Source organism: Ceratotherium simum, chromosome 26 (genome assembly GCF_057802395.1).
Source record: "Ceratotherium simum simum isolate JZ-2026a chromosome 26, ASM5780239v1, whole genome shotgun sequence".
NCBI lineage: Eukaryota > Metazoa > Chordata > Mammalia > Perissodactyla > Rhinocerotidae > Ceratotherium > Ceratotherium simum.
Window position 1 is genome coordinate 4,474,264 of NC_141925.1, and position 219,132 is coordinate 4,693,395.

The 219,132-nt window shown below is 52.5% G+C and overlaps 8 protein-coding genes and 1 long non-coding RNA gene across 19 annotated transcripts; 3 read left to right on the forward strand and 6 right to left on the reverse strand.

Moving 5' to 3' along the window:
- Nucleotides 1–2,421: 2,421 nt before the first annotated feature.
- Nucleotides 2,422–3,342, forward strand: SMIM22 (small integral membrane protein 22). 2 transcript variants are annotated; one of them, XM_014793478.2, is made up of 4 exons: nucleotides 2,422–2,483; nucleotides 2,733–2,882; nucleotides 2,967–3,052; nucleotides 3,229–3,342. In XM_014793478.2, exons 2-4 carry the CDS (start codon nucleotides 2,759–2,761, stop codon nucleotides 3,268–3,270), a joined length of 252 nt encoding a protein of 83 aa, XP_014648964.1. In that variant the 5' UTR covers nucleotides 2,422–2,483; nucleotides 2,733–2,758; the 3' UTR covers nucleotides 3,271–3,342. The 2 variants fall into 2 exon arrangements, with proteins under 2 accessions (XP_014648964.1, XP_014648963.1); XM_014793477.2 differs by having other exon boundaries at nucleotides 2,423–2,483; nucleotides 2,967–3,067.
- Nucleotides 3,343–3,707: 365 nt separating this feature from the next.
- ROGDI (rogdi atypical leucine zipper) lies at nucleotides 3,708–9,691 on the reverse strand. Of its 2 annotated transcripts, XM_004438097.3 has the most exons (11): nucleotides 9,572–9,689; nucleotides 9,422–9,493; nucleotides 8,685–8,767; nucleotides 8,412–8,466; nucleotides 7,618–7,698; nucleotides 6,681–6,776; nucleotides 5,362–5,460; nucleotides 4,902–5,015; nucleotides 4,769–4,818; nucleotides 4,546–4,672; nucleotides 3,708–4,221 (listed from the first exon to the last, which is right to left on the reverse strand). In XM_004438097.3, exons 1-11 carry the CDS (start codon nucleotides 9,614–9,616, stop codon nucleotides 4,180–4,182), a joined length of 864 nt encoding a protein of 287 aa, XP_004438154.1. In that variant the 5' UTR covers nucleotides 9,617–9,689; the 3' UTR covers nucleotides 3,708–4,179. The 2 variants fall into 2 exon arrangements, with proteins under 2 accessions (XP_004438154.1, XP_087305707.1); XM_087449581.1 differs by lacking the exon at nucleotides 4,769–4,818 and having other exon boundaries at nucleotides 9,572–9,691.
- Nucleotides 9,692–10,194: 503 nt separating this feature from the next.
- On the reverse strand, nucleotides 10,195–45,213 carry GLYR1 (glyoxylate reductase 1 homolog). Of its 3 annotated transcripts, XR_015556487.1 has the most exons (17): nucleotides 45,145–45,212; nucleotides 44,094–44,130; nucleotides 43,067–43,146; nucleotides 34,202–34,340; nucleotides 33,400–33,642; nucleotides 27,916–28,002; nucleotides 26,917–26,973; nucleotides 26,127–26,177; nucleotides 25,961–26,034; nucleotides 23,049–23,148; nucleotides 19,089–19,199; nucleotides 18,294–18,395; nucleotides 17,387–17,549; nucleotides 16,891–17,070; nucleotides 16,449–16,573; nucleotides 11,573–12,367; nucleotides 10,195–11,146 (listed from the first exon to the last, which is right to left on the reverse strand). XR_015556487.1 is itself a non-coding variant. In XM_014793473.2 (16 exons), exons 1-16 carry the CDS (start codon nucleotides 45,180–45,182, stop codon nucleotides 12,293–12,295), a joined length of 1,644 nt encoding a protein of 547 aa, XP_014648959.1. In that variant the 5' UTR covers nucleotides 45,183–45,213; the 3' UTR covers nucleotides 10,195–12,292. The 3 variants fall into 3 exon arrangements, 2 of the variants coding, with proteins under 2 accessions (XP_014648959.1, XP_004438153.2); XM_014793473.2 differs by having other exon boundaries at nucleotides 10,195–12,367; nucleotides 19,089–19,181; nucleotides 45,145–45,213; XM_004438096.3 differs by having other exon boundaries at nucleotides 10,195–12,367.
- Nucleotides 45,214–45,938: 725 nt separating this feature from the next.
- Nucleotides 45,939–83,887, forward strand: UBN1 (ubinuclein 1). 2 transcript variants are annotated; one of them, XM_004438094.3, is made up of 18 exons: nucleotides 45,939–46,094; nucleotides 50,403–50,689; nucleotides 54,316–54,402; nucleotides 54,978–55,073; nucleotides 55,433–55,567; nucleotides 56,261–56,364; nucleotides 57,077–57,515; nucleotides 64,304–64,374; nucleotides 65,679–65,808; nucleotides 65,984–66,102; nucleotides 66,257–66,385; nucleotides 66,568–66,714; nucleotides 75,182–75,232; nucleotides 75,331–75,373; nucleotides 76,536–77,756; nucleotides 78,775–79,018; nucleotides 79,306–79,395; nucleotides 81,667–83,887. In XM_004438094.3, exons 2-18 carry the CDS (start codon nucleotides 50,441–50,443, stop codon nucleotides 81,714–81,716), a joined length of 3,405 nt encoding a protein of 1,134 aa, XP_004438151.1. In that variant the 5' UTR covers nucleotides 45,939–46,094; nucleotides 50,403–50,440; the 3' UTR covers nucleotides 81,717–83,887. The 2 variants fall into 2 exon arrangements, with proteins under 2 accessions (XP_004438151.1, XP_087305710.1); XM_087449584.1 differs by lacking the exon at nucleotides 79,306–79,395.
- Nucleotides 83,888–84,038: 151 nt separating this feature from the next.
- Nucleotides 84,039–127,128, reverse strand: PPL (periplakin). Of its 2 annotated transcripts, none has more exons than XM_087449582.1 (22): nucleotides 126,990–127,128; nucleotides 107,620–107,719; nucleotides 103,365–103,519; nucleotides 102,488–102,608; nucleotides 101,800–101,925; nucleotides 101,671–101,712; nucleotides 100,354–100,515; nucleotides 100,165–100,272; nucleotides 99,115–99,210; nucleotides 97,744–97,866; nucleotides 97,509–97,655; nucleotides 96,753–96,904; nucleotides 95,682–95,779; nucleotides 95,382–95,539; nucleotides 93,734–93,912; nucleotides 93,510–93,648; nucleotides 92,497–92,690; nucleotides 90,853–91,003; nucleotides 89,990–90,073; nucleotides 89,170–89,286; nucleotides 88,597–88,689; nucleotides 84,039–87,592 (listed from the first exon to the last, which is right to left on the reverse strand). In XM_087449582.1, the coding sequence occupies exons 1-22, from the start codon at nucleotides 127,049–127,051 to the stop codon at nucleotides 84,935–84,937; spliced, it is 5,265 nt and encodes a 1,754-aa protein (XP_087305708.1). In that variant the 5' UTR covers nucleotides 127,052–127,128; the 3' UTR covers nucleotides 84,039–84,934. The 2 variants fall into 2 exon arrangements, with proteins under 2 accessions (XP_087305708.1, XP_014648957.1); XM_014793471.2 differs by having other exon boundaries at nucleotides 84,039–87,595.
- Nucleotides 127,129–135,821: 8,693 nt separating this feature from the next.
- Nucleotides 135,822–141,161, reverse strand: LOC147913553 (uncharacterized). Of its 2 annotated transcripts, XR_015556489.1 has the most exons (4): nucleotides 141,038–141,161; nucleotides 139,811–139,894; nucleotides 138,768–139,067; nucleotides 135,822–138,577 (listed from the first exon to the last, which is right to left on the reverse strand). It is a non-coding gene; the product is annotated as an uncharacterized LOC147913553 (long non-coding RNA). The 2 variants fall into 2 exon arrangements; XR_015556488.1 differs by having other exon boundaries at nucleotides 138,768–139,894.
- Nucleotides 141,162–143,424: 2,263 nt separating this feature from the next.
- Nucleotides 143,425–179,941, forward strand: SEC14L5 (SEC14 like lipid binding 5). Of its 3 annotated transcripts, none has more exons than XM_004438092.3 (15): nucleotides 143,425–143,530; nucleotides 158,686–158,835; nucleotides 159,193–159,324; nucleotides 161,276–161,404; nucleotides 162,023–162,215; nucleotides 165,007–165,119; nucleotides 167,500–167,689; nucleotides 169,362–169,450; nucleotides 169,545–169,615; nucleotides 171,413–171,584; nucleotides 174,238–174,372; nucleotides 175,430–175,564; nucleotides 176,082–176,309; nucleotides 177,291–177,469; nucleotides 179,695–179,941. In XM_004438092.3, exons 1-15 carry the CDS (start codon nucleotides 143,468–143,470, stop codon nucleotides 179,801–179,803), a joined length of 2,088 nt encoding a protein of 695 aa, XP_004438149.1. In that variant the 5' UTR covers nucleotides 143,425–143,467; the 3' UTR covers nucleotides 179,804–179,941. The 3 variants fall into 3 exon arrangements, with proteins under 3 accessions (XP_004438149.1, XP_087305711.1, XP_087305712.1); XM_087449585.1 differs by having other exon boundaries at nucleotides 162,068–162,215; XM_087449586.1 differs by lacking the exon at nucleotides 158,686–158,835.
- Nucleotides 179,942–186,939: 6,998 nt separating this feature from the next.
- NAGPA (N-acetylglucosamine-1-phosphodiester alpha-N-acetylglucosaminidase) lies at nucleotides 186,940–195,445 on the reverse strand. 2 transcript variants are annotated; one of them, XM_014793469.2, is made up of 11 exons: nucleotides 195,339–195,445; nucleotides 194,792–195,247; nucleotides 193,713–193,852; nucleotides 193,229–193,337; nucleotides 191,589–191,717; nucleotides 190,910–191,115; nucleotides 190,760–190,807; nucleotides 189,675–189,803; nucleotides 189,349–189,480; nucleotides 189,209–189,272; nucleotides 186,940–187,744 (listed from the first exon to the last, which is right to left on the reverse strand). In XM_014793469.2, the coding sequence occupies exons 1-11, from the start codon at nucleotides 195,422–195,424 to the stop codon at nucleotides 187,534–187,536; spliced, it is 1,710 nt and encodes a 569-aa protein (XP_014648955.1). In that variant the 5' UTR covers nucleotides 195,425–195,445; the 3' UTR covers nucleotides 186,940–187,533. The 2 variants fall into 2 exon arrangements, with proteins under 2 accessions (XP_014648955.1, XP_087305713.1); XM_087449587.1 differs by lacking the exon at nucleotides 190,760–190,807.
- Nucleotides 195,446–202,948: 7,503 nt separating this feature from the next.
- On the reverse strand, nucleotides 202,949–216,201 carry C26H16orf89 (chromosome 26 C16orf89 homolog). The gene is made up of 8 exons (XM_004438267.3): nucleotides 215,997–216,201; nucleotides 212,133–212,282; nucleotides 210,981–211,131; nucleotides 209,631–209,748; nucleotides 207,806–207,941; nucleotides 207,020–207,124; nucleotides 205,690–205,776; nucleotides 202,949–203,317 (listed from the first exon to the last, which is right to left on the reverse strand). Exons 1-8 carry the CDS (start codon nucleotides 216,199–216,201, stop codon nucleotides 203,187–203,189), a joined length of 1,083 nt encoding a protein of 360 aa, XP_004438324.1. The 3' UTR covers nucleotides 202,949–203,186.
- Nucleotides 216,202–219,132: the final 2,931 nt, after the last annotated feature.

Sequence of the window (219,132 nt, forward strand, 5' to 3'; positions counted from 1 at the left end):
AGAGAGGGGTCCGGGACCATGCCCCAGGTCACACACTGGTGGGTGTTAAGGGCTGGGACCAGGGTCCGAGTCCAAGGGCCTGACCCGCCTGAAACTCGTCCTGCCACTGCCTCTTCCCCATCGCTGCTCTGCTTGGGTCTGGGGGTTCCACGGGGGTTTTGCCTTTTAACAAGTCGGGGTTTCCCAGATTTTCTTTAATGAGGAGGTCTTACTTTCACGATGGGAACGACAAACAAGAAACAAGGCACCCGGGAGTCTGGACAGGAAGGCTGAGGGTCGGCAGGGAGAGGAGGGGAACGTGGGCCTCCTGTCCACGCAGCCAGGCAAGTTGTGGGGCAGGGGCCACAGTTGTTGACTTCCCTCTGGCTTGTGTTTTTCAACTGAGGTAAAATTCACATAACAAAACTAACCATTAGCCATGTTAAAGTGAACAGATCAGTGCATTTAGTATATTCACGATGTTGAAACACCACCACCTCTCTCTCTTTCCAAGACATGTTCATCACCCCAAAAGGGAACCCCACAACCGCTAAGCACTTGCCCTATCCCCCCATCCCCCAGCCCCTGGCAACCACTAAGTACTGTGTGTCTCTATGGATCTGCCTGTTCTGGACATTTCATCTAAATGGAATCACGCACTGTGTGGCCTTTGGCCTCTTTCACTGAGCATCATGTTTTCGAGGTTCATACCCTTTGAAGCACGTGTCAGTGCTTCGTTGCTTTTTATGGCTGAATAATATTCCATTGTCTGGATGGACCACAGTGTGTTTATCCATCTTCAGTTGATGGACACTTGGGTTGTTTCCACCTTTTGGGGACTGGGAATAGTGCTGCTATTGAACATGAGTCCAAGACTTTGAGTCCCTGTTTTCAGTTCTCTTGGGTACGTACCTGGGAGTGAAATTGCTAGGTCGTATGACAACTCTCTGTGTAACTTGCAGAGGAACTGCCAGACTGTTTTCCACAGTGGCTGCACCCCCGTCCCCCCCTTTTTGCAATAGAACACTCCAGTCATTTCAAAACTACCCTCCCTGTGCAATGGGAATCTGAGATCTCAGAATGGGACAGAGGAGATGTGGGGTATGAGATGGGGATGCCAGCACAGGTGACCCTATAACATGCTGGTCAAGGGATCTGGAATCTGAATGCCTGGGTCCCGATTCTGGCTTCTCTGCTCACTGGCTGTGGTTGGCAGAATCATGACCCCCAAAGATGTTTTGATCTTAATCCCTGGGACCTGTGAATATGTTACCTTACAGGGCAAAAGAGACTGCAGACGTGATGAAGGATTTTGATGGGGAGATTATCCTGTGAGCCAGTGTAATCACAGGGCTCCTTATAAGTGGGTGGCAGGAGGCTCAGAATCAGAGAGACGTGAGCATGGAAGCAAAAATTGAAGTGATGGGGGTGGGGCATGAACCAAGGAACGTGAGTGGCCTCTAGAAGCTGGAAAAGGAAGGAACGCCTTCTCCTCTAGAGCCTTCAGAAGGAACACAACTCTGCTGACGCATTTTAGACTCTGACCTCCAGAACTGTAAGACAATAAATCTGTGTTGTTTTAAGCCACTGTTTGTCGTAGTACGTTACAGCGACGACGGGAAATGAATACATTGGATGTATGACTTGAGCTAGTTGCCGAACTTCTCAAGGCCTCAGTTTTCATATCAGTAAAATGGGAATAGCAATAATACCCACTTTAGGATGGCCAGGAGGAATAAACTAGGTAATGGACGGATAGTGTTAGGTGCAGAGTCTAACCTGAGCCAACATGTTCTTCCCTGCTGGACCATAAGAACAAGAAACTGTGTGCACCTGGTTTGCAGCCAACCTCAAGCGCTGAGCACAGTCTCTGGCCCCTGACACGTCTGCGCTCTGAAAGAAGGGAGGAGGGAGAGCGGCCTCGCTGGGCGGGGTCAGGGGCCCCAGGCCCCAAGTTCTGGGGGAATAGCTCATTTGAGAGACGACAACCATTGTCTCGTAAGGGTTACTGTGAGGATGAGAATAGAGAGAATACGGACCCCAAAGACGGCTACCATGACGCCAGCACCTCCTAGCCGCCCGAAGACAGGAACAACTCCCTCCTCCCCGGCTCCCCCTCCTTTCTCCGTTTTTACCTTCCTCCCTCATCCTCTCCCTTCTTCCCTCCCTCCGTTCTCTCTTTTCTTTGTCTCTCCTTCATTCATGAAGTCGACAGTGGCTGAGTGCCCACTGCGTTCCAGGCTGCTTGTCTGCTCTACTGAGAAAAAGTGAAAAACCTCTGGAATAAGAGGCTGACGGCCGGGGCCCCCTCCCCGGGTCCCGCAGCACCTGCTGCTGTTGGGAGGCAGGCCCCGCCTCCCCTGAGCTCTGGCAGCCCGGGCTCGCCCTGGGGAGGGCTGGAGCTGGTTGCCAAGGCCTCAGGTGGTGTGGATGCGGAAGCAGGAAGTAGTCTGTGCTCCCAGGACCCAGGACCTGCCTGACTGGGGAGCTTGAGGCAGCTGGAGGTCTAGGAGTGGGGTTGTCGGGGGAGAGGGAGGGGAAGGTGCTGCCCAGGCCAGGGTCACGGTCAGGACCAGGAGAAGGGCTGGGCAAGGAGAGGAGCAGAAGAGGGGCTGGGGTAGGGGCTGGGGCCTAGAGGGGTGCTGTGGGAGGGGGCAGGGGCAGGGCTAGGGCTGGGCTGCGGAAGGCCTGGATGTAGCCCGGCCCCAGAGGAGCCCAGGGTTCTGAGGCGGCTTTCTGGGGGGCTGGGGCAGGTAGCACCCAGGACCCTCCAGCTGAGATGGATTTGTCGGTGAAGGACCTAGAGACTACAGCACGAGATGTGCTGGGGAAACTGAACAGCCGCCAGCCGTTCCAGTCCAAGTGGGACACCGCTGCCTTCATCATCTTCCTCGTCTTCGTCAGTGAGTGTGGCCTTTGCCTCTGGCCCCCCACCAGCCTCCCAGCCCAGGCCCAGGGTCTTATCTGGACACCTGTCCCGCCCCCAGGCGCCGTGTTCCTCCTGCTGCTGCTTGCTGGCATCCACTGCTGTTGCTGCACCTGCTGTAGCCGCCGCCCCCCCAGATCCCAGAAGGTGAGCCCCAAAAAGGTAAGCCCTGCGGGCCTCCTGGGCTGGGCAGGCACTGGGTAGCCGTACCCACAGGTGCAGAGGAGGGGGCAGCAGGGGGGGGTGCTGGGCCTGCTGTGGAGAGGGGCAGGCAGGGAACTGAGTTGTGAAGCCACTGGGCCCCCCCTGTGCCTCTCTTGCAGCAAAGCCCCAGGGGAGTGGACAACTTGGCCCTGGAACCTTAATGTGGCGAGTCCCCCAGCCCCTCTGCCCATGTGTCCTGCGGGGCGACAGTAACAACGGCCTGTCTGCCCAGAGCCTGAGTCTGCAGTATGTTCTGAGCTTCCTGTGGGGGTGGGGGGGGGGGGCAGAGCGCGGCACCGCTTTATCTAGGTGCCCACCGGGGCCCTCACAGCCTCAGCTGGCATGACTGTCACCAGGAGACCTCAAGTCACGTGCTGGAGACCACCCAGCAACTGCCCAAGGGAGGAGAAGCTGGGCTCAAACTCGGGGCCTGAACCTCAGACCCAGCCCTTGTGACCATCCCTGGGCCCTCAGCAGCTGAGAGGACCCTCTCATAGGTGGCGTAGGGAGCCCAGGCGCTCAGATACTGGTATTCTGCAGGGCTCCGACCATCAGGGACCCCCAGGCTGGTCCCCACTCAGACAGACAGACAGACAGGCAAAGTTGGATACTCTTTATTTCTGAGAGGCCCTGTCGGGGTGGCTGAGCCAACCCGTTTCCTCCTCTCTCCTTCCCAACTCGCAGCTTAGGGCCACCCCCGCCCCTCACCACCCCTGCCCCTCACCATCACGGGCAGCTCCATGGGGAGGAAGGAGAACCCTGGGCCTGGCCCCACCCTGAGTCTAAAGGTTCCTGCTGTAGGGCTCGGAATGTGGGCCACCTCATGTTCCACCTCTGGCCGCCTTCCTGACCCTCCCATCCCAAACAGAAAGCAAGCCAGCATCCTCCCTCCCAGCAGTCCCCCTGGTCATTACCATCTGTGCACATGTGACAGGCGGGACGGGCGAAGAGGGAAATAAATAGCCCGCAGGGCCCGGCTCTGGCCGGCACTCTGAGGGGTGTGTGTGGGGGGACAGGAGCCCCTGGGCAGGGGCCATTTCCCCGGGGGACAGGGTCCTGGGGTGCTCTGCTCAGAAAGGCCTGTAGCTCCAGTAGCTGGAGAACACGGAGATCTGGGGAGGGCGGGAGGTGGGGGACATGGTGAGTGTGGGGCTGGGGGCCCGGCCCCTGCTGCACCCTCCATGACCCAGGGGAGATTCAAGGTCATCCAAGGGCAGTGTGCCAGGGAGAGGATATTGCTGCCCAGCAACGCCGTGGTGCGTCTGCCTGGTGTGTGCGGCGGGGAGGGGCCTGAAGATTTAGGGGTGTTTTGGAGTCGTGACAGGAGCCCTTGGAATCCCCCCGAGAATGAAGGGGCTTAGCAGCCTGCTGCCTGGCTGGCCCAGTCTGTCTGGGAGGGGGTCCCCGGCCCAGACCCGCAGCCCCTAGGGCCCCACCTTATCCTTGAGCTGCTGGCAGAGCTGCAGGGAGACGGTGAAGAAAACCAGGGCATCGTTGAGCCAGGGGATCACACATTCCACCTTGTGCACGTGGCTCACCTCCAGACGCTGTGCGCCCCACTCGCTGGCGGGAGAGGGTGGCTCCCTGAGGGCTGCCGCCAGCCTGGCCCCCAGCCCGGAGGCGCCGAGGATCCGGGTGGGGAGGGGCCGGCATACTTACAACATGGCCCCGGGGCTGTGGAGCACGGCACCTCCAGTGGGGCGGAAGTTCTAGGCAGAAGAGCACCGGCCCCGTCAGGGCGCGGGGCTGCAGGGTGCGCGCAGGCGGGTGGAGGCCGCACGGGGGCGCTCACCTTGGTGGAGTTGGGCTGAAGGGCGTGCAGCTGGTAGACCGTGAGGCAGAGCTTGTTGAGGTTGATGTAGACGTTGACCAGCAGGTCAGAGGGCAGGGCGGGGGCGAACATCCTCTGGGGGCGGGGGCCGGGCAGGCAGGTGGGATGAGAACCGGGTAGGCACAGACCCCGGAGACACCTGGGGGGATCCCCGTCCCCATCCCATGGACTGGGGCTTCCAGACTCTTCCCAGGTACCGCCGGGCTTGGGAACCACTGACCCAGACCGGGGTGATGACATATTTGGGGGACACAGGATGGAAGCCAAGGACCCCATCCCAGAAAACTGCTTCAACAGAGCACTCGGATGGATGACGATGTGGGGCTTCCGGGATCCCTTGGGACCCCCGTGTCCCTCCCAGGGCAAGCTGGGCCCCGCCGTGGGGCCCCTCTTGGAGCAGGGGCTGGCCCGAGGCACTGACTGTGAGGCCGCTGGCGGCGATCTCAGGCAGAGTCAGCGTGGCCGGGGTGGTGAGCCGGTTGCGCGCTCTGGTCAGCTGCAGCATCACGGCGTCCATCAGCTGCGGGGAGGGGCTCGTCACCGCTGCTTCGAGGGCAGCAGGGCGGGGCCCAGTCCCACACCCAACCCCCGCCCCGCAGCATCAGGGAGCAACAAGGTTCCAGTAGCTCCCAGCTCCTGCCCTGGGTGGTCGGGGTCTCAGGGCCTGAGCCCCAAAGCAGGGGGGGCTTGATAAAGATGCAGGTGATTGGGCTCCAGCTGGGGGAGGGGAGCAGGACATCTGCACTGTAGACCACCCATCCAGGACGCTCTATTGCACGGGACCCTGGGTGCTGGTCCAGTGGAGGACAGATCTAGGGAGTTAGTCCCAGGGGCACGAGGGCTTTGTGGATGGGGCGCAGGCAATAAAGGAGCTTAGAAGGGGCCCTAATCTGGCTTGGGTCCAAGGGGCCAGGGAGGGCTTCCTGGAGGAGGTGATGGGACTGCTGAGTTGAGGCTTTAAGGTGGGCACCGGCCCCATTTTCACAGGTGAGGAAACTGAGGCTCAGAAGGGGTAAGGTCACATAGCCACTGAATAGCGGAACCATCTGGAACTCATCCCTTCACTTTGCCACATAGCAAAGCCCTGGCTTGGACCTCTCAGAGCCCCAGCTCCCAATGCTTCCAGCTGTTGCCATGGGCACCGGGATGACCTGGCTCCCAGGAAAGGCAGGACTGTTGGATGGAGGGATGGGGCTGCACCTCCTACTCCCAGGGCAATCACATGGCCGGGAGGGACCTTAGTCCATTTAGTTCCAAGTTTTCATATGAGGAACCAGAGTTCCAGAGAGGGTAAGTGAACCACCTGAGGACACACAACAAGTCAGGGGCAGAGCTAAAGCATGAGTCTGGGGCATCCAGGCTCAGCTCTTCCCACGAGGCTGTGTGAATTCACTTTGTTATTACAAAGGTTTGTGCCATTGCTCGGACTACCACTAGCAGCTACTATTTACTGAGCACTTACTAAGAGCCACTTTATCTAGATTATCACAGTTAGTAGTCACTACAGCTTGTCCCCCTTTTCCAGGTAGGAAAACTGAGGCACAGAGTGGCTAAGCAAGTGACTCGAGGTTGCACAGCTTACAGTGGAGGCCCTGGGATCAGACCCCAGGTCTGATACTGGAGCCTGGGCTGTGAGCCATTTGCCTGTGGCTGGACGGACATGTGTACATCGACAGGGGCCAGGTCAGGGGTCAGGGCCAGGGACAGGGACCTGGCTGCCCCGCCCTGTGGGCAGCTCACCTTGAGAACCTCTGCGCCCGTCCTGAACTGGTAACTCTCATCTCGGTTGGTGAGGAGGTAAAGGGCCTGGCTCACGTGGTTCCTGGCATCCTGGATCTGGAAACAGCGCCCACCGAGTGCTCAGGGGGCCGGGCCTCGGCAGGGAGAGGCATCAGCTTCAGAGCAGCCACAGCCGCCGGGCCCCCAGCTCACATGCCCCCACCCCGAGGGGCCGTCGTCCTCAGAGGGGAGGGCTGGGTGCTGCCTGCCTGACCCGAGTCACCCAACCCCTCCCCTCCAAGGGCCAGGCCCTGGCTGGGTGCTGCCCTCCAAGGACAGGCTTGGTCCCTGCCTCATGCAGCTCACCTTCTAAAGGAGAGACAGATGGTAATGGGGTAAAGGCACAAGGTGACCACTGACTGCTAGACTTGCCCAAGGAAGCACACAGGGTCCCACAGGAGGGGGTGGGGGGAGCCCCAGGGAGGCAACTCTTGAGCATCGCCCATGTGATAAGAAGAGCCAGGGGAGAGGACTCCAGGCAGAGGGACGAGCAAAGGCCCTGAGGTGGACACAGCTGGTGGCCAGTGAGAAGGGAGGGGATGGGGCAGAGGACGGGGCCCAATCACACAGAAGCTGGTAGGGAGCATGGACTTCGTCCTAAGAACCATGGGAAGCCCTTGGAGGCTCTGGGCAGGGGAATGCCTTGTTCAGGGGGACCCCTGTGGTTCCCACTGCGGCCTGGGGGCCTACAGACAGGACAAGTTCCCCACCTCTCACAGGGCTGGGCTCTGGAGCCCCAGGCACTGCCCGCCCCAGCTTAGCTGCTAGGAAACTCCCTCCCAGGCTTGCTGCGAATCCCCAGGGCCCAGGGCCGCCAGCCCCGGGAGGCCTCAGCGCCGCGAGGGCCTGCCCCTGCCTGCCCTGTGGCCTGAGGCCCGCAGGGGAAGGGCCCAGTTACCTGCTGCAGCTTCCACTGCTTGTCCTCCCGGAAGGCGAAGTGCAGCAGCTGGTTGTTCCGGGGCATCTTCAGGTTCACGTCCTGATGGGCAAGAGTGGGATAAGACGGGCAGAGGGACGCCCTCCTGCTTTTGGCCACGCTGAGCCCTGGAGCCGGGGGCAGACACCAGGGGTGTGTGGTGGCTCAGGCCCCAGCCACTCCATAGGGCAGAGGGTCTCTCAACACCTTGGCCATTTGGGGGAGGAACAGGGAGGTCAGGAAACAGCAAGGCAGGCCCAAGAGGAACCACAAAGAAATGAAAGCGAAAGAAGCCAGAAAGGGGAAGGTGGCCTGGGCTGGGAAGAGGCATGTGACTGTGGGCAAAGCGGGAATGTTTGTACAGGCCAACAGATGGGACACCCATCCGTGGACGAGAGGGACCTCCCCCATGCCTTGGCGCCTGGCACAGGGTCGGGTGCAGAAGGAGCTCAGATGTTGGCTGATTCCACTTTGATCTGGGGCCAGCCTAATCCTGCCAATGCCCACGCTTCACTGGGCCCAGACTCCGGCCGGGCCATGTGCAAAGCATCCCCCTTCCGGCACCTCTCACTGAATCCACATGCCAATCCCATGAGGAGGTTAGGGGGGTTGTTGTCATTTTACAAACGAGGAAACCGAAGCCCAGAGAGATCAAGGACCCTGCGGCGGGTCACACAGGTAGCCGGTGGCAGAGCTGGAATAGGCAGGCCTCCACGCCCTTCCCCACTGGCTCCTCCGGCAGCACACGGGAAGGGGAGAGGGGCTGGGGGACTCACCGCCTGGCTCAGCGCGTCCCCTTGCAGAGTCAGCACGCCCTTCACCTGGTCTGTGCTACAACACGAGGGGGTCAGAGCGGTGCCTCCAGCTGCCCCCTCCCATCACCTGGCTCTCCCAGCAGGCTGCCCCTGGCTGTCACAGGATGGTCCAGCCTGTCCCACCACTTGTCCCACTGCACACCCTCTGGAGGTGCCACCTCTCCTATAGGGTATCCTAGGCGTCCCCCCTCCGGAGGAGCCCATCCCCCTAGTTTCCGCCCAGCCCTGGCTCACCCACAGCTGCCTAGGATGTAGTTCTCCTGCTTGGCAGGCCCTTCGGTGCCTGAGCCTGGCAGAGTGAATCTGAGAGAGGCCTCCTGGGGGGGAGAGGGGAGTGGGGTAAAGGTCCCCTCATCCAGCCCAGCGCTCCTTCCAGAAGCCCCATTCCCAGGCCCCTCCCACCCCCCCCCCCCCCACCAGCCTGAGTTTCAGGTCCTGCCTGGGCCGACACCTGCTCCTTCCACATTCCCTGGGAGCCTCCGGTGTGCCCAACGCGGGGATACAGAACTGAGAGGCCGGCCTCGCTCCGTGAAGGTGCTAGGCTATGGGGAGCAGAGTCGGGGAAGGGCAATAGTCATGGTAACCCGGCAATTCCGGCCGTATCAGGCACTGTCTGGACATTTTTGTGAGTGGATTGGCTTGCCTATCTTCACAACACTCCTGTGAGGCCGCTACTGTTATCTCCTTTTGGCAAAAGGGAGGCCCAGGGAGGCTGAGTACTTGGCAGAGTTCGCAGTGCTACGGTCCTTCAGATCTGAGGTTAAATGTCACAACTCCAAAAGAAGCCCTCCCCGACCCCGGGCTGGCGCGGGCCCAACGCGCTCACACAGCTGCTTGTGGAACTGGGTCACTATCTGCGGGTCCCCGGCTGGACTGCACGTCCGCCGCGGGCAGGCCTGGTCTGCGTGCACAGCAGAGGCGCCCGGGGCGGCGCGGGGGCCGGGGCGGCGGGCCCGCGCGGGGCGCGTTACCTTGAGAATGTCCTGCAGCTGCCGCAGCACTGCGTGCACCTCGTCGTGCAGCAGCCAGCGGAACTCCTCCTCCTGCGGGGAGAGGCCTGCTGTCAGCCGCGCGGGCCCCCCGCCCCCCGCCCCCGCCCCCGCCCGGGCCGCGCGCCTCACCAGCACCGCTCGCTCTGCTGCCGTTGCTGCCATCGCCGTTGCCATCGCCGCCGCCCGCCGCCCAGCGACAGTCACCCGCCCTCCGTCCGCTGGTCGCTCGGTCCGCCAGCCGTCCGTCCGCAGCTGCGCCCTGGCCCACCCCTCACCGCCGATTGGCCGAGCGGGTTCCCGCCCCGCCCCCGGGCTACCGTCCCCGCCGCCGATTGGCTGAGCTGGCGCCCGCCCCGCCCCTGGTCGCGACGCTGCGGGCGCCCTGAGATGAGGGAGGCGGCTGCGCGAACCCGCCCGCGCCGGCTCGCCCGGGACGCCGCCGGCACCAGCCGCGGGCGCTGAGCGGTGGGGCGCCGTGTCCGCCGCTGCTCTCGCGCCGGAGCGCTGCGTCCGCTCGTCCCGCCCCTCCTCGGCTCGGATAGGGCGCCCTGCTCCGCCTGCACTCGTTGATTGGCCGGCGAGATGGCTTGCTCTCGCCGCGCCCGGCGATTGGCGGACGGGGCCGTCCGTTCCCACTCGGCCTCGCCAGCGGACCGAGAGTTCCGTTGGTCCGGGAGGATCCAGCCGGGGGACCCCACTGTCCCGGCGCCGTGGGACCGGCCGCACACCGCCACCAACGGAATCACTCACAGTTGTGTTACCAAGAAACGTTTTATTTCGCTTGCAGTAGCTTTTTGTTAATTGCACAAAATCATGTTTTGTTTTTGCCATTTAAACGTTATCACACAATCCTATTCTGAAAGACAAATGTTCATTAAAAACAAAGCAAAAATAAAAATTCACAACCTTAATTACCTAGAAGATTTGTCATTGAAAGGAGGTTTAAAGGAAAAAAAGGGTGGCGGAGGAGGGGCTTTCTTACAAGCTTTTTCACAAGTGTCACATTTTCTCCTTAAAAGGGAAGGATTTCAAAACAAAGGTGAAATAGCTTAAACAGAAATATTCATAAAAAGAAACTTTACAGAATTGTCAACAATATTAAGACACTGACTAACCAGTTTCATTACAGCATCTTCCCCCTCCCCCACCCCCCAGTGTCTGGCTAGGACTAGAACAGGCTTTGTGTTGAGACAGAAAAGAATTCAAAATCCCAGTGAAATTAACAATTGTGCCAAAAACCCCACAGGCATCTTCCCTCCCCTACCCCCACTTCTGAGATCCCCTAACCTGGGTTCCGATCAGTGAGGGAGAGGGGCCCACACCAGCGTGGCCACCTCACTACACATCTATCATTATATATTCACTATAAATGCTGACCTTCTGCAAAGTGTGACTTTGGAAAATCCAGCCCATGCAGAGGGAGAGCACCGACATCCTTTAGGTGACTTCTCCTTGTTCTCATGCCACATTCCAAGCCCCTCTGGTCCCCTACCCAAGGAGAAATGTTAGGGCCTCGAGGATGCCTTAGATCCACCTCTGAGGGTCAGTTAGTTCAGGCTCGGTCAGGCCCAGTTCTCCTCTTCCCTCCCGACAGACCCTGGGGCCCTGGAAGCACCGAAGACCATGCTGCTGGCTGACGTGAAGACACTCGTTCCTGTTTCAAGAGCTGAGCCTAAGAAATGGTCATCGTTGGTCAGGCTGGGTCTGGGCCAAAGAAGGGACAGACACACAGGAAGAAATACTGTCTCCATGGGAAGAAAAGGGGGGAGGGAGGAGAATGGAGAGAGGTGGGCATGCAGGGGACGTGTGCAGGGGCAGGCTGGAGAAGCTGGGACAGCTGCGAGGGGACTTGGGTCAGAGTGGCTCTTCAGAACCAAGTGAAGAGTCTGTGGCATAACGGAAACAGGAAGGAACCCCACTCCCCCTCCCTCTTCACTCCTCACTGGTGGCCCTCAGGACCCCCTTCCCAAGGGCTGGAATGCAAATCCAAATACTGAAACAGCCTATAAGGAGTGAGCTCCCCCTACACCGAGCACGGAAGTCGGATCACAGCCCAGGGTTCCGCAGTGAGTGACTTCTGGGACGGGTGCTGAAGAGCAGCGAGGAAAAGCGGGCTTCTGTGAGGCTCACCTACGGGCTGGCTGTGTGCTGCTCTCCCGGGAAAGCCAGAGCCCTGTCTTCCTTGACTCTGCCAATCTCTTTTCAGTTCACAAAGGCATTTATGGAGACTTGGTTGCATGTTGGTAGCTTAAACCTGACAATCCTCATCAGCTGGTCACCTGAGGTTGGGGGGCCCAAGGGACCCTCTGTTTAGAGTCTGTGCTGGCTCCTCGGGCCCAGAGGTGCTCTGCGAGGGATCCAGTGGGGGACATGGACTTGACCGCAGCCTCTTCGCCTGTGAGGGAAGCAGTGGGAAGGCTTCCAATTCTCACTGCTGACTAGTTCCTCGACTGGAAGGCGTCTGAGATAAAATAAGCTCAGAAGAAGGGGAAAAAAAAAGCCAGGCAGCAGTTTCTGGGCAGCTTCTATCCTGGGGCGAGAGCCAGTGTGGTGTGTGTGGGTGTGGGTGTAGGGGTGTGTGTGTTCGTGAACACACAGCCACCTAGTCCGGGGGCCAGTGCCCAGCTCAAGAGCTTTCCCACAGGCCAATCCTGCTGACACCCTCCTCTCCCCAGGACCTCCAGGGGAAGAGTGATGCTGTGTGCTGTGCTGATGGCAAGTCTCAAAGTCTGTATAAAAGGAGATGGAGACAGGAGGACTGGTCCAGAGTGAAGTCCCAGGACCCCAACCCCATGTGAGGAAGAGGGGGTCAGAGGGGAGATTGGGGGGCAAGGGTGGGGTGTCGAGGCCTTAGTGTATATAGGCTCGGTACACGGCAGACATGTCGTTGTCAGACTGGTCCAGAGCCTTGGCTCTTTTGTACACCTGGAAAAAAAACGAGATGGGCTCAGTGTCTGGCCACAGGACTGACGGAAAGACATGAATCTGCTTCCCGGAGGCGGTTCCAGATGTGGTTAGGCAGGCAGGTCTGGAGTCCAGGCTGTCTGGCTCCCTCACTGACCCGCCTGACCTTGGGCTAAGTGTCGCAGTTGCTCTGTGCTCTGCCACTGCTTCTGGACATTGTGGGGAAGGTAACAGGGTCGGGGGAGGATTAAGTGGAGGGAGGGTGTAAGTGCTCAGAGGCAGGGCCCAGCACTGTTAGTAATTATAATCATGTCCCTTCCTGCTGGCAACCCCCCAACCTTCCCATGTTGTTCTCTGGGCTGCTGGCTGTCCTTTACCCTTCCGTCTGCGTGGCTGGCTCCTTCCCAATCAGCTCACGGGCCATCACTGACCACCATCTAAAGCAGCGGCTGAACCACTTTACCCTGGCGGCCACCTTTATCTCTTTACTCTTCTATTTTATTCGTATTTCTAACCTTCCCAAATTCTGACTTGTTTAAATACTTATGTGCTGATTTTGTGCCTCCTTCCACTAAAATGTAAGCCCTAAAAGGAGGGGAAGGGGCTGCACCCCAACATGTTCCCAGAGCCTAGAACAGTGCTTGGCAATTAACAGCCACCCCAGAGATACCAGGTGAATATGAAAGAATGTGAAAAGAATTAGAAAGCCATTGTTCAACAGGGGCAGTGTGGCAGCCAGTCATGCTGAGGACGTGCAGCTGGACACGAGGCCCCTCCCGCACAGCCTGCTGTGGTTTTTTTCTTTTTTTAAACATAGTCCAGTCGGAGCCACTATAACTGAGTATCCATCACAGCTCAGGTGTAGCTGTCAACTCAGAACAAAGGCTAAATAAAGACTTTTTCAGATAAGAGAAAACTAATTGTGGCCAGCAGACCTGCAGTACATGGAATGCTAAAGCAAGTTCTTCTGGCTGAAAGGAAATAATACCAGAGAGAAATGCAATTCTTCAGACAGGAACGGAGAGCACTGGAAATGGTAAATTAGAGAAACAGAAAATAATTTTTTCTCTTCATTTCTTTAAAATACATATGACTACTTAAAGTAAAACATTCCAACACTGTCTGGTGGGTTTAAAACAAAGGCAGAGGTAAGACAAAGCACACCTGTGCCCTAGAGCAGGGCTTCTCAGCCTGAGGTGACTCTGCCCCCAGGGCACATATGGTACCATCTGGAGACATCTCCTATCAACCCAGCGGGCGCTGCTGGCATCTAGTAAGGAGAGGACAGGGATGCTGCCGAACATCCTGCAGTGCACGGGACAGCTCCCATGACATAATGTCAGCATACCCAGGTGGAGAAACCCTGCCTTAGAGGACGAGGGAGGGGGAGGTAAATGGATCTACGCTTCATGTGAACAGGTCCAATATTAACTCTAAGTACGCTGTGAAGTTAAGTATGCATATTGCAATCCCTAGAGCAAAGATAAAAGAAAAATAATGCATGTTAAACAGTCAATAGATAAAATGGAATTCTAAAAAATATTCAAAAAACCCAAAAGAAAGAAAGAAAGAAAGGAGAAAACACAAACAAAAACCAGAGGGGACAAACAGCAATCAAATGATCAAAGAGTAGCTCCAAAACCAACACACTCATAGACTTCAAGACATAGACCAAATATTAAAGGACTGGTTAACCTTAGGATCCTAAACTCTGAGCTCCAAATGCTGGAGGGCCTAAATTCACACCATCCAAATGGTCAGAAAGTGCCATGCTCCACTGAGAAATTAACCAAAAGGTCCATTTCTAAGCCAAGGAAGTCAGGGTGGAGGTAAGCCACAATCACTTCATAGAGAAGTGTTGCCAATAAGAGCCACACACAGAATGGGTTCAGTTAAAGTCAAAGACGACTACAATTAAAGATAAGCTCATCGACCAAAAAATGATAAAATACACGAGGAAGTCCACTGCCAAGAGAGAACCCACAGATAAAACAAACAGGAGGAAACTGAAATTGTACTGCAACCTGAAGGAGTGAAATAAGTGTGCTGAACTGTTCGGACAGACAAACAAGGGACAGAGGACATAGAATTTAGGAACGGAAAATTATAAACTATGAAGAGGCAGGTCTGAAAACAGCAGTACTGTGTTTACTTTTTCTTTGCTGGAACAAGCCACTTGAGACCTATGAGAATTTAACTTGAATGAAAATGTACATCAGCTTATAGCAACTGAAAGATACAGCTTCTAAAATAAATGAATCTATGTGTTTCACAAAATGTAGTTTTTATTTTAAGTCTATGATAAAGACAAATAATGCACAGCTGGTGGTGGTTTTTTTTTTGCTGCAGAAGATTCACCCTGAGCTAATAATACCTGTTGCCAATCTTCCTCTTTTTGCTTGAGGAAGTTTCTCCGTGAGCTAACATCTCTGCCAATATTCCTCTATTTTGTATGTGGGTCGTAGCCACAGCATGGCTGCCAATGAGTGGTGTAGATCTGCACCCCCAGGCTGCTCAAGTGGAGCGCTCTGAACTTAACCACTAGGCTACAGGGCTGGCCCCTGTCTTTTTTTTAAAGATTACCCTTCTATCAGGTTGAGATGAGAAAGTTGAACTTCTAAAAAACTGTTTTCAAAAAGTGCATATGCCCCTGTGTTCATTGCAGCCTTATTCACGATAGCCAAGACTTGGAAGCAACCTAAGTGCCCATCAAGGGACGAATGGATAAAAAAGCTGTGGTATATATATACAATGGAATACTACTCAGCCATAAGAAACGATGAAATCCAGCCATTTGTGACAACATGGATGGACATTGAGGGCATGATGCAAAGTGAAATAAGTCAGAGGGAGAAGGTCAAATACCGTATGATTTCCTTCATTAAGTAGTAGATAATAACAACAATAAACAAACACATAGGGACAGAGATTGGATTGGTGGTTACCAGAGGGGAAGGGGGGAGGGAGGAGGGTGAAAGGGATAATTGGGTACATGTGTGTGGTGATGGGTTGTAATTAGTATTTTGGTGGTGAACATGATGTAATCTATGCAGAAATAGAAGTACAATGATGTACACCTGAAATTTTTACAATGTTATAAACCAATGTTACTGCAATAAACAAAAAATTAAAAAAAAAAAAAAAAAAACAAAAAAACAAAAAAACAAAAAGTGCATATGTAGGTGCTTAATAAATACCTCATTCAAAAAAAGTTATTGACTAAACACTCCAATTAACAAGCAGATATTGTAAGCATGGGTAAAAATGCAAGCCCCAATTACAGACCCTCTACAAAAGATACAATTTAAAAATAAAGATACAGGTTGAAAGTAAAGAGATGGAAAAAGATATACCATGAAAACAGTAAGCTTGAGAAGGCAGCAGCTATATTAAATTCAGACAATAGACTTCAAGACAAAGATTAAGAGGGACATTTCATGATAATAAAGGGCAAATTCATCAGGAAAACATACAACCATAAATGGGTATGAGCCTACTAACAAGAATTTCAAAGACGTTAAGCAAAATGGACAGAATTAAAGGGAGAAACAGACAATCCCACAGTTGTAGCTGGAGACTTTAACATCCCTCTCTTAGCAACTGAAGGAACTAGAGAAAAAAGTCAGTAAAGACAATCTGAAAACACCACAAACCAACTCGACCTCACTGCTCTCTGCAGAACACACATACTTCTTACGTACATCGCACGCCCACCAAGACAGGCCACCTGCTGGGCCACAAAACAAGTCTGAACAAATTTAAAGAGTTAAAAATCATACAGGGCATGTTTTTTGACCACAACAGAGATATATTAGAAACCAATAACCATTAGACATCCAGGAAAACCCCAAATATTTGATAAACTTTTAAGTAATCCACAGGTCAAAGAAGAAATCACAAGGGAAGTAAGCATGGCTCAGAAGGAAATGTATAGCTTTAAATGCTCCTGTTAAAAAAGGTGAGTCTAAAATCAAGGACCTAAGATTCCACTTGAGAGGTTAGACAAAGAGCAAAGAGAAGCCAAAGTGAGAAGAGGGGAGGAATAATCACAGAAAAACAAAGAGAAGCTGCAGGGATCTGCACCACTGCCTCCTGCAGTTACCTCATTGGCTGCAGCTGCCATAGGAGTCGGATGGTTGACGGCATCACCCAGTGCAATGGCTAAGCGGAGATCCTTCTGAATGTATTTCAGGTAGAAATCGGGCTTAAAGTTTCCTTGCAGGATATCTGGGGAGGGAAAGCCACTTATCAGAAGAATTAAAAAGACCCTAAATAAGAAGCCACCTGCAGTACCGTCAGGGCTCAACACCTAGCATTTCTTCCCCCTCAGACACAAGCTGAGACAAGCTCCCAGCCTATACCCCCAAGTCCCATCGGCACGACTCTGGACCCCCTCTGCCCCAGGGGCATGGACTGACTGGAGGATGCATCTTTCATACCCAATGAGCCCCTGAAGAAGAGACTCTGCTGTGACTGCTGCCTGACCTGGGTCCCCAGCTCCAATCAAGAATAAAACGCAAGGAGAGATGCCAAAGGCAACTTACTTTGGCACTTCTGGTCCAGAAAGATGCTGGCCAACTGTCCCTGATTGAGAATGTCCAAGAGTGTCTGCTGGGACTGGCCTGTCACTTGGGCCAGGGTTAGCCCCTCAGCGATGGTGGCCATGAAGCTCCCCTGGACCATGTTCACGATCAGCATCATCTTGGCTGCGTTGCCAACCTCACCTGCCCAGGACAAAGAATCACGGTCACTTCCTCAGAATTCCACAGACAGGGACTTTCTGCCCACCCTCATCCCTGCTCGGACCTACCTCTACACCCAGGAGAGGCCCCATTCACCTGCCCTGAAAGAACTGGCTCTGACCCTCTGGCTCTTCCTCCTTCCAGGCACTGACTGTGCAAATCAAAGGAAACCTTCCCACGGGGGACCCAGGCAGAGAGGCCGTGCGGGACTGACGCTGTCACCAGTGTGGTCTAGAGGGGATGTGGCCCACCCAGCCTCCAGGCCTGCAGTGGCCCGACAGGTGGGCAGGCATGTTACCTAGAAAGAAGGAGGTCTTCCCCATTGCCTGGAAGCAGCTGCTGCAGTCCTCATATAAGCCCCTGTCTCCGGCTGCTAAGATCACCAACATCCCATCATTAGACAGCTGCTGATTCCCTGAGACGGGGGCTTCCAGAAAGCGGCCCCCCCTGGAGACAATCACCTGGAAAGGAAAGGCACAGCTTCTGGAGGCCTTGTCTCTCCCAGGGGTCTTGGGCAGGGAGCAAGGAGCGTCCTCAGATGGGAGCAGTTGGCCCTCCACACTGAGGCCCCAAAGCTGACATCTGTACCAAGGTTAGGACTAATGTCACGGGAGGGTCAGCAGACAGTCCTCCAACAGATGCCTGATCACATACAGTAAACAGAGAAGCTGGGTCTCCTCATAGGCTCCCATTTACTCTGAATTTCTTACAAAGACCAAAGACTATAGCCAAACTTGGCCATGCCAAAGGCTTGGCTGACCACGTCTCCCACAGAAATTGTCCTTCCCTGACTTCAGCCACCCTCAGAACATACATGGGGCAGACGTCACCGCCCGGTCTCCTCGCTTGGGCCCAGCAACTGAGGGAGGAGGCATATTCTGCTAGTACCAACTGTAGATAGCTACTGAAACCAAAAAGGCCGTGCTGGCAGCCTGGATTGCTTCTCATTGTGAGGCTGGCAGCTACGGGACCTGATGCCCATCCCACCTGGGCAGCACTGCTCCTCTCATGGCCACTCAGACTAGCTGCGGCTTTGGAGGTAGAGAGTGAAGACAGGCTAGTCCCAGGGCTACTGGCCTCTCCTCTCCTCTCCTCTTTGGCTTTGGCTCTAGGTAACCAAGGTGCCCACACTTGGGCACAGTCAGCCTGGGGCTTGGGCTCCAACTGAAACGGTGCTGGAGGGCCAGCCTGAATGAGGCTGCTACCTGGGCTAGCTCGGTGACTGTATCAGCGTCCACTGTTGACATGTCCACGTAGCACTTCCCGGGGCGGATCCCCTGCAGCACACCACTGGGGCCCAGCACCAGCTGTGGGGACACAAGGGAGAAGCAATAGCCCAGGCTCCCAGCCAGATGCCCAGGAGCCCCACAGCCCCACAGATGTTAAGGTCAGAATCCTGCTGCTTTTTTGGCTCATTTCCCAATTAGGAGCTAAGTATTAAGGCTGAAATGGGAAGAGCAAGTAAATAAGCAAGGGAAAGAGAAGTATTTCTAGTATGTTCCCATTTCTCTTCAAAAAGAATATATGTGTTTCTTTTTATTAAAAACCTTCCATTTAAAAGATGGAACCTGAGTATTTATTTTGGGGGGCTTCTTTGCATTTACTTGGATTAAGACTAGTCACCAGCTAACAAGATGACTACTGCACTTGAACTTTTAAAACATACAAATAACAGTGACAGCTAAACACAGAACTTGGCACATGGACCAAGGGCACACCCAGCCCCAAAGCTTCCAGCTCACCAAGGATACATGGCCAGTTAGGAACCATTTTAGCACGGACCTCAGGGACCCTAGTAGTTTTCATTCTTTGTTCCGAACTAAAGGAAGTCGGTATTCAATTTATGCCAACACCCTTCACAAGGGGAGATGGCCCCCAGATGGGAAATTCAACCCTCCCACACGCAGACACTCACTCGGTGTGCAGGGGAGAAGGGGAGGAGGCCAGCCAGCTTTCCTGGCCACAACCTGAGACGCTGAGGGGAGGGAGGGGATCCTTACGTCCTTGGCTGCCTTTGGATCCGACACACAGGCAAAGGTGATGTCACAAGTTGAAACAACTTCAGCGGGGGTTCTTCCTAGGCGGGCCCCCTCCTGGATGAACAAATCACACTGCAAAAGTCACAGATCCTAAGGTGAGCCGCAGGCAGTGCACAACAAACACACCCGCAGGCCAGAGACACGGTGCCTGGTCCTCTTGCTTGGCCTCCCAAGGCAGGAGGCTGAGGCTGGGAGCCGCAGACACCAGAGCTGGCGGTCTGATGTCTTGAGCGAAGTGGATGGGGCCCTAAAGACTTGTCTCATTTGTGTTTTTGCATACCTGGTGCCTAGAACAATGTTCTACTTCACAGTAAGCACAGAGCAAACGTCTGCTGAAGGTTTCCTGTTTGAAGAACAGGATGTGAACAGAACCTGTCTGCAGCCCTCTGCGGCTGTCCTGGCTGTGGCAAAACCTGCCCAGTGCCCTGAGCTATTGGCACTGTGCTGGGGAAGCTGGGCTGGGAGCCTGCCATTCCTTCCTGAGATGTCTCGGGGGTCTAAAAGCACTAACTTTTCTTTTCTGAGGATCAAAATCACCCAGAACATCTCATAATAAAACACTTCATTAATATTTTGGTATAGTTCCTTTTTCCAAAGGCATTAAAAAAGTAATTAGAATAATTTGAACCTACTACTTTGAATATTTTGTATGATTTACATTTATCCATACTGTAGTCTTTCACAATTATTGTTTATAATGGATGGCAGCAGAATATTCCATCAAGAGATATACCTGAGGGCCGGCCCCGTGGCTTGGCGGTTAAGTGCGCGTGCTCTGCTACTGGCGGCCCAGGTTCGGATCCCGGGCGCACACTGACGCACCGCTTCTCCGGCCATGCTGAGGCCCTGTCCCACATACAGCAACTAGAAGGATGTGCAACTATGACGTACAACTATCTACTGGGGGGGCTTTGGGGGAAAAAAAGGAGGAGGATTAGGCAATGGATGTTAGCTCAGAGCCGGTCTTCCTCAGCCAAAAGAGGAGGATTAGTACGGATGTTAGCTCAGGGCTGATTTTCCTCCCAAAAAAAAAAAAAAAAAAAAAAAAGAGATATACCTGAATTTACCTAACAGCTCCCTTGTAGTTTGATGTCTGGACTGCTTTTAATTATGACTCCAACAAATATCCTTACGTACAATACATCTCCTCTATGTTTTGAATTTAGGTTTCCATAGTAGAATAAAACAGGCTCCAAATAGTTTTAAACTTCTTAATAAATGTAGACAAATGGCTTTCCAACGGGGCTGTGTCAGTTTATAATGATCACCAGCAAGGTCTCAAATCACCAGCACTGAGTACATTATTTAAAAACAACAAACAGGCATCCATTAATACGTTAAAATTTTGTCCTACCTGATGATCTAACCAGCCAAAAACAGCAACTTTATGTTTGATATATTTTGATTACTCTTGATTACTGAACTTTTTAAATACCTTTATTGTTTCCTCTTTTGTGAACTATTTTTTATCTTTGAATTATCAAATTGTGTGTTTAATAAAATCAACATATTATCCTTTTCATATTATATTTGCTTTAAGCACTTTTAGTTGGCATACTTTTATTTACTTTTGTTGTGGGAGTATCATCAAAAACTCCTATTTTTTCTTTAGTGATTTAGATTGCTTCTAGGCTTAGAAAATCTATTAGTATTTAATTTTATTTTCTTCCGGTTTTTCCTTTTGAAAAACATAATTCAGTAATCTATTTGGAATACATTTTCGCACATGGTAGGAAGTGATTAGTATTTCCCCAGAGTTCTAACCAGTTGTCCTGAACATAACCTATGACGGACCCTTTCTGTCTCATTGCCCGCAGCGAGCCCTCTATCAGAGAAGGCCCACGCCGTCCAGTTCACCCGCCGGGGCTGCGTCTTGATTGCAGTGCACACCCACCTCGGCCTTCCAGTGTGTAGCTTTATATTATGTTTTAACCTTTGCTTGGGAGAGAGTTCCTCATTACTCTCCCTTCCCCGAAAGTTTAAAAATGTTTCCTCTTTACTATTCTAGAAGAACCAGAGAATCATATTATCAAGATTTTTTACAAAAATTCCATAGGGATTGTGGTAAGGATTAAAGGGCTCTTTAAAGATGACATTTACGAGGCCGGCGCCCTGGCTTAGCAGTGAAGTGCGTGCGCTCCGCTTCTGGCGGCCCGGGTTCGGATCCCGGGGGAGCACCTACACACCTCTCGTCTGGCCATGCTGAGGCGGTGTCCCACATACGGCAACTAGAAGGATGTGCAACTGTGACATACACCTATCTACTGGCGCTCTGGGGAGAAAAAGGAGGACCAGCAATAGATGTTAGCTCAGGGCCGGTCTTCCTCAGCAAAAAGAGGAGGGTTGGCATGGATGTTAGCTCAGGGCTGATCTTCCTCCCCACCCAAAAAAAAAAAAAAAAAGATGACATTTACTACATACTTTGTGCCAGGCACGTTGCTGAGTACCTTAACATCATCTCATTTCATCTTTACACCCCCCCTGGAAGCAGGGCCGTTTTTCTGCTGTCATTACTTGACAGACAAGGACTCTGAGGCTTAGGGAGATAAACCATCTTGCTGAAGAGGGTACGCAATAGAGCTGTGACTTGGATTTAGGTCTGCCTGATGCCAGACCCAAATTTGTAACTACTTTGCTCTACTGCCTTCTCATAAACTAATCTGAAAAGCATGGCCATGTTTATAACATTTAGGCTTTCCAATCAAGAAACCAGAATGATAAGAGGCACTTCTATCAAAGGACAATGTAATTACAATGCAAACCCTCTGATTCTCCCAGCGTTCTGCAACTGTGCATGTCTACATTTCCTGGTAACCCAAGCCTTAAATCACAAAATAGCCTGCTGATGGGGCTCTGAGCTCTTGTTCCTAGCTTAGGTCCCCACAGTGCCTACCAATGCCCAGTACCTGAAGCCCAAATCCCTCAGCACGGCCTCAGTGCCCTTCTCCCCAGACCCATTTCAACTCTCTCATCAGTTCCTTGTTATTCTTAAGAAGGACTTTGTTTTAGCAAAGTGAATTTTTCCTTTGCCTACAACATTTTTGTTAATTCAGATCCATCAGCTCCGCCACCCCCTTCAGCGATCACACCTCACCTCGCCTCTCCCCTTGCTGCACACACAGGGATGCTCACCCAGGCATTTCCCAAATACATGCTCAGCCAGACCCTGTTCCTCAAGAGGCTGGTCCTTTCTCAGTCTCGCCTCCTTTGTTCCTGGCAACAACAGTGCTTTTGTTTTCTGGTTCTCGGACCATGGTTCTTCACCTTTTCTTGGATGAGACCTCGATGGGAGCCGTGGCCTCTCTCCCTTACAAGAGGTGCACATTCACACACTTGGAATTCTATTTCAGGGCAGGCCATGGAAGCCGTGGACCACTTTAGGTTAAGAACTTCTAAACCTGTCCTATCCAATATGGTAGCCCCTAGCCATAGGAGACTATTTAAATTTAAGTGAAATAAAATTAAAAATTCAATTCTTTAGTCGTACTAGCTAGATTCAAGTGTTCAAGAGATACATGTGTAGACAGAGAACATCTCCATCGCTGCAGAATGCTCTAATGCACAGCACTGTTCATACAATCCAAACGACAGAATACAGTGCAGTCACTGAAAAGGACGAAGCAGATCTATCTATATGCACTTCATTATCAATGAATTCATGATACATATACACACATTGTGCATGGAAAAAAGGATACAAAGAGATATGGGTGTTTTTAAATGTTTAGTTTTTATAATAACATCCTGAGCTTACATATCTATAAGTCTACCTGCCTGAACTAAAAGCTTGGCTTCTCCTCTGCTGCATGCAGAACACTGAGCGCAGACAACAGGAAGAGAATCCTATCCTCAGTTACCCCAACTCCAAGGGTCAAGGCTCCGTCCCACCCCACCTGACAAGCACCATCTGCGAATGCTTACTTTCTCTGCAGTCCGGTTCCAGACAGTCACCGTGTGACCCATTTTTAGCAAGTTGGAGACGATGCCACTTCCCATGAGGCCAAGGCCCAAAAATCCTATCCTGAAAGAGAGAGAGACTGATTAGTCTGGGGCAGAGTGGGTGGGACAGGGGAGAAGGTGTCCTAAATGCAGCAGAGGCTTCGCTGCCTCATACACCTGCAAGTGGGACCTCAGACCAGGAACACCGCCTGGCTGCGTGACGGCACTACCATCACAGAGTGAATGGTAGTGCATGCAGATTGCGCCTTTCTCACTATGCCATTGTTTAAAAGTGTCCTCAATTTAAACGGGCGTTTCTAAACCCTCGACTGCTACAGAAAGAAGTATGACTTATATGGTTTAGGACAAGTCTTCCACACTGCTTCCTTGCTGCTTTGATAGAGGGTTGAGCTTACAATTCCATGACAGCGAGAACGTGGACATTTGTGTTCGGCTCTTGCAACAGTTTCCTGATCAGCCACCTCGAGTGCTAGGCCTTCAGATGCCACTTTAAAGCACGTCAGGATCTGTAACAAGCCACTGAAGCAACACGTGCAGAGCCAGCCCCTTCTGCAACCGCAGGAATCAGGACCACAGTTTTCAACTCGCCCCTCCCGCTCTACACCCAACACTACCTCTGCATTCTTCCTGCTGTCAGCAGACACGGGCCTTGTCCCTCTTCTTCGAGCTTCCCCGGAGCTCTGGAGCACATGAATTCTTCCCATGCCTGCCTTCTCCTGAACCTCTCCCATTACTGCTCTCCACTGGCCCGTCCTTCTCTGCTCTCCACCACACCCTTCCAACTGCAGACCCACGAGGATCCTTCTGTGGCTAAAGCACTCCAATGGATAGTACGTTCTGCCTACCTTCACTTCCTACAGCCTGCTCCTTCCCGCAACCCCCAGAGCTTGGAGGCTATTAGCTAGCACTGCTATTTCTACATGCTTTTACAGATGATTTTCTCTCACCCAAAGGCCTTTTCTTGGTTCCTGCACTTCTTTCTCTCTCCTTGCATGTGACATGGCTAAACGATGCCTCTTTCTTCATTTCTTATTATACCACGTTCTAGTTTTTTTTTTTTTTAAGTTTTTTTTTTTAATTTTATTTATTTATTTTTCCCCCAAAGCCCCAGTAGATAGTTGTATGTCATAGCCGCACAGCCTTCTAGTTGATGCATGTGGGACGCGGCCCCAGCATGGCCAGAGAAGCGGTGCGTTGGTGCGCGCCCGGGATCCGAACCCGGGCCGCCAGCAGCGGAGGACGCACACTTAACCGCTAAGCCACGGAGCCGGCCCACCACGTTCTAGTTTTCAACTCAGTTTCCTCCCAACCCTAGACACCCTCTGCAGCTTCTCCACTCTGACCCGCATTATCTTTGCGGTATTTTCCGTCTCCTGGGAGTCACATCGGCAGCCACCTTTGCAAAGTCGCTCTTGTAAGATGTTCCCCCAATCCCTGCTGGAACAGGCACTTCCTATACGCTCTGTCCCAGCCTGCTCGAGGTTATTTGAACCAAATGTTGAAAGTGGTTCACCTTCCTCACAAATGGCACCCTTGCCCACCAAGTTTCAAGCCGAAGCTTTACAAGGAGACCTTCTGTCATTCTCAGGTCTATGGGTAGCGCAAGCTTTCCCTATGATTCTAAATCAGGACAGACTAACTCTCTTTCCTTTTCTTGGTGTTCCAGCACACCCAAGCAGACCTGGTGATGAAGCTTCTGGATTTTTAACATGGCAACTGACAATCTTTCATGGTGTCTTGACATAGGATGGAGAATGTGGACTAAGTGGGCTGGGTACAATGCAGCTGGTTCACTTTGTAGTTGGCTTTACACTCATGTTAAAAAAGGGTTTAACTGAGGGGCAATAAAAGCCTTGGATGAAAGCACTGGGGCTCTGTCTTCAGCCCCATCCTAGTCTTTTTCTTTTTAGACCAACACAATCCTCATTAAATTAATCGGTGACGCCCATCTCCCTTTTATTAGCACATAACATGCCTCTACGTCCTCCACTCTACAAAGGGAAGTTCACCCAAAATAACTGGTAAAATCAGTGATTTCAACAGCACAAAAAATTACAAATAAAGTAGAAGACGGACTGTTTTTAGTCTGAGAAAGTATCATATGGAAGACACAATGGGAAATTGAGACTTGGCCATCTTGCTCAGGAGAATGCTCCTTCTTAGTAAAGAACCCTTTTCATCAACACAACTCTGCAAACAACTGGCCGACAGAGTTAAGGGCAAAGCCGAATGTGGGCGCAAGCTATGGTTTGGGGACCACAGTTGAGCCTTTCCACCTGCCTGGGCAGGACAGGGAGCAGCCGGCAGGCACACGAAGGACCAGGAGGCAACAGCAGGGAGTGCTGGCGAAGGCAGGACGACGGGCTTTACTCCAAATATCTTCACACGCCCTCCGCCAGCCAATTTCAGGGTTTTCACCACAGTTCTATGAAGCCAGTGGTTCTCAAAGTGCAGTCTCCTGACTAGCAGCTGCAGCATATCCAGGAACTTGTCCAAAATGCAAATTATCAGACTCTGCCACAAACCTACAGACTGAAACCTTGGGGGTAGGGCCCAGCAATCAGTGCTTTACAAGCGGCCCTCCAGGTGATTCTGGAGCACGGCAAAGTTTGAGAACCACCGAACCGAGTATTCTCTGCTCAGAGACTCACCAGAGAGCTAGGGAGCCAGCCCACTGTACATTTATAGCACAACTTCTGCTGCCTGCAAGTCAATTTACTCCTGAATTATTATCAGTAAGAATGACAACTCCCCCCCACCTTTCCATTCAGTCCCAACAACGGCTGGGACAGAGCCCTTTAAGAGTCCCCTTGGGGTCCCCCCACCTCCAGCAGAACCAGAGCCCCAGGAAGCCCTTCCACCAAAGGTCCTACTTTTTGTCTGTGGGTGTGATGCTGCCATTCACGGCCGTGCTGTCTGCGGCCTGGATGGAGGTGGAGCCGGTCTCCTGGGGAAAGGAAGCACAAGTCATCAGGTCAGTGTGCCCGCGGCGAGGCCCCCAGTGAAAGACAAAAATGGCAAGGTGTGCAGCCTACATACCTCCTCACATATTTTCAACTTCTTTGTGATTGCCTGGTAACAGACAGCTGGCTAATAAAGAAGGGGGGAAAAAAGACTGCTTATTAAACTGAACGTTTAACCACTCTTCATTATAATTTCTGTAAAAGGTTAGGCCTAAAGTGGGATGTTATCATCAAAAACTTATTTGCTGCCAATTTTATCGAACTCCAAATGTCACACTAGAAAGTTAACACAGATTACCTCATTCAGTTCCGCACGCAACCCTGCAAGGCTCTTTTGCGGACGATGACACTGAGACTCAGAGGCATTAAGTCATGTGCCCAGAATTAGAGCTGGTCAGTGTAACGGGGCTCGGAACCCAGATCTGTCCAACTCCAAAGCCACACCGTATCAGCAGACCCTATCAGGGCTCAGCCTAACTCACAGGCTTGTAGACACTTTGGGAAACTTTCCTTCCACACCCCGAGGGCTCACAGAGACTCGACCAGCAAGCCTGAGAATGCGTCTCCCCGGCAGCATGGGCCACCTCATGGGTGCTGACACTTCCCGAGGTTTGGTTTTTGCCATAGACTCTGAAGGCAACCACAAATGTCTCCACCACACAGCTGCTGAGTTTTAAAAGCGTTTTTCCGTTTATCTGTTATCTTAACAACGCCTGAGTCACAAGTGGGCCTCTGTGACTTTCTGACTAGCTGCTCTGGGTAGCGGTGCAGGCAGAGCCTAACTTTTCAGACTGGTAGGGCAAGGTTCCCATGGAGCAGCACTCCCCACGAGGCCAGCCCCCAAACAAGGACAAAGAGCAACTCACTTTCTCCGTTTGGCTGAGCAGGAAGTGATGGAAATGAGGGTCTGCATCTTTAACAGGCTGAAACCAGAAAATGAAACCAGAAAATGAGTCAATAAAACAAGTTATCTTCCACCAAAGGTCACTTCCTTCTGTCTGGTAACTGGACTCTCCTCGGGCTGAAACACCCCAGAATCTGGTCTCGATTCTACAACTGCCTGGAAACTCTTCTCCCATTGTTGGGCTAAGCCTTTTGTAAACGACCCCTGTTCCAGCTAGAGGAAAACTGGCTTCAAGTGGGAAAGAACAGATGTTTCTGCCGGGTTGGTACACAAATTATTCCAATAAAACTGTGGGAAAATACTTAAAAGGCATACTAGTATTTTTAAAATCCAGCATTCACCAGTCACTTCAGATAACCCAGCAGATGAAGCCAAAGCAATTCTCAGGACTCTTTTCCAATTTTAGTTTTGGCCTACTTGTGTCTGGTGCCAGACCCTAGAGTGTCTCGTCTCACTGAGGATCGATATTAACAGAAATAAAGTGTTAATGACTGCAGGACTTTCAAGGGCTTTTCACAATGAGGCAAGTAACAGGGGAACGGTGCATCTAGACCAAGGATAAAACAATGTGCGACTACTAAACATCAGAGTTGCGTATACAGACAGTGAAAGGGTGTTGACAGAGTATCGAGTGAAAAAAATCTGCAGAATGATCTCACTTTCGTGGAAAAAACCCTATTCCCGACAATAAAAACTACACATGGGTATACACTTATATAAATGATGGTCAAGTGAGTGTACCAATGGGTCTAGAATAAGTTACATCAAACGTTAACAGTCAGCACCCCTGAGAGCGGAGACTTGCACTTTTTACCTCATACACCTCTTACTGTTTTGCAATTAAAAAAAAAAAAAATAGCCTCATACACAGGAAAAGGGGGAAAAGGAAAAGCGCACCACAGTCAGGCCAGGAGAGCAGCTCTGAGGCTGGCTTGTCCTGGCCCAAGGGACAGCTCCTCACCTCGCTCACAGTTGGCTGCCATTTAAATGCGGCCATGGGTCCGGCCATCATCCCCTTCACAGTACTAGACTCGGGGATGGTGAGATCCTACAGAGGGAAAGGCAGATGGTCAAGATGCGGCGGCCACCTCAGCAGCGATGTCTTCCTGTCCCCAATCAGGGAGCACCTCTTCACTGCTCTGCTTCCTTTAGTCACATTCAACCTCGAACTAATCCCCCAGCCAGCTCCATGGTCCTAGCATCATTTCGAGCTCAAGTCCCCAGGCAGTTCTGAAGACTGTCCATCGGGAGAAACAAGGCAAGTTCTTGTCATCACAGAGTGAGAGTCTTTCTTCTCTGTTCTTGAAATAACAACATGTGTTCTTGTGCCTAAACTTCACAAGGGTGGAGGTAACTGGAAAGCCCAACTAGGGTCTGCAGTGTCATCAGCAGGTCACAGAGAATATTCCTTATGGCGAATAACGAACATGAAGAAAACAGTACTTATTTCAGAAGGAATTCACCATATCTCAAAAAAACTAAGAAAGCCACATGGTGCTGATGAGGAAATCTGCCCAACATTTTATAGCTACTAAGTGACAAAGCCAGAACTAGAACTCAGGTGATCAGGAGCCAAGAGCCCCACTCTCTCCCCAGACTGACACAAAGAAGAGGACCAGCAGAACAGGGGGTGCTTCTCTTCACCAACGGCCCAGCCCACACCTGTCCAGGGCAAAGGGGCTGTTCCAGCTTTATAACTGGGCTGCTGTCATCCCCTTCACTGATTTTACCTCATACTCCCTTTCCCCATTTGCCATCTTGCCCACGGTGGCCCTCCTGCCATTTCTATTTCAATATCTAATAGGATCTTGACATGCCCCACTGAACTCCTGATTTCCCCTACCCAAACAGTTCCTCCCACAGTCTTCTCAGTCTTAGAAAACAGCAACTCTATTCTACCAGGCCAAGATCTTTGGAGTCCTCCTTGATTCCACCCTCCCCTCTCCTCTAATCCACTGGCAAATGGTATAGCTTTACAATGGGAATCTGCAACCCCTTCTTCTCGCCACCCCCACTATTAACACCCAAGCTCAGGCCACCACGGCCTGTCACTTAGACTGTCGCAAAATGAATCTCCTGTTTCCGCTCTGGAACCCTACAGTCTAGTCTGTACACAGCTGCCAAAGTGAAGCATGTCATTTCTCTGCTAAAACTGGCTTTCTGTCTCACACAGTAAAGCTAAAGCCTTTATTACTGCGGCCTATGGGACTCCACATGTTCTGCAACCCCCACTCCAGGCTAATCTCCGACCCCTTGTCCTGTTACTTTCTCCTCCCTCACCACTCTCCAGCTCACTAGCACCCCCTTGGCCCTCCACCCTCGGATCCCCAAACACACCAAGCATGCACCTCGCCTGCCCCAGGCTTTGCACTGCTGGGAATGCTCTTCCAACAGTTTTGGCTCACACACTCACTTTAGGTCTCTGTTCAAATGTCTCCCTTTCAAGGTGCTTTCCTTGACCTCTCTGTATGTTCCCCTATTAGAATGTCATGCTGATGATGACTGTAATGAGAGCAAATGCTTTCACAGGGCTTACTATGTGCCAGACATTACTACAAGCACTATTTTATATGTATGTTCTGATGTAATCCTCACAACCTCATGAAATAGAACTATCATCATCTCCATCTTACAGAGGAGAAAACCAAGGCACAGAGAGCTGAAGTAGCGTTGCCTACGGTCAGTGAGCTACTAATTGGCATGGTAAATGAAATTTAAACCCAGGGGATTTCGCTTCAGGGTCTACGTTATTATAAGCAAGTTCTACAAAAGCAAGAAGTTGGCCAATTTTGTTTACTCTATATCCCATGCTGGAAACCGTGCCTGGCACACAGTAAGTGTTCAACAGTTACTGAAGAAATCAACAGGAAAGAGGCCTTGTCTATCTTTCATGCTGCTTTATCTCTAGACCCCTGGCCTGGAGCTGTCTGATAAGCATCTGTTGAATACGAGGTCTGGGGGAAAAAAGAGGCATAGTGCAGTACTGCTCAAAAGAATTTTCTGCCATGACGGACATGTTCTATGTCTGCGCTGATACTGTAGCCACTAGTCACATGTCACTATGGAGCACCTGATATGTGGCTAGTGTGACTGAGAAACTGAATTTTAAATTGTATTTAATTTAAATTAATTTAATGGGCCGGCCCCGTGGCTTAGCGGTTAAGTGTGTGTGCTCCGCTGCCAGTGTCCCGGGTTCAGATCCCGGGCACGCACCGACGCACTGCTTCTCCGGCCATGCTGAGGCCACGTCCCACATACAGCAACTAGAAGGACGTGCAACTATGACATACAACTATCTACTGGGGCTTTGGGGGAATAAATAAATAAATAATTAAAAAAAAATCTTTAAAAAAAAATTAATTAATTAATTTAAATGTAAATGGTCACTCATGCTAGGGGCAGCATAGCTCCATTGACTTGCCTAAGGCCACGACGACAGAATGAGAGTAAGGCAGAGAACACAGCTCTCCATCGTTGCTCTCTGCACTAGCTTGGGATTTTAGGGGAGCCATGGGACCGATAGCTCTCTGCTGTCAGGGGATTTGTGCCCAGAGTTGTGTTGCGCAGCCCAGGACTGGGAAACAAGAGCCCCAGGGAGAGGGTGAGATCGCGTCTCTCAGCATGGCTCTCGCACCAAAGACTAGACACAAACCCAGCCTTTGCCTGTATGTAATTAATACCTCCGCCATCAAGGTCAGCCTTTTCCACTAATCCTCATGGGACAGGGGATTACGGCCCAGAATGGCAATCATCCAGGGCTTTGCCCAGTTATCAGCCTAGGCTACTGCTCTGTTTCAGAGAGGAGCTCACCATTCCACTGACAATTACTATAGCAACACACACACTCTTCTTAGACCAGAGGCTATATCAGATGATAAAATGCACCAAAATTCGAAGCCAGGCACAGATTCCCTACATCCCTAAAGGTGCTTAATTAAGACCAACGTCTTAACTGAAACGGCCATGTCTGCCCTGCACCACTAGCCAAGCTCTTTCCTCTCCTGCTGACAAATCCTTCACTAGAGGCCAGGCCATGCATGAAGACCGTGCAGACAGGACCCCGCTCAGGGTCAACAGCAGGTAGAGCTCCTGGATGGACTCTTGCCTCTGAGAACAGCAGCAGAAATGTTACTACCCCCCAATTAATAATTCAGACCCAAGGGCAAACTTCTGACTGGAGCTTGTAAGAAGAGTCCCTAGCAGCAAGCTGGGGAGCGGCCTCTGGGATTGCACTAGAACAACCATTCTCTCACTGCACAACAGCTACTACAGAGAGATAACAAATGGACGGACAACAGTCATCAAATGGGCAGTGTGTCACAAGCACTGTCCTAAGTGCTTTGCTTGTGTTACTCATTTAATTCTCCCAACAAATCTAAGAGGCAGGTATCTCTATCATTCCCAATGATCAGACGAGGAAACTGAGGCAGAGGTAGCCGGCCAAGGTCACGCAGCTGTAGCGAGTCCTGGAGTTATGATTCCAACTCAAGGCCTCCTCCCAACCTTTCCTTTATACATACTTTTCTTTATCCAAAAAGAAGTTTCTTTCTAGGGCGAGCACAGGAGTTGGCAAGATCCATGGCTTAAGATACTAGACCGAATATAAATTTGGAGAATAGCATAAACTTGACAACTCACAGTACTCGAGATCCCCAGCAAATCAATTCACTTGGACCAAATTAAATCATACTGCCTGAAAAATTCTTTATGCACTGCAGCTGGCAGTTTTCTAAACCTCCACCTTTGGCTGGCAGTTCCCTGTGCTCATGGTCACCCAGGCCATCCTTACTGCTACAGTCGCTCTCATCTATTCTCTCTTAGGTCATTTAACAGTAAGAAGGACATTCTCTAACACAGAAGTTGCATAGTGGCAGCCCACAGGCTGAAGCCGGCACAGAAACATGTTCCTTTGGATCTAAAAGTGTTTTAAAAACTTGAATTAGCTTCTAACATTTAAAATTAGAATATTTCACATAAAAATCGGTATTTTCAGCTCCTCTTGAGAAAAACCAGACAATCTGGCAAAAGTTGGCTGGAACCCCGTGGACAGAGCATGACCTCCCCAGCCCGCCAGCCACGCCACCCCTGGTACTCTCAGCATGGAGGCAGGGCAGAGTGTGGAACCTCAGTCGGCTCCCCTTGCTTCTATTACCTGGTCTCGCTGGTGTCTGAATGTGCAAGCCCTGATTTTATGTCTGGCATTTCATCACAGCCTCATCACCCGACTGATTCTGCCAGCCACCCGGCTTCTATCCCCTTGATCCTTCTCTAACAATCTTGTGTTTTGACACGCTACCCGCTTTGTCTTGAATTTTCCTCCCTTGGCCTCTGAGACTTGACACAAATCTTTCGATAGGAAGAAGGTGAGAGGTATCTTATTTCTGCTTTATTTCATTTTGCTGGCTCTTCCAACTCCTTCCAACCCTGAACTACAGGCATGCTCCCTGCAAAGCCGACTTCTGCCTTCACTCTTCTCCTTTCTTACTTTCCCCAAAGACAAACCCCATCCAGTCTCACGGATCCAACATCCTTTCTATGTATTCGCCTCCTACGTCTACATTTCCATCCTGATGTTACTTCAAGCGTCCCTGGTGGTCTAGGCGTCACCACAAATGCATCACACTCAAAACAGAACTGGTCCTCTTGCCCCGTAAGCCAGCTCCTCTCCTGACTCCTCTGCTCTTAAGAAAGGTATCCCTATTTCCCTAGGCACAAGCATGAAGTCATCTCCCTTTCCCTTTTCTCATCTGTCCCCTCCACAGCCAGTTGCCACAACTCACGAACTCTTCCTCTGAGGTGCCTCTCACTTAGTTCCTTTCTATGTCTGCTATCACCCCTTAGTATAGCTCCTTATGAATGCACACCTGGGTTTAGCCTGCTAATTGGCTTTGTGCCTTTCTTCTCTGCCCTCGGTGATTACTAGCACACAGCTTGGACCACACTGCCACGTCCACACCCAGCTCAAACACCTTCACGGCCCCCTACTGACTCCATGACGGCATCACACTACTTAAGCAGATGTCAAGGCATTCCACAATCCAGTCACAACCTACATTTATTTCTCTACTCTCCTTCCTGCCCTCTACTGTACTAAGACTACCCACGCCAACATCAAGCTCCATGTGGGCTGTGCCCTCCACCTCTGGAATGCCTTCCCTTCTGTCTTGCTAAGCCCTTCCAGTGCCTGCTCTCACACACTGGCTCAGGTGGACCGTTCTCCTGCCTCCACCATCTGGTTGAACGAGCCATCCTTTGCTGTCTTGTGTTCCTATTTCACGCCTGTGCATCCAGGCCATGTCCTTTCCCTGGTCTGCAGGGTTCCTTAGGGCAGCACTTAGCACAGGACTCTACATCCACTCAGTGAGCTGAGGCATACTGTACAGCTCAACTCTGCCATACACAAACGGAAGTCACTAATCCCAGAAGCTGCAGAGATAAAACAAACCTTCTCATCCTTCGGGGGCCGACCCCGTTTCCGGGGACTCTGCTCTTGGGCTCTTTTTAGAGGGGACTTGGAGCCTCTCTCTGAAGAGCCTGAAGACACCCTCTTCTTTCCTTCTCCCATGTTCTTCTTCACCTTCCCTTCAGACAGGCTAAGCTTGCGCTTCTCATCACCTGAGTTTGGCCTACTTCTGTCCTCACTGGAATTACGCCGATTCTTGTCATCAGCAGAATTGTGGGATGATGTCTGAAAGTTTAATAATAATAATGATAACCACCACAACAACCACCGCCATCACCACCACCATTTACACGAGCCACGCCCTGTGACGAGTGCTTTACATGCATTATCCACACAACCACCCTATGAAACAGGCTCTGCTGTCATCCCCACTTACATTTGAGGAGGCAGATAAAAAGAGAAATCGAGTCACTTGTCCATAGTCCCAAAGCTAATAAGTAGGATTTATATCCAGGGACTGGATATATCCTAGAGGCTATGCTCCTAATCTCTGTGCTATAAAAGGGAAAAATGGCCTGTGCTGTACTCAAAAGCTGAGATACTTCTCCTGGGTCCAAACAACTTTCCTAAGAGCAACGATCTATTCCAGAAAGGTCAGCTGCATACATGGAGTTTCAAATGATTAGCAAAACACTGATGATGCCTTAGATTTGAAGTAGCTCTCTCTTCATCGGTATTTCATAAGAATAGAATTTTAGATTTGGGCGACATTTAATCTGTTAGTTACCATGCAAAAATAACCGGTCTGGTCTTGGCATAAAGCGAGAACCAAGGAGTCTCTCACCTGGTCTTTCCCTTTGGCTCTCCTGAGGAACTCTTCGACGGCATCCACAGCTTGCTGGAATCGTTTTCCCTTGTTAATCTTTATCATTTCCTCCTTATGCGCATGATATGGCTTTAACTGTTCCACTTTGATCCAGGCACTAGCAGAAAACACACATAGAAAGCATATGATCCACACTGCCTATGCCAACAAGTATCAAAGACTTCACTGTAGCAGATGCAAATATCCATTTGGTTTGACTGTACTTTGAAGCAGATCTGCCATTTTTTCACATGTTATCAACACCCCAAACTCTTAAGCCTAAAAGTAGCTTTTCTTGAAACAAGTCAAGCAGAACAACAACAAACAAAATCAGAACATCCTCCAAATGAAATCATTGTGTTGTAGGCTATTTATTTCCACTTGCATTGACTAGCCTTCTACACTAAACTACACGTACCCTGCCACTTGCTCAGGGCAGAGGAAACCTGGAGATATTCTCCCATTCTCACCGCAGAGTACAAAACGCCCCACATGGACACCAGGGAATCAGGGCACCTGGGAGCATTATCAACCATGGCAGCATCACCACCTGTCAACAACCTCAACCAGACTGATGACCTATCAATCAACTGAGAATCAGGGAGGCTACGAGGGGCTAAAGAAATGCAGCATCATCTAAAAATCTGCTGTTCTTACAGATATTTGCAGCCAGGGAGCCTATATTTGTTCATAAATGATTGTATCCATGGCTACTAAACCACACAAAACATGTGACACATGGTTTGGAATGAGGGCACCAGTCACAAAAGGAAGCCTTTAAAAACAAGAGTCTGCTTGTGATTAAAGGTAGAAGAAAATATTCTTCTGATATTTAATTTTTAATTCCTACCATTAATGCATAACACAGGAAAGTGAAAAAAGCCATCAGTTGTCAATTCTGGAATATCTGGCCTACCATTCTCACCTGAACCAACCTGCCTCAGCTGGCTTTCTATAAACTGAACATTTACAGAATCCCAGTAAAGGAGAGAATTTTATAGGCTTGGCAAGGTAACAGTTAATTTATATTTTACCCTGTAATACTCACAGGTTTCATAGTATAACCTTCAGAAAAAGTGGGTCAGGTTAAAGATGTAGAAACTGGGCTATCACACTAACTCAGGGTTCTCTCCTTTAGAAAAAGCCTGAGAATATTCACTAATGACAGTACACAAAAATAACGCTACCAACCCACCAACAGCCACCTGTGCTTTGAGGGTTGTGCTAATGGTTGTGATGATGGGTCTGTAGGAACACAACAGCCCTGGGACCATCAGCCTGCAAATGCAACAGCAAACCAGGACTAGTTATCTATGGCTAAACAAAACTAGAGTATGGAATGATGACCAGGTCTAAGATGCTAGTCTCACTGCACAAAGCTCCAACCAGGTGAGGCAAGCAGGTACCTCTCTAGCGACCAACTCATGTTAAAGTTTGAAATTTGACATGATAGAGGCAATAGGTCCAATCTACAGGGAGGAAAAACGAAATTAAATTTCGACCCCAGGGCCGGCCCAGTGGCTTGGTGGTTAAGTGTGCGCGCTGCAATGCTGGTGGCCGGGGTTCGGATCCCGGGTGCGCATTGAGGCACCACTTCTCCGTCCATCCTGAGGCCGAGTCCCACATACAGCAACTAGAAGGATGTGCAGCTATGACATACAACTATCTACTGGGGCTTTGGGGGGAAAAAATAAAAAAATAAAAAATAAAAAAAAATAAAAAAATAAAAAAAATTTCGACCCCACATTGTCTGGCAAATACACCACTGACTCTCTTGCCTCTCCTTGCATTTACAGTGTTCTTAAGGATAGAACACCAGAGCAATCAGATGCAAAGCCAGACACATCCTGAAAAGTTAAGGTGTCACACTAGCTGGTGGCTCTGAGATGACACAACTGTCAGTGAAGAAGCTTAAAGAGCCACGGTGCTCTGGACAGGCCTCTTCCTTCTCCGAGCTTCAGGTCAGAAGCTGAGACCCGTGCAACTTCCAGTATAAGACCAACGGGGTGGTTTTTATGGAGCCCCTTGAGATGGCACAACATACTCTAAGAATCCTAATCCCTGCCTCCCCGCCACCCCAACATTAACCTCTGATTCAGAGTAAGTAGAAAGGCAAGAACACCTGTGGAGGAAGCACCAATAAACCTATGTCTATTTTTTCATTTAAGCATTTTAAGTGGATTATTGATTTCTGCCAGAAGAACAGTATAGTCAAAATTCCATTCATCCTGAAGACTGGCATTTGAGATACTAAAACGAAATTTTCCTCTATGACCTTCTTTGGAAAGTGAAAATGGTTTGCTAAATAAACTGACCGTATAAATGTGACTTCAAGAGGATAAATCCAAGAAACGTTAATCTACTTAAGAAATCAACCTATTGTTGGAGAAGCATCCTGTCACATCAGAAAAACAGTAAATAAAAAGCCAGCCCCCAGAGCCCTAGGAGGATTACCTCTTGAAAGCAAGCCAAACTGAAATCACATCGACCATCCGAAAAGAATTTTTTCTCTAAAGGCTGTATTGCAAAACCCTCTTGTCTCCCTAAAGAGGGTGGTTTTTCAGCTGGAGCTTCAATACTGCACCACTCTCTGATCCACTGAGGATGCTTGGGGCGCCTGGCATGCAACTGGTGCTCAGTAAATAATCACTGAGTAGAAGGATGTCTTTCAGGCATGGTTGGGGGCTGGATTGCTGGCCTCTGGGTTAAATGCTGTAAGGCTTTAGTGGTTTTTTGTGGTTGTTGCTGTTGTTTGTATGTTTTTTAAGTGACTGTCCTGTTTCTTTCCTTGATATAAGCTATAACTTGTGATTTCCCTCACGTCATCCTCCCAATGCCTAGATGGAGCTGGACGTTTTCTGCCCAATTTGCTGTAGGCTGGGAAGTCAGAAAAATCAAGTTTAGTCAAGTTGTGTCTGAAGTACGCAGCTCTGCTTTTATGTACAAGGAAGTTAATTACACATCATTTACAGAAGTAAAGCCTGGAAACAAGCTAACTGGCAATCAGTGAGGTTGTTACAAAGAACAGAATGGAAGGCCCCTTAAGATATTTGGCTAAGTAGAAAAAAGTAACAGGCAGAGCAGAGTGTGTGGTATGCTACCACTTGTGTAAAAACGAGGAAAAAGGAACATGTAACTTCTTGAGTATGCACACAATATCTCCAGAGGAACATGCCATAAGAAACTAGTATAATAGGATGCCCGTGGGCCAGGAACAGGGTGGCTGATGGACGGAGATGAATGGATGGGGAACTGTTTCATGGTTTACAACTTGATTTTTTTTTTAGGGGAACCATAAACATGTAATATCTTTAAAAAACAACAGATCAACAATAAAGGCCTCTGCTGTAGAACATAGGCTATTCTGACTGCCCAGAGGCTTCCTCTATTACTTCCTTGTTGGTAGGTTTGCTCAGGTGGGTAGCTATTGCCCAAGTAAGTGCACCTGTAACACTGCCCAGAGGGCAAACTCACCCTAGTATTCTGATAACGCCTGTGACAAATTCTTTTCATTTGCGAATATCAACGTTCCACTAAGCCACCCTCAGATTATATACTCTACTCAAAAAGAATTTAAAAACCTCACATTTTCAAAAACTTTCATAATTCTGACCTGCTTTGCCCTTAAATTAAAATCATACCATGTAGATATCATATTAAAGATGCCAGTCTATGAACAACCTCCAACACCCTCACACGTGTCTCAGACGTCACGCAGACATGATGACCTAGGCAGGAAGAGAACACATGTGCAAGCACAGTCCAAAGGTGAGAATGAGGATGTGGTCAGAAGACATGGGTTCGCTTCTCCACCTAGATTTGGTGAGCAGTACCTAGTAAATAATTTCTATGCTTGCCCCCACCCCTTTTAAACCATTGAAAGAGGCTGAAGATTACTGAGGTGTCAAAGGTCCAAGTCTAAGCTATTCAGAAATCAAGACACCCAAAAAATCACAAATCAAAAAAAAAAACAACCAAAAAACCATAAAGTAACTCAGAATTTCTCAGTCAACTTCAAGCAACGATTATCATACAGACATCAACAAAGACTTGCAGATAAGATAGATTTAGAAGACTTTGTTTCCAAAACTTGAAAACATTCCCAAATGCTGGATGAGGCTTTCAAACTGTGCTGCCTGCGGCAACATGGCCAGCCGCTTCTTTCTGTGCCAGTTTCTATAATTCTGGTGTATGATGCTTGCTCCTGGAGTCCACTGCCTCAGCCACAAAGGGTGTTACCTGTAGGACAGGAGCTGCTGCTGGCAGTGGGAGAGGAGAATCTACTCTACTCTCTCTAGGACAGCTTTTGTCCAGCCCTGGCAGAGGGACACTGCTGGCTCAGTCCACATACCCAGAGCAGTGGCCCTCACTATTCACTTGGCTCAATTCTGCAACTATCACACGGTGTCGCATGTAGGGAAAGTGGGTCAATCAGGTACCAGGTGAAAAGAAAAAGAGATGCTCAGATGGTTCCAATCTGCTATGCTTCTAATTATGAACCACAGATTTTTCTAGGAGAGTTACTTCAATACTCAGACACCTCACACCCAGCCTGTCTCACCTTATATCTGGTTTGATGTAAAAAGTACCTCAGGCTGGGATCCTGGACATCTTATCACTTAAATCCGTAAATCTCCTGCCTCTCAGTTTGCATATCTGTTAAGAAATAAGAACCAGAACAACCACCCTATCCATTTCCTGGAGGGCTGTTGTGCGGCTCAGAGGTGACGACTGCTATAGAAACTCTCGGGTCGTAGTCTGGGATCTACCCATTGTTCGCCCACAGTATTCTCTAAACTGTTTTGTTTCTGGTGGTTTTTGAGCGCCTGCAAAGTAAATGAACTCCCTCCATTCTGCCTTCCTCAGCCACTGACGAAACTTTTAACCCCCGAGCTCAGCTTCTACTCCAATGGGTGACCACCTGTCCAACGTGGGCCCTCAGGGACCTGAGACTTCATCTTTGGTTGGGGTAACTTGGTGGAGTTGGCAAAGTTACGCTGAATTTATTCTTCCCTCTGTTATTTCCCTGAGATGGAAAATTACCGCGGGCAGTTGCTGTTGTGGCCTCCAGTCTCCGAGAGCCGAATCTGGCCATCTTACTAAGTCCTTCCCCACGCAAGGGAGGCTGGTGAGGAAGGCTGGTCCTCTCTTCCTAACAGTGGGATGTCAACATAATTTGTTACATGTTTCGGCAGAGGAAGGGAGAGAGAGAAAAATTAGGTTTCTAAAAGATTGAAATCATTGTTCATCTTGCCTTAAAGAGCTAGCCTTTTTACTCAATAAAGGTCCTTGCTAATATAAAAAAATCAAATCTCTATTTTTTCCTTAAGTAGTATGTCAGTCTTGAAACAGTACATCTCTGACTGAATCCTATACTCCTCAGGAATACAGGAACAGCCCCAACCGGCCAGACCCTGTCCACCGAGGTCAGGTCCTAGTAACCAACCGAGCCTCCGCCCCAGGATGTGCCAGGAACGTCTGCCCCTCTCCCTGATATCAAGCATTAAAGGTGAGGTAGAGTCCAGCTTCTTCTGTAGCCATTTATGGCTTTGCCTTTCACAAAGTAGTTCTCATCCCTAAAACGTCCATTTGCATTTCCTGTCTAAACAACCTCTCAGACGCCTATCTCATATAGTACTCCTTACACATGCCCTGCACACAGTCACTCAACATTTACTCTACTCACAGTGCCCCGTGTTGACACTCAGAGGGTTTATGAACAAGTCAGTGTCTATCTCCTTAAGGCCATTCATTATTTCATCAATTCTGATTGTGTTCTTTTTCCAGCCTTTGCTTTTTCACATTAGACAGTCCTACTCTTTCATCTAACTTGGTTCCCTTTTCTGATTTTGACTAGTTCCATCAGATCCCTTTGGGAGCATGGACTGGACTGCACGCAGTACTCCTGGTGAGGCATGGTACAGTTTTTACATAAAGGCGGAACAATATAAAAATAAGAAAAAAGAGCCCCCTAACCCCAAAAAGGTGGAAAAATGTATTGTTTTTGTTCAAAGCCTTTTTGGTCAAAAGAGCAGACCTGGCTGACACCCTTAGGAACCTCCAGCTCTCAGATGCCTTTCTTTTCAAACACAGATCCTCTCTCTCTCTCATGGGCAGAGTCTGTGTCTGTCTCTCTCACATTTTCCTTAAAGCCACCTGCTTCTTACCAGCTTTTTTCCTCTCTTGTAACAGATCTATCCCCTGACCTGATTGTTGAACACCTGCTGTATGCCAAACCATACTATGAATAAGTGACACAACTTCTTCATAACAACGAGGTAGGGAGTATTATTCCCACGTAGGGACAACGGTGCAGAGGCTTAGAAAGGTGAAACAGCTTTCCCAAATCACAGAGCAGGTGGAGCTGGTGTCTGAATGCACATCAGGCCAGTAACAGATCCAGAACTCTTTCCCCAAAGTAATTCGCTCCTAAAAAAGATCTGGAGATTTCACTTCAGATAATATAAAGATACTAAATAAAATTTACCTTAATGTTGATCACTAAGAACCATTCTCCCTTAAGAAAAGTGCTTGTAGAGCCTTACCCTTTGTTTCCCTCCGTTAAGCCAACTGCATAGCCATAAAAAGATAATATGCTGGTCCCAGGGCAACTTAACTTTTAAATAGCTTTTTATGTGGAACTCTATCAAATGAGTTTAAAAGGCTTGAAAATATTGTATCTAACAGTTGCCCTGTATCCACTTGCTTAAGAATCCCCTCCAAGAATTTTAGCTAGTTAGAAATCATATCACAACCACCGACGCTATGAGGTTATTTTTGTGTTCAGTAAGTGCATCCTTTTCGTTGGCTTCACCTGTTTGCCTGTCTGTGATGAAAGTCACTCAACTCCAATTTTCTGTGTCCTATCTGTAGTAGTTCTTATACACAGAAACCACAGTTTATTCATCTAGCCTTCCAGCATTTCTTTTTCAATTATAAGAACACAATGGCTTTCAGGCCTCCTGTAATCTGATTAAGTCTCCACTTTCTATGCATTCCCATTTTTGTTTCAGACTTGTGTACTTCTTTGTTTAACTGACCAAGTTGGGCCAACTATATTGCCTCTGTTATTCCCAACCCCAAGTTCTTTACCCCAGGGAGGGAGCCTCTCTCTGCCTATACAATCAACTTAATGCCTAGTTGTTCACAGTATCCCCACTGCCTAGAATGCCCTTCTTGTTCCTGCCTATCCAAATTCTATTTATCCTCCAGAGCTGGCTTCACATCCCATCTCTTCCATCAGCTTTCTCTGACCTAGCTGTTCTCCACTGATCTCTCCTTGTTCTAGAACCCTTTAGCAATTACCTGCATCACTCCTTCTGTCCTTACTCTCATCTGAAATGTTTATGTCTTGTCACCTGAGCTCCTGGAAGGTGGAGACCACACATTTGCTTTCCTGGAAGTTCACTTTGGTGTCAGCAACGCGGAGTGTGGCTGCACAATCAGCACCGCTTTATGCATCAGGACAGTTGTTTGTGAAATCCATAGCATTGGGCCGGCCCCGTGGCTTAGCGGTTAAGTGCGCACTCCGCTTCTGGCGGCCCGGGTTCGGATCCCGGGCGCGCACTGATGCACCACTTGTCCGGCCATGCTGAGGCCGCGTCCCACATACAGCAACTAGAAGGATGCGCAACTATGACATACAACTATCTACTGGGGCTTTGGGGGAAAAAGGGGAAAAAAAAAAGGAGGAAGATTAGCAATAGATGTTAGCTCAGGGCTGGTCTTCCTCAGCAAAAAAAGAAGAGGATTGGCATGGATGTTAGCTCAGGGCTGATCTTCCTCACAGGGGGAAAAAAAAAAAAAAGAAAAGAAATCCATGGCATTACCAGAACATTCTCTCTTCCAGAGTGTCTCTGGTTCTCACAGCGCTGGGCCAGTGACTACCTTGAAATATCAACATCAAAAGGCTGCTAAATCAGTTTGTGACAGAGAACTGGGCCTAGGTAATTAGTATATCTATATGGTTAACGTAAACATGCCATGCAAACTCTAAACTGGGATAAGCACTCAGACGTATAAACTTCTGAGTCAGTGAAGGGCAGTATTTATAACAGATTTTGCTATGGAATATTATATATCGCTTTCTGGGAATGCATATTTTAACTATTGGTATTAGATTTATCAGAAAAGCCACAGATGTTTTTCAGACCCAAAGCTACATTTTCCTGTAAGAGTCAAAAATAGAAATACAACTACTTAAAGAAATCAAACCATCTAGCTAGACCCAAGTAATCAAATTGATGTAGTGATGAGACAGCTAAACAAATCACCAGAAACTTAAGTAAATACACATTCTCTCCCTGACTGTACGTTATATGGCCTATCAAAGAATCTCAAATTGATGGTCCTGATTTCAACTCTAAGACAGATCTGGTTAAAAAGCTTTACTGTTACAATGTTAGAGCAAGTCATCTAATTTCACAAAAGAGAACAGAATCAAACAACTACTTTTATTAAGGTAAATAAAATTTTAGTTTTCACTGTATACCTTATGCATGAGCCACATGATAAACAGCCATTAAAAAGAGAAAGAAACATGGCCCTTATAATAGGAACTGCCTATGAAGTTGGGTTAAGAGATGTAAGAAACTATCTCAACATGATTACCATATGTAGAAGATGGTGAACCCTCATTCTCACTTGACATTGTTATTGGCCCCAAGACAATTTCTGCGAGATAAGAACAGCACTTTATATTTAGGTAAGAAGCCAGAATGATATGCCATTCTTATACACTACAGTAAGACGGAACTAGGGTCCCTAGAATATTCTCAAAGCAGCCCAGGCCCAGGGCAACGCTCAAATAAAGGGAGAGTGCAACTCTTGGGGAGCACTACTCACTGATCTTCTGTTCCAAAAAACTTCACAAAAAAGCATTTCTTTCCACGCGGTTTCTTCAAGTCCTTGGGTGGATTAACAATCTGGGGGATAAAAGGGAAAAAGTTTTTTTCCACAGCTCCAAATTAACAAGAAAAAACCCTAAATAAAACAAAAGGAATATGACTGAAAAAGAACCCAGAGCCTAGCACACGTCCAAATGTGGCACTTTACCATGATGTGAGGAAACATGCAAATATTCTAGAAGTTCCTACATCTAACATGTAGTACAGCATTCAATAGATACAATATCCCCTTTACTGCAATGGTCGTGTTTTAAAAGCATTTAAAACTAAGACCAACATTATTTGCCCCCAGTGTGACCTTGTCATCACTGAAAAAATGCACAGGACACTCTTAAAAATACTTGTGTGCAGGAAGAGTTGCGACAGGTAATAGTGACAAAGAAGGACAACCGAGGCACTGAAAATGCCATATTGCAAAGAGACAGTCTAAAGACATTTCCCAGGCTCCAAACAAGAATATAACAACAGAACATTTGGAAAGCTATGACGGATCGCCTCATGCAAAATCTGGAATGCCAACTTTTGCAAAGATGCACTGGAGAGAGCAGCACATATGGTAACATGGAAAGATTTAAACTTAGTTGGGACAAAAATACTTTGACTTTTCACTAACCTACATTTAGATTTCTCTCTTCCTGGAGAATTTATTTTCCTCTCCTTTTGTTAGATTTAACTGTAAAGCTATATTCAAGTTAGAATTGATTTCCAGAGTTAAAAGACTTCACCACAACTCTCTCTGATTCAAGAAATAAGCATTTACTGTAGATTAAATGACCTGGTTTATATTATATTGCTTTTTCTAAACAAACTGATAATAGAGAAAAAAAAATTCTGAGTGTCATTTAAGTAGGCCCAGTTTGACCCAATGCTAGAAATTGAGGCGGGTGCATCTTACATTCTCCACCTTCTCAAATGCAACTTCAGATGTCTTCCTATAGTAGCTTCTAGTAGTAGAACACACTCACCTTTCCTGGCCAAGGAGGATACCGGCCGAGTTTCCCCCTAGAGAAAACACAGAGAATCAGCATTTGCCTTGGAAAAGCCAGTCCATCTCCTTCAACCCACTCAACATGCAAGTTCTTTTCTAAATCTCCACTCGCACCCTCAAGTGCCAGAACAAGTTTGCAAACAGGAGTTCTTAATTTGGCTTCCACAGCTGGGCCCAAGAGGCCCAAATCCCTCAGAGCTGGGATGCAAAATTGTAAACGCATGTGCACAAGGTATGTGCATTCTCCTGGTGACAACAAATACACAATAATGAAACCACAAGAATCACTTGTCTAGAGCCTCCCCGGGACGGGGGCGGGGGGCAGTGTGCTCTGTAAACACAGACTTTCCCTCGCAAAGTCTGGTTTAATTCACCGCGGGACGGCCCGGCTCTGACAAATGCTAATGGGAGCCTTCCTCTGGGTCGGGAAACGAGCTACGCAGCTCCAGGGAGGCGGCGAGCGTCAGTCTCAGTTCGGGCGGTTGTCTGGGACACACGAGCGGACCACGAAGGCACCCAGGAAGGCACTGGTCCCCGCCAAGCCTCTGAGTGTAAAGGAGAAGTCCCCCCTCCATTTCTTCACGGGGCAGCGCCAACAGTCCGGTTTCGACACCCCGGGCCGAGCCGCCGCACAGGTCGGTTCCATCGCAACGCGGGTTTTGACCGGCTCGCCCGGCGAGATGGCCCCGCCAGCTCCCCGACTCTGCCGCTTTCCGAGACGCCTGGGCAAGACCTCGAGGACCCGGCGTCCGCAGGAGCCGCGCGGCACCGGGCACTCCCTCCACCGTGGCCGCCGGCGTCCGGGTCCGGGGCTCAGAGACCGGCCCGCCGCGGCCACCCTCGGCCTCAGTCCCCCGGGGCCGGGCTGCCCCTTCCGCCCGGCGTCGCTCCCAGCGCCGGCACCTCGTCTCGCCCTCTCTCGCGGCCTGGAGCGCATAGAAAGGCAGCTCCGAAGCTGGCGGCGACCCCCGTGCCCAGGGGTGCAGCTTCGCGGCGCACCTCGCTCGGCCCCGGCCGCCCGGACTCACCACACCAAATCGCCGAGCCGCAGACTCACAGCCGCCATCTTACCACCCAACCACGGCCGACGCACGGGCCGCCGGGAACATCAGGGCGCCCCGGCACCGCCCATTGGAGTGCGCCCGGCCACGTGACGGGGGCCGGCTGTCAGCGGCCACGCCGCGGCTCTGACGTCACCGCGCCCGCCGGGACTCATTGGCCGGCTGAGCGGCACGTGACCCGGGAGCCGCGGTCTCCGCGCGCCGGAGCCCCGAGACTCCCGGCTCTTCTCCCCCTCCCTCCGGCTCGTGACAACGAAGCGCCGGCGGTCTGAGGCGGCGGTGGAGGCGGCGGTAGCGACTGTGCGGCCGGCCGAGAGCGCGAGGGAGCCGGCCCTGCGGTCCGCCCCGCCCCCGGGTCCCGGCCTCCAGCCCCCTCCTCCTCGGCGCTTCCGTTACGGCCGTTAGTCTCGCGCGGGCCCCGGGGCCGGCCGCGTCGGCGCGCCGGCAGCTGCCCTGACAGACTTCGGCGCGGCCTGGAAGCCAGCCTCCGCCCGCGCCCGGGGCCCCGCGCCCGGCGAGCTCTGCGTGGCCGCGCCCGGAGGGCCGACGGGTCCTTCGGAGGCTGCTTTCTGACGGCCGGGGTCCGGGGAGCGGCTCCGAGCCCGCGTCCGCGCCGCAAGTTGTCCCGGGGCGCCGGTGCAGCCCGCCCCGAGGTCGCGAGCTGCTCGGCCGACGTGGAGCCGGCGTCTCTCCGCTTCCTCCTGGGCGGGCGCGGCGGCACGGCCCGCGAGGCTCCCCCGGGCGCGCGGGGACCCGGCCATGGGCCGCGGCGCGGGCCGGCCGCCCGCGGGGAGGCATGGCTCGGGGGCCGGCCGCTAGCGGCGCCGCAGCCCGGGCTCCCGGGCCGGCATGAGGACGGCCGCCGGGGGACGAGTGCGGCCCGCGGGGCCGTAGCCTGCGTCGCGCCGGGGACAAAGGTGCGTGTCTTTGTGGGGACCGGGCTCTCGTGTCCGCCTTGCTGTAGTTTGACACTTTGAGGGAAGTTGAGCGCAGGCTGTTGTGACAACAGGAAGGCAGGTGCCGGGCGCGGTCTCGATACGTTAAAACTAAGCCACTGAATGGGAACTGTAATCGGCGGTTCAGCACAGCGCCTGCCCAAGTGTCCGCACACCAGGGAGGGAACAAAATTTAGAAGGTCCCAATGCCAGTTGCAGACTCCAGGGAGTCCGAGGGAAGAGTTAACTTAGAACCGGACTGATCTTGGGTCGTCTCCTGCTTGAAAAGGTGGCGGGTCCGCACGCGTCTCCCATAGGCGTTTTGTTATGCGGAGACTTGGGTTGTAAGGGGCTTTTAGCGAACTAGGTCGTTGGAAGCCTGGTTTTTCTTGGGCGTTCAGTTTCCCTAAAGCACCGTCCGTTAGTTTCAGGAACTGTCATTGACTGTTTTGTGTTTTTTAAAGACAAACTGATCATTTAAAGCATGTTTAAGATTCCAAAAAATAATTTAGTGAAATTAAACACACATTCCTAATTTAAAAACTTTTATTTTTTGAGGACTTTGAAGGGTATTTTAATGACTTGGTAAAAATATGTAAATCCTAAATTGACATCGCACTGGGCTACAGGCATTCCCGTTAGTCAGGAACATGGCAAAGAATATATTGTCTAATATTATTCTGGAAGTTCTAGCCAATGTAATAAGACGTGAAACAAAAATAAGAAAAATAATTTTTCAGAAAGAAGGCAAAATTCTCATTTCTGTGGATGAAAGGTCAGCCTATTTTGAAAAAAAGTTAAGGGAAAACCGTTAAAATAAGAGTTCACTTGTAAAGAAACTAATTGTAAAATCAGTATACAAAATTCTCTTTTTCTTTGTTTCACCAATAATCCGTTTGAAAATATAGTAGTTAAGATGTTGTGTAACAAAAATATACAATTCCGGGGAATAACCTCTGAGATACAAAAGGAGGCTAGCATTTCTTGGATAACATCAGTTGAGTTTTTTAAGAGGGGTGTTTTTGTGTGTAGAATACTGTGCTTTTACTTCGAATAATGTTCAACTCATTAAAGTTGAGTATTTAAATACTTAGCTTTTCTTAAGCTTTTTAAATTTTACTCACAAATCTTGTTTTATTTACAAATCTAAGAATGTTTATATAAATAAAAATACTTGGTCTTTGACAAAGCTTCGATTAAGGCGTCAGTTTAACAGATTAAATTTCTCTAAACAGTGAACTCGCTTTACAAAGTTAAATTCCCTTAAGTGTTTTAAACTGCATTTAAAGTTTTATATGCTTTTTCTCTCAAATACTTCAAACTTATAGAACGGTGAACTTATAAAGCTAGTAGTAAAGTCTTTCCAAGGACTTAACTCTTGTAAGGCTAATGTGTGAATGTAAGGTTCTTTTAAACGCACACTTTCAAAGTTATATTTTCTTAAGGATTTCAAATTAAAATTGTAAGTCTAAGTCATTCATTCATATGTTTTTGTTTTTTCTTTTTTTTGTGAGGAGATCAGCCCTGAGCTAACATTTGATGCCAATCCTCCTCTTTTTTTGCTGAGGAAGACTGGCCCTGGGCTAACATCCGTGCCCATCTTCCTCCACTTTATATGGGACGCCGCCACAGCATGGCCCACCAAGCAGTGTGTCGGTGCGCGCCCGGGATCTGAGCCGGCGAACCCCGGACTGCTGCAGCAAAGCGTGCGCACTTAACCGCTTGCGCCACCGGGCTGGCCACCATTCATATGTTTGATTCTCTTAAATATTGCAAATGATTTAGTAACAAGTGACGGCAATTATCATGATGATTATAAAACTTAATCCAAGATCTAAGTGTTAATATGCTGTAGGTTTGATTCTGTAGTCTTATTTCTATAACTTCTCAGGCCGGCAAAGTCACCTCCACAACTAAGAGAAGCAGATTTACCATATAGGTTTGAAGTTAAAATGTCTAAAATTTGGGCCAAGATAAGGTTACATTTTTATTTTATTTATTTTTTTAAACAGTTATTTTAATTTTATTTATTTATTTTTTTTCCCCCAAAGCCCCAGTAGATAATTGTATGTCATACCTGCACATCCTTCTAGTTGCTGTATGTGGGACTTGGCCTCAGCATGGCCAGAGAAGCGGTGCGTCGGTGCGCGCCCGGGATCCGAACCCGGGCCGCCAGTAGCGGAGCGCACGCGCTTAACCGCTAAGCCACGGGGCCGGCCCTAAGGTTACATTTTTAAATTACTGCCCAGACAGGGGCAGGGACCTGGTTGCCGCTTCCAGGATGACCTTCCTGTATCCCATCGGTTAACTTGCAGATTCTCTTACAGTGAGACTGTGCCTGCTCTCATCAGTGGGGGACTTGCAGCTTGCAGCTGGGACTTATTTTCATAACCCAGTGCATCAGGAATGTCCTGGGGGCCTTGAAAGTTTCTTTTAGGGGAATTTCTTTTAACATTTTAATGCATGATGGTCTTTTGTGCCACCAACCTGTTTTGCTGCTAATCACTTTGCTGTCTAATTAGAATTATTTTAACTCTTCATTTTTAGATATTTTATTCCCTTATCTGATCTTAAAGATTAAAATTTTATGATCATAATAGAATGAATATTGCATATATACAGATATACATATATTTGGATGTATATGATATATGTAAAATCTTCCTGAATTAATTCATATTTATGATTCATTTACAATCAAAATGCAGTGAGGTTTTTTGGGGGAACTTGTCAAAGTGATTCTAAAATTGATCTGAAATGATAAACAGGTTGGAAGAGCCAAGTATTACTTTTAAAAGAAGAAGAAAGATGAATTTTTAATTCAAGATGTTAAAATATAAAATTTGTCAAAACAATATGGTACTGGTTGAGGAATCTCTAGATACTAGATTAATATAACAGGATAGATTTCAGAAATAGATCTTAAGATATCTAAGACATTACGTATGATATATGCCAAATCAGCAGGGAAAAGAAGGATTATTAGTGATTGATGCTGGGAAAAACCAAGTTAGAGCCTCATCTCTCACCTTATAGCAGAGCAAATTCAACTTGGGTTAAAGAGTTCAATGTGAAAAATATATCTATAAAAGGCTGGATAGGTAAATTCTTACACAAGAATTACCTGGCTGGAGAAGGACATTCTAGGCATAAAAGCAACGGGAGAAACCATAAGGGAGAAGAGGCTAATTTTAACTGCATAAAAAGTTAAAATTTCTTTCATCATACCTTGCTTTAAGCAAAATTAAGCAGTAGGTAATGAAGCAGGAAAAAGTACTTATAAAAGATATGGTAGGCGTTATACATTTCTAATATACGTTACACATCTATAACACGTCAAAAGCCCTTATAAATCAACAAAAAGTTGCAGTTTTTTCAACTATTCCCTTAATGCTGGATATTCAGGTTACTCCTATCATTTTCCTATACAAACAAGGCTGCAATGAATGTCCTTATTTATCGATGTGGTAGAAAGTTCACACTAGAATATGAGTTTAAAAAAGCAGGACACAAAATTATACATGAAGCAAATATATATATATAGCATATATTTGCATATTTGTAGTCTGTAAATACTTGGAATTCTGGAGTTCACAATGTACTTTGAGCATGCCCAAGCAACTCGGAAGGTCTTTGGCATGTGATAATTTGTCACTTTGCTGAGGCCGAAGTTTGGGGGGTGAGAGGCTGCTGTGTTAGGAAGTGAGCTAGCCACACCACTCCTGAGACGCTGGTTTTTTACTTATCCCAGGGTAGGCAGTACCTTCTGTGAGCTGATGAAAACTCTGTCATTGCCCTGAATGAAATTAAACTGCTGGTGATGAAAATAACGAGGTCTTAAGAAAGAGGTTATTCTCAGCCAGAAAAAAAAATATTGGATAAATTAAATGAAAAATAGTATTCTCTAGGATTCTTTGCAATTGTAAGGATTCTTTAAGAGTCTGTCTGTATGAGTTCTCTAATGTCAAGAATCTAGTGAATATGCATAGAAAAAGACTGGAAGAAAGTATGCTAAACTGTGGTTATCTCTGAATGATAGGATTTGGGGTGCTTTTCATATATATATGTGTGTATATATATATGTGTGTGTATATATATACATGGAAAATTTTCTGTTTAAGATGACTAGTATTTAAGCAGGAAAAAAGCAGTAAATGGTAATTAAGATAAATTTAACAATGGATTCTTCTTGACAATGAAATTCTTTTAAACTTAAATCTGTATAACTGAAGAGGAAAAATCATTTTTATTATTTTGGTTTGACCTGGCCCTTCTTTTCAATGTTAACAGAAGCCATGCAGTGACACCGCTAAGACTTGTTGGTAGCCATGTCGGAGCCCCACAGGGTCCAGTTCACCTCTCTCCCAGGTTCTCTGAATCCCACATTTTTGAAGAAATCCCGGAAAGAGGAGGTTGGGGGAGCAGAACAGCCTCAAGACTCTGAGCCGGCTGCAGCAGCTGTTCGGATTACACTCACCCTCTTTGAGCCAGATCACAAGCGCTGCCCAGAGTTCTTCTACCCAGAGCTGGTGAAGAACATACGAGGGAAGGTGAAAGGCCTTCAACCCGGAGACAAGGTACACCCCAGAGGCCCCAGACGCACTCTGCAGATCTTATTTGGGGACTGCGTGTGCAAATGGGCCTTCCAGAGGGTGGAAGCAAGACCAGAGGGGCTTTGGCTGCCCAAGATCAAGGCACTCATCCCAAAGCAAGCACAAGTTTGCTCGGTTTGTCTCTAGGCATGAAGGGATAGAATTCTTTCTTAGACCCATTCTCCTGATTTATGCTGGGGAAAACGTATATGGCACATCTAAGGCTAATTTCAATTATGACTAATTAATATAAATCAAAGATATAAAAATATATAAATAAAATAAATAAAAACAAATTTTTTCATGCCAAGGCTATAAATGTTATGTGTAAATGTGACTAGTCCCTGGCTGTTCCAGTGCTGAAATTTCATGCTGGACATTTTTCTTTTCCAGGGGAATCTCACTGCCTGTCTAGTGTAAGGGCAGACAAGAAAAGACAACTGCTCATTTCTTCTAAACACAGTAATGTTCTGGATAGTTTCTTTACCTGGATGGATAGAAACTTATTTTTGCCCTTTTTTTTAACTTGATTTTTTGCCAGAATTGGGTTGTAGCCTTCAGGGCTTTTGAGAATCACTTCGATTTCATAAATGCTTTTCAAATTATCTATTTATTTTCCTGGGAGATTTGTTTTACTTTTTAATTTTTTTTTAAATTTTATTTATTTATTTTTTCCCCCAAAGCCCCAGTAGATAGTTGTATGTCATAGTTGCACATCCTTCTAGTTGCTGTATGTGGGACGTGGCCTCAGCATGGCCGGAGAAGCGGTGCGTCGGTGCGCGCCAGGGATCCAAACCCGGGCCGCCAGCAGCGGAGCGCGCGCACTTAACTGCTAAGCCACGGGGCCAGCCCCATGTTTTACTTTTTAGTATACAACTTTTCAAACATGCACAGAGTAGAGAGAATAGTATAATAAACCCACATGTACCCATCACCCTGCTTCAACTATTACCGTTGTTTTGGCAATTCATTAACATTGTAAAAATTTTTATAAACTTTTTAATTGAATTATGTACATAAGAAAAGCACACATTTGATAGGGCAAGCCTGATGGATTTTCACAAGTTCAACATGCCTGTGTAATCTGGGTTACAAAATATAACATTTTCCAGGACACCAAAAACCCTCCTCCTGCGCTCCCAAAATACTACCCCGGCCTTCAAGGGTAACCACTGCCCAGGTTTCTAACAGCTTAGATCACTTTTGCATGTTTTTGTATTTTTTTTTTTTTTTTTAAGATTTTAGTTATTTATTTATTTTTCCCCCCAAAGCCCCAGTAGATAGTTGTATGTCTTAGCTGCACATCCTTCTAGTTGCTGTATGTGGGACTCGGCCTCAGCATGGCTGGAGAAGCGGTGCCTCGGTGCGCGCCCGGGATCCGAACCCGGGCCGCCAGCAGCGGAGTGCGCGCACTTACCCGCCAAGCCACGGGGCCGACCCTGTTTTTGTATTTTTATGTAGGTGGAATCATACAGTATGAGTAGGAGCTAATTGAAGAGCATTTATAAACGCCTACTGTATACCCACGCACTGTGTTAGGCTCTAAGGGCAAGGTTAGTAGGGTCCCGTACTTGGCAGCATTTTGGTCTCTAGAGTGGCTCTTAGTAAAATGGGGATAAGATTAGGACCTGGCTCACAGGGTGTCTGAGGGGAAATGAGATCATGCAGGTGCAGTTTGTGGCACAGAGCCTCAGTGGCCAGTGCTCCTTCAGTCTAGTTCATGGCTATTTGGGGTGAGTGCCTTCGGTTAGAAGGATTATCTACTTTTCTTGGCTCAGATAAAAATGTGTTTCCTTGATTAAGATCTGAGTGGCTGAATGGAAGCCAGTGAGTTTGTGCCAAGGGCCAACCTTGTTGGTCCAGTGGGCAGAATGAGGTCCAGTGGGCAGAATGAGAAAAAATAATCTCAAATCCATTCACAATTCCTTTTCCAAAGTAGGAATGGTATCCTCTTCCTTGAGAGTAGGAGAAAATAACAGGGACTGGTTAAGGTATTTATTTATGGGCTCAAACCAAATCAGTAGGTCAACTGAAATTAGAAGTCTAATGCTCTGATTTCACCTTTTTGGGGTCCAGATGCCCTTCTCCCTTGCAGAAAAATGCATGGAGCCTACACAGAGAACTTTGGATCCAGTTTTGGGGGATTCACTCTTGGCCTTCAGATTTAGAACTCCTGAATCAATGTGTCTGTTCTGAGGTGTTCAAAGCATAATGTAATCTGACACATTCATCTGTTAATTCATTTAGCATATATTTCTTATAATGTGAAGGCAGTGTGCTAGATGCTGAGGACTGTATCAAGGTAGAGAAGCTGCTGTCCTAACCTCAAACGGACTTACGATCTTGTAGATGTTTTAGGAGAATTATACGAACACAAGTAACAAGACTCACAATGTGGTAATTGTTTAAGTCTGGTACAAATACAGGCCCTGGAGGGCTTGGACAGATGAGGGCTTACATCCCTCCTGTGTTTGGACGGAGCTGGACCTTAATACATTCAGGAAACAGTAGTTATTTGATGACTGCTGTTTGCAAGGCATTAAGGAGTACACATTGAATCCATTGTTGCTCCAGATCAGTGGGATTTCTTAAAATTATTTTAACCACTTAAGCTATATGTGATCATTGTAGAAAAATTAGAAGATACAGGTAAACACATATTTTAAAGATCACCCATTTGTGGTACGTACATTCTACGTATGTTCTGTAATGTCCCATTTTACGTATATGCACTGAATCATTTAACTGATCCTTTATGGGTGGGTGGGATTTCAGTAGGCAGAGATAGGAGGGTTTTCAAACAAGCATCCGTTCTTTAGTGTTTCTGCCCTACTCTCAAGTCTTAAGCATATTTGGTATAGGAGTCTTTTATTAAAATTAAGATTCCTTGGCAAAGAAGCTTAAGGTCAAACTCTGGAAAATTTGCTTGATGAGAAAAATGCAAGAGTTAAGTTTATGGAGTAGAAATGAACTTTGGAAAACTTCATGAAAATATTTGGAGTGAGTATTGAGATTGAGAGAGAAGAGGAGATGACTGATCCTTCACGATAGGCTTCCAAGGAAAGGGACTGCTGTGAAGTTGGGTTTGGCTTTTGGTAGCACTGAGAGAAAAGCAAATTTGTACCACACTTTCGCCAATAAGGTAGAAGAGCTCTTGAGAACTTGTACTACATTCAGTGGGTTCTTAACTTTTTGAGCCATTGACTGCTTTGGCAATCTGGTGAAGCCCGTGGACCCCTTCTTTGAATAGTGTTTTTAAATGCATAAAACAGTGTTTAGTGTTACAAAGGAAACCAGCTATATTGAAGCACAGTTCTGTAAGGTGGAGCATCCCCGACTAAAGGCCCTCTGCCATGTTTGGAGCCCTGTAGACCCAGTGATGTAGTGGGCATTTAATCCCATCTTGTCAAATTATGTGAATTGAGATTGTACTTTCTTAAACAACTGAGATAAGCTCTGACAGGATGGTAGCATGTATTCTGCCTTGTCTTTTATGAAAAACAGTTTTTATCATGCAGTTTATAGGTGTTGAGTAGTCAGGGAGGGCACTATGAATAGGATTGTGGGACTTTTTTTGTGACTCTTATTTTTGTGGAATGATCTCTTTACAGAAGAAAGATCTCTCAGATCCTTTTAATGACGAAGAAAAGGAAAGGCATAAAGTGGAGGTGCTTGCCCGGAAATTTGAAGAAAAATATGTAAGATTTCTCTCTTGGGCAGCAAAACAACCTTGTTGGGTAGGAGAGGTTTCCAGACATTTCTGTATTCCTTTAGTGGATTGTCATCTGATCAACATCGATGTGAAAGCAAATGTGAGCTTGGAGAGAACAGAATGCAATTATTAAACAAGTGTGTTAAAGTACAGAAAATGCGTGTGGCAGGAACTAGTGTGTGGACTTAAATGGACAAATGAACAAGAAGGGCCTTTTACTCCTAGAATTTATCCTTAGAATTAATATTGATACAAACAAATGTTTGATACAAAGCATACGAAGCCATTTAATTTCTTCTTCTGTTTTAGGCCATTAAATGCAGATATAAATCTGTTCTATTTTTAAAGGTCTTCAGGGAAGGAGGTTTTGGTGTGTGTGTGTGACTGTGACTGTTCCAGTGCTTTTTACAGCCTTCAGTCACTGGCTGATGGAGTTCAAGGCTACAGTAACTCTGTGTATCAAAAAAAAGCACGTGACCTTAGACTTCAAAAATTGTTGAGAGTTCTTACCACACAATTTAAAAAAAAAAAAGCATATGACATATTGCTTTCAAATTTCAGGGTGGAAAGAAACGTAGGAAAGACCGAATACAGGACTTGATTGATATGGGGTATGGTTATGATGAGTCTGATTCCTTCATCGACAACTCTGAGGCGGTAAGTGTTAAGGAAAAGGTGGATTCAGAACCACCACACCCTAGCTTCTACTGAGAGGGTCCCAGAGGTGGGGTTGGGGTCAGAGTGGGCATGCCCTCAGCATGCGGAAGGAGTGCACTGAGGAGAGGAAGTGACAGCCTGGACCTGGGCCTTGGTGCCTTCACTGAAAACGATGACCAGATCTGTCCAAAGCACCTGCTAGCTCAGACGTTCCTGATTGACCAGAAGCATGTCTTAGCATGCCGTCTGAAATGTGACAGAGAAACAGAGGCATATCTGCTCTGTCAAGACCTACTCTGCACCCTTGGGCTGTAGGTAGTCCCAGAACCTGGAGCTGAACGTTTGTTTTCCCCCTTCAGTATGATGAGCTTGTTCCTGCTTCTCTGACTACAAAGTATGGAGGATTTTACATTAACTCGGGAACCCTGCAGTTTAGACAAGCATCAGAATCTGAGGATGACTTCATTAAAGAAAAGAAGAAAAAATCTCCAAAGGTTAGAACAATGCTCGCTTTTAGATTTCAGAAGTGCTTTTTTGTGTGACCTTATAAGATCAGTAGGTGACTTGCCAGGAGCTGTGCCGGTTTAGGAGGCTGGCGGAAAGGCGTGAGCTGTGCCGGGGTTGACAGTTCACTTCTCACACCCATGCCGTGGCGAGGTGCCGTGAGCCTGGAGGTCTCGGTTGTTGTGTCCATGCCTGTGTCCCAGCAGGCTTGGCAGGGATTCATTTCATGAGGTGGTCTCAGGGCGGGGATGAGGGCAGTGAAGGGAGTTTGCACCAGCCTTGCTGTGTCTCTTCTGTGGACATGTAGAGGACTTCAGTTCCCAGGGCTGTCATCCCAGCAAAAACAAGTTGGCCTTAAGATAAGTTTATTTGAAAATCTGTCTACACTGCCTGTGTTTAAAACAAGAGGTAGGACCCACATACAGCTCAGTTCAAACTAGAAAGGTATCAGGCTGCAGAATGGCCTCTGTCGCTTCAGCCCCGGTGTTTCCAGGAGACACTGTCAGTGCTGTATTGACCTGCTGCAGGTCTGTGGCCCAGGGACCGATCTGAAAGCTTGTGTTCCTGAAGGCAGTAAGACAGCTCTCAGGATGTACCCCGGGCGGAGCAAGGCCAGTGCTGTGTAGTGCACTTGCTCCCAGAGTTAGGGAGCCGTGTAACTGTGCCTTGTCTTTAATTCTCAGAAGCGGAAGTTGAAGGAAGGTGGTGAGAAGATAAAGAAGAAGAAAAAAGATGACACTTATGACAAGGAGAAGAAATCGAAAAAGTCCAAGTTTTCCAAAGCCGGGTGAGAGGCAGCAGCTTCTTTGCTAGGATAAGATCTGAACTGTTAGGGCAGGACACCTGGGAGCTGACTCGCCCTCCTCCTCACAGCTTCAGAAGAGGCAGCAGGGCTTGGCCTTCCCTTCCCCTCACGCCTCCCACAGTGCCATTGTGGGCATAGTCAGTGCTCTCACATCTCTGTGTGTCAGACATCCAGAGCTCTCTGTCCCACTGTCAGTGTTGGCAGCTATTTCTGTCCCTGTATGATTGCTGATGTCTCTCGTTCTCTTGGGCACCCCTCCTCTGCCCCAGTTCTCCTTCTGTCTCTGTTTCTCTTTGTCTTCTCTGGTCCTGCTTCCTTTGCCTCACTCAGTCTCACCCCAGCTGCCCTTCAAGTTGCTGCTGCTCTCTGCTGCTCCTGCTTTCTCCCTTTAAATATTTTTCTGCCCCACCCCCCCGTTTTGCAACCTTTTATTTCAGCCTGGCAGTGGTTTTAAAAACCTATCGGATATTTAGCATTTTGTGACACCGTTTTGCTAACCTGTATTAAATCTCAAGCTTTGGTCCCATCAAGAAGGAGCTCCATATGCCAAGAGGAGGGAGGAGGAATAACAGGGTGGACTTGTGACTGAGGTTCCTGGAGACCATTGCGCTGGGAGCAGGGATGAAGTCCCTCTGTGAGTTTCCGTTTTGAAGTGGGCTGCAGCCTTAGTAACCAATTTCCCCCTTGTTTGCAGCTTCACAGCCCTCAATGCCAGTAAGGAGAAGAAGAAAAAGAAGTATTCTGGGGCTTTGAGCGTGAAAGAGATGTTAAAGAAATTTCAGAAGGAGAAGGAGGCTCAGAGAAAGAGGGATGAAGAGCATAAGCCTGTGGCGGTCTCATCGGCAGAAGCTCAGGGCCTACGGGAATTGGAGGGTGCCTCTGACCCCTTGCTCTCGCTCTTCGGCTCCGCATCTGACAACGACTTGCTCCAGGCAGCCACTGCCATGGACTCCCTGACTGATTTGGACTTGGAGCAGCTGCTCAGTGAGTCTCCAGAAGGAAGCCCCTTCCGTGATATGGATGATGAAAGCGATTCCCTTGGGGTGGGACTGGACCAGGAATTCAGGCAGCCCTCTTCCCTCCCTGAAGGCCTGCCCGCACCCCTGGAGAAGCGCATTAAGGAGCTGGCTCAGGTATGGTGACACAGAGTGGCCGGGCTTTCCTGGAAGCGGTTTGGGCAGATTGATGCTGGTTCCACACCGTATGAAGCTTGCTGCCCAGAGCAACCCTTAGTGAGTTGGCAGTTGCAGTGTAAGCTTTTCCAAGCTGTCTTCTCATCTCGAGTGAGTAAACAGTGTAAGCTCCGCCTGTCAGGCATCATTTTAGGCCTTTTGTGGTTCCTTCACTACTGGAAAATTTACTTCCTTCTGGGGAGATTTTCTCTTTTTCCATTTTCTGCCTGTCAGTTCCTTTCCCACAGAGTATCTTTCCTTTTGTGTGATAGACTGACACTAATGTTGGCAGCAGGCAGCTGAGGCAGAGGTCCATCTTTTTAGTAATCTTTTGAAGGTTTTGAAAATTCACGATTATTTGCAGACGTATATCACACATACTGTATATCCTTAATTGCCACTGGGTTTCAGTTGCTGCCTAGACTTGCACATCATCAGTGTTAGGTAGTGATTACAGGAATACCTAAATTGTGATAAATAAAAAGGAGCTGAACCCTAAATGCTATTCATGCCCCATTAAAAATAGTGACAGTCTTTAGAATATAGCAGCCATTGCTGCTCTTTTCCCCCGCGAGTGGGAATTGATCCCCAGAGCGCTAAGAACTGACAATTTAGTAATGTATTACTGACTATAAACCAAGCACAGATCATTAGTTATGATGACTTTTACCTTTTAGTTAAAATAACGTTTTGCCTTGGGCATCATGACTTGTAACGCAACTCCAATGGCATTTATACTCTATAGCTGTAAGTTTTAAACCAGTGATTCTCATAGTGGTTCAGAATCACTGTTACGTATAATATCCCTCATGTTTTAGGGCAGGGTAAAATATTAACCACTGCTACAAATGATTTTCTCACTTCCAAAAAATACTTGAACACAACATATGAAGTACATTGAACATCTTATTCAGATCTCTAGTTCATCCTCGTTAGCCTGTGTGCAGTGTTGGATATAAATATTTTATTTGAATGTAACAATTTCAATGAATTGTACCACATCAGGGATTCAGAGTATATCTTAATAGGACGTTAGGGTGGAAGAAGTTGAATCTGAACGTGGCATGTTTGAGCATACTGTCCTGTGTTTGCTCTCAGAATTTATGTTAAAAAAACATTACTCTTTGTTCTTTTCGGGTTTGTAATCAAATTGTTTTGTAGCTTCTGAAAGTCTTGTTAAGTAAGTTGAGTAAGGTATATGTGGCAGTAGCCAGTCATTTTTTAGAGACAAGTCAAAACAATTCTTGGATGTGTCCCTACTCCCACCATAGGTTGTGTCTGTCTGATAACTTAAACTCATTATTTCACTTTTTTGGGAAAGATGGACAAATTTAGTGGAAACAAAGTGGTATAACACAAAACAGTGTGGAGTTGTGATCCAAGAAAGCCTTACTTTCTGGAGTCCACTGGGTGGACACTAAGCAAGCTGTCCTTAGTGATTGCCAAGTCTTGGTTATCTCTTGGGCACAATGGAGACAGGGTTCAGGATCCCATAGATAAGGTGGGGTTGGGTCCTGGTAGAGAGGTGGTCATCAGAAGAGATTGATGTACTGGCTTCGAAATACAGTGTTCAAATGTGAAATCGATACTTAGTTATCTCTGGCCCTTCTCTAACAGCATCAAACTATGGGAGGTGGATGGAAAGTGGAAATTATCCATCATCCCGCCAATCTGAAAGCTATTTTCAATTTCCATATTCATTTCTAGCCTCTGTGTATATGTTTTTATGCAGTTGTAATTATAGTTGTGAATAATTGTTTTCTGGTTTCTTCACTTAATAAATATTATTATAAAGCCCTCATTACTTTTAATGTTGCATGAAAAAGAAGGCTTATTTTAGAAAGTTACTTAATGCCACTCCAAAGGATCCCCAGGTGCTCTGTTCCCACCAGAGCCCTGCACTTGGGGCTCTGGGAGCCTCTCCATGTGTGCACGAGTGCACCTGACCCAGACCCTACTGAGAATCTGCTGGGAAAGATATTCTTCCCAGGGGAAAACTGCCTATGTATACAAAAATTGCATATAATTTCAAAAGCCATATGTGGATATTTGGATCTTTAATGAGGAGCCCTGCCCGAGATCTTGAACTGGACATTGCATTTTTAAAATTTAAATTAAACTTGATGTACATACCTTTAACATTAACAGTGTTATGTGTTTCTCACTTTATTTTTCACTCACCTTTTTCTTTTTTTCCCCTCTTATTTCCTTTATTTTTATAATGTTTGTCTAGATATTAAATCTTGGCCCTAAATGATACGTGTATCAGTTTCTACTGTTACCTAAAAAACTACCCCAAAACTTAGTGGCTTCAAACAGTGATTCTCCTTTCTCCTGATTCTGTGGGTTGGCTGGGCAGTTCCTTTTCTGGTCCTGTCTGGGCTTGCTCTTGTGGCTGCATTCAGCTGGCACGATGGCTGGGCACTGGGACAGCTGGGATGGCCGGGGTGGCAGTGCCTTTCCCTTGTCTGGTCTTTCATCTGGGGCTTCTTCAGGGCATGGCAGTCTCAGAGCAACATTTCAAGAGGGTGAAGGTGGAAGCAGTAAGGCCCTTAAGATCTAGCCTTAGAAGTTGCATGTACCACATCACTTCTGCCACACTTACCCTGTTGGTAGAGTGAGTCACAGGTGCAAACCAGATTTGAGGGTTGGGGAGCTAGTGGCCACCTCTCCGTGAGGGAATGCATGTACCTGGAGGGATGGAATCTGTGGTCCTGTTGGCAGTCTACCACAGTACATAAGCAGATTCTAATCTGATGTATATTGATCCCTTAGGGACAAATTTTTGCTGTGGGGAGGAAAAATTAGATTTGTCTTCTAATTGGATGTGATACTTAAAATTTTTAAAAATATATTTAAAAACTTACATATGTTAAAGAGATACTCCAAGAAGGTGACTGTGGTGGATGCCCAAGCAATGTTTACTGTTTTCTTCTCACATTAGCCCAGTTTTTGTTTCTCACTCCCTTGTGCTGTACCTGTTTACAGGCCCGAGGGAATCCAGTGATTTGGTTTGACGGCCTTACCCTGTCTTGTCTTCATAGATGTTGATTGTGTCTTTTGTCTAGGTGGAAAGCTCAGGTGTGTCGCCCCCTCAGGTTACTGTCTCGATGTAGTTTGGCAGCTACTCAGCCTGGTCCCTACAGATGACCCAGGTCTGTTTTTGTCCTCTTCAGTCAAGCGTAAAATGGGAACAATACCTAGAATAGAGAAGAAACAGAGACCTCATGTCACCCACCCCTCTGCTCTCCCCGCTCACTACTTACCCTCCTGTAGAGTTAGAACCCTTATATCGCAAATCCAGGGAGACATGGATCCAAGGAGAATAAGGTCAAAAAAAACTAACCTGTTTGATCTTTTTTAAAAAGAAAATCATGCCAGATTTCATTCTGTTTAGCAAAAACAGGTACAGTATATAAGGTTCTGATCTAGGTGCTGAAAGGCTACAAGTGGCTTTTCTTATAATAAATCAGCTCATTAAAGGCTATTGGAATTATTCTAAATCAACATGATCAGGCTGTTTGGTTTAACTTCATTTCCTAGTTAATCTAGGATTGATCAATTTATACAACTCCCTGGGCAAGGGTATCTCTTCTTAGGGGTGAGAGACTTCACTTATTTCTGGAAGACTATCAGATATATATCTAATTGGTCTTTTAATTAGATTTATTTAAAAATGCAGCACTCTGATTGTCTTGTATAAAACTAGACCCTCAGAGATACTGTCTCCACAATTCAAAAGGCATCAAGAAAGAAAATCTTGGGGCCAGGCCGGTGGCGCAAGTGGTTAAGTGTGTGCACTCCGCTGCGGCGGCCTGGGGTTCACTGGTTCGGATCCCGGGTGCACACTGATGCACTGCTTGGCAAGCCATGCTGTGGAGGCATCCCATATAAAGTGGAGGAAGATGGGCATGGATGATAGTCCAGGGCCGTCTTCCTCAGCAAAAAAAGAGCAGGCTTGGTAGATGTTAGCACAGGGCTGATCTCCTCACAAAAAAAAAAAAAAGAAAATCTTTTAAAAAATTATGTAGCTAGAAAGCTTCTGAAATATTGGAGAAACGGCTAATATCTAAAAATAAAATTTGATTGGAAACCTAAGGTGTTGATGGGTCTGACAAACAGTGGGGCATTTGAAATATGTGTTAAAATTAGATTGAATTAATATGAAGGTGTTTCTGGATCTTATAACTAGCAGTGTATAAGCTTAAGAAAAAGAATGACTTAGTTCTATTTTCTTTTTCTTTTTTTTTTAAAGATTTTATTTATTTATTTATTTTCCCCCCAAAGCCCCAGCAGATAGTTGTATGTCATAGCTGCACATCCTTCTAGTTGCTGTATGTGGGACGCGGCCTCCGCATGGCCGGAGAAGCAGTGCCTCGTGCGCGCCCGGGATCCGAACCCGGCCCGCCAGCAGCGGAGCACGCGCACTTAACCGCTAAGCCACGGGGCCGGCCCAACTTAGTTCTATTTTTTCTCAAACTAAAATCATACTTCCAGTACATTAAAAGTGCCCAGGTAGAATTCTGAATCCTTGTGAAAGTATAAGAAATTGGCAGATGAATGGATTAAAAGTCACTGCCCTTTTTTTCTTCCATTTCTGTCCGTCCATTTCACCCACTTTCATCTCAGGCCTCTGCCCTCTCCTCTAGCCAAGGGATCTGCAGAAGCTTGAGTTTTGCACATCCTCTGCAAGTTCTGTTTGCTTGTTCAGTACTAAGCTTTTCCTCCTCTAGTTTGCATTTTTTCAGTGATACCTGTTGGTTTGTTTGTTCATCCATTCACTCAGCCGACATTTACTGAGCATCTATTATAGTGATAGCAGCTGTGGGGAATGTATTGATGAATGAGATTCAGTTGTTGTTCTCCATGAGCTTGTTATATAAATGGGCCAACTGTCAACAATTGACTTTAGGACAAAGCAGAATAAAACAAGCTCTGTGCTGTTTGGATGGCCAGGTAGATGGTCAGGCAGACAGTTAGACTTAAGGAGGTAAAAGAAGTTCTGTGGGGGTACATAGGAATCGGACTGGGAGCAGCAAACAGGCTTGGCCAGCCTCATGGGAAAGGTGGTCTTACAGTAAGCCAGGGCACAGAGCTGAGGATGGGCTAGTTGCTGGATGATAGGGACCCCGGTGGAATGTGGGGCGAGATGGGAGCTGGAGTGGATCGCTGGGGCCAGATCCTGGAGGACCCTAAATGCCACATGAAGGAGTTTGTGTATGATTCTAGACTTGGAAAGAGCTGCTGAAGGGTTCTAAAGAAGGGAGTAGAAGGATTTAAGAAGGATAGAATGCTGTTTTTAGAATACAGAGGAAGAGCAGAAACCAGTGGGTTTTGTCTTGGACAAGTTGAGTTTGCATACCAGAGGGTCATTCATTCATAGAAGTAATTGGGAATTCTGATACAGAGCTTAGAAAAGAAGGTTTAGGGCTAGGGTTTAGATTTGAGAGACCTACGTGTGCATATGTTATTTTAAAGCTGTGAAGGGAAGACATTGCTGAGAGAAGTGGGTTCTAGATAGAACCTTGCAAGTCCATCTGTAGTTAAGGAGCTGGTGGAGGAGACAGAGATGGAGTAGTCAGAGGTAGGAGGAACACCCAGAGGATGCGATGAGAGGAGGCAAGTGGGGCGAGATGAAGATGGAGGGTGGTTGTTAGTGCCTGCTGTTTCAGAGGGGTGGATCAGGATTAGTCATTTTGTGGTAGACACTCACCTTATTGCCTTTGTTTGCCATCATTATTATATATCAAGCCTGAAATTTTATTTTGCATAAAGCCTTTGGACCAGCAACTCTTGGGTTTAGATTAGTGGTCCTTGATCTTCTGCACATTAGAGTCACCAGAGTTACTTTTAAAGAGCACTGATACTTGGGTAAACTCTTTTAAAGAGTACAGATTCCTGGGCCTCGTGCCCAGAGATTCTGATGTGCTTGGTCTAGGGTGGGGAAGCTGCCAGATAATTCCAGTGTGCAGTCAAATAGGAGAAGCACTGGGTCAGACTTCTGCGGAGTTTGCTTTCCTCACTCATGCACTCAGTGCCTGGGCTGCCTGCTGTGGTTGCTTCAGGCTCTCCAGCTTGCCCTCTGGGGTATTATCTGTGTTCTCATGGGAAGCCAAACCCTGTAACCTGCTGTATCTCGTGTTAATAGGTAGCAAGGTATGTTAGTCATTCCAATGGTCTGGGTAGTAGAGTTTGTGATATACCAAAGTAAATTATAAATTTTCAAAGAATTATAATGTGCTTAAATGCTAAAGCAGCACATTATCATCATCATCATCATCATCATCATCAGAATTATTATTATTATTTTGGTGGATAAAGGCCTTCAAATCTTGCAGGTTTGTTAAAGTTCTTGATTGTTTTTATATGGTAGAGGTATGGAAATTCCAACTCACAGTTTAGATGGTGGAGTGCTGGGCATGGAGTTAGCTAGCTGGCCAAATCAAATGCATCGTGATTGCTTTGACTCTGTGGTCTTCTTTTATGTGACTGCTGTTTCAAGTCCTGGGAAGAACGGATGGTCCCTACATGCTTCAGCAGCATTTGAAAAGAGCTGGATCTACCATTTCTGGAGCATATAGTGATTATAGATGCGCTTAATCTGGGGTTAGGGCTGAATAGGGAAGGGCACAGTGAGGATTTCATCGACAGGTGTTCTGTAGGGACTGACTGCTCTTGTGCCTGTGGGTGAGTGTGAGGGCCGTGTGGGGAAAGGGCACTAATGGATGTTACTGTCTGCTGTGAACCAGGCTGCCAGAGCTGCTGAGGGAGAGAGCAGACAGAAGTTCTTCACCCAGGATATTAATGGCATCCTCTTAGAGTGAGTATCTTTTGTTCTTTGTATCTGCTGTTACCCAGCCTGGGTTGAGCACGCCAGGGGAAATGGGAGTATGATTGAACTGCATAAAGGTGACCACCGATGAGATAAAAAAAAATTGGGTTTTATTGTTGTTATTCTTTTTTAAAAGGTGGGAGGATGACACCAAATGTTTGTCTCTAGGAAATGATAGACCTTACTAGTCTTTAGGCAGCAGACGTTATTAGAACACTGTATATGATAGTCATGGCCTGTTGGAAGAGGATTTCTTGGCAAGTAAGAGAAGAGATGAGAGAGAAAGTGTTGCTTGCCCTTCTCTGAGAAAAGTAGGAGACAACTTGGTACAGCCCAGAGCCCTGCTCTCCTGGGGTACTCCTCAGCGTACCTGGTCAGTCTCCTCTTGCTCTCACTTCTGCTCCCACAGCCAGTGCACATCATTCTGTAACACTTCTCCCAAACACTTGAGCCTCTGAGATGCCACACTGTACGAATTGGATTAAAAAGCAAAAAACCCCACACATATAAATCCAAACTAGATTCTTTGTATCTGGCCCTCCAGCTTTGCCAGCTTCTCTCCCACTTGCATTATGCAGCAGAGGAAGCTTGTTGCTCAACAACTGGGGAGTTTTGCACACGTAAGAACAGTGTTAAGACTTGAGAATATTCTAGCAAAGGACCTTCCCTGGCCAGGATCGGGATTGGTCCCTGGCCAGGATCGGGATTGGCCACATGGGTCAGGATCCTGGGCTGTAGAGAGCACGTGAGGGTCAGCACAGCTGAGAGGCTTGTGTCGACAACACCTACTGGAACGTGCCAAATCCGGAGAGCTCAAGGATTGAGGATAAATGTTGTTCTGCTCATCTAGACGGGGACCCTGGAGGGATCAGGATTTCCCTGACAACCTAATCAGGGATAGAACTGGGAGCTGGGAAAAAGAGGAAACAGTGCTGGAAAGTATTTCCTGTCGACCCCAAGTAACTTGGTTACTTTCCATTTTGAAAGCTTTTATGTTTTATTTATGAAATTTCGTACATCAGAGCGTGTTCTCTCAGGCTCTGTTTTCTTGACTACCTTTGCCTTGGTCTTATCTTTGATCTGAGAGCCTTGACCCACTTTACCTAGCCAAGTTCACAGGTGTGGAAGTTCTTGTGTGGTGACTGCTGGCCACTCAGTTACATTATGTCACTGATGAGGTAAGGTTTGACCTGCTCTTGGATCCTAGCTTTCCTCTCTGTGGTCAGGTGACCTAGTGACGAGAGAAGCTGCAGTGAGCTGCGAGCCATTGGTAACTCTGTTCTGTTCTTCAGCATAGAGGTGCAAACTCGGGAGCTGAGTGGCCAAATCCGTTCTGGGGTATATGCCTATCTTGCTTCATTCCTGCCCTGCAGCAAGGACACCCTGGTCAAACGTGCTCGAAAACTTCACCTCTATGAGCAGGTGAGTGCCTTTGGAGTGGGGCGCCTTGGCCTCAGGGGCCAGTGGAGGAGCAGGTGAATTTTCACAGATGCCACGTCTGTGGCTGCACTGCCTCCATGCGATTATTCCTGTAGTGTGTCCTCAGTATAAGAAGTCATGCATGAACCAGACTTACGGTATGTCCTGCTCTCTGCAGGGGGGGCGTCTGAAGGAGCCTCTCCAGAAGCTTAAGGAAGCCATTGGCAGGGCAATGCCAGAGCAGATGGCCAAGTACCAGGATGAATGCCAGGCACACACACAAGCCAAGGTTGCTAAGTAAGTGTGTCCCATCGCTCTCTCCAGTATTCTCACCTTCTTATCTTAGAAATCGCGGGGGTGGGGGGAACTTGTAGGGGGGAGGTGGTGGGCAGGCGTAAGCAGTTCTTCTTTGGTGACCTCAGGGTCCTATTTAATTCTCTTCACCCTGTAGGATGCTGGAAGAGGAGAAGGACAAGGAGCAGAGAGAGAGGATTTGTTCTGATGAGGAAGAAGATGAAGAAAAGGGGGGCAGGAGGATAATGGGACCCCGCAAGAAATTCCAGTGGAATGATGAAATCAGGTGTGCCCAAACTGGGACCTTGCCTCATTGGAGGGTTTGTGGGGCCAGTGTCTGAGCATGTTCCCGTATTTCTAATGAAGGTTAGAATCATTACTTTAATCAGGGCTGCTAAAGCACATGATTGAAACCTTAAGGAAGCATTTGGGGTAGTTTGAAGTTCCTGACTTCTGCCTACTCCTCAGGGAGCTGCTCTGCCACGTGGTGAAAATAAAACTGGAGAGCTATGACCTGGAGAGGAACAACAAGGCCCAGTCTTGGGAGGACTACGTGAAGGCGTTTCTGGATGCTGAGGTCAAACCTCTCTGGCCCAAAGGCTGGATGCAAGCCAGGTGAGGGCCCATGAGCAGCCAGTATGGTCAGTGTGAGGATGAGGTGGAGCGTTCTTGCAGAAAAGAAATAACTGAGTGCTTCCTTTGTGCCAACAGGGTCCTTTCCCTCAGGGAAGCACTGTCTAGTTGACTCTGATCTCACCTGAGTAGTCGTGGGGCACATTGGTCTCTAGGAACAGGTCTTCTCAGTCTTCCCTAGAAGAGGGAAGGTATCTGGGGGGTTTTGTGTTACTCTTTGTCCTACTTCAGTTCAAAGTTGGCCATGTGCTCTTCCCACCTCAGTTTGCCCTTTCCTGTTTGAGATGATGGCTCCTCCTAGAAGCTGGGAGACGGATTCTTCTTGGGAACATCTTAATGTTCCAAACAGAAATCTCATTTGCAATTAGCAGGGCAGACTACTTATTGGAGTTAGGTGCCAGACTTTTCTCATAGACCACTTTGTGTTACATAGCTTCCCATGAATGGACTACATCTGCAATATGCAGACAGAGAAAGTTTGCTGGAGCTAATGTTCTTTATTTATTTGTTTGTTTATTTTTGTGAGGAAGATCAGCCCTGAGCTAACATCCGTACCAATCCTCCTCTTTTTGCTGAGGAAGACTGGCTCTGAGCTAACATCTGTGCCCATTTTCCTCCACTTTACGTGGGACGCTGCCACAGCATGGCCTGATAAGTGGTGCATCGGTGTGCGCCCGGGATCCGAACCTGGGCTGCCAGCAGCGGAGCGCGTACACTTAACCGCTACGCCACGGGGCTGGCCCTGATGTTCTTCTTTTTAAAAAAATTTTTTATTGTGGTAAAATACACTTAACATAAAATTTACCTTCTTAACCATTTTGCGTAGTTCACTGGTTTTAAATACGTTGTGCAGCCATCACCACCATCCATCTTTATAACTCTTCATTTTGTAAAGCTAAAACTATATCCATTAAACAATAGCTCCACATTTCCCCCTCCCCGCAGATGCTAGCAACCACCATTCTTTCTGTCTATGATTTGGACTACTCTAAGTACCTCATATAAGTGGAATCATACAGTATTTGTCTTCGTGACTGGCTTACTTCAGTTAGCATAATATTCTCAGGGTTTATCCATGTTGTAGCATATTACAGAATTTCCTTCTTTTTTAAGGCTGAGTGATAGTCCATTGTGTGTATATACCACATTTTGCTTATCCATTCACCTGTCGATGGATACTTATGTTGCTTCCACATTTTAGCTTTTGCGAATGATGCTGCTACCTGTGAACATGGATGTACAAATATCTCTTTGACACCTTGCTTTCAGTTCTTTTGCGTATATAACCAGAAGTGGAATTGCTAGGTCATATGGTAATTCTATGTTTAATTTTTTGAGAAACCACCAATGTTTTCCACAGTGGCTGTTTTCATTTTACATTTCCATCAACAGTGCACCGGTTTCCAGTTTTTTCACATCTTCGCCAACACTTGTTTTTCTGTGTTTTTGACTGTAGCCATCCTAATGGGTGTGAGTTGGTGTCTCATTGTAGTTTTGATTCGCATTTCCCTAATGATTAGTGATTTTGAGCATCTTTCCATGTACTTATTGGCCACTTATATATCTTTGGAGAAATGTCTAGTTCTTTGCCCGGTTTTGAATTGGTTTGCTTGGTTTTTTTATTGTTGAGTTTTAGGAGTTCTCTGTATATTCTGGATATTAATCCCTTATCAGATAGATCATTTCCAAATATTTTCTCCCATCTTGTGGGTTGCTTTTTTACTCTGTGGATAGTGTCTTTCGATGCACAAAATTTTAAAATTTTTATGAAGTCCAGTTTTATTTTGTTTTGTTGCCTGTGCCTTTGGTGTCATATTCAAGAAATCATTGCTAAATCCAGTGTCATGATGCTTTTGATCATAATCATGATGTTTTCTTCAAAGAGTTTTATTGTTTTAGGGCCTACATTTAGGTCCTTGATCCACTTTTAGTTAATTTTTGTATATGGTATTAAGTAAGGGTCCAGCATCATTCTTTTGCCTGTGGATATCCAGTTTTCCCAGCACCATTTGTTGAAAAGACTTTCCTTTTCCCATTGAGTGGTCATGGCAGCCTTGTCAAAAATCATTTGACCATATAAGTGAGGGTTTATTTCTGGGCTCTCTGTTCTATTCCATTGGTCTATATGTCTGTCTTTCTGCCAATACCACACTGTTTTGATTACTGTAGCTTTGTAGGAAGTTTTAAAATCAGGAAGAGTGACTCTTCCAGCTTTGTTCTTCTTTTTCAAGATTGTTTTTGCTATTCAGGGTCCCTTAAGAGTCCATATGAATTTTAGGATGGGTTTTCTACTATTTCTACAAAAAAATATCATTGGGATTTTGATAGAGATTACATTGAATCTGTGGGTTGCTTTGGGTAATACATTTTAATATTGTCTTCCAGTCCATGAACATGGGATGTGTTTCTATTTATGTCTCTAATCAATGTTTTGTAATTTTCATTGTATAAGTTTTTCATGTCCTTGTTGAAGTTAATTCCTAAGTATTTTATTCTTTTTGATGCTATTGTGAATGGAATTATTTTTGTAATTTCCTTTTAGATTGTTCATTGTTTGTGTATAGAAATGCAACTGATTTTTATGTGTTGACTTTGTATCCTGCTACTTTGCTGAATTCATTTATTACTTCTAAAATTTTTTTTGGAAGCCTTAGTTTTCTACCTGTAAGATCATATCATCTGCAAACAGATCATTTTACTTCTTCCTTTCCAATTTAGATGCCTTTTGTTTCTTTTTGTTGCCTAATTGCTCTCTCTAGAACTTCCAGTACTATGTTGAATAAAAGTGGTGAAAGCAGGCATTCTTGCCTTGTTCTTGATCTTAGTGAAAAGGCTTTCAGTCTTTCACCATTGAGTATGATGTTCACTGTGGGTTTTTCATATATAGCTTTCATTTTGTGGAGGTAGTTTCCTTCTATTCATAGTTTGTTGAGTGTTTTATCATGAAAGGGTGTTGAAATTTGTTAGATGCTTTTTCTGCATCAATTGAGATGATCGTGTGGGTTTTTTCTTCATGCTGTTGATGTGGTGTTTTACATTGATCGATTTTCATACATTGAACCATCCTTGCATTCCAGGAATAAATCCCACTTGGTCATGGTGTATAATCCTTTTAATGTGCTGTTGAATTCTGTTTGCTACTATTTTGTTGAGGATTTTTGCATCAGTGTTGATAAGGGATATTGGTCTGTCGTTGTCTTTTCTTATAGCATCTTTCTCTTTGGTTATGCTGGCCTCATAGAATGAGTTTTGAAGTGTTGCCTCCTCTGCAGTTTTTTGGAAAAGTTTGAGAAGGACTGCTATTAGTTCTTTAAATGTTTGGTAGAATTCACCAGTGAAGATGTCAGGTCCAGAGTTTTTCTTTGTTGGGAGATTTTGGATTACTGATTCAATCTCCTACTAGTTATAGGTCTATTCAGATTTTCTATTTCTTCATGATTTCTTGGTAGGTTTTGTGTTTCTAGGAGTTTGTCCATTTTGATTAGGTTATCTAATCTGTTGGCATACAGTTGTTCAGAGTACTCTCTTAAAATCCTTTTTATTTCTGTAGAATCAGTAGTAATGTCCCCACTTTCATTTCTGATTTTGGTAATTTGAGTCTTCTCTCTTTTTTTCTTAGTCCGTCTAGCTAAAAGTTTGTCAATCTTGTTGATCTTTTTGAAGAACCAACTTTTGGTTTTATTGATTTTTCTCTATTGTTTATTCTCTATTTTGTTTATCTCTGCTCCAATCTTTATTATTTCCTTCCTTCTGGTAGCATTAGGGTTTGTTTGTTCTTCTTTTTCTAGTTCCTTAAGTTGTAAAGTTAGGCTGTTGATTTGAGATCTTATTTTTTAATGGAAGCATTTATAGCTGTAAATTTCCCTCTTAGCACCACTTTCACTACGTCTCATAAGTTTAGTATGTTGTGTTTTCATTTTCTTTCATCTTTTGAGTATTTTCTAATTTTCCTTGTGATTTCTTCTTCCAACTATTGATTGTTTAAAAGTTTACTGTTTAATTTTCACAATTTTGTTAGTTTTCCAGTTTTCCTTTTGTTATTTATTGATTTCTGACTTTATCCCATTGTGGTCAGAGAAGACACTTTGTATGATATCTGTCTTTTAAAATCTATTGAGACTTAGTGTGTGGCCTAACATACGGTCTATCCTGAGAAGTGTCCCATATGCATTTGAGAAGAATGTATATTCTGTTCGTGGGTAGAACGTGCTGTATCTGTCTGTTAGATCTAGTTGGTTTATTGTGTTAAGTCCTCTATTTCTCTATCTTCTATCTGGCTGTCCTGTCTATTTTTGTGAGAGGGGTATTGAAGTCTCCAACTATTATTGTAAAACTACTTCTCCCTTCAGTGCTCTCAGTTTTTGCTTCATACATTTTGGTGGCTTGTCAGGGGCATGAATGTTTATAATTGTTACATCTTCTTGCTGTATTGAACCTCTTGTTAATATATAATGTCCTTCTTTGTCTCTTATAACCTTTCTTGATTTAAAGTCTATTTTCAGTATAGCCACCCCTGCTCTCTTTTGGTTACTATTTGCATGGAATATCTTTTTGCATCCTTTCACTTTCAACCTGTTTTTGTCTTTGGATCTCAAGTGAGTCCCTTGTAGACAGCACGTATAGTTTGACAATGTGTTTTCAATCTATTTTGCCAATATCTGTCTTTTGATTAGAGAGTTGAATCCATTTACATTTAAAGTAATTACTGATAGAGGAGGGACTTACTTCTGTAAGTTGATTAACATACAAAATCTCTGCTCCCTTACAGCTCCATCCCCACCCCTTTTGGTTGTTGATGTTACAAAATTACATTTTTATACATTGTGGCCCAAAAACATAAACTAATAATTTTTTTAAGTGCATTTAAGAGATTTCTTAAATTACGTAGAGAACAAGATTTGGAGTTACAAACCAAAGTTACAGTAATACTAGCTTTTACACTAATTTTTTTTCTTTAAATGTATTAATCTCTTAAATCATGTAGGAAACAAAAAGTACAGTTACAGACCGTTGTTACAGTAGTACTAGCTTTTATATTACCTTTGTAATATAAAGGTAATATAACCTTTAATATATGAAGGTAATATAAAGGTAATAATATACACCTTTGCCCATGTATTTACCTTTTTGAGATCTTTATTTCTCCATAAAGAGTTTGGCTTTGAGTTACTGTCTGTTATTTAGCTTAAGTTCTCTTTGTTAAATTATTCTAGTTAAATCATTACGCAAAAGGTGTCCTTTTATTTCATACTGCAGGACTCCCGTGAGCGTTTCTTGCAGGGCATGTTTTTTGGTCACAAACGTCAGCTTTTATCTATCTGGGAATGTCTTAATTTCTCCCTTACTCTTGAAGGACAGTTTTGTCAGATATAGGATTCTTGGTTGACAATATTTTTCTTTTCGTACTTTGAATATATCAGCCCACTGTCTTCTGGCCTCCAAAGTTTCTGATGAGAAATCTGCTGATAATTTTATTGAAGATCACTTGTATGTGATGATTTGCTTTTCTCTTGATGCTTTCAAGATTCTCTCTTAGTCTCTGGCTTTTGAAAGTTTGATTATATTGTGTCTTGGTCTCTCTGAGTTCATCTTATGTGCAGTTCATGAGCTTCTTTGGTGTTTATATTTGTCTTTCACATCTCGGAAGTTTTCAGCCATTATTTCTTCCACTATTTTCTCTGCCCCTTTCTTTCTCTCTTATTCTTCTGGGACTTCCATGGTGTGTGGTGCATGTGTTGGTCCACTTGATGTTGTCCCATAGATTCCTTAGTCTCTGCTTTTCTTCAGTCTTTTTCTTTTTTTTTTTTTTTTTTTTTTTTTTAAATTTGTTTACATATAAAGTGTTGCCACTTGATACCCACTCTGTAAGGGTGGGCTGTTCTTTTTTTTTTTTTTTTTTTTTTTTTTTGTGAGGAGAACAGCCCTGTGCTAACATCCGCCAATCCTCCTCTTTTTTTTTTTTGCTGAGGAAGACGGCCCTGGGCTAACATCTGTGCCCATCTTCCCCCACTTTATATGGGACGCCGCCACAGCATGGCTTGCCAAGCAGTGCGTCGGTGCGCTCCCGGGATCCGAACCAGCGAACCCCGGGCCGCCTCAGTGGAGCGCGCGCACTTAACCGCTTGTGCCACCGGGTCGGCCCCTTCAGTCTTTTTTCTTTCTGTTCCTCAGACTTGATAATTTCCATGGTTCTATATTCAAATTCACTGATTCTTTTTTTTTTTTTCGGTGAGGAAGATTAGCCCTGAGCTAACATCTGTTGCTAATCCTCTTTTTGCTGATGAAGATTGGCCCTGGGCTAACATCTGTGCCCATCTCCCTCTACTTTATATGTGGGACGCCTGCCACAGCATGGCTTGATAAACAGTGTGTAGGTCCCCTCACTCATTTCTTTTTTTTGCCTGCCAAAATCTGCCTTTGAATCCCCCTAGTGAATTTTTCAGTTCAGTTATTGTACTTTTCAGCTCCAGAATTTCTTTTTGGTTTCTTTTTAGGTTTTCTGTCTCTTGATCTCTTTTTTCCATTTTGTTCACACATCCTTTTCTTGACCTTCTCCACATCTTCCATTAGTTCATTGAACATCTTTAAGATAGTTGTCTTTAAAGACTGATGTCTTTGGCTAGTAGATCTGTCATCAGTTTTTCAGGAACAGTTTCTGTTGATTTCTTTTTTACCTTGAATGGGCCATATTTTCCTGTTTCTTTGTATGCCTTATGATTTTTTTGTTGAACACTGGACATTTGGATCCAATAATGTGGTAACTCTGGAAATCAGATTCTCCTCCTTCCCCAGGGTTTACTTTTTTTTGTTATTGGGTTTTTTTTTTTTTAAGGAGGGGCAAGTTTCTTTATTATTTTTTTTATTTTTTATTTTTTTCTGAGGAAGACTGTCCCTGAGCTAACATCTGTGCCAGTCTTCCTCTATTTTGTATGTGGGATGCCGCCACAGCGTGGCTTGATGAGTGGTGTGTAGGTCCACGCCCAGGATCCGAACCTGTGAACCCCAGGCCACCAAAGCAGAGCTCGCGAACTTAACCACTACACCACTGGGCTGGCCTGTTTTTGTTTTTTTTTATTGTTATAGACTGTCTCTGTGCTGAGGATCAACCTGAGCTGTAAACTTATTGTCGTCTTAGGTCTTTTCTGAGCCTTTCCTTGGGCATGCGCAGTCACTTTCTAATTTTCCCTGTGTATGCAGTTGTTGTTGAATGTCCTAGTCTTTAATGTCTGGCTCCTGAAATGGGAAAATTGAAAAATGAAGGTGGTTAGAAAGGGAAGCCAGCCCATTAAATCTCTTGGAAGTCTCTCTAGCTGGAGGGGGAGGGGCTTACAACAACGAGGGGAGGTGCAACAACACTGTGCTGTCCTCTCTGTCTACACCACTGTGATCAGAAGCAGCAAACAGAGCACAGATCCCTGATATTTGGAGGACAGGGTCCTTTTTGCCCCCCCTAGTTCCCACAAGCTGTGTGCAAGCTGCTCCAGGAACATGTGCACAGCTGCCTGCCATGTCTGGGGAGTGTAGGCTGGGTAGCTGCTGCTATGCTAAGAGCTGAAATTGACTGAAATCAACCACATTTTACCTGCCCAGTTGTCCCTTGGAAGTTGCAAGGCTTGAACAAATTCTAGAGTTCCAGAATAGTTCCATCAGACAGATTGTGCCAGTGCAGGTGTCCAGGTGGGGAGACGATTCCTGGTGCTTCCTACTCTGCCATCCTCCCAGCTTCCTCTCCCAGAGCTAGTGTTCTTGATTGGGCTTGTTTCTTCTGTGGTTTGGACAAATCATGGAGCCTTTTCGTGTCTCACTGTCCCTTCTTTAAAGATTTTATTTATTCATTTTTTTCCCCCCAAAGCCCCAGTAGACAGTTGTATGTCATAGGTTCACATCCTTCTAGTTGCTGTACGTGGGACTCGGCCTCGCGTTGGACGGAGAAGTGGTGCCTTGGGGCGCGCCCGGGATCCGAACCCGGGCCGCCAGCATCAGAGCGCGCGCACTTAACCGCTAAGCCACGGAGCCGGCCCTCACTGTCCCTTCTTTAAATGGAATTGCTCTACTCTTATAGATTGGACTTATGAAGGTACTTGGGGAAGAGCATAAAGAAAATTTTGTTGGGTTGTGCTGGAAAAAGACCTGCTGTGGGTCACTCCACGTTTTACTCTTGGAAGGGATGCGAATAGGCAATAAGGAAAGCACTCTGCCTTTAGAGGGAAAATCACTGTGAGAAGGGTAGAGGCAGAGCCATAGCTTTTTTTAGTAAATCCTAGACTCTTGGCTTCCGAGTGGCCAGGGCGACCACTTCAGATCCTCTCACCAGCAGTGAAGCTCACCAGTCCACTGACAGTTAATGAGCAGTAGCAACTGTGTACCAGGGATGGGAGGAGAGCTCTAGGAGCAAAGTCTCTGCTCTCAGGGGGCTTATGCAAACTGCTCAGTGTTCTGTCTGTTTCAGGACTCTGTTTAAGGAGAGCAGACGAGGCCACGGGCACCTGACATCAATCCTGTGAGTGTCTCAGTGTTTTCACTTCTCAGGACTACTGTCGTTTTTGTCTCCTTCTTGGAACTCCTCTAAACCTTTTCTGTGTTCATTCCTTTGAACAGGGCCAAGAAGAAAGTAATGGCCCCTTCCAAAATCAAGGTGAAGGTGAGTGAGCCTGCTCAGGTCATGGGCCACGTCGTCTCATCTCTCTCCAGCCATGCTCACGAACCCTCTCGAGTGACCAGGGCAGCTCATTGAGCTTTGCTGGTCTGGGGTACAGCTCTTCAGGATGGCACTCTTGAGGCTACACCAAGAGGCAGCCTGGCCCACCAGAGGGGTCTGGGGTTGGCAGGGCAGAGACCTGAGCTGGGTAACTTAGTACCCTCCAGCCTCGGTTCTAGGCAACAAGTACCCACCTGACCAGTTCCTGGGGTTGTTGTGGGATTAAATGAGGATTTCCTGACAGCCATCTGAGGGGTGAAGAGCCCCTGCCAGACGTAAAAGTATCATACTCATTATCAGCATAATCCTTTTATGGAAGAACACATTCTAGCCAAGTACAGGTTGGCTGTACTTGGAGCCTGGAGCCACAATGGAAAGGACAGGTGGCTTTGTTGAGTTTACCTGACAGAAATGGAGGGATATACAGTGGTTGGAGAATAGAGACTGTGGAAATGATCTAAGATATTGTAGGAACCTCTCAATGTAGTAAAAATTGGTGTTTTACCAAAATTTTTGCCGGTTCCTGAGGCTTTGTAGTGCCCTTAACCATACCTAAACCGTCCGTGAGAATAGGACTCGTGTATTCCTGAGTACCTGATGGGCTCCTACAATGAATGTCAGGCACACCCCATTCCTGTTCCCGTGAAAGGACTTTTCTTTTGAACCCCACTGAGGAGACATGTGCTGATAAAAACCAAGGAGGAAAAGACAACTAATTTAAGGCAGTTCTCATGCCACACATCCTTTCCTGATGGCAGCTAGGCGCGCTCTGAGATAGTGTGAGTGCCAGTAGGGAGAGCATCTCTTTGCTCAAGTCCGGTACTTTTTCGGAAACAGAGAAGAAGAGTTCCCCGTGGGGGTGTGTACTTATCAACAGAGCATGCTTGGGTCAGGCCCTGGCCAGACGTGTTCCAGAGGGGGATGAAGTTGTGGCATTTTCAAGTCCACACAGGGATGGCACCTCCTCTCTTCCTCCCTTGTTTTGTGATTACACAGGAAGGCCCAGTTCTTTGGACCTCACGATATTCTCATGCTTGTGTCCTCACAACAGGGCCAGTATTGACATCTTCGGACATTTCTAAACAGCATTTCTGCTTTCCTTTAGGAATCATCTACGAAGCCTGATAAAAAGGTTTCCGTCCCATCAGGCCAGATTGGCGGCCCTCTTGCTTTGCCTTCAGAACATCCGGGAGGAGGCCTGAGCCTTGGGGCTGCGACCAGGGAGCTCTCATCCCAGGCCTCTGGCAGCCTTGCTAATCCTGCTCCTATCAACCTGGAGGACTCGCTGAATGGAGACTTGGTCCGTAATTCAGCCTCCTCTCTGGAGGCTGTGTCCAAGGAACTGACCGCACTGAACAGCAGAGCAAGTGGGAGCTCTGAGTTCACACTGCCTGCACCCTCAAAGGCACCTGCAGAGAAGGTTGCAGGGGTTTTATGTACAGAAGAAAAAAGGAACTTTCCGAAGCCCAGCCCTTCTGCCCCACCACCCTCCACCTCTCTGCAGTCACCCCTCAATTTTCTGGCTGAACAGGCTTTGGCACTAGGGCAGTCCTCTCAGGAGAAAAAACCAGAGAGTTCTGGCTACAAAGAGCTGTCCTGTCAGGCTGCCCTCAGCAAGGGCCTGCCAGAAGTGCACCAGTCCAAAGCAAAACACCACGGTTTGCCACGGACGTCTCACGCGCCCCAGGCGGTAGCTCCCGTGCCCAGCCCTCAAGTCAAAGTCTTTCATGCAGGCGCTCAGCAGCAAAAGAGCTTCACCCCCCCAGCTCCGTTTGTCAATAAACTCCAGGGCCCAAAGCCTTCCTCCCCACAGTGTCACCGTTCCCTCCTCCAGCTAGTGAAGACAGCAGCCAAAGGCCAGAGCTTCCATCCCTCCACGCCAGCCTCTTCAGGAGGCACGCCAGCCTCCAGCAGCAGCTCTCATAAGACCCCAGCCTCGTCCTCCACTGCCCTGAGCCATCCAGCAAAACAGCACTCAGCCGGCGCTTCAGGGCCTTCTTACAAGAATAGTCACTTTGCTGGCTCTGTCTCCAAACATGGGATCTCTTCTGGCAGCTCTTCCTCTGGGGGAACACCAGTCCAGAGCTCTGCTTCCGGCAGCTTGGTCCCTGGTGTACAGCCTCCCTCTGCAGGACAGTCTGCCAGCCGACCTCTCCCAGGCTCCACAGTGAAAAAACCACCTGTCTCCCAGAAGCTGACCTTGGTGGCCCCTCCGGGTGGTCCAAATGGAGATTCTAGTGGTGGGACCCAGGGAGTGGCAAAGTTACTGACCTCCTCCCTGAAGCCCAGCGTGGTTAGCAGCGTGACATCGTCTACCTCCTTGCCAGTGAGTATCCCAGCACGGCAGCCGCCCCTCGTGGGTCTTGTGGACAGGACCACTTGCCCTGCCTGGGTTGGAGGGTGAGATCTGACGTGAGGGTCAGGTAGGAACAGTGAGCCCGGAAACTGGAAGGAGGCCCTGGCTTCCTGTGTTCAGGTCTTTACTTTTCTGGTGGCAGGAATCCCAGGAGAGCCTGAAACTTCTCCTTAGGAGGACAAGCAGAGGGCATGGACCAGTCAGCACAGTGTTTGCAGGGAGGCTCTGAATCTGAGTGGCATAGAATGAGCCACAAAACTTCCCTTCCCTAGCCTCCTACCCATCCATCTCTCCAAACAAGATGAAAATACTGCTACTTATCAGGTCACTAGTTATGTGGAGATGTTCATGCCCCAGGAAGATCAGTGCCTTCTAAGAGTGATTCTCTTGATTGGGTTTTGAAGGACTCTGCAGGTCAGACAAAGGCGATTTGACCGAGTCTGGTGGTTAATGAGGCTTGCCTGCAGGTAATTAAGGAATTTGGAGGCAGATTGGGGAAATGGGAGAGAGCTTTTTTTTTCTTCTCTCGTTTTTCCAATATATAAAACTATGTGGTTACAAAGACAAACCTATAGAAAGGTAAGTGCAGCGAGGTCTCACCTGTCTCTGTGCTCCTACCACCCCTGCAAGGTACCTGGTGCCTTAGTTTCCGGGTTTTTTCCCTCTTTCTAAAATAAATACGCACATACTCATATATACCTAAATCATGGATACCTATATACAATATTCTTCATTTTCTTTCTTGCACGAAGGAGGCATATTTAATACCTTGCTTTTCAAAATGAACAGTGTGTCCTGGGAGCCATTCCATGCTAGCGCACCGACTGTCCTCTGCCTTCCTTTGAGGCTGCAGAGTAGGGGGTGCGGTGCCTTCACAGGGGCAGTTGACGGACACGCGTGTGTCCCGCCCCGGTGCGTTACCAGGTTTGGTTTGTGAGAGCTGTGGCTGGGGCTGGAGTTCTGACCCCTTTGTGTGCTTCCTCCCCAGAAAGGAACGAGTGGGGCTGTGCTGCTGACCAGCTCCTCGCCCTTAAATCTGCTGTCTTCATCCTACAAGTCAGGCAGCCCAAAGCTGCCCGGGGCCGTGAACTCAAACTCCCTGGGACTTCTCCCCCCATTTCCTCTCCGTGTGCTCTCCTTTAGCACCGACTCCCCTGTCAAAGCAGGGGTCTCCAAGGATGCCATCGTCACAGGTCCTGCCCCTGGGACATTCCACCATGGCCTCAGCCCCAGTAAGTGCTTCTCTCCTTCCTCTCCTCAGGCTGGAGGTACAGAATGTTCCCCAGTGCCTCTGCTGTGACCCACGAGTCCTGTTGTTGTGTACCGGGTTCCTGTGTTTGTCTCGTGTGTGATCTTGGGCAGCATTCCCGGGGACCATGCTGAGCCCCCTCCTTTGGGGTGTTCACCCAGAACCAGTCCAGTAGGTTATCTGGGGCTCTTGACCGCTGAAGCTACTTTTCTGTTCCTGTCTTCAATGTGTGTGTTTTGTTCTTTTCTCCCCACCTTTGTTTTCTCTCAGGTCTCCTGGCTGGCTTGCACTCCAGCCCGCCCCATGCAGCGCCTCTCCCACACGCTGCCGTGTCCGCCCACATCCCGCAGAGTCTGTCAGGTAATTGCCGGGCGGTCAGAGTGCCACACGCACTGTGCACCATTCCCCTCTCACCCACTGGATGCCTTGTCTGCTGCCAAGGATTTCAGTGTCTTCCCCTTGTCGTCACTGTGTTGTCTTGGTTTGTCCTTTGAGGCTCTGGCTCTGGCTCTGGGGGTACTCAGAAAGGCACAGGCTTCTACTGCTTTGAGATTTCCCCTGGTCCCCCACTTGGAACTGCCACTGGGCCAGCCTTACCCTGTGTGATCACAGAGGAAGTCTTGGTGGCCTGTGTGCGAGGCAGAGCAGTTCCCCACCCTTAGCTCAGCTTTTCTTCTTGTATTAAGAAAATACATAAGGGTAATCCTGCTAGCTTTCCAAGGGCTGTTTGGGGCACTACAGGCCTTTAAATTCAGGCTGCTACACCTTCCAGGTGGTACCAGCTAACAGACGGCTCTGTAAACTTAAGTGACAGGTAAAGTCCAAGTGGCAATGGAAGGTCACGGGCCAGGCTTCAGGAGGGACCCTTACCTCTGGTGTCTGCGTGTATCCAGGAGAGGAGCAGCTTTCAGTTCAGACATAAGAGCAGAGATTTGGGGGCACAGCAGGAGCTCGGGCAGTGCTCCCTTCCCTTGCTTTTTCTCTCTGTAGAGCAGTGGCTTTCAGAAGGGACCCTCGACAAGCCCTGGGTTTATAACTTTGAGAAGAGGGCACAGATGCCCCAGCCTGCACCCTCGCAGTGAGCAGTTTGCCTTGCCCTGTCCTGGGAATTTGTCTTACGTACACCTAATGGAATGTGGTGTGAAGCCCCATGGGATGTTGGTTTTGGCCTACTGCTCTTCCGACTACTCTAGGCCTGCTCCAGAAACGACGTGGGGAGAGCCATTCTTCAGGAAGCTGAGCCTGGGGCAGCCCTGGTGGACTGGTACCAGGTGGCAGACCGGGAGCCACCCAGCTGGTGTGTCCTGACCTGCCACACCGAGAGCATTGGTCCGACACCACCCGAGTCTGGGTCTGCTCCAGATTTGCTGTGGGTCCCTGGCCCCCGTGTCCTGAGGCTGACGCATTCATAGTGAATGCCAGAGGCCATCTGGGTGCAAGAATGGATTGTATATCTCCAAGATGGAAATGTTGCTTCTTGAGAGAAGGAAGTTGAGGGGCTAAGCCTGTATCAGCAGTTATTCTGTTTTCCTCTAGAGAAGCAGTACAGTGCAGAGGACTCACTCCACAAGCTGGTGGCTGCCGCTGCAGCTAACAGTATAATGTAAGGGGTCACAGAGCCACCTAGGTGAGAGCTTGTGGTTTTGAAAGAGATTGCACTGCCTCTGCTTGCTTTCATTTCACTGCCACCTCTTCTTTCAGAGAAACAAAGCAGTCATGCGCACCGCATGAAGATGTTCTGGTCAACGACGGACCACGTATATGACGTTGGTCCCATGAGATCAGTACCATAGAGCCTAGTTGTGTAGAAGTTGTGCACATCTGGGTTTGTGCAAGTACACTCTGGTGTTCACACAACAGTGAAATCGCCTAACGCCGTCTCTCAGAAGGTGTCCCTGTCGTTAAGCGACACGTGACTGTAATCAGAGGGGCATTAGAATGCAACTGCTGGCCTGTGGCATTTTCAGCAGAAAAGGGGAAAGTGCTTTCTTGTTCTGTTTCTTTGCAGTTTTTCCTCTGAGTATTAGAAGTCTATCAGAAACGCACCTATGCTAAAACAGGCTATGTGAGTAGGCTTTCCTCTCTCTCGACATTTTTCAGGTTGTAGGATCACACAGAGTGGTTGTAAATGAAAAGTTGTTTGCTCGCTTCAGCTGTGTGACTTGTGTCTGCTTTGCTTTCTTTCCTCTGTGGACTCAGAATGCTGGTACCTTGGAGCTTGTCTCTGTAGGACCTGAGGGTCTCTTGATGGTGAGAGAAAGCTCACTGCTACTTGAGTTCCATGTGGTCATCAGACCTTGCCGTAGAATCCCAGCCTGCCCCCAGATGGTAGTCGTAGCCCAGAATCGACGTGGCCCCTGTTGCATAGCAGAGTTGCTGTTCTGTGAACACAGCACTCAGCGAGCAGCTGCCTTCACGCAGCTCAGAGTCCCATGCCTGCTGCAGACTGTGGCAAGCAGCAACTCCCTCAACCTGTCAAGGGTTTCTTGGCTTGTTTAAGCCTTAGAACAGTCAGCGTTCGGGGGCTTTTGCTATTTAAGAAGTGATCCCCTTGACGTTTGGTTACTGCTGCCTTAAGGGAACCAGAGATCCTGCAAGACTTGTGTTCTGTTTTTGCTCATTTTTTTTCAGATGCTTCTCAGCTTCATGGGAAAGGGCCTGGTGTACCACGGAAATTGTGACCTCTTCAGAGGAAAGGCCGGAAGCTGAACGAGTAGGTCTCAGAAATTGGATAATCACTATGCTCTTTCTGCCGATTGGTTTTCTTCTGGAGAAGGTGTGAGTGCTAAGTGGAGCGTCTCTTGGCACTTGTGACGTGCCTTCAGCTAGGGGAGCAGCCCCGTCTTTCTCCGGAGGCACTGACTGGCCTGGTGCTCCGGGCCTCGTGGCTCTGTTATGGACAATCGTTGGAGGGGCAGCTCTAGGCTGGGGAGCGCGCTGGTTGTGTCTGAAGCTCTGGCGGCAGGGCAGAGCAGTTGGCACACCTGTGTGTTAAATCTGTCCGACCCCCTGGCGTTTGGCCAGAGTACCTCACGGCGCCCTACTGGTCAGGGCTGTTTTTGGCCACAGTACGCTCCCTGGACGCTCATGGTGTCCGTCCCATCCTTAGGCTGTGTGCTCAACAGGATAAAAACCTGGGCTGATGCCACAGCTGGGAGACTTACCTTGTCTCTTGGAAAAATACTCAGAACACCTAATTGTGTGCTCATCATGGGGGCCAGTTTCTCCGCTGAACATGACAATGAAGCTCTTTTAGAGAAAAGACCTTTGTAGATTCAACAATTGTGATAGGATTTTTAAAGAAACTTATTTTTGGCTCACTTTTCATCACCATTAAATGCATTGGATAGAATGGGACTGTTCTTCACACGTCATATTATAGGAAGACATAATTCCAGTGCCTTTATGGTGGAGCAGAATTAGACACACATCCATTCAGCCCTCTGAGTGGATCTCAGATGAAGACCTTTTTTAAAGATTTGTCTATATTTAAGATATAGCCACTTTTGAGTTTTCTATGGTTGCACATCATAAAATCTGTGCCATCCTGACTTGAAGGTCATCTGGGCCCCCAAATCTCAAGTCCCAATTCGCCAGGGCCTCTGTTTTGTTTTTCCAGAGTTCATACAGGTAGACTGCAGAGCCCCAAGGCCCTTCTTCATCTCTTTCAGGGCCAAGGATATTGGGGGTTCCAAGTCACAGATAGACATTCCAGTTTGTTTTATTTAGAAATCATTCTCAGGCAGAGCTGCAGGGACAGGCCTCTGTGAAGCAACCATCTGTCACATATAGAAACAGGCCTTGAAGTCCTGGGGCTCTCCAGGCAGCGGGGCTATGTATTGACTTAAGGGTGACATGCCAGTGAGCTTGGTGGGTGTGTCAGACAGACTAGGACAGTTACCCCGGAGCTCCCAAGTCACTGTGCTGTTCCCACTCAACCAGTGGCTGCTTCACAAGGATTGTTAGGGCAGTTGCTTGTCCTGTTAAGTCTGTGCCACAAGGTGTATCTGAACTGACTGCTCCAGCTAAGTGATTTCAAATATGTTGAGAATAAAGAGCCTCCTCAGAATGTACACCTGTGTGGAGACACAGGCAGCTCTTTTGGTCCCTTCCTCCCAGGGTGCAATGCTCAGTAACTCACAATTCATGCAGGGGTTTGCCTGGTTTCCAGGGGAGCGAGACCTCTGTCAGCTATCCAGCCAGGCCTCTGCTCTGACTTCTTTTTTACATAAGCACCAACACGTGTTTCACATTGGGCTAGGCAGATTCCTTATCCCTTTATTATATCTATTTTTTGCAACTTGGGTTTCCAGTTTGTTTACAGAATAGTCTTAGGTAGTAGCAAAAGAGCCAAAGAAGAGATTTGTATTGCTGAGCTCAGAGTCGCACAGAGGCCGTTCGTGAATGCTGAGCGGTGGGGAGGAGCTCACCAGGCTTCTCTGCCCGAGAACACCCGGTTCCCTTCCCCGCAGTGCTCCCTCCTCCCCATAGACCACTGAGTGTGCAGCTGGAGCAGAATACCCTCATTTTTAGGAATCTAGTGATGCCTCTTGCCTCAGGGAAACGTTTCTTTGATGGGGAGTTTATGAGATTTCTTTTTCTTGTTTATGCTTTATTTGTGGTAACGAAAGAGTGAATGACTTCAACAGCCATGGCCAGGCAGATCTACAGGCAGAGCAGGCTCTAGGGGCTGGGGGCTGCAGCGCTGCAGGGCTTTCCCTGGTGCGGCCGTTTCTTAGGTGTGAAAGGGGCTGTGGCTTTTGTGCAGCGACTAAGTTGGTGTTAGGGGGTGGTGTGGAAATTGTTAATCTTGTATAAAGTAACTCAATAAATTGTTTCAAGGTTTCCAAAACATTGTTTCTCAGTCTTTTCTTTTTACCATATTTGCAAACAGTTCTTTCTCCTGTAGGAGCTGGTCTTATATGGAATATCCATTTTGGCCAAGAGAGATCGGGGGGTGAAATAAGCCTCACATGGCAAAGATGAAGAACCACACCACAAAGTTAGAATCAAGCCACGGGGCGTTTATTTCTGCACTATGAATAGAGTTCCCCATTACTTCCCATTTTCTTATCTAATACATGAGATACAGAGAACCCAGAATTTGTTTGGTGAACAATCAGCTGTAGTATATACCTAAATACCAGTGAGATAATAAGCAGGACATGTAAGGCATGAGACTAAGGCTAATAGCAGCACAGCCCACTGTGCAATACTGTACTTGCAGAGCCATAAAACGTTCTCTGATGGCGTGCTGTCCTGGGACAATCTGGCTGACAGTTAACCTTCCCTCTAGCACCGAGGGCCAGACACTGTTCTGGCTTCTTGGCACCTTTTCTGGCATACAGCCCAGATCTGTCTCACTAGGAGGCCTCTGACGGAAAGTCGGCTCTCAGCCAGAATCCAAGACGGGTGTGAATGCAGGTTGGCAGCCCCAAGGGGCCCAGTCCTCTGATGAATGGAAAGGTGTGTGGAAGGGAAGCCTTTCTGCCCGAGAGTTTCCCCGTCTGGTGTGCAAAGGCCAGTGCTCCATGGAGCGGGCTTGTCTGCCTTGGTCGTCTTGTGCTTTAGTAGTTAGACTGCTTCCAGGTATCACACAAGGAGTCTACTGATGGGTGTGTATAGGAAAAGGGAGAAAAAGGAAGGGCAGGGTGGTTCTGAATCACTGGGGGACGAAGTGGGTCCCTCACCCAGGTTGAATGACGGTTCAGCCAGTGCCTGTCCCACTTGTAAGTGAGCTGCACTGTGAGCAGCCTGATGGCCAGGGCTCGGGTAACATGCTCGGCTCTGCACAGATTAGGGGGTCTGCACGGGGCCAGGGAGCAGAGGACACCAGGAGGTTATTAGGTAGAAAAGAGCCAGCCGTCTGCTTCCAAGAAGATGGAGGGCAGGGCTGTGCCTACTTCTGCCCAGACACCAAGACAGCCAGCTCCTGGATGGACATATCCTTGTTGATGTAACGGTTGTACTGAGCAGGCGTCAGCCTTCCATTCTGCAGGGCCTCTTCAATGGAGAACTTCTTGCCCGACTTCCTGTCGTGGATCACAGAGGATTCCCCATTGGGACCCTTCACCGATATTTCCTCCCAGTCGCACTCCTGGCTCCTGAGTTTCACAAACATGTTCCAGTCGATGAGACCAGCTCGGTGGGCTTCCTCTGGGGACAGCTCCCGGCCCGTGTCGGGGTCGATGACCACGATGGAGCGCCGCAGGTGGTTCTCCCTCTGCTCCCTCTTGACGGCCACGGAGCCCAGGCGCTTCTGCAGCTCATCAATCTCGACATCTTTGTCTTTGGAGAGCCTCTTGAGGTCGTCCAGTTCTCTCTCCAGGGACCACAGTCTGGAGTCGAGGTTCGTCCCGGAGCCCACCGTGGTCATGTTCCTCAAGTCTCGTGTTTCTGTTGCCGCCATTTCAATTTCTGACTGGAGCCTTCGGGTCTCGAGCTGCAGGTTTTGCCGCTCCAGCTGGAGTCTGTGGTTTTCTTCCCTTAGGAAGTCCAGTTCTTTGGACGACTTGGAGTTACAGAACTCTAGCTCCGACAGCTTGGCTTCCAGCCGGCTCACCTCTGCATCCAGTTCCCTCTTGCTCCGGCTCTCCTCCTCCAGGCTGCTCTTGAGCTTCTGAATCTCTTGCTCGGTGTTGCCTTTCTCCACCTGGATGCTTTCAGAGAAGACCACCTTCTCCTTGACCTCCATCTTCTCCAGGTTGGCGAGCTTCTTTCTCAGGGTCTCCAGCTCACTCTCCAGGACCTGCCGCCGGTGCCTTTCTTCCTCCAGCTGGAGTCTGAGCAGGGAGTGCTCCCTGGCCTGCTGGGGGTCCTGCTGCAGCACCACTTTCTGCTTGAGGGTCACCTTCTCGCGTGCCTCCCCCTCCTCCTTCTCCAGGTCAGCCAGCCGTTGCTTCAGCCACTGCACCTCCAGCTCAGCCTCCCTGCGCGCCTGCCGCTCCCGCTCCAGCTCCTCCAGCTGGCACTCCAGCTCGGCTCGCCGGCGCTGCAGCCGCCGCAGCTCCCCACGGAGGTTGTCGATCTGCCGGAGCTCGACATCGATGCTCTTGGTGAAGGCGTTCACCTCGGCCCGCAGGCCGGGCTCCTCCTCATACCTGATAACCTCCTGTGGGACCACCTTTTCCTTCACTTGGGAAAGCTCCTCTTCCTTCTGTTTGATTTTCTCCTCCTGGGAAACCCTCTCCCTTTCCAGATCCACTTGCTTCTTCTGTTCCTCTGATAGTCTGGCCCTCAAAGATGCCACTTCCTCTTTGGTTTGGGGGTCTTCCCGGAACTGGAGGATCTCCTGGACCACCTCCTTGGTCTGTACCTGGGGTTTGGTGTCTTTCAGGGACTGAATCTCTTGCTTCAGCTGGTAGATCTCTAGATCGCACCTTTCGATGAGCCTGGTCTTGTCGACGATCTCCTCCCTGAGCCTCTGAAGCTCCTTCTCCATTTCGGGGTCAGTCTTGTACTTGATGACCTCCTTAGTCACTTCCTTGACTTCCACCTGGGGGCCCCGCCTCCTGAGCGCCTCCAGCTCAGCCTGGTAGCTCTTCAGCTGCTCCTCGGCCCCCCGGTACTTGCGCTCCTGCTCGATGAGCTCTAGGCGGAGGCTGGCCACTTCCCTCTCTGCCTTGGGGTCGGGCCGGACGATCTCTCGCACTTTCTCCTGGACCACCACTTTGGCGTTTTCCTCTTCCAAGGCCCAAATCTTTCGCAGCAGCTCCGTCTTCTCCCTCTGGTTGGCACGAGCCTTGGCGGCCTCGTCCTCGTACTGGCGTTTGAGGTCGCCGACCTCCCTCTCTGTTGCCACATCCTTTTCTACCTTGAGCACCTCCTTGACGGTGATTTTCCCCTCGGCCATGGCCCGCTCCTTCTCCAGCCTCTTCAGCTTCTCCTGGAGGAAGCTCAGCTCCTCTTCCTGCTTCTCCCTGAGCTTGCCCTCCTGCTGCTGGTCCTTCTGCAGCTGCCAGTACTCGGCCTCCAGCTGGGGGTCGTTCTGTAGTTTCACCACCTCCTTCTCCATGACCTTCTCCTGAGCCCGGTTCTTCTCGGCCAGGGCCGCGATGCGCTGCTGCAGGAGGACCGCCTCTGCTTCCCGGGTGCCCTTCTGCCGCCTCAGCTCCTCCAGCTCCTCCCTCAGCCTCAGGACTTCATCGGCCTGGGCTCTGTCGGGCTCGATGCGCAGGACCTCCTTGACCACGTACTCCTGCCCCCCGTCCCTGGTCTCCTGCTCCAGAGCGCGCAGCCGCAGCCGCAGCGCCTCCAGCTCCTCTTGTAGCAGCTGGTTCTTGTGCTGCTCCTCTGCCAGGGTCCGCTGCATCTGCTGGAAGCTCTCCTCCAGTGCGGGGTCTGGCACCTTCTTCAGCACCTCCTTCCTCACCACCGATTCCTGGGGGCTCCGATTCTGCAGAATCCGGACTTCCTCCTGGGCACTCTTGACCTCATTCTCCAGCTGCTGCCTCCGCTCCGTCTCCTCGTCCAGCTCCTTCCGAATCTTCCATGTCTCCTCTGCTCCAGAGCCTGGCTTGCTCCCTTGCAGGGTCTCATGGGTCACTCCTACCTCTGGCTGCTGGGAAGGAGAAGACAACACACGGTTAAAGCCAGCCTCTCTGCACAGCCTGTTCTCATCTGGTCAGAGCGCACCTGGGTCACCTGTGAACAGGTCGGACTGGTTGTCCTATGGTCCCCAAGGACTCCCTCAGCACTGGGTCCACTAGAGTTCTAGGGTTACTTTTGAAAACAGTAAACAACTAGGTTTTTTAAATGTATCTGGTGAAATATTTTAAAACCACAGAAGACGTGAAGTGAAACCAGAGTCTCCCCCTCTGGTCCTGTTCCCAGAGGATACCTGACATCTTTGAGACACGTGTGTTTTTAATGTGCGTCATGTGTTTGTGAACAAATAAATGGTAGTCCCCTGTTCCACACCCTGCTTATCGCACTTAATGTATAGAGAGAAATCCGCAGCAGCACCGAGAGTGCTCCTTCACTGCGTAACAGCTACACGGTTTCCCATTGTACCACAGACCCTAATTTAGTTAATCACCTGCTGCGGGTGAATATTGAGTTGCTTCCAGTTTCCTGCTATCACAATGCTGTCATAAACGTTATGGACTTTAACAAATGAGTTAAGTTACCTTTTACTGGGTGCTCAGCAAATGTTTGTTGGATGGAACACCTAAAGTTATACTCCTGTGAACAGAAGCATTGGCTTGGGCCAGTATTCACACTGGTGCTGCCCAGCCACGTTAGCAAGGGATACTCACTCCCACTAGCTCATGGGCTGTTTCTTTGAGGCAGAATGAGTCTTATTTCTCACCTGCTGGAACAGTTGTGATTTTTTTGTTGATAAGGAAGATTCGCCCTGAGCTAACATCTGTGCCAATCTTCCTTTATTTTGTATGTGGGATGCCTCCACAGCATGGCTGATGAGTAGAGTAGGTCTGCACCCGGGATCCGAACCCCTGAACCCCAGGCTGCCGAAGCAGAGCGTGTGGAATTTTAACCACTTGGCCATGGGGCGGGCCCCTGGAATAGTTGTGAGTAGAATGTCTTACTAAGATCCATTACCTGTCTCAGAAGATTCAGAGCAAACTCCAGATTCTGCAGCCTCTGTCTGTTGATGGCGTTAACTTCGGTGAACTTGGCAGCAAGAGCCGCTTCCTACAGGAGAGCAATCAGCAAACAGGAGTCAGCAGGCTAAGCTAGAGAGAGCTCAGACAGTTTCTGGGAGGTCTGGCATCTGGGGATAGAGGGTAGCTTCCTGCCCCTTGCTACCTGGAGCTACACTGCAGTTTCATCTGGTGGAGAGAAAAGTAGATTTAGAGTCAGAAGTCTCAATCCCCAAGGGCCTCGAGCAGGTCTCTGTCTGAGTCTTGCGTGTTCTAGTGCATAGAAGGAACTGAACATCCGCCCTCTGTGTACTTCCTGAGGGGGGCAAAGTGGGAACCTGCCACACGCATGCTCCGGCCCAGATCCCTCCCGCAGGCTTCTTTCTGGGCACATCAGTGTCGCCGCCCCAGAACAAGGTGACTCTCCTCTCTTACGGAACCTGTCTGCACCCAGGAGGGCTCTTGCCTGGTTTCCCCACTGCGTGTGCATCTCAGGCCCGCGTGCCGCGCATCCTGAAGGGCAGAGACTCACCTCTTCCCTCACTTTGGCAGCAGGGGACTGGAGCCTGGCCCTCTTGTTCACGTGGCTGCTGCTTCCATTCTCCAAGTCAAGAAGGGACCTCAGTTTCTCTGCTTCTAACTCATAGTCCTGGGCGAGAGACACGGCAGAGGACAGACAAGGAGTTGACACGGAAACGTTCTTACACTGCTTCCGGCTGACTGCAGATGTCCTCCACACAGCTGCAGCTGCGCTGACTGCCAGGAGGTTCTGAGAACCATCATACGTCCGCAGTGCATAGCTACGTCCCTGAACAACAAACAAGACCAGCAAACGGATGCCCGCAGTGCCCCTCCCCCCTGCCGAGTGCTCCCTCCTGGCCTAGAGAGTGTGACATTCTGCTGTCTTCATTTCACACTGTGCCATACACCTTTCCTCACGTCGCCACCTTCTAACCCTCCTGTTGACCAGTTTGATGACTTTATAACCCATCAGGTGGGTGGGTGATAGTTGACCTAGCTGTTCCTCTGCCACTGGATGGACATTTAAATTATTTCTAGTTTGTCTCTTCTGCTATTGTAAATGATGTTGTTACAATGATTTTGTTTATCCTGCATTATTATTCTTTTCTATTTTTTCCCATTGGGATAAATTTGCCCAGTTTACTGCTTCAAACAGTAGAAAACCCTTTTCTGGTGTTCGACGCCTGGTGCCATCCGGTTTCCCCAGAGGGCTGCGCCAGCTTGCACGGCTGTCAGCAGCGCCTGGGGATGGCCCCGCCGCTGCTCTTCCCAGCTCACCTGGTGGAGAGAGGCCCTGTGGCTGTGCGCTCTGGCAGGAGTGTCCCTCTCACCTTGACAGCTTGCTGGTACCGCTGGGACTGGCGACAGACTTTCTGTACTTCCTCATCCCTTCTTGCTATCTCATCTAGCAGGTTCTGTAAAACAACAGAGACTTTAAAAGTCAAATTTTAAAAAGTTAAAAAAAAAACTTAATAAAGTAGGTAGATTCCTTGGAATCTAAAATTATTTTTCTGTAGTACAAAGTATAAGGAATGGCTTCCTCGAATACATTTGTCTGTTACAAAAGGAAACTCTAAGGCCCTGTGAAGAAGGGCCAAGAAGATAGTTATCTTTACCAGGAAACGAAAGCTTACTGAGTGCTTCAAAATGTCAGGCACTGTTCTGATATCTTACTTAGATTTCCTCATATAATCTTCCAACAGTCCTATGAGGTAAGTAAGCACCATCATTATCTCCAGTTTATGAGTGAGGAAACTGAGGCACGGTGAGACTCAATGACTTGCCCGTGGGGACACGGCCAACCTGAGCCTAGGCTGTTAGGTTCCCATGGTCCTCAGCCTTCACCCTGAGGCATTGCTGCCTTCTGAGGAGCCAGGACTGAACTTTGGAAATGGGACTTTTCCCCACGAGGGCTCCTCTTATGTTTCCGTAGCCATTCGCTCCTTCAGCCAGCTTGTGCTGAGTGTCCACTCTGGGCCAGGCCCCCTGCTGGGCGCTGAGGAGGGAGGAGTGAGTGAGACACGGTTCCTCTTCTCAGAGTCAGGTGCTGGGAGCCAGGCAGGGCCACAGTCCCGTGAGGACACAGCTCTGCCAGGGCAAGCGGCAGCCACCGCCCGGCTCTCCTAGAGAGGGGCTTGCTGACCTCTGACCCCACCTTGTGACATGCCTGTGCATGCGGAAGCAGCCATCTTACCTTCTGATTCTTCAGCTTGGTCTCCATCTGGCTGAGGCTGTCTGTCTCCTGGGGCTCGTGGCTGGGGATGTCGGATAAGAACCGGAGCACGTGGTCACAGCTGCTACGGTAGTCATCGTAAGCAGCCCTGGCGCTCTGCAGGCTCTGGGCCCTGTGGGGCAAAGCCAGCCGGTCAGGCAGGCCTCTGCCACGGTGAGCAGATGCCTCACTGGAAGCTGCCCTCACCCCTTCTTAAAGAAGTCATCTGTGCTCATTTTGTAAAAGGGGAGGGGGAACCAAATGTAATTTAACTGGAAATAACCTAAACATTTGCCAGAAAGGAAGTGGTTCAGTAAATTATGGAGTGTTAAGTTGGAGTCCTCCACGGCCTCTGTAAAGAACTGGTGGGTCCACGTGTACCGACTTGCAGAGACACATGCTGTGTATTATAGGACCTGAACAACCCACATGTCTAAGGAGAAATCACAAGCAAGGGTAGAAAATCTTTTGAACTCACTGAAAATAAAAACATACCAAAATTTGTGGGACACAGCGAAAGCAGTGCTTAGAGGAAAGTGATTAGTATTAAATGCTTGTATTAGAAAAGAAGCAAGCTCTCAAATCAACAGTCTGAGCTTCCACCTTAAGAATAAAAAAGAAGAGCAAATTAAACCCAATGTAAGCAGCAGTAGGAGATAATAAAGAGCAGATGTCAATGAAACAGGAAACAAGAAAACAGGAGAAAGAGCATTGAAACCAAAGCTAGTTCTCTGAAATGGTCAATAAATTAAACCTCAGACACAATGATCAAAAAAAAAAAAAAAGAACATATAGGGCCGGCCCCATGGCTTAGCGGTTAAGTGCGCGCGCTCCGCTACTGGCGGCCCGGGTTCGGATCCCGGGCGCACACCGACGCACCGCTTCTCCGGCCATGCTGAGGCCGCGTCCCACATCCAGCAACTAGAAGGATGTGCAGCTATGACATACAACTATCTACTGGGGCTTTGGGGGAAAAAATAAATAAAATTATAAAAAGAAAAATACATAAATACAAAGAAGGTATACGACAGGAATGAGAGAGAGAACATCCCCTCAGATCCTGCAGACACCGGAAGGATGAGAACATCATGAACGATTTTATGCCAGTTGAACAACCTGATGGGATGGACAAATTCCTCGAAAGAACAAACTGCTGCAGCTGAGTCAAGAAGGAAGCGAGCCAAGCAGTCCGCTGTCTGTCAGTGAGCTTGAATTTGTAGTTAAAATCCTTCCCCATACAAAAATCAAACTGCAGGCCCAGACGGCCTCCACCAAGCATTTAAGAAAGAAATATCAGTTCTACACAAACGCTTCCAGAAAACAGAAGAGGGGAGGGAACACTTGCCCATGAGGCCGGCGAAATACATCACAGGAAAGACAGCAAGATGCAGTGTGTGTGGTATGTTGTCATCCTGTTGTCCACCTTCCCGGCTTGTACAGAGTGTTTTTGGAAGGAAACACGAGAAACTGGGAGCAGTGCTTCCCTTGGGGGAAAAGGGCTGGTCATTATGATCACTTGGAGTTTTTTACTTTGTATATGTATTGCTGTTTTCAAAAAGAGGAAATTATTTAGAAAACAAGCAGCCTTTGGTGGCCTCAAGGTCGACCCCACCCGCGGCCCCTCACCTGAGCTCAACCTGCTGGTGGAGGTGGTCGAAGCGCTGGCTCAGCTTGTGCACCTCGGCCTCCTGGCGCTCCAGGTCCGGGCAGTGCTCCTGGAAGCGGCTGGCCAGCGAGCCGCAGCACTGCTTGGCCGCCTGCAGGTTCTGCTCCGCCTCTCCCACGAGGGACTTCTGGGCCTGCAGCTCAGAGCCCAGGGCCTGCCGGGGCGGAGAAGCAGACAGCGGGCGGGCGCTGTGGCCAGAGCTCCCTGGGGCCCGGGGCAGCGCTACCCGAAATGCTTGGGGCCTCCTGCTTTGGGGGTGGTAAGCCCGGGCCTGGGGAGGGGCTGGGGCTTTGCCTCTGCGTTTCTCCTCAAACCTGGCGGTCATTTCTGTGATGTTCCGTTACAATGAACAAAACCGGAAAAACTAACTTCTACACCCTGCAGCAGATAGCACATGCGCTGTGACACCATGCCCGGACTGGAATAGCCGGCTGCTCTCCAGTCTCCAGGCTTCGGTGACGGCTTTGTCCTCTGAGACCATTCTCTCAGCTCTGAGGTGAGGTCTCAACACGCCGCAAGGATTTTGCGAACTGGTGTGTGATCGTCACCTCCCCTAGGCCCACAGACTCAAATTTGTCTACAGTGGTCAGGCAGGCAAATACGGGAAGTGGGCCCAGTGGCAACCACGACAGAAAGCAGATGCTGGGGCTGGGGCAGCTGCTTCTCTGCTCCAGCTGACCTCACCCGGGGGCCTGTGGGCCCAGAGATCCTGGGAATCTGGGGGGTTATGCAGATATTTGGTTTTCAAACACTAGCACCTGATTTCCACAAGCCACACAAACCCCATGAGCAGCTGGGATTTGGGCCATGGGCCTCCACTGGCAACTTCCAATTTGGCACAGTGCAGACATTCCAAACCTGCAGAGACTCGCTGCCACGGTCCGTGGGGCCTTGGCCCCTCATGTGTCCAGAGGTGGTGAGGTGGGAGCGCCTGGAGAGAAAGGCTCCCGAGGCCCAGGGTCCCCACACTCACCGCCAGCTCCTGCCTCTTGCTGTCCAGAGCACAGCCACTCTCGGGCACCGTGTCATCCTGGATGAGCTGGTTCTCGTAGGTGGCCAGCACCTCCCAGCCCTGCTGTAGGCTCTTCTCCAGGCGGTTGGCAACGTTGACCCTGAGGACACGGGGCAGGAGTAGAGAGGGTGCCCGCCTGGCCCTTTGACCCCGCCCGACCTCCCCGCTGCCTGCCTGCCACCCACTTCTCCTGGGCCAAGTCCAGCAGCTGCACCAGGCGCTCGTATCTGCTGCTGGTGTCCTCCACTCGAGCCCTCAGCAGAGGGGCGCTGCCACTGCCCGGCACGGCCTGTAGGAACGCCTCGCACTCGGCCGTGCTGCACGCCTTCTCGGGCTCCATCCGCAGCAGCTCGTTGGTGATGTTCTGAGGGGACCAGAGCCCTTCGTGTCGGCCACAGCCAAGCAGTCCCCAGCCCCCAGGGGGGTGCCCATGCTTCAGGGGACAGTGGAAGCTTCTGGGGAGGCCTGATTGAAATGCAGAGGCCTGGGCCCTCTCCAGGTGTGGGGCGCCAGCCGAGGAGTCTGCATTTGTTATGGGCATCCCAGGGAATTCTGATGCAGTGGACCGTGACTCACAAGAGTGATGAAAATAATAGGTAATTACTGAGCACTTACTGTTCAAGCACTTCACATGGATGATTTCATTCATCTATGGGGGCAACTCTATGAGGTAGGTGCTTTTTCTCTCCCCGTTCACAGGGGGAGACCCCATGGCTCCAAGCAGCTTAGGGAGGATGTGGTAGAGCCTGGCCATGCCCCACCACAGCGCCAGGCATCCTCCGGGCCCTGGCTCGGCCCCCACCAGCCCTGACATGAGCCACAGCTAGGGCCACTGCACTCCCCTGTACATCAGGAATGGTCATGCCCATGCGGAGGACACTGAGGACCAGGAATGGTCATGCCCATGCGGAGGGCACTGAGGACCAGGAATGGTCATGCCCATGCGGAGGGCACTGAGGACCAGGAATGGTCATGCCCATGCGGAGGGCACTGAGGACCAGGAATGGTCATGCCCATGCGGAGGGCACTGAGGACCAGGAATGGTCATGCCCATGCGGAGGGCACTGAGGACCAGGAATGGTCATGCCCATGCGGAGGGCACTGAGGACCAGGAATGGTCATGCCCATGCGGAGGGCACTGAGGACCGAGGATGGTGATGCTTGAATCCTGGCTGGTATTCACATGCCCTCACTCCGTCCTCCCAAGGCCCCGCGAGTGGGGACCAGCCCATTTTACTGAAGAAAGTCAGGCTTGGGCTGAAGTACCACGTCCGTGGTCAAGCAGCGAGTGAGCCGGCTCTGTGTAACTGGAGTGCCGTTATGCACAGAGCCTCTTGCTCCCTTGTGCTACTCAGGCCACGGTTGTTGCTGTCGTCAGTACAGTCATGCGCCGCATAATGATGACACTTCAGTCAATGACCGACCGCTCACTGCCATGTTGCCTGGGTGTGAGTAGGCTGTACCATCTAGCTGTGTATAAGTATACACTATGACGTTCGCAAAACGAAACCACTTAACCATGCGTTTCTCAGAACGTATTCCCGTTAAGTGACACATGACTGTACTGCCATGAGCCTGCAGGCGACAAACTGTGCAGAGGCGGCGTGAGCCTCGCCAACCCTTTCTCCTGGGGACGTGTCTGGGGGGAGCACCAGGACTCAGGCACCTCCTCGGTCCTCAGCCTAGAACAGCCCCCCTACCTCCCCGACTCAGGACTTCTTGTTACACATGGCAGGTGGTCCCCATTGAGCACTAGGACCCCTGTGGGGACGAGACCTTGAGCAGGAGCCCCAGAGAGCCAGGGGGCCAGCTGTGCCCTCAGCTAGGTGGTACCTTGAGGTCCTTGGCCCGCTCGGCGCTGTCCTGCACGGCCCGGCCCTGCTCCAGCGGCGGCCGCAGGATCCCCGCGATGGCCTTCTCCTGCCGGTCCAGGTCGCTGGCCACCTTGTCCAAGCCAGCCAGCAGCTGCCGCCCCCGCAGGTCGGAGGCATCTGCCAGAGGGAAATCACAGACTCAGGTGACGGTGCGTGACGCCCCTCCTGTGCCCGACCCTGCCCCATCCATGGCACAGACCCGGGTCCAGCCCTACTTCCCTGGCTCCCCAGAGCCCCGGGCTACAGCCCCGGCGCCCACCTCCAGGGCTCTCTGCCTTCAGCACCTCGTGCCGCTGCTGGAGCGCACTCCTGCTCCCCTCTGCCTTCTGCCGCACGCTCCGGTACTGGCTGCCCAGGCTGTGAGGGCAAAACTGGGCTGGGGACTCAGGCAGCCCATGGCCCCCTCCACCCACAAAACTGGGCTGGGGACCCGGGCAGCCCAGGGCCCCCTCCACCCACAGACACATATGGCCCAGAGGAGTCAGGGGCTCATCAAAATGCTTTGAAAAGTTAAAACACGACACACATAGGAAGGGTTCACGCTAACATTGGGCTTTCTTTGCTCCTGGGTTCCGACGGACCGCTTCCTTCCTTCCTTCCTTCCTTTCTCTCTTTTCTTCATCGCAAATCTTATACCTAAAATTATCTTGTTTGCTCCTTTATCTTCCCCCCCAGGAGGTTACCCCTGAGGGAGCAGTACACAGTAGGTGCTCAATAAATATTTACTGAATGAATAAATGAAAGCATTCCTTGAATCACTCACTCATTGAACAGAGTTTTTGGGTACTTACTGTGCACCGGGTACTGAACAAGGCCCTGGAGACAATAAATCTCTCCAAGGAGCCCCTGCCAGATGAGACTGACTCATACACAGGGCATCCTAATAAAGAGTGGTATGTGCAGCAGGAGAAGGTGCTTGAGAGCCAAGAGGTGGCAGCACTTCTGGAGCCAGGGTGGAGGGCCAGGGGGCAATCAGGGAAGGCTTCACAGAAGAGGTGACCCCAGGGCTGGGTCTTCAAGCCAAGAGGCTTGAGCCAACCAGGCAGCAAGTAGGTGGCCATGTAGAAGGAGCAGCAGCATGTGCAAAGGCCCAGCAGCACATGCAGAAAAACTGCTTGCTGAACTGTGCCCACAGGTGGACGTTCACATACAGCAAGTCAGCCCAGCCAAGAGGATCCGCTCCTGTCCACTTGGGTCTCCAAGGGGTGCAAGTGCGGGGGTGTCAGTCACCTCCTGAGGCTGCGTCGGGATGCCCAGGGCTGTGAACGGGGCCTGAGGGGCCCCGGGGTGGGGGTGCCAATCCAGGCTGGTTCCTCCTTTGCCCTTGTACCTGTCGGCCAGAGCCAGGGCCTCGGGGTCGGTGGGAGGGATCACGAAGCAGACGGCCGGGGCGGTCAGCTTGTTCCCGGCGCTGTCGGTGAGGTCCCAGCTCTCCCCGTTGTTCCTCTGCAGCGTGTAGCTGTAGCCCCGCGAGATCAGGCCCTGGCGGGGCAGGCCACGCGGTCAGAGGGCCCGGGGAGCCCAGCCGCCATCTCGCCCCCGCCCCCCCACTCTCGGACCTGGGGAGTGTTAGCCCGTCCCGCAGACCCTCCCCGAGGCGTCTCACCGTGAGAGTGGGGAGGGGCCGGGGACGTGTGTTGGGTCTGCGGGTCCAGCGCCCGCCTGGGTTTCCCTTTGGGGACCCCCCCTTCCCAGTCCACGTGGCCTCGTCCCGTTTCCATTCGCAGTCCCTGACGGCTACGAGCAGACACGTGACCCAGGCCTGGCCAATGAAAGAACGGCCTCACCCCCGGTCACTGTGATTGGTGTAGGCTGGACACGTGACTCAAAGCGGGCCCATGGGAACCCTCGCCCGGACTAACGCGGAACGGCTGGGCTCGCTCAGCGGCCAGAAGAGAGGCCGGGCGGCCAGTGGGCGGGGCGTCGGCAGAGCGACCCCAGCGACGGAGCCGAACGCGGGGTCCTGAAAACGTCTGAGGTCCGCCATCCAGCCATGTCACCCCAAGACCCTGCGGTGACACGGGAAGAGGCAGCTCTGGGCCGGGCCGGCCTGCCCGGGGCTCCGGCCGCCTGGGCAGCGGCTCACCTGGTCACCCTCAAAGTCACAGAGCGCCTCCACGGGGACGGGCTGGAGCGGCGTCTCCCGGCGGTACCGGAGGGGCACCACCTGCTGCCCTCGCTGCTGCAGGCCCCGCACCACGTGCTCGTACTTGTCCAGAGCCTTCTCCTGGTCCTGCGGGCAGGCGGGCGCCCGGTGAGACCACGCAGCCCTCCCGGGGGCGGGCAGGCGGCAGGCGGGGCGTGGACGGGCCCGCACTCACGTCCAGCTCCCGCAGCAGCAGCTCCAGCTGGTAGCGGTCCTTGAAGTCGGGGCTGTACTTCTGGCTCAGGTCCGAGTCCACCTTGCGCAGCAGCTCCTGAGCAGCCTTCACGTCTCTGTGGAACTAGGGGGGAGCCGGCGCCCGATTATGGACAGGAAACCACGGGGACATCAGGGGCTCAGCCTGGCTGTGGCTTCAAGCCCATCCCCAGCGGGGCTGGGGCTCACCCTGAATCCACAGGCTCTGCTGCTCCGCCACACCCCCAACCCACCCCAGCCCGACTTCCTGGGGGCCTCGCAGGGAAGAAGCCGGGTCCCTTCCCACCAGTCCACACGCCCCACCTCCATGACATGTGAATCTTTCATATATATACCAGTAAGCTCTGGGTTCCCTTCCGTTCCACTCCTCTCTGTGCCAGGGGCACCCTGACTTAAGGCTGTACTTTCATTCTAAGTCTTGAGACACAGAAGACAAGCCTCCCCTCTCTGTTCTAGAAAATTCTCTTGCCCATTCTTCAGTCCATCAGCTCTGGAATCACTCATTGTCAGCTGTCCCTGGGCTGCAGCCGTGAGCAGGACTTTGGCACCCTGTGAAGCTCACAGCCCAGCAGGGCTCAGACCCAAACCAGGAGTTCCGTAAGCGCAGTCTGAGTTCAAGTGTCCCCATGCCACCCACTCACAAGAATCACCTGCAAGTCTCATTAAAAACACATTCCTACAGAAACAACCCAGTGTCCATCAACAGACGGATGGATAAATGCAACGGGGTCTGTCCTTACAATGGAATACTATTCAGCCATAAAAAAAAAACAAGTTCTGATTCATGCTACAACGTGGATGAGCCTAGAAGACACGTTCAGTGAAAGAAGCGGGACACAAAAGGCCACATAGCATGTGACTGCACTTACATGAAATATCTAGAACAGGCAAATCCATCGAGACAGAAAGGATTAGAAGTTAACAGGGGCAGGGGGAGGGAGGCATGGGGAGTGACTGTTTAATGGGTACAGATTAACCCATTTGGAGTGATGAAGGAGTTTTGGAAAGACAGTAGTGATGGCTGCACAACACTGAATGTAATGAATAAATAGCACAGGATTATATGCTTAAAAATGGCTAAAATGGCAAATTTCATATGAAAACCCCACACACGCTTCTGGGGCTGACCTGGTGAACCAGACCCTCCAGCCCCGGCCCCCAGGGAAGATACATGAGGGCCCAGCCAGCTCGGGGCACACCCAGGTATGCCATCAGAAGTGTGGGTGCTGCGAGGCCTGGGAAGGCAGCCCTGCAAAGCTCCTGGGGGAAGTGGCTCTGAGGCCAGGCGTGAGCCAAGTAGGCACTGATGCCCCCACCAGTGGGCCCTGGGTACCTGGTGGTAGTCTTCCATGTACTTCAGGTGGCTCTCCTCACAGATGAGCAGGTTCAGGTACTCCTTCCAGTCTGCGTGCACGGCCTCCATGTGAGCCTGCCAGGAGAAGGGGGGTAGACGGCTGCTAGGCAGGTGCCTGGGACACCAAGGGAGGGATGGTGGGATTCTGCACCAGACAATGGTGGGATAGGAGGTATCTGGCATCTGCCTGGGCTTGGCTCCCACAGAGGCAGCCAGCTCTGCCCAGGGGTGGGAGGAGAGAGGGGACATGTTGAGTAGTCAAGCATGGCTGCCATGTACTGGTGCTCAGGTTGTGCACTGCACAAGGGGAAAGTAGGTGCTGTGTCTGCCCAGAAAAAGTAGTGCTTTTTAAATATTTTCACAAAGGCAATGTAGGGGGTTGAATGGTGTCCCCCCCATACCCAAATTCATGTCCACCTAGAACTCAGAATGTGACCTTATTTGGAAATAGAGTCTTTGCAGATGTTACTAGTTAAGGATCTCAAGATGAAATTATGCTGGATTTAGGGTGGGCCCTAAGTCCAATGACTGGTGTCCTTATGAGAAGAGGAGACACACACAGACGCACAGGGAGAAGGCCATGTGAAGACGGAGGCAGAGACAGGAGTGATGTGGCTCCAAGCCCAGCACCGCCAAGGCCTGCTGGCAGCAGCAGAAGCCGAGCGAGCGGCAAGGAAGGATCTTCTCCTAGAGCCCTCAGAAGGAACAAGCCTGCCGACACCTTAATTTCAAACTTCTGGCCTCCAGAACTGTGAGAGCATAAATTTCTGTTGCTTAAAGCCACCAAGTTTCTGGTCATTTTTTACGGCAATCCTAGGAAATGAGGCACCATTAGGGCTTCAGGAGTGAGGGGCCGAAGGCAGGACATGGAAAAGGATCAAGATAATGAGAGGAGGCAGGGTCAGACAGAGCAAGATGAGAGACAGACGGACAGACGGACACAGGACGCAGGACCCCACCCCAGGGGCCCACACCAGGGGTGGCCCTGAGGCCCACCTGGAGGAGGCGCCCCTGCCGGGGCACACGCACCTCGATGGAGTTCCTCCCGGGGTGCTCGGCGGCCAGCAGCTGGTCCCCCTCACTGTGCAGCTTGTCGATTCTCTCCTCTTTGGCCTCCAGGTTCCGGCTGATGAAATTCTGCAGCGGGGGGCAGCGGGGGGCTCAGCCGGGCAGCCCTGCTCCCTCGGGGCCTGGGCCCGGCCCCGGCCCCGCACCCACCTCGTACTGGCGCCGGCGGGTGGGGTAGTCGAGGTTGCGGTCACTCCAGTCGTACTGCATGCGGCCCTTGGCCTGCTGGTCCAGCCAGTACAGCTCGTTGGTGCAGCGCTGCATGTAGTCCTGCAGCGAGCCCAGGTGCTGCTGGCGCGCCTGCGACGCCGCCTGTGGGCCGAGCAGGGACAGGGCTGGGGCCTGGGCCGCCCGGGGACAAGCCCAGCTCCACCACTTCCCAGCGGGAACCCCTTGACCCTCTGCAACTCATTCATTCATTCAGCAAACATTTATCGAGCGTCCGCTAAGTGCGGGCATGGCTCCAGACACCAGGGATACAGCAGTGAAAGAAACAGACAAAACCCTCGTGGACCTGACAGTTCTGTGGAGCCTCAGTTTGCTCATCTGTGAAATGGGATAACGACAGCACTGATCTCAGAGGGCACAAAGACCAGCATGCAGTTGCTGCTCAGTAAACGCCAGCAGCTACAGCCCCCACTGTTATTTTTATCATGTTGTTGTATGGATGGCTAGGACACACAGCAAACCGGGAAGAGGTGGGGTGTGGGGCGCTGGGGAGGAGGGAGGTCTTGCTCTGCAAATAAGAACAGCAGCTCACAGACACGGGGCACCGTGTGCCAGGACCGTGTTTTCCACGTTAACTGGCGCTGTCCTCAAAGCGACCCTGTGAGGCGGGCAAAGTAACTCCACTTTACAGAGGGGAAAACTGAGGCTCCTGGAGGCTAAGGAGCCGGCTCAAGGGCTCCCCACCAACAAGGGGAGGAGGCAGTCTGGCTCCAGAGCTGCCTCACGGCCATCCCGTACCCCCCATCCCAGGAGGTGGCTGAAACGCCTGCAACAAGCATTTATGCATCACTTGTGCAGTTTGAAAAAGAACACACTCTTTAAAGGTTTTACAAAGGGAAATAGAGAACTTTTGCTGATAGCACATGGCCTCGTACTTGGCACACAGTAGGTGCTCAATAAAGAAATAAGAAGCAAATTGTAGGCCAGGCTGTATCCATAGGGTATATCGGGGCTTTCCATGAGCACAGGGCAGACGGGGGTGCCGTCTCTTCCCCTTCATCCCCTCCGTCCTGTTTGAAATGTTTACTGCACACACTTCCTGTCCCCACAGCCCTGGCCCCCAATCCCCTCCCACCCCCTTCACCCTCTCCCATCCTCTCCATCCCCTTCCATCCCCCCATCTCCCTCACCCCCCGCCCCCTACCCCCACCCCTCCATCCCCCACTCCCCACCTCCCCCCACCCCTCCATCCCCTCCTCTCCCCCTGCCCCCGCTCCCCGGCTCCCTGGGGCTGCTCACCAGCAGCTTCTGGTACTTGGCCTGGAGCTCAGCGTTCTGCTCCTGTGGACAGAGCGGAGGACACGGGTTAGGGCGGGGCGCGGGGGTGAGCCCCTCCTTCCCGGGTTCCCCCCGGCACCGTGCACCCACCGTGCCCCCGTCCTTGGCCAGGTGGGGCCCGATGGCCTTGACCTCGTTGTGGAAGATGTTGTGCTGCTCCACCTGCTGGGCCACCAGCGGCAGGTCCGTCCCGAAGCTCTGGCTGCTCAGCTTGTCCTGGGCGGGGCGGGCGGGAGACGACAGCCGTGGGCCACGGCTCTCCTCCCCACGGGCCGCCGGGAGGGGGCAGGGTGGCCCCGCGAGAGACGCGGGAGAGGCTGTCACCTCTGCCACCACGTCGACACCTGCCATCTCATTTACCCTCACGGCGACCTCAGAGCCCCACGTGTCACCATGCCCGTTTCACAGATGGGGAAGCAGAGGCTCGGCCAGGGGGTCACTCGCCCAGGGTCACACCACTTAAAAAGGCCTCCTGGCTCCAGTGGCCACGCTCCTCTGAGGTGGAGTCGGGCTGGCATGGGCACAGGAAGGGCAGCGGCCGGCCATACGTCTGCCAGGACCCCAACGAGCCCGGTCGGAGGATGACCTCAGAAGGGTCCCAGTCTCTACCACTTCTGCTGTGTGACCCTGGGTCATGCTCTGCACCTCTCTGAGCCTTGCTCTTCTTCCCGACACAAACATCGGGACGACTCCCTCTCCACAGGCCGTGGTGCCCATTAAGTGGCAGGGCTCTCCCGGCACACGCCCAGCCCCTCCCCAGCCGCAGCCCGGGCTGTACCAGCTTCTCCTCCACCAGCGCCGCCCAGTTGACCTGCGGGCTCGCCTCCTTCACCGCCAGCTCGTAGATCTGCTTGTGTTTCCCGCGGAGGTTGGTCACGCGCTCCTTCAGCTGACGGATGCTGAGCGGGGAGAGCGGCAGCCCCGGTCAGCGGGGCTAGTTGGCAGGGGCACGGCCCGCGTCCCCCGCAAGGAGGGGCCTCCCACCCCAGACCCCGGCCTCAGGCTTTCTGCTCGGTGGCCCGGAAGGACAGGGTGACAGTGGCCTTGGGTTCTGGAGAATCACTGGCACCCTCCTCCTGTCCACTTTCCTTCATCCTTCCTCCATCAACATTTCCCCAGGGCCCGCTGTGTGCCCAGAACCGTAGAAGGTTCCAGAAGAAACAGGCAGGTCCTCTGCTCTCTGGAGCCTACCATCCGGCAGGGGCCACAGGGGTGGTGTGGGCTACGACAGGGACAGGAGCAGGGGGTTGTGGGGCACCAAGAGACCCCCGCCCCTGCTAGGGTGCGGGGCTGGGACAAGGGAGCGTCCTGGGGGTCGATTTATCCACATCTGAGCTGAGAGAAGAGCCGTGAGCACAGAAGCTGGCTGGGCATCAGGCAGTGGGAGAGTGTGCTCACAAGCCTGGAGGTCAGACAGCATGGTAGGCAGGGAGCTTCAGTCACACAATGACCAGAGCAGTCGTGGTGCTCTAAGCCTCAGTTTCCCCGACTGTAGAACGGGTCGTCATGAGGATAAGGTAAAGCACTTGGCACACGCCTGGCATCTAGCTGGCCCTCAGCAAACCCTGACTTCAACTCCTGAGTGCCAAGCAGGCCGCAGCCCTCCTGCCCTGACCCAGAGCAGCTACCCGGGGCCCGAAGCGGAGGGGACCTACTCCTCGGTGATCATGTCCCCCTGGGGGTGCCTCATGTGCTTGGCGATGGCCGCGTCCGCCTCCAGCACGTACAGCAGCTTCTCCGAGTCCGACACCTTCTGCAGGGCCACGTCCTGGTGCTCGGGCTGCCTGCCCTCCTGCAGCCGGGCCAGGTCCTGCGAGAGTCACGGGAGGGGGCACAGGGCGGGGACTCAGTGGCCACTGCGGGGATGGGAGGGGGCTGGAGGAGAGGGGCTAGCGAGGGGCCCCCCGGCACCACCTAGCCTCTCCTCTGGGCTCTCAGTGCCTACTTGTGGGGGGCTCTGGGACTCAGCTGTGAACGAAGAGACACGGCCCTGCCCCAGCCCAGGCAAGTCAACAGATGAACCTCACAAAGGCGACTGCAAGTTCGTAGGAGTCTGTGTTTACCAAGGACACACACCTACGGTGGAACGAAGGGGAACTGCTTTAGCTCCGGTGGTCAGTGAGGCCCCTCCAAGGCCGTGACACAAGCTAAGAATGAAGGACAAAAGGGAAGAGTGTCCTAAACAGAGGAAACAGCATATGCAAAGGCCCTGAGGCAGGAAAGGGCAAGCCATGATTGAAGCCACCAAGGTTGAAAGGAGGGATGGGGGAGGAAGTGGGAGAGGCAGGCAGGGCTGGACCAGAGGAGGAAGGACTTGTGCGCTACGGGGCGCAGGAAGCGACATGGCCCCACCTATCCTTAGAGGCAATGCCTCCTGGGGCTCTGCAGGAAGAGGGGATGAGCTGGGAGGGCAGTCAGCAGATGCGACAGCACCCAGGTGAGAGCTGAGGGTGGCCCCGGCTGGGGTGGTGCCAGTGGAAATGGTGAGAATGGACAGAGTGGGTGGATACTGGGGAGGTACAATCGATAGTCGCTGATGAGTCTGGGGTCTCCGCTTGTTTGGGGAAGAGCACTGAACTGGGGTGAGGACAGCGGGTTTCTAACCACAGCCTGTTAATTCACTTCGTCAACATTCCAGAAGCCACGCCCTGCACTGTGCCAGGCCCTGGGGACCCCAGGCCAGCGGGGGAGGCGATGACGAGTCAGTGACTATCTAGGATAAACAGGGGGGAACACGGGGCGCCTAGAGGAGGCCAGTCCCCTCCCCCTGCTGGGTCTGTGTCCCCAGCTCTGCAATGGGAGTAAGAAAAACACCCACAGAAGAGGCATCGCCGTGAGCTGAGTCTCACTCAGCAGTGAAGAGATGGGACCACTGACACCGTCATGAACGAGCCCTGAAAACCATGCGAAGTGAGAAAAGCCGGACACAAAGGGTAGGATTCCGTTTATGTGACCCGTCCGAGTCGGCTCACCCACAGACAGAGAGTAGATGCGAGGTTGCCTGCAGCCGCGGTGGCAACAGAATTAACGGTCAATGGGCACGAGAGGCCTTCCCCGGGGGTGAGAACGTGCTGAACCAACTGACGGAAATGCTGCGCCACCCGCGAAGTTACTAAAAATCACCGAATCGTTCACTTGAGGTGGGAGCAGTTTATGATATGTAAAATATGCCTCGATAAAACTGCTAAAAAGGAAGAGGAAAGGAAGGAAGAAATGGCAAAAGGAAAAAGCAGTAGACGGAGGTGAAGTCTGCCTGGTACCGAGTAGACTGGACTTCCGCTCGGAGGAAGCAAAGGTGTCCAGTCCGCCTTCTGCGGCCAACTCGGGGAGGGGGGAGGGGCGAGTGGGGCCGGCGCCCCCAGGCCAGGGGCCGTGGAGCTGGGCCACCTCCCTGCCCTGGGTGGGTCTGGCCAGTTAAAAACATTACAACTAAATATTACGGTTCTTGGCTTGGCTGGAATTTGACCCACTCCATCATCACCAGCTGATCTGCAGCTCTTTGGGGGATAAGTACATTAATCATTACCTAATTCACGCGGGTGCTGTGTGGGACTCCAAGCCCTCTGAAAACACACTAGCTGAGATGAGAAAGAGAACGTCCAGCTGAGAGAGGCCGTGTAGGTGTTCACGAGTTCAAAGTCAGGCAAGACTGGTCGATGGTAAGACAGGTCAGCACAGTGGTGACCTCTGGGGGAGCCCCATTGGGAAGGTCATGGGCGAGCTTCCAAGAAGCGTTCTCTATCTTGACCTGAGCAGCGGTTACACGACGCAACATTCACGGGGGCAATCTCTCAAAATCTGGACGCCTTCCATATGCCTTATATGCGTTATAGCTCATAAAAAGGCTTTTTAAAGTAAAAAGAAATCATAGGGACTGACTTATCTAATAAATCACACATGCTGATGGACAGACGGGTGACAGCAAATGTGGCAGAGTCACTGGTAGGATCTGGATGGTGGGGACGGGGACGTTCTCCGTGCAACTCTTTCAACTTTTCTGCGCGTTTAAAAATTTATATAGACACAACAGGTCACATATTGTATGATTCTGTTTATATGAAATATTCAGAATAAGTAAATCCAGAGAGACAGAAAGCAGAGAGTGGCTGCCAGGGGCTGGGGGAACGGGGAATGGGAGTGACCGCTGAGGGGTGCGGGGTTTCCCTTCAGGGTGACGGACATGCCTCGGAACCAGACAGAGGTGATGGCTGCACAACACTGCAGATGTACTAGATGCCACCGAACGGTACCCTTGAAATGGTCAATTTTATGTTAGGTGACTCACACTTCAATTGAAAAAATAGGAAAATTCAAGAGAACTTTTGGATAATAAAATTAATAATGATGTCTTCTGAAAAAGGAAAGGAAGGAAGAGAAAAGAAAGAAAAAGATTAGACCATGCGGCCTTCAAAGCACAGGTTCTTTTTTCAAGTTTGCTCATCTGAAGTTAGAAAACAGTTCAAAATTATCTCCCCAATGCATCCTTGTTACTGTGAGTCATTAAGCAAATAAAATGAGAGAGCTAGACCTTCTTCTCACACACACACACACACACACACACACACACACACACACGACGAAAGGTCAGACAGACACACCACAAGGTTAATAGCTGACAGATCTCTCTGGTGGTGGAATTATTCCTGATCTTACTTTGCTTCATTATACTTGTTTATCAGTCCTGAAATGTTTGTAACAAACACATATTACTTTTATTAGGAGGAAAAAAGGACACACCCCAAAAAGCTGTTTTCATTTAGGAAAGAAAACACCACCACAGGGGCCAGGAGAGGGGAGCAAAAACATCACAGGAGGCGCTGGGGGAGGGCGGGCAGGCGGGGAGGGGAGGGGAGAGGAGGGGCAGCTGAGGACTGGTGAGGGCAGGGAGGGAGTGGGAGCGAGGGGACAAAACCCGCCACTCGCCTTTCCTGCCCCCACTCCTCACCCCCGTCCTCCGACTGGCCCTCGGGTGGGTGGACAGCTGGGTGATCAGAGGGAGGGGCAGCCATGGGTGGACTTGGGGACAGCACTGGGGCCGCCCGGACTTTGAACTCCCTCGTGACCTGTCCACCCTCAGTCCCCCCTCCTCTGGACCCACCTCTTAGTCACCCGCTGGGTCGGCATGCAGATGAAATACAGACCCCCGGTGAAACGTGAATTTCACGTAAACAACGGATGATTCTGCAGAACAGGTACAGCCCAAATAGGACATGGCTCACACTTATACAAAAAAAATTTGTGTTTGGAAATTCAAATTTAACTGGAGATCCTTTATTTTTATTTGCTAAGTCTGGCAACGCCATCTCTGGGGCCAGCGCTGTGACTGGCTAGTCAGTGACTGCTGGGACAGCGGTGACACGAGAGGTAAGAACGGTGACACTGACGATCACATGGAGCCCCGCTCGCACCTGCATAATCTCCCTGACTCTCTGCAGCAGCCCGCAGATGGGGGCGACCGCTGCCACCCTTGCAGACGGAATCACGTGCACAGAGAGGTAAGGTGACTCACCCAAGGTCACACAGAAAATGGCAGAGCTGGGACCCTAACCAGGGCCTGGCTCCTGAGGCCGGGGTTCTTCTCCAGACGGGGCCCACAAGCTGCGGGAACTTGGTACCCGGGGTGGGGCTGGTACTAACAGCAACAACGAGGTTCCTGCACCTGCACACTGCTGACATCCGGGCCGGATCATTCTGGGTGCAGGGCCGTCCTGTGCCCTGCAGGATGTCGGGCAGCACCCCCGGCCTCCACCCACTAGATGCTCGTCAACCACACTCCCACTTGTGACGGCCAAAAATGTCTCCAGATGTGGCCACACGGGGGGCAGAGTCACCACTGGTTCAGACAAGACCCTGGTCCTGTACGGGGCTGGGGGGATGGGGGGCAGCCGGGTGGGAAGTGGGGGCACTCACACTCTGCATCTTGGCCTCCGTGTCCACGATGTTCTTCTCCACCTGGTCGGCATTCTTCTGCAGCTGCTCGATCAGCTCCGACAGCTCCTTGTTAGAGATGCTGCAGGCAGAAGACGGGGCGGGGGTGGGTGAGGGCCTGGAGGGCAGGGGCCGTGTCCCCACGCCCCACCAGCGCCCCGGCCTCCCAGGCTGTCCCCAGCCCCGGCTCTGAGCAGGAGCTGCACAGTGAGCCACAGACGGAGCTCGGATGTCCCCTGGGGGACGACGTCACCCACGCCACAGAGATGAGGCAGCGCCTGGGGGTAACCAGCCCCCACTCTGGTCATCTCTCTAATGCTGCTATTCTGCCCTGTTGGCAGAGCACTTTTATTCTTTTTTTCCCATATTTTTTATTGAGATATAACTCACATACCATAAAATTCACCCTTTTAAAGTGTATAATCCAGTGGTGTTTAGTATATTCACAAGGTTATACAACCATCATCGCTCTCTGATTCCAGAACGTTTTCATCTCCCCACAAAGAAACCCCATATCCATCAGCAGTCACTCCCCCTTCCTCCATCCCCCCAGCCCTGGCAACCACTCATCTACTTTCTATCTCTATGGATTTGCCTATTCTGGATGTTTCATAGAAATGGAATCACACACTATGTGGCCTTTTGTGTCTGGCTTCTTTCACTTAACAAAGTATTTTCGAGGCTCATGCATGTTGTAGCATGTGTCAGTGCTTCGTTCCTTTTTATGACTGAATAATATTCCATTGCGTGGATATTTCACATTGTGTTTATTTGGTCATCTGTTGATGGACATCTGTTGTTTCCACCTTTTGGCCATTACGGATCACGCTGCTATGAACATTTGGGTACAAGCTTTTGTGCAAGCACCCTTTCTGTCAAATACCTGATACTTTTCTTTCAATCTACTCACTCTTTATATTTAAATAAATTCACTTAAAAAGGGAACTTCCTCTCCCCACTGTAAACAGAAAACCAGAAGCCCTTACCATAAATGGAAGTAACCACCAAAATAAATTCCATGGAAATCAAACAACGGCATGAGGTTCTAGCTGGATACTCGGCCGCCTGCACACGTTGAGACCAACGGAATAGCCCCTGGAGTAACTGTACCTTTCCCGGTGGGTGTTAGGAATGGAAGTGAGGTTATGCGGGCAAAGAGCCAGGTACACAGTAAATCTCACAAAAGTTTGTGATTATAGTTATTAACGAGCCTCACTGACTGTTGCCCAGCCTGCCTTTGTTGTTGTTTTCTTTAAACAAAGACCAGAGAGGGAAAGCAACTTAGTCAATGTCGTACAGTCAGTCAGCAATGGTTGAGAAGATTAGTGCCCAGTTCCTCAACCTCCATCGAAGACCCTTTTGTACCAATCACAGTGGGGCCTGAGCAGCTGAGCACCCAGGAGTTTCATTCCACCTGCACTCACTAAGCACCCACTGTGTGTAAGGCCCAGCACTGCACACAGACGCAGCCTCACCATCTGAGAGTTCATCCCCTAGACCAGGAGGAACTCAGCATTTACAGAAACAGTCGTGAGACAGGCCGGCATGGAGGCTGGGGTTGCCGAGAGGAGGCTGCTGACTGGCTGGGTGGAGACAGGGGTGGTCAGAGAAGCCTTCCTGGAGAAGGTGGTGGCGGCTGGGTCTGAAGGATGAGGAGGAGTTTGGGGTTCATGGGTAAAAGGCTCCAATAAGGAGAGGCCATGAAAGAGGCAGGTCCTGGGTGTGTCCCTTGGGGGGGCGGTCAAGGGACCCTCAAGACAGAAGGGGCCGCCAGCTCTTCAGAGTGGAGTTCCTCCACTCAAGGCCTGGGGCCCAGCTCCTGGGGCACGAAACATTCCAATCCCCAGGCACTAACCCAGGCCCTCTGAACGTGCATCCCCAGAGCTGGGCCCAGGAAGCGGCATCATCACTGCTGCCGTTTTCACAGGTTCCCCAGGGACCTGGTTCTCTCCAGAGTCTGGGGTCCAATGCTGTGGCTGCCACTTGCTGGTGTCGGGGGGGCGGGGGCGGGAACGGGCACAGCAGACAGAAGCTGGAGTCTGTCCGTCCGTGTCCCAAACCTGCCTGAGGGCCTGCTCTGTGCCAGGCCTGGACACACAGGAACCGGGCGAGGGGGCGGCTCTTGGGGAAAAAGACCCAGCTGGCACCCTCCACAAAGTCAACCTAGGAGGAAGCCTTTCCCAAAGTGGGGTCCCAGTAACCCCGGTCCCGTAAGTCACTCCCGGGGTGAAGGCTCCGTCAGTCAAGGCAGTTAGGAAAACCTAACCCCTTAATAAGCTCATGAGCCAGTAAAGGCTCTGAGAAGTCCTGCAGTGGAGACAGCTGGTGTTCAGTGGAGTGGCCAGGAAGGCTCGGAAAGGGGCACTGTGGACGGAGGAACCGGGTAAGGAGGGTAAGGGCTGGGCTGCCGCGACATGGGCCCACCCCTTGCTCCACCCCCACTGCTCCTGCCCCCACTGCTGCCACCCCCCACTCCCGCCATGCCCACTGGCCCCATCCCCCACTGCCCCTACCCCTACTGCCCCTGCCCCTTGGCTGGGTGGACAGCACGGGGAACATAAACACCTCCGGGCCCCTGAGCCCCACCCCAGCCCCTGACCCTCGGCTGGCCTGCTGCACCCAGACACGGCAAGTCTCAACACAAATATTTAACCCATGACGGCTCAGGCCTCCGTCAGGAACCTGCAGTGTGGGTTAGGCGGGGGCGGGGAACGGGGGGCCTCCATCCCTCTCGGGCCCGCCCAGCTCCACCTCAGCACATGGGGCCAGCTCCCAAACCAGCCCCTTCACCGGCTGCGGCAGGTGCAAGCGCCTTCTGGACCCCACCCTGGCCGGCCCATTACTCCAGCCGAAGCCCAGCACCGGAAGGGGACAGGGGGTGGGGGACAGCCAGCCCCAGGGACCTGGCACTCCTGGTGGAGAACAGAGGTGGGCTCAGCGGGAGTCATAGTCAGACTGGCGTGGGTTCCAAGTCCTGTTGGGCCGTTTACTGCTTGGACCATCTCAGGCAAGCACCTTACCCTTGAGGTGCCTCAGTTTCTCCACCTGTCGACTGGGGATGACCACAAAGGCATCATGGCAATCGGACACTTACTGCACACGCTACACCAGAAATCAGACACGTTCACAGGCTCCACCTCAGCAGCATCCTCACCCTAAGTCCCCGGGGGAGGTTTGTGTGCTCCTCTACAGATGACGAAACCAAGGCTCAGAGATGTCAAGGCACTGGCCCAGGGTCACACAGCTTGTAGATGGGGAGCCATCGCTTCGGGCAGTCTTGCTCCAGGCGACATGGTCAAACGCTGGGCTAACAGCTACTCATAGGGGTGCTGCGAAAGCCACAGGAGCCAGCATCCAGCAACAACCACCATCACTTAACAGTGTGAGCTCATTTACTTTCCACATGCCAGGCTCCCCACTCACTTCTTCCTTAATCTTCACTATAACCCTGCGAGGTAGGTGTTGGCCGGTGGGTGATCATATTATCATCCCCACTTTACAGATGTCGAAACTGAGGACCAGAGAGGTTCAGTAACTTTCCAAAAGTCACACAGTAATTAAATGTCAGAGCTAGAATTCCACTCCAGGCAGGCCCAGGAGTCCAGGCCATTAACAACCCCAGGCGACAGTCCTGCGGGGCTCCCAGCACATCACAGGCACATAACAGATTAACTTAAAATGCCAAGTGCCCCAGGCCACAGTGGGACACCCCTTCTCACTCACTAGGATGGCAATAATCAAAAAGACAATAACAAGTGTTGACAAGGATGTGGAGAAATCAGAACACTCACGCACTGCTGATGGGGATGTGAAATGGTGTGGCTGCTTTGGAAAACGGTCTACAAGTTCCTCAAAAAGTTCAACCTGAAGTTGCATATAACCCAGCAATTCTACTCCTTGATGCCCACCCAAGAGATGTGAAAACACAGGTCCACACAAAAAGCGGAAACAACCCCAATGTCCATCAACTGATAAAACGTGGCCCATCCACATGATGGAATACAATTCTGTCCCGAGACCTGCTTCATGGAGAAACCCTGAACCACGACGCTCAGTGAAAGAAGCCAGAACAAGAGGGCACGAATTGTATGATTCCATTTCTACGAAATGTCCAGAACAGGCCAATCCACAGAAGCAGAAAGCAGACAAGTGGTCCAGGGGCTGTGGGGGGAGGGATGGGGAGTGACTGCTGATGGGTGCAGGGTTTCTTTTCGAGGTGAATTTGATTACAGCGATGGTTGTATAATTCTGTGAATATTCTAAAAACCGTTGGATTATACACTTTAAATGAGGGAACTGCCTGGTGAGTGAGTTAGATCTCAACAAAGCTGTTACTGAAAACACTGGCAAGTGCCATTTGCGAGTGAGAGGGGCTTGTTTCTTCTTCCTCACCCCTTGGAGTCAGTCCCGCCCTTTATCCTGTTTCCATGGAGGCTGGGCCAGCTCCGGGTTATGCCCAGCTGCCAGGAAGATGCTGGGTAACACTCACAGAGGGTTGACCGTGGGTCCGGCCTGTGCTAAGCAAGTCACATATAGGTTGGCTCATTTAATCCCACCACCCCCTTAAGAAACACTGTTCTCCCATTTTACAATGGGGAAACTGAGGCACGGAGCAATTAGATAACTCCGCCACAGTCCCGCTGCCAGAAAGCAGGGCAGAGCTGGGATTCCAATCCAGGCCTCGGGAGCACGGTCCCAGCACTTTCGCCTTTTGGGTTTGGGGTCCCGGAGGAGAGGCCCCAGAGGGTCCTGCATTCCTCCCGCTGTCCAGCTGGCCCCCCGGGGAGAGCTGCGGAGCCCCACGCCAGGAGTGCAGGAATGTGGGTGGGTCGGGAACCGCAGGGAGGGGGCGCAGGTCCCAAGAGGGCTGGGAACTGGCCGGGCCGGTGCAGCTTTTCATCTCACTAATAAGCCACACCAGGGCAGCCAGACGTGGCCGTCAGCCTGGCTGATGGGGGCTGAGATACAGCCCTACCTTCACCCTCCTCCCAGTCCTGTCCCACCCAAGGAGACGGAAAATCCGAGGCGCTCCCACCCCAGAGACTGGAAGGGAGAAGGGAAGGGAAGCAGATCTGAGTGACACGCTGAGAGGGGGACACGCCCAGCCCTCCCTCCATTTACTGGGAAGTTGAACGTGGACACAGGTGCTGAGGGGATCGGCCGTGATACTAGAAGGTGCCTCGGAAGCCATCCAGCCCCACCTGCTCATTACACAGAGGAGCAAACTGGGGCCCTCGGAAGCAGAGGCATCCACCCCAGATCACGCGGGAGGCAGCCGGGGTCCAGAGCCGGCCAGGGTTCCAGTCCTGACTCACTGACCAGCGCTGTAACCTCAGAGGAGCTACTGTGTATTTCTGAGCCTCGGTTTCACCATCTGTAAAATGGGAGTAGTACACCCCACCTAGTTAAGTGAGGTAGGCGGGGAGGGTCAGGGCCACTTCTGGAAACACCTGGACTGAGCTTCAAAGACCATTTTGGGGGCCGAGGACTGAGCTGGAGGTTCAAAGCAGCCTCTGGGGGCCCCAAAGCAGATAAGAGAGCATTTAAGCCCCCGAGGGGGTGTCACTGGTTTCACCAACACCTAAAACAGCACCTGGCATCCAGGAGGCACTCAGCAAGTATCCATTCAATGAAGGACCGTGAGTCACCTAGCACACTGTGGGGGCTCCAAAATGGTGAGAAGGACCCTTCATTCACGCACCACGTACTCACTGTGCTCTTACTCCCCGAGGGGCTGCCACTCACAACAAAACTAAGGCCTTAGGTTGCTGTCTGAACTGTGCAGGGGGTTCTTCCCGTGGCCCCCCTTTCTCTCCTGGGGACCCCCACCTGCCAGTGGCTCTTGGTCCTGTAAAATAGGTTCCGTCTAACAACAGTCACGTCACAGTGGCGAGGACAACAAGGTTGACATCCTGGGGAGGAGGCCCGTCAACATGCTGGAACTCCCGACCCCCGGCACCGGGGAGGACACAACATCACTTCTGCAGAATCCTTCCCAATAATGCATCGCCTCCGTCCATCTCATGGCCAGAAGCCAGCAGACAAATCCGAATGAAGGGGCGGCCTACAGAACTCCCAACCTGACCTCCTCAAAAGTGTCAGGGTCATGAGAGACAAGACTGAGGAACAGTCGGACTGGAGGGGACTGAGAAGATGTGACAACTAAATGCAACGTGGGACCCTGGAACAGAAAAGGGACCCCAGGAGAAAAACTGGGAATTAGAAAAAAGTTTATAGTTCAGTTTTTTTAAAAAAAGCTTCCTTCTAGATTTCTGGGTTTTCCGGCAAACCTCTCTAGGAGCGGATGCTTCTGGGTGTTGGGCGTCCAGGATGCCCACCTGCAGACAGGCAGGGAGGAGGTGGGGTGCCGTAGCCTGAGACCCCACCCAGTAAAAGCCGACGGGGACCCAGGACTCAGCTGTCCCCAGAAATGGCCCCCTCCGCCCAGCCCAGGCTGCGGTCAGGTTTCACAAGCCAGGTGGGGGCACGCCCAGCAGATTGGGGCTGTTTCTCCAGAGAATCGGCCCTTGTTCTCTTCTCTAGGGCTGAGGAAGCGGGAGTCTGGCTCGGGTCCAGGAGCGCCCGAGTCCCGTCCAAGACCCAAGGAGCCCGGTTACGTGGCCTGGTGTGCGTACGAGACTTCCGGCGCAAGGAGGGGCAAACAGGGTGCAGGCCAGGGGGGGCTGCCCGGCGCCACCTCAGAGCCCAGGGTTGGGTCTGAGGACACACTCAGGGACAAGCGGGGTTTCTGGGTCTGAGCCCGCAGGCGCCAGCCTGGAACAGGCGCCTGATAGTGTCCCGGGCTGTACTCAGAGCTTTGCAACTGCGAGGAGAGGGCCTGGGAGCCTCAAGTGGCATGACGTACCTGCGCTCTGTCCCCAGCACTTAGAAACTCAGTGACCACAGCCCAGCTGCCTTATAGGTGGCCACGCACAGCCGCCCCTGTGGGGAGCTGGGCCTGGAGCCCAGAGCTGTGTGACACCGGGGCATGGCCCAGGACAGCCCACGGTCTGGTCAGCAGGGATGCCGACCAGAGAAGCGGGGACACAGGTGGCACCCCAGGTCATCTGGACACCACAGATAATCCACACGGGCAAAGAAAGAGAACACAGATGTCTTAGGAGACCCTCGCCCCTCACCCTGCTAGTCATCTCTTCTTGTTTTAGCTTTGTGGGGGCACCCTTTGCCCTTTTCCGCAGCTCGAGGGGCAGTATGGCCTAGTGGTTAAGCACCCAGACAGCCTGGATTTGAATCCTGGCTTAGTCCTTATTAGCTGTAAACGACTTAGCCTCTCTGAGCCTCAGTCTCCCCATCTGTCAATGGGGTTGTCGCGGCACGTGCACCGCAGGGTGGGGGTTAACTGAGAGAGAGGATATGAGTGCTCCTCAGCCGGGAGCCCAGGCTCTGCTTTCACCCGGGGCCACTATCCGGGGACCTGGGCTCCTTTTAAGGAGCTGATAAAAGCCAGCAGTCGAGAGGCCCGCCGTCAGAACCCGCTGCACCGGGGAGCTAAAAAAAGACCTGGGCCGCCCCCGCCATTCACACTGATCCGATCGGACCAGCCCAGACGTGTTCCTGTTCTGCCTGCGAGGTCACCTCGCTGGGCATGGGGAATTCACATGTAACCTCAATATTTGGAAACGTCTCCTCCAACGCTGCAGGGGAGGCTGGGGCACGTTGACGGGCAGTGAAGCTTCATGGGGGACACAGATCCTGGGCCCGGTCCGGCTGAACTATCTTGGGTTTGGGCTAAGGATGGGGTCAGTAGGATTGGGGATTTGAGGGGTATGGGGTGTTTCCCCCAGGGTTTCTGCTGCTCTGAGAACTCTCCCCAGAGAACTTTCTGTCTGCAGGACAGAAACCACAGAAGGGAGGGTGGGGAGGACTTGCCTACCTGGTTGTTCATGCAGAACGCTGAGAACCACCCAGATCCCCGCCTCTCCCTCCCCGGTTCCTCCTGGGAACAGATCTCCGGGGCCTCCATCCTCCCTCTGCCCCTATGGTCTCCGCCCTGATCAAGGTCACCGCCTCCCACCTGGCCCAGTGCAACAGCCACCCCATACCACTCCCCGCACCCCGACTCTCGCCAGCTTCTGCACGAGAGCTTTCAACGCTGCAACCAGCTGCAACGCTCGCCACTGTCTGGCCTCAAACTTGCCAGGGCTCCCAAATGCTCTCATGTGTTCAAGGCCACTGCTGTCCAACAGAAATAGACTGCGAGCCACATCTGTAGTTTAAATTTTTCTAGTAGTCACATGAAAAAAGTTGAAACAGGTGAACTTAATTTTTAGATGATGTTTCATTTAACCTAATATTTCTACAATGTTATTTTGACAGGTAGTCAATAGAACACCATTCTTCATGAGATATTTTACATTCTTTTTTTCATACTATAGTTTTTATTTGCAGCTCATCTCAGTTTGTTCTAAGCACCTCTCAGGTGGCTAGTGATTACCAAACAGGACGGCCAGTTCTAGGTGATTCTATGGCCTCTGGACCACTTTGCTCTAAGCCCGCAGTGGCTGCAGCCCATCAGTTCTGCCCTAACAAAGCCAATGGATGCTCAGAGCATCTCTTTGCCCTGCTCAGAACCCGGTACCTAGGGACACTTAATAAATGATCACTCCCTTTGCTCCCTGCCCCTCTGCCACCAGACCCACACAGGTGGGCCTGACACCTGCCCCAAGGCCAGTCTTGTCTACGGGTCCCTGGCTGCCTGACTTCCAAACAAACCAGAGCTCCCAGCTGCACCCAACCGAGCCTGGTGTCTGGGTGTGGAGTGCCAGGGCACACAGACCACAGCCTGACACCCTTCCCCAGGCCCCCAGCGCTGTGGCACCCTTGCCCACAGGCCACAGAGCAGAGCCCAGGACACTGGGCTGGCTCCCCAGCTGTCCCTCCCTCAGGCTGGGAGGACGGCCTCTGTCCTGACCCCCCACTCCGGGGAACAGATCACACCCCAGAGGCCACAGAGAGGCCTGCCATAAGCCCCTGCCCCATTGTCCCTGTCTGCCCAGAACTGTTCTGTCCCACGTCGGTCACAGCCCCTCTTGCTCTCTCTTCCTGTGTAGAGATGGGAACTGGCGGGCGTGGGGCATGTCTGGTGGGGATGGCGCTCCCTCCCTGGCCAGGGCCACTTGCCTTCCAGGCCTGAGTCAGTCCCCATGTTCTGGCCCTTGATCACGTCCACGGCTCCTCCCTTTTAGGGTTAATTCTGTCTCACTAGGTGCACACAGGGGAATGGGAGGCATCAGCCTCGGAAGGAATGTCCGGAATGCAAGGAGTGCACACCTCTCCGGGAATCAGCCTCGCCCCTCCCGGAACCCAGAGAAGGGGCTGGCCTCCTGCTGGCCCCCGCCATCCTCTTCTGGGTCCTGCTGGCCTCCCGGGCCAGCGTGGCTCCCCAGGGACCTCCAGCCCTGGGGGAGGCTCGCCTTGGGTGCGGGGTGGGCCTGGCCCCCACCTGCTTTAGCTACTGCCTGGCAGAGGGAGCGAAGGGCCCTCACTCCCGCACATCTGCCCCAGCCCCAACCCAGAGGCACACCCAGTAGGGACTCAGGAGATGACCGCTGAATACGGACAACCAAACATAGGGAGCCCCTACCAGGTGCCTGTCGCCCGCTCAGCCTTTCAGGCATCTCGTGTTGAAGTCTCACAGTCCAGGAGAAAGGCACCCTTATAGTCACTAGGCACTTTTCTTAATCCTGCCTAATGTTAGGCTACAAACTTTTGGACCATAAGGACTCACTCGTCTTCTGGGGGCTCTTCTGTAGCCCTTATTTCCAGGCCTCGCACAGGCTTGGGGCTCAATACTTAGGTGTTGAATTGAGAAGACGTTTTATAGCACATCAACAATTCCTATCTCCCCATTTTCCAGAGGAAGATAAGTGAGGCTCAGAAGGGTTCAGAACCTGGCCAAGGTCACACCGCTAGGAAGTGGTGGTGCTAGGATTTGAACCCAAGCCCCTAGGCTCCAGAGCCACCTCCTCAGAACAAGAGGGACGTCAATACTGATCCACAAACAAAGTGACAGGGAGGCATCGGGGAGACGGGACGAAGCAGCAAGGTGTTCACCACCCACAGGAGGCAGAGCGATTTATATCTCGTTGGCAACTTCGTCAGAACAATTAATCTCAGTGGTTGGGTAACAATCGGTGGTGGTGACTGAGGCTGAGTCATTCTCCTAAGATGCCACCATGAGGGGCTCCCAGCCTGTCCCTCTGCCAGCAGGCCTTTCACAGGGGAGGAACTAGCCGGAGGGACCCCTCCCTGGGCCATACCCCCCGCCCCAACCCCGGTACCTGACACGTGTTCGTGCTTTGATCCTCATAACAACCCGTGAGGTTGGTACTAGTACTGCTCCCACTGCAGATGAGGAGACTGCCCCTGGGGAGGAGGGGAGACTTGCTCAGGGCCACAGGGTTAGTGACTGTCCATGCTGCTGACTGCTGCCACCCCAGCTGTTTCTAGATAGTCAGTATTTCTAGATAGTCAATAATTGCTGAATAAATCTTCACCCTCACCCCCCCAACTCCTTGTTATCTCTCTGCCCCTCTTTCAGGCCCTGGAGACAGGCCCTTCTCCATTACCAAGCCCCCAGAGACAGGTATTGTCAACATGCTATAAAATGTCTGCTCAATTCAACACCTATTTATTGAGTCCCAAGCCTATGCAAGGTCTGGAATTGAGAACTACAGAAAGGCCCCCCAAAAGACAGGTAAGTCCTTATTGTGCAAAAGTTTATAGCCCAATAGGCAGGATTAAGAAAGCACCCCAATGACTATAATGACAAAGATTCAGATTGCCTGGGTCAGAGTATTTTCATCTGCTCTGTCCCATTCAGGCCTTATATCCTAACTTAATCATAAAAATATAGCTCCATCCAATAAAATGCAGGAAAAGAGCAAAAAGAATACAAAGAGAAAGCATGACAAACAGGAAATATAAAATAACATGACTGGAGTAGGTCCAAACACATCAGTCATTACAATAAACATGAATGAGTTAAATTCGCTTGCTAAAAGATAAAGACTCTGAGATGAGAATACAAAAACAAAACAAAAGCCAGCTTTACGCCATTTTATAAGACACGTACCTGAAACAAAATGATATAGGAAGGTTGAAAACAAAGGAATAGAGTGTGACATACCAGACAACTGCTACTGAAAAGGGAAAGCAAGGTGCTTGTAACTCCAGGACAAGAAGGAGCGAGGCAATCAGTGTAAACATGTGGTTTGCATCCCCGGCTGCCCATTGAAAGACTGAAGTCTGGACCCTGACTGAGATTCTGACTTAACTGGTCTGTGACAGGGCCAGGACATGGCTTTTAAAGTTCCTCAGATGATTCTAATGTGCAGCCAGGGCTGGAACGAGGAAATGAACCACGGCAGTGTGTTCCAGGGCTGGGGGAGCAGAGTGAGGAAGAACCCCCAGATTTCTACAGGAAGGAGGTCTTGTGAGAAAGCAGTACACAGGAAGCACCCAATAAATACCAGGTTGATGGGTCAATTGACTAATACTCTTCCTACTAGAAACTTCCGTGGTAATTAGACAGTAAATTCCTCCACACCCAGCTATTAATCCCGGGGAAGTCTATGCTAAACTGAGAGGGTTGCTGGTGTAGCAACAATGGCTCCGTTTCATGGCCTCACCTGTTTCCGCCCAGGGAAGGCCACCCATCTCCGCCGTGCCCATGTCAGCCATGTGCTTTTGGGCTCATTACAGACATACTCAGAAGTTCAAGCTGCTTCGGGTAACACCAGGGTGTGTCTTGAAGATTTATGCAAGGTTTAAACAGGGCTCAAGTCAATCTTGGTGCCCTGGGGTGTTAGGACATCATTCTGGGTTCGAGACCAGGGGACGAGGAGCACCGGCCTCTGTTTATTAAGCACCTACCAAGTGCCTGATGCTTTACACATACCATCTCCAGTCCTCTCCACATCCGACACGCCTCTTGTTTGCAGATTCAAAGCAGATCTTCCACAACTGTTTACTGAGCACCCACTATGTGCTAGGCATTGTTCTGGGGGTATAGGAGTGACCACACAGCATGCAAAGTCCCTGCCTTCATGAAGCCCAGAGAGGGGCAGGAATGTGGCCAGTGGCACAGCTGACAAACAGCACAGCCAGGCCTGGAAGGCAGGTCTGTGGCTCCCAAACCCAGGCTCTTTCTGCTGTCCCCTCCATGTCCTCCATCCCTGCCCATGGACTTCAGCTTCCCCCCCAAGTGACATGGGGGTTGGTTGCCTTTTTTTTTTTTTTTTTGCTGAGGAAGACTGGCCCTGGGCTAACATCCGTGCCCATCTTCCTCCAATTTATATGGGATGCCTCCACAGCATGGCTTGCCAAGCAGTGTGTTGGTGCGCGCCCGGGATCCGAACCGGCGAACCCCTTACCGGTACTTAACCGCTTGCACCACCGGGCCGGCCCCTGGTTGCCCATTTTATAGTTGGGAAGAGTCAAGCTCCTTATCCGGGGCAGCAGGAGTGGAGCCCTCTCTGTTCTTGGTGGCACAAACTCAGCCTCCTTCCTCAACCTCCAACTGGAACCAAAAAGTCCCCACGCCCAGGACAGAGAAGTTAAAACCCTAAAAGGTATGAGTCTGAGATCTGAGCCCAGACAGCTGGCACAGCAAAGAATTCTGCACAGGACTGTGTCCCTGCCACACCCCCACCCCGCACAGCCTCCCAGGGACGGAGCCGCCAGCCGAGCAGCCCGGGGGGCGTTTATCTGACAAGACCTGACAAACCCCTCTGCCCAGGAAAGGAGGGGCCGGGCGGGTGGCCAGGACACCCCACCAGCCAGCTCGCTGGCTCCCGGCTCCGAAGGCCCAGTTAGAGCAGCTGCGGGACCCTGGGCAGGCTACTGAGACGCTGAGCCTCACCTAGGGAAGAGAGAGGAGGGTGGTGTTACCTAAGGGAGCCGACAGTCACAGCTAGGACTCAACCTTGAGCCCCCTGGGTGTCCACACCTTTCCCAGTCCGTCCCCTGCTTCCTGAAACTTTCCATTTGTCTCCTCATCCGGAACCTTCCTGCTTGCCCTCCATTCTTGCCCCCCAGGCCTCGGGCCCCTCCCCTCCTGAGCCGCCTCCTCTTCCTCCCCCAGACCCCTTCTCTCCCTACCGCCTGCACTCTGAGATGCAAGACTCCCGGCTCTCGCCCACGATGTTCCCGCCGCCCACTCTCCTTGTCCATCCCAGCGCCCCCTGCAGAGAACGTGAAAACTCAGGAGCCAGCTCAAACATGCCGAAAAGTGCGGGAAAGACTCCGACCACCAAGACTTAGCTGATGTTCCCACGTTGCCATATCTGCTTCCGATTTTGTGTAAAAAGAGACACAGCGTCATCATGCAGCATCCCTTCAGCCCCCTCCGCCGGGGTAGCTGTAGGAACTGCTGGTTTCTTCCCAAGCCTGTTCTATACTGTCAGTGCATATCCGTGTCTGCATCCAGAAACATCCTACGGAATTGCTGGGTATGAATGCTTTTTCAAGTGTACCCAAACGTACTCTGTATCCTTCCTCAACTTGGTGTGTTCACACGACATGATGCTGTTTCAGGTGTATGCACGTGGACGTGCACCATCCCCGTCTCGTCCCCCTCGGGCTCTCTCTCCAGCCACCCCTCTCCTGCCGATCCTCGGGCGCTGCCTAGACGCCCCCTCCCCCAGAGGCCCACCTGGCCAGTCAGGGCCCCTTCGCCTCCACCATCTCAGCACCTACCACCATCTCAGCACCTACCACCCTGCATTGTTGCCGCCTGTTTACCGAGCACACAGAAGGTGACTGGGCGGGGCCGGGGTCAACGGGCACGCTCTGCTCAGCCCCTCACACTTCTTTCCACTAGATGGAACTCCCACCCACCCCTTCTTGGTCTGGCGGTGGGGGGTGTGCACACACCAGCTTGTGCTCTCTGAGATGTTTATGGAGGGAGAGAACGTTAGCAGTCCCCCATGGCTCACCCTCATTCATTCATTCATTCATTCAGCACACACGCTGTACAGCCAGTCTCTGGGAGAGAGAGACCTTCATCCCCACCTGGCCACGCCCAGAGTCACATGGCTGCTGAGACAAGAGCGACAAGAGGTTAGGGAGGGCTTCCCTGAGGAACAGAGACCAACCGAGGAACAGCAGCTCGCGAAGAGGGGTGGAAAGAGCATTCCAGTGAGGGAGAACAGCGCGGGCAAAGGCCGAGAGGCTGGAGGCAGTGTGGCAAGGAGAGGGTGAGGGGTGTGCATTCGTGTTGTGCAGGGCAGCACAACAGGAGCAGAGGGAAGCCTGGGGCGGGGGTTAAACAGCAGGAGACAGAATCCGATTTGTATCTTGCAAAGAGCTCCCTGGCCGCGTGGGGAGAAGGGACTAGGGTGTTGGGGCGGCAGCAGGAACCGTGAAGAGGCTGCTGCAAGTGCTCAGGCCTGGGCGGCCAGCTCCAGAGGCAGGGCGAAGTCAGGGAAAGGGCTGCTGGGCCCTGCAGACAGCTCTGTCCTGCCTGGAAGCAGGAAGGGGCACCAGGGGCCTCCCTCCCCAGGCTCAGGAGGCTGTAACACAGAAGACCCACCGAAAGCAGAGAACAAAGACCAGAGGCTGTTTCCCTTTCCTGCTCCCGAGACAGGCCGGGGCAGGCAGGCTGGAAGGTGGCGGGTGGCGCTGGCAACGCCCCGCACGGCCCTGCGCGGAGCAGAGAGGAGCTGGGACTCCCGGGTCCTCCTCCCTTCGCAAGGAGCCTCGGAAACGCTCTCGAAGGCAGCTTCTCCCCAGCCCCCAGGGCCCTCCAGACGCCCCTCGCCCTCCTTAGGTGCCGCCTAAATGGCACGAATAAGCCAACCCTCTCCCCCAAAACTCCCTGTCCCCAGATGACCACCCTGGCAATCCTGAAGCGCCGCCATCAGCAGCCCTTCCTACAGGCTCAGCTCGGTTCTCTTCTGAATCTCGTTCCCTCTGCCAAGAGAGGGACCGAGCAAGTGGGGGCAAAGCCAGAGAGAGGCGAGGGGAAAGGGCTGCTGGGGCAGAGTCAGGGAATACAAAAGCCAGCGACTCCGCCATCTGGCCCATGGCCATCCCTGGAGACGGCTGCCATCCACCCCAGGTACGGGAGGGGAGACCTAGTTTCCCTCCCCAGGGGGCTCTGGGCCCTCAGCATCGGCCATGTGAGCTGTGAGCCCACGGTGAGTGCCTTTACTCTTGGCATCAGTGTCACCCTCTGTGAAATGGGACACCACCACCAGCCTGGCGGGCACGGTGTTAGAATGAGAGGCCATAACGTCCATGGCGGGGCCGGGCACACGACAGGTGCTTGGGAATGGCCGGCAGGACCACTCCAGTCCACGTCACCCACACAGCTGGGGTGGGCTTTGCCGACAGACCCACCCCAATTGTTCAGGCTTTCCAGGCATCACTGATCAACGTGCGCATGTGTGTGTCTCCATGGGTCTGCTCGGGGGGGTCCATGTGAATGTGGGGGTGAATGGACGAGAGTCAGCTGACCTCCTGACTCCCCAGGCTGCAGCCTCCACAGCTGGAAGGAGACCAGCTGCCCGGTCAGCTCCGGGCCCAGACTATCCTCACCCCTAATAACAGCCGGCTGTGATTACTAACGTGGGCTGCTGCGATCTGCTGAGCAGCCGCTGTGCGCCAGGTCTGGGGCTGGGCCCGACACGCGCATTATCTCGCTCCATCCACCCAGCGGCCTCAGCTGGGCGCTGCTATTACCACTCCCATTTCACAGAGGAGGAAACTGAGGCTTAGCGACGTGAAGTGACCTGCTCAAGGTCACACAGCTCAGGAGAGGCAGAGCTGGGGCTTGAACTCACACCTGGATGACATCAAACCCTGCTCTTAACCACCAAGAGGGTCCGGGGACCCCAGCCTCCAGAGCCTTGGGCCCTGCCTCCCATGCAGGGTGCCCCATTAGGACTGGGCCTTTCTTGCAGGACCCTGCCCAGGCGAGGTGGGGGACCCAGGTCCAGGTGGAGGGGCAAGATGAGACCCATTTTACAGGTGGTGAAGCTGAGGCTCAGCGAGGCCAAATGTCTTTGCCCAAATCAGAGGCAGAATTCAGTCTAACTCCTGGATCTTAACCACTCCACTCCTCCCTAGGACAGGTGGGACACCTCCCCCAGGAAGTCCTCCCTGGTCTCCAGGTCTCCACCCTACCCCTGACAGCTCTCACTTCGGACCAGTCGGCGAGCACCAGAGCCACTGGGCTGGGGACCTCGTCTGTCCAGCTCCATGTCCCACTGCCCCGCTGCTGGGTTCCCACCACCCTCCTCCCCAGACACAGTCCTGTAACCACACTGGTAATTAAGCGTAACTCCATCAAGTGCAGGGAGACTGTCAACGTCTCCTCCAGATCCACCCTCACCACCGGGAACGGCACCCCTGGAGTTGTGCAGTGCACAGCCTGCCCATCCACACCCAGTTCAATCCCAGGCACACAGTAGGTGCTTGATCTGCACCTGTTCAATAGTTATAATCATCAAGCTGCCGTGGATTGAGGCCTCCTGTAATTCTCAACCCTTTCCCTGCGTTATTTCATTTAATCCTCATGTCAACAATGTCACCAGGCAGGTACTATGTTTATGCCCATTCTATAGCTGAGAAAACAGAGTCTCAGAGAGGCCAAGCAGCTCTCCCCAGGCCGCACAGCCAGGAAGCAGTGGCTGGCCCGGGCTGCGCTCTCAGCCACGGAGCAGGAGGGTGGAATCCACTCCCCTCCAGACCCTCCTCGCTGGGCTGCGTGCTGTCCTTGGTGACCTGCGCCAACAGGCCTGACCCTGTCATTAGCTCAGGTGTGAACACCAGCTCCATACCTGTCATTTAGAACCAGGGTGACAGGAGCAGCGGGGTCACACCCTCTCCCGGCCCTCCCATTTCAGCTGCTAAAAGGCTGACAAACAGGGAGGGGCGGTGTTCTCCGTGGGGGCTCTACGGTCACTAACTCAGCACCTGAGGGCCAAAGCCCGTGACCACCCGGGTGCAAAGGTCACAGCTCTGGCTCCTGGGTCCCTCCAGCTGGGGGCGGCGATGCTGACCCTCTGGGCACTTCCTGTGTGCTGGGGGCATTCTCTCCATTGTCACATCTGCTCCTCCAGCAACCCCATGCAGAAGACACTTATTTGCACCACCCCTGCTTTGCAGACGAGGAACCTGAGGCTCAGAGAGGTTCCCTGACTTGCCCACAGCAGATGAGGCACAGCCAGGATCAGAAGCGAGGCATTCTGCTCCCAGGGCCACAGCTCCTACCCACCTCGCCATGCGGAATCTCACCTGCAACCCCACCCTGTCCCGGACAATGGAGGAGACCCCAGGAAACTCAGGGCGAAATAGTCACGGCAGGACAGGGCACCAGGTAATGCTCAAGAGCTTCTCGTTGAGAGAATAAACAAGAAGTCGTCCCCCACCCCACCATCCAGTCCATAAACTTGGCCCCACCAAGGGGAAGGGCGGAGGGGTGTGCTGGGCTGGCAAGACCATGCAGGGCTATGACTGCCCGGGTGCAGGGGGAGGGAGGGGGCACAGGAAGGGTCTCTGCCTCCATCCTGGGGAAAGAATCAGGGAGCCTTCCTGGAGAAAGAGACCGCTAAGCTGAGATCTGGGATCGATGGCTGTCAGCCAGGGGCAGAGGGTGGCTGCCCTGGGCCAGGAGTATGGAGAGGGACAGGACCCCACGTCCTCACCACCCCAGGCCCTCAGAGTCCCCGCAGCTGTAAAGGATGGGAATCCTTCCTTCCCACCCTCTGCTGGGAAGGCCGAGACCCTCTCAGCTTGTCTGGGTTCATTATAACCTTCTGTTAGGTCCAAGCCCAGGCCTTGGGGGACTGGACACAGGGCGAGGCCTGGCTCATCCCCTGGTGTGTGGGCTGTGCATGTGCAAAGGACTGGAGGGGCCAGAGTCTTGGCGGGGGGAGAACAGCACAGTCCTCTGTGGCTGGCACAGAGCACGCGATTGTGCAATGCCCAAGAGAACAGCGCGGGGACTGGACGGGACCCCAGCTGGGCTTGAGAGCCAGCTGGACCCAGGCACAGAGGAACAGCCTGCAGGGCCCCGCCCAATCTCAGAGGTTGTGAAAGAATGGGGAGGCTGTGGCTGGGGGGAGACCTCCGAGGAGGGAAAGAAATGCCTCTGAGCTTGAAACGTCCCAAGGAGAGATGGGGTGGGACCACAGGGTGGGGGACTTTCTGAAAGCACTGGAGGTCACAGAAATGGAGGGCCCACACTCCCTCTGCCACCTGCGGGACAGGCCCGCCTGGGCTGGACCACAGGGCGGGCTGCGAGCCTTGGCCAGTCTTCCCCTAGCCTTCATCTGGGGCCTGGGAGGGAGTGAGGAGCTGCTCAGGGGCAGGGGCCGGGCTGATGGTGAGGGCACCTTCGAGTAGCTACTCCCAGGGAGGTGGGCTGGGCAGTTCCCTGTCCTTCCACCTGAATGAAGCCCTCCTCGGGAGAAGCTTGGTAAAGCGCTCCCTGCCAGCCAGGAGCCCCCACCCCATTTTCCCTAGAGGGGAAAAGAGGCAGGGGCCGAGGTCCCACCCCCTCCCTCAATCTCAGCATCTCCACGAGGCTCCCCTAAACCGGTTATTAAGAGAATACAATAGACTTATCTAAACGGACGTGGGCTGCTGTCTCCACGCAAACACATCGAGACATGTCATTCCCTTCCCAGGCCGCCCTGGGAACCCGCGGCTCAGAGGCGCTGCCAGTTTCGGGGCTGGGGCGGAGGGGCGGTGGGGGGGGGAAGCCACGCCCCTGAGAAATCGTGCATTGCGAAGGAGGCCGCGACGCCGCCCAGGGGGGACACGGGGTGCCTCAGCCGGTGCCCCCCCACCTGACCCCGCACCCACCGGTTCCTCTTGGCGAGGCTCCGGAGCGCAGGATGGCAGGTGCCGGCCAGTGCTGCGGCAGGTGGCGCCACCCCCACCTCTCGCCTCCCCGACGCCAGGAGCACTTGAGCGCTCTCCAAGAAGCGCTGGGGAACGCCCCCCGACGCCCCAGCTCAATTTCACCGAGTCCCTTGTGCCTCCAGCTCAGTTCCCCGCCCTCTAGGCGCACAAGTCAGTGCTCCCTGGGCTCCTAGAACTTTCTCTCCCGCACCAGATACCGTGTGTCTCCTCGAGCGCCCCCAGCCCATCCCCATCACCACGCCGGCGGTGCTTCCCAGCTCAGGGGTGGCTCTCGGGCCCCGCGTTCCCGCTCCTCGCGCACTCCTGGCTCAATTCCCCGCCCCCGGGGCCTCCCAGGGCCGTGCCTGCTGGCCCCCTGCAGCCCTCGAGGCCCGGCCGTTCCTCCCCGGCGCAGTGCGCCCCACAGCGCGCGGGTTTCCCGAGGGCGTCCCGGGCGCGGAGCGCGGGCGCCTCCTCACCTCCGGGTCTGCACCGTGGGGCTGTATTTGCCTTTGTTTCTCTTCCTGAAGAGCGAGTTCATGGTGGCGCTCGGGGTGCGCGGGCGGGGCGCGGGTCGCGGCGCCGGGCTGGCACTGGGCGGCAGGCGGGCCCGGCGCAGGTGAGCGAGCGGCGGCGCAGGAGCCCCGAGTGCGGCTCGGCCGCGGCGCCCGGGCACTACTCGCGGGGGGCGGGGCGCCCGCCGGCCACTGGGTCTCCCGGCCTCTCCCCGAGAAGGTGGCGCTTACCTTCGCGGAGGAGGGGCCACCGGGCAGGCGGGGCTTCCAGGCGCGTCGGGCGCGCGCCCTTCGCCGGGTCGGAGCAAGTGGGGCGCCTGGTCGGGGCTGGGGGTGGGGACGCCAGGTCTTGTCGGGACACCACGCACCCCCCAGGCCGGGCACTCCAGTGGCTGGGCAGGCGGTTGGGGGCGCACAGGCCGCTTTCCTGAGCACACTCAGCACCCCCGTCACCCCTGGGCCTGGCGCGCCCCCTGGCTGCGGGCCCTCACCTGGCTCTCTGCTGCCCCGGACGCTCAGCGCTCCCCTCTGGTTGGGTGACAACCGGGTGGGCCCCAGACAGGTGTGGCAGAGACCGGGGGTCTCCGTGCCCTGGATGGCTAGTCAGTTACACTCCGTGAGAGCAGTGTGGAAGGCAGTTGAGAAAAGGGGAATCTGGATGCGCCTGCCTGAGTTCAAATCCACCGCCGCCGTCAGCTGACTCCTTGGCAAGGCTTTTTACCGCTCCAGCCTCAGTTTCCTTATTTGTCAAACAGTGATGACAACTGCCCCCTCCCAAGGGGTTATGACGAGATTCCTGTCGATAATTTACACGACGCCCTTAGCACAGCGCCCTGCCCGAATGTGCAGGAATCTTTGCCATCATGATCATCATGTAGTCCAGGGCGGACAAAAAATCCTTTGAAACTTTCATAACTCCAGACCCTGGCATGATAGAAATACTTCATGGCTGGTCATAAAAGCTGCTCGATTCCGGTTCAGAATAGCCACAGTCACACTTCTGCCAGCATGTGCCCGGTTACACTGCGTGCTGCTGTGTGCCCAGGCTAGACCGTGGGCCAGTGTGTGCCCGGTTACCCTGTGTGCCAACGGAGAGGGCTGCAACTGGACAGACAGTAAGCCGGGTCTGGGAGTGAGCCCGAGTGGGGCGCCGATAGCTCGGAGGGTTCAGCACCGCTCTGTGGGCACTGAGGCGTCTGAGCCCGGCTGGGAAGAAGGAGCACACAGTCTCCAGGGGAGATGCCAGGAGGCCGAGAGATAAGTTATGGACAAAGGGCTATTAGGGCTCAGACTGGGGGCAATGAGGTCTGCGGGGAGGGAGGCAGGAGCCCCCGGCTGGGCGTCCAGAGTCCTCAGGCCAGTGCCTGAGGACTGCTTTTATTTATGAAATAAGGAGGTTGGTGGCAAGTTGATTCCCAGGGGCTTTTCCCACCACTGACCCCAGAGCGTCTGAAAACACCCAGTGTCCTTTAGGCCATCTCTTGTCCCCACCACCAAAGGTCTGTGGTTTCAAAGGGTTACAGAGGTTACCTTATTCCTAACGGGGCATCTGTGAGTGGGCTTAGGGGGGTCTGTGAATCCCCCCACGGTTGCTTTCAAAATGTGTGTGTCCAGGGGCCAGCCTGGTGACGCAAGCGGTTAAGTGCTCGCACTCCGCTTAGGCGGCCCGGGGTTCGCAGGTTCAGATCCTGGGTGCTCACTGACGCACCACTTGTCAAACCACGCTGTGGCGGCGTCCCAGATAAAGCAGAGGAAGATGGGCACGGATCTTAGCCCAGGGCCAGTCTTCCTCAAGAAAAAAGGGGAGGATTGGCATCAGATGTTAGCTCAGGGCTAGTCCTCCTCACAAAAAAAAAAAAAACACAAAACAAAAGAATATCATTCAAAATGTGTGTGTCCATACATGGGTTTTTCTGGGGGAGGGTCTATCACTTTCAATGGGTTCATTCATTCTGTTCATTCAACAGACACACACACTCTCCCAGCCTTGGTGCCTGGTTCTGCTACATTGATGAGAAAAGGGCCTTTCTCTTGGCGGGGCGGGGGGGTGGTACATACTAATAATAATTTTAAAAAATTGATGACCCTCAAATTAACTTTTCAAAAGGGTCTGGGAACCTAAAAAGGATAAAGGATCCTGCAAGATGCAGCGGCTCTGAAGGTGTGCATCAGGATCCCCGGGGAGTTTGTGAAAATGCAGATTCCAGGGCCCTGACCACCACCCCCCCCCCCGCCCCCGGCCGCCACCTGAGCTCCTGACTGGGCAGTGTGGGGAGGGGCCCAGGAATCTTTTGGCAAGTCCCCCGGGGGTCCCTGGCCTCTCTGTGAGAAGCCAGGAGCGAGGGATCCTGCCTGCAGCCCCCCAGTGCTCAGGTGGGGAGCCCTGAACACCCCTTTCCACCAAACCTGACCCGGTCTTTGCCCTGTGAACTTGGCTCTGCCTGGCTCCTCTCTCAGGCGCTCCCCGCAGGCAGGGAGTTCCTTCCGGGGCAGGTCGGGGTGGAGAGATTCCCTCTGTCCTGAACTGACTTCCCTTCCCAGCTCTGAGCTTAGGACGGGGCCTGGAGGGCACCGAGGGACTGGCCTTCCCGCTGGCCGACATTGGGAGCAGGTGTCAGGGAGGAGCCGAGGTCTCAGAACACCGGTGGGTGGCACCTGGGGCCTGTAGAAGCCTGGACTCAGCACAGGGCTTGCTCACAGGACCCCTTGCCCGCACCCCAAGTGGGCCACAGATGGGGCTCAGGAGGGAACCTTGCTGGTCTCTATGCTTTTGCCCCACCCCCACCCCCACCCCGAAGCTCCGCCTGGAAACACTTTCCTTCCTTCTCCCAGTGCCTTTCCCTGCAGGGGGCTTTCACGTGGGAACCAAGCATGCACGATGGGACATTCATGCATGAGGGCAGGCGCATTGTTGCTGGGGAGGAAGCCATCCAATGGCCATCGGGAGAGGGTGGCTAAATAACCCAGGGCGTCCACACTGGGAAGACCGTGCAGATGGGAAAGAATGAGAGGCGGATGTGGAATACCGCCCAGACACACGTCGAGGCAGGCGCCAGCAGCCAAGTGCGAGGGAGAGAGCGAGAATAAACGCGTGTATATGCACAGAAAACTTCTGGAAGGATCCACAAGAAACTGCTAGCCATGAGTCCTCTCAGGAGGGACCAGAGAGAAATCTGAATTTTCATCGTACACCCTTTTATAGAGTTTGGATTTTATTTTTGTTTTTTAAAAATTTCTTCTGCATTTATTTTTCCTGCGTGCTTGAATTGCTTGTTCTATGGCTTTGCTCGGTTGCTTTTTAAAAACTCATTTAAAAATGACCTGAGTCTGCCCTTCCCTCTTCCCATCTTCCCCGCTGCCCCCTCCTCTGCACCTACCCCCCCCGACTTCGTGCCCCTCTGTCAGCACCCCCACACTCCACGCTAATAACCCCGTCCTTGTCAGACTTTCTTACTGGACCGGGAGATACTGCTGGATAAAGATTATGGAAGACATGAAATTTGGGGAAAATAGAACCCATGCTGAGGAAGGAAGCCGCTCTGCCCTCAGGTTGCTGATAGTCTAAGAGCAGATAAGAACTAAGAGCAAAACTGCTACAACTTGGATGAGTCTGGGAAGAAGAGCCTTACCAGGGCTCAAACGATGGAGAGAGGGGCGCAGCCTGGAGACACCTGGGCTGGAGTCCTCACTCAGCCCCTTTCAGCTGCGTGAACGTGGGCAAGTCGTTTCGCCTCTCTGAGCCTTGGTTTTCTTCATCTGTGAAATGAGCACAACTGTAGCATCACCCTCATAGGGTGAGATCCCGTGTGTTAAGCACGCCCCCTGGCAGTTAGTGAGGGCTCAACAAAAGGGGGGGTTACATCTGTAGCTGAAGGCTCGGTGCTTGGGGGGGCTTCAGTACAAGCAATTATAGGAACTCCACACCGTGTTAAAACTCTGGACTTCTCCCAACTTCCAAATCTCCTTTCCCTGCTCTTCCTGGGAAGGTGAAAGTCGGCTTTGGGGAGGGAACTGGAGCAGAGACCTCCAAGTTAGGCTCGTAGCTCAGCTGCTGAATAACAACCACAACATCGGTCCTATTAATGCCATCTCTTATTTACCGATGGCTGACTATGGGCCAGGAGACAGGGCACGTGCCCAACGCCTCGGCTGATTCACTCTCCTCGGGACCCTCACTGGGTACAGCCCTACCCTCACCACTTGGAGGAAGCTGCTTTCTTATCTCATTTTCCAGGGAAGGGCCCTGAGGCCCCGAGAGGTCCGTGCCCGGCTGGACTGGTTCCCAGTTGACCTGCTCTGGTGCCCGAGCTCCCGGACTCCCACCCGCCTCCACCCTCCCAGGCTCGGGGCAACCAGGCCAGGTTCCCGCTGACTCAGCTGGGCCTGGCCCAGGAGCTTTGGGGAGAATTAGCAGATTTAGGGGGGCATTTGAGCTGTGCTCCACCATCCCTCCTCCCTCCGTTTTCTAAAAGCCGGGCCCCGGGCTGGTGCGGCTGTGTGTGCGTGCACGTGGGGACGCACGTGTGCACGACACTCGTCTGTGGGCAGGCCGGATGGGGTGGGAGCTGTGTTTTGGCCCCATGCCTCCTCCTCTGGGCAGATGGGGTTTGTTTGGTTCCAAGTGACTCATCCGCTCCGCCAACTGGGGTGGGGGCTGGGGGGTGCTTTCCTGGTTTGCCTGATAGTTAACCCCACGGAGATGGCACCATCCAGTTCCCTGGCAACCAGGCCACCTGCAGCCCCTGAACCATGTCCCCCCTCTGCAGTTGGGCCAGGCTGCAGCTCCCAGGAGGCCACCACCTTCCAAAGGGTCACCCACACCCTCCTTTTTTGCTGTCATTGTCCCCAGGAGCTGCAGAGGTGCACGCTCGCTCGCTGGGGTGTTTCTGTGAACCAGTTTGGAACAAGAAGGGCAGCATTCCCCCAGCCAGGGAGAGAGGGCTGTGCAGGACAGCGGCCTGTTCCTTCCTGCAGATCCTTCTCCTCCCAGGGCGGGGACCCAGCCTGCCCTCCTGTGGACAGCCGTTCTCCTGCCTCTGACTGTGTGGCCTCACTCCCACCTGGGAAGCATTTAAAAATGAAGATTCCAGAGTTCCCCCTCAAAGATTCTGGTTGGGTGGGTCTGGGTAGGCCCAGGAATGTGCATGTTAACAAACACGTGCCCCCTGGGGTGCTGAAGCAGGTGGCTCCTGGGCCCCCCTGAGAAACACAGCTGTGAACAGAGAGAGACGCAGCACACGCTCCCCACCTGGGAAGAGCCCATAGGCTGTAGCTTGAAGACAGCCTGGGTCTGAATCCTGGCTTTACCACACATCCAGCTGTGTGACCTTGGGCAGGTGGCTTAACCTCTCTGAGCCTTAGTTTCCCTATCTGTAAAATAGAGAAGAGCCAGTGTGCTGGGATGTGTGCAGAGCCCCTGGCATGGAGGCTCTTCTCCTTCCTGCCCTCCAAGGGGACAGGAGGGGGCTGGCCTAGCTTCACCCCGTGTTTTGTAACATGTATTTACTTTTCTTGCAGAACAATGCAAGGGATGGAAAATCATGCTGGCCCTCCAGCCCCGATGGGCTGACTCACACGCGGTCCTGGGCTGGGGGCCTGGCCAGCTCCCCACAGCCCCCCTGGGGCCAGGGGGGAGGCAAGGCCCTGGCGGCAGGAACAGAAGAGGGTCCGAGGTGAGTCACCCACTCTGCCTGCCCTGAGTCATCCCCCAGGAATGTGCCTGGGCCCCCACCCAGCCAGGGCCCCTGGCAGGCTGCCCCATCCTGGCCACCATCCCGCTGCCTGCAGGGCAGCCCCACCCTGCTGCCCCCCAGGGAGCCGCTGCCTGGCTGAGCCTCCTGCAGCCCTCTCTGGATGCAGGTGTGTACCTGTACGGCTGTGTCTATTGTCAAAATATTGCAACAGCTCCGGACCTGCTCTGAGCCCCTGGTCCCCTGGCCGTCCTGGCCCTTCTCCCAGGACCCAGCCACTGAGGGGTTAACCTCAGCTCAGAAGGGGCCTCTCAGACCCTGCTTCAGCCACGAGCTGGCGTCCACTCTGACGCAGCAGTACTGCCCCATCGCGCCCTCTTACAGATCCAGGCCTCGTCCTGAACCCTGGATCGCTTTCCAGAACAACGTGCTCCACATCTCTGGACAGCCCTGGGCCTCTCAAGCCAGGCTGTGAGGGCAGCCCAGTGAGGAGGTTACACTGTCAGGGCAGAGGGTGGAGCTGGGCGGGGCCGACAGGTTCTGCCAGGCCTGGGATCCCTGCTGGACAGGCTGCCCAGCCCAACCCCAAAACTCCTGTCCTGCCCTCTGCGCCCAAGCCTACTTCCTCCCACCCCGCCTCGCAGCGCCCTGCCAGAACTCACGCTGCCCAGACCGGCCCGGCTGCATTTCTGGGGCCAGTGTCCGGGGTGTGACACTCCCTGGGGAGGCTCAGGTCAGGAGGTCAGGACCCCATTTCCTCTTGAGCCTGGAGGCCTGAGTGATGGAAAGGCCAGGCCACAAGGGGCAGGACACAAAATCAAATCAGGTTTTAGCTTGAAGCCAGCCTGGGTTTGAATCCTGACTCTGCCATGAACCCAGCTGTGTGAACTTAGGCAGGTGTCTTAACCTCTCCGAAACTTAGTTTCTCCATCTGTAAAATGGGGAAGAGCCAGTGAGCTAAGATGTCAAATCCCAGCTCCTCCATTTCCTAGCTGTGTGACCCTGGGGAAATGTCTGCACTTCTCTGAACCTCAGTTTCTCCACCTGCAAATAGGGACACTCTGGCCCCTGCTCTGTAGGGTCTTGAAAGGATTCAGTGACATAAGGGACATGGAAAATGACAAACAATAACTGCTTTTATTGAGCGTTTACTGTGGGCCACGCCCTGTGCTAAGTGCTTGGCTTGGGGGGCTGGCACCTGTTTCCCAGCTGTACTGAGGGGTGATGGGCACACAATAAAGTGCTCGCATTTAAAGGGAACCACCTGGTGGGTTTTGACACAAGCACCCCACAGTGAAACCATCGCCGCAATGAAGGTGACGAGCTGGCCCACCTCCCCTCCCCACCTTTCAGATGTGGAAACTGACGCTCCGAGACGCTACGCACCTGCTCAAGGCGGCCAGGGGGAGCCTCTGGACTCAAAGGTCTAGTGCTGAGCCAGCGTCCTCGCCCCCACCTCTGCCGCCATTCAGCAGGGTGCCCGGCACAGACCAGGTGCTCCATGTCACTGTTGAGTGAATGAATGAGAGATGGTCGCAGGGACGTTCCCCAGAGGAGGACCAACCAGGGCTAGGAGGTCCTGGGTGGGACTAGGTGGGAGGGAAGGGGCTCGTTCGCTCACTCGTGCAGTGTTCCCTGAGCACCTCCCCCGTGACAAGCCTGCTCTGGGCACTCAGGACACAGGAGCGGGTACAGCAGACACAGGGTCCCTGTGCAGAGGACGGGGTGGGGACGAGGGACTGGGTAAGTTGGAGGCCACCTGTGGGTGGATGGTGGCACCTGTCCCGTGTCCCCAGTGATGGAGCACCCCAGACAAAGTCACGGAGTGGGGGCCCGGGGACACTGAGAGGAAAGCGTCCAGACCCCAGGCTGAGGGTGGTCGGAGCCCTGGCAAGGAGGGGGAAGGAGACCCTTGCTCACAGGGCCCCCCGGTTCCCTCACCATCCTCCATCCTGCACATTGCTGACTTTTCCATGGGAATCAGCTCCTCCCCTGCCCTGAGGGGAAGATCTTGACCTCTTGACCCCACAGTGCCTCCCACACATTCCCTCATCCATTTATGGAGCACCTACTGCATGCCCAGCCTTGGGGATAGGGCAGCTAACGAGAGACAGCCCGCACAGTCCCAGTCTGCGAAGGGAAAGGGACAGAAAAGCAAGCAGACAACCACATTTGTAAGAAATGAACTAACCTAAGTGCCCATCGGTGGGGGAGCAGCTGATAGATGATGAAACCACCACAGTCTGGGAGGGCTGACTGGGGTCAGGGTGGGGGTCTGCAGGCCTCACCAGGGTGTAGAGAGTGACAGAAAGAAGTGGCCCACCCCTAGGGGTTGTATTCTTGCCATTTGTGATGTAAATAGAGCTGCCCCCGTGAGTATGTACCTTGTCTTTCCTGCCCAGGCCCTTTGTCCACTCTCTCTGCTGAGGTCAAGCATTCCTCCCCGGACCGGTGCCCACGCCCCACGGGCCGCAGTCCCAAGCCATTCTCTTGTCTCTGGCTCAGGCTTAATCCCTCACCCGCCCCGGCCTCCAGGACTGATGAGTCAACACCGGTCCGCTCTGGACAGACACCCCTCCTCTCAGCCCTGGGGTCCCCACTCCACACCCCCCCGCCCAGTCCATCCTCTTCCCCCATGGGCCCAGCCTCTGCTGGTCTGGGGGCGACTCTGGAGCTGCCCTGTCCAATGGTACTTCCTGTAAGGATGGAAATTCTGGATATATGGGAGGCACGAGCCACATGTGGCTACCGAGCACTTCAAATGTGGCTAGTGCCACTGAATTTTTAATTTTATTGTTTATATTATATTTATTTTTGTTTATATGAATATATGATATGTTCACATCCATTTAATTAATTTAAATAGCCGCCTGTGGTTGGTGGCTATCATATTGGGTGGCTCCAGAGAGTCAGCCTGGGCCCAGGCGTGGAGGAGGAGTAGACGGCCTGGGACCCTGGCCTCTCCCTCAGGCAGGGGCGGCTTGGGGGTCTGGTTGGGCAGTTGGGGCCCCAGGGGCTGAGCTAGGGGGTCCCTTGGGGTCTGCTCTGTTGACGGGGCTGAGCTTAGCTTTTGGTGCTGTCGGGGGAAGAGGGAGAATCTCCCTCCGCCCTTTTCCTTAAGGTTCTTATGGCTGGCCAAATAATTAACAAGACAGGTTAGCAGGAGAAAATAATACCAAGTTTAATAACATGTATACATGGGAGAAACTCAGATGTGAGCAACTCGTCCCTCTGTCTAAGCTGCTTGCTTAAGTATTGCAGCTAAAGGCGAGGAGCGTGTTGGGGGTGGGTAGTGGCCTGGGACTTCAGAGGGCAGGAGGGCAATTATTTTCAGGGTCATCTATAGATAATGTGGTCAGGGAGAGAGAGAGTTTTTTGATAAAAGGGGCTTAGTGCCCCTCCCACTGTAACATCTATTTTACATTATCATTACAGCCATCATGATAGAAGATCTGTTCCAGGAAGGAGCCACCATGTCAAATTCTTTAGGCAGTTAGTGGGGGAGGTCAAATGTCCTTCAGAGAAAACAATCAAGGTAAAGAGATATATTTCAGGGTGGCCAAATCTTGATCTCCCACAGTGCCCATGCCCCCCCACCTGCCCAGCTCCCCGGTCTGACCCCAGCTTGATGGGCGGAATCACAACCTGAGCTGAGCTCTTAATGTTGGAGCGCTGCTCTCGGTCCAGCCTCCTCCACCGCCGACTGACTGCATCACAGCACCGCGTCTCCCTCTGCCTGTCCCCACTCCCCCCGCACCGTTCCTGACTCTGGAGGATGGGGGGTGACGTCACATCTAATCTGCTGAAAGGCAGTGATGACATGTCCTCCTTCCAGCCACCTTGGCCTGGGTCCCCCCAAGTGCAGAGCTGGGGTACAAGGACATTGCTTTTGGAGGTGACCCCAGGGCCCAGGAGAGGGGGCACAGGAGGGAGCACTAGGGGAGGCAAACAAACCCAGGGTACAGTTGCAGGCTGGGCCCTGCAGTGGGCTGATGGTGGCCCCCCAAAAAAGACAGGTTGAAATCCCAATGCCCGAAACCTGGGAATGAGACCCTATTTGGAAAAAGTGTGTTTACAGATGTAATTAAGTTACGGATCTCGAGACGAGATCCTTCTGGATTTAGGGTGGGCCCTACATCCAATGACAGGTGTCCTTCTAAGAGAAAGGCAGAGGGAGACTTGAGACACAGAGACATACTGAGAGGAGGAGAAGGCCGTGCAACGACCATCGGAGGCAGAGATGGCAGTGATGGGATTCGAGGATGGAGGAAAGGGCCACAAGCCAAGGAATGTAGGCAGGCTCTAGAAGCTGGAAAAGGCCAGGAAACAGATCCTTCCTTCAGAGATTCCAGAAAGAGCTAACCTTGCTGATACATTGACTTCAGCCCAGCGAGACTGATTTCAGATTTCTGACCTCCAGAGTTGTAAGAGAATAAATTTGTGTTCTTTTTTAAGAAATTAGGTGGGTGGTAATATGTTACAGCAGTCATAGGAAACCAACACATGGGAGATCCTTCTTCCCTGCCCCTCACAGAGGGACTTGTCTGTGCTGCCATCAAGGTGACTTGGGGCCTGAGAAAGGTCATGGGTGAAGGTGGGAGAGGAGAGGGGCTGGGAGTCGGTGTCTCCTTCCACCCTCCTCCTCTCCCAGTCCCCTGGAGTCTGCCCCAGACACCCTCCCACTGTAGCTACCCAAAGCGGGGGGGCAGCACGCTGGTGGTCTCCCAAAGTCCAGTGGGGTGACGCCACCCCAGGTGGAGATCCTTCCGTGAGACTCTGTGACTCTGTATTCGCGGGGTCTGCACTGACCCAAGGTCGTTAGTGTCAGGACTGAGTTGAACTGGAGACACCCAGTTGGCATCTGGAGAGTTGGAGAACTGGCTGTTGGCGTGGGAAAAAACCCACACATTTGGTGTCAGGAGTGTTGTGAGTAAAAACAGCTGAGCCATAAAAAGGATGAAGCTCTAAACCTGCTCTGACAGGAACAAACCTTGAGGCATGATGCTCAGCGAAAGAAGCAGTCACAAAAGGCCACAGAGTGCATGACTCCATTACACGAAATGTCCAGAACAAGTCAATCCATAGAGACAGACAGAAAGCAGAGGAGTGGTTGCCAGGCACCGGGGGGCGGGGTGGGGGGAGTGACTGCTGATGGGTGCGGAGCTTCCTTTTGGGGTGATGAAAATGTGCTGAAATTGACGGGAGTGAGGGTGGCACCACTCTGGGAATACGCTAAAAACCACTGACACACACGGTAAATGGGTGGATTGTACGGTGTGCGAATCATGTCTCCATAAAGCAGAGTTATCACTCTCCCCCTCCACCATCTCAGATGCCACCCCTCTGCCAAGTGCCACGGGAGTCGGTCCCTCCCTCCAAGCTGGTGATAGCTTTACCCCTGTCTTCAGTTTTTTGGACTTTTTCAATGTGATTTTTTTATTATTGTGGTAAAATATACATAACATAAAACTCACCATTTTAACTAAGCGCATCGTTCAGTGGCATTAAGCGCTTTCACACTGCTGTGCAACCATCCCCACCATCCGTCTCCACAACTTTCTCTTCTTGCAAAACTGAAACTCCACGTCCATTAAACATTAACCCCCCATTCTCCCTCCCTCCCGCTGGCAACCGCCCTCTTCCTTCTGTCTCCATGAATTTGACGACTCCGGGGACCTCACAGAAGTGGAATCATACAATGTTTGTCTTTGTGTCTGGCTTCCTTCACCGATCATAACGTCTTCAAGGCTCATCCATGTTGTAGCATGTGTCAGAATTTCCTTCCTTCTTAAGGCTGAATAATTTCCATGTTTCCCTCATTTTAAAGGAGGAGACACTGTGACCACATATGCTGCAGGGACACTGGAAAGCGACAGGGCCAGAACTCACACCAGGCTGACCGGAGTCCAGCACCCACCGCTCACCACTCTGCTACCCAGCCCCCTCCCAAGCACCATGCTGACTCCCCCACCCACCCTGCAGCCCTGCCCTTGCTCCCACTCCCTTCCCTCCTCACTGAGGGCTCCTAGGGCTCAGACAGCCTTTTACTCACCTTTCACCTTTGGACCCTGACCCCACATACAGCGCTTGGTGGAGTCTCAAAGCCCAAAGCATGTGTGGAAGTGACTGGACTTAGCGGGCCGGGCTAGGCGTCGAGGTGCGCAGGGCCTGGCTGTGCAGCCTCTGGGTCAGGCTCCCCCAGACTCAGCTGCTGCTAAATCAAAGCCGCCCAATGACCAGGACTGCTGCACAGAGTTGTGCAGGCTACAACCCGACAACTGTACACAGCCACCCTGCCAATGACCCAGATGTTCCCGAGGTTCCCAAATCCAGGAGGCCACTGAGCTCCAATCTGAGACGGGAGAACAAGGAATACGACTTAGAGGCAGGCCCAGACAAATGAGATGTGGTCCAGAAAGCAGACTAGGGGTTGGCAGGGGCTGAGGGAAGGGAGAAAGGAGAAGTGACTGCCTGATGAGTACCGGTTTCCTTCTCGGGTGATGGAAATGTTCTGGAACTAGATAGTGGTGATGGAGGCACAGCCTTGTGAATGTACTAAAAGCCACTCAATTGCACACTTAAAAATGGTTAAAATGGTAACTTTTATGTTCTGTGCATTTTACCACAATAAAAAAATGCCCATCTCTCCAGCTTCAGCACCGTCTCGGGCCGTCTGTCTTCTAGGGCCCTGGTGGAGGCCACTTGCGTCCCACAAGGGTCTGGACCTTGGACCCTCTCACTCACCCCCTCCTCACCCAGCTGTTGCTGGTGTCACAGTGAGCTGTCCAGCTGAGGACCCTTCCCTACAGGACGCCTTCGGGGGGCTTCTGCGTTTGGGCCCAGGGTTTTACTCAAATAAATGCATCACTAATGGGTGAAATTCCCCTGCCAGCAGCCCCTCTTCAGGGGAGCCATTCAGAGATGTGGGTGGGTTCTGGAGTCTTCAAAACCCACCTCGTCAAAAGGCAGCCCTGGCTCGGTGGCTCCCGCAGGGCAAGCAGGCGCAGCAGACAGAGGCCAGAGGTCCTGCCCCTGGGACTGCCTTTGCCCCCCAGCGTTCCCAGTTCCCAGCGATTCCACCCATCCTTCTGGTACCTCCTCAGTCCGGGGTCAGGATGCCTGGATATCTTTGCAGCTCAGGCTGGGAAATCACATCTTCCGGGTACTTCCGCCGCAGCCCTGGAGGAAGAAGGCAATGGAGAACCAGAGGCCTGGGTCTGAGTTCCTTTCTAGCTGTGTGACCTTGGGCAAGTAACTCAACCTCTCTGTGCCTTAGTTTCCTTGTCTTGAAAATGAGGATTAAAATAATTTTGACCTGAAGAGATTTTTTTTAATTGAGCTGATAGTCATATAACATAAAATTAATCATTTTAATGTGCATGACTCGGTGGCATTTAGTGCATTCACAATGTTGTGCACCCACCCCTGGTATGGAGTTCCAAAACGTTCTCATCACTATCGGGTTTGTTTTTGAGATCAAGTGTGTGAATGTTTGTAAAGCCTTAGAACAGTGCCTGGTACGGCAAGTGCCAAGTGAGTGCTCAATAAGTGGTGGGAACATTCATTAGCAGAACAGCGCTCATAATAGGTACCACGAGGCGGGCGGTGCTATTATTAATTCGCTTCCCTTGGGCTGGAGGAGGAGGAGTTAGGTTCTGGCTCCCCTCTGGGTCCCATTTTCCACACTGAGCTCTCCGTACCTACCCGCTGTGGCACCTCCCCCTCCCCAGAGTCCTCTCCTCACTGGTTGGGGGGCAGGGAGGCGCTGACGGTAGCCGGTAGCTGGGAAACCTGGAGCCTCCCCGGCAGCGTCAGGGCCTCTCCTCTGCCCCTTTCGGCTCTTCTTGGCCCCGCTCCCTGCTTCTCCCATGCCCACTCCTGCTCCCCTCAAGCTGCCACCTTCTGTGGCAAAGGACACCCGTGTGGGGGTGGGCCGGCCAGGAAGATTCCCCCCGGGTGGGAGAGAGTGAACGCGAGTGGAAGCACGCCCACCTCTGGGAGGAGCTCTTATGAGCGGACCTCCCTCACTCAGGAGAGCACCACCTCCCTCCCCAGGGCCAGCATTAGCTCTGAGCATCCTGGGATCCCCAGGCCCTTGGAAGGACTCCCAAGATTGGCAGCCAGCACTGCCAGACCTGTCCACTCAGGAGAACCACTTGGGGATCTTGTTAAACAAGCAGATTTCCAGGCTCCTCCGAGCGGTGCCCAGGAATGTGCGTGTCAACATGCACCCTACCGCAGGAAGTCTTAGGGGCTTAGGAAAGTTTGGGACAGGGTGCTCCGTCCCATCCTTCCAGGTGTAAACCTCCCCCTCCTGGTTACCTTGTGCCAGCTGAACGCCTTTCGTGCTGTAACAACAGCTAAGCGTTGATGCTCGCTGCGCGCCCCGCACTGACGCCCAGGAAGAGCATGGAGCTTTCCCAGATGAGCCCGGGGTAGAGCGAAACATCCCCGCACCTCGTCTCCCGGACAGTTCCCCTTCCGGCGAGACCCAGGAGCAACGGACTGTTGTTTGCTGCCACCTTGTGGCAGGGATGGGAACTTTGAGCTCCATTTTCATCCTAGATAACCTTAATCAAGAAAATGCACTGAGCAGCCACTGTGTGCCAGGTCCCCAGTAAGATCCTGCGGATACGGGGGCAGATGAGCGAGACAGACACCGTCCCTGCCCTCGCGGAGCTCACAGTCTCCCAGGACACACAATCGGTAACCCACAAATAAATACAATGAGTGAATAAATAAGATGATTACAGAGTGTGATCCACGCTAGAAAGGAAACCAGCGGGTTATCACAGGGTGCAATGATATATTTGATAAACGGAGCGTGGCTGTCTCCCTGCCCAGGACTCGGGGCCACCCGAGGGCAGATGCGTCTGTCTGATTCCCCCCCGTGAATGGGTGAAGTCACTCAGTGCTGGCACATGGGTCGAATGGATGAATACACTGATGACAGCGCTGTCCAGAGCCAGCTTCTTGGCTCTTCCAGGCAGAACAGCTGGGGAGGGAGAAGAGAGGGCTTATGGAAGGGAGTCTGGGTCCTCGGGGATCCTGGGCGGGCTGGAAGGGTTTGGATGTGAGCTAAAATGAGGATGATGGGCAAATGTCACCTTCCCAGGGAGGCCCCAGTCACCTGTTTGAAATTGTACCCTCCCTCTGCTCGCTTCTTGAACCCCTTCCCTGCTTAGTTCTTCCGCCTTGGCATTTTTCGCCATCTCCAATAGTACTACGTATTTGCCTTTTTTATTTAATGTGTGTCTCCCCCAGGGGAATGCAAACTCCATGAGGGCAAGGATTTTTGTGTTTTGTTCACTGATGACTCTCCAGCGCCTCAAAAGGCCTGACATTTAGTAGGCACTTAGTAGTAGAGTGAATGCATGATACATGGGCGGGGTTAAGGCAGGGCCAGGAGGGCTCTAGGGCGTGGCCAGGGGGAGGGGCGTGGCTCAGAGCCCAGGCGGAACGAATTGATCCGAGTTAGAGAAGGGGCCAAATGTAAACTGTGCCGGGAGGGGCGAGGCTTGGGGGGCCGGCTAGACTGGGGGTGCAGCCTTGGGGCAGAGTCTTCCTGGGGCTGAGCCACTCCCGAAGCGCGGTGCTTTAGGGGCGGGGCCAGTGTGTGGGCGGGGCCTACATGAGGCGTGGCCAATCTGAAGGAAGGGTCGGGCTGGGGGCGTGGTCAAGCAAAGGATATGTAAAATAAGGGAGGGGCTAAGGCTGGGGCGGGGCCAGGCCGGGGGCGGGGCCAGGCCGCGATCTCCGCTGTCCTGGGTCCCCGAGCGCTCCCTCCTGGCAGGTCTCGCTCCAGCCCCGCATGCCTTTCCCTGGCTGGCCAGGCTCCAGGGTGCGCAGGGCCAGACGTCCCCGGCTCGGCGGCCGCGGTCGGGCCTCGCCCCAGGCACTGCGCTCCGGGACAGGTGGCCGCGGGGGCCCCAAAGGGCTCAGCTCCGCTTCCCCGGAGACTCCGTGGGCGAGGGTGAGCAGGGCTGCGGGGGCGTGTGCGTGCATGCTGTGTGCGTGCCTTTGTGTGTGTGCATGTGTGCATCGGTGTGTGTGCATGTGCGTGGACGTCTGTGCGCACCAGGGGAATTGTGTGTGTGTGTGTGGAGTTGAGTAGGTGCGTGCTCCAGGGAGCTGAATGTGTGTGCAAAGTTGCGTGAGTGTGCAAGGGTGGTCCTGTGTGGGAGGAGAGTCGTGCACGTGTGTGTGTGACAGAGACAGTGGGTGTGAAATTTGGTAAAGATCATGTGTGTATCTCAGGTTGTTTTGGAGGAAAATGGGAGGGCAGGTGCAATGATACTTGGGGGGACTTAAAGGATCAGGACGTCTGTGAGAGCTGTGGGGTGCGTGGGTGGTGGATTGTGGGAGTGTAAGAACTGCAAATGTGTGTGATTCCATGTGAGTGGCAGTGACGGGTGCTTCTGGGGTCCTCAATGTGAAGGGGTGGGGACCGAGGAAAATTTGGGGTACTGATTGCTCTCGGAGGGGGGAGTGTGGTCTGGGGCAGTGGATAATGGACAGGGTAGGTGTTTGGGGACTGGCCGGGAATAATTTGGGGATAGTATTGGCCCCCTGGCTTTGAGGGCTGGGGAGATGTGTGGGTGGTGCCAGAGGGGGCTGGGCCTGCCCCTTGCAAAGGGGAGCACTGGATAGGGTTCTCGCCTCACGTGGAGGGAGCTGCTCCCTCACCAGTCCCCCGTCACCCAGGCTCCGTGCTCACTCCTGCCTGGCTTCCATTGGTGCTCCTTCGAGAACATGGTGCAGAAGTACCAGTCTCCTATCCGCATCTACAAGTACCCATTCGAGCTGGTCATGGCGGTGAGTGACCCTGATTCTCTGGCCCCTGTGACGGTTGGAGGGATATAGGGAGTCAGCTATGACGGGAATGAGAGGGAGCCCCTCAGATCCCCGGATCAGAAGGAAGTTTTGAGTTCCTCCACTGACCCGGGGAGTCCAGCTTCTAACCAGTGCCCCCTCCGCCTGGCCATTCCACCTGTCACCCAACTTCTGGAATTCTTGCCCACTGACCAAAACACAAGGTCTTTCTTTCTTTTTCCTTGTTGAAGCTTACCTGTTCTCTCATCTCATCTCGCTTGATCAGGGGCCAAGCCACTGCTGTCATTTTGTGATGATAATAATAATAGTTAATATAATAATGATGATGATGACACAGCCATTCACTGCGAGTTTACAGGACTAAGTCTTTACATACCTTGTTTCCTTTAATTCCCAACAGCTGGCATTATTCCCATTTCACCTCCGCTAAACTGAAGTTTGGATGGGTGAAGGGATGGGCCCTAAGTTCTGTGGCTGGGAGGAGGTAGAGTGGGGCTCAGATCCACACGGGGTACTCTAGAGCCAAGCATTAACTATAACACCCCCAGGGGCCTCCTTCGGTAGGCACCCCCCTTCTCTTCAAGGAAGCTGAGACCAGGAGGAGCTCACGTGTGTGTGTGTGTGTGTGTGTGTGTGTGTGGTGGGGAGTGGGCACGAAGGGTCTGGGAGGAGTCATTTTCATACTCAAGTCGGGCAGCCAGTCGACCAGGGGCCTACAATTGGCTCCCAGGCCCTCGTGCTCCTGGATCTGTGGTCTTTGCACCGTGGCAGGTGCTGGAGATGGCAGACGTGGCTTTCCTTCCTGGTGCCGACTCTCTGCCTCTCAGAGCTTCCCTTCCCAGTAAAAAGGGGCAATGCTCAGGAGTCGTGGTGAGGGGGAATGAGGTAACGCCTGGGGCCCCTGGCTCAGTGCCTGGCACACAGTAGGCGCTCACTAAATGCACCTGTCCCTGTTCTTACACCACGCGGTGTTATAAATGATTGTACTGAAAGTGCGAGAAACACCAGAATCCACCCCCATGCCCCACCCTTGGCTGCTTAATTCCAACCTTTGATCCAAGGACTTCCGTATCGGTTGGTGCCTCTGTGTGTGCGTGTGTGTCCTGCCTGATTTTATTCTACAGATCTACATGTGTTTACAGTCACATAAAGGATTTAAAAGCATCCCTGGACTCATCCATACATGTTGTGCTGTTATGTGTAGACGGTTCCAGGTCAGGAAAGAGGCAGGGGCAAGCCTGGAGTCGTGTTGACTAGCTGGGTGAACTTGGGCAAGTTACTTAACCTCTCTGAGCCTCCACTCCCCATCTCTAAAATGAGAATTACATGGTTTCCAAAGCCAGGCATTGTGCTGTGGACTAACCGAGTCAACCATGTAAAGCTTGCGGTGCAGAGGCGGGCACAGAGCAAATGCCATTCCTGTTATTGTTACTGTTACTGTTGTTGTTGCCTGTGGCTGTGTGACTTTCCTTCATTTGCAATGTGGGTGGGACACCAGGAAACAAGGAAGAGACTTGGGAACCTGCAGTCAGGAGCGCTGGTCCCTGACAGTGCTCCACCTGCTCCGGCTGTGTATCTTGGGACAGTCACTGAATGTCTCTGAACCTTGGTTTCTTCATTTGTGAAATGGAGTTGGTTATACGCACCGAATAAGGTTGTTGTGAGGATTAAAGGTGATTATAGTGTGTGTGGAGGGGCAGGTACCCAGCACAGGGCTTGGTCCATGCTAAGTGGACAATCCATGGCAGCTAAGTATAAAGAATCGCCCTCTGTCTGAGGCTCAGGTAGCTCTTGTGTTCTAAGAACCTAGGACTCACTCATTCGTTCATTCACTCAATAGAAGACAGACACTGTCCCCAACCTTCTGGGACAATCCAGGGACCCGTGGTTCTCGAGTATGAAGCTGAGACAAATAAGTGTAGAATGGAAAACTAATAACTTTTTATTATTGCCGGAGCTTAATAAATGTAAATTTAATTTACCATGTTTAGGAGTCTCAAAAATATTTACAACCATTGCAGTTGAAAATAAAACATGCCTGCTCATGTAGTGCTTAAGACTGTATTAAAAGGACTAGTAATGCACTCAAATTGCCTTTATTGGAATATATTAAGCATATTTTATAAGCGTCGAGTTCCATAAATGAAGGCAAGAGGACGCAGTTTACTCCCCGAGCGGTTCACAGTCTCCGGGCGTTGATGTATAGACGCTGTGGCTACAGTAGGAAACAGAGGTTTTCCGATATTTACTATCCGTATCTGCACTAATGTAAGTTACTCGTATTTTTCAAAGGGACAGCCGGGACCGTGTTGTCTTATCTTCCATACAATCCTTGTTGGTGAAAGGGCCCCCGAACCACAGCAACATCGCTGACAAAGCCACTTTGCCAACTGTTTACAAAACATCATTGTCCCCAAAATAGCTGCATAACTCAACAGAACTTGCGCGCTGTGTGGGCACAAAGGGGTTTTCTGCACTTAATGTCCGTCTTTGTTTCTCAGCTAAACACTTGTCCTCAGTTTGGGTCAGATGCCAGGGAAGTCTCAGATGCGTTCAGCTGTTTTCACTGCATCCGAGTGACCAGGCAAGCTGGCCTCTCGGTTTTTCTGTTTAACAAAACTGACTTGGGAATCGAAGCGTCCCTTGCTTCTTCAAAAGTCCACCACTGACGACACAAATGACTGGAATTGGGCCTGTGGAATTGGTTATAAACTAGCACGGAGGCAACCTTTCTAGACCCAGCTTAAAAAAACCTTTTAAAATTATTTTTCTCTTTCATTTCAAAAACTGAACTACTGTAATCCAATGGTCTCTCTCCTTGGGCCAAATCCCTCAACATGAATTTTGTTTCTGAAGGGAGGGATTCCAGGTGAACTGTGCTTTCTTTCTTGAGAGCATGCTGTATGGTGTGGTTCAAAACAATGAGCTTGCATCATCTCGGTAAACAGAGGAAAACAATTAAGACAATGGAGCGGCTGTGTATCCAAGGTGGGAGAGGGTCCTTGGTCTCTTTGAATGTGGGGTCTCAGAAGATAGGGACGTCCTGTGTGTGGACAAAGACTGTGTCTTGGACTCTGGGCTGTGGTCACCTGAGCCCTGACGGCCACTCTCTACTCAGCCTCCAGCCTGTCGAGAATGGATTCTAGCTTATCTGGGCTCCTCCTGAATGAGGGGGGTTCAGAGCCAGACCCACCACGGGGTCCCTGCTCCAGTTTCTCACCTGGAAAATGGAGATGATAAAGGCCTCAGAGAGTTGAAGCGAGATTAAATGAAGGGATGTGGGCGGCCAGACGGACCTAGTGCATTGTGTAATGCTCGTGAAATATTATTCAGGTTTATTATTATTCTTTATTGTTTTAACAGCTTTATTGAGCTATAGCTCACATACTATACAATTCACCCATTTAAAGGGTGCAGTCAGTGGTTTTTAGCATATTCATAGAGTGTGTAACCATCATCACCATCAATTTTAGAACATTTTCATCACCCCAAAAAGAAACCCTGCACCCTTTAGTCATCATCTCCTAATCTCCCCCACCTCTCCCCACCCTAGGCAACCTCTAGTCTACTTCTCTCTCTATGGATTTGCCTATTTTGGACATTCCATATAAATGGAATCATACAATATGCGGCCTTCTGTGTCTGGCTTCTCTCACTCAGCATCATGTTTTCAAGATTCATCCAGGTTGCAGCATGTGTCAGTGCTTCACTCCTTTTTATGGCTGAATCATATTCCACTGTATGGATGGACCACATCTGCTCATCCATTCATCAGTTGATGGACATTTGATTGTTTCCAGTTTTGGGCTATTATGAATAACACCACCATGAACATTGATGCACAAGTTTTTGTGTGGACATATTCCTTCCAAAGAAATTCCTGCTGTAAATGGTAATGGTTATTGGACGAGTTTAAGCAGATTCTATTTTAAATTTTCTTTAACAAACAGTACACAGAATATACTAGGTCCCAGGCACTGTTCTGAGCCCACTCAAATATTAACTCACGGACTCCTTATAACCAGCCCATGAGATAGGTTCTGTGGGTAGCTCTGTTCTACAGACGAGGAGACTGAGACACAGAAAGAATGAAGGGATTACCCAAGGCCACAAAGCAAACATGCGGCAGGTGGGGACTTAACTGGAACGTTAAGCATATTTTGCAAGGCAGTTCGGTTCCAGAATTTACATTTCCAACCACGAGATTTGCTGCTTCTCAAAGCTGGGATCTGAAGTTACGGGTGTGGTGTCTGGGCTGATCAGTGGTCCCACTGGGGCAGCTACCATCAAGACTGCGTCCAGAACGCATGCACCCCATCAGGACCCTGCAAAGGGGACACAGGCAAAACCCACAGACCCTGGTCTCTTGGGGGACAGACATGCCAAGAGGGCCCGGGAGCCTATGCTGAGCACTGGGCACCCAGCCCTGTCGGCCAGCTCAGAGGCAGGTACTAGTATAACAGTCTTAGCTGTAGCAGAAGGGGAAACTGAGGCTTAGAGAGGTGAAGGAGACTGGCCCTTGGTCAGTGTATTCGTTTGCCAGTGCTGTGTAACAAAGTACCCCAGCTGGGTGGCTTAAAACAACAGAAAGTTAGTTATTGCCTCAGTTCTAGAGGCCAGAGGTCCAAGATCAAGGTGTTGGCAGCGCTGTGCTCCCTCTGAAGGTTCTAGGGAGGGGTCTGTTCCCGGCTTCTCTCCTGGCTTCTGGTGATTCCTTGGCTTGTGACAGCGTAACTCCAACCTTCACATGGCTTATTCCCTGTGTGTGTGCCTCTGTGTCCAAATTTCCTCTCTTATAAGGACGCCAGTCATACTGGATTTATAAGGACACCCTAACGACCTCGTCTTAACTTGGTTACATCTTTAAAGACCCTATTTCCAAATAAGGGCACATTCTGAGGAAGCTGGAGTTAGGACTCCAGCATACCTTTGTGGGGGGCAAAGGGGGAGCGACATAATTTAGGCCACGGAGCTCAGTAAATGGCATTATCAGTAAATGGCAGAGATTTGAACTTAGGGAATCTGACCCCATAGCCTGAGCTCACAGCCAGACAATCGGGTTCTGGCTTTGATGGTTAGTAGATATCTGTGCACCAGTGGCCCTGGCAGCCTCAGGAATGACCTGGCCACCTCTTGTCCTGCCACTGCCCAGGAGTCCCTGTGGGGCTCAAAAGCCCTGTGGCTTCAGGTCATCTCAGATTCTGCTCACCTGACGAAGGAAGATGGCACGGAGTAGAATTTCCTAAGCAGTAGGCTTTTTATATGGAGGAAGGGTTGTGGAGGTGAGGGCCGTTGTCCAGCAATTAAGTGTTAAAATATTTAAAGACCTGGCCTTTTGTATTGATCAACAGCTTGTAATTTAGCAAATTGGTTATTAATAAGGAGTGGGCTCTGAAGGTACACCTTGCAGCCCAGGCCAAGGGCAGAGGCGGTTGGAATTGTTGTTATGGATGTAGTTTTCATCAAGCAGCAAGGCCTTATTTAAATGAGTTTAAATTAGTTCCCTGGAGCCTGTCATCTGATCCCGTTGCTAACAGATTAAAGGAAGCAACATTTTCCACCCTGGATTGCTTACAGGGCCCTGACGCTCTGATTTGGGCTGGGAGAACAGAGGTAGTCCATTGCCCAGCAAAGTGATCTTCTGATCTCAGAGGGCCCTGAAATAAACTTTAGGCCTTTGTTCATTAGTTTATGCACGCATTAATTCATGCACGCATGCATGTATGCATTTCGTAAACACGTACTGAGTTTCCACTGGGTGCCAGGCATCGGGCTAGGTGCGGGTTGAGTCCTAGCGCTTTTTTTTTTCTTTTTTTTTTTGTTCTGAGGAAGATTAGCCCTGAGCTAACATCTGATGCCAATCCTCCTCTTTTTTTGTTGAGGAAGACTGGCCCTGGGCTAACGTCCGTGTCCATCTTCCTCTACTTTATATGGGACGCCACCACAGCATGGCTTGACAAGCAGTGTGTCGGTGCGCGCCCGGGATCCAAACCTGCGAACCCCGGGCCGCCAATCGCAGCACGCGCACTTAACCGCTGCGCCACTGGGCCGGCCCCTGATTCCTAACGGTTTTTGAAGTGCATCTTTATTCTGTTCATTTGCTTGCTTACTTGTTTATATGGAATTTGCTTGTTTACTTGTTTATAGGAGTCTTTTTCATTAAAGTAAGCTACAGGTAGGTGGGGACCATGTCTGTCTTGTTCCGGTTGTGTCTTGACCTGGTTCTCCTGACATGGTCCTTCCTGCCCTCATAGAGCTGGCAGTGTGTGTGCGTGTGTGTGTGTGTGTGTGTGTGTGTGAGAGAGAGACAGAGAGAGAGAGAGAGAGAGAGAAGGCAGGCAAGTGTCATGTAGAATGATTTGTAATGGGGGAAGAACAGGGTGTTGTAGGAACGCAGAGAAGGGCCCATCGGTCACCAGCCGAGGGTCTTTTACGCCAGCCAGTCTGAGCTTTGCCGAGGGGAGGAGGGCACAGCATGTGCAAAGGCCCACGGGGGCAGAACTTGTCTCTAAAGAAATGAACGTGACTCGGCTGGGCCCCAGTGCGAGTTAGAAAGTGACTGGTGGGGTCAATTCACCTCTTCAAGGACCTTGAGAGCTTTGGGAGGTTTTAAGCAGGAGGGTGACATGATCAGATTTGCGGTTTAAGTGGATTGGAAGGAGGTTTCCGTCCTGGAGGCCTGGGAAGTGTGGGGAAAGCAGAGGAGACGGAGGCCCGCTGCATTCCTGAGACATCTGGAAAATCTGAAATAGCATTTCCCTCCCATCAGGATCCTGACATCCCACTAAATGTCAAGGCTGTGGGGCTGGCCTTGCTGCCTGCCCGCCCCTGCCTGAGCCAGCAGAGGCGCCAGCTGATCCAGGGAGTCTGTGGGCACGGAGCGTGTTCAGGGGAGGGCTCCCCCGCCCCGCCCCCTATGCATGGGTGAGAATCCACTGCAGGGTTTTGTGCAGTCGCCGGGCTGGGCGGCTGGGCCGCATGCTCCCCCAGTGCCAGAGAGGCCAGGCGTCCTGAAGGTGTGACCTCACAAGGACACAGGGTCCTGATTATGTGAGGAGCGGACAGGAGCAGGAAAAAATAATACTAGACCCCACTAACTGTGCCCCGTGCTGCAGCCTCAGGACCGGGAACGGTGAAAAACAGACAACGCTGTTCCTCTGCTCCTTGTTCAGGGCCGAGTCATTGGCCAGTAGTCTCGGCAGCACGGCCATCATGACCACTCAGGCATCTATTCACCTGTGCAATAAGCACCGTCCAGAACTTAGCTGTCCAGGGTGGGGCATGAAGAGTAATACACAGGCACAAGTCACCCTCTGGGCCGTGTGCCTGCTGCAGTGCGCCGGCGGTGTAGACAGAAGCCCGCTCACGCTGATGGGGGACCTGTGCGGCTCGACCTGCTCTGCCAGGTGTATGTATGACGAGGGTTCCAACTTCCTGCTGTCTTTTCCCAGCACCTGCTCCTTCCTTCCCTCCTCCCTCCCTTCCTTCAGAAAAGGTTGGCTGGCGTCTACAGAGTCCCAGGTGTTGTTCAAGGGCACTGGGGAATCCAGCGGTGAAGAAAACAGAGACGGAGGCGTTGACTGTAAACAAATAAACACAGACATGACATCCTATTCCGAATCATGATCCATGCTTCTGGTAGGACAATAAACCCCTAGGAGATGGCTTACTCTGTTTTTGTTATTTTTATTTATTTATTTATTTATTTTTTTTTTTTTAAAGATTTTATTTATTTATTTTTCCCCCAAAGCCCCAGTACATAGTTGTCTGTCATAGCTGCACATCCTTCTAGTTGCTGCATGTGGGATGCGGCCTCAGCATGGCTGGAGGAGTGGTGCCTCGGTGCGCACCCGGGATCCGAACCCGGGCCGCCGGCAGCGGAGAGCACGCACTTAACCGCTAAGCCACGGGGCCGGCCCCAAAGATGAGCTTGTCAACTCTGTAAATTTTTTTATTTATTTATTTTTCCCCTAAAGCCCCAGGCGATAGTTGTATGTCATAGTTGCACTGTTTTTTTTAAATTGTGGTAAAATATACATAACACAAAATTTTCCATTTTAACCATTTTTAAGTGTGTAGTTCTGTTCAGTGTACAGTTCAGTGGCATTAAGTACATTTATATTGTTGTGCAACCATCACCACCATCCATCTCCAGAACTGTTTCATCCTCCCAAACTGAAACTCTGCATTCATTAAACACTAACTCCCTGTTCCCCGCTCCCAGCGTGTGGTAACCACCATTCCACTTTCTGTCTCTATGAATCTGACTACTCTAGGGACCTCATATAATTGGAATCATGCCATATGTGGTCTTCTGTGGCTGGCTTCTTTCACTGAGCATCATGATTTTGAGGTTCATCCATGCTTTAGCATGTTATCAGTACTTCATTCCTTTTTTATGGCCGAATAGTACTCCACTGTATGGATAGACCACATTTTGTTCATCCATTCGTCAGTCAATGGACACCTGGGTTGTTTCCACTTTTTGGCTATTGTAAATAATGCTGCTGTGAACATGGATGTGCAAATATCTCAAGTCCCTGTTGGTTTACTCTTGTTCATTAGAAAACATTGACTGTGTGGTGTCTGGCACTGTGCTAATGCCTTACGCATGTGACCTCCCTTTAATCTTTATAGCAACCCTTATGAAGTAGGTACTATCATCCTCATCATCCTCTTTTTCCTGAGGAAACTAAGTCTCAGAGAAGTTAAGTTGAGGTCACCCAGCTGGCAAGTGGCAGAGACGGTGTCTAAACCCTGGGCTTTGTCTTTGCTTTGTCCACCACACCCAGCCTTGCCCCCTCGCCATGTCCGGGTGCCCTGGCTGCAGGGCCCTTCCAACCCTCTGTCTCTGTCTTTCCTGTCTCCTGAGCTGGCTTTGACTAGAACAGCAGCAGGTTTTCAGCTACAGGGCCATCTGGGGATAGCTGTTTTTATAGATTGCATACAGCAGTCATTTTGAAAGGTTCCAGAAGAATGTCACCCTGGTTCAACTGTGCCCGAGCTCTGGTCGAGCAACTCAGTCAAGAGTGGGGGATCCATACAATGGAATATTATTCAGCCATAAAAAGGAATGAAGCACTGACACGTGCTACAACGTGGATGAGCCTTGAAGACATGATGCTCAGTGAAAGAAGCCAGACACCCAAGACCACATATGGCATGATTCCAATTATATGAATTGTCCAGAAAAAGCAAATCCATAGAGACAGTAGATTAGTGGTTGCCTAGGGCTGGGGCGGGGGGAATGGGAAGTGACTGCTAATGGGTCTGGGGTTTCTTTTTGGGGTGATGAAATGTTCTGGAATTAGATAGTGCTGAGAGTTGCACAACTTTATGAATGTACTAAAACCTACTGAATTGTACAGTTTAAAAGAATGCATTTTATGGCATGAGAATTATATCTCAATTAAAACAAGAGCTGGGGGAGCTGAGAGGATTGATACCTGTCTGTCCTGGGGTCTCCCAGGCTGGCAGGGGGAAGGTGGGGGGTCGTCACAGAAGGCTCCTGAGGACTGTGGCAGGGCAGGGGACCCATGGCGGGCAGTGTCCAGAATCTGGCCTGCAGCACGGAGAGGGAGAGGGAAGTAGTGGGTTAGAATACCTTGGTGAGGTCTGGATAGTCTTTGCACACTTGCGGTGGGAGGTTTGGGGTAAGCAGCCTTCCAGATCCCTCTGAATTTGCATGAGGAAGAGCAGGAAGGAAGGAGGGAGGGAGGGGAGCAGGGAGCAGTTGTCAAGTGATTAGCAGAAATAGCTTTTCTGTACTGTATAGAATTTCACTCTTTTTTAAAATTTAAATTTATTTAACAAATGCTTGTGTGGAAGAACCACGTGCCAGGCAGTGTTCTAAGCACTTTACAAAGCCATAGTCCTTTATTCCCCCGACCACTCAGCATGGTAGCCACTTTTCTTATGCTCCTTTAAGCAAATGAATGAGTGAAGGGCCTCAGGGCTTGATGATGTCAAGGCCACACGGCTGGTCAGAGGTAGAGCAGAGATTTGAACCCAGGCCCCAGAGTCCGTGGCCTGACCGGCTATGCTCTGCTGTCATTCACTCATTCGTCGTGTAAATGTCTGTTGAGTGGGGACTGTGTGCTGGGCATTTGGAAAAGCATTGAGGACTCGGGGGTGATCAAGCCCGGTGGCAGGGGCCGAGAGCCTCTCACTTCAGCAGTGTGATGCGTGAAGGAGGAAACAGGCAGAACCGCGTGCTCGTGGGGAAGTTCTGTGATTGCTCCACTTCACAGATGAGCCTGAAGGGAGAGGGGACGTGCGGTGCTCAGGGTACCCGGCCCGCAGGTGGGCAAGTCTGGCTATGGATCTGGCCTCCCGTCTCCACATGCTGGGTGCGTCAATGTGGATTTTTGCAGGATAGGGGCCTGTGGGAGGCATCCCAGGGATGTTTCCACCAGCCTCTGCTGCCCCAGCCGCAGCCCTGCACGGGTGGGTTCTGGGCTTGGGAACGGCTCCCTTTCTGAAGCGGTGGGCTTGGGTGTCCCTCTCCGGCCACCTGGCAGAAGGGCTGTAACCGCATCCGGCTACCTTGTGTCCCTGAGGGGGCCAAACCATGTGTTAGTTCAGCGGGGAGCAGCTCAGCCCTGATTTGTGGGGACAGGAGCTCGCAGGGGGGGTCCTGGGAAGTGTTTGCTCCTGTAAGTCCCTTGACCTGCCAAAGGCAAAGGAGCCCCTGATTCCTGGGTTTCAGGCCCACGGGACTCAGCATTTCCCAACCGCCGACACTTGTGATGAAGCCCAAGTCCCCGAGAGGCAGGACAGGTGGTTCAGGGCTGGGTCTGGGTCAGACGGGCCTGCGCTCCAACCCCGCCACTTCCTGGCCTCGTAATGCCTTCCTGGGCCTCAACTTGCTTACCTGTAAAATGGGGAAATACTATTCCCATCTCATCAGGACGTCAACGCTGACTATAGTGGAGCCGTTTTCAATGGAGTCGGAGCTCCCTTTCCAGAGAAACTGCCTTGCTGTCCTGAACCTTGGACTGGACCAAACCTTTGGACTAGGCCAGAATGGCAGTTGTTTTACAAGCCATTGTTTGAGAACGCAGCAGGGGAACGGGCATCCTGACGGCAAAGACTGAGGATGGTACGCTTTCTGAAGACAGAGCAATAGCCGATCAATGTTCAGCCAGGACCAGCTCTCGGCCTCCACCTCCAATGAACATTCTTCGCCTTTAAAAGCTCCTGACTTTTCCTCCTTAGCGGGACACACTGTGGGTTTCCACCTGATTCTCTAATCCCCGAATTGCCATTCCTGAGACCCCAAAAAAACTTTGTGCTTCCCTTGCAGTGTATGCCTCTTATTCGTTGACAAGGGCGATGTGACAAGGTAGGGCTCCATGACTGTCAGTGACAACAGTGTCCCACACCAGACCTCGCCACCCAGGGAACCTCCAGCGGGCAGTCCCCTGACACTGGAGACCTGGCACTGGGCTGGACTCCTTCTTTGGGGTCCCTGCCTTCCAGATGGAGCCTGAGCTCCGGGCCCCCCAATGCCAGAGGTGGCTCCCTCGTTGGAGCAGGCACCGGTTCCTGAAGGAAGGCAGGGCCTCCCTCCCCAGTCAGGGGCAGTCATGCCCGAGCGCCCATCTGCTGCTGCTGCCCAGCCCCCTGCCCCCCGTTATCTGGGGGCTCTTCTAACAGGAGGCTCGCTACGGTAGGAAGTGGACCCGGGGAAGCCCAGTGCCCTTGGTTGGCTGCGTGTGGTGACCCCACGGCCTGTCATTCCCCTCCCTGGACACCTTTCTTGGGCTCTTCGGGCCTTCGGCAAGTTGATATTATTTCTTTCTTCGCTCGTTAGCATTTCTTTCTGAGCCCCTAGTGGGTGCCGAGAACTGGGAGGGGCGTGGGAGTGAGGTCGGGGCTGTGGGAAAGCACAGCTGTCCTTTGCAGCCCAGGTCTTGGGCACGCCACGTGCAAGCAAGGACATGCTTAAAAGGTGTGATAAGTACCATCAAGAAAATGAGCAGGCTAGAAGGACAGAGCATAGGGGAGGAGTCAGCCTTGCAGGGGAGAAGGTGGGGAAGGATGTCCCAGAAAGAGGGACCAGCATGGACGACGAGTCCCTGAAGCCTCGTGTCTCCCGGGGCCCTGATCCGGGTCTCCTACCGCTGTGGGAAGCTCCAGGCACTCAGGCCTCCCTCCTCCTTCACTGTCAAGGCCATTGATTAGTGTTCCAAGCAGAGGAGGCAGCAGGTGCGAAGGCCCTGGGGCAGGAACTAGCTTGGTGGGTGTATTAGCTTCTTGTGGCTGACCTAACAAAGTACCACAAACTGGGTGGCTTAAGCAGCAGAATTTTTTGTTTTTTTTTTTTTTGCTGAGGAAGATTAGCCCTGAGCTAACACCCATTGCCAATCTTCCTCTTTTTTTGCTTGAGGAAGATTCACCCTGCGCTAACATCTGTGCCCATCTTCCTCCACTTTGTATGTGGGATGCCGCCACAGCATGGCTTGATGAGTGGTATATGTCTGTGCCCAGGGTGTGAACCCGCGAACCTGGACCGCCAAAGTGGAGTGCCCTGAACTTAACCACTATGCCACTGGGCCTGCCCCAGCAGAAATTTTTTATCTGACAATTCTGGAGGCTAGAAGTCTGACATCAAAGTGTCGGCAGAGTTGGTTCCTCCTGAGGCTCTGAGAGAATCTGTTCCACGCCTTTCTCCTAGCTTCTGGTGTCCCCAGTAATCCTTGGTGTCCCCCGGCTTGTAGAGGAATCCCCCTGACCTGTGCCTTCATCTTCACATGGCATTCTCCCTGTGTGTGTGGGTCCAGATTTCTCCTTTTTACAAGGACATCGGTCATATTGGATTAGGGGCCTCCCCCAACTCTAGGATGACTTCATCTTAGTTAATTACATCTGCAACGACCCTATTTCCAAATAAGGTCACATTTGGAAGCACTGGAGGTTAGGACTTCAACATATGAATTTTGTTGGGGGTGGGGGTACGAAGTTCAACCCCTAACAGTGTGTTCTAGAAACAGCAAGCTGACGTGGCTGGAGTAGGGTGAAGGAGGCAGGGCTGGGCGTTGGGCTGGTGGGACAGATCGCCCCGGGCCTGGTGGGCCACAGTAAGGAGTGTGGGATTTGTTCTGGGCATCCAGGCCTGTTCTGAGCCTGTCCCTCCCTTGAACTGTTTCATCTGGGGAGCCGGAAGGAGGCTGAAGGACAGTCAGAGGCGGTGGAGAAGCTCAGGGGCAGTGTGGCCACTGCCTGGCAGGAGTTGAAGGACTGAGGGTGGAGAAAGGAGAAATTGTGACCACATGGCCCCGGGGGACAATGCCTGGCTCTGTTTCCTAGCTGCTCAGGAGCACAAGCCGGGCTGCTGAGCAAGCGGTTCCCGAGGGAGCAGGGGCTGGGCCGGTCTGGGATTCAAATCCAGGCTCACGATTTTGTGCTGTGTGACTGTGGGTAAGTTACTTAGCCTCTCTGGGCTCCAGTTTCCTCATTTGTCAAATGAGGACGCCATTCAGAGGATTAAATGGAAGAAAGCACACAGCTGGAGCAACAGAGTCAAGGCTTGCTGCGTGCTAACTACTCTGAGACACAATCTGGTGACCTCCTCACCACCACCCCATTTTACAGATGAGGAAACGAAGCCCAGAGAGGGCAAGTAACTTGTCCAAGGTCACCCAGTGAAAGTAGCAGGGACTTGAACTGAGCCTGACCAATTCTGAAACATGCGCCCCTTTCCCTCCTTATTCTTTCAAAAAATGTCAGCATCCCTCTGCAGCATCCCTCTGCCCATCACAGAGGCGGGGCCCGAGCCCGGCTCCTCTGGCTCCCTCCTGCATTGGACGCCAACAGAGTGCTCAGAGAGGGCTGGCAGGGAGCTCTCTGCAGTTCTTGCAAACCTGTGCTGTGCTGCCCTTTGAGTCCTGTTGCCTGGAGAATGAAAATTCCGGGTGCCTACTATGTGCCAGGCTCTGCGTGAGATAGTAACCTGGTGTCGTCCTCTGGGAGGCAAGCTTGGTATATGCCCATTTTCCAGATGATGAGACAGGCTTGGAGGAAGGAAGGGGCTGGCCTCAGCTGGGAGGAGGTGGAGCTGGGCTTCAAACAGGCGGCCAGACCCCACCCCAGGCTCTGCCCACGTTGCTAGGCAGCTCCCTCCTCAGCGGAGAAATGCTTTCCTTTGAAAGAGGGTTCGGGGGGCCTCCCTCGCCAGCCCTCCCAGCCTAGACCTCCGGGGAGCCCCACGGTGCACTCTCCCTGGGGGACAAGGGCTCCTTATTATCACACTGGTGTGTTTGGACATACGGCAGGAGGCAGTCCTGTCCTCCTGACCCGGGCTGAGGACGCGCTGCGCTGGCCTTTCGGGGCCTGGGGTGACACCAAGGGCACCTGGCACGTTTCCATTTCTTCCTCGCCCCTCCCCGCCTCTGCCCTCCGAGCTGGGTGGGTGCCGCCTCTCGGAGCTGGAGGGACGGGGGAGGAGGTGCGTGTCCTCGGATGCCGGCACTATTTTTGGAGCTCGGTTTGATCCTGATTCGGGGCACGTGGGCGGTGACGGGCGCTCGGAGCCGACCCCGCTTGAGCGCCGTCAGCCACGGGTGCCCGCGCGCCCCCCAGCGGCGCTGCCCCTGGCGTCCGGGGCTGGGCACCGACTCGTCCTCCACTCCGGGTGCCTTTTCTTTCTTTCCTTGCTGAAGGGCCAGAGCAGACCCCGCTGCCTTGTTCCGGATCTCAGGGGAAAGCGTCCCTCTTCCACGTTGGGCGTGATATTGGCTGTGGGTTTTCACAGGTGCCCTTTATCAGGTTGAAGCAGCTCCCTTCTGTTCCTAGTTGGTTGAGTGTTTTATCATGAAGAGGTGTCGGATTTTGTTAATTTTTTTTCCCTGAAAGATGCCTTCTTTTAAAATGTCCCCGGCAAGCCCACCTCTGAGGGGGAAGACTCAAATGTGCAGCCAGCAAGTGATGGGCCCAGAGCTTGCTCAGGCACTTCTGTGGCACTGCTCTGCCACAGGTGTGAAGAAGCTGGTCTCGTCACCGAGCTTTCCAGGGGCCGGAGTGCCCTTCTGGGCTGTGCCCGCAGCGGCTCTCGTGCGGACCGCCAGCCGGGCCGGGCGGGAGGAGGGTCGCGCTGGGCGGGGCCCGCCCCGCGCTCACTGGCGCGCTGCCCGCAGGCCTACGAGAAGCGCTTCCCCAGCTGCCCGCAGATCCCCGTCTTCCTGGGCAGCGAGGTGCTGCGCGAGGCCCGCAGCGCCGACGGCGCGGTGCACGTGGTGGAGCGCAGCTGCCGGCTGCGCGTGGAGGCCCCGCGGCTGCTGCGCAAGGTGGGCGCGCGGGGGCCCGGCGGGGCGGGGCCCCGGGGCCAGGGGCGGGTCCGGGCGGTGGAGCGAGTGTGTGTGTGTGTGTGTGTTGGTGCCGGGAGGGGGACTCTGGGGTCGGGGGCGGCGGGGTCTGGGTCGGAGGGCCCGCCCGGCTCCAGGAGGCTGGGCTGGAACTGGGCGGTGTCCCGGGGACTAGGGCAGAGCCCGGCCCTAGCGCCCGGGAGTGGGAGGGGACAGGGTCTGGGATCTGCGGCTGGGCACCAGGAGTGACCGGGGTCTGGGGTTGCCCGGGGCCAGCCCTCGCGGTTCGCGCCCCGCCCCCGAACCTCCTGCACGCCCCCGCTGCCCCTTCCCTGGCAGATCGCCGGCGTGGAGCACGTGGTCTTCGTGCAGACAAACGTCTTGAACTGGAGGGAGAGGACGCTCCTCATCGAAGCGCACAACGAGACCTTCGCCAGCCGCGTGGTGGTCAGCGAGAACTGCAGCTACACGGTGAGCACCCCCGCGGCTGGGCTGACCCCACCCCTGCACGCGGGCCGCGCCCTGCGGTCCACGCGGCCGGGCCACCTCCCTCCCGCCCAGGGCCTGGCCGCATAAGATGCCGGGCGCTCCCTTACATCTGTGGTTCGCATACACAGCGGATACTTTTTTTTTTTTAGTTTAAGTAGTCTCGAATATTGCTTGGGACATACTTACTAAAATATTATTCGTGTTTCTCTGAAATTCAGATGTGACTGGGCATCTTGTATTTTATTGGCTAAACCTGGCGACCCTGCCTCTCCCTCCCTTCTCTCTCCTTTCCTTCCTTCATGAAGCTGTGCCTTAGTTTCTTCATCTGCAAAATGGGGTTAATGATCATACCTACCACCCAGGCTGTGGTGAGGATGAAATGAAGTAAGATATCCTTAGTGCTTGGCACAGGCTAAGTCCTGTATATGTGTTACCTTTTAACATGAGTAATGATGATTATTATTCTCCAGTACATACTGATTGAGCCCCTGCTATGTGCTGGGGCCCCTGCCGAGTGCCAGGAGCCTAGCGGTGGACCAGTCGGCCTGACCGTTGCACTCACAGAACTTCCATTCGAGGGGGAGACACAGATGAGAAAAAACCAAATCAGTGTATACTCACAACTTTGTCACACGTGCTAAGAAGGGTTTAAGGGGATAGAGTTGCCAAAAAGAAAAGGAGGGCGCTGCCTGAGGTAACAGGGTCTTAGGGCCTCTCTGACACTGAAGCTGAGAGCTGAAGGCTGAGAGGCTGGGAATAGAGTTCTGGGGGAGGGAACAGCACGTGTGAAGACCCAGAGAGGATGAGCGAGGTCTGAGAATGGGGGCTGTAGGGGCCGGGTCCTGCTGGCCTGGGGGCTGGAGTGAGGAGTCTGGAGGCACTGGCTGGGAGGGAACCCAGCTCTCCCACTCTCTTGCTGAGTGATGCTGGGCACATTGCTTGCCCTCTCTGGGACACCTTCCGTATCTGTAAGATGGGGACGCCGGCAGGAGCAAATGAGGTAGTGCAGGTAAAGCCCCTTAGCCTGTGCTGGGTCCCCGTCATGGTAACTCCAGTGCAGCAGCCATGGCGCGTCAGAGGTGTCCTGATGCGTCTTCACCCAGCCCCGCCACGGGGGACCTGGCCTCGCTCATCTGTCCGGTCCCCAGCTCTTAGCGTGGTGTGTCGTATACAGCAGGCAACCAGTAAATGCCCATTGCTTTTTCTTTCCACACCTGCAGCGCTTGGGGCGTCCTAGAATCCGGGCCCAGGATGTTCAGATGCTTCCCTCTCCGGTGCTGTGGGTGGTAGTTTTTTATAATCCCTTTTAGTGTAGTGTTTCTCAGAGTGAGTTCCGCCAACAGCTGAGTCAGCATCACCGTGGCTGCTGGTGGAATGCAGATTCCCGGGCCCCACCCTGGACCTGCTCCACCCAGGCAAATGCATGTTTAACGGACTCCCTGTAAGGCTTCTGCTCACGGAAGTTTGTGGGGCACTAGGCCTGGATCTGTGGAGTGCTTTGTCAACGAAGTTTGTCTTTGCTTCCATATATTATTATATATAAATGCACAACATACACAGTAAATATTTTAAAAATATAGATCTAGAATATATAGTATTTATGTATAATTAGATATTCTATCATATAGATTGTTATACTAAATATATTATTTATTTACATACATCATTATATGCACGTGGTTTCTAAGGGGCAGGAGCGCAGGCGTCAGCTCCACTTTCTTCCGGCCCCTCCTGAGAAGGTGCTCTGCTCTCTGGCACTCTAGACCTTGTTCCCTCGCAGGGCCCCTTGGTACCGCGGCCCCCTCGCGTGTGGCCAGGCTGTGACATGCTGTCCCCTGCAGGCTCTGGCTGGGCACAGGTCACAAGAGAGCCCCAGGGGCGGGCATGGCGTCCCCATCCTGAGGCCGTGTCGTCACCCCTGCCTGGCTTCCAGGTGCACCCCGAGAACGAGGAGTGGACGTGCTTTGAGCAGTCCGCCTCGCTCGACATCCGGTCCTTCTTCGGCTTCGAAAGTGCCTTGGAGAAGATCGCCATGAAGCAGTACACCGCCAGCGTCAAGAGGGTGAGGGCGGGCTCCGCCGGTCACGGGGGGGAGGGCACAGGCCGCGGAGCCCGCCAGGCTGGGTTCAGACCCCACTCTGCCACCTGACACCCGTGCAGCGTCGGCCTCAGTCTCCTCACTGTAGACTGAGTTCTGATGAGCAGGTCACAGACGATGGATGGAGGGCCCCTGCCTGACAGGGGCACTGGAGTCCTTGTCCCGCTGCTCCAGGCTTGGGTGGTGAACGCTCTGGGCAGAGGGACGTGTGGTGCTTCTTCCTAGTTAAAACCGTCACTGCTTGGTTTAAAGATCTCAGGCCCATCGCTGAGTGGAGGCCTGTTAGTGTAGTGAAGTAGGTGAAATTAATTTTGATATCTTTTGTCCAACGTGTTGTCAGTATAGAACTTCCTCATGAGCTATGTTACGTTCGTGGTTTGGTGCCGAGTCTTGGAAGTCGGTGCGTATCTGACACTCGCACACGCCTCCATGCAGGCCAGCCGCGTTTCAGCTGCTCTGTGGCCACGTGGCAGGGCTGGGACTGGAGCTGGGTTGTGGGGGATGGATGCCTCCCCAGGCTGGCGCTGTTGCCCTGCTGTCCTGCCCTGGTGCTGATGTGTCTTGGGTCTCCATGGCTTCCAGGGGAAGGAGGTGATTGAGCATTACCTGAACGAGCTCATCTCCCAGGGCACGTCCCACATTCCCCGGTGGACGCCTGCCCCGGTCCGAGAGGAAGACACCCGCGCCCAGGCTGGGCCCAGGGATCCCAGCTCCCTGGAGGTCAACGGGCCCAGCAGCGCCCCAGGCCTGGTTCCCGAGACGGTCGGTATGGACGGTAGGTAGTTGTGGCTGAGGCCAGCCAGCCAGATCTGCCAGGTCTGCACCCTGGGGACCCCCGCAGTCCTAGGAAGCCTGCATGGGGTCTGCTTGCTCCGTGGGGGGTCCCCTTGGGGACTGGCCTGGGTCCTAGGATGACTCAGCCTCCTCCCTCTTCTGGTTGCTTTGGCCTCTCTTGGTTCGGGCCCAAGAGCCAGAACTGGTTTATTTCTGGATCAAGAATTGACCTGATCTGGTGCCTCAGAGCTGCCCTTTTCTCTGGTTTTATTACTATTTTTAATAATATGAGCAATGCATGACCGTGGTAGAAAAAAAAATCAAACCGCTCAGAAGATGTAAAGTAGGAAGTAAGACTCTTTCTTCTCCCTAGAGGCAACAATAGTTTCCTGTTGATATTTCCTGAAACCGTCTAGGCCTATATACGTACATAATATGTATATATACACGTATGTACGTATGTGCACTTGTACACGTATAACTCACATTGAACAAGTGAGAGCACGTTATACATTCTATTTGATATTTTGCTTTTTTTCACTTACTAATGCTGCTTGAACAGCTTTCTCTATCAGTGCGCGTCTTCGCACTTTGCGGTGTTTCATGGTGTGGTTGCTCCATAACTTATTTTTTAATAAACATGTATTGATTATCGATCATTTTTAATTAGTTTATTTAGCTAGTCCCCTATTGGTGAACATTTAGGTTGTTTCATTTTTTTAATACAAATAATGTGGTACATCTTTGTACGTAAGGTTTTTTTAAATATTTGTATGAGTATATACATAGTGTACAGTTTTAAAAGTTGAATTGCTGGGTCAAAGGTTATATGCAACTAAAATTTTGGTAGATTTACCAATTAGGCCTGCAAAGAGGTTGTCCTAATCAACGTTCCCCCCAAAAGTGTGTGGCTGCCTCTATTCCTGGCTTTCCCCTGACTCCCCACGAGACTCTTATTAAATGTTTTAAACTTCTGAAAGGCAAAGAATGACCACTGGTAGATTAGTGATCACGTCTTTCCTTATGAGTGAGGTCAAGTACTATTTTTTCATGTTTACTGCTCTTTTCCTTTGTGAATCCCTGTTCTTGTTCTTTGTCTGTTATCTTGTTTACCCCTCGATTTCTTATTGCTTTGTGAGAGCTCTTTGCATATTAAGGTAATTAGCCGTTTGTCATATTTCACACTTTTACTGACATGGAAAATGTTCACAGTATGATATTAAAGAAAAAAAAACCTACGATACAAAACTGTACATACCCCACGAATTCAGTTTTAACCATGTGCGCTTATGCTCACAGTGATTCAGTTTTCCCTTTGGGGCCACTGAAGTATAAGAGCTTGCCTGACTTGGACATATGCCATGTAACCAAAAATACATCCGGGGCAGGGTTTAGGGAGAACAAAATTCCTTCGTTCAACAAATATTTATTCTGCACCGAATATGTGTGCTAGCTGGCTGCTGTCGTATGTGCACTTTAAAATATTGAAAAAATTAAAACTTCTTCTGCCCCTCCCTGTGCACACACTTCTCGGGTCATGCCCCGTGCCCGCCTCATTTCCACCCGCCTTTCCTTCCTTCCCTGTCTGTGCTGTCCGCCAGCAGGGCTGGGACTCAGGATGGCTGGTGGGAGGCACAGTCATGCCCCTTCCACCCGGTTCTGAATCACTGAGCCTTTGTGCTCCGGAGGAGAAAGGGGCCTTCAGAGCTGCGCGGAGGCCGGAAGGATGCTGGTATCTCCTGCCTCCCTCGTGGTTTCTCTCTCATCCCCTCCCTGCCCCCTCCCTGTCTTCAGCATCTCCGCTTCTGACCACTCGGAGGTGTTACAGGGTCTGGATGGTCCCCTCCCTGCCAGCATCCCTCCTGCCTCTGTTTACCGGATGTCTCCTGGTGCAGCTGGCGTGACCACCAGCCCTGGGCTTTTCTGTTTTGGAGGGAACCGTTGGGTCCTGCTGCTGGACATGCAGATATCCCATTACTTTCTTATTGTGCTGTCTGCACACAAAGAACGGGCCATGCCCAAGGGGGGCTGCTCTTTGTGGACCGTCTCTACCCACTGCTGAGAGGCCTCGCCTTGCTGGCATCTGCCACCCCAGCAGCTAAGAGTGGGCGACAGGACTCACTCTGAATATGCTCTGAATGCCGGCACGCGCTGACCGCACACAGCCCAATGGTGCGAGACGGGGTTGAACAGTGGGAGTGATCCACGCGGCTCCCGGGCTTTCTTTGGGGATCAGGGCTCTACCTGCCAAAAGCCTCGCACCTCACGGGGGGCTGGGGAGGCGGGAAGGCAAAAGGATCTGGTGTTTATCGGCCGCCTCCTCTCTGCTGGGCACACTGCGTGCATTTACCCGGTTGAGTTACTTAACCTCTCTCGGCCTCAGTTTTGTCTTCTCTCAAGTGGGAACAGTACTGACGCCCACCACACGGGTGTTGGGAGGACTCACTGAGACGATGCATGTCAGTAGATGTGAGCTCATGTTGCTAATAATCTTCAGAGGGCGGGACAGCTCCAGACAGCGGGAATGATCTTGATTTCCGAGGGTGAGAGGGCACAGATCACTGGCCACAGGGAGATCCAGGCTTGTCCCAGCGTGGGATTTCAGAACCACCTTGGAAAGACCAGATCTGGAACCCACGTGGCTCCTGTTTGGTGAAAGGGCCACGGTGCCGCTTGGAAGTATGTCTCAGATCTGAGGCGGGCAGTAAGGCGAGGGTTCCAGTAAGGGTGGACCACATGGTGAAGGGACGCGGCATCTCCCTCCTGTCCTGAACGCCCTTCTTCTCCTCCAGGGGCCAAGCTGGACGCGGACTACATCGAGAGGTGCCTGGGCCGCCTTACGCCCATGCAGGAGAGCTGCCTGATCCAGCTGCGGCACTGGCTGCAGGAGACCCGCAAAGGCAAAGTGGGTGCCGGGCTGGGCTGCGGGGGCAGGTGCACGTTCAGGGACAGCTGCTGGCCTCAGGCGCTGGGGCATGGAGGCCTGGGGGATGGGTTTATGTAATCAGCAAGACTGGACGCCTCTGTTTACCTTCTTTTTATTCCGTGTCTCATGTGTCCATGACGTCGCTGTGGGTACCACAGACAGCGGGTTCTCGTCCTCGGCGCTGCTGACAGTGGGGGCCGGACAGTTCTTTATGGTGGGGCCGTCTGTGCTCTGTGGGGCTGAGCAGCATCCCTGGCCCCCACCCACTACATGCCGAGAGCTCTTCTCCCCCAGTTGTGACAACCAAAACTGGCTCTAGGCCTTGCCAAATGTCCCCTGGGGGGCACGGTCACCCCACATTGAGAACCACGGCTATATAGCTCCGTGTTCACAAAACCATGTATACTGTTTATTTCTAAGAGATGTAAAGACTTGCGAGAGTTGATTTTTTTTTTTTTTTTTTTTTTTGGTGAGGAAGATCAGCCCTGAGCTGACATCCATGCCAATCCTCCACTTTTTGCTGAGGAAGACTGGCCCTGGGCTAACATCCATGCCCATCTTCCTCCACTTTATATAGGACGCCGCCACAGCATGGCTTGATGAGTGGTGTGTCGGTGCGCCCCTGGGATCCCAACCTGCGAACCCTGGTCCCAAGCATGCACTTGACCTTCAGCTCTGTTGAATTAGGACTTGCAGCTTAGTCATGAGGCCCATGCCCTTCCTCCCCAGCCCCCCTCCCTGCACTGGGAGCAGGTGAGGGAGTTACTTTGGTGTCGGGCTGTGACGTGACCTGTCTGCTCCTGGGTCCTCGTCTGGAAGATGGGGTAAGGTCGGCACACACCTCCTAGAGCAAATTACAAGGAACGATCCAGGAGAAGCGCTTAGAGCGAGCCTGGCTCAGAACAGCATCAGGAGAGGGGAGCTTTCCCTTGACTGGTGATATTTGCCTGAGGGAAGGAAGGGGAGCTGGCGGGGTCTTGGCTTGTCCCCATGGCATGTTTGTTAGACTCTTCGGGTTGTAGGTGCTAGGAATGCAGCTTGAATCAACAAAGCAAAAAAATAAGGGGGAATTTATTAGCTCATGTAACCACCTGTTGAGAGGGGTGTGTTAGTTTCCTGGGGCTGTTGAAACAAAAGACTACAGACCACGTGGCTTAACACAGCAGAGCCTTATTCTCACAGTTCTGGAGGCCAGAGGTCTGAAATCAAGGTGTCGGCAGGGTGGGTCCTCCTGGAGGCTCTGAGGGGGCGTCTGCCCCACGCCTCTCTCCTCGCTTCTGGTGGCTGCCGGCAGTCCTTGGCTTGTAGATACATCACTCCAATCTCTGCGTCTGTCTTCACAGGGCCTTCTTCCCTCTGTATGTTCTGTGTCTGTGTCCAAATTTCCCTCTTGTAATAAGGATGCCAGACATTGGAGTAGGGCCACCCTAATCCAGGATGACCTCATCTTAACTAATTACGTCTGCAAAGACCCTATTTCCAAATAAGGTCACATTCTGAGGTTCTGGGTGGACATGAATTTTGGGGGGACACCATCCAGCCCAGCACAGGGGGCTGTGCAGCCCGTGTCAGGGACGTCCTGAACCAGGACTTAAATGCAGTCGGGACCCCTTAGCTCTTGTATCTGTTTCTTTCTGCTTCATTCCTTTAGACACACTTTCTTGTTGAGCCTGGAGCCGTGGCTGCCCACAGCTTTCCGGCTCACCTTTGCCTCCATGGACAAAGGGGTTCACATCCCTTTCTTCTGATTTAAAATTGTCTAAATACTCTGATGGGCCTGGCACAGACTGTGCCCACCCCGAGGCCGTGGGAGTGGGGTTCTGTGATTGCCAGTGCCAACTGAAACCATGATTGGTGTTGGGGAGTCTTGGGGAGGGGGAGCAGTTCCCCAAAGAAAAGAGATGCTGTTCCCAGCACAAGGAGGGAGGAATGTTAGGCAGCCCAAGTTCATCGATACTCTCTACAGTCTACCGCTCGACTGTGTTGCGGTGGAGCGTCTCGTCCTTTTCCCAGCTAAACATTTTGCAGATAAGACAGGAGACTCATGGGGCCGCCCTGTGGCGTAGTGGTTAAGTGCGTGCACTCCGCTGCTGGCAGCCTGGCTTCGGGTCCCGGGCGCACACCGAGGCACCGTTTGTCAGGCCATGCTGTGGCCGCGTCCCATATAAAGTGGAGGAAGATGGGCACAGATGTCAGCCCAGGGCCAGTCTTCCTCAGCAAAAAGAGGAGGATTGGCATGGATGTTAGCTCAGGGCTGATCTTCCTCACAAAAAAAAAAAAGGCAGGAAACTCGTTTTCCATGATTTTATCTGCTGGGTTAGGGAATACCATCCTGCGGGCTTTCTCCTCCTCCTCTCAGATTCCCAAAGACGAGCACATCCTTCGGTTCCTGCGGGCTCGCGACTTCCACCTGGACAAGGCCCGGGAGATGCTGTGCCAGTCCTTGAGCTGGCGAGAGCAGCACCAGGTGGACCTCCTCCTTCAGACCTGGCGGCCCCCCGCCCTCCTGGAGGAGTTCTATGCGGGGGGCTGGCACTACCAGGACATAGGTGCGTCCCTTCACCTACGTCATGTACCGTGCACACTCTGGTCACTGCCGAATGCCACTTTTCACGCTGGCATCTTAGTTTTCGTTTTGATCCTTCCGGGCGTCTGGAGATGCGTTTGAGGTGACAGCGCAGCTGTGAAGCAGGCAGAGCTGGAACAGACATGGGGCTGGGTTAGCCCATCGTTCTTTTTTGGTCTTTGGGGTCCTACAAGCAACAGCTGCATGAATACTGCATCAGTGTCCTGGGGCCGCCAGAGCAAATGACCACAAACTGGGGCCTAAAGCAACAGCAGTTTATTCTCGCACTGTCTAGAGCCTAGAAGTCCAAAATCAAGGTGTTGGCAGGGCCGTGACCCCTCTGAAGGCTCTGCGGGGGACTCCTTCCTGCCTTTTCCAGCTTCTGGTGGCCCCAGGCCTTCCTGGGCTTGTGGCCGCATCCCCCTAGTCTCTGCCTCTGTCTTCACACCGCCTTCCCCACTGCGTAGCTCTCTGTCTCCTCTTCCTGTAAAGACCCCAGGTCATTGGATTTAGAGCCCACACTGATTCATCTCAAGGTCCTTAACTAATTACATCTGCAAAGACCCTGTTTCCAAATAAGGTCACATTCTGAGGTTCTGGGTGGATGTAAGTTTTGGGGGACGCTATTCAACCCACTACAAATACTTTGGATTTTTTATTAAACTGCCATTGAAGCGAGTGCCCAGTATGCTTTTCAATGTCCTTTATATACAAATTTACATATATTGATTAGGGCAAGTGCTTGAGTCCCCTGAAGGACTGGTTGGCACACTTTTATTGTACCCTCCGTCCTCATTTTCCTGGATCCGTATTTGTGAATTTGCCTACTCACTAACATTTACTTGTAACCCCAAATCAATACTCAGGGCACTTTCGTGGTCACTCACGGACGTGGGCAGAGTGGCGAAAAAGCGGAGTCGCCAACCTGCGTGTCCCCAGCTGAGGTGGAATGAGACATCCTCTGCCTTTCGCTTCAGCCCTCACACTGTAAACAAGCGGTCTTGTTGCAGTCTCGTTAGTGCCACAGTGTTTGCATTTTTGTTGGTGATTTTGCTGTTGAAAACAGCCCCCAGGTGAAGTGTGGAAGCGCTGTCTAGCGGTCCTAAGCGCCTTACGGAGGAAATAGGGTGTTAGATGAGCTCCGCTCAGGCAGGCGTTGTCCTGCTGCTGGCCGCGAGCTCTGTGTTAAGGAACCAACAACATATACTAAATAAGGTGTCTTTTTGGGCCGTCCCCGTGGCTTAGCGGTGAAGTGCACGTGCTCCGCTGCTGGCAGCCCGGGTTCGGATCCTGGACGCGCACCGACGCACCGCTTTTCCGGCCATGCTGAGGCCGCGTCCCACATACAGCAACTAGAAGGATGTGCAGCTATGACATACAACTATCTACTGGGGCTTTGGGGGAAAGGAAAAAAAAGGTGTCTTTAAATAGAAACACACATAAAACGGGTTATGTATTTATTGATCAGTTGACAAACATGTTCTGACTAGAGGCTGGCAGGACCTGACCCCGTATTTCCCCTAGAAGCGGGGATCCAGTGTTTGAGGTGACTTTATAGGACATAGCTACTGGGAATAACAAGAATTGACCCTATTAGTGTATAATTCTTTGTGTTTCCTTTTCCGTCCTCTCTTTGCTCGGCCCCACCCACCAAGACGGCCGCCCCTTGTACGTCCTGCGTCTGGGCCACATGGACACCAAAGGCTTGATGAAGGCCGTGGGGGAGGAGGCGCTGCTGCAGCACGTGAGTCAATGGGGTCCCCGCCTCCGGGGGCCACGTGGCTGCTGCGGGCGGAGCAGCCACGTGGAGGTGTGCCACCGCGTTCTCTGCCTTCCAGGTTCTCTCCGTCAGTGAGGAGGGACAGAAGAGGTGTGAAGGGAACACAAAGCAGTTTGGCCGTCCTATCAGGCAAGAACGCGGGCGGGAGCAAGTTCCCCCGAAATAGTAAAAACAGCCAAGGTTCATTGGGCATGGACGCTGTGCCAGGCCGCCTGCTGGGCGCCTGCCAGAAATGTCCTCGCTTAATTCTTACCAAGATCCTATGAGGCAGGGACTGTTAGCGTCCCGCTTCTTTGTGGAGGGGAAATTGAGGCTCAGAGTGGCGGTGCTCATCCGGGGTTCTAAGCGGGCAAGTGGGAGAGCTGGGACTGGACCCTGTTCCTGTCTGGCTTCCACTCGAGGACCTTACCCGCCGGGCAGTAACTTAGCGTCCCGGACTTGGCTTTTTGGGACCAGCACTCGCACGTCAAGTTCCACCTTGACCGTCTCCCGGGCAGGGGGACTCGCGGTGTCCCGGCGCATCCGTAACGCCCGTCCCGCCCCAGCTTCCCAGCCTCTGCTCCTGGACTGAGTTCCCCACTTCACCTTTCTGAGCCGCAGCTTCCTCGCCTGTAAATATCACTGGTCCTCGGGTGTCTTGCTGGATTATCAACAACACGACTGCGAAGAGATGATGCAAACGCGCATGTAGCACTTACCCCGTGGCAGGTCTTCTTCTGAGCACCTTGATCTACGTCATCCCCATCACCGCCCGAGGCGGGAGGGGCAGGCAGGGCCTGCTGCTGGAGCTCTTATCCTGAAATAGCCTGATCTGTGTGAAAATGAAGTGCCTTTGCTGTTTGGAGCTTTCCTAAGGGGATGTACGTTGGGGTGGGGGTGAGGAATCCATCAGTCAGGGTCCTGGCCAGAAGCAGAATTCACCCCAGATGGCTCAGATGACAAGGTATCACAAAGGGACTCCTTGCAGAGGAGTAGGCAGGGTTGGGAACAAAGCCAGGATGAAAAGGCTCCTGGGGAGTGTCCGCTGCAGTAAAACGTCCTTTTCCAAATGAATTAGTACTGATGAAATGGAGGCACAGAGAGGTTAAGTAACTTGGCCAAGGCCACACAGCAAGCAGCAGAGCTGGGATCTGAACCCCCGCCACCTGGCTCTGGAGTGTGTGCTCTTAGCGCTCATGCTCTCTCTGTTTAGCTGTCAGCGTCTTTTCAACGTTGTAGTAATAACCAGCTTTTTTTTTTTGTGAGGAAGATCAGCCCTGAGCTAACGTCCGTGCTAATCCTCCTCTTTTTGCTGAGGAAGACTGGCTCTGAGCTAACATCTATTGCCCATCCTCCTCCTTTTTCCCCCCAAAGCCCCAGTAGATAGTTGTATGTCACAGCTGCACATCCTTCTAGTTGCTGTGTGTGGGACGCGGCCTCAGCATGGCCGGACAAGCGGTGTGTCGGTGCACGCCCGGGATCTGAACCCGGGCTGCCAGTAGCCGAGTGCGCGCACTTAACCGCCAAGCCACAGGGCCGGCCCAACCAGCTTTTCTTGAGCACGTGCTGTGTGCCTGTCCTCACAGAGAGCTTTACGTACGCCATCTCATTTAATCCTAACAAGGATTGCTTGAGATGGGGACAGTTACTCTCATTACCACGGTCCTTGTGAGGAAGTGGCCCATGGCACACAGCTCTCAGGGGTGGGGGTGAGACTTCAGTTTGGGTGCTCAGCCATGAGCCCTGAACCCCCTTGCCACGTGGCCTCCTCGTGGTGGCAGGATCCACGAGAGTGTCCAGGGGCCCTGCCTCTTCTGCTCCCAGCCCTGCCTCACCGAGTCTTTCCGTCCACTCCTGTCTGTGGGCCCCGGGGTCCCTGGGGAGGGTGTTGGGGGCCCCGGGAGGTGGCAGAGCGAGGCGGAGCGAGGGGTCCCTTCTCTGCCACAGCTCCTGGACCTGCCTGGTGGACCTGGATGGCCTCAGCATGCGGCACCTGTGGCGGCCGGGGGTGAAGGCCCTGCTGCGGATGATTGAGGTGGTGGAGGACAACTACCCCGAGACCCTGGGCCGGCTGCTCATCGTGCGAGCCCCCCGTGTCTTTCCTGTGCTCTGGACGCTGGTAAGAGCAGGAACCCCGTGGAGGCCGAGATGGGGTTCCCTCTGTGAGCTGCCCACTTGGCCTGTGTCATTTCTTCTAAATGACAGCTTTATTAAGATGTAACTCATTTCCCATAAAGTTGACCCTTTTAAAGTGGAGTTTTTAGTATATTCACAGAGTTGTGCAACCATCACTGCAATCTAATTCCAGAACATTCTCCTCAGCCCAAGAAGGAAACCCTGCACCCATCGGCAGCCACTCACATTCCTGCCCCAGCCCCGGCAACCATTAATCCACTTCCCATCTCTACGGATTCTCCTGTTCGAGATATTCCATGTAAATGGAATCATTATATTTGAGGCTTTTGTGTTTGATTTCTCTCACTGAGCATAATGATTTTAGGTTCATCTGTGTTGTAGCATGAATCAGTGCTTCATTCCTTTTTATGTCTGAATAATATTCCCTTGTTTCATGTATCCATTGTCCTGCTTTGTGGATACAAGAGTCACACTCAGAATTATACAGCAAACCCTGGACTCCAGTGAGCTGGTTCCGAGCAGTGTTGGAACCGTTCTGTAGGGATTTAAAAACTTTTGCCCACGACCCACAGTAAGAAATAAGCTTTATGTTGCGACCTGTGTACACACATGCACACACACAAATAGGCTAGTCACGATGCACTAAATTGGTTTCACAGCCACTAACAGGTTGTCACTTGCAGTTGAAAACCACTGCCCGAGGCCACTGCAGTGTGGCCTGAGGTCACTGCGAGTGTCAGGCCCCTCCCAGCCCTACAGACTCAAGAGTCAGCGTCTGACCACGTGCCCCAGGATTCAAGGCCCAGGAAAGCCTGAGAGGCGCCACTGTGAGCAGAGGTTCAATCAGGTTGGAGATTCGAGAATTGAAAGTTAATTGGGTTCATGTTTTAGTAAGCACCTACTATGTGCCGGGCACCTTTCCCAGCCCTGGGGATTCGGGGTGAACGGGCCAGCCGTTGTCTCCCACACTGTTGTGGGGTGGGGGAGAGAGAAACCACATAACCCCCCACAAGTAAATGCTCACGGTTCCCTGTGGTGAGGGAACGAGGACGTTCAGGGTTCTTGGAGGGACTGCTCCAGGCAGGGGGTGATGCAGGGGAGTAATTTAGGTTAGGGGACTGAGGAAGGTCCCCCTGAGGAGCCGATAAGTGGCCGAGACCTGAGGAAGGAGCAGGAGTGAAGCAGGAAGGCGCTGGAGGAAGGATGGGGCAGGCAACCCACACGGCAATGGCAAATGGCCCACCTTGACGCCTTGGAGGAGCTGGAAAACTAGTCCAGGGTGCTGGGGCGAGAAGGAGCGAGAGGCCCGCTGGCCCTGGAGGAGGCTGGGAAGACGCTCAGGGACCGGCGCTGAGGGGCCTTGTCCTGGGGCAGTAGGGAGCCGTGGGAGGGCGGACTGCAGGACAGGATGTGAGCACACTTCTGAGGCAGAAATTTCTCTGGCTTCCGTGGCTACTTCAAGGGGCTGGGGAGCAGGAGCTGGGGGAGGGGGAGGGGGAGGGTGGGACAGGCAGGGCCTGCTACTGAAGCTTTTTATCTCGAAATATCCTGATCTTTGTGAAAATGAAGTTCCTTTGCTGTTTGGAGCTTTCCTAAGATGGTGTGCATGGGGTAGGGGTGGGGGCTGATCAGTCAGGTCCTGGCCGGAGGCGGGATTCACCTAGATGACTCAAACACGGTGTGAGATGAAGGAACTCTGCAGAGGTGTGGGCAGGTGGAGAAGCCCCCAGGGACTAGCCACTAGTAAGCCCTGACACCCCAGGGCCGGAGGGTCGAGAGGAGGGAACGGCCTTATTACTGGAGCCCCTGAGAGCCGGAACAGGGGTAGGGGCCGCCAGTGGGAACTGTGCCTTCCAGGGGGACTGAGGTGGGCGGGGAGTGGGGAAGAAGTACCCTGGCCACTCTCTGTTCCCACCTCCCATCTCCGGCTGCTGCCCCCACATTGGCCACACCAGCTGGAAGCCAGCAGCATGGAGTGGGGGACCACCTCCTGGGGTGGGGGCTGAAGGAGAGTGACCCGCACTGGTGGGATTCCTGGTGCCCGATTGATATTTTACCTGTGGCCTTCCTTGCTGAGTTGGCTTGTGCCCTGCCATGCTAAGGGCCTCAGTCCTTCTTTCCTTCACCAATTATTTTCTGAGTCAGACAGTATCAGGGATGCCGTGAAAAACCAGATCCACATGCAGCATAGAGCTTTGTGTTAAAATACTTCCCATCTGTAATAAACAAAATGTGGTCTGTCTATACAATGGAGTATTACTCAGCCATGAAAAGGAATGAAGCACTGACACCTGCCACAACGAGAATGAACCTCGAAAACATGGTGCTAAGTGAAAGAAGCCAGACACAAAGCCCACATGTCATAGGATTCCGTTTCTATGAAATGTCCAGAAGAGGCAAATCTATAGAGACAGAAAGCAGATGGGGGCAGGGAATGCTGCTAATGGGTACGGAGTTTCATCACCTTTTGGGGTGGTGAAAATATCTTGGAGTTAGATAGAGGTGATGGTTTCACAACAAAATGAATGAACTAAAAGCCACTGATCCATCCACTTTAAAATGGTTGATTCTACGTTATGTGAATTATACCTCAATAAAAAAAAGCTTCCCATCTTGCCTCCTCTCCCCCACTTCAGATCAGCCCTTTCATCAACGAGAACACCAGGCAGAAGTTCCTCATCTACAGCGGCAGCAATTACCAGGGCCCTGGCGGCCTGGTCGACTACCTGGACAGAGAAGTCATCCCCGACTTCCTCGGGGGGCAGTGCGTGGTGAGGCCCCGGCGGCTGCGGGCCTGGGCTCTGGAGGCGGGCTGTTGGTGGATTGCTGGGGCCGGGCTGCCGGGTTGAAGGAGGCTGGAGGGGAGCAGGCCCTTGTGTGCGGTGTGTGCTCTTACCTGGGAGGGCCGCGTGGCTCTTTGGGGGCAGAGCTTGTCTTAGAAGCTGCCCCAAGGAGAGATGACTCCTCTCTGAAGGAGGGACCTTACCTTGGTTCTTTCAAACATAGTGAGCGAGATGGAAGTTTCCAGAAGCCCAGAGACCAGGCCAGTCAAAGGCTTACCCTCCGTAGTCCCCATCCAAGACATTACCAGACAGCAGCCAGAGTTCACCTGCTGGCTTTGCTCGCTCTGCTGCAGGAGGAGGGGACTCGAATGTCCCCGCGGCCCTGGACCCTGGAACCAGGATGCCCAGAGGGATTTATCCCCAACCCACAGCGGCACGTCTGGGATGATGGGGCAACTGCTTCCAGGGGAGGTGGCCCCAGACCCCTTTCACTGCCTCCCCCTGGGGGTGAGATGATAGGGGCGACCCTGCTCACAGCTGTCTTACCTCATTTGGCGGTGGGAGGTCCCTCTTCCTCCTCTAACAGAAATACCAAACAGCAGCCTGTGTGATTTCGGGGTAAAAAGAGACATTTCCTAGGAATTTTGCCAGGCTTGCCCGTTCTCTCCAATTGTTGTATAGGTATGCATGGTTTATGTTTAGCAAATGGGCCTGCAGGTCTGAGAGTGGCTTATTGAAGGATAGTGACAGAGACCTCACACTGTTGATATTAGTATTTTTGCAAATGAAATGAGGGTGGAAGATTCATCGTTTGGCTCAGCCACTTTCTGCTGTGTGATCTCGGGCAAGTGGCCTGACCTCTCTGAACCTCCGTCTTCCTCCTCTGTGAAATGGGACAAATACTAGTTCCTACTGGGTTGGTGGTTGTGGGGGTTAAATGGGGTCATGGAAGCCTGGTGCCCAGCTCACTAAGGGGTCACACCTTTCTGTGGGTCAGCCAGGCCTGGCTGGGCCCTGACCTGCCATTTTTGTCTTTGTCCCCCAGTGTAATGTCCCGGAAGGAGGACTGGTGCCCAAGTGTCTCTATCTGACAGATGAGGAGCAGGAGCATGCGGACCAGCTGCCGCAGTGGAGGGAGACCTACCAGTCGGCCAGCGTGCTCTGCGGGGCCCCCCATGAGGTGCTGGGGTCCTGGGAGGGCCCGCTGCCTGGGGTGTCGTCTTAGGTCAGGGTCCTCCAAAGCAGAGCCTGAGACGAGGGTTCTGGTGCCAGCGATCTGCTGAGGGCGAGCTGTCAGGAGAAGCCTGTGAGGAGAGTTGGGTCAGGAGGGGCGTGGGAGGAACCTAAGCAGAGAGGTGGCTTCAGCTGCTGTCCAGCCCAGCCTGACCCTCGGGAAGCTCTGCACTGTGCAGGGCTCTACAGAATGGGCTGCCTCTCCTACCCTCATATCAGCGGGTCGTTGGCTGTGGGTCACCCCCCGCGGCAGGGTGGGGCCTCCCAGGCGTTGCACAGAGGGGTCCATTTGCCCAGAGCAGTTCTTGGACCTGGGGCCGCTGGGGGCCTGAGCAGCCCATCCTCCCCACAGTGGGGAATGGAGACCCAGGGGCACCACAGCACCTTCCCCATCCCAGCATCCCAGCTCCCCGTCCTGGTGGGATTCCAGACTGGACTCGCAGACCTCACCTGTCCCCACGCAGGTCGCAGTGGAGATTCTGGAGGGGGAGTCGGTCATCACCTGGGACTTTGACATTCTGCGAGGGGACGTGGTGTTCAGCCTGTACTACACCAAGCGGGCACCCACGCCGGGTCCCCGGGAGCCTGGGACCGGGGCCAGTGGGCAGCTGACAGACAAAGGCTGGGTCCTGGGCGCCGAGTACAGCCGCGTGGAGGCCCCCCTCGTCTGCCGGGAAGGGGAGAGCATCCAGGTTTGCATTCTTCGGTTCATTTATTCATTCTTCACGCAGGATTGAGCATCCGCCGCATGCCAGGGTTCTGGGGGCACGGCAGTGGGCAAACTGGACCTGGTCCTCGGCCTCAGGGCCCCTGTGGGACAGTGGGAAGAAAGACAGATCCTGGCAGATCCAGGACCCCGGGGACCCCAGGACCCCAGCCTCAGAATCCCCTGGGACTCTTGTACAGATGCAGTTTCCAGGGCCCAGGCCAGGCGGGCTAACTCAGACCCTCTGGGCCTGGGGCCTGGAATCTGCATCCTTTACCCTCTTCCGTGACCTGTGGTGCACACTCAAGCTGCAGAACCCACGCACCAGAGCAACTGTGGGTCTGGGAACAGAACTCGGCCGTGTCACCCGAACATGCATCACCCTGCTGTCCCCACATTCTCCACGAGGCAGTGCTCCAGGTCATACATCACTGGCCCCCAAAGACACGCTCACACACTCACACACACACACACACTGGCGAGCCCCGCAGATCTTACTGGAGGTTCCGTGGCAGTCGAGCAGAGGCCCATCTTGGACACACCAGCACCTCCCCCTGGGGTCCACTGAACATCCCAGCCCTTCCCGAGGTTGCTCTTCTTATAATAGCTAACCCCCCATTCCTCGCTGTTCCTCAGCCCTCGACACACCGTAACCACGTGCAGCTCCTCACACAGATCCCTCTCCAGGTGCCTGAGTTGGCACATCCCGCTCAGCAGAACAGAAGCCCAACAAAATCCAGGCGTGTAACCAAACCACAACTCTGTTGTCCCGCAGCCACACGCCCGGAGGCCTTGACTCCCCCAGATCCAGAGGGGGCCTCTCAGCTGCCAGGGATGTGGGGTCACATGGAGGGGAGCAAGGATGACTTCGGGAGGCCCTTCGAGGAAGGACTTGCTGGTGGGTTGGTTCAGAAAGGGACTTGCCCCCCAGGAGGACCAGGCCTCAGGCGTATCCGCTGTGTTTCAGGGCTCCCACGTGACCCGCTGGCCCGGTGTCTACTTGCTCCAGTGGCAAATGCACGGCCCCCCGGGCAATGTGGCCTGCAGCCTCCCGGGCGTGGAGGACGTCCCGACTGCGCTGCACAGCCCCGGCCCCAGGTGCAGGCTCCTCTATTACTACGAGGTGCTGGCTTCTGAGGACTTCAGGTAGGAGAGGCGGGAGAGGGGCCTGGCAGGAAGGGCCCCCAGACGCCCTCTCAGCCAGGCCGAAGCACTCCTGAGGTCCCTTCCTCTGGGCTGGGGGCTCTGGCTTCACCTCCCCTTTTTGCCTCTGAGCTTCTCCAGGGCTGGGGCCCCAGCATTGGTGTTAAAACTTTGCAGCGATTCAGCACCTTAGCCTGAGAAGTTGGGTCGAACGCTATGTCCAAACTCTGCCTCAGTGGCAGAACCCTCCCTTTAAATGAAACCCTGGATGGAAGCCCAACATAGCAGACTGATTGGTGAGGGGAGAAGGGGAGCCCGAGGCCCTCCTATTTAGACCTCCCCTCACTCCTAGGATTCCGTAAAACAGAGTTTGGACTGTTCTAGAACATTCTAGAATAGTGCCTCACAGATAGCTTTCCCCAAGTGGTGCTTTTAGAGAGACAGGGCAGTGTAGTGGTTAAGACCTCCGGCACTTCCTGGTTGCTGTGTGTCCTCGGGCAAGTCACTTCACCTCTCTGAGCCTCAGGCTCCCCATCTGTTAAATGGGGACCACTGGAGCCCCTAATCGTGGGGTTGTCATGAGGATGAAATGGTGGGGAAGCCTGCCCTTCAGCTGGGCACACTGTAAGCCCTGACAGCAGAAAGGAAGCAGAGGCTGAGGAGATGGAGCAGGCCATTTCCTCCAGGCCTTGCATTTTATCTTTTAAAAATGGATGTGATGTTGCATCCTGCTTAGTGATGTACTGTGTGTTTCCTTCTAAAAATAACACTTTAAACTCTTTACCAATTGAGGCTCCAGGCAGGTGTTGCATCTGGACCCACATCCAGGGATCCTGGGGACACATGCAGCCCCACACTGGAAATCCCGGGCCAGCGTCTTTACTCCGAAGAGAGACCCCAGAGTGTCGGGCGGCTGGCGATTCCCTCTTTGGGAAGCGGCCTGTTTTGGCCATCGGGCCTCAGTGCGGGGTGGGGGGATTGAGGCCCAGAGGGACTCAGACATGTAGACGTGGGCGTCTGGGGGCTGCTGCCTCTGGGAGGGCGGGTGGCGGCTGAGGGGTGGGCCGGACGCTGCTTCCTGGCCTGTCTGGTCTGGTTGGTGTGGAGGATCCTGCCTCCCTGACCTTCAACAGCCTCACAAGAGAACCAGTTCAAGGGCTGTTGCCTGGCTGCCCGCAGTGGGTGGGCACTGGGCTGGGCCTTGGGGGACCAGACGGACAGGGCCTGCCGTCATGGAGCAGGGGGCCATGATCACACCTGTGTGTCATCATGAGCAGCGAGGGATGCCGTGAAGGCGTGTCCAGCCTGGAGTCCCTGCCGAGGTCACACCAGGAGGTGCTAGGGTCTTGACTCAGGGCGCTGTCAGAGCCCAGAGCACGGGGCTGGCACAGGGTGGCGGGGGGTGGGAGGTATCTGGGAAGTGACATTGGAGTTGAGATCAGGTGCTGTGCGCACAGGTCACCTGGGGGTCTCTTCAAAATGCATCCTGTGCAGCCGTGGGGCGGCCGAGCGTCTGCGTCTCTAACAAGCTCTCTTGAGTTCCAGCTGCTCTCTGAGTAGCCAGGCCCTCGAGCTGCTCTGTCCAACCCGGTACACTAGCCCATGAGGCCATTTCTGCCTGGCAATTAGAATGAAATAAAAGCAAAGATTCAGTTCCTCAGCGCACTAGCCACGTTTCCAGCTCTCAGGGGCCCCGCGTGGCCCATGGCTGCCGTGTTAGATGGCGCAGACGTAGAACGTGTCTGTCATGGCAGAAAGCCCTCCTGGAATGGCGCGGCTCTCAAGTTTGGAGTGGAGGTCAGCTAGGCAGTGCAGGCAGGAGAGAAAGAAGGGCTTCTGACTGCAGGCGCAGATGCGCGAAGGTCCCAAGCAGGGCAGGCGCGTCCCGGAGGAGCTGAAAGGAGCTGGGGGACGAGGCCGGAGATGGGCCCCCTCTGGGCCATGCCAGGCGCTCAGGTCAGGGAAGCCCCTGAGTGGTTTGTGGCAGGCTGGGCTCTGTGCTTTGGGGTACAGGGGTGCAGGGAAGTGGGTGGAGCTTCATTTCTCATCATGGCTTCACGTGCCTTTCCCTCTGCACTTGCCCGCTGCGCCCTGGGGCAGTTACCTGCCTGTGGAAAGAGCCCTGGGCCCTCAGGTGCAGCATCACCAGCTTTCCCACCCCTGCATGTGGGCCCCAGGGCTGGGTCACCACCAGAAGGTGACGTGTGTGCGATGCCCTTCCTCTCCAGGGGCTCCATGTCCAGCCTGGAATCCTGCACCAGCCGCTTCTCCCAGCTCAGCGCCACCACCTCTTCCTCCTCTGGCCAGTCCCACAGCAGCTCCCTGGTCTCCAGATAGCCGGGACCGAGCCCTGGGGGCAGCTCGCTCGCCCTCCGAGTCCACAAATATCCAGAACCAGAGGCCAGCTTGCCGTGAGGTCTGGGACCATGTGGGCTGCAGCCCGGGGTCTGGACGCTGCCGAAGGTGAGGTGTCGGGAGCCGACGGCAACGATCCAGCTCATGGACTCTGGAGGTTGCAACGATGGAACCATCTGCTTTGGGCTTTGTGTAACGCAAAGCCAAGGGCTGGGCCGACCACCTTCTGGTCTTCCAGATCAGGGGGCTCAGGGATGTCATGAGCTCAGTCCCCCTCCACCTCTGGCTCTGCTTTCCCTGGGGCGGCCTCCTTCTCAGGTGCCTTCCCCACGCAGGGGACCCCTTCACCATTAGGCTCCCTCCTCCCTCCCCCCAGCTCAGCTGCAGAAGAAAACCTCTCCCCCCAAAGCTCCATCCACCATTCCAGAATTGAGTCTTATCAGCCTGCTTGGGTCGCACCCCAGCCCCTGGACCAATCACAGTTGCTGGGGGAATGGAGAACACTGATTGGCCAACAGGGCCCTGTGTCCAGTCTGGACCAGTCACTGTGCTGGATCATGTGCTTGTCCCTGGAGCCAACCACTTGGTCTGAAAAGCACAAAGAGGGTGCCTCTAGGAATATCAGGGTCCCCCCAGGAGAAGGGGGAAAGGATGCTGGGCAGGCAGAAATGATCCATGTTCAGCATGGCATCTGATCCCATCTCGATGCCCTGTGTTCCAAGAAGTGCACGGTGAGTAGTTATATCAGTTACAGGCTCAGCTTTCCGTGGGGAGCCGCCCACTCTGGACTTGAAATCCATTTTCCCAGTGCTTGCCTGGGAAGGCCCATGGTTTCTGCTAAGTTCTAGGCAGTGATGAGGCAGCTCCAACTGTCTTTATTCTCTGTGGGAGTCCCTTTCTCTCCTGGGAGCTGTTTAATGATGACTTCTTGTGGTTGTAAGTCGTAGAGACCCACACAAAAGGGTAACCATTCATGGGCATATGTAACTGGCCAGTCCAGGAGAGCTTGCTTCAGGTAAAGCTGGATCCAGGATCTCAACATGGCATCAGGACTCCCCTGTGGGATAGAGCCTGTGACTTTATTGTGTCTTCCATGGGGCAAATTGACACCTGGAACCAGCTTCAATATTGATAGACTTTCCCCCAGTTCCTGCATCGGAGAGTCTTGGGTCTCCTTAGGACCTGAAGGCATTTTTCCTTTCCTGGGCCTCCAAAAAGGCAACAGGCTGGAGGTCACCAGCTGGCAGCCTGCAGTCTGATCTGGCCTGCCTTTAGTGTTTTTGTTTTTTGCTTATAGAGGGATTTAAAAATTAGGGCATTTCACACAGAAATCAGGATTTCTGGCTTCTCTTAGGCATTTGGGAATGTTGGCAAAATGGGCCACTATTGCTGCATAAAGGCAACACAGCTGTGGCCTGGAGGGGGCCACTCCAGTCCCCACCTCTCTCTGTGGACCCACCTCACTCACTCGTGTTATCTGCTTGGGAGGGACCTCACTGAAATGGCAGCCTGGAGGCAGCTTGGGGGCAATCTGGGGCTGAGCGGGTCAGTGTCACTCTTATCTCGCAGCCCTGGTTACAGATGGGGGTCATCTCTGGCTGACGCCCACAGTTGCTGGGCCTTGCGCAAGGGGTGGGTTTACGACCACAAGGATAGTCGCCTCTGTGCAGGCTGGACGTACTGGGGCGAGGAGAGCAAAGACTTCCTTCCGCCAACCTCAGCCCCTAACCTGGAGCAGAGGGGTGGAGCCTCGTCCACCTTCGGTTGGTTTTCTGGTTACTTCTCAGTTGTAGGAACAAAATCCCAAACTCTGCATCCTGCGCCAAGGCGTGTGTGCACAAGGGAGAGAGAAAGGTGGGACGAGACTGGAAACGTTCTCAAAACTGATTGCTCCACGGCACCAGGCATTTATCGCTGAGAGCAATTTGTGATATTTTCAACTATCTTGAGATGAGTTTCCAGCTTGCCTCTAAAAACTAGGTGATATTCTAGAAGTACTGTGGGGTAAGCTGCCCCGGCGCCCCCTGCACGTTTATTGTCTAGGACTAGCACCCAGGGAAGGAGGGAGAAGCCTTTCCTTGACATGGAGTGATAAGTGGCTTTTGACAACTGGAACCTGGATCTGCTGATTCCAGAGAGAAGGGTCTGCGGTCAGCAGTCCAGCCTTAACAGCAGGGATGAGGAGCCTCCGGCCCTCTCGGCTCTCCCCTTGAGAGCTCTCCCTCCCTCTCCCTCTGCAGAAATCCAGCTCAAACTGGCTTGAGCAGCAGAGGGAATTCCCTGGCTCCTGTAACTGGGATGGCTGAGGGTGGGTCTTGCTCCAGGTATGGCTGGATCCAGGAGCCCAGAGTCCTCAGGCTCACATGCTCATCCTCTAACCTCACCCAGGCCTCTTGGCTCTGCATCTGTTCTCACACTGGCCTCATCCTCTCCCTCACCTGGTGGGAAAGGTGGCTGCTAGCAGCTCCTAGCCCACAACCACAGGGCTCACAATCTCGAAGGCTGGGAGACACTCTTTCTATCTCAAATCCCACTGAAGGCTCTGATTGATCCTGCAGAAGTCGTGTGCTCACTCCTGTAGATGTGCTGGCCAAGGGGCTGGGGGCCCTGTGATTGACATTCCCTCCAGAAGGATGGGGGAGGGACAGTTGCCCAAGGATAAGAGGAGCTGGGCTGCAAAAGCAGCAGATTGGTTCCCCTGCCCCCTCTGCGAGGGGTCTCTGGGGCCCACGATGGAGCATCATCAATCAATAATAAGCCATTCTTACCTTTGGGCGATGAAGGGGAGGAAGACTATCCTCTACCCACTCTGGGTCCTTTCTGGCTGGGGTATGAATTAAATTGACATGAGACCGAATAGCAGGAGAAGATAAAACAAAGCTTTATAACAGGTACACATGGGAGAAACCAGGGAAACTGAGTTTCTCAACAAACCGTGAGGTTTTCACCCTAAGTAGCATATTCAGGTAGACAAAGGAGGATGTTGGGGGTGGGGGAGTCAGCTATGGGGGATTACCAGAAAAGCACAGTAAACAAGAGTAAGGTTATTATGCAGATTTAAGTCCTCACCTTCTGCATTGATAAGGATTTCTAGAGGTAAGGTCACCCCCGTTCTTCCAGGTACAGAGAGGGAGATACCTTTACAAATGGAGATTTCCCTTACGGATGTAAATGTCTCTTACAAAGGATAACTTGTACTTTTACTTGGTTTTCAGAGCTTTGATAAGAATGGGCTTAGCAAGGACCCTCCCAGTCTATCCATACCCAAAGTTATCTATGGTGATGGCCTGCCCTGGGGACAGGCCTTCTATCTTAAATTCTTTTAGGCAGTTAGTGGGGTGGGGGGGAGTCAAAGTCTCTTTCAGAGAAAATAATCAGGGTAAAGAGACATATTTTGAGGTGGCCAATTCTGATCTCCCATGGGGGCCTGGAATTACAGATCCAAGGAAGGGCTGCTGAGCCCTTGGCTCCTGAATTCCCCTGGACCCAGGGCTGGAAGTTCCTTGGCTTGGCTTGGCTTGGCTTCTGTCTCTGTCTTGTTCCTTTGTCTGCTAAGGCCAGGACAGAAACAGCCACTAGCAATAGGACCCTGTCCAGGCACTGGGTTTAGGAACCTGGGCTTCAAACCTCGGCCTTCTTTTCACTAGCTGTGTGACCTCCAGCAGGTGACCACCTCTGTGCCTCAGTTTCCTCATCTGTGAAATGGGGATAGCAGTGCCTACCTCATTTGCTGGGCTGTAGAGGGACGAAGCGAGAGGGGCCGTGGAGTCCGCAGCCTGGCACCCCGCACGCAGAAAGCTCTCGATCAAAGTCCGTGGTTATTCTGATTATTTAACGCTTCTCATCCAAGACTCCAGACTCCCCGGGGACGCCCGTCACTGTGTTTCACGGGATGGAAGGCTCAGGCCCCGTGCACCGGGAGCAGAGCGGGTGTCGGGATGTTATTTCCCTCTGACTTTACCTTTTGGAAACTGCTTGTGTTTGGGGCAAATCCACTAACCTGGAAGAGTGTCGTTGGGAGGGGCATTTCCCTCCACCAGCTGGAGCATGTTCTCTCCACGGGTTGAAATAAGCAGAGTTTGAGACTTTTTTCCACCCTGCCCTCTCTGGAAATTCTCCCTCCTGTCAAATGAATTGTTTAATGAGAACAGTAGAATTCTTTCCTGCACAGTCTGTCTCAGCCAGTAAAATACGCCATTTCTTGTTGGCCTGATCATTTGCTCCAACCAGACCAGAGGCATTAAAGGTTTTAGATTTGGATGTACCTCAAATGGTCTACTTCCTAAAACCCTGGAGGTTTCCTGGGCTGGTTTAAGAATTAGTCAGCTGTTGTTTACAAGACTCAGGAGAGTGGGGCCAGCCTGGTGGCGTAGTGGTTAAGTTCACACACACTACTCTGGTGGCCCCGAGTTAGCACATTTGGATCCCAGGCGTGGACCTACACCTCTCGTCAAGCCATGCTGTGGCGGTGACCCACATACAAAATAGAGGAGGATGGGCACAGATGTTAGCTCAGGGCCAATCTTCCTCAAGCAAAAAAAAAAAAGACTCAGGAGCCTTCTCACTGGGGGTGCTGTCACCTTCTAGGAGTTGAAGATTGGTTCTTGGGGAAGAGGGGGTGCAAGAAAAATCACATTTCTTATATATAAAGCATAGATATGCTGTATTGGTTTCCTAGGGCTGCCATAACAATGACCACAAACTTGGTGGCTTAAAACAACAGAAATCGGGGCCGGCCCCGTGGCTTAGCAGTTAAGTGCGCGCACTTTGCTACTGGCGGCCCAGGTTCGGATCCCAGGTGCACACCAACACACTGCTTCTCCGGCCATGCTGAGGCCACGTCCCACATACAGCAACTAGAACGATGTGCAGCTATGACATACAACTATCTACTGGGGCTTTGGTGGGGGAAAAAAAGGAGGAGGATTGGCACTAGATGTTAGCTCGAGCCCGTCTTCCTCAGCAGAAACAGGAGGATTGACATGGATGTTAGCTCAGGGCTGATCTTCCTCACAAAACAAAAACAAAACACAACAGAAATCGATTCTCTCCAGTTCTGGAGGCCAGGAATCAGAGATCAAGGTGTCAGCAGGGCCGGGCTCCCTCCTGAGGCTCTAGGGGAGGATCCTTCCTGCCTCTTGGAGCTTCTGGTAGCTCCAGGCGTTCCTTGGCTTGTGGCCACCTCACTCCAGTCTCTGCCTCTACTCTCACACGGCCTTTCTCCCGGTGTGTCTCCTCCTGTTACAGAGACATCAGTTATTGGATCTAGGGCCCACTCTAAATCCCCCCCCCCCCCCCCCCCGCGTGGAGCAGAGCTACATCCTCAGCCCTGACCAGCCCCGACTGGCCCCCAGCCGGCCCATCAGCTGACTGCAGACACATGAGAGAGCTGGGCTGAAACCACTGATCCTAGCCCAGATCGACAGAACCACCCAGTTGACCTTAGAATCACGAGAAATAATTATTTTTCAAGAGAAGCAACAACTGGTGGTTTTTTTTTTTTTTGTGTGAGGAAGATTGGCCCTGAGCTAACATCTGCCAATCCTCCTCTTTTTGCTGAGGAAGACTGGCCCTGGGCTAACATCCGTGCCCATCTTCCTCCACTTTATATGGGACGCTGCCACAGCATGGCTCGACAAGCAGTGCGTCAGTGCGTGCCCGGGATCTGAACCCGTGAACCCCGGGCCGCTGCAGTGGAGTGCACGTGCACTTAACCACTTGCACCACGGGGCCGGCCCCTGGTGGTTGTTTTAAGCCACCAAGTCTTGGACTGGTTTGTTACACAGCATTAGATAACTAACTACTAGCTCTACCATGTCTCAGTCTGCTCGGGCTCCTGTGACAAATAGCACAGACTGGGCGGCTTATGAACAACACACATTTATTTGTCACGGTTCTGGAGGCTGGAAGTCCAAGACCAAGGCACCGGCAGATGCAATTCTCGGTGAGGGCCTGCTTCTTGGCTTGTAGTTGGCTGCCATCTGTGTGCTCACATGACCTCTGCGTGCACATGTGTGGAGAGGGTGCTCTCCTGTTCCTCCTTACAGGCACGCTAACCGCATCACGAGGGCACCACCCTCATGACCTCATCTAACCCTAATTAAACCAAAGCCCCCCTGGGGCCGGCCAGCCAAGTGGCGTAGCAGTTAAGTGCTCCTGCTCCGCTGTGGCAGCCCCGGGGTTCGAAGGTTCAGATCCCAGCCACACACCAACGCACTGCTTGTCAAGCCATGCTGTGGTGGCGTCCCATATAAAATAGAGGAAGATGGGCATGGATGTTAGCCCAGGGCCAGTCTTCCTTGGCAAAAAAGAGGATTGGCATCAGATGTTAGCTCAGGGCTGATCTTCCTCACGAAAAAAAAAAAAAAAAAAAACCAAAGGCCCCATCTCCTTATATCATGGCACTTGGGGTTAGGGTTTCAACACATGAATTTGGGGGGGACACATTCAGGCCACGATGTGCATGAGGACCTGCTGAGGCATCTCCCCCATATCCCCTCCTCAAAAGGCTGCCAAGTACACAGTGTGACACATGTTCACAGGGGAGGAGGGCTGCCAGGCACTTCCTGAAGACCCCTCACAGCCAGTTACAAACTCTGACATTCACAAGGCCGGCAGGCCACAGGCCAGGGAAGCCGGCTGCTGGGGCTGTGATGAGCGAGGGCAGGCTGGACGGGACTGTCCGTTCTTGGCTCTGGCCAGTCATCGTGAGGGCATCAGCTGGGGCTGCTGGCTCGCTCTCTCTTAAAGAGAGACTAAAAATCTGGAGTGTTAATCTCTTGACTTTTAAACGCTGGTAAGTAATTTAAATTAAATTACGGGGTGAACTAATAAATCTTTTCCATTCAAAGCGTGGTCTGGCCACCAGCAGCCTCGGCATCACCTGGGGGCTGGCTAGGCTTGCAGACTCTCACTACCCCAGGCCAGAAGCTGCATTTTAACAAGATCTCCCGCTGATTCTTAAGGAGTGAGAAGCCTTGGATTACACAAAACACATCGGGGAGCTGGTGTGCTGTGGGCTGTCTGTCATGACCCTGACGCAGGTCAACCAGCCCACCTGTTAAGACCTGGAAGCTGCCTGAAGTCCACGATTCCAAATTCAGAGGCTCCCCCGGGGCTCCTTTTATTATATCAATTTATTCAAGTAGTAGAAAAACCCTCTCGCGGCAGGATGACAAAATAGAAACCTGTAAACATGATTTCATCCCCCATCCCTTCTAAGGAGCTTCCGGTGAAAGAAAACAATTCTAGTCGGCAAATTCAGGGATGAGGTCTGTAGAAAAGGATCCTGTGACGTGGCCATCGTCTCTTTAATCCACTCCTGTCCACAGGGGCTGGCTGGCCCCCGCCACTTGGTCACTATGAGGCCAGGGTGAGTTCCATTCTCTGGTGGCCCCCGCCCCAGGAGGCCGGAGGCTCTTTGGCAGCGGGGCAGGCCCTGGGGGACAGGCCTCGTGAGCAGCAGACACAGGCAGGCGGGGAGAGGGCACAGTCTCTCTCCAGGGAGCACTGTATTGCTAGGCTTACATGTGCTACCGGCCAGGTGAGGGCCGAGGGCCAGGAGAGCGGCTGAGGCAGGAAGCACCAGAAGCTTGGCTTGGCACCGGGGCCGAGACCACCAGGATGGTCAGTGGCCTTGGAACTTCCCCTGCATAAGCGGGACCGAGTTGAAACGAGCCTCCAGGACAGGCCGTGCCGGGCAGCTGGAGGCTTCAGTCCTTGAAGGGGTTTTGGGCGTCGCCCGGCTGCTCCTTCTCCGAGGCCAGGAGCTCCCCGTTCATCTCCTGTAGCGAGTGGTAGACGTAAGCCCCGTCCAGGTGCCGGCTCCGCCTCGCTCTGGAGCCCAGGAGCAAGGACACGTTGGCCACCATGCTGATCAGCAGAAGAAAGACCAGGGCCAGGGTGAGGGCCAGCCAGGTGGTCCTGGGGGCAGAAGAGAGACCCCAAACGGGGTTGTTGGGTCAACTCGGGGCTGGGGAGAGCTGGAGGGGTTCTCTCCCTCTCCTCATTTCCCTCCTCCACCCAGAACAGGGGCAGAGTCGGGGGCCTCCAGGGACCACACAGGGACTGTCGAGGAGCAAAATGGGCCTGGTGGGGCCGGGGGCACACTACAGACACACATTCGGGAAGCAGCGGGGACGGTCGCTACGTGGGGCGTGGGCCAGTGCTACCACCTCTCCTGATGTTTCAAGAGAAACCGTGAAAAAGAACTTTATGTAAATATCACCGATTTTCAGATATTATTAATAAATCTTAAAACATTTTAAACGGTGCAGGCCAAATGACATACAGGTGGTGACCGAATGAGGCCCAGGAGGCGTCAGTTTGCACCCCGTGCTCCAGGGCATGCTGGGCAGAGGCTGGGCTCTGCTCCAGGTCCTCAGAGAGACAGGGAGAACGGGCACCCCTCCCTTCAAGGCCAGGAGCTGGCGGCTCTTGCGCTGATCTGTTTTTCCGATGGAGCCCTCAGTGCAGAAGCGGACACAAGCAGACTGCTGCAGGGCGGGGCCCACAGCCATGCCCCTCAGCCCCCCGCCCCCTCCCTCACTGGCAGCTGCCAATGGGTCCAGATCTGCACGGGGGCGCTCAAAGTCTCACATCTGAGGAGCCTGAACTTCAGGCCGGGGCGTGGGGGTCCCAGGAGCCAGTGTCCCTGCTCTGGGGTATGCTCAAAGCACACCTCCAGGAGTTCTCTCCTGGCCTCACCAGACTCGCCGCACCAGGACCTCCAGGCTGGACCTGGGATCTTCGTCACTGCCCCCAGGACAATGGGGGACAAGGCCGGGAGCTCTTCCTTCACACCCACACCTGGTTCCCACCTCCAGAGGGGGCGGGGCTGGGCCAGGTGGGGCTATGGGAGGTGAGAACCACCAGAGAGGTTCTCAAAGCAGGGTCCCCAGCCCAGCAGTGTCCGCATCCCCTGGGATCATGCTGGAAATGCAGATTCTCGGGCTCTACCCTAGACCTATGAGGCAGAGACTCCGGGGGTGGGGCCCAGCACTCTCTCTCAACACACCCTCCCGGAGGTCAGGTCTGAGACCTGCCGAACTAGAAAAGAGAGGTGAAGCCCCACCACGGGGCCTGAGTGCCTGAGAAGTGACGCGAGCTCCTGAGGGCTCAGCGCTTCCACACGGGGACCTGAGAAGTCATCTCAGGTCAGGGGAAAATAAGCCACACCCTGCCCACTCGACTCCGCCTGGGGTGGTGACCAGGGTCCTCTCAAGGTCTCCCTGGACGGCTCAGGTGGCTGCGAACATTAGTGTGACTCCCTGTGCTTATGTTGCAAAAATGTCACCCGGGTGCCCAGCTGCCACCTCATAGCCTTGCCTAGTGTCTGAGCAGAGGCCACGCCCTCCACCCCTGCCCCAGCTCCCACCGGGCACCTACCCGGTGAGAAGGGAGAGTTCTCCTGTCCGCACGGTGGCCTCAGATGGCTGCAGACACAGCTTCACTGGAAGATACGAGGGAGAGGCTGAGGGGCTGGGAGGGGAGGGGGCTGCCCCACCGGGGCCTGGGAGGGGCTGTACCTTGGGAGAGGATGCTGTTCAGGGCAGTTGCCCGGGTGAGGCTGCAGTTGCCGGTCTGGGGATCGCAGGGACACTGGTGTTCACACTCACAAGGCCTCTGGCAGCCGGGCCCGTGCCAGCCGAGGGAACACTCTACAAAAGGAGACAGGAGGACAGAGGTGGGGGCCTCGGAGGGGGGCCTCTCTGCTCTGACAGGAAGGGCCCCAGGTGTGTGCAGAGCCCTGCTGAAGGAGAAGTGCCCCCTGGCTCCGCCAGGCCAGACCCTGGAGGGAGATGCCCCTGGGTGGCGCTCCCTCCTAGCTGACTCGGGGGCTCACCCGGCTCACCTTGCACACAGGTGTCTCCAGTGAAGCCGGGGGGACAGGTGCACGTCCCCCGAACCGGGTCACAGGTGGCTCCGTTCTGACACAGGCACTTCTCAGCACAGTCCTCCCCGAAGGAGCCGTTGGGGCAAGCTGGGCCGGGAGAAGGGGGGTCTTTGCAAAATCCGGCCCTGCCCCCCAACCCCCTCCCCGGCTGGGGCCAACAGGATTGCAAACGGATCACGGGGCTTCCGGTCTGGGAGGCCAGGCAGCCAGCGAGCCAGACAGCAAGTGTCACAGCACCAGTGAGGACAGGTGCCGGAAGGACGTGACCTCGAGCGGCAGCAGGAAACCGCTGAGGGGGTGGGGCAGGGAGGTCTGAGGAGGTGACGTTTAAGCTGAGCCTGGCAGAGGGGGAGCAGAGCGGCCGGGCGGGCGGGGAGGGGCCCGGCAGCTCATGCTGCTGAGCTCGGGCTTTTCACTAAGTGCGAAAGAAAACCACCCAAGGGTTTTAGCTGGGGGTGGCCGCAGTGGGGTGAGTTGCGTCTCCCAGGAGACATGTCCTAATCATCCCCGGAACCTGTGAACATGAGCCAATTTGGAAACAGGGTCTTTGCAGATGCAATTAAGTTAAGGATCTGGAGATGAGAACATCCTGGATTTAAGGTGGACCCTAAATCCAGTGACCTGGGGTCCTCGTAAGAGAACAGAGGGAGACTGGACACACAGGGAGAAGGCAGTGTGAGGATGGACGCAGAGACTGGCGTGATGCAGCCCCAAGCCAAGGATTGCCGGCAGCCCCCAGGAGCGGGAAGAGGTCGGAAGGAGCCTCTTCCAGACCTTTCAGAGGGAGTGCGGCCCTGCCGACACCTTGATTCTGGAGTTCTGGCTTCCAGAACCTGAGAGAAGAAATCTGTCATTTTCAGCCCCCGTATTTAGCAGCCCCAGGACACGAATGCAGTGATTTACATGTGAGGCGAGAGCGAGAGACACGAGGCCAGCGCCCTGCAGATCAGACAGCGGGGGTGAAGGCAGCGGGGGCTCGAGCTGCCCGCCCACCCTCTCCCCACGTGCCGGGGCCAGGAGGGGGCTGGCCGGGTGGCTCTCACCTTCACTGCAGTTGGACCCTGTCCATCCAGCTTCGCAGCGGCAGCCGGCTGCCAAGACAAGACCGAGAAGGCCAGGTGAGGGCCTGGGCAGGGCCGGGCGGTGAGAGCTGGGAACCCGGTAGTGCTGCCCCCTCCAGGGTCCCCACTCACTCTCTGTGCAAAGCCCATGCCAGCTGCAGTTGGAGGGGCCGCAGTCCAGGTGGTCGCAGGCAGCACCCTGCCAAAAGTGTCCCGTGCACTGGCAGTGCCCCTCCACACAGGTCCCGTGGCCGCTGCAGTCAGGCGGTTGGCAGCGGGGCTCGTGCACACACACCACAGTGGACACATGGCGGGGACAGCGCCACATGTTGTCCTGGCTGCAGGGGGACATGGTGTGTGAAGAGAGGCCTCGATGCTGGCCATCCCCAGCTGACCCCTCAACTCCCTTACTGCAGCCTGTGAACACTGCCTCTCTCTCCATTATCCCTTCTCCAACCTTTTATAGGTTCTTCCCACCCCCACAATCCCTCCCACCCCAGGGCCTTTGCACATGTGGTTCTCTCTGCCCATAGCCTCTCCCATCCCCACTGAGCCACCTCCTTGTCCTTGAGATCTCAGCTCATGCTTCATTATCACCAGAGAGGTCTTTCCCGAGCACTCAACCCCTGTCATCAGCTTGGGTCGTCCCGGCACACTATGTGTACTTCCTAAAGCAGTGAGGCCCGGATCTCCTTTCTTCTTGCTCGCTGCTGAATCCCCAGGGCCCGGCACACAGTAGGTACTCAATATTTGTTGAATGAGACAGGTGGGGCAGGCCTGGCCTTCAACCAGGGGCCTCTGGCGTGCTTACCAGTGATCTGACGGGTAACTGGCCAAGGTCCCGTTGAGCACGAAGGTGGCAGAGCCCCCTCCGTCCAGGTTGATGGCGTTGACCACGTCCTGTTTCAGCAGGAATTCCGCCATCTCCCACAGGTTGATGCTGCGGCACAAGAGCAGCACGGCTGACCGCGCCCACCGCCACGCCTGGGTTAACTCGTCCTACTTCCCATGGCGGGCAGCATCACACCCACACTTCTAAATGGCCCCCAAAGGTGTCCCATCCCAATCCCAGAAGCTGGGAATATAATGAGATGACTCCCATGATTATGTTACATGGCACAGCTGTCACAAATGAGGACACTGTCCTGGAACAGCCGGGTGGGCCGACAGAATCACAGGAGCCCTTGAAAGCAAAGAACTTTCAGGGCCGGCCCAGTGGTGTAGTGGTTAAGTTCGCATTCTTTACTTCAGTGGCCCAGGGTTCATGAGTTCAGATCTCGGGCATGGACCTACACACCGCTTATCAAGCCACGCTGTGGCAGCGTCCCACATATAAAGCAGAGGAAGATAGGCATGGATGTTAGCCCAGGGCCAATCTTCCTCAGCAAAAAGAGGAGGATTGGCAACAGATGTTAGCTCAGGGCTAATCTTCCTCACCAAAAAAAAAGCAAAGAACTTTCTCTGGCTGGTGGCAGAAAAGGAAGTTGGAAAGACTGGATATATTGGGGCCGGCCCCATGGCATAGTGGTTAAGTGCGCACGCTCCACTGCTGGCGGCCTGGGTTCGGATCCCAGGCACGCAGCGAGGCACCACTTGTCAGGCCATGATGTGGCGGCGTCCCGTATAAAGTGGAGGCAGATGGGCACGGGTGTTAGCCCAGGGCCAGTCTTCCTCAGCAAAAAGAGGAGGATTGGCATGGATGTTAGCTCAGGGCTGATCTTCCTCACAAAAAAAAGAAAGACTGGATATACAAGGGAATTCAACCACCTCTGCCAGCGTGAAGACGTGGAGGGGACACACAGGAGGAATGAGGGCTGCCTTAGGAGGGACACACTGACCTCAGTCCTACAACCACGAGGACCTGGATTCTGCCCGTGATCCGGATGAGCTGGGAAAAGGACCCTGTCCCAGAAGCTCCAGACAAGCGCCCTGCCTGGCCAGCAGCTTGGTTCTGTCAGGGGACACCCTGAACACAGAACCCAGCTGAGCACCCTGGACTTCTCACCTGCAGACTGTGATCTCACAAATGGGCGCTGCTTGTGCTAATTTGTTATGCAGCAACAGCAAACTAACACACACTGTTTACACAGGAGGAAACAGTGGCTCAGAGAGGTTGAGTGACTCGTCCACAGCCACAGAGCTAGCAGATCGCTGAACTGGGGTTGGAACCGAGGTCTTCTCCCTGCTCACTTGGTGATAATTTCTTTTCACCCCAACCAGGGCTCAGGAGAGATACGGCCTACGTCAGGGAGACTGAGGGCAAGTATGTGGCGGAAGATGAGTTCTTGGAAGTGGGACAGACCTAGGGCCCGTCTTCGTGTGGGAAGGTGGGGACAGACGGGGAGGCACACTCCCAAGGAGCAGCTGGGGGTCAGAAGGGTGGCCGTGGGTGGGCTGAAGTCCCTGAAAGCCGACGGGCCCGGGCCTGGGGGCCCCGGGCCCAGCACTCACCCCCGCTGCTCCGTCTGCCCGTCCACCTGGAGGAGCACCAGCCGTCCCTTGCGGTCGTGGCCCACGGCCGTTCTGGCCGACATCACGGTCACAAACTTGCTAAAGGAACCTGGGGAGAAGCAGCGGGCTGACCGCCTGGCCCTTTGGGAGGCCTCTGGGGCTTTGCCTGCCACTTCCTGCCGGTCCACCACCACCTCCTGGGCCAAGCCATCCGGCGCCTCCCTGCCTCCCCACTGACCACCCCCCACACCGTCCAGTCCCAGTCAGTCTCCACCTGGTAGCCAGAGGGCTCTTCGTAAATGTCAGTCAAGTGACACCAGCCTCCAGGTAAATAAAACCCTCTCATGCCTTCCACTGTTCTTAGAACAAAATCCCAGTGCCTTAGTGCAGAGGGCAGGGACTTTACTCGTCTTAACCCCCACTGATCCTGGGTGCCTAGAATAGCACTTGTTGAAAGACTTAGAATAGCTTCCCCCACCCCCACCTGTCTCCTGCGTCTCGTCACACTCAGCCGCCTGGCTCTCATTGATATAGATGCTTCCATTTCGAATCAGCCACACGACCCCGCTCAGCAGCTGCACGAACGGATTCTCAGTGTCCAGCAACTCCTCTTCAGACAGGTACCTGGTCACAGGGAAGGGGTGAGGTTCACTTACCAGCAGGGGCAGCTGCGGGGGGTGGGGCTCCCTCCCGCACCCCAAGCCTGGCTACTTGACTCCTCCCCGCGCCCCAGGAACCTGTCTGCTCCTGGTCCTGAGCGCAGCCTTTGTAGGCAGTCCAGCATCCCAGTCTACACGTGGTTTAAGAGAAACCACCAACCCCAACAAGCTCAAGTGCATCAATGGCCCTCAATCTCCTAGGCCGTCACCCTCGCCAAACTGCCACCTGATGCCTGTACCAGCCTCTTCATTGGCCTCCTTGCTTCTGCTCTGGCCCCTTCAGCCTAGTCTCCAGCCAGGGTTAGAGCAAGCTTTTAAATAATTCAAGTCAGCCCTGTCATCCTCTAACCCCCTGCGCCTTCCTTCAGGCCCTCACACACACTAAGCCGGATGCACCTCTGACCCTCAGCGCTTGCTGTCCCTTCTGACCGCAATGCTCCTTCTCCAGTTCTGACCTTGACTGACCTGAGATGAATCTTCAGGTCTCAACTCAAGGATCACCTTCTCAAACAGCCTTTCCTATCACCCTCCCTAAAAGCAACATGCTATTTATAACCGGTTCAGCCTGTTCATTGCTTCGCTGCACACACACAATTTGAATTCATCTTAACTACTTCCTTGGCTTTTGTTTATCTTTCCTAGCAGGGAGGGAGAGTCCGTGAAGGCAAAGGCTGTGCGTGCTCGTTCACCGCTGTCTCCCCAGCGCTCAGCACACAGCCTCACCCAAAAGCTTACTGATACTGGGTGATGAATAAACTCCGCAAGGAAGGTATTCCTATCCCCATTCTGCAGATGCGGAAACGGAAGCTTAGCTTGGTTGGGTGACTTGAACACAGAGGCACGGCTACAACCCAAATCTCGGGCCCTCTGCCCTCGACAGTCACGTGGCTCCCTGCCTTCTCACCCGGTGACCAGGGTCCCGTCGCGGCGGATCCCGAACTGCGCGTTCTGCAGCCCCCCGGCGTTGCTCACCAGCCGCCCATCGCTCACCACGTTCCCCAGGCACTCGCCCGTGTCCACGCGGAAGAAGCCGCCGTTCTGCGCGACGCCGCAGCCGGCCGCCCGCGCCGTGTCCTCCACGGTGGCGCGGCGCCTGGACGCGCAGCCGCCGGGCCCGCCGGGCTCCAGCACGGAGAAGGTGCGCAGGGGCTCGGCGGCCCGCGTCAGGTGGCCGGCCACCGCGCGGTCTCCGAAGTGCGAAACGAAGGTGCGCACGGCCGGACCGCGGGTGCCGGGAGTCGCGCGGGCGGGCGGCCAGCTCTCGTGCTCGCGGCTGCCGGCGCGCACCCTGGTGCAGTCCCGGGCGGGGCGCGCGCGCGCGCGGGGGTAGGGCAGCAGCAAGTCATCGTCGCGGGAGGCCCTGCGGGGACGGGGCTGCCGTGAGCTCGGGGGGTTGTGCTCCGCGCGGGGGGACCCCCGAATCAGGCTCACCCCCCGGGAGCTGTACTCACCCCGAGCCGAGGCCGCCGGACGCCTCCCCGAGGAAGCCGAGCAGCGCAGAGAGGATGAGAAGCCGGCGGCCCATGGAGGCCGCCATGCTGGACTCGGGCCTCCGGTCACGTGGGCTCTCCCCACGTGACTCAAGACCTGTAGTGGCCGCTTTTGGCTCTGACTGAATTGTTTGCGCTGCTTCAGATATCGCGAGATCTCGTCCTGTAAATTATTGTGGAGTTTTTGGAGGGAGCCGGGCCTTGGGAACTTTCCATGTTGATGTAATTTCAAACTTGGAAGGTTGCAAGGGTAATATAAAGAACTCTCCTCTACCTTTTACTTACCTTTACCAGTTGTTAACGTTTGCCGCATTTGCTTTATCGGTGGTGCTTTATTCATACACTGTACACTTTTTTTGGAACCGTTTGCTACCAAGTTGCAGACATCATGATCCTTCCCCTCAGTACTTCATTATGTGTCTTCTACGTACCAGGACATTTTCTTATGTAACCACAGGCCAAGTAGAATTAGGACATCTCACATCGCTAGAGTTCCATTAACTAATCCACGGTTCACATTCAAATTTTGCCAATTGTCTCTATAATGTCCTTTATAGCTATTCCCTCTCCCCACCCCACCCCCCACCCCCAGGATCCAATCCAGGAGTTGTATTCAGTGATCGTGTCTCTTTGGCCTGCCTGAGTCTGGAACAGTTCCTCAGCCTTGGTTGTTTATGACCATGACATTTTTGAAGAGGACAGACAGGTCGGCTACATAATTTGTGGGACCTAGTGTAAAATGAGAACCTGGGGATTGTCAACCTCCAAGAACAGAAACCAATTTAAGAGGCAGAGTGTTTATTTGGGATCAAAGAATTGCAATTTGGGGAGCACAAATTTAGGTAGAAACCCAAACAGTGTCCCGATTACAGAAGAGGGGCTCGGGCTTTTTATGGGAAAAAGGGAGATAGAGCTGGACCTGTGGCGTAGTGGTTAAGTGCGCACTCGGCTGCTGGTGGCCCGGGTTCAGATCCCAGGCGTGCACTGATGCACCACTTGTTAGGTCATGCTGTGGCGGGGTCCCACATAAACTGGAGGAAGATTGGCATGGATGTTAGCTGAGGGCCAGTCTCCCTCAGCAAAAAGAGGAGGATTGGCAGGGATGTTAGCTCAGGGCTGATCTTCCTCACAAAAAAAAAAAAAAAAAGGAAAAATGGAGGAGGAGGTGAGTCGTATTAAGGAAGAGTTCACTGGTGCTAGATGAGGTCAGGCTAGGTTTGTACTTCATAGATTGGCCTGAGGTTCGGTCATCAGGCAAGAGGCTAGACTTGTGCTTCATTGACTGGTTAGCGATCCAGTCATCAGAAACGTCCAGATCCATCAGTTCTTACAGACAGGAGATTCTTGTCCTTACTGACTTCTTGGAAGGCTGGGGGTTTGCTCCAGTTTGGAAGATAAAGAAAACAAGACGTGCAAGGCGATTCCTCTGAAATGGCTGCTCCGGCTCTATTTTACTATGGCTCCACTCCTGTCATCTTGCACAGGATTTTTGTATAAAAGTCAAGAATTTCCAGATGGTGAGAGCAGAGTGTGACAGCAAGCGTGGGACCCTTCATGGGCGGGCCCCGTGCACCTGCACAGGTCGGAAGCCATGAAGCTGGCCGGTTATTTTTCAGCATGTGCTTCAGGCTTGCTTTGAGAGGATACTTCTCTTCAGGCCTCTGGTCCAGGGCAGTGTCCAGGGTTATCCAGCCTTTTGGTGCCAGTGCAATGAATGGGCCACCCAGGAGCCAGCACAAGTCTAGCTGGCTTTTGGTGCCACGGGTACTTGGGACCAGGCCAGCCCCTTTCTCTCCACGGTCGGCACCATTAGTGCTTGAACTCAGGCCCCTCTTTGAGCCACTGCCCCTTAGAGCCAGTCAGGGTCAGTGTACTGGGTTGGATAATGTCTCCCCAAATTCATGTCCTTCCTAGAACCTCGGAATGTGACCTTCTTTGGAAGTAGGATGTTTGCAGATGTGATTAGTTGAGACGAGGTCATATTGGAGTGGGGTGGGCCCTAAGTCTAGTTTGACTGCTGTCATTATAAGAAGAGAAGAGACACACAGGGAGACACACACAGAAGGAGGAAGGCCATGCGAGGACAGAGGCAGAGACTGGAGAGATGCAGCTACAGGCCAAGAAAGGGCCAAAGATTGCTGGCAACCACCAGAAGCCAGGAGAGAGGCTGGAACAGGTTCTTCCCTGGAGCCTTCGGAGAGAGAGAGCCTGGCTGACACCTTAACTTGGCAGAACTAATAGAGTCAGGAACCCCAAATGGGCCCCCAGAGTGGCTCTGAGGCCTGTGGGGCACCCATAGTTAGTTCCCTTCAGTTAACCACATTCAAAATGACTGATCCTCTCGGGGCTTAAATGACTTGGCCTGACACAAATATACTGATGTGGAGGGATTATGTCTTCCTGATCTTTACATCCAGGCTGCTGAAAATCATCAGCAAATGAGCCGAGGCCTGCACCAACTTCCCTGCCCCGGAAGTCCTCTTTTCTCCAAATCAACTAAGAATTGCGGGCGCAGGCAGTGTCTGGCGAGTTCTGACCTGGCCAGTCTCCTACCTCCTCTGATGTTTGTCACTCCTTTCCCAAGTTGTTCTAAGCACAGAAGTGCCACGGAAATTCTCCATGTGAACTGAGCAACCTGTTATGTTAAACCAGGAGGCCATTAGGCTGGCGTGGCTCTAATGCCACGGTGGCCTACATAAGCAAACCAAACCGCCTGCAAATGCCTCAGGGTCATGAAGTCAAAATGCTAAGGACAACCAGTCACAAACAGTGAACTAGGCAAACCAGCTAACTCAGCTTTCTCCTTTGCTCACACCTACTCTTCATTCTAGAATACCTTGGTCCCCTCTGAGCAACCTCATCCGGATTCTATAATCATTTGTGGATACCATAGTGTTGACGTAAATCTATAATCAATCTATAAATCAAAATTGGGGTGAGTTTATTATGAGCCAACTTTTGAGGACCATGGCCCAGGGCCTTCCCTCCCTAAGGAAGGAAGGGCACCAAAGAAGTGGGGTGTACAGAGCGGTTATATACCGTCAAAGAGCATGTATCACGTATGATTGCAATGTCCCTTTTACAATAGCCACAAGATCGCCCTGCCAGATTGCCCTGCCAGAACAGCTATTGATGGACACAGTGGGGAGAAGGTCTGCTGTCTCAATGGGCGTGGCTGGTGACAGGTCTGTGGTTTTGAGCTGGGTGGTCACAGGGTGAGTGCAGCAGTCAAATCCTAGCCTAGGGAGAAATGCTTATCCTTAAGGAAATGCCAATGTGGGGGAAGTTGCATCTTTATCTTAAGGGCATTTACTCTTCTCTTTGGGACATGGCAAAACAGATACACAATGCAGGTGACAGGCCCTTTTGGAAAAACAGACTCAGGCTGAATTAGTTTTACCCCAAATGGCTTCCTTATATGTTCCAATATATCCTATTGCTTGCCATTTATTTATCAATAGATTGAGCACCTCCCATGTGTGAGATGCTGATGAAACAGACAGAGTGGCCTTACGCTGGCGGAGCTGAGATTTTAATGGGGAGACAGGCTGTAAACGATGCAAGCGTGGTGAGAGCCTGGAAGAAGCAGGACGGAGAAAGAATGATGTCACAGGGGTGGCAGAGAAGGCTCTGTCAGCCCAGACATAAAGGATGGGAGAGAAGGGGACAGCTGTGGGGAGGTGGGGGCCAGAGCCTTGCAGCAGAGGGCGCTGCAGAGCCAGGAGGTGGGACAGAGCTTGGTGGGAGGAGGAGGATTAGCCAGCGAGGAGGGCAGAGTGTGGGGAGGGTGGAGGTGGGAGGGCCAGGCCAACGCTGGGTCCTGCAGGGCTCCAGGAAATGAGTTTGAAGCCAGGTACCTGAGGGGTGCTGTAGATATTAAACCAATTTGCTGTTTTTCCTGTTTAACTTGAAGGGTGACTTAGGGGTCTCGAAGAGTTGTGAGCTTGTTTTGCAGAGGATTTGTCAGCTTGTTTTGCAGAGGAAAGAGAATGCCTTTGGGGAGGTTGTGATCACTGGATGGCCGGCCCTCGGCAGCCTTTGAAGCCCAGAAGTCAGATTGCCCAGGGGCTTATCGGGAGGGACTCCTTTGCTTCTCTGAAGCTCCTCCTGCCAAGCCCCTTAGCTCTATAAAACTCCCCTGCCTTCCGTTCTTGGGGACGTGGATTTGAGCAAACCCAGCCTCCCACCTACTCGTTTTGGCCAATTTGAATAGATCTTTCTCCATCTCCAAGCACCAGTGTCTCAGTGTTTGGCTTGCTGCCAACTTGAGATTCAGGCACGAACTTGAGATTAAGAGATTCAGTATCAAGTTTGGATGTTAGCCCGAGTGAAACAGGAAGCCACTGGAAGGTTTTTTTTAAAAACAGTTTTATTGATGTATAATTTACATACCATAAAATTGACCTGTTTTAAGTGTACCCTTCAATGATTTTTAGTAATTGTACAGAGATCTCTCAGCATCACCTTAATCCATTTTTAGGACATTCTCATCACCCCCAAAAGGTCTATCATGTGATTCCGTTTGTATTAAATATCCGGAAAGGCAAACCTGGAGAGACGGGAGATCAGTGGTGGCCGGGGCCGGGGGTGGGGGCAGGGAGTGGTTGCAAACAGCAGGGAGAGCTTAAGCCTGACAGGTTGGGGGTGGGGTTGGTGATCTCCTTCCTGGCCTCTCTGAGAGTTTATACACCCTCTTCAGCTTCGGGGTGGACGTTTCCTGGCGTCGCCTCCTCTGCTGCTGTTGAGCTTTTTCATGCATTTAGCAGGTTCTCTGACTGAGAGCTCTGAGCACCGACAAGGATGGAATAGAGCAGATATCTGTTTCCTCCACTAACCTAGAGCGTGAACAAAGTTAATGCATCGGTATACATCAGTATACATTTATCAATCGAGGGAAAGAATACAAGGCTTAAGGCGTGCACCCCGTCTTTCCAACCATCAGCTCGATCTGCTTGATTATTATTGTTTCCTGATGTCTGTCTCCCCGCCTTACCGTCATCTCTATGAGGGCAGAGGTCACCTCTGCTTCTCACTGCTCTTCCCCAGCGCTCTGCACAGTGCCTGGCACATAGTGGGTGCTTCACCGATGTCTCTTGAATAAGTGGATGGGGTCAGGGTCCTTGTTTGTGTTCTCAGCTGCATCTCCCTAGCCCAGAGCAAAGCTCCGCGCACAGCAGGCTGTCAATCAACATCTATTGAATGAATGGATGGGGTATTTCCCTGGGGATGACGTTGTTGGCTAGTAGATAATACGTGACTGATCAAACCCAGAAGTTGTGTGGATGCTGGGTTTTCTAGAAATTCACGGCTAACAGCCACTGTGCTCATCTAAGCCTCAGGCAGTGTGCGAGGGGCTTAACCTGCACCATTTTGTTGCATCTCCTCATGAATCCTAGAAGGTGGGTGTTATTATGTCATCTAGGATACAGAAGAGGAAATGGAGGCAGGGAGAGGGCAAGCTACCGGCCCACAGTTATAAGTGAGCGTAAGGGAGGCCATCTTATTGCACTAAATATCCCCAGCCCCTCCTCTGTGTGACTACTCGCTTCTCTGCACGTACTTTAAAAAATTCACATGCCCTCCTGATTTATGGCCTCCGCTTATGTATGTACTCCCCAATAACTTGATAAATTAAAAACTTTGTTCTGTGAGTTTCTCTCCAGGAACAGGCTGACCACAAGCGGGAAAGACGCCTACAAGGTATCCATCACAGCTGACAGAAGAATGGAACAATGTGATGCCTGAAGCCTGTCACGCCTGGAGACCAACATCCCTGGACCCCCTCCTTACTGCCCATTTTCCCTATATGACGCTTCAAGATTCTATAATCCTGGAAGAGGGGTCTTTGAGACATTAGTCACCTGTCTTCCGATTTGCTGGCTAATCTAATTAAACTTCGTTTCTTGACTGTTAACTCGTTGTGATTAATTGGCTCAGGCTGCTGTGAGCAGAGTGAGCCCATTGCTCGGTCTCACAGTCACATGGCTGTAAGCGGAGGAGGCTTCTGGTTCTGATGCGGAGCTCCGAGCCCCTGTGCTCTCCTGCCCAGAAGCAACTTCTTTCTCAAGTGGGGACGAGTGTTTGTTTTGGAGTCTGGAAAACCAAAGTTGCTTCTTATAAAACCTTTCTAGGAATTATAAACCAAGATTATTTTCTTCTGTCTGCGTTGTGTTCTGTAGCTATTATATAAAGTGCTTTGAGGGGGTTTACAATATCCTAGAACCTGGCTTTGAGGTTTTTAGGGGCAGGAGATTCTGTTGTACACTCCATGTCGGAGGGGTGACGTTAGGGGCCCCCCCCATCCTGCATGGACTCGGGGGGCTGCCAGCTGGCCAGACCAGACTCAACAGTGCTCACAGCCCAAGGTCTCTTCCACCAGCTAAGACTTGGACACAACATCCCAAAGAGCCTGGTTTTTCTTTTCCTTCTTTTTTCCCCTATTTAACTCCACAAACATTTATTAAACACTTTGATAAATAAATAAAAAGTTATAGGATACATTGGAACATATGAGGTAGCCATTTGGTGTAAAACTAATTCGGCCCAACCTTGTTTTTCCAAAAGGCCTGACGTGGCCCGTTGAGCAGGCATTGTACATCTGCTTTAAACATTTCTATCCTGGAGTCTAATTTTGCCGCCTGTCTGCACGTAGCCTGAAATCAGCACCACAGACAGCACCTGAACCCATAATAAGGCTTCAGAAGGTCTTTTCTCAAACACTAGATTATGTCCGAGGCCCAGCTGACACGTTTAGATACACTCACAATGAGGCAGAGCAGGAGGAAGAGCCACGAGCTGCTCCCTCCGCTGCTGCTTCGGGACAAGCCCCCATGTGAGGTGACATCACCACCGTTGTGGTAGCAGGTAACACTTACCTGGCATTTACTACGTTACAAGTACCGTTCTCAGTACTCTACAAACATAATTCTCACAGCGGTGGAGGCAATACTGAGGGCGGTGCTGTAATCATCCCAATCGTGCTGATGACAAACCGAGTCACAGAGACGCTAAGTAACTTTGCTCAAGGACACTGAGCTCGTTAGGGGGACTGCCGGGATTGAACTCAGGCAGCCAGGGCCCAGAACCACACTGTAACCATTATGCTGCACTGCCCATGTAAAGTGACATGGCTGTGACACGAGGTGACATAATGAGACTGTAGAGTTCCCTGCACATGATGTAAAGATATTTTGTGCTGCCTTTTGTGGTCATATCTCGAGTTCTAGGTCACGACTTGAACTGTTATTTTCAGAGCCCCTTGGTTCTCCCACTGGGAATGATGCAATGGTTGACGTCTGAACACGCTGCCTTTAAGACTCCAGTGAGGGGTTGGCCCGGTGGCGTAGTGGTTAAGTACTCGCACTCTGCTTCGGTGGCCCCGGGTTTGCAGGTTCGGATCCTGGGCACGGACCTACACGCTGCTCATCCAGCCATGCTATGGCGCTGTCCCATATACAAAATAGAGGAAGATGGGCACAGATGGTAGCCTAGGGCTAGTCTTCCTCACACACACACAAAAAAAAGACTCAAAATGATGGGTCTCTTTAGAATTTGTGTGGAGTAGGGTTGAAGACTCAGAACAGAGCCCCAGAAGTTGTCCAGAGAAACCAGACTCAACGGCACTTAGATTTATTCATCTGCTCCCACAGTGGATCCATCCCAGCCCCACCTCCCCTGGCCCTGCTCCTGAGGGGATGAAGCTGGTTGCTCTGCTGTCTGCCTCCTCCTCAGGATGTGGTCCTTAAGAAAGGAGGAACGGAAGGTGTGTGTTTCGTCTTCCTGGCGGGTGGCAGGCCTGGCACCATCGTGTCAGTGGCCGTTGGGTGGTGCCGGTGTGTACAGCCGCCGCTCTCCGTTTGCTGGGGGGTATTCTGCCAGGGCGTAGAGGAAGCCGCCCAGGGCCGCCACGGCCATGGCGGTGTTGTGGGAGGAGCAGCCATCTGGGGAGAGAGTCCCTCGTGAGGGCCAGGTGGCAGCCACAGTCCCATCGTGACTTTTTCAGATACTCCCCCAGCCAGCCTGGTGCCCGCAGACCCCCTTTGCTGGGCTGGGCACCGTCTGCCACCCCCACAAGTGTTGGCTGCTAGCGGCTCGCTTCTCCAGAGAAACGTCTTCAGTGTGTTGGAGCCTCCTCACCCAGGAGGTTACGCCTCCTCCCAGCGACTTACTGATACAGCGACCAAAGAGCCGGGCCCCTGTCTCGGGGGCTGTCTCTGTGGTCCGATTCTCGCTCCAGAGCCCCCTCTGCAGGACCTGCCCTGAGCCCACACCCTTGTCCAGCTCCTTCCCGCCTTCCCCTGCCCTCAGACCCTCTCCAGACCTAGGACAGTGTCTGATCGCTCCTGTTTTACAGATGGGGAAACTGAGGCTCAGGCGGCAGAGCTGAGCGCCCGGCCCTGGTGAGTCCACAGCTTATTTCTTGACCCCGATGGCCTCCCTCATTGCTGCCTCAGGCCTGCCCGGTCCCTTGTGACCCTGAGCACCCGCGTGAGACAGGACCCCCTTAGATGTTATTTAGTTCTCTGAACACAAACTGGGCTGCCCACCTTTAGTCTCTGGGCAGGTGGTGGGGCGCCAAGACTGTCCTCTCTCCTCTCAGACTTGGAGAAGAGAAGGACCCCAGCCAGGCCTGTTGGAGGGAGGGAGAATGCAGATTTCACGGAGACTAATCTCTAACCCTGGCCATCCACGCTTCTCGGTGGCCGACCTTACACCAAATGCCTGGGAACTCTTTGCACAGCGACCTGATGTTGACCCCCAACAGCCCTATGAAGGAGGCACTGTTTGGTCCCATTTTACAGATGAGGAAACTGAGGCTCAGAGAGGTTGAGTAACTCCCACAGTGAGTAACGGGCAGAAGCAGATTTGAGTCCAGACAGCCTGACTTCAAATCCTGTGCACTGAGCTCCACGCCGGCTGCCCCTGCCCGGTGGGTGCATCTAGTGATGGAATGGGCACACCGCTCCCTCCTGGGCAGTTTTCCAGGCTGCTGGTCAACCTGCAGGGGCCCCAGGAAGGACCTCGGGCTTCGGGATTTCTGCTGCTCCCCCTCCAGCCCTCAGGACAGTCCTGGTGTCCAGCTCTCCAGGGCGTGCACAGCAGGCCCCCTACCACCCGGCCATAGGCAGCCCCAGCCCCCTGCGTTGGCCCGGCCTAGTCAGGACATGGGCCCCCAGGGGTCTCTCGAGAACTGCTCTCCCTTCCCCTGCCCAGCCTTTGGCGGCAGCGACAAAACGGGCCCGTCGGATTTGCACTTCCTCGTCTTGTCTGCCTGCAGGTGGATGATGAGGGGTTGACGGCAAGACATTTAGTTCCTGGAATCACTCACAAGCGGTTGCTGGACCCCTACTCTGAGCTGGCGATCCCACCTCCCTTCCTGCTTTTGCCTTGCAGTTATTTATTTTTTATTAATAAAAAATTGAAATCAGGGCTTCTCTTCCTTCTTCCTCCCTCCCTCCCTTCCTTCCATGTTGTGTCTGGCCTCTCTTCCCTTCCCAGCATAGTTATAGCCTAGTCTCAGTTTCTCTACATTGGTGGACCGACTGCAGCATTTATCATCTTGGCCAGGACACTTTTGGGAGGAAAGGGGGCACTATTCATAACGGCTCCAGGACAACAGGCATAAGCTGAGGACACCAGGACATGGGAACACTGGGATTGTGCTGGTCACTTGCCCAGTGGCTTGAAGATCCCCTCCCTGCCCTTCTTTGCTCCAAACCCTGGTGCATTGATCCCTCTACATTTCCCAGGATGCCTTGCCCACCAGCTCCTGCTTGGGTTTGACCAACAGCAGGCACAGGCGGAGCGAGGGGAGAAGCCGGGGTATTTCTTCCCTCTTTCTGTCTCCTCCACATCCAGTCCCTGCAGCCTCTGCTGACACCACCTTCCCCCACAGTCCCTCCAGCTCTGCCTCTGGGGAGGGCAGTGGCTAACCTCTGATTTTTCTCACCTTTTCTGTTTTCAGCTCTTGCAACACCTGAGACAAGTTCCCTATATTCAACTCCTGCTGAAGTTCCCAATGCGGGTTCTGTTTGCCTGACTAGACTTTGACAGAGAGGAGTTATCTCATGATTTTCAGTAATACACTGAAACTTCTCTTTTATACTCCCTTCACTGGAGTCAATATCTCTGGACTCCCCACCTTCTGAGAGGAGGGCATCAGAGACCCCTACTCTTTCCTCCGCCTCCCAAACAGGAAGGCCCTCCCTTCAGTGATGCTGGGGGTTTGTTTTCCATTGAGGGTGACCTGTGTACAGCCTTTCCAGGGTGTCTCGGCTTCATGCCAAGAAGGTCCCTTGGGTATTTTCATTACCTGTAAATTGTTTTTCTCGTCTCTTTACTCTTCTCAAAAAATGCTGTTGGTGTTGAACGGCTTTCGATAATTCTTCATCTTCAGCAGCTGGGAGAAGAGAGAAAGGCAAACTTCTCAGGATGGATTTTTGAACATTACTCACTAAACCTCCTCCCCCTCAGGTCTTCTCTTGAATCTGGAGGCTCTTCCGGAAGTTTCCTCGAGCACCTGTCTGCAGATCCTTCCACATGGCTTAAATTTGTCATCTACTGATGTTTCTCAAATTGTGGTCCCCCAACCACCCATATCAGAATGGCCAGAGGAGCTCCTTAAAAATGCAGGCTCCACAGCCCCATCCTCCACCTGCTGAGTCTGCGGGTCTGGGGGCCTGAGAATCTTCCTTTTATAAACTCCTGTTTTAAAAACAGACTACAGTCATGCACTGCATAACGACGTGTCAGTCAATGACGGAAACGGTGGTCCCATAAGGTCTGTATCATGGAGCCTAGGTGTGTGGTGGGCTGTACCATCTAGGTGTGTGAGAGTATACTCTATGATGTTTGCCAAGGATGAAATTGCCCAAACGCATTTCTCGGAACGTATCCCCGTCATTAAGTGACACACGACTGTGTATCTTATTTCAAAATCTTTGCCTCTTTGAGCATCCCAAGCTTCTCATTTAGGGCACCAACGTTTATTGGGAGCCTCCTCTGTACCCGGCACAGGCTGCGGGGGTCTCACATGTATTATGTCTACTCCTCACAGCTCAGGGAGGTGCACATTATTATGCTCACTAGTTACAGACAGGGAAATTGAGGCTCAGAGAGGTGAAGTGACTTACTCCAAGGAGGCCCAGCCGTCCAGTGTCACGTGGCCACAATGGGGCTGCATGCTCTGCCTCCCCCAGACATCTCCCCCAACCAAACTACCTAAAGAGGCTTCCCCCATGTTCTTTTCTTTCTCAGCCTGTTGTCTCCTTCACAGCTCTTATCAGAACTCACCATTATTTCTCTTTTCGGTTTGTGTGGGTGGTCTCTGCCTCTCTTCCTCAGAACCCTAGTTTCCCCAGAGTGTAGAACAGTGTCTGGGACACGGTAGGGGCTTAGGGAATACTCAATAAGAAGTGAATTTGTTAATGCAGGTGTCGGGGGCCAACATCTTCCAACAAGATTGCCTCCCATCCTGCAAAGTTCGGGCTTTGAGCCCATTTCCAAGTGTGTGTGTGCATGCACATGGGTGTTGCAAAGCTCTATTCCCACCCCTAACACCACTGCATCCTTTCCTCTCCTGGCCAAGAAACCCAGCCCTCCAGCACCCTCTCGCGCCCCGCCAGGGCGGAAGCGCAGCTCACCAGGCCTCCCGAAGCATCCTTCCTGCGGCTTCTGCCAGCTGAGAATGGCCTCCAGCCACCGGAGCTTGTAGAAGTCGGAGAAGCCGCTGATTCCACACAACATGACTAGAAGCACAGATGGGGACCTTCTGCAGGCCTGCCCCCCAGGCCCACCTCCTCCCACTCCCCAAGGCCCCCTCGGTGCCACCTGCGTCTTCCTGCCAGGGCAGGGCAGCTCCAGGAGGTGGGCCTCAGTGTAGGGGCTGCAGGGAGGCCGCGGAGGCTCTGCCTTAGCCAGCAGGGGCGCCCGGGCCTGGGTCCTGCCTCCCTCCCAGGGCCTCAGTCGGGGCCGCTCAAGAGTCGGGCTCAGTAGAGGGATCTGGACACCCAAGCCGGGGAGCGGCCACCCAGGGACCCCCTTTCTGCCTCATGTCTAAGGCTCTGAGGGTCTGTTTGCCAGTCAGCTGGTCAGTCTGTCCAGAGCTCCATCATTGGGTCAGCCTTCAGGGGCAGGAAGCACACAGTGGCAGAGAAAATACAGGATGCTCAGTTAAACTTGAGTTTCGGATACACAATGAATAAAAATTTTAAAGCATAAGTATAGCCCATGCAGTGTTTGGGATATATTTATACTAAAAATGTATTCATCATTTGTCTGAAGCTCAGATTTACCTGGGCACCGTGTATTTTTATTTGCTGAACCTGGCAGCCCTGCTATCTGTGTGTGTGTATGTGTGCGCACACGTGTGTGCCCCTAATTTGGGACACCCTGCTGCTCTGTCCCTAGGGTGGAGTGCTGGGGCCCACTGTTTTCCATGAAGAGGTCCCGGGTCGGGTAGGCGTATCCGATGGCCTCAGCTCTCCGGTTCAGGTCCATCATGTTGGCGCAGAAGAGGTGCATGTAGTGCTGGGTCTGGTGGAACAGCCCCTCCGTGCAGCCCTTCTGGGGGAACAAACACCGGAGACAGGGAGGTTGGTGGTCTGCATGACAGACCGCACTCTGTTAGTCTGTTACGGGAAGAGACTTGCAGTTCTGAGATGATCTTGCAAGTGGCTGTGTTTGGGGCAGATCTTTTCCCTTTTCCCAGAATTTCTTCCCCACCCACACTCCCTGCCGGGGGCTCAGTTACTGGCGTCAGAGAGAGCTGGCTTCCAGTCCCGGCTCTGCCACTCAGGAGCTGTGTGACCTTGGCCAGCTGTGTTAACCTTTCTGAGCCTCAAGGGTGAGAAAGGGCAATGCAGCAGGGAGCTGCACTGGCGGGGCACTCGCGTGGGTGGGCGAGACCCTGACTAGGAAGTGCCCCACACAACGCCCGACACTAGGGGGCGCTCTAGAGCCTCCAGCTGCTGTCATGCAGTGATTCCAGACAAACAGTCTACTCAAAGTGTGGGCCGCGGACTGGCTGCCAGGAGAGAAGGACAGGAGATGAGAACAGGCTTTAGAAACTTCTGCAGCAATGTGTCAGAATGACTTTCTACCTGACGAGCCCAATATTCAAAATACTTTTCCTCCTTAGTTAGCGTTTTTTTTTTTTTTTTTTTTTTTTGGTGAGGAAGATCAGCCCTGAGCTAACATCCATGCCAATCCTCCTCCTTTTGCTGAGGAAGACTGGCCCTGGGCTAACATCCGTGCCCATCTTTCCCCACTTTATATGGGACGCCGCCACAGCATGGCTCGACAAGCAGTGTGTCGGTGTGCGCCTGGGATTCGAACCTGCAAACCCCGGGCCACCAAAGTAGAGTGCGTGCACTTAACTGCTACACCACGGGGCCGGCCCCCATTATTTGGTTTTTATTGCCCTATTTAGAAAAATACTGGGGCCGGCCCCGTGGCGTAGCGGTTAAGTGCGCGTGCTCCGCTGCTGGCTGCCCGGGTTCGGATCCCGGGCGCACACCGATGCACTGCTTGTCACGCCATGCTGTGGTGGTGTCCCATATCAAGTGGAGGAAGATGCGGACGATATTAGCCCAGGGCCAGTCTTCTTCAGCAAAAGAGGAGTGGCATGGATGTTAGCTCAGGGCTGATCTTCCTCACAAAAAAAAAAAAGAAGAAGAAAAATACTGGTCTGTGACAACTAGCAAATAAATAATAATTAAAAAAACCTGTCAAAAACAGCGAGTCTCTTCTTGGCTAAGAATTTCTGGACATCAGATAACATTTTTGGATAGAGATAACAAGCCCTACTTTTCTCTATAAAGACACATATGTTTAAAAATGATTATTATTCAGCAAAGTTTGAGCTTTTGGGCGCTGGAGAGGTGGGAGTGGGGCTGGTTTGGTTTTCTGGAAGCTGCTATCCACCGACTATGTTCTAAGTCCTTTTCCATTTGTTGTTGCTTGCTGAGTTATTTCTACTGCTTCTCTTTGACTCTATTTCTCTCTTTTTGTTTTTCTGATGCCCTGTGATCCAGTTCAGCATGCAAAGCTGTCTGTCCAATAGAATCCCAAATCATCCCTCCCCATAGTTTGGTTCAATTTTATAGCCAACGGATGGCAGGCTACTCTCTTCCTGATGTCTGAAGCACAAATCCAAAAACCCACTTGTTTTCTTGGTGTGTAGCGTATAAAACCACTCGGCCACCAGGCCCCTTTTACGGGTGCTTGTCCTCCGGGGCGTGGCCGGGCACTCACCATTCTGGCCGAGAGGAAGAAGAGCAGCTGGTGGGACAGGCAGTAGCCTGAGCAGCCGGGCTTGCTCATGAGCGTCCTGCAGAAGTCTGAGAGTCTGCAGGGCTGGCTGCCGTCCCCCCTGGGGGAGAGGTGGTTCCAGGCTGTTAAGAGTGTCCTAAAGGAAGCCCAAGGGCATGGAGCCTTCCCAGACCCAATCCCTCCACTGGTTATTAGGATCCCCTGTAGGTCCCGGGCACCCAGCTGGGCTCCAGGGGCAGCCAGATAAAATACAGGCTAAAGCCAGTACCCTCAGCACCAGGGAGGTGACACTGGGTCTATCCTTGGTTGGGGGAGCCACATGGGGCTGCGACTTCCTATTGCTTGGGACCCCCAAGCACTGCCCTAAGCAGCAGATCCCTGAACCCAGCCAGCTTGGGGTCTGGACCCAGCATGCCCCTTCCCTCTGTGTCAGGCCTGCCCCACAACAGGGACAGAGCGACACAGGGCAGGTCCCTCACTGGAGCGCAGCCCCTCTGCGGGCCCAGCTGTGTCCTGGCCCAAACACTGCTCTGAAGGATGCTGAGAGGACGGGGGCCCAGGCACCTGCTGCCCCTTCTGCCCCAGGGTGGGTCCCGGTACCTCGGGCTGCCCCGGGGGGTCTGCTCCACGCCCACTGCACAGCAGGATAAAATGGTGAGTTAGACTGAGACCTACAGGCCCATGGGGGAGACAGAACCCTACAGAAAATGTACATTGCCTCTGTGGTGGGGAGTGGTGCCAGGACAGCCAGCCCACCACGGGAGGTCAAGGTCAGCCTGTGCAGTGGGGTCAGGGAAGGTTCTGGAGGTAGGAGGCTAGAGCTGGCCCTGAAGTGGGAGCAGAGCTACTTAGGCACAGGGGTTGGGTTGGGGCGGCGTGGGAGGAGGCCCCACAGAGGCGACTGGGCCAAGGGAAAGGCTCAGAAGAGGGAGGGAGCCAGTGCCTTTGAGGGTCTGAAAAGTGGCCCCAGGGGCTGGACCAGAGGGCCTGGGCATGAAAGGGCAGCAGGAGCTGGGGCTTCCTTCTGAGAACAACAGGGGCTTCACGCTGGGGGTGGGTGTTCAGATGAGGTTTTGAGACGATCGCTCTGGTGTGGGGAGGCCTGTCAGGAGATGGGGGTGGGAGTGCAAGGGGGGTGGGGGCTGGACGAGGCTGGAAGCCACGTGTGATGGGGTGGGAGAGGGCAGGGTCAGGGCGGCTCTGGGGGGGCTGTGCCTGGTTTTGCAGAAGTGGGGGTGGAAGCGGGGAACTGCAGATGGGGTGGGACAGGAGGACAGGCTGAGAGCGAGCGCTTTGGGACTTCGGAAATCAGGGCAAGACCAGGGGGCCCACCTGGTTCCCAGCAGCTGCACCAGGCACGAGTCACTGTGTTCCTCAGAGAAAGAGTCCTGGGGCTCGACTGTGGGGTAGACCATGGAGGCGTTGGTGCGGGTCCAGGCCTGCGGGAGCTTCCAAAACCCAGGCTGGATGGTTGGCTGGAACTCTGGCAGAGAGGAGGGGGTGGGGGGAGACCCAGTGGCAGTGGACCAGCCAGGCTTAACCGCCCCCCAGGCTCCTGTGGCTCCAAGCCAAGGAACTGGATGTCCCTCCCTGCGCAGCCCTGACCACACACGGGTGCCTGCTCAGAGCTCTAAGCCTCGCCTGCTGGTGGGGCATTGCATTTGAAACACAGGAATATTTCTCTAAAAAAAACATTAAAAAGAAATCAATAGGAACAGAGCTGGGACAGGCTTTGACTAATCCACTGTATTCTGTGGAAGCTTGAAACATATAAAAAGGGCCAGTAGCCTCCTCTGGTTGGGTTAGAAAGTGGACCTCTCACCAAACAGATGCCCAGCCAAGGGGCTTCTTCAGGATGACACCGGCTGGGATGGTCTTAGGGACCAGGCCTGGGGAGGGCGGGGGACCTGACTGCAGAGAGGCAGGCCAGAGCTCGGAAGGGTTGGGGTGTCGTCACAGGCAGCGGGGCTGTTGTCTGGCCAATCATCTCCCTGCCACCCTCAACCCGGGAGCAACTGAGGCCAGGCTTATGGGGGGGCTCTTGGTAGGGTTAACTCAAGCCTGATAAGAAGACAGAGACTCTTATCATTATAAGGCATAAGAGAGATACCAGCAAGACACTAATATTTGCCGTGCAAAAGGCCAAATTACCTTTTAGATATCCCACCCTCTGGGGCGGACACTCCCCTTCCCGCTGGTCTAGGATGGAGGCCCCAAGCCTGGGCGTGAGCTGGACAAGTGAAGGGAGACATGTTCCCTCCTTCCCACCCCCTCTGTGTGGGTGGGAGAGGTCAGCTCATCCTGGATGAAGGATGACCGAACATCCCCCAGGGTCAGCCTGTGGCGTGCTCAGCCGGCAGGACGCAGTTGGTTACAGATCGCCCCGGACCCTCCCTGCACCCGAAGGGGCCCGCACAGGTCATTTCAGTAAATGTCCGCAGATGCAGTGTTCCTGAAGAAGTGAGGCCCACCCCGTGCTCTTACCTCTTAGGTACTTGGGGTCGCTCAGCTTGAGGTAGAAAACGGATCCGTGCAGGAGAGGTGCCAGCTCGTCCACCAGCTTCCCCACACGCAGGGTCAGCGGCTGCAGCGGGGGGTCCCAGGCCCACTCCTCCTGCACGCCTTTTAGCTGCACTGGGAAGGGGCAGAGCGCATGCATTCCTCCGTTTGACCAACCACGTGGACAGGAAAGACACCCTAAGTTACTACGCTGGCTGAGCCTCCGCCTCCTCCGGCTCCAGGGGAAAGGACTTGCGGAGCTTACTGGGAGTTAGGCCTCAGCGGGGTGGTGAGGGAGGGCCAGAGGGACAGAAGGTGGTGGCTAAGAGCTTGATTTCTGGAGGTGGGCCTGGGCTCAAATCCTGACTCGCATACTTTCTTGTTGGGTGACCAGAGAAAATTTAATTTTCATTTTAATTTCTCTCCATTTCACTTTCTTCGTCTATAAAATGGGGGTAATGATAGTCCTCACTTCTTGGAGTGGGGGAGTTGTACGGATTAAATAAACTAACACATAGAGAGGACCCAGCATTGTCCATAGTGCAAAGTAAGCACTTAATAAAGTTTGGCTATTAGTATTAATTAGGGAGACAACGTTTGCTGTAGAGAAGGAAAAAATGAGGGAGGGATTCAGATTGCAGGGTGGAGAGCCACTGTGTACAGTTGAGCAGGTTGCACACTGCACAGGGGGACCATACATTCCTATCATGGGTGTGTATATGTATTAAGATACTTTTCCAGCAGATGGCAGTGAAGCAATTTGAGGAAGGGATGCCTTTTTCTAATCCTCACAAAGGTGCCCTATGGACTAGCAGTGGCCCTGCTGGAGTGGGAGAGGATGGTGGTGGCGGGGAGAGGAGGTCAAGAGGTGGCCAGAGAGGAGACGGAGGGAGCGCATCAGCACGGGGCTGAGCGAGGAGAGGCGAGGCAGGGCAGCAGGTGAGAGACGAGGCAGAGAACTGTGTGGGGGAGGGCCGATGCCGTGTAAGGAGGGTACTGAGCAGGTCTGTGGGGTGACGGGCTCTGTGACACCCCTCCCCTGACGTGGCTCCCTCCCTGGGCTTGAGCCCAGGAGTCTAGTCCTTGTTCTAGACCTCTTGGTTCTAGCAGCAGACGCAGGGTACTTCCCAGAGGGGCTGCCCCAGTCATGGCTGAGACCAGGTGGACCCGACCTGGCCTCATGGCGATCCTGGGTCCTCAGCCTTGTTCCTACGTCTCCCTGCACGTGTGGCAGCTGCTGCCACATTCTGGACCCCCAGCATGGCTGCTGGAGGCTCTGGAGGGACGCTTTGACCTCTTAGGGTCCACGTCCACCTGTGTAGCCCAAGCAGAGGACCCAGCAGATCCGTGGATATGCTGTTGCTACTGGACCCCCAGAATGTGACCCCCTTTTCTCTCTCTCCCGAGAAGGCTGAGCATGAAGGTAGGACCCTCATAGGAGGACCATGATGGTCAACTGGTGATCACGCCCTTTCAGCCCCCACACTGAATCGGGCTGACCAGTGAGACCAAGAAGAAATTGGGGAAATGATGTTGTGTGGCTTCCAAGGCTGGGTTGTAAGGGACCGGAGCCTTCCACTTGGCTTTCTCCTGGGCCACTGGCTCTGGGGGAGGTGGCTGCCGTGTTGTGCGGACACTCAGGCAGCCCGAGGGAGGGGTCCACGCGGGAGGAACCGAGGGCTCCTGCTGACAGCCAGCACCAACTTGCCAGCCCTGTGAGTGAGCGAGCTCCTCCCACCCCCGTCAGGCCTTCGGATGAACACAGCCCTGGCCGACATCTCCACTCAACCTCCTGGGAGACCCTGAGCCAGAACCACCCAGCTACGCCGCTCCCAGATCCCTGATGCCCAGAAACAGTGAGACAACAGCTGCTGTTTGAAGGAGCTAGGTTCCTGCGTAATTTGCTCTTCAGCAGTAGATTATTGCAAGGGGAGGGGGCCGGCCCTGGAGAGGGGAGGAGGCAGACAGTAGGACAGACAGTAGGAGAAGCCAGCCCAGGAGGGGGCGGCCCCGGTCTGAGGCCGGTGTGTGCTGCCGCTTCCCTCCTTCCCAGGCAGCCCCACGCTGTAATGACAGTCAGACAGAGCAGGGTTCAAGTCCACCTCTTCACTTACCCGCTGTGTGACCTGGGACAGGCTCTAAAGCCCATCCCCTCACTGGTAACAAGGGGTAACAAAGATGGACTTACCTCAAGGGTTGTGGGGAGACGCCAGCGTGATCCCTGAGGCGTGCACCCTGGGGTGCCAGCACTCAGTGGGTACTTATGAACCTCGCCTTTACTATTGCATGCACCCCCGACAGCACGCGGCCCCGACAGCACGCGGCCCAGGGAGCCATCTGCTCCCCTTCTCTCTCCGTGAGGAAGACAGACCCATGGGGCTGCTGCCGACGAGCCTGTTGTCTCCCTCGTCCCAGGAAGGTTTATGCAACCACCGCTCCTCGCCCAGCGCCGTGCCCGGCGCCCACCTGCTCCCAAGGGGTGTCACAGCAGGTGAGTTTGGATTCTAGACCCACCGCCTATCAGCTGTGAGGCGTCAGGAGGCTACCGAACCCCTCTGTGCCTCAGTTTCCCCACCTGCAGAAGGAGCAGAACAGGGCACCTCCCTCTCTGGGCCGTTTGGCGATGACACGCGGCAGGTGCCTGGGCAGCACCCAGCTCCCCTTTGCGGGGCCACACCACGGTTCCTGGGCCCAAGACACTTTTGTCTTTGTGGGTCCTTTCCTCCACTGAGAAAAAATACAATAAAGATCGTGTCTTATGACCAAGTTGGTAGGAAGATGGGTATGTTTATATTATCTATTAAACCATTTTCTTTAACTTAGTTAATTTTTTCTTCTGACTTTAAGAGAAACGGAAACATTTTCACGGGCCCCTAGAGGTATCCTGTGCAGATGGGGAAGCTGGCCCTGCGTGTTGATTTTGTTGTTAGTTTTTAGAGGAGTCAGGAGGTGGGGCTGGGATTAATGAAGGAGATAGGGCATCCGTCTTGCCGCACCCTGGTCCTGGCCTGGAGGGGAGGGGCTCGGATTTTGGGGGTCTCCAGGATTCGTCCTGGGGGGGGGGGTCAGGGGTGTGGGGAGGACAGCGGAAGGCCCCGAGGCAGGGAGGCCGAGACGCAGGCCGGGGACAGAAGCAGACCTGTCCCCGAGCCCCTACTCCTGCCGGGACCTGGCGTCCTGGTGGGCGGAAAGCTGCGCTGGCAATGCAGACGGGTGATGCAGGAGCGGAGTGGGGCCAGCCAGAGCCCGGGCTGACCCCAAGCCTGCTTTGTCACGTAGGTAGGTCAGGATGGCCAGCGGGGAGGGGCTGACAGCAACTCTGGTGTGTGTGTGGGGGTGGTGCCGTTTGCCTTGGCCTGTCTCCAGCGCCCCCCCGGGATCTTATATCCCTCAAAGCAGAACAAACACTTGGCTCTTTACTCTGAGCCTCCAGCCGGCTTTGGCTGCAAGTGGGGGGAGCCGGGGCTGGAGCCCGATCTCGAGGGTCCTCGGTTTTGCCCATAGCCACCGTCCCATAAATACCCCTTCAAAGGGCACACTCCCTCTGCCCACCTTGTTTTGTGGCATGTCAGGAGGGAGGGACTGTCAAATGGATCCTTTCCTCCCGGGAAAATAATAATTTCCCAATCTTTTCTCATGTGGCCTTTGAAGTCTTCCTGCTTCCAAAAAGACTGATAACAGTGGGGGCCCAGACACCCAAAAGGAGCAAGCCGCCCCTCTTTCCTTACAGTCAAAGCAGACTGTTCAGGGGTCAGGAGGTGGCCAGGTCCCAGGGGTGCAGAGCAGGCAGGTGACAGGCTGAGGACTGGTTTTCCAGGTGGCCAGGCCGGGGGACAAGGGCGCACCCACCTTCCAGCACCCGGAACCCCACCACGCCGTCCAGGTTGACTTCGGGCAGCCTCTTCTTCAGGAAGGACGTGGCTCTCTCCAGTGCAGAGAGGATGAGGCCCGTGATGGCGGCCTTGCCCTCTGGGGTGTCCGGCGGTGGCAGCGAGGAGGGCTGCAGCGGCAGCGGTGCCAGCAGGAGGAGGAGCAGGAGCCCCAGGCTGGACATGGCTGGCTTCTGCTCCAGGCTGGTGGAGTGCACCGCCCTCCTCCTGCCTCCTCCTCCTCCCCTTCCCCCTGCAGGGGCAGGGCTGACCCAGCAGCCTGCGGAGGCCTGGGCAGAGGGCTTGGGCAGCGCAGCGGAAGGGGGCTGATGGCAGGGGCCCGGTGGTCAGGCCAGCCCTGGACGTGGAGCCAGCTGGTGCCGGACGGGAAGAGGGGCACCCACTCTCCCTTCTCACCCCAGATTCTCCAGGCCCACTGGCTACACTTTTGATCTAGCAATTGCAATTACAATCCAGAAATTCAAGGGCACTGAAACGCAAAGTATGTTTTTTTTTTAAAATAAGTTTGGAATAAACTCATTTGAGGACACACCCGCCCTGAACTGCTGGGAGATTCCTTCGAGCAGCACCCGTCCAGCAGAAACAGCATTCAAGCCGCAAAGGGGAGTCACGCGGGCACTTCACAGTTTTCTAGTAGGCACGTTAAAAGGCAAAGAGAAGCAGGGGAAATGAATTTTAATGATATATTTTATTTGAACCACTAGATCCAAAATATTATCATTTCAACTAGTAATCAATATAAAAAATTTTTTTTTTTTTACTTTTATTATCAGTTTTCTCCTATGACATCTTTGAAATCTGGGGAGTGTTTTACACTCCCGGCAGGTTTCAGCTCGGGCGAGCCCCAGTTCAAGAGCGTGACAGCCACATGGGCTCCTGTTCTGGACAGTGAGGACCTGGGCCCTGAAGCAGCTGACCCAGTGTGACAGCAGACTGTTTCCCTGCGGAGATTTTCATGCTGGTTTCCTGGGAGTGTCAAAACATGCCGGGACTGTTTCGTGTATGCGTGCCATGTTACTTTTCCAAAACCCCAAAAGTTCTGAATTCAGAAAACACCTGCCCTCAGGGTTTCAGTTAACAGATTACAGATCTGAAAAAATGATAAAAATACCGCCACCAAAATGTGCATCTGATGCTCCTTGTGAGCAGGCGCTAGGTCAAGGTTTCTCAGCCTTTTTCTTTCTTTCTTCATCATTCATTCATTATTTATTTTTTCACTCATTCATTTTTAACACGCCAAAAGGAAACCCCAAACCCAACAGCAGTCACTCCCCATTCCTCCCACCTTAGCCCCTGGCCATCACTAATCTACTTTCTGTCTCTATGGATTTACCTATTCTGGATATTTCATATAAATGGAATCCTACAATCTGTGGCCTTTTGTGTCTGACTTCTTTCACTGAGCATAAGGTCCTCAAGGTTCATCCAAGTGGTAGCAGGTGTCGGAACTCCATCCTTTTTCAGGATGAATACTATTTCACTGTATGGATGGGTACACTGTATCTGTTCATCAGTTCATGGACATCTGAGTTGTTTCCACCTTTCTGCTATTGTGATTAATGCTCATATAAACATTCCTTTACAAGTTTTTGTTTGAAAATCTGACTTCAGTTCTCTTGGGTAGATACCTACGAGTGCAACTGCTGTGGTAATTCCACGTTTAACTTGTTGAGGAACCGCCAAACGATTTTCCACAGTGGCTGCACCATTTTATGTTCCCACCAGTGATGTATGAGGGTTTCTTATACACAAGGGTTTGTGTGGAACCCCCATGAAATTTTAATACTATAGATATACTGTATATTTTTTGGCATGCTGTATCTATATCTGTGCTTTATACATAAAAAGAGTAAGATTTTTTCCTTCCCCAACAACCATTTTTTGCCCCCTTGGGTGTGCCATTGAGCACGGATGTTCCGGGTGAAGCTTGTTGCTATCATTACATCCGTTAATCCTTACAGCAACCCTGGAAGAGAGTACTATTCTTAGCCCCTTTTATACCTTAAACAAAACCTTTGGCTCCCAGAGGGTAAGTGACTTACTGTGACCCACTGTCTCACAGCTCGTATGAGGTCCACATCCTAACCGTCAGGTAATCCTGCCAGGGCTCAGCCTCCCGTCTCCAGGAGGGGAAGCAACACCCTCTTGACCTTTGGGAGGACCGAATTTTGTGTGATGAATGTCAAGGGGGCAGGCAGGACAAGCGAGGTGGGCCCAGCTCTGGGGCACCCCCGGCTGGTGATGCATCGGGCTCCCCTCTCCCTGGAGAAACGGTCCCACTTCTTTTCCAGTCACGGTCTCCTCTTCCAGAGCCAGGCATTTACTCTTGGTTTGTCAGAACCATGGCGCCCGGTCCTTATCCTCTCAGATCATCAGAGCAAGAGGGGCTCTCTGAGAGGTGGAGTCCCCTCCCTTAATTTACAGGTCAGGAAAGCCAAGTGACTGAGAGCGACTTGCTCAAGATCAAGGAACCCATGAGGCTGAGGCCTCCAGATCCCAGCCCTGTCCCTCCACAGAGGGTGGACGGAGCGGGCAGGGCACGTGCTCCAGCCTCCCACCCCCGGCACATGCAAGGAAAGGCAGGGTTCTCGCTGGGAGGCTGCCCATGGTGTCTGTCTGCCCGTCCCTCCCATCTGTACATACTTCCTCATCCTTTCTTCCCATCTTTGGGTCAGGTTCCAAGCCCTGCCTCTGCCACATACTCACTAATGGTGTGATCTTATCTGTACAAAGGGGAATCACAGGGCTACCGTGAGAGGTCAATGAGAAATGTGCCAAGTCCTGAGCTGGCTCTAGGGTCACTTGGGAACCACATCATCACGGTGCTGCCCTGCCCTGTGGGCGCCGCCCTGTCCAAGCTCTTAGCTAGGCAGCAGGCGCTGTCTTCTTTCCTTGTTGAATGTGTGAGTGGGTGAGGCAGGCCCCAGGCAGATTCTGGGGCAGCTCTCCAGGTGGGGGCAGTGGGGGTGACTTCACTGATACGCTCTCAATGTTTCTCAGCAGGGGGACGCCTTTCAAAGCCAAAAGGCTGTCATGTCACATGGACACACACTAAACTCTGTAGGTGGCTACTGTGGGAGGAGAAATGGATGGGT

Coding starts and splice junctions, on each gene's coding strand:
- SMIM22 (XM_014793477.2), top strand. CDS start 2,759: ATGGATTTGTCGGTGAAGGACCTAGAGACTACAGCACGAGATGTGCTG. Junction 2,883..2,966: donor CATCTTCCTCGTCTTCGTCA/GTGAGTGTGGCC, acceptor TCCCGCCCCCAG/GCGCCGTGTTCCTCCTGCTG. Junction 3,068..3,228: donor AGAAGGTGAGCCCCAAAAAG/GTAAGCCCTGCG, acceptor CCTCTCTTGCAG/CAAAGCCCCAGGGGAGTGGA.
- ROGDI (XM_004438097.3), bottom strand. CDS start 9,616: ATGGCAACGGCGATGGCAGCAACGGCAGCAGAGCGAGCGGTGCTG. Junction 8,467..8,684: donor TACATCCTAGGCAGCTGTGG/GTGAGCCAGGGC, acceptor CTCGTGTTGTAG/CACAGACCAGGTGAAGGGCG. Junction 5,461..6,680: donor CGGGCGCAGAGGTTCTCAAG/GTGAGCTGCCCA, acceptor CCCTCCCCGCAG/CTGATGGACGCCGTGATGCT.
- GLYR1 (XM_004438096.3), bottom strand. CDS start 45,182: ATGGCGGCTGTGAGTCTGCGGCTCGGCGATTTGGTGTG. Junction 33,643..34,201: donor GAGCCAAAGGGAAAGACCAG/GTGAGAGACTCC, acceptor TTAAACTTTCAG/ACATCATCCCACAATTCTGC. Junction 16,574..16,890: donor TCTGGACCAGAAGTGCCAAA/GTAAGTTGCCTT, acceptor TTCCCTCCCCAG/ATATCCTGCAAGGAAACTTT.
- UBN1 (XM_004438094.3), top strand. CDS start 50,441: ATGTCGGAGCCCCACAGGGTCCAGTTCACCTCTCTCCCAGGTTCTCTG. Junction 55,074..55,432: donor TCATCGACAACTCTGAGGCG/GTAAGTGTTAAG, acceptor TTCCCCCTTCAG/TATGATGAGCTTGTTCCTGC. Junction 66,103..66,256: donor ACACAAGCCAAGGTTGCTAA/GTAAGTGTGTCC, acceptor TTCACCCTGTAG/GATGCTGGAAGAGGAGAAGG.
- PPL (XM_014793471.2), bottom strand. CDS start 127,051: ATGAACTCGCTCTTCAGGAAGAGAAACAAAGGCAAATACAGCCCCACG. Junction 101,926..102,487: donor CGCTGGTGGAGGAGAAGCTG/GTACAGCCCGGG, acceptor CGCCCCGCCCAG/GACAAGCTGAGCAGCCAGAG. Junction 97,656..97,743: donor TGCTGCTGCGGGAGCTGGAC/GTGAGTGCGGGC, acceptor GCCTGCCCGCAG/GACCAGGAGAAGGCTCTGGA.
- SEC14L5 (XM_004438092.3), top strand. CDS start 143,468: ATGGTGCAGAAGTACCAGTCTCCTATCCGCATCTACAAGTACCCATTC. Junction 159,325..161,275: donor GCGAGAACTGCAGCTACACG/GTGAGCACCCCC, acceptor CCTGGCTTCCAG/GTGCACCCCGAGAACGAGGA. Junction 165,120..167,499: donor AGGAGACCCGCAAAGGCAAA/GTGGGTGCCGGG, acceptor TCCTCCTCTCAG/ATTCCCAAAGACGAGCACAT.
- NAGPA (XM_014793469.2), bottom strand. CDS start 195,424: ATGGCGGCCTCCATGGGCCGCCGGCTTCTCATCCTCTCTGCGCTGCTC. Junction 193,338..193,712: donor TGACGAGACGCAGGAGACAG/GTGGGGGTGGGG, acceptor GCTTCTCCCCAG/GTTCCTTTAGCAAGTTTGTG. Junction 191,718..193,228: donor GGGCAGACGGAGCAGCGGGG/GTGAGTGCTGGG, acceptor CTTGTGCCGCAG/CATCAACCTGTGGGAGATGG.
- C26H16orf89 (XM_004438267.3), bottom strand. CDS start 216,201: ATGTCCAGCCTGGGGCTCCTGCTCCTCCTCCTGCTGGCACCGCTGCCG. Junction 207,942..209,630: donor TCTTCCTCTCGGCCAGAATG/GTGAGTGCCCGG, acceptor TTGTTCCCCCAG/AAGGGCTGCACGGAGGGGCT. Junction 207,125..207,805: donor GGACCTCTTCATGGAAAACA/GTGGGCCCCAGC, acceptor CTGTGCTTCTAG/TCATGTTGTGTGGAATCAGC.